We start from the raw sequence: 275,759 nt of genomic DNA on the forward strand, positions 1-275,759 counted from the left end.
TATTTAAACTAATGCTGAAGTAACTATTTGGTTGAACAGCATCCAAACCTGTTAGAATCTTATATACCTGGATCATGTCCCCCCTCAGTCTCCTTTGCTTGAGACTGAACAGATTTAGCTCAAGTAACCGTTCCTCGTATGACATTCCTCTAAGACCAGGAATCATTTTAGTGGCCCTACGCTGCACCTTTTCTAAGGCCACAATGTCCTTTTTAAGATATGGTGACCAAACCTGCACACAATATTCTAGGTGAGGTCTCACCAAGGAATTGTATAATCTTAGCATTACCTCCCTGGACTTAAACTCCACACACCTGGAGATATACCCCAACATCCTATTGGCCTTTTTTATTGCTTCCCCACACTGGCGAGAATGGGACATGGAAGCATCAACATACACACCAAGGTCTTTCTCATGATCAGCTACCTTTATTTCAGTGACACCCATGAAATACCTGTACTTTATATTTCTGCTCCCTAGATGGAGTACCTTACATTTATCGACGTTAAATTTCACCTGCCAGGTATCGGCCCAGTCACTAATTAAATCAAGATCCTGCTGTAGCTGCTGAGCCGCTAATTCAGTATCTGCTACACCACCCACCTTGGTGTCATCTGCAAATTTCATCAGTTTACTGTATATATGTCAATGTAAATGCAGTTTCATACTCCCCAGTCATCCAGAGGAGGATGACTGTTGACTTGTTAAAAGTGCTATATAAATATAATTGAATTGAACTGAATAAAAGCGTATATTTTCCAGTGTTCTGTCCAGAAGAATAATTTATTCTTAAAAATTAAACCTGAGACTTGGGAAGCAGTACAAAAAAGAGAGTAACTAAGCCATTAAAGAAATGGCATGAGTAAGTAAAGCTGGGGATTTTTTTTAACTATTAGCTGTGAAGAAAGAGAGAAGTAATTTTCTTTATCTGTGAATGTGTGTCTATATCTGTGTATTTATGAAGTGGTCATTTGCAAAAACATCGCCATTTTCAGAAATGTTCATAAATTATATTTTTCTTTTTGTTTATGTTAGGGACTGAGATGGAAGGCACAAGGAACACAGGTGGATTAGGAAAAAAATCCTTTTTTTATTCACAAAAAGAAAGCAATTTAACAAAAAAAAATATCTTGGGCCCATAAAAATGTCAAACAACACAGCTAACCATTTAACTTAAAGCAAACATACTGACCTTCTCCTAGACAAAACATGATGAGGGCTGTTGTATATATACAGTACTGGTTGGCCAAACCACAACACAAAAAAGGGGTAAAAACTATAACAAATACCGGTACCACAACTAATCAAAACAGAACAGTCAGCTAATGTAAAAAGTACTTAACACATTGTTTCACAGTTAACTAAATGCGCGCGACTCATCCAGTAAAAGAAATACATAAACAACATTGTTGAATGTTAATTACCAATATACTGCAACTTACAGCAAATTAAACAAGCTCAAACATAAAATGACAAATGAGCATGATACCTGTCACGCCTCCCAAGCGTGGTTAATGGAGGAGCAGCCAGTTAGGCTCCGCAAGGGAGTGCTATATAAGCGGAGAGTGCGCGATTCTTAATCGCGAAGTATTTGCCTATGAGACATAACAATACCGAGCGTTTTCTTGTCTTCTGCTTTCCCTTGATTCCTTGCCTGGTCCGTCTGCCTGTTGTGTGCTCCTCACCCTTTCTGCTTTCCTTCCCCAGACCCATTCCCGCTCCTGAGTCTCCCGTCCTGCCTGCCCCTGGACTTCGCGTCTCCCCTTCCTTGTGTCTCCGTGTCCCGTGCCTGTTTGTAGGACTGACCACCCCGGCTACCGACCCCAGGTATCGCCCACGACCACGTCTTACGTCTCGCCCCTTTAAACCATCCAGCTTGGTCGATCTAATAAAGATCGTTCTAACCCGCAATTCTGGGTCCGTGTTTCCCTTTGGGGGATCACCTGACAATACCTCCCTTCAAATTGGCTGACAGCCATCACGGTGCATTTGGTGCAGTAAAATCAATCAAACTGCAGTTAGGTTGTTGAATAAATAAAATAAATCCAACACAAGGGGGCAGCATGGTGGTGCAGTGGTCAGCACTGTTGCCTCACACCTCTGGGACTCGGGTTCGAGTCTCCCCCTGGGTCACATGTGTGTGGAGTTTGCATGTTCTCCCCATGTCGTCGTGGGGTTTCCTCTGGGTAGCCCGGTTTCCCCCACAGTCCAAAGACATGCTGAGGCTAAGTGGAGTTACTAAATTGCCTGTAGGAGTGCATGTGTGAGTGACTGGTGTGTGAGTGTGCCCTGCGATGGGCTGGCCCCCCATCCTGGGTTGTACCTTGCCTCGTGCCCATTGCTTCCAGGATAGGCTCCGGACCCCCCACCCCAGTAGGATAAGCGGTTTGGAAAATTGATGGATGGATATTCAACACAATACAGGTACCTTATAAAATTAAACTTTATTTTAAAAGTTTTTTTTCAAATTTCAATTTTTATCTTTTTTTTTTGTAAAAATAGATAACTCCAACAGTAATTTTTGATAAAAGCAAGTAACTCCACAGAGTTAAACAAAGCCATGTAATGGATGTAAGTTTTGATATGTTTTCTAAGAATTTTACATAAAATAATTGCTAAAAACTGCAACAAAAACAGTCCATTAATGGGCAATATTAAACGTTTAAAAGATCAAACCTTGGAAAACCACTGCCAGACCCAAAAACTATGGATTATTCAATAAATAAATGTAATTTAAATGATTTATAAATGTCACATTTTTTTAAATTAAATTTAAACGTTTATTCAACGAATCGTTTAAATTGTTATTACAATTTAAATTATATCAGCAACCATTAAAATGATCTGTCAAAGTCACCTGATAAATTCAGTAGGCGGGCTCTAAACAAAACCTAACATTTCATTGGTTACATTGCAAACTAAGTCACAACAGATCAATAGTCGACTGGATTCTCATTAGTAATCGTGTTATTTCCTTTGCATCCTGGGGCCATATTACTTATCGTAACTCTTTGGTAACCATGGTAACTAGGGTTAGGATTTAATGAAAAAGCCATTACAGATAAAGTTAAGTCATTGATTTTTAAATAGTCTTATTATTAATAATACATATTTCATCATTTAAAATATGACCAGCACTATTTATGGTAGTTTCATATCTAAACATAACCAAAAAATAACTGATCCATGTCATAAAATGGGCGTGTCAGATACTGTTATATAGTTGTATTTTTCAATTTTTTTCAGTGTGAGATGAAGCTGCTTCACCAAAAGTTGGATTTTTTCTAACCCTTTTAAAAGATCTATACAAGGGGTGCCAATAATTGTAGAGAGCACCGCACACAATGAGGAAAAACAAGGGACAGGTGTGGGAATTAAACAAGCAGCAATAAACACAGGAGCACAGGGGAAGGCAACCGACAGACAAAGAAAGGTAACAAACAGGGAACTGCAAAACAGACGATAAACCAAGAAATACTTATGATGATAGATAGATAGATAGATAGATAGATAGATAGATAGATAGATAGATAGATAGACAGACAGACAGATAGGTAGATAGATTCAGTAATTCAGACAATTACTTAAATGATTACTTAAGTAATCATTTAAGTGGCATCATTTATTGAATATTGTCACAAATTATTCCCTCCATACAAAACCATCTTCTCGTCATTCACTTACATTTAGCCCAGACTACCTTAAATCTGAAAATGTATCTGGCTAGACAAAAAATCCTGCTTCATGATACAGGCCTCCGGAAAAACAGGAACTCTTTTACAATATTCCATTCATGTTATGTAAATATGGTTCAGCTTTCCTCTTCTCTATACACCCTGAAGGATACAACATCACGGATTCTTCAGTTTTGTCAAAATCTTTAAAGGCTTTAAGCCAAAGTTGTCCAGAAATTTCCTTTCATACTGCACCTGACTCACTGCATGCTCATTTACTGAGTTTATGAAGTTACGTTCACTGATGTTTCTCATTTTTCTGCTGTAAAACCTGAACTTGCAATGCCTTAATAATGGACAATAACAGCTTTTGTAGCAAACCATATTCAGGGTTCAGAATGTGCTATGTGTTAAGAATAGCTCAGGCCAGTCAATTTGATATTTGAAGAACGATTTTTGTTGGCTTTTGCAAACAAACTCCTAATATAATCCATCAATTTTCTGTAACTGCCTGTCTTATTCAGGATTGCTGGGGGTCTGGAGCCTGTACCGGAGGCTATGGGTGTAAGGCAGGGAACAACCCAGGATGGGGTGCCAACCCATTGCAAGACTCACTCACACCCCATACACACCTATGGGCAATTTGGTAATTCCAAATTGAGGAGGGAGGGGGGACTGATGCACCTGGAGGAAACCCCATGATGACACAGAACATGCAAACTCCACACACATGGAACCTGAGTGGAGAGTTGAACCCCCATCCCAGGGGTGTGGTGATGGTGCTCATTCTCCCTACAGCAGAACCTAGCAAAAACACACATGAATGGTGTCAGAGGATATGTCATGGTCCACATGTATGATTTGGCTATTTCTTGCAGAAAACCTGTGGTAAATTTGAACAATTGCATGCTTTGCAAATATTGCAGCATTTGCTTAATTTTGCATTAATTTCTGAGATTGCAAAATCCTGGAGGGACTACATAACCTGAAGTATTACAACGAAAGCCATTTAGTGTGTAAAACAACAGTGAGTTTTAGTTTCATTTTCTAACTATGCACATCAACTTGGGCAAATGCTACTCATTTTCCATCCTATTGAAAACCATATATCTATGTCATTGCTTATTTTAATCAAGAATGTCTTGATTAAAGCAAAACAGGGTTTGAAGCAAAATCCAAAACCAGAATCAGAACAGAGAATTATTATTTAGAGAACAGAGAAGATGTATTTATGGCTGCATCAGGAGCACATTAGTAGTGAAAAATGCACACACAGTGTATCAGGGGTTTCTCAAAAGCATTGTTTAAACCTACATTACATATCATACCTAGATTTCATGAAGTGAAAGACTGATGTAATGCAGGGAGATGTCAGCTGAATACCCTCTCAACTGGGATCTCTTCAGCACCTGACCATTACATATATATTTTTTCTAAGTACCTTACAAACAGATTTGTGTCATTTACTTCCCCAGAAAAAGTTGACACCTTTGATGTTCAATACCAGCATAAATAACCAGCATAAACCACATTAAAGGCTTAACCCCAAAACACATGGCAGATAAAGGGTCTTCTGAAATGGTTCATCTACACAACAATTGGGGGAATGCTAACTATCCATCCATCCAGTTTCCAAACTTAGCTTAGCCTTCTGGGTCACGGGGAGCCTGGAGCCTTTGGGCATGAGGCAGGGAATGACCCAGGGTAGGGGGCCAGCCCATCGCAGAGCACACTCACATCCGGAGGAAACCCTACAACGACATGGGGAGAACATGCAAACTCCACACACATGTGACCCAGACTCAAACCCAGGTCCCAGAGGTGTAAGGCAACAGTGCTAACCACTGCACCACCATGCCGCCCCAGAATTGTAACTAACATATCCTAATCCTTATGTCACGTATAAAAGAACAAGATATTTTTCCCTATACTGTAGGTTTTCTTATTTCAAAATGATCATCAATTCCCAACACTCATTGATGGGTTGGAGTATGTTCTCCCATATAACACTAATTTACTCACTCAATTGGTGGAAACTTATTGCCCTTTTGCCATTACTTTCGCATACGCACAACATTATTTTGCAAGCGAGTTTTTGAGGGCTCTGTAGTATCACAGCATACAGCTGAAGAAAATATTAAGAGTCCGCAGTACATTTTTTGTTTTACTCATTTCTACATTTATGGGTGTGTGTACGTAACAACATAAGAAATTTACAAACGAGAGGAGGCCATTCGGCCCATCAATCTCGTTTGGGGAGAAATAGCTCAGAGTTGTTAAAAACTTATCTAGCTCTGATTTAAAGGATCCCAGGGATTTAGCTTGCGCTACACTAGCAGGAAGACTATTCCATACTCTAACTACATGCTGTGTAAAGAAGTGCTTCCTCAGATTCATTTTAAAATGTTCTCCGGCTAATTTCCACTTATGGCCACGAGTTCTAGTATTTAGACTAATATTGAAATGGAATTTGGCTGAACAGCATCCAGAGTGTCTGCGAATAATATTCACTATATTGCAAAAAGTATTGGAACACCCCTCCAAATCATTGAATTCAGGTGCTCCAATCGCTACCATGGCCACAGGCGTATAAAATCAAGAACCTAGCTAGGCATGCTGACTGCTTCTACAAACATCTGCGCAACAATGGGTCACTGTCAGGAGCTCAGTGAATTCAAGCGTGGTACCGTGCTAGGATGCCACCTGTGCAATTCGTGAAATTTTCTCACTACTAAATATTCCATAGTCAACTGTTAGTAGTATTATAACAAAGTGGAAGCGCTTAGAAACAATAGCAACTCAGCCATGAAGTGGTAGGCCATGTAAAATCACAGAATGGGGGGCAGCACATGTTGAGAGGCACAGTGTGCAGAAGTTGCCAACTGTCTGCAGAGTCAATAGCTACATGCCTCCAAACTTCATGCCTTCAGATTAGCTGAAGAACAGTGCATAGAGTAGTTCATGAAATGGGTTTCCATGACCGAGCAACTGCATCCAAGCCTTACATCACCAATTGCAATGCAAAGCCTCAGATGCAGTGGTGTAAAGCACGCCACTACTGGACTGTAGAGCACCAGAGGTGTGTTCTCTGGAGTGATGAATCACGCTTCCCTGTCTGGCAATCCGATGGATGAGTCTGAGTTTAGCGATTTACAGGAGAACGGTACTTGCCTGACTGCATTGTGCCAAGTGTAAAGTTTGGTGGAGGGGGGATTATGGTGCGGGGTTGTTTTTCAGGGGTCGGGCTTGGCCCCTTAGTTCCAATGAAAGGAACTCTTAATGCTGCAGCATTACAAGCCATTTTGGACAATTTCAAGTTCCCAACTTTGTGGGAACAGATTGGGGATGGCCCCTTCCTGTTCCAACATGACTGCATACCAGTGCACAAAAGGTCCATAAGGACATGGATGAACGGGTCTGGTGTGGAGGAACTTGACTGGCCTGTACAGAGTCCTGACCTCAACCTGACAGAACACCTTTGGGATGAATTAGAGCGGAGACTGTGAGCCAGGCCTTCTCATCCAACATCAGTGCCTGGCATCACAAATGCTCTCCTGGAAGAACTGTCAAAAAGTCCCATAAACACACTCCTAAACCTTATGGACAGCCTTCCCAGAAGAGTTGAAGCTGTTATAACTGCAAAGGGTGGGCCAACTCCATATTAAAGCCTATGTATTAAGAATGGGATTTGTTTAGTAATATAAAGTGATCTCTTACTTTTTTCTGCAGCTGTAAATGCTGAAATTCCTGACGGAATATCAGTATTTGAGGTATCGGGCTTGGCTGAGCTTCCTCCGGAAATATTAATATGGTAAAATTGTCCACAAGAGTTTTAAAACATTTCCTGGAGGGGCAAACAATGTTAAATTGAATGGACTAAATGATTAAAATGCTGGCCTTCCTTGCAAAGGAACCTGCTACTCCCGTGTTCATAGGAGATATGTGTGTGATCACTGTAGACTCAGATCATGCTGCAAGTGATTAAATAATTGTTACTTAATTTATTTATTATTTTGCATTTCCAGGCAGTATAGTTATATGATTAAGTCTTTGAACTGCTGTTCCTGCCTTTATATCACATTTATACTTAATGGGACATAAATCCCATTCACAACATTACAAAATATGATCACTTATTAACAAACATATTTGTAGTTTGTATTAGATTTAATAGTTTCATTCATCCTTCTATCCTCATTCAGCTTCTCTTCATGAGGGATGTGGTTGATTAATACATGTTTTTGTAACCTAATACGGTAACAACACGTATCCAAGGCACAAAGTTGACACATAAAACCAGCACACATGGGATAAAACATTATTTTTCCAATACTGATCTCAGTGCCTTACAAAGTATAAGTATATAAGGTAACACTTTCTATGAATTCCATATCTTTAAGAACCTATGAAAACTTTCATAAAACATTATAATGCATTCATAATGCACTACAAACATAGATAGATAGATAGATAAAAACTTTATTAATCCCTCGGGTAGATTCCTCTGGGAAATTCGGTTTCCAAAAGCACAGCACCGACAGAAGTTACACAACGTGGGCAAATGTTATATATATACACATATATAGATACAAAGACAAATAAAATATACAAAAGGGATAAATAGAATAAAGAAGAATACAAGGGAATTGCACATTTCCAGTATTGAACCAAAAGTAGTGCACAAAAGTATTGCACAGTGAAGAGGCACTACAGCTTAGTTGTCCCCCCCTCCTTTGTCCTCCTGTTTCCCCTCCCTCTCCCCTCCAGAGAGGAGTTAAACAGCTTGATGGCGTATGGGACAAAGGAGTTTTTAAGTCTGTTGGTTCTTGTCTTTGGGAGGATCAACCTGTCACTGAACAGACTTCTCTGGTTGTTTATGGCCGTGTGCAGAGGATGCCCAGCATTGTCCATAATGTCCAGCAATTTTTTTTGTGTCCTTTTCTCTGCCACTGTCACCATAGTGTCCAGCTTCGTGCCGACCACAGAGCTAGCCTTCCTGATCAGTTTTTCCAGCCTGGATGAGTCCTTCTTTGCTGTGCTGCTCCCCCAAAACACCACAGCATAGAAAAGTACTCCAGCAAACATGGCTATAAACAGACATAATACATAATAGCAATGTTTATTATCCTTCCATTTTCCAAACCGCTTATCCTACTGGGTCACGGGGGGTCCGGAGCCTATCCCGGAAACAATGGGCATGAGGCAGGGAACAACCCAGGATGGGGGGCCAGCCCATCGCAGAGGACACTCATCCACCAGTCACTCACACATACACTCCATCCATCCATCCATCCATTTTCCAAACCGCTTATCCTACTGGGTCACGGGGGGTCCGGAGCCTATCCCGGAAGCAATGGGCATGAGGCAGGGAACAACCCAGGATGGGGGGCCAGCCCATCGCAGAGGACACTTACCCACCAGTCACTCACACATACACTCCTACGGGCAATTTAGTAACTCCAATCAGTCTCAGCATGTTTTTGGACTGTGGGGGGAAACCGGAGTACCCAGAGGAAACCCCACGACGACATGGGGAGAACATGCAAACTCCGCACACATGTGACCCAGGTGGAGACTCGAACCTGGGACCCAGAGGTGTGAGGCAACAGTGCTAACCACTGCACCACTATGCCGCCCCGCAATGTTTATTATGTATTATGAATTCTTTATGAAGCTCTCTTCTATAACACACTATTGATGCCTTCATAATGCCGTACAAAGGATCCTTACTTCTTATACCAACCATTTTAAGGCATTATAAAGGTATCTACAGTGTAGTATTGGATGAAATATTATAATCATAATTCATATTATAACACCATAATTCATTATGACTGTCAATGGATGATCCTGTACTGCTAATTCTTATTCCGACCATTATAATGCAACATAGATGATAGGTTTAAGTAAAGCTTTTATTTACCGCATAAAAATGTAATACTCTATGCTCCATATACATCTGTTTTTTCTTCATGGATGCAAATGTTCATGGATGGAAATGTCTACATGTCAGTTCCTTTGTATTGATTTTTAAACTGATTCCTTTTGACGTGGGCATGCTCAACAATAAAACCATGACAATGACAATAAAGCGTACAATCGGTGGCAATTAATACCTGTTGAGGAAGTGTCCATTGGTTGGGTCATGGAAGGAAAGTACACAAGAAAGACATACACACCAGTCAGAAAAACCATTATCAAATAGACATAATGAGAAGTTCAAATAAGCCTGGCTGTAAACCCATCTGTCAGAGGAGGGGGTGGGCTGTGGTGATGCAGACATTATTCAGTGATGAGTGTCTCAGGAGGTCAATAAAGACAAGATATTTAAAGGCTGACTTCAGGCAAGGGGTTGCAAAACTATTCTGGAGTCTCTTTTGCAACTATCCTCTGCTGTCCAAGGTGAGTAGAATCTAACCTTAAAACTTGCTGCCCATATTTCTATGAAGCTGAGAAATATAATCAAACCCAAAAATTACTGGAACTGAAAGGTACGCCATGTTTTCCTGTTTGGTGTTATAACCTTTCAGCACTACGATACTTTCTCTTCCAGGACTTCACCATGGTTCATCTCATTAATCTAGGCCACTTGCTGCTCTTCACAACTATTTTTGTTCACTACACAACCGCACTTCCTGTCCTGGAGAGGTGGGTATATCTCCTGCATTAAAAATACTTACATATGCAGAAGATATGGTGTGTGACTATAAAAAGCTCTCCCTGATTGATTTAGGTTTGTTCACTGCGTGGTTGCTCTGGTTTGTCTATTTAAAACGTTTTGTCTCTCTGTCCTCTCGTTACTCTAGGGAAGACCCAGTTATAATTTTATTCTTCGAAAATCTATATCTGGTCTTGTATACCTTATATGTATTCTTCTGAATATTTCATTATTACTGATGAATTATTATTTCATATTTTAAGGAAGCCAGGAAACCGGTCCCCTTAACGGGAAAAAAATGGATATTTATCACATTATGGGGACATTGCATCCCCATAAGGATAGGCATACCCGCTCACACATTTACACACACACACACACACACACATGCAAGAACACACTATAGGAAACTGAGACACATCAGTTAACTTTGCTGCATGTTATCTTTTTTAAACCAACACACAGACAGAGTGGGGGCTTCCTGGACACATAAAGCAGCAATTACACCCACTAAAGCATTATGCTGACCCGTTTATCCAGAATCTACAATGAAACATTCACTTTTTCCTTTATTCCTCACAACATTCTGCAGTTTTTCTTTTTTCTCTTACAAGAAAAAACCCTATAAAATCCTTATCACTGCTTTTCCTTTCCTTATCTTTGAACATTTCTTTAGCTCTCTTTTCCACTGAATAGCTACTATTCATCTACTATTCATTTGTTACCAAATAAATGGACCTTGGTCTTATTTCTCATACAGTGCTTTACTCCATTTCTTTTCACCTGGCATCCTATTATTTAACTTGTTCCTTTTTGTCCTTCTGGTCTTTATCTTAATAAGCACTTGCTTAAAATCCATAAATCCTTGTTCTGCTCCCTTCTCCTTGTAAGTCCATTGTATTCTTTGCCATTTTTTGACGATGCTACCGGTCCACTTATTGCTACCGGTTACCTATTATTTATTATTTATTATTATTTGCAATATCCCCACCTCAGTGAGGAGGATGTAAGGGGCATCGCCAGAAGCTATGCTGACCAGCTCAGCTCTCCTCTTGTGGGGGATGATATGGATGCCCTTCTGGAGGACGCTGCAAGGTACAAACACATCATTGTTTATGCGTTTAAGGTTTCTCTTATTTAAGATGTTACAATGCATGATTTTTTCAATGTACACTACTGTATATTCTAAGTAGGGAGTCAAAGAAATCTAAAATTACAATTTAACTGGGTTGTAAGTTCAGAAAAAAATAAACTCAGTTTAACATTGCAATATATTCAAATGGACAGTAACACGTTTTTTTCTGTTCTCCAAAAAGTTACTGATTTTTTATTGGATGGCTGACAGAACACGGCTGCCCAAACCTCTCTTCAGGGGCACCCCAGTTAATATCTCTATCCATTACATTTCACCATGAACTCATATAATTGATTAATTTAATTGCCGTAGTAAAATTAATTTATGAAGTATTGATTAGCCGAACATGGTGTGATAGTGATTGATTCAGTTATATATATATATCGGTGTTTTGGCTGGTTTATACAAACCCTGGGGTGACTTTAGGAGAGGTTTTGAAATGGCAAAGCTGACACAATTCGCCAGACATAATATCGTAGTTTTACACCAACATGAAGACCATTTAAACATTGTTTTCTTTGACTGCAGAGTACAGTATATTCCACAATGTTAACTGAAGCAGATATTATGTTTTCCTGTATCAGGGGTTCTAAGACTGACTCTTACAGGTGATACATTCGAACTGAAGAAATTTGGGACCCCCCCCCCTCCCCACTTGGTGAAGATAAAATGTATACAAAAATGTGTACAAAAATAACAAAAATATGGGACTTATCTCTGAATAGATAAAGTAAAATAATTTTTATTTTTAAGACAAAAATGTCTTAAATGCTATGTAGCTATCCCGGCTTTTGCTGTTCCAGGCTGTCTAGACACTCAGGACTGCAGACCAGGCAACTGGGAGACATTGAATTCTCCAACAGATATGGGGAGTACCTGAAATCTAAAGCCAAGATCAGCACCATATGTTCCTTCCTACACCGAATGCAGACCGTCAGAAAAAGGTAGATCTCCTTTATCAAAGAAATACCTTCTCTCCCTTACCAGAGATCTTGGGAACCAAGGTACCCTTAAGTATAGCAAGGAAGACTAAACAAATACCTCAAATATTTACATTTATTTAAATAACTTAGAAATAATTATTGGTAACTAAGAAATAAAATATATGTCAAGCACAAAAATAACAGAAACCTCCACTAAATGTTGTAGTACAGGACAGTAAACTGCTGTCTAGTTAACTGTGGCCCCTCTGAACAGTATGATACGCTGAAATGACATGATATACGTGTGGAAAAGGGATTAATAATAGTAGACTAATGATTCTGTGTATATATCAGTAGAAGCAGTCATATGGTTACCTGACCATCTGATTCTCTCCCCACAGCGGCGTGGGAGGGGACGCAGACAGAGTGAAGGAGCTCTTAAGCCAGTACACCTGCCCTGCTGGGTACCAGTGGCCCGCTGATTTGTAGCCCTGGCGATGCTCAATGAGTCCAGAAGGAAAGAAACAACTGAGGATGCTGTGGGGTCAGAGACTTCCATGTAAAGACACTGAAAAGAATGGAGTGGAAAGTCAGTTTGATTATTTTACATTATCTACACTGTGTGATTCTGTTAATTAACTTCAGAATTACTATACTCCCTGCATATAATGTAGCCTTTCAAAATATTTAAGGGCATTATTAGCAAGTAGTATAAAGATCCTAGCAATAGGTTTTTCAAAATATGTTTGTAAATAAGCTATTGAAGAATGTGTAATTTTGCCATCATGTTGCTATGGTTTAATTATCTGACATCGTTCATCACAACACAGTGCAGATTCTGAACTTCACATTTTCTTTGTGAATTCTCGATCAACGGTATGAACACTGATTAGAGACTTCCGCTCTGTATGAGTTTTGGTTGTGCTTTCTTTACTGGCTCCATAGTATATTAGTCTTTATGTTTTCAATAAAGTTCATTTCAATGTACAGTCTATTGAATGCTGTAGTACTTGTAATTGTAGTAAAATGATAAAAGTTTATAAAAATAAAAAATGCTTATAAAAGTTTAAATACATACAAGTATTTTATTTTTTGATCACAAAAAGGCCTACAATGTGATCTACTTAGATTTCCAGAAGGCCTTTGATGCACAAATGCCCACAAACGGCTCTTGCTTAAGCTTAGAGCTTCAGGTATTTTAGGAACTGTAGCAGCTTGGACTGAAAACTGGTTAACAAACAGGAAGCAGCGGATAGTTATTAAGGCACAATGTCACAATGGGTCTGTGTTCATAGTGGGGAACCGCAGGGTTAAATTCTAGGACCACTATTGTTCCTAATTTACATTAATGATACTAAACTAGTAGCACAGAGGCTACAACGGGATCTTGATTTAATTAGCGACTCGGCTGATACCTGGCAGATGAAATTTAAATGTAAAGTATATCCATGCAAAGATAAATGTAAAAATAAATGTAAAGTAATCCATGCAGGGAGCAGAAATATAAAGTACAGTATATAATATAAAGTATATTTCATGGGTTCCACTGAAATAAAGGTAGCTGATTATGAGATTGACCTTGGTGTGCATGTTGATGCTTCCATATCCCACTCTCACCAGGGTGGGGAAGCAATAAAAAAGGCCAATAGGGTGTTGGGTTACATCTCTAGGTGTGTGGAGTTTAAGTCAAGGGAGGCGATGCTATGATTATACAGTACAATTCCTTGGTAAGACCCCACCAAGAATATTGTGTGCAGGTTTGGTCACCATACCTTAAAAAGGACATTGCTGCCTTGGAAAGGGTTTAACGTATGGCTACAAGAATGATTCTTGGTCTTAGAGGAATGTCTTATGAGGAGAGCTGAGCTGAATCTGTTTAGCCTCGAGCAAAGGAGATTAAGGGGGGGACATGATCCAGGTATATAAGAGTCCTACAAGTCTGGATGCTGTTCAGTCAAGTGACCTCTCGTTTGTAAATTCCTTATGTTCTTATGAATTGAATTGAACTGAATTGAATTGAGAGAAAATGTGATGTAGTACCAAATAAGGTGGGTGCCTTTCTAGTGGAAAAATCTCATGAAGTGCCCTCAGTGGTATCCTTTCAAATGAGAAATCTTATGAAGTGACCTTGTGATGGAGAGCAAGTATCTTTGATGGGTGTCCTTCCAGTGAAGAAAATGAGACTTCACCATGCATTCTACTAGTACATGCATTCTACTACCATTTTACTAGTGGATTAAATTTCATATAATAGGTGGCCTAAGTTTACCACTGCAGTCATACAGCAATGAAATGAAACAAAATATTATATCACACAGGAAAAAAACACAGTGTATGAACACATTGAAAGCTTTATTAAATCCAATCAATTCTTGACAGTGAGATGTGAGAAAAATTGAGATGTTGAATTTTTTTTTAGTCATTATAAATATAGTTCACCTGAAAACAATCTCTGAAAATTAGTTATGAAAATAAGTTCCTTAAAATAGTTTTCAATTTATTATTAATTCTGCTCTTTTGATTATAGTTTAAATTTCAAATGCATTGCTATGTAAAGTCCTCATAAATGAATTGCACACTATTAAATGAACCAATGATACACAAATTCCAGTTCATCATGCCTTTTTTCCCTAGTTTCAGTCATTATTTTGAAAGGATTAACTGGAAACTGCCCCATGGCTCCCGACTCAACGTAAACGGCCTTCCGAAGTAAGGTGTATTCTGTTCTGGTTATGGCGTTCCATGTACGCCTTGCCTGCTAGCATCTTGCACCCTGCTGTTATGTGCTGGATCGTCTCGGGGGCATCTTTGCACAGCCTGCACCTGGGGTCCTGCCTGGTGTGGTAGACCCCAGCCTCTATTGATCTTGTTCCTGTGCTGCCATGATTAATGCCTCTGTGCTGTCTTTCAGTCCAGCTTTGTCCAGCCACTGGTAGGATTTTTCAATGTCAGCCACTTCCTCTATCTGCCGGTGGTACATGCCGTGCAGGGGTTTATCTTTCCATGATGGTTCCTGTTCTTGCTCCTCTTCCTTCTTGGGTTTCTGTTGCCTGAGGTATTCACTGAGCACGTCATCAGTCGGGGCCATCTTCCTGATGTAATCATGGATCTTCGATGTTTCATCCTGGATAGTGGCTTTGACGCTCACTAGTCCTCTGCCTCCTTCTTTCCGCTTAGTGTATAGTCTCAGTGTGCTGGATTTGGGGTGAAACCCGCCATGCATTGTGAGGACGCATGGCATTGTCTTGATGTCAGTGGCTTCCATCTCCTCCTTTGGCCAGCTTATAACGCCAGCGGGGTATCTGATGACTGGTAGGGCGTAGGTATTGATTGCCCGGATCTTGTTCCTCCCATTCAGCTGACTTCTCAGGACTTGCCTTACTCGTTGCAGGTATTTGGTTGTTGCTGCTTTCCTTGTGGCCTCTTCATGGTTCCTGTTTGCCTGCGGGATTCCAAGGTACTTGTAGCTATCCTCAATGTCTGCTATGTTGCCCTCTGGCAGTACGATCCCCTCGGTTCTGACTACTTTGTTACCATTCGACTACACTTATCCAGCCCGAATGACATTCCGATGTCATTGCTGTAGATCCTGGTGGTGTGGATCAGTGAATCGATGTCTCGTTCACTCTTGGCATACATGTCATCCATGTAGAGGAGGTGGCTGATGTTCGCCTATGCAGAACAGCAGCGGGGACAGGTAAATCCCGCACTTAATGGTAACCTGTGCTATTGGCTATTGGCCTCTTGTTTCCTTCAGGAGACTGCAGGTGGTGCAGGTTGGTATGTCTGGTCTTACAGTCTTGAGTGACTGCTCTATCTACCAGTAGCTGGTGTTTTGCTCTGGTACCAATTCCTTTCTGGGTCCATGTGCTATGATGCTTCCATGTTGTGCAGAGGCCGGTAGTTGGATGGGACTGGTAGATCCTTCGGTAGGAAGCCACTGTGCATTGTTGTTATGTGATGCCTCTTTCTCCCATATGCTCTTCCAGTCTCCAGCCTCTTCATGCTATTACCCTGCCACTGAGAGTACACCTTGGATGGTCCGGTTTATTCTCCTGGCTTCTATATCTCTGGTGTACCTCTTCACAGCCAAGGCTGTGAGTCTTTGCTTGGCAGTTTCTAAGTTGTTGTTCATCTTATAGATGAACTGTTGCTGTTTGGTGTCAGTGATGGTTGTAGTAGGGATTGTCCGTAGTGCTGCATTCACATCTTCTAGTAGACCTTCTGAGGGTACTTCACGCATTCTTGGTAATCGGTGTCGGAGGGTCCAGGTTTCCAGCTTAGCCATGATCTTATTTCTCAGGTCAGCTGCTCTTGTATTCAGCCTACTAGGGCTTGTAGTTCTTGGGGCTTGGTACCCAATCTCAGAATGTGGGGATGATGATATCTCCCCCCTGACCTGTCGTCCTGGCTCCCCCTTGTCGTAGCAATCGTGTTGTACCTCATCAATCTAGTTGTGATAGCAGTAGGCCACAACCGGGATTCGAACCCCGGTCTCCCGTGTGAAAGGCGGCGATCTTACCACTACACTATCCAGCCACACTTATATAATAATATATATATTATTATACGGGAGATTTACGGGAAAATACTAATACGGGAGGACGGCGGGAAAGAGAAGTAAAATACGGTAGTTTCCCGGCCAAAACGGGAGACTTGACAGCTATGGTCAGCAGGCTGTCTCTGGCCACGCCCCCTACAGTCGGTCCGGCCCCTGGCTTTTCCAGCGTGTTCGCGAAAACGACTTCATTTATTTTCTTATTGATTTATCGACAGACCATCATACTTTTAAGACGTTATAATAATAACACTCTATTGATCCCCAAAGAGAGAAATTCTCTCCTTGCCTGCCCCCTCTTACTGTCCATGATACACAAGCACATATGTAGAAAAACGTCAGCTTGGAAGCCAAGGCTGGACTTAACCTACTCCTTAGGGTTCAACTGGAAACTGCCCCATGGCCGAGCGGTCTAAAGCCTCCCACGCAGCGTAAATGGCCTTTCAAAGTAAGGTGTGTTCTGTTCTCCGAAGTAAGGCGTGGGTTCGAATCCAACTTCCGACAAAAGTTCTTCAATCGCTACGGCAGAATTTCAGCAACTGCTTGGCTTTAATTGCTTTGTTTTATTTTTGCGTTTCAGGCAAAACTACATAACACTTAAAGACACTTCCGGCATGTAAATGGAGAACGAAATTATAGTTATACCGAATCTCCTACACACAATACCAAGGTTACCAACTTTGGTCAGCTGGCCGGAGTGAGACGTTCAATTCCCGTAAGATTTCTTTGCGCCAGCCTGAGAGTCTGACAAACACGTCACACCAGATGCATGAGAGATGGAAACCTGGGATATTCAGTCGAATCACATCAAATATGATGCTAAGTTAGTACTAAGTTAAAATATGTTCCGGACTTGTAACATGCACCCATGATTTGGAACAGTCAGCTGTCTCTGGCCACGCCCCCTACACTCCGGTCCGGCCCCTGGCTTTTCCTGAATTCTGATTTCTTTACATAAACATTGACTTCATTGATATTGTTATTGATTTATCGACAGACCATCATACGTTTTAGACGTTATAATAACAACACTCTATTGATCCCCAAAGAGAGAATTTCTCTCCTTGCCTGCCCCCTCTTACTGTCCATGATACACAAGCACATATGTAGAAAAACGTCAGCTTGGAAGCCAAGGGTGGACTTAACCTACTCCTTAGGGTTCAACCGGAAACTGCCCCATGGCCGAGCGGTCTAAAGCCTCCCACGCAGCGTAAATGGCCTTTCAAAGTAAGGTGTGTTCTGTTCTCCGAAGTAAGGCGTGGGTTCGAATCCAACTTCCGACAAAAGTTCTTCAATCGCTACGGCAGAATTTCAGCAACTGCTTGGCTTTAATTGCTTTGTTTTATTTTTGCGTTTCAGGCAAAACTACATAACACTTAAAGACACTTCCGGCATGTAAATGGAGAACGAAATTATAGTTATACCGAATCTCCTACACACAATACCAAGGTTACCAACTTTGGTCAGCTGGCCGGAGTGAGACGTTCAATTCCCGTAAGATTTCTTTGCGCCAGCCTGAGAGTCTGACAAACACGTCACACCAGATGCATGAGAGATGGAAACCTGGGATATTCAGTCGAATCACATCAAATATGATGCTAAGTTAGTACTAAGTTAAAATATGTTCCGGACTTGTAACATGCACCCATGATTTGGAACAGTCAGCTGTCTCTGGCCACGCCCCCTACACTCCGGTCCGGCCCCTGGCTTTTCCTGAATTCTGATTTCTTTACATAAACATTGACTTCATTGATATTGTTATTGATTTATCGACAGACCATCATACGTTTTAGACGTTATAATAACAACACTCTATTGATCCCCAAAGAGAGAAATTCTCTCCTTGCCTGCCCCCTCTTACTGTCCATGATACACAAGCACATATGTAGAAAAACGTCAGCTTGGAAGCCAAGGCTGGACTTAACCTACTCCTTAGGGTTCAACTGGAAACTGCCCCATGGCCGAGCGGTCTAAAGCCTCCCACGCAGCGTGAATGGCCTTTCAAAGTAAGGTGTGTTCTGTTCTCCGAAGTAAGGCGTGGGTTCGAATCCAACTTCCGACAAAAGTTCTTCAATCGCTACGGCAGAATTTCAGCAACTGCTTGGCTTTAATTGCTTTGTTTTATTTTTGCGTTTCAGGCAAAACTACATAACACTTAAAGACACTTCCGGCATGTAAATGGAGAACGAAATTATAGTTATACCGAATCTCCTACACACAATACCAAGGTTACCAACTTTGCTCAGCTGACCGGAGTGAGACGTTCAATTCCCGTAAGATTTCTTTGCGCCAGCCTGAGAGTCTGACAAACACGTCACACCAGATGCATGAGAGATGGAAACCTGGGATATTCAGTCGAATCACATCAAATATGATGCTAAGTTAGTACTAAGTTAAAATATGTTCCGGACTTGTAACATGCACCCATGATTTGGAACAGTCAGCTGTCTCTGGCCACGCCCCCTACACTCCGGTCCGGCCCCTGGCTTTTCCTGAATTCTGATTTCTTTACATAAACATTGACTTCATTGATATTGTTATTGATTTATCGACAGACCATCATACGTTTTAGACGTTATAATAACAACACTCTATTGATCCCCAAAGAGAGAAATTCTCTCCTTGCCTGCCCCCTCTTACTGTCCATGATACACAAGCACATATGTAGAAAAACGTCAGCTTGGAAGCCAAGGCTGGACTTAACCTACTCCTTAGGGTTCAACTGGAAACTGCCCCATGGCCGAGCGGTCTAAAGCCTCCCACGCAGCGTGAATGGCCTTTCAAAGTAAGGTGTGTTCTGTTCTCCGAAGTAAGGCGTGGGTTCGAATCCAACTTCCGACAAAAGTTCTTCAATCGCTACGGCAGAATTTCAGCAACTGCTTGGCTTTAATTGCTTTGTTTTATTTTTGCGTTTCAGGCAAAACTACATAACACTTAAAGACACTTCCGGCATGTAAATGGAGAACGAAATTATAGTTATACCGAATCTCCTACACACAATACCAAGGTTACCAACTTTGCTCAGCTGACCGGAGTGAGACGTTCAATTCCCGTAAGATTTCTTTGCGCCAGCCTGAGAGTCTGACAAACACGTCACACCAGATGCATGAGAGATGGAAACCTGGGATATTCAGTCGAATCACATCAAATATGATGCTAAGTTAGTACTAAGTTAAAATATGTTCCGGACTTGTAACATGCACCCATGATTTGGAACAGTCAGCTGTCTCTGGCCACGCCCCCTACACTCCGGTCCGGCCCCTGGCTTTTCCTGAATTCTGATTTCTTTACATAAACATTGACTTCATTGATATTGTTATTGATTTATCGACAGACCATCATACGTTTTAGACGTTATAATAACAACACTCTATTGATCCCCAAAGAGAGAATTTCTCTCCTTGCCTGCCCCCTCTTACTGTCCATGATACACAAGCACATATGTAGAAAAACGTCAGCTTGGAAGCCAAGGCTGGACTTAACCTACTCCTTAGGGTTCAACTGGAAACTGCCCCATGGCCGAGCGGTCTAAAGCCTCCCACGCAGCGTGAATGGCCTTTCAAAGTAAGGTGTGTTCTGTTCTCCGAAGTAAGGCGTGGGTTCGAATCCAACTTCCGACAAAAGTTCTTCAATCGCTACGGCAGAATTTCAGCAACTGCTTGGCTTTAATTGCTTTGTTTTATTTTTGCGTTTCAGGCAAAACTACATAACACTTAAAGACACTTCCGGCATGTAAATGGAGAACGAAATTATAGTTATACCGAATCTCCTACACACAATACCAAGGTTACCAACTTTGCTCAGCTGACCGGAGTGAGACGTTCAATTCCCGTAAGATTTCTTTGCGCCAGCCTGAGAGTCTGACAAACACGTCACACCAGATGCATGAGAGATGGAAACCTGGGATATTCAGTCGAATCACATCAAATATGATGCTAAGTTAGTACTAAGTTAAAATATGTTCCGGACTTGTAACATGCACCCATGATTTGGAACAGTCAGCTGTCTCTGGCCACGCCCCCTACACTCCGGTCCGGCCCCTGGCTTTTCCTGAATTCTGATTTCTTTACATAAACATTGACTTCATTGATATTGTTATTGATTTATCGACAGACCATCATACGTTTTAGACGTTATAATAACAACACTCTATTGATCCCCAAAGAGAGAATTTCTCTCCTTGCCTGCCCCCTCTTACTGTCCATGATACACAAGCACATATGTAGAAAAACGTCAGCTTGGAAGCCAAGGCTGGACTTAACCTACTCCTTAGGGTTCAACTGGAAACTGCCCCATGGCCGAGCGGTCTAAAGCCTCCCACGCAGCGTGAATGGCCTTTCAAAGTAAGGTGTGTTCTGTTCTCCGAAGTAAGGCGTGGGTTCGAATCCAACTTCCGACAAAAGTTCTTCAATCGCTACGGCAGAATTTCAGCAACTGCTTGGCTTTAATTGCTTTGTTTTATTTTTGCGTTTCAGGCAAAACTACATAACACTTAAAGACACTTCCGGCATGTAAATGGAGAACGAAATTATAGTTATACCGAATCTCCTACACACAATACCAAGGTTACCAACTTTGCTCAGCTGACCGGAGTGAGACGTTCAATTCCCGTAAGATTTCTTTGCGCCAGCCTGAGAGTCTGACAAACACGTCACACCAGATGCATGAGAGATGGAAACCTGGGATATTCAGTCGAATCACATCAAATATGATGCTAAGTTAGTACTAAGTTAAAATATGTTCCGGACTTGTAACATGCACCCATGATTTGGAACAGTCAGCTGTCTCTGGCCACGCCCCCTACACTCCGGTCCGGCCCCTGGCTTTTCCTGAATTCTGATTTCTTTACATAAACATTGACTTCATTGATATTGTTATTGATTTATCGACAGACCATCATACGTTTTAGACGTTATAATAACAACACTCTATTGATCCCCAAAGAGAGAATTTCTCTCCTTGCCTGCCCCCTCTTACTGTCCATGATACACAAGCACATATGTAGAAAAACGTCAGCTTGGAAGCCAAGGCTGGACTTAACCTACTCCTTAGGGTTCAACTGGAAACTGCCCCATGGCCGAGCGGTCTAAAGCCTCCCACGCAGCGTGAATGGCCTTTCAAAGTAAGGTGTGTTCTGTTCTCCGAAGTAAGGCGTGGGTTCGAATCCAACTTCCGACAAAAGTTCTTCAATCGCTACGGCAGAATTTCAGCAACTGCTTGGCTTTAATTGCTTTGTTTTATTTTTGCGTTTCAGGCAAAACTACATAACACTTAAAGACACTTCCGGCATGTAAATGGAGAACGAAATTATAGTTATACCGAATCTCCTACACACAATACCAAGGTTACCAACTTTGGTCAGCTGGCCGGAGTGAGACGTTCAATTCCCGTAAGATTTCTTTGCGCCAGCCTGAGAGTCTGACAAACACGTCACACCAGATGCATGAGAGATGGAAACCTGGGATATTCAGTCGAATCAGATCAAATATGATGCTAAGTTAGTACTAAGTTAAAATATGTTCCGGACTTGTAACATGCACCCATGATTTGGAACAGTCAGCTGTCTCTGGCCACGCCCCCTACACTCCGGTCCGGCCCCTGGCTTTTCCTGAATTCTGATTTCTTTACATAAACATTGACTTCATTGATATTGTTATTGATTTATCGACAGACCATCATACGTTTTAGACGTTATAATAACAACACTCTATTGATCCCCAAAGAGAGAAATTCTCTCCTTGCCTGCCCCCTCTTACTGTCCATGATACACAAGCACATATGTAGAAAAACGTCAGCTTGGAAGCCAAGGCTGGACTTAACCTACTCCTTAGGGTTCAACTGGAAACTGCCCCATGGCCGAGCGGTCTAAAGCCTCCCACGCAGCGTGAATGGCCTTTCAAAGTAAGGTGTGTTCTGTTCTCCGAAGTAAGGCGTGGGTTCGAATCCAACTTCCGACAAAAGTTCTTCAATCGCTACGGCAGAATTTCAGCAACTGCTTGGCTTTAATTGCTTTGTTTTATTTTTGCGTTTCAGGCAAAACTGCATAACACTTAAAGACACTTCCGGCATGTAAATGGAGAACGAAATTATAGTTATACCGAATCTCCTACACACAATACCAAGGTTACCAACTTTGGTCAGCTGGCCGGAGTGAGACGTTCAATTCCCGTAAGATTTCTTTGCGCCAGCCTGAGAGTCTGACAAACACGTCACACCAGATGCATGAGAGATGGAAACCTGGGATATTCAGTCGAATCACATCAAATATGATGCTAAGTTAGTACTAAGTTAAAATATGTTCCGGACTTGTAACATGCACCCATGATTTGGAACAGTCAGCTGTCTCTGGCCACGCCCCCTACACTCCGGTCCGGCCCCTGGCTTTTCCTGAATTCTGATTTCTTTACATAAACATTGACTTCATTGATATTGTTATTGATTTATCGACAGACCATCATACGTTTTAGACGTTATAATAACAACACTCTATTGATCCCCAAAGAGAGAATTTCTCTCCTTGCCTGCCCCCTCTTACTGTCCATGATACACAAGCACATATGTAGAAAAACGTCAGCTTGGAAGCCAAGGGTGGACTTAACCTACTCCTTAGGGTTCAACCGGAAACTGCCCCATGGCCGAGCGGTCTAAAGCCTCCCACGCAGCGTAAATGGCCTTTCAAAGTAAGGTGTGTTCTGTTCTCCGAAGTAAGGCGTGGGTTCGAATCCAACTTCCGACAAAAGTTCTTCAATCGCTACGGCAGAATTTCAGCAACTGCTTGGCTTTAATTGCTTTGTTTTATTTTTGCGTTTCAGGCAAAACTGCATAACACTTAAAGACACTTCCGGCATGTAAATGGAGAACGAAATTATAGTTATACCGAATCTCCTACACACAATACCAAGGTTACCAACTTTGGTCAGCTGGCCGGAGTGAGACGTTCAATTCCCGTAAGATTTCTTTGCGCCAGCCTGAGAGTCTGACAAACACGTCACACCAGATGCATGAGAGATGGAAACCTGGGATATTCAGTCGAATCACATCAAATATGATGCTAAGTTAGTACTAAGTTAAAATATGTTCCGGACTTGTAACATGCACCCATGATTTGGAACAGTCAGCTGTCTCTGGCCACGCCCCCTACACTCCGGTCCGGCCCCTGGCTTTTCCTGAATTCTGATTTCTTTACATAAACATTGACTTCATTGATATTGTTATTGATTTATCGACAGACCATCATACGTTTTAGACGTTATAATAACAACACTCTATTGATCCCCAAAGAGAGAAATTCTCTCCTTGCCTGCCCCCTCTTACTGTCCATGATACACAAGCACATATGTAGAAAAACGTCAGCTTGGAAGCCAAGGCTGGACTTAACCTACTCCTTAGGGTTCAACTGGAAACTGCCCCATGGCCGAGCGGTCTAAAGCCTCCCACGCAGCGTAAATGGCCTTTCAAAGTAAGGTGTGTTCTGTTCTCCGAAGTAAGGCGTGGGTTCGAATCCAACTTCCGACAAAAGTTCTTCAATCGCTACGGCAGAATTTCAGCAACTGCTTGGCTTTAATTGCTTTGTTTTATTTTTGCGTTTCAGGCAAAACTACATAACACTTAAAGACACTTCCGGCATGTAAATGGAGAACGAAATTATAGTTATACCGAATCTCCTACACACAATACCAAGGTTACCAACTTTGCTCAGCTGACCGGAGTGAGACGTTCAATTCCCGTAAGATTTCTTTGCGCCAGCCTGAGAGTCTGACAAACACGTCACACCAGATGCATGAGAGATGGAAACCTGGGATATTCAGTCGAATCACATCAAATATGATGCTAAGTTAGTACTAAGTTAAAATATGTTCCGGACTTGTAACATGCACCCATGATTTGGAACAGTCAGCTGTCTCTGGCCACGCCCCCTACACTCCGGTCCGGCCCCTGGCTTTTCCTGAATTCTGATTTCTTTACATAAACATTGACTTCATTGATATTGTTATTGATTTATCGACAGACCATCATACGTTTTAGACGTTATAATAACAACACTCTATTGATCCCCAAAGAGAGAAATTCTCTCCTTGCCTGCCCCCTCTTACTGTCCATGATACACAAGCACATATGTAGAAAAACGTCAGCTTGGAAGCCAAGGCTGGACTTAACCTACTCCTTAGGGTTCAACTGGAAACTGCCCCATGGCCGAGCGGTCTAAAGCCTCCCACGCAGCGTGAATGGCCTTTCAAAGTAAGGTGTGTTCTGTTCTCCGAAGTAAGGCGTGGGTTCGAATCCAACTTCCGACAAAAGTTCTTCAATCGCTACGGCAGAATTCCAGCAACTGCTTGGCTTTAATTGCTTTGTTTTATTTTTGCGTTTCAGGCAAAACTACATAACACTTAAAGACACTTCCGGCATGTAAATGGAGAACGAAATTATAGTTATACCGAATCTCCTACACACAATACCAAGGTTACCAACTTTGCTCAGCTGACCGGAGTGAGACGTTCAATTCCCGTAAGATTTCTTTGCGCCAGCCTGAGAGTCTGACAAACACGTCACACCAGATGCATGAGAGATGGAAACCTGGGATATTCAGTCGAATCAGATCAAATATGATGCTAAGTTAGTACTAAGTTAAAATATGTTCCGAACTTGTAACATGCACCCATGATTTGGAACAGTCAGCTGTCTCTGGCCACGCCCCCTACACTCCGGTCCGGCCCCTGGCTTTTCCTGAATTCTGATTTCTTTACATAAACATTGACTTCATTGATATTGTTATTGATTTATCGACAGACCATCATACGTTTTAGACGTTATAATAACAACACTCTATTGATCCCCAAAGAGAGAAATTCTCTCCTTGCCTGCCCCCTCTTACTGTCCATGATACACAAGCACATATGTAGAAAAACGTCAGCTTGGAAGCCAAGGCTGGACTTAACCTACTCCTTAGGGTTCAACTGGAAACTGCCCCATGGCCGAGCGGTCTAAAGCCTCCCACGCAGCGTGAATGGCCTTTCAAAGTAAGGTGTGTTCTGTTCTCCGAAGTAAGGCGTGGGTTCGAATCCAACTTCCGACAAAAGTTCTTCAATCGCTACGGCAGAATTTCAGCAACTGCTTGGCTTTAATTGCTTTGTTTTATTTTTGCGTTTCAGGCAAAACTACATAACACTTAAAGACACTTCCGGCATGTAAATGGAGAACGAAATTATAGTTATACCGAATCTCCTACACACAATACCAAGGTTACCAACTTTGCTCAGCTGACCGGAGTGAGACGTTCAATTCCCATAAGATTTCTTTGCGCCAGCCTGAGAGTCTGACAAACACGTCACACCAGATGCATGAGAGATGGAAACCTGGGATATTCAGTCGAATCAGATCAAATATGATGCTAAGTTAGTACTAAGTTAAAATATGTTCCGAACTTGTAACATGCACCCATGATTTGGAACAGTCAGCTGTCTCTGGCCACGCCCCCTACACTCCGGTCCGGCCCCTGGCTTTTCCTGAATTCTGATTTCTTTACATAAACATTGACTTCATTGATATTGTTATTGATTTATCGACAGACCATCATACGTTTTAGACGTTTGTTGTAATCTAAATCTGTAATGTATGTATGGGTCAATGTTGTCACCTAGTGGGAAAACTGTATAGTTTTTGTACAGCAAATGTTAACAGAGTTTCCGGTCAGGTGTCTAGATTATTTTCAATAAGTTTTGGTTACGATGCTAGAAGGCACATGTTATGTAGCTCCTGCCATCCGTTTGTGTAAGTGTACAAATGCGTGCATATAAAGTGTTCTTAAACACGTTTCGTGGTCAGGTGCTTATTTATTAAGTAAAGTTACCACATATTTTGGCGACGAGGTGAATTTTTTTTTCGCGCGGAGGGAGTGCTGGCAAGATGACTACTTTCGGGACTGTGGGTGAATTCGTGGAGGGAACCGAGGATTGGACAGAGTACGAAGAAAGGTTAGGACACTTTTTCTCTGCAAATGGAATTTCTGATGGAGACAGAAAGCGCTCCATTCTCTTGAGTGTGTGCGGTGCTAAAACTTACAAGCTAATACGGAATTTAGCCACGCCGCGGAAACCGGGAGAGATTCCTTACGACGACCTCGTCCAACTCGTGGCGAATCACCACAATCCGAAACCATCTGTGATAGTCCAGCGTTTCAAGTTCCACAGTCACTTCAGGAAGCAAGGTCAGTCTGTGGCTAACTTCGTGGCGGAGCTAAGGCAGTTGTCGGAGCACTGTGATTTCGGAGCAGTGTTGGATGACATGCTTCGGGACAGACTTGTTTGCGGTATTAATAATGAGGCTATTCAAAGACGGTTGCTGGGAGAGACACCGCCATTAACCTTCAAGAAGGCTTTTGATATTTCTCAGGGTATTGAAATGGCTGACAGTAATGCAAAAGACATTCAGAGGGGACATGCGGTTTCACAGGCAGCAACGGTGCATCAGGTCCGGAAAGAGACTGGTAAACAGCCTAAAATCGTTGAATGTTTTCGCTGTGGGGGGAAGCATTATGCAAACGAGTGCAAATTCAAGGAGAGTGTTTGTCATTCCTGCAAAAAAGTTGGACATTTAGCTAAACAATGTAAGACTTCTAAGTTTAAACGCAACCCTGGACAGAAAAGTGCAAAACAGTTTAGGGCAGCAACGAATCATTTGGAGAATCAAGCTGAGGAATCGGCATGTGCCTACAATATGTATGGAATACGAAGTGGTGATTTTCCTCCTGTACCTTATTACGCCACTTTGGACGTAAACGGACAAGACATTACTTTCGAGATTGATTCAGGGGCTTCTACATCAGTCATTAGTGAAGATACCTACAAAAGCACTTGGAGGTCAGACCCTCCCACACTTAGACCTACAAATTTGAACCTCAGGACATATACAGGGCAATCCATTCCACATCTGGGGGAGTTGCACGTACACATGTGTACTGGAGGTCAGAGAGCTGCTGTTAGATTGGTGGTAGCTAAAGGTAGCGGTCCTAGCCTTTTGGGACGTGATGTGCTTAGAAAACTTCAGTTAAATTGGCAAGAAATTAAATTTGTACGCACTGTAGAGGACATTCTGCAGAAATACTCTGATGTTTTTCGAGATGAGCTGGGTACTTTAAAAGGGGTGACAGTAAAATTGCATGTTGACCCAAATGCCACCCCACGATTTTTCAAACCAAGGTCAGTGCCCTATGCAATGAAAAGCAAAGTGGAAGAAGAGCTAGAGAGGTTGCAGAGACTGGGCATTATAGAAACGGTACAATTTTCCAAGTGGGCAGCACCTATTGTTCCAGTTTTAAAACCAGACAAAACTGTGAGAATATGTGGGGATTATAAACTCACTGTAAATCAAGTCTCAACCTTGGATGAATACCCACTGCCAAGAGTGGAAGACCTGTTTGCTACCCTGGCTGGAGGTAAATTTTTCACAAAACTGGACATGAGTCAGGCTTATCAACAGCTGATGCTAGAGGATGAATCTAAGGAATATGTAACCATTAACACTCACAAAGGGTTATTTAAATACAACCGCCTGGTTTTTGGTGTTGCATCCAGTCCAGCGATTTTTCAAAGAACTATGGACATAGTGTTGCAAGGCATTCAGCAAGTGGCTGTATATCTGGATGATATATTGATCACAGGAGCCACTGAGGGAGAACATTTAGCAAACTTGGAAAAGGTTTTAGAAAGACTTTTAAGAGCTGGGTTAAGGCTGAAGCGGGATAAGTGTGTATTCCTGGCACCAAGCGTGACTTACTTGGGTCATGAAATTACATCGGAAGGACTTAAGCCAGTGGAAGGAAAAGTCAGGGCTATAAAAGATGCTCCAAGCCCTAAAGGCATCACTGAACTTAGATCATTTTTAGGAATGGTAAATTACTATGGTAAGTTTCTACCTGACCTTTCAACTGTGATGTCCCCTTTGTACAAGCTACTGAGGGGTGACACTGCATGGCATTGGAAAAAGGAGCAAGAGCAGGCTTTCAAGGCTGTGAAAGAGCTGTTACACTCAGACAGACTGTTGGTCCATTTCGATCCTGACAAAGAGATCATATTGTCCTGTGACGCATCCCCGTATGGAGTAGGGGCAGTCCTTGCTCACAAAATGGACGATAGGTCAGAAAGGCCTATTGCATTTGCTTCGCGTACTTTGAGTACAGCAGAAAAGGGATACTCACAATTGGACAAGGAAGGTCTGGCTGTGGTTTTTGCTGTGAAGCGTTTTCATCAGTATCTCTATGGTCGGACATTCACAGTTTTCACTGACCACAAACCTCTGTTAAGTCTGTTGGGAGAGAAGAAAGGCATTTCACCACAGGCCTCGCCTAGAGTACAGTGATGGGCACTCACATTGTCAGCTTATCAGTACAAACTGGTGTACAGAATGGGTGTGGATAATGCAAATGCTGATGCCCTGAGTCGGTTGCCGTTACCTGAACTTGCGGCTGTTGCACCTGTACCTCCAGAAACTGTGTTTTCATTGGAATGGTTAGCTGACATACCACTGCAGGCTAAACAAATTAGTCAATGGACTGAGCGGGACCCGTTGTTGTCGAAAGTTAAGATGTATCTGTTGCATGGATGGCCAAGTATTTTGGAGGGGGAGGAGATGAGACATTATGCAAAACGGAAGCTAGAATTAAGCCTGCAAGGAGGCTGCATTTTTTGGGGTGCAAGAGTTGTTGTACCACCCCCTGGCCGTTCACAGATCATAGAGGAAGTACATGAGGCACACCCAGGGGTGTCACGAATGAAAAGTTTAGCGAGATCCTATGTATGGTGGCCAAAAATGGATCAGGATTTGGAGAACAAAGTGAAGTCTGATAGACAATGCCAGCTGAATCAGAACTCCCCTGCACCTGCACTTTTACATCCATGGGAGTGGCCTGCTAGACCTTGGTCTAGGTTGCACTTAGATTTTGCGGGACCATTTTTGGGACAAATGTTTTTGATTATGGTGGATGCACACTCTAAATGGATAGAGGCACACATAATGCACAACATCACGGCAGCTGTAACAATAGAGAAACTACGGCAGATTTTTGCAGTGCATGGATTCCCCGACAAGCTTGTCACAGATAATGGTACCACATTCACAAGTGAACTGTTCCAAGAGTTTATGAAGCAAAATGGAGTTCATCATATCCGTACAGCACCTTTTCATCCTGCCTCAAATGGGTTGGCAGAGCGAGCAGTACAAACAGTGAAAGAAGGTCTGAAAAAGATGACAGGAGGTTCACTGAGTACTCGTCTCTCACGTTTCTTGTTTCAGTATCGTCTCACGCCACAATCCACTACAGCACGCTCACCAGCCGAGATGCTCATGGGACGCAGGCCCAAATCAAGGTTGGATTTGCTGCGCCCTAACATGGAAGCAAGGGTGGAGAGAAAACAAGAAAAGCAAAAGGAGAAATTCAACCAGCAAGCACATGAGAGAGAATTTAAACCAGAGGATAAAGTCTATGTGAGGGATTTCAGTAAAACAAGCAGTCAGAAATGGTTATCAGGGACTGTATTAAAACCAAGTGGTCCGGTCTCATATGTTGTGCAGCTAGCGGATGGACGTGTAGTACGCAGACATGTGGATCACGTGAGGACACAACATGATTACGATGCGCGTACTGAAAATCTCTGTGATACAAACTTGCCATCTCTAAGTCATTTCCCAGGAAGTGAAAATGATCCTGAGACGGAGCCAGAGAGAGCTTCGCACACCGAGATGTCTGTGTCCCTTGCAGAAGTGGAGACACCAATTAATGTTGGACCCATACCAGTAGATTCTTCCAAAACCGCTGAACTAATTATAACCGAAGTTTCACCGAGAGTTGTGCGCAGATCACAGCGTCCTCGCAAACCTCCTAATAGATTAAACCTTTAAGAAAGAGGTGCAGTTATAATGCACCTAAGTTCTGGAAGAAGATATAGTTAGTTAATGCAAGAGATTTAACATTGTTAATATGGTTTCTATGTATATAGAGAAAACAAGTAACCTGGAAAATGTGAAGCAGTTGTAAACTTAAAGGGGGAGGGATGTTGTAATCTAAATCTGTAATGTATGTATGGGTCAATGTTGCCACCTAGTGGGAAAACTGTATAGTTTTTGTACAGCAAATGTTAACAGAGTTTCCGGTCAGGTGTCTAGATTATTTTCAATAAGTTTTGGTTACGATGCTAGAAGGCACATGTTATGTAGCTCCTGCCATCCGTTTGTGTAAGTGTACAAATGCGTGCATATAAAGTGTTCTTAAACACGTTTCGTGGTCAGGTGCTTATTTATTAAGTAAAGTTACCACAACGTTATAATAACAACACTCTATTGATCCCCAAAGAGAGAAATTCTCTCCTTGCCTGCCCCCTCTTACTGTCCATGATACACAAGCACATATGTAGAAAACGTCAGCTTGGAAGCCAAGGCTGGACTTAACCTACTCCTTAGGGTTCAACTGGAAACTGCCCCATGGCCGAGCGGTCTAAAGCCTCCCACGCAGCGTAAATGGCCTTTCAAAGTAAGGTGTGTTCTGTTCTCCGAAGTAAGGCGTGGGTTCGAATCCAACTTCCGACAAAAGTTCTTCAATCGCTACGGCAGAATTTCAGCAACTGCTTGGCTTTAATTGCTTTGTTTTATTTTTGCGTTTCAGGCAAAACTACATAACACTTAAAGACACTTCCGGCATGTAAATGGAGAACGAAATTATAGTTATACCGAATCTCCTACACACAATACCAAGGTTACCAACTTTGCTCAGCTGACCGGAGTGAGACGTTCAATTCCCGTAAGATTTCTTTGCGCCAGCCTGAGAGTCTGACAAACACGTCACACCAGATGCATGAGAGATGGAAACCTGGGATATTCAGTCGAATCACATCAAATATGATGCTAAGTTAGTACTAAGTTAAAATATGTTCCGGACTTGTAACATGCACCCATGATTTGGAACAGTCAGCTGTCTCTGGCCACGCCCCCTACACTCCGGTCCGGCCCCTGGCTTTTCCTGAATTCTGATTTCTTTACATAAACATTGACTTCATTGATATTGTTATTGATTTATCGACAGACCATCATACGTTTTAGACGTTATAATAACAACACTCTATTGATCCCCAAAGAGAGAAATTCTCTCCTTGCCTGCCCCCTCTTACTGTCCATGATACACAAGCACATATGTAGAAAAACGTCAGCTTGGAAGCCAAGGCTGGACTTAACCTACTCCTTAGGGTTCAACTGGAAACTGCCCCATGGCCGAGCGGTCTAAAGCCTCCCACGCAGCGTGAATGGCCTTTCAAAGTAAGGTGTGTTCTGTTCTCCGAAGTAAGGCGTGGGTTCGAATCCAACTTCCGACAAAAGTTCTTCAATCGCTACGGCAGAATTTCAGCAACTGCTTGGCTTTAATTGCTTTGTTTTATTTTTGCGTTTCAGGCAAAACTACATAACACTTAAAGACACTTCCGGCATGTAAATGGAGAACGAAATTATAGTTATACCGAATCTCCTACACACAATACCAAGGTTACCAACTTTGCTCAGCTGACCGGAGTGAGACGTTCAATTCCCGTAAGATTTCTTTGCGCCAGCCTGAGAGTCTGACAAACACGTCACACCAGATGCATGAGAGATGGAAACCTGGGATATTCAGTCGAATCACATCAAATATGATGCTAAGTTAGTACTAAGTTAAAATATGTTCCGGACTTGTAACATGCACCCATGATTTGGAACAGTCAGCTGTCTCTGGCCACGCCCCCTACACTCCGGTCCGGCCCCTGGCTTTTCCTGAATTCTGATTTCTTTACATAAACATTGACTTCATTGATATTGTTATTGATTTATCGACAGACCATCATACGTTTTAGACGTTATAATAACAACACTCTATTGATCCCCAAAGAGAGAAATTCTCTCCTTGCCTGCCCCCTCTTACTGTCCATGATACACAAGCACATATGTAGAAAAACGTCAGCTTGGAAGCCAAGGCTGGACTTAACCTACTCCTTAGGGTTCAACTGGAAACTGCCCCATGGCCGAGCGGTCTAAAGCCTCCCACGCAGCGTAAATGGCCTTTCAAAGTAAGGTGTGTTCTGTTCTCCGAAGTAAGGCGTGGGTTCGAATCCAACTTCCGACAAAAGTTCTTCAATCGCTACGGCAGAATTTCAGCAACTGCTTGGCTTTAATTGCTTTGTTTTATTTTTGCGTTTCAGGAAAAACTACATAACACTTAAAGACACTTCCGGCATGTAAATGGAGAACGAAATTATAGTTATACCGAATCTCCTACACACAATACCAAGGTTACCAACTTTGCTCAGCTGACCGGAGTGAGACGTTCAATTCCCGTAAGATTTCTTTGCGCCAGCCTGAGAGTCTGACAAACACGTCACACCAGATGCATGAGAGATGGAAACCTGGGATATTCAGTCGAATCACATCAAATATGATGCTAAGTTAGTACTAAGTTAAAATATGTTCCGGACTTGTAACATGCACCCATGATTTGGAACAGTCAGCTGTCTCTGGCCACGCCCCCTACACTCCGGTCCGGCCCCTGGCTTTTCCTGAATTCTGATTTCTTTACATAAACATTGACTTCATTGATATTGTTATTGATTTATCGACAGACCATCATACGTTTTAGACGTTATAATAACAACACTCTATTGATCCCCAAAGAGAGAAATTCTCTCCTTGCCTGCCCCCTCTTACTGTCCATGATACACAAGCACATATGTAGAAAAACGTCAGCTTGGAAGCCAAGGCTGGACTTAACCTACTCCTTAGGGTTCAACTGGAAACTGCCCCATGGCCGAGCGGTCTAAAGCCTCCCACGCAGCGTGAATGGCCTTTCAAAGTAAGGTGTGTTCTGTTCTCCGAAGTAAGGCGTGGGTTCGAATCCAACTTCCGACAAAAGTTCTTCAATCGCTACGGCAGAATTTCAGCAACTGCTTGGCTTTAATTGCTTTGTTTTATTTTTGCGTTTCAGGCAAAACTACATAACACTTAAAGACACTTCCGGCATGTAAATGGAGAACGAAATTATAGTTATACCGAATCTCCTACACACAATACCAAGGTTACCAACTTTGCTCAGCTGACCGGAGTGAGACGTTCAATTCCCGTAAGATTTCTTTGCGCCAGCCTGAGAGTCTGACAAACACGTCACACCAGATGCATGAGAGATGGAAACCTGGGATATTCAGTCGAATCACATCAAATATGATGCTAAGTTAGTACTAAGTTAAAATATGTTCCGGACTTGTAACATGCACCCATGATTTGGAACAGTCAGCTGTCTCTGGCCACGCCCCCTACACTCCGGTCCGGCCCCTGGCTTTTCCTGAATTCTGATTTCTTTACATAAACATTGACTTCATTGATATTGTTATTGATTTATCGACAGACCATCATACGTTTTAGACGTTATAATAACAACACTCTATTGATCCCCAAAGAGAGAAATTCTCTCCTTGCCTGCCCCCTCTTACTGTCCATGATACACAAGCACATATGTAGAAAAACGTCAGCTTGGAAGCCAAGGCTGGACTTAACCTACTCCTTAGGGTTCAACTGGAAACTGCCCCATGGCCGAGCGGTCTAAAGCCTCCCACGCAGCGTGAATGGCCTTTCAAAGTAAGGTGTGTTCTGTTCTCCGAAGTAAGGCGTGGGTTCGAATCCAACTTCCGACAAAAGTTCTTCAATCGCTACGGCAGAATTCCAGCAACTGCTTGGCTTTAATTGCTTTGTTTTATTTTTGCGTTTCAGGCAAAACTACATAACACTTAAAGACACTTCCGGCATGTAAATGGAGAACGAAATTATAGTTATACCGAATCTCCTACACACAATACCAAGGTTACCAACTTTGGTCAGCTGGCCGGAGTGAGACGTTCAATTCCCGTAAGATTTCTTTGCGCCAGCCTGAGAGTCTGACAAACACGTCACACCAGATGCATGAGAGATGGAAACCTGGGATATTCAGTCGAATCACATCAAATATGATGCTAAGTTAGTACTAAGTTAAAATATGTTCCGGACTTGTAACATGCACCCATGATTTGGAACAGTCAGCTGTCTCTGGCCACGCCCCCTACACTCCGGTCCGGCCCCTGGCTTTTCCTGAATTCTGATTTCTTTACATAAACATTGACTTCATTGATATTGTTATTGATTTATCGACAGACCATCATACGTTTTAGACGTTATAATAACAACACTCTATTGATCCCCAAAGAGAGAATTTCTCTCCTTGCCTGCCCCCTCTTACTGTCCATGATACACAAGCACATATGTAGAAAAACGTCAGCTTGGAAGCCAAGGGTGGACTTAACCTACTCCTTAGGGTTCAACCGGAAACTGCCCCATGGCCGAGCGGTCTAAAGCCTCCCACGCAGCGTAAATGGCCTTTCAAAGTAAGGTGTGTTCTGTTCTCCGAAGTAAGGCGTGGGTTCGAATCCAACTTCCGACAAAAGTTCTTCAATCGCTACGGCAGAATTTCAGCAACTGCTTGGCTTTAATTGCTTTGTTTTATTTTTGCGTTTCAGGCAAAACTACATAACACTTAAAGACACTTCCGGCATGTAAATGGAGAACGAAATTATAGTTATACCGAATCTCCTACACACAATACCAAGGTTACCAACTTTGCTCAGCTGACCGGAGTGAGACGTTCAATTCCCGTAAGATTTCTTTGCGCCAGCCTGAGAGTCTGACAAACACGTCACACCAGATGCATGAGAGATGGAAACCTGGGATATTCAGTCGAATCACATCAAATATGATGCTAAGTTAGTACTAAGTTAAAATATGTTCCGGACTTGTAACATGCACCCATGATTTGGAACAGTCAGCTGTCTCTGGCCACGCCCCCTACACTCCGGTCCGGCCCCTGGCTTTTCCTGAATTCTGATTTCTTTACATAAACATTGACTTCATTGATATTGTTATTGATTTATCGACAGACCATCATACGTTTTAGACGTTATAATAACAACACTCTATTGATCCCCAAAGAGAGAAATTCTCTCCTTGCCTGCCCCCTCTTACTGTCCATGATACACAAGCACATATGTAGAAAAACGTCAGCTTGGAAGCCAAGGGTGGACTTAACCTACTCCTTAGGGTTCAACTGGAAACTGCCCCATGGCCGAGCGGTCTAAAGCCTCCCACGCAGCGTAAATGGCCTTTCAAAGTAAGGTGTGTTCTGTTCTCCGAAGTAAGGCGTGGGTTCGAATCCAACTTCCGACAAAAGTTCTTCAATCGCTACGGCAGAATTTCAGCAACTGCTTGGCTTTAATTGCTTTGTTTTATTTTTGCGTTTCAGGCAAAACTACATAACACTTAAAGACACTTCCGGCATGTAAATGGAGAACAAATTATAGTTATACCGAATCTCCTACACACAATACCAAGGTTACCAACTTTGCTCAGCTGACCGGAGTGAGACGTTCAATTCCCGTAAGATTTCTTTGCGCCAGCCTGAGAGTCTGACAAACACGTCACACCAGATGCATGAGAGATGGAAACCTGGGATATTCAGTCGAATCAGATCAAATATGATGCTAAGTTAGTACTAAGTTAAAATATGTTCCGGACTTGTAACATGCACCCATGATTTGGAACAGTCAGCTGTCTCTGGCCACGCCCCCTACACTCCGGTCCGGCCCCTGGCTTTTCCTGAATTCTGATTTCTTTACATAAACATTGACTTCATTGATATTGTTATTGATTTATCGACAGACCATCATACGTTTTAGACGTTATAATAACAACACTCTATTGATCCCCAAAGAGAGAAATTCTCTCCTTGCCTGCCCCCTCTTACTGTCCATGATACACAAGCACATATGTAGAAAAACGTCAGCTTGGAAGCCAAGGCTGGACTTAACCTACTCCTTAGGGTTCAACTGGAAACTGCCCCATGGCCGAGCGGTCTAAAGCCTCCCACGCAGCGTAAATGGCCTTTCAAAGTAAGGTGTGTTCTGTTCTCCGAAGTAAGGCGTGGGTTCGAATCCAACTTCCGACAAAAGTTCTTCAATCGCTACGGCAGAATTTCAGCAACTGCTTGGCTTTAATTGCTTTGTTTTATTTTTGCGTTTCAGGCAAAACTACATAACACTTAAAGACACTTCCGGCATGTAAATGGAGAACGAAATTATAGTTATACCGAATCTCCTACACACAATACCAAGGTTACCAACTTTGCTCAGCTGACCGGAGTGAGACGTTCAATTCCCGTAAGATTTCTTTGCGCCAGCCTGAGAGTCTGACAAACACGTCACACCAGATGCATGAGAGATGGAAACCTGGGATATTCAGTCGAATCACATCAAATATGATGCTAAGTTAGTACTAAGTTAAAATATGTTCCGGACTTGTAACATGCACCCATGATTTGGAACAGTCAGCTGTCTCTGGCCACGCCCCCTACACTCCGGTCCGGCCCCTGGCTTTTCCTGAATTCTGATTTCTTTACATAAACATTGACTTCATTGATATTGTTATTGATTTATCGACAGACCATCATACGTTTTAGACGTTATAATAACAACACTCTATTGATCCCCAAAGAGAGAAATTCTCTCCTTGCCTGCCCCCTCTTACTGTCCATGATACACAAGCACATATGTAGAAAAACGTCAGCTTGGAAGCCAAGGCTGGACTTAACCTACTCCTTAGGGTTCAACTGGAAACTGCCCCATGGCCGAGCGGTCTAAAGCCTCCCACGCAGCGTGAATGGCCTTTCAAAGTAAGGTGTGTTCTGTTCTCCGAAGTAAGGCGTGGGTTCGAATCCAACTTCCGACAAAAGTTCTTCAATCGCTACGGCAGAATTTCAGCAACTGCTTGGCTTTAATTGCTTTGTTTTATTTTTGCGTTTCAGGCAAAACTACATAACACTTAAAGACACTTCCGGCATGTAAATGGAGAACGAAATTATAGTTATACCGAATCTCCTACACACAATACCAAGGTTACCAACTTTGCTCAGCTGACCGGAGTGAGACGTTCAATTCCCGTAAGATTTCTTTGCGCCAGCCTGAGAGTCTGACAAACACGTCACACCAGATGCATGAGAGATGGAAACCTGGGATATTCAGTCGAATCAGATCAAATATGATGCTAAGTTAGTACTAAGTTAAAATATGTTCCGAACTTGTAACATGCACCCATGATTTGGAACAGTCAGCTGTCTCTGGCCACGCCCCCTACACTCCGGTCCGGCCCCTGGCTTTTCCTGAATTCTGATTTCTTTACATAAACATTGACTTCATTGATATTGTTATTGATTTATCGACAGACCATCATACGTTTTAGACGTTTGTTGTAATCTAAATCTGTAATGTATGTATGGGTCAATGTTGTCACCTAGTGGGAAAACTGTATAGTTTTTGTACAGCAAATGTTAACAGAGTTTCCGGTCAGGTGTCTAGATTATTTTCAATAAGTTTTGGTTACGATGCTAGAAGGCACATGTTATGTAGCTCCTGCCATCCGTTTGTGTAAGTGTACAAATGCGTGCATATAAAGTGTTCTTAAACACGTTTCGTGGTCAGGTGCTTATTTATTAAGTAAAGTTACCACATATTTTGGCGACGAGGTGAATTTTTTTTTCGCGCGGAGGGAGTGCTGGCAAGATGACTACTTTCGGGACTGTGGGTGAATTCGTGGAGGGAACCGAGGATTGGACAGAGTACGAAGAAAGGTTAGGACACTTTTTCTCTGCAAATGGAATTTCTGATGGAGACAGAAAGCGCTCCATTCTCTTGAGTGTGTGCGGTGCTAAAACTTACAAGCTAATACGGAATTTAGCCACGCCGCGGAAACCGGGAGAGATTCCTTACGACGACCTCGTCCAACTCGTGGCGAATCACCACAATCCGAAACCATCTGTGATAGTCCAGCGTTTCAAGTTCCACAGTCACTTCAGGAAGCAAGGTCAGTCTGTGGCTAACTTCGTGGCGGAGCTAAGGCAGTTGTCGGAGCACTGTGATTTCGGAGCAGTGTTGGATGACATGCTTCGGGACAGACTTGTTTGCGGTATTAATAATGAGGCTATTCAAAGACGGTTGCTGGGAGAGACACCGCCATTAACCTTCAAGAAGGCTTTTGATATTTCTCAGGGTATTGAAATGGCTGACAGTAATGCAAAAGACATTCAGAGGGGACATGCGGTTTCACAGGCAGCAACGGTGCATCAGGTCCGGAAAGAGACTGGTAAACAGCCTAAAATCGTTGAATGTTTTCGCTGTGGGGGGAAGCATTATGCAAACGAGTGCAAATTCAAGGAGAGTGTTTGTCATTCCTGCAAAAAAGTTGGACATTTAGCTAAACAATGTAAGACTTCTAAGTTTAAACGCAACCCTGGACAGAAAAGTGCAAAACAGTTTAGGGCAGCAACGAATCATTTGGAGAATCAAGCTGAGGAATCGGCATGTGCCTACAATATGTATGGAATACGAAGTGGTGATTTTCCTCCTGTACCTTATTACGCCACTTTGGACGTAAACGGACAAGACATTACTTTCGAGATTGATTCAGGGGCTTCTACATCAGTCATTAGTGAAGATACCTACAAAAGCACTTGGAGGTCAGACCCTCCCACACTTAGACCTACAAATTTGAACCTCAGGACATATACAGGGCAATCCATTCCACATCTGGGGGAGTTGCACGTACACATGTGTACTGGAGGTCAGAGAGCTGCTGTTAGATTGGTGGTAGCTAAAGGTAGCGGTCCTAGCCTTTTGGGACGTGATGTGCTTAGAAAACTTCAGTTAAATTGGCAAGAAATTAAATTTGTACGCACTGTAGAGGACATTCTGCAGAAATACTCTGATGTTTTTCGAGATGAGCTGGGTACTTTAAAAGGGGTGACAGTAAAATTGCATGTTGACCCAAATGCCACCCCACGATTTTTCAAACCAAGGTCAGTGCCCTATGCAATGAAAAGCAAAGTGGAAGAAGAGCTAGAGAGGTTGCAGAGACTGGGCATTATAGAAACGGTACAATTTTCCAAGTGGGCAGCACCTATTGTTCCAGTTTTAAAACCAGACAAAACTGTGAGAATATGTGGGGATTATAAACTCACTGTAAATCAAGTCTCAACCTTGGATGAATACCCACTGCCAAGAGTGGAAGACCTGTTTGCTACCCTGGCTGGAGGTAAATTTTTCACAAAACTGGACATGAGTCAGGCTTATCAACAGCTGATGCTAGAGGATGAATCTAAGGAATATGTAACCATTAACACTCACAAAGGGTTATTTAAATACAACCGCCTGGTTTTTGGTGTTGCATCCAGTCCAGCGATTTTTCAAAGAACTATGGACATAGTGTTGCAAGGCATTCAGCAAGTGGCTGTATATCTGGATGATATATTGATCACAGGAGCCACTGAGGGAGAACATTTAGCAAACTTGGAAAAGGTTTTAGAAAGACTTTTAAGAGCTGGGTTAAGGCTGAAGCGGGATAAGTGTGTATTCCTGGCACCAAGCGTGACTTACTTGGGTCATGAAATTACATCGGAAGGACTTAAGCCAGTGGAAGGAAAAGTCAGGGCTATAAAAGATGCTCCAAGCTCTAAAGGCATCACTGAACTTAGATCATTTTTAGGAATGGTAAATTACTATGGTAAGTTTCTACCTGACCTTTCAACTGTGATGTCCCCTTTGTACAAGCTACTGAGGGGTGACACTGCATGGCATTGGAAAAAGGAGCAAGAGCAGGCTTTCAAGGCTGTGAAAGAGCTGTTACACTCAGACAGACTGTTGGTCCATTTCGATCCTGACAAAGAGATCATATTGTCCTGTGACGCATCCCCGTATGGAGTAGGGGCAGTCCTTGCTCACAAAATGGACGATAGGTCAGAAAGGCCTATTGCATTTGCTTCGCGTACTTTGAGTACAGCAGAAAAGGGATACTCACAATTGGACAAGGAAGGTCTGGCTGTGGTTTTTGCTGTGAAGCGTTTTCATCAGTATCTCTATGGTCGGACATTCACAGTTTTCACTGACCACAAACCTCTGTTAAGTCTGTTGGGAGAGAAGAAAGGCATTTCACCACAGGCCTCGCCTAGAGTACAGTGATGGGCACTCACATTGTCAGCTTATCAGTACAAACTGGTGTACAGAATGGGTGTGGATAATGCAAATGCTGATGCCCTGAGTCGGTTGCCGTTACCTGAACTTGCGGCTGTTGCACCTGTACCTCCAGAAACTGTGTTTTCATTGGAATGGTTAGCTGACATACCACTGCAGGCTAAACAAATTAGTCAATGGACTGAGCGGGACCCGTTGTTGTCGAAAGTTAAGATGTATCTGTTGCATGGATGGCCAAGTATTTTGGAGGGGGAGGAGATGAGACATTATGCAAAACGGAAGCTAGAATTAAGCCTGCAAGGAGGCTGCATTTTTTGGGGTGCAAGAGTTGTTGTACCACCCCCTGGCCGTTCACAGATCATAGAGGAAGTACATGAGGCACACCCAGGGGTGTCACGAATGAAAAGTTTAGCGAGATCCTATGTATGGTGGCCAAAAATGGATCAGGATTTGGAGAACAAAGTGAAGTCTGATAGACAATGCCAGCTGAATCAGAACTCCCCTGCACCTGCACTTTTACATCCATGGGAGTGGCCTGCTAGACCTTGGTCTAGGTTGCACTTAGATTTTGCGGGACCATTTTTGGGACAAATGTTTTTGATTATGGTGGATGCACACTCTAAATGGATAGAGGCACACATAATGCACAACATCACGGCAGCTGTAACAATAGAGAAACTACGGCAGATTTTTGCAGTGCATGGATTCCCCGACAAGCTTGTCACAGATAATGGTACCACATTCACAAGTGAACTGTTCCAAGAGTTTATGAAGCAAAATGGAGTTCATCATATCCGTACAGCACCTTTTCATCCTGCCTCAAATGGGTTGGCAGAGCGAGCAGTACAAACAGTGAAAGAAGGTCTGAAAAAGATGACAGGAGGTTCACTGAGTACTCGTCTCTCACGTTTCTTGTTTCAGTATCGTCTCACGCCACAATCCACTACAGCACGCTCACCAGCCGAGATGCTCATGGGACGCAGGCCCAAATCAAGGTTGGATTTGCTGCGCCCTAACATGGAAGCAAGGGTGGAGAGAAAACAAGAAAAGCAAAAGGAGAAATTCAACCAGCAAGCACATGAGAGAGAATTTAAACCAGAGGATAAAGTCTATGTGAGGGATTTCAGTAAAACAAGCAGTCAGAAATGGTTATCAGGGACTGTATTAAAACCAAGTGGTCCGGTCTCATATGTTGTGCAGCTAGCGGATGGACGTGTAGTACGCAGACATGTGGATCACGTGAGGACACAACATGATTACGATGCGCGTACTGAAAATCTCTGTGATACAAACTTGCCATCTCTAAGTCATTTCCCAGGAAGTGAAAATGATCCTGAGACGGAGCCAGAGAGAGCTTCGCACACCGAGATGTCTGTGTCCCTTGCAGAAGTGGAGACACCAATTAATGTTGGACCCATACCAGTAGATTCTTCCAAAACCGCTGAACTAATTATAACCGAAGTTTCACCGAGAGTTGTGCGCAGATCACAGCGTCCTCGCAAACCTCCTAATAGATTAAACCTTTAAGAAAGAGGTGCAGTTATAATGCACCTAAGTTCTGGAAGAAGATATAGTTAGTTAATGCAAGAGATTTAACATTGTTAATATGGTTTCTATGTATATAGAGAAAACAAGTAACCTGGAAAATGTGAAGCAGTTGTAAACTTAAAGGGGGAGGGATGTTGTAATCTAAATCTGTAATGTATGTATGGGTCAATGTTGCCACCTAGTGGGAAAACTGTATAGTTTTTGTACAGCAAATGTTAACAGAGTTTCCGGTCAGGTGTCTAGATTATTTTCAATAAGTTTTGGTTACGATGCTAGAAGGCACATGTTATGTAGCTCCTGCCATCCGTTTGTGTAAGTGTACAAATGCGTGCATATAAAGTGTTCTTAAACACGTTTCGTGGTCAGGTGCTTATTTATTAAGTAAAGTTACCACAACGTTATAATAACAACACTCTATTGATCCCCAAAGAGAGAAATTCTCTCCTTGCCTGCCCCCTCTTACTGTCCATGATACACAAGCACATATGTAGAAAACGTCAGCTTGGAAGCCAAGGCTGGACTTAACCTACTCCTTAGGGTTCAACTGGAAACTGCCCCATGGCCGAGCGGTCTAAAGCCTCCCACGCAGCGTAAATGGCCTTTCAAAGTAAGGTGTGTTCTGTTCTCCGAAGTAAGGCGTGGGTTCGAATCCAACTTCCGACAAAAGTTCTTCAATCGCTACGGCAGAATTTCAGCAACTGCTTGGCTTTAATTGCTTTGTTTTATTTTTGCGTTTCAGGCAAAACTACATAACACTTAAAGACACTTCCGGCATGTAAATGGAGAACGAAATTATAGTTATACCGAATCTCCTACACACAATACCAAGGTTACCAACTTTGCTCAGCTGACCGGAGTGAGACGTTCAATTCCCGTAAGATTTCTTTGCGCCAGCCTGAGAGTCTGACAAACACGTCACACCAGATGCATGAGAGATGGAAACCTGGGATATTCAGTCGAATCACATCAAATATGATGCTAAGTTAGTACTAAGTTAAAATATGTTCCGGACTTGTAACATGCACCCATGATTTGGAACAGTCAGCTGTCTCTGGCCACGCCCCCTACACTCCGGTCCGGCCCCTGGCTTTTCCTGAATTCTGATTTCTTTACATAAACATTGACTTCATTGATATTGTTATTGATTTATCGACAGACCATCATACGTTTTAGACGTTATAATAATAACACTCTATTGATCCCCAAAGAGAGAATTTCTCTCCTTGCCTGCCCCCTCTTACTGTCCATGATACACAAGCACATATGTAGAAAAACGTCAGCTTGGAAGCCAAGGGTGGACTTAACCTACTCCTTAGGGTTCAACTGGAAACTGCCCCATGGCCGAGCGGTCTAAAGCCTCCCACGCAGCGTAAATGGCCTTTCAAAGTAAGGTGTGTTCTGTTCTCCGAAGTAAGGCGTGGGTTCGAATCCAACTTCCGACAAAAGTTCTTCAATCGCTACGGCAGAATTTCAGCAACTGCTTGGCTTTAATTGCTTTGTTTTATTTTTGCGTTTCAGGAAAAACTACATAACACTTAAAGACACTTCCGGCATGTAAATGGAGAACAAATTATAGTTATACCGAATCTCCTACACACAATACCAAGGTTACCAACTTTGGTCAGCTGGCCGGAGTGAGACGTTCAATTCCCGTAAGATTTCTTTGCGCCAGCCTGAGAGTCTGACAAACACGTCACACCAGATGCATGAGAGATGGAAACCTGGGATATTCAGTCGAATCACATCAAATATGATGCTAAGTTAGTACTAAGTTAAAATATGTTCCGGACTTGTAACATGCACCCATGATTTGGAACAGTCAGCTGTCTCTGGCCACGCCCCCTACACTCCGGTCCGGCCCCTGGCTTTTCCTGAATTCTGATTTCTTTACATAAACATTGACTTCATTGATATTGTTATTGATTTATCGACAGACCATCATACGTTTTAGACGTTATAATAACAACACTCTATTGATCCCCAAAGAGAGAATTTCTCTCCTTGCCTGCCCCCTCTTACTGTCCATGATACACAAGCACATATGTAGAAAAACGTCAGCTTGGAAGCCAAGGGTGGACTTAACCTACTCCTTAGGGTTCAACCGGAAACTGCCCCATGGCCGAGCGGTCTAAAGCCTCCCACGCAGCGTAAATGGCCTTTCAAAGTAAGGTGTGTTCTGTTCTCCGAAGTAAGGCGTGGGTTCGAATCCAACTTCCGACAAAAGTTCTTCAATCGCTACGGCAGAATTTCAGCAACTGCTTGGCTTTAATTGCTTTGTTTTATTTTTGCGTTTCAGGCAAAACTACATAACACTTAAAGACACTTCCGGCATGTAAATGGAGAACGAAATTATAGTTATACCGAATCTCCTACACACAATACCAAGGTTACCAACTTTGGTCAGCTGGCCGGAGTGAGACGTTCAATTCCCGTAAGATTTCTTTGCGCCAGCCTGAGAGTCTGACAAACACGTCACACCAGATGCATGAGAGATGGAAACCTGGGATATTCAGTCGAATCACATCAAATATGATGCTAAGTTAGTACTAAGTTAAAATATGTTCCGGACTTGTAACATGCACCCATGATTTGGAACAGTCAGCTGTCTCTGGCCACGCCCCCTACACTCCGGTCCGGCCCCTGGCTTTTCCTGAATTCTGATTTCTTTACATAAACATTGACTTCATTGATATTGTTATTGATTTATCGACAGACCATCATACGTTTTAGACGTTATAATAACAACACTCTATTGATCCCCAAAGAGAGAATTTCTCTCCTTGCCTGCCCCCTCTTACTGTCCATGATACACAAGCACATATGTAGAAAAACGTCAGCTTGGAAGCCAAGGGTGGACTTAACCTACTCCTTAGGGTTCAACCGGAAACTGCCCCATGGCCGAGCGGTCTAAAGCCTCCCACGCAGCGTAAATGGCCTTTCAAAGTAAGGTGTGTTCTGTTCTCCGAAGTAAGGCGTGGGTTCGAATCCAACTTCCGACAAAAGTTCTTCAATCGCTACGGCAGAATTTCAGCAACTGCTTGGCTTTAATTGCTTTGTTTTATTTTTGCGTTTCAGGCAAAACTACATAACACTTAAAGACACTTCCGGCATGTAAATGGAGAACGAAATTATAGTTATACCGAATCTCCTACACACAATACCAAGGTTACCAACTTTGCTCAGCTGACCGGAGTGAGACGTTCAATTCCCGTAAGATTTCTTTGCGCCAGCCTGAGAGTCTGACAAACACGTCACACCAGATGCATGAGAGATGGAAACCTGGGATATTCAGTCGAATCACATCAAATATGATGCTAAGTTAGTACTAAGTTAAAATATGTTCCGGACTTGTAACATGCACCCATGATTTGGAACAGTCAGCTGTCTCTGGCCACGCCCCCTACACTCCGGTCCGGCCCCTGGCTTTTCCTGAATTCTGATTTCTTTACATAAACATTGACTTCATTGATATTGTTATTGATTTATCGACAGACCATCATACGTTTTAGACGTTATAATAACAACACTCTATTGATCCCCAAAGAGAGAAATTCTCTCCTTGCCTGCCCCCTCTTACTGTCCATGATACACAAGCACATATGTAGAAAAACGTCAGCTTGGAAGCCAAGGGTGGACTTAACCTACTCCTTAGGGTTCAACTGGAAACTGCCCCATGGCCGAGCGGTCTAAAGCCTCCCACGCAGCGTAAATGGCCTTTCAAAGTAAGGTGTGTTCTGTTCTCCGAAGTAAGGCGTGGGTTCGAATCCAACTTCCGACAAAAGTTCTTCAATCGCTACGGCAGAATTTCAGCAACTGCTTGGCTTTAATTGCTTTGTTTTATTTTTGCGTTTCAGGCAAAACTACATAACACTTAAAGACACTTCCGGCATGTAAATGGAGAACAAATTATAGTTATACCGAATCTCCTACACACAATACCAAGGTTACCAACTTTGCTCAGCTGACCGGAGTGAGACGTTCAATTCCCGTAAGATTTCTTTGCGCCAGCCTGAGAGTCTGACAAACACGTCACACCAGATGCATGAGAGATGGAAACCTGGGATATTCAGTCGAATCAGATCAAATATGATGCTAAGTTAGTACTAAGTTAAAATATGTTCCGGACTTGTAACATGCACCCATGATTTGGAACAGTCAGCTGTCTCTGGCCACGCCCCCTACACTCCGGTCCGGCCCCTGGCTTTTCCTGAATTCTGATTTCTTTACATAAACATTGACTTCATTGATATTGTTATTGATTTATCGACAGACCATCATACGTTTTAGACGTTATAATAACAACACTCTATTGATCCCCAAAGAGAGAAATTCTCTCCTTGCCTGCCCCCTCTTACTGTCCATGATACACAAGCACATATGTAGAAAAACGTCAGCTTGGAAGCCAAGGCTGGACTTAACCTACTCCTTAGGGTTCAACTGGAAACTGCCCCATGGCCGAGCGGTCTAAAGCCTCCCACGCAGCGTAAATGGCCTTTCAAAGTAAGGTGTGTTCTGTTCTCCGAAGTAAGGCGTGGGTTCGAATCCAACTTCCGACAAAAGTTCTTCAATCGCTACGGCAGAATTTCAGCAACTGCTTGGCTTTAATTGCTTTGTTTTATTTTTGCGTTTCAGGCAAAACTACATAACACTTAAAGACACTTCCGGCATGTAAATGGAGAACGAAATTATAGTTATACCGAATCTCCTACACACAATACCAAGGTTACCAACTTTGCTCAGCTGACCGGAGTGAGACGTTCAATTCCCGTAAGATTTCTTTGCGCCAGCCTGAGAGTCTGACAAACACGTCACACCAGATGCATGAGAGATGGAAACCTGGGATATTCAGTCGAATCACATCAAATATGATGCTAAGTTAGTACTAAGTTAAAATATGTTCCGGACTTGTAACATGCACCCATGATTTGGAACAGTCAGCTGTCTCTGGCCACGCCCCCTACACTCCGGTCCGGCCCCTGGCTTTTCCTGAATTCTGATTTCTTTACATAAACATTGACTTCATTGATATTGTTATTGATTTATCGACAGACCATCATACGTTTTAGACGTTATAATAACAACACTCTATTGATCCCCAAAGAGAGAAATTCTCTCCTTGCCTGCCCCCTCTTACTGTCCATGATACACAAGCACATATGTAGAAAAACGTCAGCTTGGAAGCCAAGGCTGGACTTAACCTACTCCTTAGGGTTCAACTGGAAACTGCCCCATGGCCGAGCGGTCTAAAGCCTCCCACGCAGCGTGAATGGCCTTTCAAAGTAAGGTGTGTTCTGTTCTCCGAAGTAAGGCGTGGGTTCGAATCCAACTTCCGACAAAAGTTCTTCAATCGCTACGGCAGAATTTCAGCAACTGCTTGGCTTTAATTGCTTTGTTTTATTTTTGCGTTTCAGGCAAAACTACATAACACTTAAAGACACTTCCGGCATGTAAATGGAGAACGAAATTATAGTTATACCGAATCTCCTACACACAATACCAAGGTTACCAACTTTGCTCAGCTGACCGGAGTGAGACGTTCAATTCCCGTAAGATTTCTTTGCGCCAGCCTGAGAGTCTGACAAACACGTCACACCAGATGCATGAGAGATGGAAACCTGGGATATTCAGTCGAATCACATCAAATATGATGCTAAGTTAGTACTAAGTTAAAATATGTTCCGAACTTGTAACATGCACCCATGATTTGGAACAGTCAGCTGTCTCTGGCCACGCCCCCTACACTCCGGTCCGGCCCCTGGCTTTTCCTGAATTCTGATTTCTTTACATAAACATTGACTTCATTGATATTGTTATTGATTTATCGACAGACCATCATACGTTTTAGACGTTTGTTGTAATCTAAATCTGTAATGTATGTATGGGTCAATGTTGTCACCTAGTGGGAAAACTGTATAGTTTTTGTACAGCAAATGTTAACAGAGTTTCCGGTCAGGTGTCTAGATTATTTTCAATAAGTTTTGGTTACGATGCTAGAAGGCACATGTTATGTAGCTCCTGCCATCCGTTTGTGTAAGTGTACAAATGCGTGCATATAAAGTGTTCTTAAACACGTTTCGTGGTCAGGTGCTTATTTATTAAGTAAAGTTACCACATATTTTGGCGACGAGGTGAATTTTTTTTTCGCGCGGAGGGAGTGCTGGCAAGATGACTACTTTCGGGACTGTGGGTGAATTCGTGGAGGGAACCGAGGATTGGACAGAGTACGAAGAAAGGTTAGGACACTTTTTCTCTGCAAATGGAATTTCTGATGGAGACAGAAAGCGCTCCATTCTCTTGAGTGTGTGCGGTGCTAAAACTTACAAGCTAATACGGAATTTAGCCACGCCGCGGAAACCGGGAGAGATTCCTTACGACGACCTCGTCCAACTCGTGGCGAATCACCACAATCCGAAACCATCTGTGATAGTCCAGCGTTTCAAGTTCCACAGTCACTTCAGGAAGCAAGGTCAGTCTGTGGCTAACTTCGTGGCGGAGCTAAGGCAGTTGTCGGAGCACTGTGATTTCGGAGCAGTGTTGGATGACATGCTTCGGGACAGACTTGTTTGCGGTATTAATAATGAGGCTATTCAAAGACGGTTGCTGGGAGAGACACCGCCATTAACCTTCAAGAAGGCTTTTGATATTTCTCAGGGTATTGAAATGGCTGACAGTAATGCAAAAGACATTCAGAGGGGACATGCGGTTTCACAGGCAGCAACGGTGCATCAGGTCCGGAAAGAGACTGGTAAACAGCCTAAAATCGTTGAATGTTTTCGCTGTGGGGGGAAGCATTATGCAAACGAGTGCAAATTCAAGGAGAGTGTTTGTCATTCCTGCAAAAAAGTTGGACATTTAGCTAAACAATGTAAGACTTCTAAGTTTAAACGCAACCCTGGACAGAAAAGTGCAAAACAGTTTAGGGCAGCAACGAATCATTTGGAGAATCAAGCTGAGGAATCGGCATGTGCCTACAATATGTATGGAATACGAAGTGGTGATTTTCCTCCTGTACCTTATTACGCCACTTTGGACGTAAACGGACAAGACATTACTTTCGAGATTGATTCAGGGGCTTCTACATCAGTCATTAGTGAAGATACCTACAAAAGCACTTGGAGGTCAGACCCTCCCACACTTAGACCTACAAATTTGAACCTCAGGACATATACAGGGCAATCCATTCCACATCTGGGGGAGTTGCACGTACACATGTGTACTGGAGGTCAGAGAGCTGCTGTTAGATTGGTGGTAGCTAAAGGTAGCGGTCCTAGCCTTTTGGGACGTGATGTGCTTAGAAAACTTCAGTTAAATTGGCAAGAAATTAAATTTGTACGCACTGTAGAGGACATTCTGCAGAAATACTCTGATGTTTTTCGAGATGAGCTGGGTACTTTAAAAGGGGTGACAGTAAAATTGCATGTTGACCCAAATGCCACCCCACGATTTTTCAAACCAAGGTCAGTGCCCTATGCAATGAAAAGCAAAGTGGAAGAAGAGCTAGAGAGGTTGCAGAGACTGGGCATTATAGAAACGGTACAATTTTCCAAGTGGGCAGCACCTATTGTTCCAGTTTTAAAACCAGACAAAACTGTGAGAATATGTGGGGATTATAAACTCACTGTAAATCAAGTCTCAACCTTGGATGAATACCCACTGCCAAGAGTGGAAGACCTGTTTGCTACCCTGGCTGGAGGTAAATTTTTCACAAAACTGGACATGAGTCAGGCTTATCAACAGCTGATGCTAGAGGATGAATCTAAGGAATATGTAACCATTAACACTCACAAAGGGTTATTTAAATACAACCGCCTGGTTTTTGGTGTTGCATCCAGTCCAGCGATTTTTCAAAGAACTATGGACATAGTGTTGCAAGGCATTCAGCAAGTGGCTGTATATCTGGATGATATATTGATCACAGGAGCCACTGAGGGAGAACATTTAGCAAACTTGGAAAAGGTTTTAGAAAGACTTTTAAGAGCTGGGTTAAGGCTGAAGCGGGATAAGTGTGTATTCCTGGCACCAAGCGTGACTTACTTGGGTCATGAAATTACATCGGAAGGACTTAAGCCAGTGGAAGGAAAAGTCAGGGCTATAAAAGATGCTCCAAGCCCTAAAGGCATCACTGAACTTAGATCATTTTTAGGAATGGTAAATTACTATGGTAAGTTTCTACCTGACCTTTCAACTGTGATGTCCCCTTTGTACAAGCTACTGAGGGGTGACACTGCATGGCATTGGAAAAAGGAGCAAGAGCAGGCTTTCAAGGCTGTGAAAGAGCTGTTACACTCAGACAGACTGTTGGTCCATTTCGATCCTGACAAAGAGATCATATTGTCCTGTGACGCATCCCCGTATGGAGTAGGGGCAGTCCTTGCTCACAAAATGGACGATAGGTCAGAAAGGCCTATTGCATTTGCTTCGCGTACTTTGAGTACAGCAGAAAAGGGATACTCACAATTGGACAAGGAAGGTCTGGCTGTGGTTTTTGCTGTGAAGCGTTTTCATCAGTATCTCTATGGTCGGACATTCACAGTTTTCACTGACCACAAACCTCTGTTAAGTCTGTTGGGAGAGAAGAAAGGCATTTCACCACAGGCCTCGCCTAGAGTACAGTGATGGGCACTCACATTGTCAGCTTATCAGTACAAACTGGTGTACAGAATGGGTGTGGATAATGCAAATGCTGATGCCCTGAGTCGGTTGCCGTTACCTGAACTTGCGGCTGTTGCACCTGTACCTCCAGAAACTGTGTTTTCATTGGAATGGTTAGCTGACATACCACTGCAGGCTAAACAAATTAGTCAATGGACTGAGCGGGACCCGTTGTTGTCGAAAGTTAAGATGTATCTGTTGCATGGATGGCCAAGTATTTTGGAGGGGGAGGAGATGAGACATTATGCAAAACGGAAGCTAGAATTAAGCCTGCAAGGAGGCTGCATTTTTTGGGGTGCAAGAGTTGTTGTACCACCCCCTGGCCGTTCACAGATCATAGAGGAAGTACATGAGGCACACCCAGGGGTGTCACGAATGAAAAGTTTAGCGAGATCCTATGTATGGTGGCCAAAAATGGATCAGGATTTGGAGAACAAAGTGAAGTCTGATAGACAATGCCAGCTGAATCAGAACTCCCCTGCACCTGCACTTTTACATCCATGGGAGTGGCCTGCTAGACCTTGGTCTAGGTTGCACTTAGATTTTGCGGGACCATTTTTGGGACAAATGTTTTTGATTATGGTGGATGCACACTCTAAATGGATAGAGGCACACATAATGCACAACATCACGGCAGCTGTAACAATAGAGAAACTACGGCAGATTTTTGCAGTGCATGGATTCCCCGACAAGCTTGTCACAGATAATGGTACCACATTCACAAGTGAACTGTTCCAAGAGTTTATGAAGCAAAATGGAGTTCATCATATCCGTACAGCACCTTTTCATCCTGCCTCAAATGGGTTGGCAGAGCGAGCAGTACAAACAGTGAAAGAAGGTCTGAAAAAGATGACAGGAGGTTCACTGAGTACTCGTCTCTCACGTTTCTTGTTTCAGTATCGTCTCACGCCACAATCCACTACAGCACGCTCACCAGCCGAGATGCTCATGGGACGCAGGCCCAAATCAAGGTTGGATTTGCTGCGCCCTAACATGGAAGCAAGGGTGGAGAGAAAACAAGAAAAGCAAAAGGAGAAATTCAACCAGCAAGCACATAAGAGAGAATTTAAACCAGAGGATAAAGTCTATGTGAGGGATTTCAGTAAAACAAGCAGTCAGAAATGGTTATCAGGGACTGTATTAAAACCAAGTGGTCCGGTCTCATATGTTGTGCAGCTAGCGGATGGACGTGTAGTACGCAGACATGTGGATCACGTGAGGACACAACATGATTACGATGCGCGTACTGAAAATCTCTGTGATACAAACTTGCCATCTCTAAGTCATTTCCCAGGAAGTGAAAATGATCCTGAGACGGAGCCAGAGAGAGCTTCGCACACCGAGATGTCTGTGTCCCTTGCAGAAGTGGAGACACCAATTAATGTTGGACCCATACCAGTAGATTCTTCCAAAACCGCTGAACTAATTATAACCGAAGTTTCACCGAGAGTTGTGCGCAGATCACAGCGTCCTCGCAAACCTCCTAATAGATTAAACCTTTAAGAAAGAGGTGCAGTTATAATGCACCTAAGTTCTGGAAGAAGATATAGTTAGTTAATGCAAGAGATTTAACATTGTTAATATGGTTTCTATGTATATAGAGAAAACAAGTAACCTGGAAAATGTGAAGCAGTTGTAAACTTAAAGGGGGAGGGATGTTGTAATCTAAATCTGTAATGTATGTATGGGTCAATGTTGCCACCTAGTGGGAAAACTGTATAGTTTTTGTACAGCAAATGTTAACAGAGTTTCCGGTCAGGTGTCTAGATTATTTTCAATAAGTTTTGGTTACGATGCTAGAAGGCACATGTTATGTAGCTCCTGCCATCCGTTTGTGTAAGTGTACAAATGCGTGCATATAAAGTGTTCTTAAACACGTTTCGTGGTCAGGTGCTTATTTATTAAGTAAAGTTACCACAACGTTATAATAACAACACTCTATTGATCCCCAAAGAGAGAAATTCTCTCCTTGCCTGCCCCCTCTTACTGTCCATGATACACAAGCACATATGTAGAAAACGTCAGCTTGGAAGCCAAGGCTGGACTTAACCTACTCCTTAGGGTTCAACTGGAAACTGCCCCATGGCCGAGCGGTCTAAAGCCTCCCACGCAGCGTAAATGGCCTTTCAAAGTAAGGTGTGTTCTGTTCTCCGAAGTAAGGCGTGGGTTCGAATCCAACTTCCGACAAAAGTTCTTCAATCGCTACGGCAGAATTTCAGCAACTGCTTGGCTTTAATTGCTTTGTTTTATTTTTGCGTTTCAGGCAAAACTACATAACGCTTAAAGACACTTCCGGCATGTAAATGGAGAACGAAATTATAGTTATACCGAATCTCCTACACACAATACCAAGGTTACCAACTTTGCTCAGCTGACCGGAGTGAGACGTTCAATTCCCGTAAGATTTCTTTGCGCCAGCCTGAGAGTCTGACAAACACGTCACACCAGATGCATGAGAGATGGAAACCTGGGATATTCAGTCGAATCACATCAAATATGATGCTAAGTTAGTACTAAGTTAAAATATGTTCCGGACTTGTAACATGCACCCATGATTTGGAACAGTCAGCAGGCTGTCTCTGGCCACGCCCCCTACAGTCAGTCCGGCCCCTGCCTTTTCCAGCGTCGAGTCGGGAAACTTCGACGCGTTTCGTACCGCTGGCACGAGTTCGGCTGCTTCGTTTCAAAATGTTTAATGTAGAACAGCGCTATGAAAGCAAATGTTAAAAGACATTATGTCAGGACTTTCACTGAAGGCAGCAGAGCATCATATGTTACTGCTAACGTTTCGTGTTGTGTTCAGGTTGTTAAATAACATATACTGTCATTCTGATTTCTTTAGATAAACATTGACTTCATTCATATTGTTATTGATTTATCGACAGACTATCATACGTTTTAGACGTTATAATAATAACACTCTATTGATCATCAAAGAGAAATTCTCTCCTTGCCTGCCCCCTCTTACTGTCCATGATACACAAGCACATATGTAGAAAAACGTCAGCTTGGAAGCCAAGGCTGGACTTAACCTACTCCTTAGGGTTTAAACCTGAAGAACAAAACAGTGAATCTGTTCTGACTGAAGTAAAACCACCTTGATAATCGACAGCAGCACCGATCAGCTCAGTCCTACATACAGAGCCAGCTGGACCAAAGAGCTGAATAAGAGGGTGGATGTGAACAGTAAAGTCTTACATGCTTTATAGAAACACGGTACAGCCACATCTGTACTATTACACAGGACACATGTGAGGAACAGGAGACATTAACAAAGAGCATGAAAATAGCTAGAGATTATCACACAACATGTTACACTATTTTGTAAAAACAGGCCTGCAGTCATTCCCCAGCAGCACAGGGCACAAGGCAAGGGCTCACTCTGGATGGGATGGGATCTCAAGTTTATTATTAAGAAAATGAAATAAAAAATATTTTTTTCCCTTAAAATTAAAATGACAGTTTCCCATTACTGTGTGATCAGGTAAATGCTGCTAGCTGGACCCCCACGCTACTGTAAATGCTGCTGAATGCTTACCTCCGTTTTTCATTATCCCCTCCTTCTTCATCATGTGCAGAGAAACAGGAGAAAGGATAGTTAATAAAAAGCAGGGTTTGCACTGTCGTCTCACTCCTCTGGCACGTGTACTCAAGTCTTCGCTGGAGTTCCGTGTGTATGGAGTTTGCATGCTCCCCCTGTGTCATTGTGGGGTTCCCTCCAGGGACTCTGATTTTCCCCCACAGTCCAAAAACATGCTGAGGCTAATTGGAGTTGTCAAATTGCCGGTAGGTGTGCTTGTGCGAGGGAATGGAGTGTGAGCGTGTCCTGCAATGGGTTGGCACCCTGTCATGGGACGTTCCCTGCCTTGCGCCTGAGTTAGACAAGCAGTTTCAGACAATGGATGGATGCAGCACTGGAACAGATATTACAGAGTACAACTGTAACACTGGTCTACGCTGCAATGAAAAACCACCTACAGACATGTTAGTCAGTCTGCACACCATTAGTAACAATTCATCCTCACAAAGATGAAAAAATGCCTGAATTATGTTGCAAGCTACATGGATTTGTCTGGATTTGTATACATGATAAGTGACTGGCTGTATGTCTGTGGAAAACGCTGTGATTTTTGTCATATTACAGACTGATCATAAACTATCATGTATACAAATCCAGACAAAGACACACATTCAATATTAAAGACACCAATTAGCCTGACTGTGCGTTTTTGGATTGTTGGAGGAAACCCACACAGCATGTGGAGAACATGCAGACTCCACACAGACAGAGCAGAAGCCAGATTCAAACCCCTAAACATGGAGGCGTGAAGCAACAGCGCCGCCTACTGGACCACCGTGCCACTATCATTGAAACAATAATCCCAATAAATAACTCTGTTTCACAACAGCTGATAAATAGGGGATTATCCCCACAAAGAAGCACAAACCCCTTCGTGAGTGAAACTGCTGGGTTGATTAGTATGTATCTATATTCAAGCATAAATAATTCACAGGCAGATTTAAATCAATTACTTATGTTTAACAGTAATATGAACTGGAATCTGCAGGATTCCAGCAGCACACCAATACCAGCCAGTGTCCTTCCTCTCCAGCCCACTCATTGTCACAATGAAGGTTTTATTTTCTGTGTCATCCCTGATCAGGACAGGCCTCCCATGCAAACTCACTGATCTCTCTGATGCACAGGAGCCCCCAATCTTACACCACATCCTTTGTCTTTTGTTGTTTCCATAGTAACACTGACACTGTCTCCATCCACACCCGTCACCTCCTGTTTGTCCACTGACAGCCCTGGAGGACTTCAACACACAGGTAAAACACTCAAAGACTTGCACAGCAATGAAATGTTTTATGAATGTCAGCCCATTACAACATACATACTGTATGTAAATGTTTGGCCAATAAACTGACATTTTTTAACATATTGCTTATCATATTTAACCTAATGAAGTCGCCCGATTTAGCTGACACTGTTACTTCTTCCAAGTCTCGTTTATCATATTGAATTAAATTAAAATGCAGATTTTTAAAATATTAAAACATTTTTCCATCAGTGTTTGTGTTAAGGTCCTTCCTTTTTGACTCAGTGACATGTTACATACTGTGCATCTCATTGGCTACAGTCTGCAGTACAGACATCTTACCATCAGTGACTGACAGATTAACCTGATCAGAGAGGCTCCACTGATCTTCACACCACACCAGTACCGATCGGAGTCCTCAGCTGTCAGATTGTTGATGGTCACAGTGAAGACTCGCTGGTCAGGATCATCTCTGACTCACACTTTACCCTCCTGTGGAGAGTCAGTGTGTACTATGGGAGTACATGACCTCACATTATACCCTCTGCACCAGTATTTCACATGAGTTTTATATCTGTCACCATAGGAACATGGGATTGTTACAGATCATCCTCTCTGTACACAGGCCCATTTCACTGTAGACACACTGTCAGCACCTGTGGGGAAAATAATTAACTGAATAAGGATTTTCCATCTTATGACATCTCTAAGTAATTATGCTTGGTTTGTGTAATACTTAGATTAGGTCATGTGTAATTAACAGAACAGTGATGATGTATAAAAGTCAAAGACCATCATTTTACTATAAGAACAAGGAAAACAAAACTAGTGTCTGATCTTGGGAAGGGCTTCAGCAGGATGTGGTAAGATCGGGAATCTGAGCCTGGCAGTGTTTTTCTAGGGTCTGAGAGGAAAACCAGGACCTTAAATCCCTAGTAAAAGGCCTAGATGAGGTGAATGAATGGGCTTGTCACTGTGTGGGATGGCCACACCCCTTCAGTACTATGGCCTTACTTGTAAACATATCCAGTCCTGTGATACAGGCCCTCTCATATTCCCTCTATACATGCTTCCTTTGGGCTCTATTTGTGAACGTTATTATGTAAAATATCATTGCTATGCTGGTGATACGCAGCTCTATCTGCCATTAAAACCTGGTGACTGCTGCTCTCTGGTGGCCCTTTCTAACTGTCTGGAGGATATTAAGAACAGGACAGCAATGACTTTCGTCCAGATTAATGAAAACAAGACAGAGGTAATGAGTTTTGGTCACTGTTCATGATCTCAGAGAACAATTAGGGCCTCATTCAGAAAACTTCCAGTCACATACTAAAAATCTTGGTGTCATCTTTGATTCATCACTGAGTTTGATAAACAAATAAATGCTGTTGTGAAGGGGTGTTTCTGTCAGCTGAGTTCAATAGCCTGGCTTAAACCACACCTTTCAGCCAAAGACCTGGAGAGTTACTCCTGCTTTTATCCTGATTGGGTTACTGCCGTTCTCTGTACCCAGGTTTACCAGAAGCATCTTTATTCTGACTACACCTTGTTCAAAACGGTGCTACCAGGCTCTCAACAAAAAATAGACACCAAATTTCCCCTGTGTTGGCTGCATTGCATTGGCTACCTGTTAAGTTTTGAGAATTTCTGAGAATACAGTTTAAAGATTTCTTATTTCTTTCTAAGGCGATACATGGCATAGGTCCCCAGTCCGTCTCGGAGCTAATTCAGCCTTACACCGCTTCTTATTAGATGCATCTCTGTACTGACCCTGCACACACAGGAACACATTTTATTTATCTATTTAATCTGACTATTCTGCTTTGCACATCATGTATTTAACATTTATAGTGATTTTATATTTATTACTAGATTATTGTATAACTTTTGCACTGTTTTTTGAACTTGGTTGTTGCTTAGCCTTGTTTTTCCATGGAGCACCATTATACCAAAAAGAATTCCTTGTAGGGTCAACCTACTTGGCAATAAACCACAGTCTGATTCTGATTATTTTTTGTGTAACATTGTGTAACATTGGCCAATGTCTCTACTTTTACTATATATTTATATTATTTTGACCTACAGCACTTTGGCACAACATAGATTGTTTTTAAATGTGCTATAGAAATAAAAATAATTCAACTTGATATAGAAACGTATTTCAAGTCATCCATCTTGCCGAGATGGGGGTTGCGCTGTGACCCCTGGTGGACAAATTATGCAGCAACAGCACTCATATCATGGTTGAAAATTCTGTCTTCAGTCTCTCTGTTTCTTTTTAGTTATCATTAATTGGCCATTATAAACCAAATGCTGATAGCGATTTATCACAGACTCCTGCATTAATGAATTAAAATATTCATGATGAATAAAGAAGATGAATTGGCGCTAATGTGTATTTTTACTGTGTTATTGATAAGATAAATATTACAGTACACGGATCGCTCTGGTGTCTCAGAAATTGTCTCCATTTTTTCATACCAATTTATCATTAGTACAGTAGTGCTTGCAGTTCACAAATGCTTTGGCCTACAAACAATTTGGTTCGCAAAAACAAAAATTGGTCAATGAACAAACTCGACCAGATTCCTTTTTTTATTCTAGTGTAACACCGGCGGGGCGCATATCCCAGCATGCCCCGCGTACAATTGTAAATAGAAGGACCACGACAGGCACCCAACAAGCACCGAACCCAAATACACAGATGGGAAACACAATGTTGTCAGAAGCTGAACTGCGAAATGCAGATGCAGTGAGAGATTTACACACACTAAATACACGTTAGGATCGGACAGGGTATACACACAAGACATGGGCAAAGTGTAAAGTGAGGTAGACCTTCAACAGCACGTCAGTCCATTGCAGGGCAATGGAAGCTGGAGAAATGCCATGTGAACAGCAGAAATGTGGTCATACAGGATGTGAGGGTGAGACTGTGTGCTGTATACAGAGGGTCTGACCTCACGGCTTTGTTTCAGTCTTTAGTATTGTGATGACATTGTGATAGCCCAGTGATAACTATACTGGATGGGAGGTACCCCTTTAAACCATCTTCCAGCCTCTGTAATTCACTCACACAGACTTAGCAAAGCCCACCCGGTTTTTCTCACGGTCAAACTCAGTGTAATACTGGCCAATGAACACATCTACCAGAATCCAAAGGGGCACAGATGGTGCTGGGATGTCCAGCCCCATAAACCCACTTAAACAGATGGTCACACCAGCTTGGCTCTCCTGCACAGGGAAATACACACCTCAAAGTAATAAACAGTGCCTTTTTTGTGTTTCTCCTATGTCAGGTAATACAGTGTCTACAGAAACAAAAAACAAAAATAAAAACATTGTCCCTCTCTAGGGTGCACCACAAGTTTGTGCTCAGTACCACCAGCTGTAGGTTGGAGGCCTAACCAGGATATGTGGCTATAAGATGAATGGATGGATGGATGGATGGATGGAAATACACACGTCCCTACCACTTTACTTTTCCTGCTCAGTGTTGTGCAGTATCAATAAATGCCTCATTTAATTTAGCGGTGAGAATAAATACTTTCATGATGACATAAGTCTACATTATCTAACCTTAACAGGTAACATATTGGTAGGTGCATAAATGACATCCTTTGGCAAAGAAGCTCTATCAATGTCTGACCTAATACAAAATTCTGTCTCCCTCTAGTGGATATTCAGTTTAAGATTCATGACGGTGTCAAGTTCACACTAAAAAAATGTAATCAATTTAGATGGATTTACATCGATTTATAAGGTAAACATGTAATAAGAATACTGACCTTTAAGATGTACTGCTCGCCTGTTAGAGTGTATGATCTTCCACCCAGGATGAAGGAGACATTTGGGAGAGTGGACACTTTGTTACAGTCAACTCGGTACTGAAAGCCATAAGAAGAATCAGTAAGACAACAGCAGCTGAATCAATTTACTGTTGTTTAAAAAAAGTGGTGTACCTCTCCTTGTATCAGGGGGGTGGCGCCGATGGCTTTCTGCAGAGCCTGGATTTCAGCAGAAGGTACGGTGATTAGGGAGGTACCTGTATCCACAATGGCCTCACAGCCAGACTTGCACAGTCTAAGCTGATCCCCAATACTCAATCTATCAAACCATTGCAGAGAGGAGGCATAAAACACTGCAGCTAATTGTTGAAATATTCTGGTTAGCAGAGCATCTGCAGCCATATTATTTCACACAACAGTCACAGAACATGTCATCTGATCATATATCTGCAACTTTGATAAAGCTCAGGGGCCGTCGCAGGGTTAGGGTTAGGACTAGGCTTGGAGTTAGGGTCAGCCCTCACCCATCCATGTGGACCTGCCAGTAGCCCTGCCGACTGATGTTAACGTAGTGAAAGTCTCCACTGTAGTACTTGGGATCGCTCCCTCCCAGCAGCAGTTCCCCACCAGGCTCGGTGCCAGGGTTCCTGTTGTAAGTGGCATTCAGCTCATTTCAAAAAGAGCATTAAAACATCAATAACAGGATATTACAGGTAACTGCTCCAGTAAAAACAATGGTAGATACTAACGTAAGACACTATCTACAAATGACTGTATGCCTTGCCTGTTGAGGTAGAAGGAGAAGACGTTCTTCTCCACCTTTTTTTGATGCATAATATTGTCAAAAACGGGGGGAACCATATCCACAGAGATGCTGGGGTAGGCCATGCCCAAGATGCCATCAAATTTTGCTGCGATGAAGACCATGCCGGGCTGCTTGATGGCTTCTCCGAACACCTGCTGCTCTACTGTTATGCCTCCAATCTGAGGAGGATGAAAGCCAGACAGTATCCTAAAATCCAATATGCTTGCTGGGAAGTTCAAATGAAAAAAGCCATTTAACCCAGACACTCAAAGTGAATCAGGAATTCAGTAGTCTTCAATTATGAACTAAGATTCTCACAGATGCTGAAATTGCCTTTAATGATATGTGAAGTTAGTTGGCATTTATCGGGTGCATATGAAATCACAAATACACCATAGGTACTGTCAGGATCGCCCCCTACACTGCCCCTTTCTTTATGTCAGTTTCCCTGTTTGGCCAGCAGGTGTCGCTGGCTATCCCATTTGGTGTGAGCTCCTAATGTTTCTCCTGTTCTGCATGCTGACGGCAGGCTTAATCGGCTGAGCAGGTGGTTATGTCATGCAGGCTTCCCCATACATTGTGGGTTATAATTTATAGTTCATTATAACTGATTGATTGATTAGTTTTTTTTGTTTAAGTTTTTTTGTATTTTCTTAGTTTATCATGTATTTCTGTATTTCTGTTGCAGTTCCCTGTCATTGCTTCCTGTTATTCCATGCATGTAGCATCGGTCTGTTACCTGTTATGTAGTCTCTCTCGATGGTTGATCCTTTGTGTGTTGCTTGCCTTCACCTGTGCTCCTGTGTTATTAGTGCTTGTTAATGCCCACATCTGTCTTTTGTAAGTGCCCGCCAAGCAAGCCTCGTAATTTTCTGCTTGCAGCTCCAGTGGTTTTGTCAGACAACCATTGGTTGCACATTTAGGAAATCTGCATAATGTAGTATGTCATCTGGGTACCTGTCGCATACTTTCTCATCCATACTGGAGATTAGGACATACTGCTCATGCTGCATACTGTTTCATTAACTACATAGAAAACAAGTTTGTGATTGTGGATGCACCCATTCATTGTACCACCGTAAACTGTAAGATACCTGGCATGTGTCTTGGCTAAGATAGCCAGACAGGCTACCAGAACCGTAATGGATAGCAAAATCAGTTCCATTCTTCACATATGTGCTTGACTTGGCAGAATCATATTTGTGGTGGAAGTCTGCAACACAGAAAAGCATGAAGATATTCTTGCCATAGACATATCTGGAATCTGTTATTCATAAGAGCGAACGCAGTATTCATACACTTAAATTAGTATAATATTCAAGAAAATGAGGAATATGACACATGCAAATGTCATGCGGTTCTAGACAGAGCAGTGCAAACACAGACTCACAACAGGCAATGTCGAACAGCGAGCAGTGCACAGACGGAACCCATAAATTTGCTGAGCCTGTGTCAAAAACCACGGTGAAGGTTTGTGCAGGAGTGCCAAGGCCAATCTCACCATAGTACTGAGCCTGAGGAGACAAAAGTTTCCAGAGCATGAGCCAAGAGGTGCAGGAAACAAAGTAGCATACAGAACATGCCTGTGCAAGCGGCCAGCCATGTGATGATGTCACCGCCAACTGTGGCCCACATAAACCAGTTTCAAGCTGGTATGATCAGCTTCCACATTCCGGTTTTACCTCATAATGATAGGAGACTAGCCACAGCTACTGTAAACATAAGTTTGAAAAATGGTTAATATGGGAGGCGAACACCAAACCCCTTCTTTCTTCAAGCTTAATCTCTGACCGGATGGAATCTAAAATCTTGAAATCAATGTTTCATGTAAAGTAGCTTACAGATCAGCTGATCACGGAATTCATGTTTACAAGATGATTTTCACTGGGAACAAGCCACAGGGAAAGGAGAATCTTTAGCGTGATTTGAACGCTGAGATATAACCGGAAGCTGGACTAATTGAGTTACACCAACAAAATGTCTGTTAATTGGTCTTCATACATACTGCAAGGGATAATAAGTGGTGACATATCAGTCATTACTCACGTCAAGGTAGTTTTTCAGGGTTTCAGGAGTGGGCTTGATGCTGGAGGGGAAGCCCAAGTTGTATTTCATGGCCTCATTTCCAGTCAGAAGCTCAATTGCACTCTTCCCTGAATCGGACAAAGTACGCCGGATGGTCCGGAACTTCCTCAGGGGAATCCTAGACAGTGCCAAATAGAAAACTGTTATAGTGCAGACACTGCATTTCCTATAAAATTCCTATAGAATTTTTGGGCACAGTTTGCAGAATCAGTCACTATGGTAAGGGTTACATCCTAGATAGGATTCTGCTCCACAGCAGGGCACATACGCACACATTATGCGCAATTCAGGGACACAGATGAGCCAAACTGCACACCATTGGACTGCAAGGGAGCCAGAGTACCCAGTGGAACCTGACTGACTTGGGGAGAGCATTCATACCAGAGAGATACAGAGCCAAGGCAGGATTCAAAATCATACGGCTGTAGGTGACCACGCCCACTTCCATACATTACTGACACGAGCAGCACATATTCAACAGATACACTCTGCAGAAAGATTATATTATATAATATATAACAACCAAAACACCTGCTATCACTTGCCATGTTAATATATGATACATTTTCCAAAAAGAAACACATGTCTTTTCATTTTTTCTCTACAGACTATTGAAATTGAAAGTCATATTAATTGCACATTTCATATAATTTCGAAAAATAAAAAAAAGAAATTCTAATAAATAATAAAACTTAGAGCAGTCACTCTTAAACAAATTTTTAAACAAAGATGGATGTATAAAACCACATATAAAAGCAGGCGACGTGTTCTACTTTTTATTATTAGTCTCTTACCGAACAAGTCCATCTGAAGTCCAGGCGAAATAAGCAACTAAGCACAGAGACAGAAATTTCATTTTTATTCTAGAAGTGCAAAACTTGCAGAGCCCCTCTAAGCGATCCTGGAAATGACACAGTACCGGCGCGCGCAACTTAACGAAGAATATAATCCTGATCACGTGACGGTACGGCGAGTAGGTGGAGATCGCGCTCTGAGTCCTGCTGGCGTCGGTAATCAAGATAACCGGCCTCAGATGAACGAAGAAAGCTTCTGTTTTCTCTTTACAGTAGAATGAGGTTTATTAGCAGTAAACGAAAACAAATGATACAAGTGTCAACAAACACGAATCAGCTGTTAAAAATTAAAATTTTATAATGCAGATTGTATGTGATCACTAATGAGGTCCTCAGTTACATTGTTCATATCAGATTATTATAGGGGTTTCATCTGGGGGTTATAAAATAAGACGGCATAATGTTTTCGTTAAAAATGCTCATGCTTAATGAACCACTGCGGCTGCGTGTTAGACTTGGATAAATTTACTGAATAGTGTGTTTTTTTCATCTAAAATAGGGATCATGGCGTTTCGGTTTATGTATTTATGCTTGTATTCCTGTCCGTGATTTCTTCACCTAGAAAGCAATTTGGATGTTCAGTTCAATACAACATTAGGTTTCAGTTCCAATGAAAAGTGTTAAATGCACGAACTGTTGTGGTTTTTCTTGCAAGAAATAGTAATAGAAAAAACAAAACATTGTGACTATTACTGACAGCCAAAAGGGAATTCAAGAGACTTAAGTCATTTGACCAATTAAGGACAAACCAGATCAGCAACTTCAGCTTTCCAGTCAGCACTAGGTAGAAATTGCACTAGAGGGAAATCATCACACACAGGCTCACACAATGGTGTTTTGTTAAAAACTTCCTCCCGTTAATTAGCATCAATCCTTCTGAGGGCAGCAACAACAACAGGCTTATGTTTGTCAAGTCACATGAGACTAGTAATACTAATTCCAGGAGTTCTGTGAGGATGTTGGGAGTTTTCAGGATTCAATATATATATATTGTGGGGGGCATTTTTCAGGTCCCCACAAAGATCTTTGAATACTATTAAAAAGGGCTGGGTAGGGGTTAAGGTCGTCATATTGGATTAGAGTTTTGTTCCTTCTTTGATTCTTTTCATTTTTTAATGCAACAATGATATATCTTTATGAATTATGTGCTTTTGTTGCTGTAAGGTCCTTTGTGCCAATACAAAACAAAGTCAAATGTGTTTTTATACTGTCCTTGAACTGCACAATTAACCTTTAGAGATGTTTTCCTGTCAATGTTGAAATTATCATCATCTATAAATTCATATTTTTAAGTTTCACTGAGAATACACGTATACTACCTGCATGCTTTCTGGTGCCCTTAATTAATTTGTCCATTTTCAGTCCTTATAAAGTATGATATGTCTCAGATCAAGTCATTTGCAGTGAGAGATGACATCACAGCCAATACTTGTTACCTGGATACCTAAAGGCAGTCTGTCCAATAGCAAAGTCTCAGGCCCATTGTATAAGTGACTGATTTCGGTGTGATGGGACTCACCACATCGTAAATCTCTATCCATTCTGCAAAACAGCTTGCGTGATGCTGCAAGCAAGACTCTCTGGGAGAAGCCCACACACCGTAACCTTCACAGCTAAGATCCAGAGGTGAGTCTAACACTAAATATATAAAAATACATGCAAACATTTTAATGTCAATAAAAATGAATGTGCAATTTTATATAATGCACACAAGCCAGATAAGGATAAACAGGTGAAAGATGGCTAGATATATGGATTGCATATAATTATCACCAATGAGGTCTCAGATGAGAATGTACAAGACTTAAATGGGTGCTCAAAACACACCCAAAGCATTCCTGTCTTCAGATTAAAAATGACATAACGTCCTGTCCTGCCTTGGACCACATGGAATAGATCACAATCCTGTACCTGTAAGTTATGGAAGTAGGATTGATGGATGGATAAAACGAAAGCTTGAGAAAAAGTGAAATATCCACTCTAGTTATGATTCTCAGTTAAAGGTTTTCAAAATATAAAACTTATATATTTATAATCAATACACCAATAGGAAGTACAAAAAAATGGGTTGAAAAAATGTTTTTGAATACAAAAAAATAAGCTCTCCCAAGCGGATATCTCCTTCAGAATCTTGATTGTTAGGACAATTTTTATTCGAAAAGTCTGGGTATTTAAATGGTTTTTCCACATTTTCCCCAATTTCTCCCAATTTTCCTCTGCTGTGTGAGCTGCTAGCCACCAGCCTCTTCTTTCAAACATGCTGTAGGATTCACTGAGTGTCTCTCCTCTGATATCGATGTGCTTGGAGGAAAGTGCTGTTCTGCTGGGTTTATTGCACTGGACTCCATCTTTAGTTCTGTAAGTATGCAGCCAATGGTAGATACTGGAGTAGAGCGACATCATGCATTCAACCCTAACTGAAAACTTTAATAATTCATTTACCCTAATAAACATAAAGAAAACAGTCCCGAATTTATATTAAACTTTGCTTTTCTGTCAGGGGAAATAAACATGGAATTCACAGAAAGCTGTAAGTCTGACTTAGCACCCAAGATAATGGAGAAGAAATTGTTTGCCAAAAATAATGAAATGGAAGGTATTTTAATGCGCTCCTAATAACGATTACAAATGATATGCTTAAATACTACTCATATACCACAGATGTCTAATTAAAATATTAACTCTGGCCATAATTAGTATAAAGGACCTTTTCATATAACTTAATGACTATTTTCTCCATGGCAGTGTGACTTATTGGTTTTGACTGATTTTTCCCCCTGCTTCATAGGAGACAGTGGAAAACAGCTTCAAAACAGTCATGACTCCATCTATTGTTCAGAATGTGTCACTGGTAAGAGTTTTGTGAAATCCTACTGAAACTGCTCTGATACTAAGCTACAGAGCTGGGAAGTTATAATGAGTTAGCATGTAGACACTCTATTAGCACATAGATGCTCTGTTAGCACACAGGTGCAATGTGAACACATAGACTCTCTTTTAGCAGACAGATGCTGTAATATATTGTAGTATAACACTACTTACAGAAGAGAGACAACAGACACGGACTCTGCGAGTTCACTTGTTTCTTTTTACTACTACTTCCACACATCCGGTCACACACAATACGTAGAAACAAGGAGGCGTGGTTTAAACGTAAATGTCACTCAGGAATGTATTACAGATACTGTGTTAGCACATAAAATCATTTTTAGCATGTAGACGCTCTGTTAGCATGTGGATTCTCTGTTAGCATGTAGACTCTTTCTTAGCACATACACGCGCTATTAGACACTGCTGTGGTCACGCAGCCCACAGATTTATGCCACTTAAACATGAGTGAACACTAATGTCTCACTAGTGATTATGCTTTGTGTTGTAATTCATATATTTTATCTTTACTGAATTGACCTTTGCCCTCTGATGTCCATCCAGGATGAGCCCCTGAAGCCCTACTCCTAATATTAAGCTCCAAGATGGCTGGAGGTATGGGGCTTGGTGGCTCCTACATACAGCCTCTATAATGTGTTGCTCTCGCTCCCTCCTTCTTCTTCCCTATCTCCTGCCCGCTTTGTGATTATACCACTATGCTCCTGCCCAGACCTGATCATGAAGAAGGATGAACAGCCCCCTGTGGCCCTTACCCCACAAACAGCCCAGCCCCCCCTGGCCCTAACCCTGCAGACACCCCAGAGGGCGCAGCAGTTGCCCTACCTCTTGCTGTCCTCTGACAGCAGCAGCCCCCAGCGTGCCCTGGATACATGGGAGTGGAAAAGCAGCCTCAGGGTGCAGGTGCGTATTGCTGTCCTCAGGATAGGTCCGTCTGTCACTGTCTGGTTCATGCATGTGCTGCAGCATGAAGAATGCTCTTAATTCCTGGGTAAGTATAATGCAAACATGGGTATAAATGTGGTTATGGACAGTAGGGATATGTCCAGCCAATATTGTGGGAGTACCATGTATGTTTGAGGGGGCGGGTGATTCGAGACTGATTTGGGCCCTTTCAATGTTGAAAGCAAACCTACTCCCTTGAATGAAAATGTCATTGGTGTTGATGTTTTTTTAATGTTTGATGTTACATGATATGAATGCTGTTCAAACTATCCTTATTAAGAATCTGCACATTAGCTCTCTAAAGAAAATTCATGAGGAAGGTGTTAAATGTTCTCCACTCCACCAATCAAACTTTCTGTGGTGAACTGTAAAGGATCTTCACCTTCAGGTTAAAACATAAAATACTTACACATTCAGAGGTATTGGGCCTGCTGGCCGTATGTGGAACTTTCTCTGTAAAAGAGCATTTGTGGATTAATGCCGTTCACTCTGCTATCATAACTGACGAGCTACTGTATTATCAATATATTTATTTACATGTCTATTTAAAGGCTGTTATGAAGGATAAGTAGTTGAAATGTTTTGAGCTGAATAAAATAAAGAAGACAGAAAAAAATAAGAACAGCCTATCATAAATGACATATGCACAGTGCCAAGTCTCCAGATCTGTCCTTCATTTTGATATTATCATTGGGGGGGGGGATCACCTGCAGAGGTATTAGCAGACTAGAAAACTGATAAAAAGTATATAGCTGCTGTTCTAATTGTATGATGTGTATGTGTTTGTCTGCAGATGGAAGGAGTCCTCAGCACTGGAGGGGCCAGAAGTACCAACTCCCTGGAAAGGGCCTTGCACCTGTGTGCCTTTGGGTCTCCTACAGGCCTCAGCTCTGACCCTATGAGCCCTGTAGGCTCTCCTAAGAAAGTCAAGGCCTGCAGCCGCTTGTCGCATTTCCTGCCATCCTGGAACAGCAGCTCTGAGTCAGACTCTGGTCATTCCACCAGCTCCACCTCCAAGAAGTCACGTGACCACCCTGGGAAGACGGAGGTGGAACCCAGAGGGGAGGATGCAAGCTACAACCATTACTTTGAGCCCATCATCTCCAAAGTGACGGACTACATCTATGTGGGCAACCTGAACGCAGCTTACAGCGGGCTGACGCTGTGCCGCAGCCACATCGACAGCATCATCGACATGAGCAATGTGTCGCCTGAGCGCGTCCTACTCCTCATCCCCTGCTCTTGCTCTCGTGGAGGCCGGCACAGCTGGTCCCGGCTCAAGGTGGACATTGGGGACCTGTCCATGGCAGCAGAGGGCCTGGTCAACCAGCAGCTCCGCTTCAGCGACATCAACGAATGCATAGATGCCTCCGCTGAGAAGCGGAAGCGTGTCCTGGTGCACTGTCTTGATGGGTTCTCCCTCGCTCCTACCTGCGTCATCCAGTACCTCATGGTCAAGAGGAACATGACGCTGATTGCTGCCTATGAGCTCTTGAAGGCAAAGCACCCAGTGAACCTCAAGGAGAGCCACCAGAATGTTCTGGTTAGCTTGGAGCAGGCGCTCAGGCCCTGGAACAAGGTTGACCCTGAATGCTGCAAACAGGCCCTTTCCAGGAAAGTAGCATGGAGGTAACTTCTCATTGTAACACTCTGTCTCATATTCATTCATTTTCTTCTTAAATGAATGCACTGTTCTTTTTCAGAAATTCTACTGCTTCTAGTGGTACAGGGTCTTTGCAGCACTATGGCCATACAGGCAAAACATTAGGGTTAAGGGTTCGATTCACCCAGCTTTGAATGTGTGGAGTTGGTATTTTCTCCTGGAATTAACATTGGTTAATGAGATATGGTGAATTAATGTCTCTAAATTGTGTGTTTACTGCCATAGACTAGCACTCAAGTCCATTGAAATACAACTCATCTACTTGGCAGTAGTTACTGCTGATAGACAAAGAGACTACAGCTTTGTAATGCAAAACTGATTTTTATCCTCTTTGTTTTCACTTCTTAGTCTCTCCCCAGTCCTTGGGCTGAGAAAACATAAAAATAATAGTTGGTCGTCTGCATTGTAGGGTGACTCATTTTTAATCAAGAAGAGGTGCCTTTGTAAGAAACACTGGTTCTTTTTTCAATATTCTGTTTGATTGCTCTTTATTCTTTCTCAATTTGGGTTTATCAAACAAAACCAGAGAGGTGACATTCCATGTCCCTAGAGCTAGCTTCTGCAGCGGAGGATTTGACCGCCAAGGTCCCCGCCTTCGGGCACTGCCCAACTCACATTGCACCCGACCCCTTTGACCCGTCCTACAGGTGGCAAGCCCATTAGAGAGGGGACCCACATGCCTTCTTCGGGCTGTGCCTGACTAGGCCCCATGGGTGCAGGTCTGGCCACCAGGCGCTTGCCATCGAGCCCCACCCCCAGGCCTGGCTCCGGGGGAGGGGGCCTCGGTGACCTACGTCCAGGTGAGGGGAAACGTGGAGCTATGTTTTTACTCATCATAAGGGGTCTGGTGAGCTGCACTTCGTCTGGTTCCTCACCCAGGACCTGTTTGCCTTGGGTGACCCTCCCAGAGGCATAAAGCCCTGGGCAACTTAGCTCCTGGGATCATTGGTACATGCAAACCCCTCCACCAAGATAAGGTGTCCGCACCAGGAGAGGGAGTCCTTCCCCAAGTGGAGGAGTTTAAGTATCTCGGGGTCTTGTTCATGAGTGAGGGGAGGATGGAGCAGGAGATTGACAGGCGGATCATTGTGCCGTCAGCAGTGATGCGGGCGCTGCTTCAGTCTGTCATGGTGAAGAAGGAGCTGAGCCAAGGTTGTGAATACAAGTGGCAGAAATGGGTTTCCTTCGCAGGGTGGCTGGGCTCTCCCTTAGAGATAGGTTGAGAAGCTCGGTCATTCGGGAGGGACTCAGAGTAGAGCCGCTGCTCCTCCACATTGAGAGGAGCCAGATGAGGTGGCTCGGGCATCTGGTCAGGATGCCTCCTGGACGCCTCCCTGGGGAGGTGTTCCAGGCATGTCCCACTGAGAGGAAGCCCTGGGGAAGACCCAGGACACGCTCGAGAGACTATGTCTCCCGGCTGGACTGGGAACGCCTCGGGATCCCCCCAGAGGAGCTGGACAAAGTGGCCAGGGAGAGGGAAGTCTGGGTTTCCATGCTTAGACTGCTGCCCCTGCAACCCGACTCGGAAAAGCAGTTGGTGATGGATGGATGAACATAACCATTCTTCTCCCTAATTTTAACAAAGAGATACAAAACAGTGACTGTTAGCTTTAGGCACATATAATGTATGATTATCTGACAAAACAACATACTGCTTTTTGTCTCTTTTGAACAACCAAACAGTCTGTTTTGTTTAACTAAAGATAAAGGTTTTATCAAATTTAATTGAAAAAAGATAAATAATATGCATGTTTCTTTTTCTTACATCATATTGTGATAATTTGCCTGTACTTCTTGGAACATATTGTACACCTTACTTATATGTTATTATAAGCTGTAATTAACTGACCAAAGGATCTTATAAACCTTATAAACAGAAGGCCATTGACTTAAGCTGAGAGACAGTTTTATTGGTTGAAGGGATCATGTGGGACAGTGACTCTCACAAGTCCTCACATGTACCATCTTGTTGACCATATGTACCTTCTGGGATGTTGGGCAGTCTGTAGATCTCCCGCTCCCTTCTTCCCTCACTCGTGAACATGAGCCCGAGATACAGTACTGGAACTTCTTTGCAAGAGGCAATAACTCCTCTTCCACCAGGAGAGGGCAATCCACTCTTTTCCAATTCAGAACAATGATCTTGGACTTGGAGATGTGATCCTCATTCCAGCAGCTTCGCCCTGAGCTGTCCAACAGACATCCATCACACATGGCAAGGTTATGCAGCATACAACATGCCACAAAGAATGCTGTGACCTTCTGTTGTTCCACCTGACTAATCTGAATATCTGAAACAAATGTCCTTTCAATTGCTGAATGTGCGTAAATCTGATAATGAACTCAAAAGATTTTTTAATCTTACGGTTCGTTCTTTATATGTATTGTTTTTCTTTTGGTTTCATTAAATAATATGATTATGTGAAAGGGCCAGATGTATTATATAATAAAGTATATATATAAATAAAATAAAATAAAAAACCATTTGTACATACATGTGTCAGTAACGAGTCATGGACCCGCACGTTTCTAAATTGCGCAAATTAAATCTCATCTCTCATCTCTTCTCATCATTCAAGTGTCAAAGACATTTCATCACAACTCCAATGATATGATTACAAAATGGATCATCGAGCTACAGCTTAAGGTGTTCTGGTGCCCTTATGAAAACCCTTATGCTCAGACATGCTGTTTGTTATAGAGAAACTGTGGTTAACATTAGTCCAATAACTGATTGCCGCTCTGGTTCACATCGGGCAGCCCATTCCTCCCAATCACACCCCTCCAGGTTTCACTGTTATTTCCCACGTGAGCGTTAAAGTCCCCCAGCAGAGTAATGGAGTCCCCAGAAGGGGTTGTTTCCAGCACCCAAGCCAAGGTCTCCAAGAAGGTGGACAGAGTTTACTGAGGGATGAGAACTTGTTCGTCATTCTTGGAACTGAAGTTAAGAACCATGTTACCAGTGGCCCTCTTGATGAGGGGTTTGGGACCCAGTGAACAATATTGCTGCAGGGTTGAATGTGGGTAATGATAAATCTTAGGAATGCCACATATTTCGATAAGCAAATGTTGCTAACATTCCATGGAGAGATACTGCTGTGGGTTATCAGAAACGAAGGTTCCAGTGATCCAGGGGAAGCAAAGAATCAGTGCAAACAGGAAGACAGATGTCTTATGACACTGTCACTTGCAGGCGTATCGTTCATCCGAGAAGTGTATCCATAATCACTACCGGTTTACATTAAATGTTAAATGTATAAAGCGTTTCCTTCACTCATCTACCTCCGCTACTTGCCATATTGACCTTGAGCAGTAGAGATATTAGGTGGTACATTGGGCGGAGCTTAATTTTGCACCGCCTCTGACGTCACAAGCGAGAGGGGGGCGTATCCTTTATTCTGATTGGTCGAGGGCTTATCTCTATATACCATACATGCTTATGTCACGTGCTGCCGATAGGCCATATGGTTTGGGAGATTGTCGTTAAATTTTAATAGAATAAAAATACATTACATGTATTTATTAATGTGCTTTTTAAATTACGTTTTTAAGGAATAATAAAACATATAGCAGGATGAATGCGTCCAGCGGGGTCCATCCGCCCCGTAGCCGCGTGTTGTTAGTAGTGTTTTAAAAGAAGAAAGCACCAAAATGTTTTAAAGAAGAAAAACTTTAGTGCTATTTTAAAAGAAAAACAGGCTGAATTTAAACAAACATGCCCGAAAGAAGCAGAAGAGCTAATTTAAACACGCACAAGCGAAACCAATAGACATACAGCCCGTCGTTTTAAAAGAAGACAGCACTCATTACATTTAACCACCACGTTAAAAGAAAGACTTTAGGGATATTTACCAGGTTGGAGAAAGCATTTAAGCAGCAAACTTTTAGAAGAAATAGGACGAAACGACCCCGGAGCTCTGCCATACATGACTGCTCTGTTTGAACAACGCGGTCGAAATGATCGATCGATAGTCCAGCGCTTGGCGCATGCGCACCCTCGCCGACGCCCATTTCAAAATGGCGACAACGGTGGAGCGGGAATTGTTGTCGTGATGCTAACCGTTGGCCCTGGATTGTGAGAAGCAGACAGCCAGCAGTCCCATCATGGCAAAATGCCCATTAATTCTATATTTTATATGTAAATAGTATAAAATAATCTATTTCTAATTTAAATAAAAGTTGATCTCTAAACAGAACACCCCCGGATTGTTTAGCTACATTTAGCTAAAATTATCTACGTCAGGTTAATCAAAAGCGAAGAAAACAAGTTTGGAACCACAATTTCCCTTGCCCGAACGCGGGTAAGTGAGGGTATGCTGGGAACTTCTGGCAGAACCCCCTGTCAGGGAGAGCTTCAACTCCTACCTCCGGCAGAACTTCTCCCATATCCCGGGGGAGGCGGGGGACATCGAGTCCGAATGGGCCATGTTCCGTGCCTCCATTGTGGAGGCGGCTGACCGGAGCTGCGGCCGTAAGGTGGTCGGTGCCTGTCACGGCGGCAATCCCCGAACCCGCTTGTGGACAGCGGTGGTAAGGGATGCCGTCAAGTTGAAGGAGTCCTATCGGGCCTTTTTGGCCTGTGGGACTCCAGACGCAGCTGACAGCTACCGGCAGGCCAAGCGGGATGTGGCTTTGGCGGTTGCTGAGGCAAAATTCGGGTGTGGGAGTAGTTTGGCGAGGCCAAGGAGAACGACTTCCAGACGGCTTCGAGGAGATTCTGGTCCACCATCCGGCTGCTCTGGGCGTGAAAGCGGTGCAGCATCAACACTATTTATGGTGGGGATGGTGCGCTGCTGACCTCAACTCGGGACGTCTTGGGTCGGTGGAAGGAATACTTCTAAGACCTCCTGAATCCCACCGACACGCCTTCCGATATGGAAGCAGAGTGGGGGGACTTGGGGGTGGACTTGCCTATTTCTGGGGCGGAGGTCACTGAGGTGGTCAAAAAGCTCCTCGGTGGCCGGGCCCCGGGGGTGGATGAGATTCGCCCGGAGTTCCTCAAGGCTCTGGATGCTGTGGGGCTGTCCTGGTTGACACGCATCTGCAGCATCGCGTGGACATCGGGGGCAGTGCCTCTGGACTGGCAGACCGGGGTGGTGGTCCCCCTCTTTAAGAAAGGGGACTGGAGGGTGTGCTCCAACTATAGGGGGATCACACTCCTCAGCCTCCCTGGCAAGGTCTATTAGGGGGTCCTGGAGAGGAGGGTCCGCCGGATTGTAGAACCTCGGATTCAGGAGGAGCAGTGTGGTTTTCGCCCTGGCCGTGGAACAGTGGACCAGCTCTATACTCTCAGCAGGGTTTTGGAGGGTTCGTGGGAGTTTGCCCAACCAGTCTACATGTGTTTTGTGGACTTGGAGAGGGCATTCGACTGTGTCCCTCGGGGAGTCCTGTGGGGAGTGCTCCAGGAGTATGGGGTACCGGGCCCCCTTTTAAGGGCGGTTCGGTCCCTGTATGACCGGTGCCAGAGCCTGGTCTGCATGGGCGGCAATAAGTCGGACTTGTTTCCGGTGAGGGTTGGACTCCATCAGGGCCGCCCTTTGTCACCGATTCTGTTCATAGCTTTAATGGACAGAGTTTCTAGGCGCAGCCAGGGCGTGGAGGATGTCCGGTTCGGTGACCTCAGGATTAGGTCTCTGCTTTTTGCAGATGATGTGGTTCTGTTGGCCTCATTGGACCGTGACCTTCAGCTCTCACTGGGGCAGTTCGCAGCCGAGTGTGAAGCGGCTGGGATGAGAATCAGCACCTCCAAATCCGAGACCATGGTTCTCAGCCGTAAAAGGGTAGAATGCTCTCTCCGGGTTGGGGATGGGGTCCTCCCCCAAGTGGAGGAGTTTAAGTATCTCGGGATCTTGTTAACGAGTAGGGGAACGATGGAATGGGAGGTCGACAGGCGGATCGGTGAGGCATCAGATGTCATGCGGGTGCTGCATCGGTCTGTCATGGTGAAGAGAGAGCTGAGCCAAAAGGCAAAGCTCTCGATTTACCAGTCGATCTACCCTCACCTATGGTCATGAGCTATGGGTAGTGACCGAAAGAACGAGATTGCGGGTGCAAGCGGCCGAAATGAGTTTCCTCCGCAGGGTGGCTGGGCTCTCCCTTAGAGATAGGGTGAGGAGCTCAGTCATTCGGGAGGGACTCAAAGTATAGCCGCTGCTCCTCCGCATCGAGAGGAGCCAGATGAGGTGGCTCGGGCATCTGATTAGGATGCCCCCTGGACACCTCCCTGGGGAGGTGTTCCGGGCATGTCCCACTGGGAGGAGACCCCGGGGAAGACCCAGGACACGCTGGAGAGACTATGTCTCCCGGCTGGACTGGGAACGCCTCGGGATCCCCCCAGAAGAGGTGGATGAAGTGGCCGGGGAGAGGGAAGTCTGGGCTTCCCTGCTGAGACTGCTGCCCCTGCGACCCGACCCCGGATTAAGCGGAAGATGATTGATGGATGGATGGATGGATGGATGGATGGTTAAATGTAATGAGTGCTCTCTTCTTTTAAAACGATTGGCTGTGTGTCTATTGGTTTTGCTTGTGCGTGTTTAAATGAGTTCTTCTGTTTTTTTCGGGCATGTTTGTTTAAATTCAGTCTGTTTTTCTTTTAAAATAACACTAAAGTTTTTCTTTAAAACATTTTGGTGCTTTCTTCTTTTAAAACACTACTAACAGCACTCGGCTACGGGGCGGACGGACCCCGCTGGACGCATTCATCTTGCTATATGTTTTATTATTCCTTAAAAACGTAATTTAAAAAGCACATTAATAAATACATGTAATGTATTTTTATTCTATTAAAATTTTACGACAATCTCCCAAACCATATGGCCCCCTATCGGCAGCACGTGGCATAAGCATGTATGGTACATAGAGATAAGCCCTCAACCAATCAGAATAAAGGATACGCCCCCCTCTCGCTTATGACGTCAGAATTGGAGCAAAATTAAACTCCACCCAATGTACCACCTAATATCTCTCTAGCAGTCTTGTAAGGAGACTGAATGCCAATCACTTTACCCATCTACTCTAGCATGATTACCACAGTTTCACCATGTCAATTTGTGGCTAAACGTCCCACTGTTGTTGACAGGTAGCATGTGTTCAGAATTGCTGCTCTCAGAATGGCAACAACCTCACAAAGTACCGATTGAAAGCATCCAATGTGAACTATTTCTATAGTGCTGAGTAAGTAGATGCAAAATACAAACAGCCCACAACTGACAAGGATGTCTAATAGCTTTTAGTACTGTCAACAGAAAATGTCCAGGAAATCCCTGAACGCCTTTCCCATTCACTAGAAATGAGTTACAAAGTACATGCAGATGTGCTGGACGTTACACTCCATCTTTGGGTGGGGAGCTTTGGAAACATTATGCTTTAAGCTGGCATCAATAGGGCAAAAGTGCTATTGTTTTGTGCAAAAGTGTTGCATAACTAAATAAAACAGGTAATAAAAGGACCCATTAAGTTTTGTGTTTGTTTTTACTCTGCCTGTAATTGTTGGGTGCATTTAGATTATTATTGCTTCATACCTTCACCAGAGGGGCTTCAAGTCTTTCCCCTGTGGAGTGTTTGTAGAGTTTGCATACTCTTTTCATATCATGTGTGTTTGTTAGGTGGTGCTTCTGATCTGCCTATAGTGTGTATGTATGTGCCCTGCAATGGACTGACACCTTGCTCGGTGGGGGGGGGGGGGGGGGGGGGGGGTATCCCAGCCATGAGCCCTATTCTCTCAAGGACAAACTCCAGGACACCCATAGACCCAGACCAGGATAAGTGGTTAGAAGATGGTTGAAATAATTCTACTTACATGTTTGTTTGTTATAATATGTGACTGTTAGTAACAATATTAACATTCTGACATAATGAGCAGATGCATTATGAGAAAAATAAATTGTAACACCATGTTGATCTTGTTTATAGGAACATTGGCATCTTGATGGAGCTCGAAAGGTCTGGCTAGTCATGATCCTCCTCACAAAACACAGGCTGATGACTTCTTCTGATGAAGTCTCCTACAAGAGGTCTAAACATGCCTATAATGTACCAGGAGGGCTTGAGGCTGGGGGTGTGGGGGACAGCTACATATACTCCCTACAGTGACAGAGTCCTCCTTTTTAACTGCTTTGTTGCACAGCTCATCATTAAGATGTGTGCATAGAAGCTGACAAAAAGGAATACATGTTCTCAATGAGATGCTAGTCAAGGGAAAGTCTGAGACAAACTCTCTCAAAGTTATCTTTCGTTCATTGTTTCCACTTGCTTGACTGGTAACGATAGTATTTGTGTTAGAACTTCAGTAGACTCTGTCTTTCTGTTCCTAGGGGGCCTAAGGTCATTAGTGGAACAAAATAGGGCGTGCAAGCTGAGCTTAAAGAGTCTCTTTTTATTGGAGTCGACGGATACGAGTCTCATGGAATAGCTGCAGCCCCAGTATGGTGAGGGAGCCAGAAAGAAACCATGCTCTGTTCCCTTACGCTCCAGCCTTCTCACTGTGGAGCGTGCAAGGCAGTGCAGAGGTGTGTGCTGCGGGGTGAGAGGCTCTGTTCCCTTACGCTCCAGCCCTCTCACTCTGGAGCTGTAAGCCCTGGCAGCAATAAAAAGTAATTGTTTAGCTGAATAACTGTTGAATTGCAGACTGATTGCATCAGTGCATTGTGGTCTCTGTAGAACTCCATTGCCTTTTCTAAAGATCCATAGTGTTATTCCTCTATGAAGTTCCACTGCTGACAGCCTGTTTTGAATAAATCTGCCATTTCAGATTTCATTTTTTCCCACCTTTTTCTTATGAAATGCAAAATGGGAGGCATCATTAGGGAAAGAGCTGCTTTACAGACATAACAGGTGATGTCAAATTACATGGTCATTCATAGTTGAGAACTGAAGAGGCAGTTTTATCTGTTATGGTTACATGGTGCTGTACAGTATCACTAATGCATCAGAAGTCTAGAACATTCCACATTTCCAAGGTTTAGGATTGCATGTTCTCTTTGTGCTGTCCAGTTCTCCTGCAGTTCTATACTTATAATAATATTATAAAAATTATAATAATTGCCTGTTACTGAGAGTAAAAGTATTATAGTTTATGAAGGACTTTTAAAATTTTTATTCCTTGAAAGCTGATTTCAGTTTTATGCAAAACTGGGTGAGTTTCAAATCGGTCCAAAGCATTTTTCCTTCGAATCAGCTATAAGTGCATGCTGGGAAATGAGGATTGGTGAGGGCGCATACTGTACATCTTGCACTTTCAGTGGAGAGATTCACATGACCTTGCAGTCTCCTAGAACTGGGGAGGGAGATGTGAAGAACAGGGTTTCAAAGCCCTGAATGAGAACCACATGCAGTAGGTAGGCGGGGCCAGGCAATGCCTAAAGCCAGCCTAGCTGGGAAGAGCCAGCGCTCCTGACGTTTTCATAAGGCACAGTCAGATCAGTGGGACATATGCAGCACACTCTCGGATCATTCTGGAAATCTGCTGTGTAGGACTCGCACAGGAAGAGCAACTCTACAGTTTGATCAAGTTTGGTGGGGTAACACTTTTTAGCAAAGGCACAAGGGATTAAAGACATGTTAAGAGGTGAAAGAAGAGAGATCAGCAAGCAAGGTTTGCAAAACTTGCTAAGGTAAGAGCAGAATGAAAAGAATTTAAAGCTTAAATATTAAGTATGTAAACCGATGAAGTGATATACTTTTTAGTCTCTTTTACCTGTTGATTGTTTTAGTATTCAGCATTCGAATGGTGATTCTATGAGCCCAGTTAGGACACAGGAGAAGTGTACTGCTTTAAAGTACAGATATGTGGGGTTTATTGTGGACTGATATGTAAACAGCGATGCACCATTTGCAAAAGGTTTTTCTCTGTAGAAAATGTTGAAAAATACTGCAGATTATATAGCATATGTATTAGCATGTTGCTCTTGTGTTGGATCTAAGATGTTCCCCTTAAGATTCATAACTGAAGTGTGGGTGTTAGACCGCTGACCTCAGTGAAGGATGGCCCAGGCTGAACGACACCAGGAGCTATACCCACTATTAGCTTAATCATCGTGCTCCCTAATTATGACAGCAGTCGCAGCCACTGAACAGAACAGTCACTCATAACTTTTTCAGTGGAGTTTCTCCAAAAACTTTCAGTTAATTACACTGGGTTCTCTCGAAGGACTGCGATTAAACGACTATTACAGAGCATCACAGATTCACGAGGAATTATTGTAATATTAAGATGAATGTGAACAGCAAACAAAAATAAGATTTTTAAGTTCATATATAATAGTCTACACAAGAATTGGGCAGAACTTAGATATTTCCTGTGATCAGTTTTATTTCTGCACAGAAAGGAAACTGCTGCAGTGAACAGAGTGTTTTAGCACAGAAATCCCCTCAGGATCTGCAACTGCAGAGCCAGCCCAGATGCCTGCGTAGCAGTACGGAACAGCCATGCTGCCAGCCAGCCTCACTGACCCTTTGTTTGTGCTGTCAGACACTGACACAGTTTTCATTCACTGGAATTCCATTAATTAGGGCAGCTCTGCTGTGTTTAACATCACTGCCTTTGATGTTGTGATGGGACTTGGTAAAGGTTCAAATTTGCATAGCAGATAATAGGTTTGGAAGAAAAAACCTAATATTTTTTCCATCTCATGCGCTTTTTAAATGGCTGAAATTTGGTGATGCAATGCATCCTCTGGACGACTTTAAGTCCTTCTGGAAAACTTTATAACCCAGCAAAGAAACAGAGACGGGGGTGGACTAGATGACATCACTCTCAGCAAACATTCCAGGATTGTTACAGCGGAGCTTCAGTAATGAGTCTGTGCTCCTGGCATGAAAAAACACTTATTTTTTTAAATTAATTTTTACTTTTAAACTCACACTTCACATTTCTTCACTTATTACACCTTTTACACAATTTCCAGTTTTATTCACACAAGATTATGCACTCTGAAATGTACAAATAAATTGGATATGGGCAATAATTTGCCCCCTTTGTTAGGAAAAAGGCCCAAGAAATGTAATTATCACAGTTTCTGAGGATATACGTAATCTACATGGGCTGAGAGAATAACACGGCTTATGCTCAGTTTGAGCTCCGGTGCTCAGTGAAAGGCAGCTGATAAGGGGCTGGGGAATGTGTCCAGCATCCCTGTTAAAGTAGTGAGGGCTGGATACTCTCCTGTTACTGACCCCCGCTCACCCCTCACGGTGTTAATCTTTGGGAGTAGCTAAAGTAAACGGCCCCCCATTCCCTTGCCTGGAATTGCGTTCTGTTTTAATTTCTGCAATTTATTAGTGTCTGCAAGAATGAATGTTTTCATTGCTACAACTTGTTGTTGTCCACTAAATTCATTTACAATGTTCAATTTTTATGAAAGGTTCAGTGCTATTCTATTATAAATGTACTGTATAAGGAAATATTTAGTTTTTTCTAAGATTCTGTCTAAATTTTAGCTTGGCATTAAGAATGTTTTGTGTCAACAGCAGTTCTGCCTTCTGCAAAACCGGGATATGAAACAAGGGGCAGATGTGAAATGACACAGAATTCTACAAACTGGCAAACTAGCATATGTGATACCTACCCATCTGTGTCAATGATTTATAATATTTGCAGTATTAGTACGGTTTTAACATGGACTGATTTCCTATGCTGAAGCTGTTAGTGTAAAACAAAAGCCAAAGTTAACAAGCTGAAGTCACATTAATACCGAAATGTATGAAAATTCCAAATGAAGATGTTAAAAATATTATACATACTGTATCAATCATTCGATTTCTAGAACGTCCGTATCAAAATAATTGTCTTAGATTCCCCAGAGTCTGGTGTTGGGCCACTTCCTTTTCAGGAAATAGTGACATTTCCCGCAGAAAACCATCTCATCCTTACTTCCTGTCAGCCAATGGGAAAGTCAGGTTAGCAGGCCACCAGGAAGTGCATGTCCACTTTAGCCTGGACCCTCAAACGTCCATTGTGCACTTTCTGAAACCGACAAGGTATAATTTCAACATCCTTCCAGCTGCTTCCTGGCTTGTTTGTTTTCCTTTATTTAATTTTCCTCTTCTTTTCACAGCCACAATCATGACCTACTTTAGTATCAAAATACAGAGGAACCGAGCTTCAGATGAAAAAAGAAAAACAATAAAATAATTGATTCTCACAGCAGTGCGTGATTTTGAGGCTATTTATGGACCAGATGTTCGTAACTGAAGACAGCAAAACTGGGGAGCTCTCAGTAAATCTGTCTCTTTAAGCTACATGTTTTAGATTCCTTTATCTCTTACTGCGGTATAGAAAATTTTGGTTGAGACTGTGGTACGAGAATTACACGGAGCTCAAAATGGCTTTTACTGCCGAGAACCACACATAAGGCATGGCCTTTTGAAAAAATGCAAACTGTTTACCTTCAATCTGATATGAAAAGACAATGTGTTACTATGTAACTGTTATATCCCAGTTTAACGTTTCTACTGCAATATTACACATCACCAGCACCGATTGTGACATACATAAAACAATGGGTCGTAGCGCACATTATCATGTGGGATTATTTGCATCAGTGCTCCACGATACCATTAGCTGACAAAGGCATTCCTCGGTCAGCTGCTTTGCTCTGTTTCTTTGACAGACTGACAGCTCAGCGCAGCATCGAGGATGCTGAGGAGATTGAGCGGGAGAGGCGGCGTCAGGCCAGGAAGCTGAGCACTACCCAGCAGGAGCTGGACTGCGGAGAGTCTTTCCCAGAGAGAAACGCGCCTCATGATGACATCTTGTAAGTTGCAGTGGCTTCTGGGGGTGGGGGGGTGGATGAGCACCCCTCAGAAAAAAACGTTTCTTTATCTATTAACACAGTGTTTCTAAATCCGGTCCTCAGAGACTCCCTGAAAATCCACATTTTTGCTCCTTCCCAGCTCCCGGTAAAAATGTGGAGTGTCTGGCAGGGAGCTGGGAGGGAGCAAAAACCTGGACTGTCTGGGGTCCTTGAGGACTGGGCTGAAAATTAGTTCATTAATGGACGCTGCCAATGACCATCTTCCTGCAGGGAATTGGCCTTTAGGATTTTTCTTGTTATCTGCTCCTGAAATAACGTTGTTAGACCTGTAATAATTACAATTGTGAATAATAATTAAACTTGGTTATTAAAAAGCATCAATTCAAAATTCTTAATTGATTACTTAGCAATATGGTGGGAGACTACACATAGAGGATGAGCTAGTTGAAAATTGTATTTCAGCTATCAGGAATTCAGTAACTAGTTATAATTCAGTTTTAATTGATCTATATTGATCTGATCTGATACCGGAAATTGACATTTTATCTAGTTACAATTGAATTATAACTAGTTACAGTTGAATTATATCTGATATCGCATATATACCTGATATCGTAAGTTGGCATTTTAATTAGTTCAAATTCCAACTCCCATTGAAATGAATGAGAAACACATTTTGAATTTCACTAACTAAAATAGAATTTCCAATATCAAGCATTTGGATCATGACTAGTTACAGCTGAATTTCTGATATCAAGTATTTGCATTTTAACTAGTCAGAATTGAAGTTGTGATTTCCTCTAGAAATGAATTAAAGATAAACCGGCTTGCCATAGTGCTATGCATTTTTACACAATCTGGCTTGATCGCACATTAGTGAATGTGTCTTAAACATAGAATGAATAGAGTCGAAATGGAATTCAACTGGGCACTTCTGAATAGATATTGCATTGTGAGGTCAGGGTGGATTCCCAGCCCTAAATAATACCTTTATATTCCTCAAATAAACAGATTCTAATTTATGTTTTGGCATATATGTTCAATTTAAAGCCCTTCTGAAACATGACATGTGAGGTTTACACATTTTTACTTTCAGCTATTCTGTTCAGTCAGACATTTTTTTGTATTTTGAAAGAGACGGGCTGGGTTTCTTTCAAAGGAATTACACCCATATGTTCCTCAGAGGAAAATATTTTGGTATATAAGCCTTTGGCCTTACTTCAGTAGTTTTCACAATTTATTTCCAGTGACTCTGCATGTGTAAATTTGTTAAAGAGCTCTAAATGGAACACATCTCTCCATATGGACAGCTGCGCACACACACGCACTCCAGTTTACCTTAGTATGTTTTTGGACTGTGGGGGGTAAAGCTGAAGGAAACATGCAAACTCCAAAGCCACACAGCCTCGAACCCAGGAGGCAACAGCATTAACCACTGTGCCACTGTGCCACCCACAAGTCTGTTTGTGCTTGAAAAACTCAGGTATAACACTTTTAGGACACATGGATGTATTTCAGGTATGTATTAATAAAGTTTTAGGGCTTTAAATTATGTGTGTTTGTGACTTTTTATCAGGGTTCTTTTATTCCCTGAGTATCAGTGGCAATGGATGCATGCTTTGCTATATTGCAGAATTGTTTTTAGAAACCGCATCCTGATCCTGCCTCATATGAGATTACAGCTGAGTTGAGTCTTTGTGCCACATAGCTGACTTTGTTAGCTCCCCACTGTGGCCTTTTTGCACCCCTATTATTGCAGGCTCTGTTTCATTGGCTCTTAGCTTCCCAGTCTATACTGATTGGCCCATTCTGAGTTCTAACCAGCACTTTTTTAATCTCAGTTTTGAAGTTATATGTATATTGGTGCCACATTGCTATGGAAATTATTTTGTGCTGCAAATGTCTTTCAAAGACTGATGTGTTACTTGTCAACTTTCTCTTTTCAGCCTCATTTTAAAGTTTGTCAGCAACTGCAGTTTTATTAAATGTTCCCCAAAGAGCTTTATAAAACAAATGTGCTTGTTGTTCAATTGCAGTTGACCAGTTATTCCCAACAGGTTTCCAAAACGGGATCCAAAGCTGGGTCTCACTTGTGATGCTTTCTGTTTGCCTGTTGTCAGGCATGAGAATGTCTTCAAGCCCAGCTGTCCATCCTCTCAGGATGAGGATGAGGGCTTTGGTGACTGGACCCAGAAGATGGAGAAAAGCAGGCGGCGGGACCTGGAGGAGCATGTTATGGCCAAGGAAGGAGGAACAGACAGTAGGCAAGGTGGCTCACTCATTGAGCAGAAGAGCGGCACTGAAACCCCAACAGTGGAACAGGTAGAGCAACAAGTGAGTAAAGGCAGCATGTCAAGGAGGAGGTATGGCCCGGAGATACTGAAGAGGGAGGAGAGGATGAACAACCGCAAGGAAAAAGTGCAGGACGGACACAGAAATGAAGACATAGAGCCAGGCATGACAGGAGAGAAGGATCCAAGAGCTGAGCAGAGGGAAAAGGTACCCAGAAGAATGAAGGTCTTTTCGTATTTAATAAACAGTAAATTACTGTGAAGGAACTGAAACACTGCATTGTATGTCCCTTGTTTAGGTTAAAGGAAACCAGACAGACATGAAAATGTCATACATATCCAAAATCTATCTGCAACAGGAAGGAGGGCAGACGGACAAAGGTACCCATGACCAGGAAGTGACATCGCAGGCAGCTAAAGTGAAAAGAACGCTGAGGTAATGTGTATCAAAAATCTATATTTCATTTAGTTAAAATACCATTAATTCTAAGATATGTAGGCTTACTATTGACGTTAGTTAGTGCTCTTGGCAATAAAAATGCTTATTTTGTATAAGCACATGCAGTTTGTGAAAGTCTTAGGTTACCAAAGCAAATTATGTTTTAAGGTATTATTCTATATTTGCTCAGAAAATCATTATACAGCATTGATATACATACAAACAAACAGCTATCTGTCTTATTGGTAGATTTCAACAAATACAGATGTAGGTCACATCAGTTTCCAGTAGAAACATTGATTTATTATCAAACATTCCAATACACTGAAGATTCTGAAATTAATGGGAAACTACAAATATTGGAGTGACCTGAGATGCTTCGGAATGGCTAAGCTAGCATACATTTTGACACTTGCAAACATCCATCAATCCAGCCATCCATTTTCTGTTCACACTTGTACTATTCTGGGTCGCAGAAATCCGCAAGGCAGGGCATAACCCAGGATGGGGCAGCAATCCATCACAGGCTACCATACAATCCTGACAGTTCATAGCACAGTATTGTCAACTGTCATTAATAATTTTACAAATCACTGACTTTTAGCTCAGGTGACCCGGTGATTAGTGCTGCAGTCTCACACCTTACTATCGGGGATTTCAGTTCTGTTTGTAGGGTTTCCTTATTCCTATATGTACTCCACTTTCATTTCACGGCCAAAAGACAAGCAGGCTAATTGATGTCCCCAGATTGCCCACAGTGTGTGAATGAGCGGTCTGTTCAGCGCCTTCCCTCCTTCTGTGCTGCCTGCCATAGGCTCCAGGCCCCTTGTGACCCTGTTCAGGATAAGTGACTGAAAGATAGATGTGATGGAAGTTAATCAAGTTGTGTGATGTTCCTACTCCTTATGAGGTAGATGTGCTGTCCAATTGTGCCAACCTGCCCTTTGTGTGCATCTCTGCCAGGGGCATAAGCCTGAACCAGGAGGGGAGAACAAGGATGGACACCTTCCAGGAAACTGGGTACAAACTGGAGCAGATCCAACACAGCCTGCAAGAGAGGGAGCGGGAGAGGGAGGAGCAGCAGCCGATCGAGACCAAGCTAGAGGGGCTGAGAATGAGGGAGGAGGAAGAGGAGCATCAGTGGCTCATTCAAATGGGGGTATGGGTCGAGGCACATGTGAACACGCAAACATACCCACCTGCAAACACAGGCAGGCATGTGCATTAGTGATGTGTCGGTCGCGAAGGAAAGGGTTCTCGGAGCCGGCTCCTGCCTGTGAGCCGGAGTCAGAGCCGGTTTTTTTATTTCTCTATTTTTTTTTCCAACCGCAAGGATTGGTCAACCACACGATGCGCGTCTGCTCTGAGCAGGACTGGGAGGGGCGGTGCTACAGGGTGCATTCGACTTGGGTTTTAAGTCACGGATGGTGACGTTTTGCAGCGCCGGCTGAAGTCGGACAAAAAAAATCTAACCATGATGCATTGCGTTGGGACCAGAATGCACTGCTTTAAGCCAGCGTTGCAAATGTAGTCGAACGCACCCATAGACAAATACAGCAATCGCACGCACAGAGAGAGAAACAGGAAGGAAGGAGACGCGCGCGACAAAATGAGTGACTGCAGGAAACAGAGTAAAATTTGGATACATTTCAATTGCATTGATAATACAAAGGCAGAGTGTAGAGCTTGCAAGGTTAAAATCTCATATCGAACAGGCTCTACAAATAACCTGCATTGGCACATGAGAACTGTACATCCATCAGTGCAGTGGGAAGAAAAAAGACAAGCAAGTGAACCTGCTACTAATGAAAGTGACAGTTTGTGTACTGCAGCTGTTGAAAGTGCCAATTTGTCAATGTCTACACCGTCATCCAGTACAGCACCACAACCACCTAGACCTACAACCTAGAGCTCTATGAGACAGTTTGTGCAATCAGAACACAATTGATGATGATTGCATGTGATTTCCAACCATAGTAATTCATTTCACTAATAATTTTACATTATTTCTGGTAATAAATTCATTTAAGCACCAAAAAAAAATCTGAAGAGCCACTTGGGAGCCGAAAGAGCCGGCTCTTTTAAGTGAACCGAACCATAAGAGCCGGCTCTCTTAAAAGAGCCGGAATTCCCATCACTAATGTGCATGCACCCACATGAGTGTCCCCTCTCAGGTAAATGAGTCCATTTCACGGTTACCTGCAGCAGCTTACAGAGGGAAGAGTCCAGCGACCGTTAGTCTGTTTGCAGGAGGAGACAGGGAATCACAGAGTGCTCAGTACTAGGGCTGTACGATTTGGGGAAAATATCTAATCGCGATTTATCTGACAGACATTGCGATTACGATTTGATTTGCGATTTAATTTTTTTATGTCGAGCTTCAGTTAATTATTTAGTGCGTAGTAATTTTAAAACATACGACGCAGCATGAGATACCATCAATATTAACTGGTCTATATTCTAATGCAAGGATGAGGATTTAAAGATGTGGTGTGTCAAGTTAAATAAAGTAATAATGAAAACAATTGCAGCAAAAAGAAAAATAGCGATCTTGCAGGTAACGTTGATTACCCCCAAATAACACTAGAACCGCCTTCTCCCACGCCAATGAACAAGCAAGAACTACTTCATTGTATGCAGCCCTTTTGTTTATTGTTTATTTATTTGTTTATGTGTTATTAGTGTTAATAACAGCAGCTAACAACACTCAAAAAGGCGTAATGTTCATAACAGAGTGGCTGTTCTGTCCGTAAAGCTGGAAATTTTTAAACGTAGTATGCATTTTATAAAATGTTGAATAAATAGAAGTCTTTTATTAGTGATTTCATGTTAGTCGAAGTTTCTGTATACTGTTATTTTCTATACAAATCAATTCAACAGATAGGGTTGCAAATTCTTTCAGACTCTCACGCAAGAAATCTAACGGTAAATCTATATTCCATTCTGAACTTAGTTTTGGCAGTTTGCAAACCCTACAGACTATTTACAAGGTAATGAGACTTACATATATGTAAATGTATGTGCAGAACAGATAACAGAAAATCTCACTCCATGCAGCTGACCAAAGTTGCCAACCCTGCATTTTACTTGAAATGAGAAGTAAAATGTCGTTTTCAACTGAAGCGGCTTATCATTCCTTTGCTTTGTTATTCGGACAAATACAAAACGAATGAATAAACATTATAAATTAGACCGCGTGCCCATGCACAACTGTAATAGCGATTAAAGCGATCTATTCTTTTAGTACTTATGTTAAAGCAAGGCTTTTATTTTATCACTGCTGTGGGATTAAGATTAATCGTTGGAAATACTTAAATTAATAAGCACAAAAACATATGACATTCTGCTCCCGACATTACAGTACGTCTCACTCTGCCACAATTGTGCCCTTGAGAGGTAAAGTGGGCTATCCCACATTTTTGACCCCTACCCCCTTTTTATTGAATGTTTTCAATTGGATAAGTTGTTATTATGTAAGTCATACCTCTGTGCTACCTATGATGTATATCAATTGTAGGGTATAGGCACACTGATTTTTTTTTGTTGAAAAAAGTTCAACTTTGGAGCTCATTTTCTCAAAACTTTGTTTTTGTGGGATAGCCCACTTTACATCTCAAGGGCACAATGTGAGGTTGCCGCTCATACAGTCTATGCTTTCGTTCGTCCCTTGGTAGTTGGCTGATTTTGGGTTGCGTGCTTAATTTGATATGTAGCAGAGTCCGCTATTCAAATGTTAATATTAACGACAATCGTCTTAATTTAATTGTCGCAGACAAAATCGTGATCGTGATTAAAATTCGATTAATCGTGCAGCCCTACTCAGTACTGCTAGCAGAGATAGAGTACCTGAGCTCTAAGAGTCCCATCTGAATGTTTTCTGACTCTCACATGCATATTCATACATTGTCTCTTTCACTCTGGCTCTCTATACGTTTTAAAATTCTTCAGTGTTTTCTTTTTTTGCTTCATTTTTATGGTGCATTTTCTGCTCTTTCAGCTTAAATTAAATTGTTAATCTTACCAATGAGCTAAGACAATATAATGAAGATTAAAGAAAAATCCAATTTATGCATTAATATGCTAAACTTCACATGAGGCTGTCAAACAAAAGAATACTTATGTTATGTTGGTGTTTGCTCAGCCACTGAGTAATGAATACCTCATGAATTTAATTAACTAGTTAATTGAATTAATTACCTGAGCTAATAGTGAAATTTAACACACTCACTCTTGTTGTTACTGATTGTTATCCTATTATTTATTTGCATATATTCCAATACTGAACTGTGTTTTTCTGAGCAGATGTCCTGCCCAGATAAATAGCTTCAAGCATAAATTTCTTTGGCAGCATGAGACCTTTTCACAATACTGTAAGGTGATAAATAATGCAGTGCCGGTCATACAGCACTTTGCCGTCCATGTTGTTGTTAATGTTACTACTCTGCATGATTTCAGAATGACATTGATGGAAGAGTGATAGAGGAGCCCTCATGCTCGGTAAAGTCCCATGTTATCCCAACTTAAATGTACTGCCTGGGGAGTCAAATCCCTTGTATTCAGTACATATGTTGTATTCCTTGGTGTCCTCCCTCTGAATTACTTTAGATTGCTTTATCCCATAATTAGTGCTTTTCAATAACAGGCCATAAGAGGTAATTCAGTTTAAAATGCAGGTTAATTTTTAAATGTATTGCACTGCATGGAGTATATGTAGCCTCTCCTTAGCAAAGTACTGTTATTATTATTATCATTATTATATAATATATTATATATAAACATTATTTAATTATAATAAACATATTAAGACTGCTCAATGACATTCAGTTCTCATTCTCTTTTATAGATTACAGAGAGGACAGCATCACTGAATAGATGCTTAAAGAAAAGGTGAGCTTGACTGAACGAGATCAGTGTTACATTTTTTATGAAATGTAATTTGTGAGGCTACCAGTTTGTACGAGTTACACATTTATTTAGCAGATGCTATATAAAACCAAGAGCATCCAGGATACACAAGAGATCAGCTAGCAGATGAGGACAGAGAAGGTCAGTGGTTAGCTGAGTTAGTCGAGGGATAGGTGCGTAAATGGGATAGGTGCTATTCCATTAACGGCTCTAAAAGCCAGCACAAAGGGCTGCGAGAATCAATGCGAGAATCATAAGGGAACCAATGAAAATTGTCCGGGTAGTTCAGGGGGTTGGGGGGTAACATGAGAGCATTTGGCCCACTGAAACTCAGGCATTTTCAGTAATTATCTTAATTCCAGCAGTACTCTGTCTAGTCTGCACTATTTTGTTATTATTTATTGCTAATAAGGTTACAGGATTGCACTGTTCCAGTAAGTAGAAGCTCCATGAGGAAAAGGTATCTTCTGGTTTTTAGCAGTGAATAGGGGGCAAATAAACACCAAGAGATAACAGATCTGAAAATATGGTGCTATTTCTTCTGTGCTCCTTAGTTTCATTGTGACATTGTACCTTTCATATCAGTGATCTTTAAATAATACATAAATGATATGTCTTAAATGTCTTATTCTTAAATGCTCTTAAATCCCTTAAAAAAGTTCTTCCATCTACCACTGAATTTCAAAGTACTGTACTGTGTCCTTGAGGTGATGTAACCTCTGAATGCATTTGTTTTATTAACAAAGTAAGTATTTTTCAACAAAACTTTACTGAATTTGGTACCACTTTACAATAAGGCTACCCTTATAAAGTGTTTATGAATGGTTTATTATCAGGTTATTAATTTGGTTGTAACATTTTGTAAATTATTAATAAACAATTATAAACAAGTTGACAGTTTTCTATTCTGTTTCTAATAAATTACTACCGCCTTATTGTAAAGTGCTGCCCTTAATTTTAAAGTCAGCTTTTGCAAATGTTTTTTCATTTGAATATGCTTTTACCGGGTCACACAGTCATGTGATTGACGTACAGTTCTGTGGAAGAAAATCATTGAAAGTCAGAATGATTGTTTGCATATCTTAATGACTAATACCCTTTATCACTGTCAGTGATAACAGAGCCTGACATCGCAGCTCATTTGAGATGAAGAATGCTGAGCAGTCTTTGAATGTGTTACATTAACCATGAGAAGAACAGATTCTTCCCTTGGGGAAAAGCTTATGTGTTTGAGTTCTTGCACACTCATTCTATTGTTGAAGTTCACAGGATCTGATAGTCCAGCTTTGTTTTAAAACAGTAGTAGCTTTAAGAAGATACAGAACCCTGGCTTCATCTCAAAAATCGATGACAAAGTGGAGCAGTATACTCATGCCATTGAGGTAATCCTCTTAGTGTTCCTCAGGGGCGTCAGAAGCATTTTGAATGTGGAGGGGGGGGACACCATGGCATAAAACTAATATTTTATGTTAAATGTGGGGGGGGGGGTCCAAACAAATAATTATGAAATGTAAAGGGGGCACGTCCCCCTCAGATTTAATGGTGGCGACAGCCATGGTCTTCCTCTTAATCTCAACAAAGTAACAGTGGACATGACAGTATTAGTCTTTGAAAATAGTTTTCACCTGAGTTATTTCTACTTATTTTAAATTTGAAATAAAAATTCAGTCTGAATAAATATCAGCCCTTGGCAGACTATTTGCAGCAGCAGTAGAATACCAAGGTCTGTTATCTGTAAATGTAAATGATTGTAGTTAATGGGAAAATCAGTCTATTCATTGAATGTGGATAAATCTCACTAACTCTCCATTATTGCTGGAGTGAATGTATGAAATGTTCTATGGTTGTGAAAGACAGTCATGCCTTTGGTTTTATACTCCACACATAATGTCAGCAAAAACAAAATTGCTTTGTTTTTTTCCTGGGACTGTAGAGCTCCTTAAAGGAGGCGAGGGCAGCCAAACAGGCACCGACAGACATGACCGCCCCCCCAGAGCCTGTGGCCACCAAGAAGAACTTATTTGAGGCTGGAGATGCCTGGAACCAAAGCTTCACCAAAGGCTCCCCATCCAAGGCAGGCGTAGAACCTGCCGTCGAGAAACATCACTAAATGTCAATTTAATGTCCTGTACTGATTATGCATTATAAGTTTGACTCCTCAGAAAACTCAAATGTTGAATCTCCTTCTGTCCCAAAATTATATGCAAGGGAATATTTTCCTTAAAAGCTGGTGAAGCAGCACGCTAAAGCATCTTTGTGTTTGTTATTTCAAGGACTTGGAGGAGGCAAAACAGGACAGTGCTTTATTTGCAATGTTCTGTTCATTATTTCTAATTACGCCCCAATAGCTGAAGAAATTGCTTCTCTGATCCTTTTCCAGCATCCATTTAGTAAATAATGGCCTACATATCTGAGGGGTTTATGTAAGTAACCATTTCAGTCCCACAAATATGATTTATTATTAGAATGTGCCATGTTTTGAGGTAACATGGCTGGGCAGTAGGTAGGGGAGCACCTGGGTTGGGATGCAGTGCAATCACAGGACACACAGACGGTTTTATGTGAGTCCTCCTCACATTCCTGCAGTCACTCCAGCCTGCTGAGCGAGCGTTCAGTCCCGGAGATTGAGCAAGCGAGTGAGTCAGCGAGAGTGGGAGGCCAGCTGGGGCAGAGAGCGCAGGGACGGTGCACATATCCCTGTGCCTCCCCTAATCGCTGCCATCTGTGTTTTCAGGATGCCGAGGTTCTGAAGGTGGGCGTGACGGACTTGATCACCCAGTGGGTAAAGGGTAACCTGGATGACGGCTCCAGAATTTCCTCTCCAAAGCCAGCTGTAGGTCACATCAGTTAACATGCTATCATACGTGTCCATATACAGTTAATTATGAAATCAATGGAAACTCCTGTGCAAAGTGTACAAATCCATTTCCTCCGGCCGTGTCAGTCTGCCCCTACAGTACTTTTCTTCTTATTTCCTCCTACATCTGCTGCTCATCCTACCCTCCTTTCTTCAAGGTGATAGTGTCCTGTTTACTGTCTTTAGTGGTTTGATCACACTGTTTTTACACTTAGTTTCTCAGATACTTTTTAGTACAGCTTATTGTTCTGGTAGTCTGTGGAAAGCAGGATTACAGAAGTGCCAAAATAATCGATCAGCTGCTTAAACAGAATTTTGACATTTCGAAATTTGTATTTTTCTGAGTATACGAAGTGAATTGAAATTTTATTTAAAATTTGCTGCATTGATGTAGGGGCGGCATGGTGGTGCAGTGGTTAGCACTGTCGCCTCACACCTCTGGGACCCGGGTTCGAGTCTCCGCCTGGGTCACATGTGTGCGGAGTTTGCATGTTCTCCCCGTGTCGTCGTGGGGTTTCCTCCGGGTACTCCGGTTTCCCCCCCACAGTCCAAAAACATGCTGAGGCTAATTGGAGTTGCTGAATTGCCCGTAGGTGTGCATGTGTGAGTGAATGGTGTGTGAGTGTGCCCTGCGATGGGCTGGCCCCCCATCCTGGGTTGTTCCCTGCCTCGTGCCCATTGATTCCGGGATAGGCTCCGGACCCCCCGCGACCCAATAGGATAAGCGGTTTGGAAAATGGATGGATGGATGGATGGATGCATTGATGTAGCTAGATTAAAAATGCATGTGAAGAGCAGGTGTGACAATGAAAACATATAGGTGTGATGCATAATAAAAAGGCCCTGTAATGCCTTTAATAGAGGGCCTTTTCAGTGTTGGGGACACCACAATATGACATAGCACTCTTCCCTGGAAAAGGATGTCACCAACTGTAGATAATTAGCTTTTTCCAATTTGTAAAGAGGTGAGCACTTGATATGTGATATGTGCCAGCCCTACTTTGATATGAGAGCAAAGATGTTGAACGTATTTGTTACATTCATTTATGTAGTATGAAAAAAATATAGTGGGAGATGATTTAAGGTGGTTTATAAAAACAGACCAATGTGAATAAAAGCGAAAATAAATACTTTCAAATAGTATCTTCAAAACTACTGTAACATCTGTCCTTTTGCTGCTTTCAATGTCACATCCATCCATTTTCCAAACCGCTTATCCTACTGGGTCGCGGGGGGACCGGAGCCTATCCCAGAAGCAATGGGCACGAGGCAGGGAACAACCCAGGATGGGGGACCAGCCCATCGCAGGGCACACTCACACACCATTCACTCACACATGCACTCCTACGGGCAATTTAACAAGTCCAATTAGCCTCAGCATGTTTTTGGACTGTGGGGGGAAACCGGAGTACCCGGAGGCTTTTCATTGTCACAATTTACTGTAAATATATAAATGGCAAATAATAACAAATGCTAGTGGTATTTACTAATACTGCTAACGTATGGCATAAAGTATCATAAAGCTTTACATCATGGTCTGTTCTTTAAGTGTAAGATGTTATTTTATTTTTGCTGTGTCACATGAATACCAGTTTGACAACCACTTTTTGGTTCTTTCTAAGGAAGTGAAATATGGTGAAGTGTTGCACAAAAAGAACCTATGGGAGACTCTAGGGGACACTTCCTGCTTTGGGAAGCCTGGACTGGGTGGAAAGGTATAGTAAGGAATATCAGATGGCATTTTCATAGCCAGTCTGAAACAGCCTAAGGATGATGCTGGTAAACAGCTCCACCTAGAGTCCAGCTGGGAGTACTGCACAGTTGGAAGACGTGTTCCCGTTTTACTTGGAGCGACTTACTATAGATAACCATGTCTTAAAAATAATGTAGTTACTTAGGAATATTTTTAGTCTAATTATGTTAGATAATGCATTCAAAATATTTGGTTCAGAGACTATTTGGGGAAGTTTTGCATTAAATGATGTGCTATTTATTTATGAATTTCTTTACTTTTTAGGGTCCCTGCTCTACCAAGAGATACAAGTTTGTTGTGACAGGCCATGGAAAGTATGAGAAAGTTCCTGTCAGTGATGACCATTGCAATGCCTGCACGAATGAACAATCAAGTAAGGCATCCGGAACTGGACATTAACTCAATCAGATGGTAGAAACTGGTCTTGAACTATATTTCAGTTCTCATTTGGAAGCACGTTCTTAGAAAGAAGGTTCTTTTGTTAATGTGAGCCCTGTCTCTGCTGATTAGGTTAAACACCACGATATTTTACATTTCAAAGTCCTGTTTACTCACAGTACAGAAATTTCGGGGAAAAAAACACAACGGAACAGGATACTTCTTTATTATAGAAATATTTTTCAGATGACAGACATTTATCTGTCAAGTTATTTTATACAATTTAATTTATTTAAAGATTTTGCACCAATCAAAGTCAGGAATCTTTTGCTGCAGTAACAATAGAATTTTTGTTTGGAAGGTTTTGTAGACTCTGAACTTGATACAACAACATGAAGATTTTCACATTATCTACAGCAAGTGACAGAAAAATCAGCTGAGCTCGTGACAGAGACTTCAAGTTCATACACCTCTCACTAGCAATGTTTTGGCATTATCCCAAATGGCCATACTATTTTCTAACAAGTAATTAAAATGCAATAGACAGAGAACATCCAAAAATTAATATACAAAAAACATGCATACAGAAACTCGATAAAGCAGAATCTCTGGATAGTGTCATATATCAACACTGAAGAATGTTGGAAACAAGCATCTCCACTCACTCAGGGATATTTGCATTCAAAACAATGTAGTGCACAGCATTCTTACAGGCTGGGCTTCCCATTTGAGGACAGCCAGGACGCAAACCTACAGTAGTGTTAATTCATGGCATCATTCTAGTGCCTTGAATTTCACATCTGACTGCATCTGTGTTCTGTAGTTTGGCTTCTGCAGAGTGACGGACTTCTGACATTCCATAAAGACCCTGTATTATTGATATCACATTCTAGAAGAAAAGTAACTAAGCAGCAATTAACAACTAATCAACCATGTTGATGTTTTCACCATATCATTCTTTATTCATACTTCACTAGACCCAGCAAGCACATCACAAAGTATTGAACCTCAGACCTTCCTTTGACCCTCACTTCCTGCCCCACTCACCACCCCCTTTGTCCTTTTTCTGACACCTCGTACTGAAATCCCACCTTGGCCTTTCACTGTTGCTTCCTTCTCCTCATTCATGGAATGCTAATGAGCCTGGTGAATGAGTCCTGTCTAAAATGTTCTGGAGCATCACTGAAGACACTGTCTTCCCACATCCATATGTGTGACTGCATGACATTAAAGCATGAATACATAGACATTCCCTTTATTACTTTATATAATAGTATGAATATCATTATTATGCATAAGCACCATCTATTTATTTTTTTAATTTAGTATGAATTGTATAATACAAGAAAAGGAAAATGACTCCTGGAATTTAACACAATGCTATACTTCTAAGTTTTTACTTTTATAAGTTTTTGTCTTGATATATTCTTTCTATTCTGGTCCATCTTAAAACACAATAAACATTTCAGTGTGTACATAAAAAAATTATATATATACACACAAACACACATATATATATTTTTTCTTGACCCCATCCAACATTTAACCAAGATGATCTCATGTACCAGGGTAATTTTCTTCGTGTAATGCCAGAAGTTGATTTTCCAATAACTTCCCTTCGATACCATAAGGTTATGATCAATCAATTAGAAAATACCTTCATTTGTAGCCATAACAAAGAATTTTGTAGCTATAACAAAGAAATGTCCCTTTTTTGTGGTTTTGAGTGTTAAAACTTTTTGTAAGGCAAATTGCAATTCAGATTTAAAATATGAAGGACAAAACATTTTTATGAAATATTTCTTGCTTCATCATTCTGGTTTATTTTAAAAATATAAATGTAATTGTGATAAAAATCAGATGTCTGTGGTTTTTAAATGTGCAAACCCTTTTGCAACTCTATTGAAGTCCTTTGGTTCTTCCTCTTGAGTTTTACGATTCAAAAGTCCCCTCTCAAACACCGTGGCAATTTTTGTTAATGGCCTTGAAGCAGCTTCCTTCAGCTTTCTGGCATCAAACCGTGGACTGTATAAGAGGAGTGGAAGGCGATGCGCAAATGATAAGGATGGTTTTTGGTTGTCATTTGCCGCGTCTTTTTTCTCTGTCTTGCTTTTTTTCTCATTGATATGTTTCATGATGTTCTCTTTGGTAGAGAACATTTGGAAAAGGATGGCATCCCACATTTTTAGGGCCCTGGGGCCACTTCCCTGAGTCCCAGAATGCTCGCAGACTTCTGTGGACATTTCTTGAGACTTCTCTGGTTTGCTGTTCGGTGCTTGTACTTTGGACTCCTCAAGTGGCTCAGGAAATTTGGGCTCTTCTGGTTCCACTATCATATGCTTCTTAAGACGTGTCCAACCACTGAGTTTCGATTTCAGACCCTTTGGTTTTTGGGGCTCTATTGTTTGAGTTTCTTGTTTGGAAGCGGAGGTGCTTGACTCTTTCTTCTGTGCAGTCGATTGTCTGTTTGATGCCTCAGGTCCTGCTGTCTCTTGTGAGGTTTCTTGATTATGAACTGCTCCAGTGCTCACAGATTTACTGGCTTCTCCATGTCCAATTATTGGTTGACTTGAAGGTTGACCCAAGCTCAAGGAGGTCATTGAATTTGCAGGATCCTGAGAGAGACAAGCATTAATTTGAGCACTGGGCACAGATTCTTTGACACTTGAAGAAATTACAAGGGATACTTCAGGCCTATGAGACTCCTTGGAGTTTTCTGTGTGTTGTACAATGCTTGGCTCAGTTTGAGTTTGATTTGATTCCATCCCAGCTTCATCTAAACCTTGAGTAAAGACTTTCACTTTAGAAATCTTAGCTGCCATACTGTTTCCACCTGCCTTAAGTGTTTGCATTTTGTTGCTAAGTGTCTGTATTAAATGTTTGGCTTTATTAGCTATTTGTGTTTCTGAAATTGGTACGTTAGCTAGTTGTCTTTCCATAACAAAATTGCACTGTTTTTGTATTTCAGAAGAAGTTTTATGTTTTGGAATTTCAAAACCTGATGTGTTTGTCTGGTGTTTGTTTGTACCTACTGGCCTGTATTCCATAGCCTCTGAAGTAACCATCTCAACATTTTGTGCTCTATAAAATGGTATTTTTGCATTTTTTCCTTCCTCGAGACTTTGTCCTTCAGGTAGTCCTGCATCCTGTGTCAATCCCTTCTGAGATTTGGATAACATTCTTTTTACAGCTTCAGAAGAGGTAGATTCGACCACAACACTTGTTTGGCTGTGGGGCATGGGAAGTGTCCCTGTTGGATTTGGAGATTCAGTGGGATCTTCATTTGGAGTTGTTACTGATTTTGTTTGCTTTTCATTGGATGACACAGTAGAGTTCAGTGTTGCAGGTGAGGGCACTTGTGGGATCTCACAAGCAGGGCTCTGAGAACATGGTGTGTCACACAATTTGGGCACCTCAGATGCCATAGGTTTAGAAATGCTGTAAGTGGGGGAACTGCTTCGAATTCCACCATAAGCAACATAGTCAGCTGGACTTAAACCATAATATTTTGATTTGGACTTGGGTTTTGGGGTCTCATGTGCTGGTGACTTTTTATTTCCCAAGGAAGGTATTGTAGGATTATATGTGTGAATAAGAGTATTCGCATTTTCAAATCCACATATATCAGTAATAGTATTACATGGGTCAGTTCCATTCTGGCCATCTTGATATGTAGTATGAGTTGTAAAATTATTTGCATTATTATTAGCAGTGTTTACTGGTGTTTGATCTCCAAGTTTAGTTTGCAGTTTAGGTATTATTGGGATATGAGTCTTGGAAGTTGTGTTGAAAGACACTGTAAAAGGTGAAACCCCATTTACAGAATTTTTTGTAGTTAATGTTCCATTATAAGGTCTTTCCAAGGAATTAGAATGAACTGAACCCATATTATCATACATGTTATTAACTTTCTTTCTTGCTGTATATGTTGAATATTCAGATGTGCATTCTATTGATGTTGATGATAAAGGATTTCCAGGTTCATTTTCATTTGTTTTGTTAGTGCCGGATGTGTATATTTCAAAACTGGATTCTTTATTGACAAATGATGCTGAAGAGGTTGAATATGAAAAATGACTTGCTCTTGAGACTTCATAACTGGGTGACTTTCTCTGAGCAAGGAAATACATTGGAGTTTTTGGCTGCTCTGAAAGAGCTCTTGTTGACAGAAATTCAGAGGTTGATGTTGTTCCTCCTTTCATGTCAGATATTGGTTTTGTGCAGCTTGGGGCCTTAGCTGGTGGTAGCCCATTGAAAGCTGTGCTTTCGCTTTGATCTTCAAAGGTATGGGTAGTAGGATATTTAACAGATAGAGGTACTTTTTGAACATTATTCTCCACTTCCTGAGTGGAGAGTAAAGGCTTAGTATATTGAACTGAATTTGGGGCTAATGGTACAAGCTGTGTATGAGTTAGAATTAGGGGAAGAGTTTGTGATAAGGATTGAACCGGAGGTGACGCTATTTGACTTACCATATTTGTAGAAGCGGGTACTTTTGGAACTGAAGCTACTTGAATTATTGGGGTGGTAGTGGGTTGAACAAATGTATTTTCTTCTGCTTGGATTGAAGTTTGCAAGCTGGAAGCTGTTGGAAGGGCTGAGTTTGAGTGAGCTGAAGACTCAGCTTGCAACAATAAAGTGAAGTTGTGCAGTGGGGCCACCTGCTGGTGAAAGGTATAATCTAAGGATATGTGCTGCTTTGGGCAAAGAACTGTTGTCTTGTCATACTTTGCACTTTGCATGTATGGGTAAGGAGATGGTGAATGCTGATGAACAGGTTTCACTGAAAATCTGGGGTTTACGTTGATGCCATAGAGAGGATCTGGAGTTCCTGGAGGAGTTGAGTGGTCACTGTGCTCCAGGTCAGCACTGGCTTCGCTTACAGGAGAGAGGCTGGAGCGAAAAGGGACAGGCGTCTGCAAGGCCTGATGGGAAGACTTTTTCTTGGCGGTTTTCTTGAGGAGCTTCTGGAGCTTGGCATTGTCCTTGCCGGGTTTAGGCAGGAGTGGTGGACGGTAGTGCTGAGAGAGCCCATGGCTCCCATTGAAAGATGTCAGCATTTCAGTCTCCTGAAACAGGAAACACATACTGACTCAGATCTACACAGTGAGGATACCCATTATTTTATTATTTAATATAGCTGGTCCGTCATATAATGTCGTACCTGCTGTGCATATAACATAGTGTTTTCTGTTTCTGCAAATGGAAAAGCTGATTTAAAACTGTGCCAGAAATATACTTGTCAGGATTTATGTATCCAATTTCAAGCGCTACTACTGTCGCTAGCAAATTATAAATGATTACAGTATTAAATTAGGATTGTTGGTCGAGTCATACATTAGCTGTGACCCTAAATGGTTACTGGAAGGCTGTCAATGGATGGAAGGATGAGTGTAAGAAAGGGAGTCTATGTTTGTTATAACCTGAGATTGCATCACTGCTGACACTCCTGTGTTTGCATCGCATTTCAGGTGGAACATGCCCCGAACACTCCTGAGAGCTCTTCAATGTCAACGTTACTGAGCCTCATTGAGTTCATTTAAACATTCTACATGGGAATTACCAACATCCCTGTTACTGCCAACAATATCCTGTAAATCTCTCAACAAAACAAAATATTTTTTTCTCATTAAAACATTTTTATTGCAGCCTATTTGCCTCGTTTCCAATTTCATTGTCATTTTCATAGTTGCTGCTGGCTACAAAAATACATACATATATATGCATGTAAACGATGTTACAGTTATGCTCATTTTTATATTAAAACACTTTTGACTCAAAATTTGTCTCGATCTGCTTCATTCATTCTATTTAATTCTGTTTTGTGGTCTATTTTTTTTATCAAATTATCGTACATTGGTGTAGGTGACATAGATGCCTCAATTACCATGATTCAGATACATGGATTTATAGTTATGTTTGCTGCCTCTGCTGGAATGCTTCCACAAAGCCAGGACCCCCTTTTACTGTGGCCCCGTGGAACGTGAGAGGGGTGGCTAATTTAACAGCATCTAAAACCAGTGCCACTCTTACCCCCTGTGGCATCCTAAGCTAGCATCACCGCTGTCTCCCCCCATCTGTGGAGAAGTGAAACTGACTAAGGCCCTAGGCAGATACCTATAGTATTTACCAGCTCTGTCCAAATCTGACGTTGGATTCTGGAGTTTTTCTCAGCCTGCTCAATAGCTCCCTCTGCAGGTGAGCTGCATGCTTACCTTGAACCACATATACAAAATATACAGTTACACCAAATGTTTCTCTTGAAGCACTGATGCCAGTTTTATGTTGTACTTGCTCAGCCCATTTGTTAAATTACAGTTTTTTAAAATAAAGATAATCTGGAGAAACCCATCATTTTAGAAAATCTAGGTCCTAGGATCGCTCTCAGTGAGAAACCGCACCATCATAGAGTCCCCTGTTCCTGACCTCCATGTTGCTTCTCTGCTATTATTGCTGATCTTTTATTTTAATTGTTTATCAATAATACAGATCAAAGGTCTCCCTCGATTTCGATTTAATTGCATATCAAACGTATAACAAAATACTTTATTGAGGTTTTCAGGCTAAAAAGTTGACGTTATTTCCCCTACATGCTCATAATATTATCATTTCAAATTTTTCTTTAACTCCCAAAAAATATACATGTAGACCCACCATACAGAATGATTTACATGGCAACCTGTACACCAATACATGCTGAGCCTGATATGTGAGAAGGGGTCAACCTTTTAAGGCCAGTAGGTTAGACATTTGGGTCGCACCCAAACTTGAAGTTTAAAAGAGGAAGGGTTAATAATAGTTTACCCACATATACTAATGTAAGGTTGATTCTAGCCTGAGAAAATGAATTTTATGCATAAGCTGTTAAAATTGCAGCTAAAGAAGATTTTATTTTTCTTTTTTAGAACTTACCAAGTAATTGACATGTACATATTATTAACAGGTTACTCTGGATTCCAAAGGAAGGAGAGAAAAGCGTTTTGGTTAAAAGCATGCAAATAGCCTGATTATCTTACAGTTCCGAAGGCTGAAGGAAACATATGACTCATCTGGAATCTGGAATATTCTTATTGCACTTATTGCACATTGACATAGCTAGTGGTCCGTGAAGCATTTGTTGTAAATAATATTGCTAGTGCAGCATTACAGTTATGAAAACCCAGTGTCATGTTTTCAGAGCTTGGCGCTTTAAATTGCATGTCAGCGGAAGCCTATGCAAACGGAAGGTTGGAGAAAATGCAAATAATTATTTACCTGGGTGAGTGCAAGTCAGCGGAAGCCTGTGCAGACAGAAGGCTGGAGAGCATGCAAATAATGGTTTACCTGTGTGAGTGCTGCCCAGGAGCTTCCGGCTGCTTGCCTGAAAATCCCGTTAGTGTCCGGCCGGGAAGCTCATTCGGTCCCCTACACCCCACCTCAGATGGAAAGCACCGTCTCCATGCCTCTCCAAAAATAAATTCTGAGACTTTCCTCAAAACATTTTCCACTTTGACATTGGCACAGGACTGTCAGCAAGCTAGTGGCTGTTTGCATGGACCTTTGGTAATGTGTCTCTGTAGTCACTGCGTCCAAGTGTGTTTTCTTTTCAGGCTAGTGCCCTCTGCTGGAGACTAGCGGGCCACATTTATGCCTAAAGGTAATCTATAGGGACTGTAATATGGATCTGATAGCATTTCAGAAAGGCTTTCTTCACCGTGCCTTGGTTATTCAAACAGCTGTGGCGTAAGCAGGAAAGCCGAGTGCCCTAGCTAACCATCCACACAATACCTGTTGAAGACAAAGTGCTGTTTTTGAAATACGAAATTGTCTTAAAGTCAGAAAACGCTTGTCATACTGGTGTATATGTGTATATGTGTTATTGTGAAATGTGTGCAGTCATGTGATGGTGAATGCCTCATGTTAGATCCCATCTTGTGTGTCTTTTTATTGACTAAGGACCAACTCTGACCCCAAATGGACGAATGGTCTTTTAAAATGGAAGGATGGATTCATGGACAAACTGGGACATATACTGGGGGTCACATCAGGTGAAGAACTGTACAGCTTCTAAACATGCCTGTCTTTGCAGTTTCAATCGCCTTCACTTTGTCAACACATCTGTTTCCACATCCGTATATCATATTGTATCTATTAATTGACTGATTGATGCTAGCATTTTTTTCTCTTTAATAATATATTGAGCTTTATATCTAGTTTGCGTAACAGCTACAAATCTTGGAATGGCTGTGTCTTTAGCTTCCATTCTTATTCCACACACACACTTCTTTTATATTTGCAAGTTCAGTACATTATACCACCTTATATTCCGCCTTACGAAACTCTCATGTGGATCGCTGTAATATTCTGCTTGCCTGGTGTTGTGACAATTTTAGCAGCAGATCCTCTCAGTTTCTTCTCTCCAAACATGTGCCTCCATCATGCATCATAATCTATCCATTTCCTTATTCAGTGCTGGGGCCAGGGCTTTGCCTGCCCCCGACTAGCTTCCCTCCGATGGAAGTTCCACCAATAAGGGGGCTCTAAAGATCAAGTGTCACCATAACAGAAACACTTTATCACCCTGGGTGGTTTGCAGAACCCTTACAGCCAGTATCCCCCCACGAGGGAGCTCACTTCTTTCAGCCTTTCTGAGGTAAGACAGAGAACGTCTCTCTTGGAGCCTTGGTGTCCTCATCACCCAGGACAACAGGAGCATAAATGTTCACATTGCAGCCTCTACCTCTGAACATGTGCTGTTATTAAAACTGTACCACAATGCTAATATTATCTCACCTGAGAGATACTGGAGGAATGACATGTTTTCTAGGGTTCCTGATCTTTCATTATTATTATTATTATTATTATTACTATTATTACTATTATTACTATTATTATTATTACTCTTGTTTATTGTTATTGCTCTTGTTGTTGCTGCATGTACAATTATGTAAATCAAAGCTTGACATTCAAAACATTCCTGGAATCAAGGAGCACAGTATTTCGCACTCGTCTGAGGAATTCACCTGTTTATATGCTTCTCTGTGATTGTATGCATGCATTCTGACAAAGTCGAAAAGATACATTTCTGGAGAACAGTTTTATTTGGGGATAGAAAGAAAGCCGAAAACCAGTCGGCTGCCCGTTTATTAAATCTTAATGTATCACTCACATTAAAATGCTTGTAACTTGAACTTAAACCTATGCCAAACCAAACGGAACACATTGTGCATTCCCTATATTCACCCATTAGTTATACATTGTATCAACTTGCACTGATACAGCAAAAAAACTCAGCCGATATGCAAAAATGTGGGCTTCACTGGCTACCTTTTCCATTCCCCTCTTCTATATAAGCCTCAGACTGATATGGAAGAAGAATGACACTTATGAGTGCTGACCCATCAGAAAGTGTGAGAGTCAGAAATACAATCCGAGGTTAATACTTAAAGACATTCACAGCTGCTAGCAATCAAGTTCTTCTAATTTTATGTTTGCATAAAAGGTCTCTTCTTGCAGGTGAGACGTATTAAATGTTATTTGCATAACTTTTTATATGCTAATTTTCTGTGTTTTTATGACACGGGAGGTGTTTAAATTGCACATCTGGGAGAGAAACCTGTGAAAGACACCTAATAAAAGTTTTGCTTGAAATGTAGTTGAGATAATTTATTTTTGCACTTTTTGCAGAACTGATCTAATTGTACTGATAAATCGTAGTTCATGAACTGAGAAGAATTCAAAACAGTGCAGGAAAATCGTCTCCAGCATAAAGATGATCCTGTAAATGACCACTGAATTACAAATAATTTAAAATAAGGCAGACATGTTTTGTGCATATAAATATATAGATAATTTGTGGTTTAGACAATCGTGCATTTATTGTATGGCTCTAGATATCAATTAAGGCACCATTGCATTTGGGGAAAAATGTAAGATATGTTACTTTTCACTGACCAGCTCCAATAGCTTCTCCTTTAACTCCCTAACAGGTGAAAAAGCTACTGTCACCATGTCTGACACTGAAGAGGCGTAAGTACTGATAAAGACACCTCACTGGCATCATTATCAGGGGTGGATAGTTCAGGTCCAGAAAGTTAAAAATTCAGACCAAGATTTTGTCTCAACCAACCAGTTGAGTACTTTGTGTCATTAACTCTTAATGTTCAACTCATTGGTTGAAATCTTGGTCTGGATTTTTACTTTCTGAACCAGATTTATCTATCTCTGCTCATTATGTTACCTGAATTCTAATATCGGGACTTATTATTTAAAAGAGATAGAAGCAGTAAATTAAAATTCTTGCACTGTAATGTAATAGTAGTATTGTGTAACCTTTTGCTCTAATTATAGTTTCAAGTTGTTGAATTTAGCAATTTTTTTTTTCTAAAATGAAGTGAAATCAAATACTGTTCTTTTAATATATCCAAATACTGACTGTATTCATGTTTCGATTTACAGGGCCGATGGTAAGTAAAGACATTCTAATTGCTTACTAATCTACGTCTTAAATCACCCCAGATTTTGTTGTTTAAAACTAAGCCAGGTGTCTAAATGTTATTTGTCTGCTGTAATCCCTTGTTTACATTGTGGGACTTCGCTTTAGTGTTACCTCTTGTGAACAGGAGCAAAATATCAGTTTAATTATCCAAAAATGTTTTCAAATGATTACTCTCACCAATAACGTATAAGAAATTGATCAGTCAAACTGAGGTTCCATGGTATACAGAAATATCACCTGCAATATCATTTAGGTGCCCATCACATAATTTAAATACAGGGAATAACTACTTGCTTTCATTGGGGATATTTAGTTTAGTAATAGTTAAATCATGGTCTGCTCTTAACACTATATAAAGCTGTTTGAATTTGTTACAATAAAGACATGCTGATACTGTCTTTAGAATATGTATTTTATAATGATCTTACTAAATTAATTTTATGTGAGAAATTTTTAAGCTTTTTTATTGTCCCAGTCAAAGGACAAAGAAGCCAGGTGGGCCATGTCTTGCATGTCTGGTCTTGCGAACTCCGCTCCATTCAATCTGCTACAGAAGACACAATATGTAACATTTTGCATGGATTGGGTTATACTTGCTGTATGGTGGAAGACACATCAGCTGTTTCACTGTAATCACACTTTTTTGGAAACTGAAAGGAAGTTAGGGAAGTGAAAATAATTGTAACAATCCTCACCTTCACCCCTAATCATCAAAAGAGTCAAAACCCCAACCTGGAGTTTTCCTCAGCCTGAAACTTCTCCAATAAAATCTTAATTTTACCCTTCAGTGTTTAAAACATTTTATTTGATTAATACATATTAGCCAAAACATTGTAAGAAGTGGCCTTGCTGAAGTCCCAGCATTCCATGCGGCTATTTTGTTCTGTATTCAAGAACAACATGGTTTCAGCAGGCGAGTCCGTTAATTGAACGTCCTGCCAGGTACTCCTGTCCTGAGCCCCTCTCCCACAGTCATACAGAGGAAATTACGAGACCCTGACTGTGAACTAAGCATAATAACCTCTAGAGTTTAGAACATGACTCTGTTTCTAGAATGTCAATTCATTCATTGTATACCTCGTTGTATTAGATGCTAGACATTGATTTGCCTGAACTGTTGGCATCCTGTCTTAGATATGACAGCAGACCTCTTTCCTCTGGGCCGTCCTCGCTGCTCGTGGCATCCTTCTCTCCTGCCCTCCTCTTCCGTGACATACTGACCTTACTAACTGAAGAATGCTTTTTTATCTGATGACTCTTTCTCTCACCGCTTATCCACCTCTCTGACCCCTCCACTCCCCGTTCACTCGGTGCATGTCGCATAGCCGTAGCCGAAGAGGTTGTAGAAGTAGAAGTAGCACCAGAGGTGGCTCCAGAGCCAGAACCAGAGCCAGAGGTAGCTCCAGAACCAGAACCAGTGCAAGAGGTAGCCCCAGAACCAGAGCCAGAGCCTCAGCCAGTGGAAGAAGTGCAGGAAGGTATGTTGCATGTATATTCATTCATCCTTCCAAACATAGCAGTGCACTTACTGTTTTTATAGAAGTTCTGTAAAGATAAGGTACCTCCTCTTCATATCTGGCTATAAAGTAGAGACAATCTCTCTCGGAACATTTCACATGTGTATATACATTGGATATGTGTATATATATGTGCAAGATATAAGCACTTACTTAACAAGCTCGTGCATTTAGATTGTAATGAACAAGAATGGCGGCTCAGTCTGAGAACCTGGTCGACTGAAGAGCCCCAATGCCATACTGCTTACACGCTATACTGCTTCCATATTTTACATTTTCATACTACTGCCCATTTAATAGGAAGGCATCATTTTGACTGTATATACATGTATATCTACTGTATGTACAGTGTGCATTTTTTAACTGCTCGTCACTAATTGCATCTTTACTGAATTAGCACTGAGAAGTTCTGGAGGCGCTTAATTTTAACTTTCCATCATTTATTTGTTTCAGCTGTATATTAGCCACAGTACTCTCAGTACTCAATATCCCACACTTAGCCTACTCCAGGCTCCAGGAACCTGACATTTTCTGCTGCTGCTACACTGAAAAATTATTAACCATATTGTTAACTTGGCATATAGGACCTGGTTGTCATACTCCAATGTGCTTATGTATAATTGACTTGTTTATATTAAACTTGACTGCCTGTAATTCTCGATAATAGAAATGTATTGAAAGTAGATGTATAATTAAAAGAAGATGTATTTTCTTTACCAGTAACTTTTACCGGGTTCTCAAAAATTGCTTAGCCTTTATAAAATGTCCTTTGCCATCTTGTCCTTCTCATCCCTCACTGGTGAATATTCAGCTGAATGTCCGCATCACAATGTGTATTTGCATGATGTCGGAAGATCAGCTGGTGAAGAGTTAATGCTGCCTTTATATATGGAAAGGCTGATCCTGTGCTAATGATGCTGCACTTATGCACCATCTAGGCCGACGCTGAGCCAAGCTATGCTCATTTGTGTGCAGAAACATTCCAGGTTCGCAAACACAGAAGCATGAAATGTTGACCCTAACTGTGTCCACTTTGCTTCTGCTTTCAACGCTTGCTGCTTGCAGAGACCTATGAAGAGGAAGGTATGTTGATGGGCTTCTCATATGTGTTATTCCTTTAACACACCAGCATCCCCCCACCCCCAATAAAGCCTTTTTAGTCAGAAAACATAGACCTGGCCAACAACAAAACCTAAGAGACTAAAAACCACAGCTCAAGTGCCCCAAAATGAGATGATGATGCAAACAATTGAAAAAAGGGTGAAAGAATATGAAATACTGACCTAACTTTGTTGTATAATAACTCCTCATGCTCCTCATCTTAGCTTGACTTGTATCTCCTGCATGAGCATCCTTAAGTGAACAGGGAAGGTGATTAAGTTGGTAGCTATAACGTCCTTTAAGGAAATTGCTATCAGTCGGGGCGTTTTGTTTCTGAGTGTGAAGGTCCAGTTGTAAGCTAACGCGCATTATATACTCATAAATTACAACGTGTGTCTGTCATGCAGGATACTTTTTGAGGTGTTTTCCTATTGTATCTTGCCGTTTATAAGACATTAACGCATCCTAGAAGACAATGAAGTTTTGAAATGAAAGTGAAGTTCTGTTTGGTTGAAGTGACTGTTTGATTATGATTCTGTTGATAAAAAATGAATTAATGATGTGTAATAATGGGAATCCTTTTGTGATGTGAGGGGTTTTTGTCAGTAATATGCATAACAGAAATTACAGGTTGACGGTTGAGTACCACCAGCTAACACTTTCTAAAGAAGGAGTGCAATGCCGTGGTTAACCTTAGCAATTACATTAATATTTAGGATTCTCGTTGTGAGCTGATTGTATGAAAAATGAGCCTGTTTCTTTCTTAATATCTTACGTTTGTCTAACTGTGAAACTCCTTGTTCCTTTTTATTTTGTATTATTACTTAATAGAGGAGAAGCCAAAATTCAAGTAAGTAGCTTTCTAAATCTACTTTGGATATTTTCCACTCCAAGTACATTTTGGGAAATGCTTTAGTAAACTTTACTCTCAGCTTTAAACTATAATGAGGCAAAACAGAAATAAATAAGTTTGAAGTAAATCGCATGTGATTTCAATCTTCGCAGACCTTCAGCACCTAGGATTCCTGAAGGGGATAAAGTAGACTTTGATGTGAGTAAACATGCGTGGCCAGTCACATGGCGCTGTGTCCTCCTGACCAAAAAACAAGCCATTTTCACAGGTCAAGGGAAACTGACTCCGTCTGTATGTCTGTGTTTCTCTAATACTCACAGGACATCCAAAAGAAGAGGCAGAACAAAGATCTTATTGAACTTCAGGCCCTGATTGATGCTCACTTTGAGCACAGAAAAAAGGAGGAGGAGGAGCTCATTGCCCTCAAGGAAAGAATTGTAAGTGACAGGGTTTATCTGCAGCCCCCCGCCCCCCGCCAAGCCCAAGTGCTACGGAAGTGTAATGATACCAAGTCTATGTGTGCCTACAGGAGAAGCGTAGGGCAGAGAGGACCGAGCAGCAGAGGATCCGGGCCGAGAAGGACAAGGAACGCCAGGCCAGACGTGAGGTACACATGAGAAACACTCCGCCCTTACTCCTCCAGTGATATATGGGGTCCCACAAGACCCCACCAGCGCCAACATCCTGCGTCGGGATTGCCCTTGCAGGAGGAGAGGCTGAAGAGAGAGGAAGCAGACATCAGGAAGAAAGCTGATGAAGACGCTAAGAAGAAATCCGCTCTGGCCAACATGGGCTCCCAGTACAGCAGCTACCTGCAGAAGGTGCTTTATCTACTCACAGCATCTAGCTAAGCTGCACTTAAAAAATGGATTCTTTGTGCCTTAATGCATGCTGTTCGTGTCTCACACCTCCTCACAGCTCCACGGTGAGCTGCTTGCTGTTAGGGGTGTAAACCTAGACGTGCATCAGCTATGTAATATGATCAATCAACAAGTTAATTGATACTTGCTTATTCTTGGTGTGGAATTTACAGGCTGACCAGAAAAGGGGAGGGAAGAAGCAGACTGAGAGAGAGAAGAAGAAGAAGATCCTGGCTGACAGACGCAAGGCTCTCAACATCGACCATCTGAATGAAGACAAGCTGAGGTGAGCAGCTGGGTTTTCCAAATGTCTACGATGCCCTTGGTGGAGCATGTAGATAATCCCTGGGAAGCAACTTTAATAGCTTAGCAGACACACTGGCCCAAAATAACTTACCATTTTATCACTTTACACAACTGGATAAATTAGTGAAATATTTTTGCAAAGTAACTTGCTTGTAACAGGACTCTTTGTGAACTAATGCCTTACACTCAGTGGTGCAGGCACTGGGAGGTTGCGGAACACATGCCCCCCCCAAGTTTTTAATTTAGATTCATTCATCCCCCTCACTAAATAAATTTTTTTATTTGAATTATTGTGTTGCGTCATCCCCGATGTCAAACTCTCTGCTATACCATTGATTGTATTACTCACTACTCAATCTGAAGGGGATGTCTACAATGGACAGCTGGTGACAGCAGTTGTTCTCCTACAGGGAGAAGGCGAAGGAACTGTGGGACTGGATGCATACCCTGGAGTCTGAGAAGTTCGATCATATCGAGAAGCTGAAGAAGCAAAAGTATGAGGTGAGCATTCACTCTTCTGGATGGCTGCGCCGCTCACCTTAGCTGTCTCCCTTTGTCATGTATTTTATCAGTGAAATCTCATCTAATTCATTTCTGGCATCATCTGAATTTGAAGATAACAGGGAACAGTTCTTCTGTTCTGAAGAATGAAGAGATCAGAGGGAAGATGCAAGATGTTCATGACATGAAGCGACATTACCCATTTTTAGAGTTCTGATTTGTAAAGTGATGTCTTCAGCTGTTCGTTGGTTGAATTGCTGACTTTTATGATTTTTAGTGGTCGGGTTTCACACAGGCTTCTTCTAGAACTGTGACAGTTATGAACTAAAAACACTTGGATGTTCTCCTGCCAAGAGGACATATAAATAGCCCTTTTCCGGTGTACAGTGATTCGGAATGAGCCTTCATTGAGTAAGCGGTGTTTTACATGGTACTCATAAGGCTTTAAGCTGGGGTATAGTCGCATTCCACAGGAAACGATGCAGCCAGTTCCAAAATGAATTCAGCTCTGCTTTGATCTCATCCAGGTTACAACACTACGTAAGAGGGTGGAGGAGCTGAGTAAATAGTAAGTAATGCAGTGTACGGTGCAAAGTGGCAGGGCTCAGCTGGCAGCGCATGGTCTGCCTGCATGGGACGTCATGAGTGCGCCATGGAAACGGGGCACAAGGTCAGCATTGGAGCTTGAAACCGTTACGCAATGTAAGATGCAAGGTTTACATTCCAGTAAAGAGGAATGTTCACCTTGCAAAATTAAGCTGGTCTCTTCAACAAGTTAAGAGTTTGTCCAATATAATTAGTCAAAAAAATTTACCTGTCATCTGCATATGTATAAAGCAGATTGGGCCATCTTAAAAAATAATATTTTTTTTCCTTTTAATTGGATTTACTTGACTACAGGTTAATCAAAATGTTTTTATATATTGCTGTCCATTTCTACTGGTGTTTCTGCACCCAAAAAAAAGATCTTTTGCCCCTGACACTATAGTGTCCTCACAGGTAAGTGACTGCACCCAGGCTTACAGGTCAAAACAGCGGGTCTTTGCTCTTTGTGACAGTGCTCAAAGCTTCGGGATGATCAACACTTGTGAGTCTTAAGGTCCTGTTGACTGGTACTGATTTCTACCTCTGATGAGCTGGAAAACCATTGCAAACACACAACTGCACATGACTCAAGGATTAATAATGCGCACAAAGCTCCTCCCACGAAGAAAATGTATCTTTCGGCCTGAAAGAAAAAAAAAACCCTTTTTGTGGTGTGGTGTGTGTACCTTTGGTTTTCCTCAATCTCAGACATCTACAGGCAGTCTCCGTGGCAATGAGGTCTTCTCAAAGGTGAGCATGGGGCTCCCACAAGGTAATGGCCCTGCCTCGCTTTAAACGCGCTCATGTGTCATTTTCAGGTCACCACTCTCAGAAACCGCATTGATGAGCTTCAGAAGCAGTAAGTGGCTCTGCAGCATTCTACCCCCTCCCCACAGATAGCAGCATGGAAATCTGGTGCATTTCCTACTCCAGGCGGCCAGAGGCCCGTTCCTGAGAAATGCGTTTGCCCACTCCCCCATTAAGTGCTAACACACCATACACATACTAGCAATTGAGGTACGATGTGTCAACTCTCACTCATATCTACTAAATGTTCTAAAAAATGCCTGCTCTTGTATGATTGTTCAGAATTAAGAATTATGTGGGCATTGAACTGGTTTCACATAATATACATCACAAGCATACCGTGCTGTATCCTTATATAGATATTTCTTTTTAGTAAGATAATTTAGAAAATAGTAAATTAGATGCTTCCAGAGAACCATTACTGACCCAGAGAGAATGAACTCCTGGTCTCCTGCAGCATTCAGCAACTAAGCTCGTAAGTTGTATGTTGTGGAGTCTCGTCCTTTGCTCGTTCTATTAGAGGGTGACTTCTATGATCCTGGTGCACATTTACCGCAGTAAAGTACGATCAGCAGGTTTCTACAATTTCTAAGTAGCTTGTTTAACACGTCGAAATTGTTCGGCCTAGAATCCAAAGAGTTATGTTTTGATACGTGCATGAGGATGATTATTTGTGCAACAGTTTTAAAAAAGATTTTATGGATATACATTATTCTGTGATGAACCTTATAGGATGCTTGACGCAGGTTCGTAATTTCGAGACGACAGTAGGTAACGCATGGTGTGATGTGAGCGACCAGCATGTCATCTGATAATAATTAATCTGTAATTTAAAAACAAGTAATGAAACTAAGATTCACCCTATTATAATACTACGAGATCATTTTTGTTCTGCGGGCAAATATATTTTAGACTAACTGAACGAGGAGTTTTGTTATGTTATTTTATTTTGTACCGATTGTCTTACGTTTCTTAGCGAAAATTCTCACTTATTCTACTCGCTTGAACTCTTTCCTATTACAGCAGCAAGAAGGGAGCCGCAGCTCGTCGCAGAAAGTAGAGCGTCTCGGCGGCGCACAGGGGCTCCGGCATTTCCTCACACCAAGGCTTGAGCTCGGACTGCTGCCGTAGAGGGAACTACTGCACCTTCGAACGCCACAACTAAAAGGCTGACCAAGACCCGACTGACACTCCATGCTTCACAGCTGCGCGTGGTGTGTGAAGTCCAGAAAACAGTTATTTTATGTAGCCTAGATAATATCACCATCCTGGGCTGTTTGCCTTTCAATAGTTTTGTAAATAAAGCGTGATTCTTCTGCCTTCAATTTTTGTAGATCTTGTTATTGTTGGCAGCTCAATAAAATAACTTTTCTCACATTCACTCTAAAGTTTTAATGTTCTCTTGTTAAGGAAAATTCACGCTCACCGGAGCTTTTGAATTTCTATGTTTTATCTATCTGTATATACATGAAAGTTAAGCGCTGTATATAGGTGAAGCGCTAAACGAATATTTTAGTTTAAGTTTGCACAAATCTTCTTTAATATCCATATTCAATAAACGGCAATCAAAGGTATTATACAAAGTTTCAATAAATAATATGCTGCATAGGCTTAAACAGCTCCGCTAGTTTGGATAAGTTTATGTAAACGAATTTGCCATTTGCTAATGGCACTTAATTAATTCGTATATTTTAACAAGACTAGTATGTAAATACAATTATCTAAAGGAGAAATACAACTATAAAAATTAAAAACAACATTTTCAGTATAAACAATGAGATTGGCTTTCTTGAAGGTGATGTATATTTTATTTGAAAGCATTGTGAATTTCAGAGTTAATTATATAAAAACAAATGCTAATGTTTTAACCTGTCAAATGACATAAGCCTACTTTTAAATTTAAATATTCAATGATACTTTTCGCTGTAGAATATGACGTAAAGAATATTTACCAAAAACATACACCTGACAAACATTTGCAAAATAACAGATAATTATTTATCGATAAATAGTCGTATTATTAGTGATATAATAAGTATGTTATAATAAAATTGTTATTGCAGACAGAAAATTGTGGTTATTGTTGACAATGTTCTATGTACGTATTAAGCATATTCGCTATAGATTCACTGTCCGCAATTATTTAACGGTATATTATTCATATATTAAAGCAATGTTTTTATATATCGTTACTAATTAAAACTACTGATTGCCAATCAGTTATAAGGCTGATTTGTACCGTAGCAGCTGTATTAGGCTTGTCGATTATTATAACATATATTAATATGGGCCTATCCTTCATACAGAGACTGCTTTCAAAAGTTTTACAATATTATTGTGATTATTATTTATATACCTTATTACCTTTATTATTACCAATGCGTAATATCCATTGGGAACTGTTTTTATTGAATAAAAGCATGTTTAGCCTAAGTCATGTGTCATTAAATTGATGCATCGCTCTTTAAATTAGTGTAATATTATGTTGAAGTTCTTTGTTAATAGTTTTATGTATAATTATAATAGCTAATAAATTATAATTGATTGTAAATTAAACAATGAAGCGGAGTTCTGTAAATAAATAGCCATCGGATTCTTTATTAACGCACTGACATTCCCTCAGTTTTGATATATAAATATAATTTTGAATATCCGACACACCAAACCAAGCAACATTAAATAGTAAAACGATTTAACAAACCAGCTTTTATATACAAATATACAAAATGGTCCTCGTTTTTAAGATTATGAATGACTCCTCCGTCCACGAAAATCAAAACATAATTCACACTCCTGCTGGCACAGAAAATGAGTGTTCATCAAAATTACCTTGAAAAATATCCATAAATGTAAGTCATAAATATATTTGGATATACTTAACGATAACACTCACTCAAGCAGAGTCGAATAGGATAAACGTCAGAGATAATCACATGGTTGTATAGGCCTAAATTACAAATTGAGCGGAATATTAGCGTGAGTATGTGTATGTGTGTGAGCTTTTATTTTATAATATGAAGAAGGCTGGTGATGGTTTAATGATCGTACTTCTGGCTTTTAGAAACAACACGCCAGTCCGTAATCAGCCGTTCCAGTTATTCCCACGAAAGGTGGCAAGCAAGGCCATATGTTCGTCTTCTTCGTTTAAAGAAATTGGTCTATAATCAAGAATGTAAAGTTTTCTTCGACGGTCCGTCTACTTTGCTGTTGGGATCCTTCATAACACCTGGTAGACCGGGTCATGGGCTGCATGGGGACGGCTGGTCGGAGACGGGAAGGAGGCTCCCGGTTCGTGTATCGATCCTGCTTGGGGGGAGCAGGGACTGCTTTCGGGACCCTCCTGGATTGTGGGACATGGGGGAGCCTCTGTTGAAATCCGCTGGACAATACTCGACAGACAATCCAAGCTGGAAATGATTGACCTCGTGTTATGCCTGGAATCTGTAGGAATATTACAGGGGGAAAAAAATATTTTTTTGGCTAATCGGTACTTTTCAGGTAAAGGACGCAGGCAAATTTGACACTTAATGGATTACAACTGAATAGACATTCCATCTTATGTTTGTTATTTTGTTGGTTCCTCTGAAAAAGAATAGGCCTATTTTTACGGGGGTGTCATGCACTTAAAAAACTATATGACACAGCATTCCATTATATATGAACGCAAACATACCATTAGGAGTTTCATTGAAGTATACACTATCGTGGCTGCTATTTCTTCTCGCGGAGCAAGTTGGGCCGTTAACGTCGATCTGAAGAGAATAAAATGGCATGGTTAAGTTTATCAGGGCATATTTTTCAAAACATAGGCCTGTTATGTTTACAGTGCCAGTTAAAAATGACTGGTAAATGGTTAAAGGAAGTTACATCCAGTAATTCGCAGGCTTGTACATAAATAACAATTTGAGCAAGAATTTAAAACGTGCATGTAAAGGAATACGGTTTATGCTGCCATTTCTCACCATTCCGTCTGAACAGTTCGATCGAGGACTGGATGCATCAGAGTCGCTGTAGTTTTCAAGGACAGGATAATAGTTCTCTTCCTGTCCCCTGAGTAGGGCCTGCAGGGACTCGATGTAGCTGATGGCGTTTCTGAGGATCTCTACCTTCGGTAGCCTCTGGTTGGGGTTCGTAGACGTGCATCTTTTCAGGGTCTCGAAGGCGTCGTTAACTTTGCTGAGCCGCCTTCTCTCCCGCATGGTGGCAGCTTTCCTGCGGTCGGCATTGGTGGTCTTCCTTTTGCAAGCCTTACACGCCCAGAGGAGACACCTGCCCGCCTGATGGTGTCCGCTCGGCGCTCGAATGTGCTCGTCTTCGTTGTGACTGTGATCATCCGGTTTCAGCAGTCCCACGTGTACCAGCCTGGGGTCCAGGTCCTCGAAGAAGTGCATGTCAGATGTGTTGAAGCAGGGGTCATCATAAAAGTCATCTGCGGATGGAATTGGAAAAGGGATATCCGACAACTCCATCCTGTTGCTCTCGAACTCCTTTAATTAAGTTCGTTGCACTGTTTATTTTATTTATTTACTACTCGAAATGCCGGATTCACATTCACCGTATCAACATAAAAAATTGCAACGAGAAATCGATGAGGATCGTGTGCCTCTGTTTCAGATACTACAGACCTCTTTGGGCACAGTACTTGTTGCTGATGTAGGGGTCCAGGCTGCATATATTTCAGATCAAGACTCCGGGGCGTGTCTTATATTTGGGACAGCTCCCCAACTAGACCAATAGGCGCACTCCGTAGCGAGGGTCCTCCTCTTTACTGAAGATTTTAAAGCTTTTTTGCTTAAATCGTGCAATAATTATTACTTATGGGTATCTAAAACGCCTAATTGCACATTTACAACTCAATTATATACACAGGAATAATAATGATATCTTTAATGTAAGCCTAATGAAAATTAAATATCTCGTTTGGTCAATATTTTATCGAGATTACAAATCATTATTACTATTATTATTTTAAAAATATAATTGCTATTTTGAACGTATTTTTTACATGGAGATTTGCCATGCATGAACTACAACTAATTTCCAATTAATTGACATGCTCATTGGTTTCATATTAATTATTGTCTTATAAATAAAATGTAAGGCAACTCTTACTTAATAGAATGCAATACAACCACGTATAATTATTTTAATCGTTCGCTCAAATTAAAACAACTAAAAAAATTCAATAGCGGATTCAACAGTGTTTTATTATTGTCTGTACTATATATATATATATATATATATATATATATATATATATATATATATATATATATATATCCCGCTAATTATCTCCTTCACTGAATGGGTTAATTAATGTTATTATTATTATTATTATTATTATTATTAATTAATAGATTTTATACTTTTATATAGCATTATTTTCTGTTTAATCGTGTATTTGAAAAGGATAGTATTACATTTCCAAACAAAAAATTAAAACGCTAGGCATTTCCCAAACACGATACGTATGTCACAAAAAGATTAAAATATCTTCCCAGATACTATAATTTTATATCCTTTGCAGTCTATACTGTTCTCTTTCCAGGTTCGATCATTAATTATGTTCACAATTAATTATGTTCGAATAGTCGTGTTTATCGGCGGACTGTTGAGGAATAACAAAATGGGTCAATTTCTGAAATTAGAAAACAATAGATGGCGGTATAGAGTTGGTGTAACTTTTGAAACTTAAACGAGATCGGAGAACGTGTAGGATAAGCACAAAGTAAAAACCTAGACCAAATACGATAATAAACATTTTTTTGATGAAATTCCAATTTATTATTACTGGCGATCAAAACGTTTAAAACAAAGAAACAGTAAGAATATATGTGAAACGCATCACAAATATCGGCAAAAGATCTTGACAATAATTCATATTAAAAAGTACATTTTTACCACAATGTCGAGCCTGAAAACAATATTGCGATTTTTGTCATTTAAAATTAACTAAATCACGTAAGACATTTACTGTATTTGATGTTGTAGGGGTAACTAAAATATTGTGAAACTGGGATACGAGTTTACAGTAATGATTTTGAAATAGTTTTGAAGTAGCAAAACTTTCAATACATCATGTTTCAGTGACAATACTTTGGACATAGACACAATGGAACCTATCTATTCACTTTTTGTGCATGATTGCATTGTGTCATTAATTATCAGCAGTCAATCAGATTTAAAAAAGATGTTTTTTTTTATTATTAAAATTCACGGGAGGGATGGGTGGTATAATAATATATTGTAACTAAAGCTGAATTATACTTTGCTGTTGAAGAATTAGCTTTCTCTAAAGGAACACCAATGCTTTGTTACATTTTTAAAATTAATTACTATAATAATTGCAATTATTTAAAATAACATAGACCAACAAGTGTACATTAAGTAGTTGAAACTTTATTAATTCAGCTTGTTTATACAGAATCACAATACAAGGTCTACAATTTTGTATAGTATAGTAATAGTATAGTAAATAAAGCAAAGCAAAACTTACACTTTACATGATTGTATTTTATACATAATTTTATACACAATCTTGTGAAAAATATATAATTCTTTATATTTACTTAAATATTACAACGATTATGTTAATGAAGTTAGGGTAATACTCAACAAATATGGGTGATGTCTGGAGTGGATATTAGTAACTTTTCAGAAAACAGAAGAAATTCTTGTCACCATTTATTATGTTTATTGTTCATCTTTATATGTTCCAATGTTAAACTGTTTTTGGTTCTTTTTCAGCAAATATATACGTCCGACCCAGATAAATAGCTTTAAACATGTTTTTTGATGGCTTTAGGACAGCACTGTATATATGTGTGTCTGTGTTTGTGTGTGTGTGTGTGGGGGGGGGGGGTCACCCTCCACACTGACACTTGGCAGGGTGTGTGCGGTGGTCTCTGACCCTGCTGCCCTCTGTGGAGGTCAGCACCTCCCTGGGTGAAGGAGAGAATCATACCCGGGACCCGCAGCATAGGTGACACGGCTGCTACCAGCCCCCCCAATGGATGGATGAAATTTCATGTCTTTTACTGTCACATGGGGATAACATGCAGACACAGTCATCTTGACCAAAGGTATCTCACAATTATTCTTATTTAATATCCTAAATACTATCAGTTTACCATTAGATATTATTGCTTCTGGGAAATTCCGGAAATGCCATAGACTAGAACAAAAGTACAAGGCTGTGAGATATTATGGTGGCACATTCACATTCATATAAAAAGTTTAAATTAATTCACTTCGCCGAGGAAGCAGGTTTGATTACAACTTCTAAAAGAAACTGTGTGACAGACATGAGACTGTGGTTGGTTTGTGAGCTGGGGGGGCGGGGTCACGTCCTGGCCCAAGAGGCATGTTGGTCAGGTCAGGTCACAGCTGTGCTGTGTCCTCTCTCTCTCACTGCACTTACCTGGTTGTGCTCATGGCTTCACTGGATCCCCCAGGTAGCTCAGAGCTGCTTCTACCTGACATCCCTATAGCCTCTGCTTTATATACCAAGAATATATGAGGCAGGAGTCAGCAAACAGCATGCTTATGCTCAGTGGTCGTTTATTAGGGACCAAATAGGTCCCACTTCCACCTCTTAAACTTTCTTGAAGCATAGATAAGTTTAGAACTCAGAGAGGCCACACTGCATACTGCTATTGTACTATTCATTTGTTATTTTAATACGTCATTCTACTCTGGCTTCTCTCATTACCAAGGTGTTTTGGCCACAGAAATGCCAGTTATTGGGTGTTTTCAGTTTACTACTCCATTCTCTGTAAACTCTAGGCTGAATCTAAGCAGGCTGCTTCTAGGATGCTAGAACCACTGTATAGTATCTACAACTGGACATATGACCTAACACTCATACCAATACAGGTCTGTACTGTACATGCCCCATCGGCAATATTTATTGGGGGTTTGTATGTGTGGAGGGCTTGTCTGTGCAATAGTCCAGGGGCAATTAGTCTTAGTCAAGTCATTCCCATATTTAATTTAAGAGTAAGTGACTTTTTTACCCCATTGGTGTGTTGCATATATTCAGCTGCAGCAATATGATTTACTGTTTGGATTAGCACACATACATATTGAACGAATATAAGGCATTTTCAGAAAGCCAAATGGACATACGTATGTATTTCATAAATAAGGCAATACTGAAATGAAGCTCTTGTTGAGTACTTGTTGAGTACTGTTCTGAAGGAGCCCACATTTGGTAGAAGAATACAGAGGGGAAAATAGTCACAAGTCTGAAAGGGAAGAAAAGGAGCTGAGAGGGGGTGCAATGCAGAGCCGGCTGACAGGCAGGGTGTCGCTCCTGACACCTGCCGCAGAGCCCCCACGTGCAGCACGCCACAACAACACAGCAATTGTGCAGTGGTATGCTGTGGCTGCGGATTGCGGGGTTACAGTACAGGCCAGCAGCGCAGACAGCCGTTGTGCTGGGGTACAGTGTGGCCGCGGATTGTGGGGTTACAGGCCGGCAGCGCAGACAGCCGTTGTGCTGGGGTACGGCGTGGCCACGGATTGCGGGGTTATGAGCCAGTGGACACTGGACTGCAGCAGTGCCGGATGTGAGCACTCTTACCAACCCAGGGGATTACTGGGCAGATCTCTGATCCAATGCAGTTTTAAAGGGACACTTAACTCCACTATTTGACTCATTTAATCCCAGGTCTTAAGTTAACTGGCACAAAACACCTTGAAACTGTTTGAAATTTTTTTATTGCCACAGAGAAGACTGCATTGGATTGTACTGAAAAACCATTTGTATTCCTATGAAAAACATGAAACATTTAATTTTATTCACATAAAAGGCATGCCAGAAGGGCTGTTTTATAGCAGTAAGGAATCAGTTATGATTCTTTTCTTTATTTTTATGCCGAGGATAAAAATCCAAACAATTTACTCTCTAGATGATTATGTTGATAGTGTGGGCTAGAAAGCAAGGGGCGTGACTCTCTCTCTCTTTACCGAGCAGCAGTTGTTTTTTCAAGTACCAACTTCACCGTAAGAAAAGGAATTGGAATAGCGAGCTAATGCAAGAAAGTTGTAGGTAGTATTCCTGGTTTTCTAAGAGAAAGAGAGACAGAGAGTTTGTCAGGATATAAAAAGCTAAAGTTAAAATAAACAGTACTCAAGTCTTTATATTAAAACACAGCTCCGTCCGTTAAGGTGTTGTATTGATGATATCGCTAAGATCAGACTGTAAACCTAAGCTTAACCACATAGTTAAGTGCCCCTGGGGAACGGTACAAAAAATGGCCCAGAACCTCCATCATGTTTTATGAAACAACTAGCAATTGCTCTCTCTTTGGGCAAAGTAACTTACCCTCTTTTGTGTTTTACGTTTTCTTTTTGCGCACCTGTAGCTGCTATGTTGCCTACGTCTGTCCATCGATTCGGGCTAGCTCTCATTAACATTAGCAACACACTAAATGTACCTGCACATAACGTCTCGTTATTGGCTCAAAATTTAGAAAGGCATCTAAGACGGGGGAAATATTACGCATGCTTTTCAGTGAGTGTCAAATTAAAAGTTCAATATAAATCATATGGAATATACCAGATATTAACTTGTTAAAGGACACTGAATGAGACGCGGCGGGAGGGGTTGCAACCTTATGGGGGTGGCTCTGCTTGGTGTACCCCGAAGACGAGGTGCCCTGGGAATGTGTCCAAATGCTCATATGGTCCGGGCCATACTGGGTGTCCAGCAGCGGTGCTATAACGCAGCATTATTTCAGTAAGGATGTTGTTATGTCATCTGGCCACGGCACAAGGTCTTTCACTAGTCCGACGAATCATTTGCACCATATATAAGAATGGGGACATTCACCAGAGGAGCTTTTTCTCAGCCTTCTGCTGCTTATCTGGAATGGAAGCTGGTGTCGCTGTTGCAAATTGTGAATGTATATTTGATCAAAAAATAAACAAATTAAACAGGATCTGGACAAACATAAAAAGGAACGTCTTGCCTAGTTAAAGCGATTAGGGGGCACAGAAGTAACCGATTTTCACCAATTTCTATAATATATTAATCATAATTAGTCCGCTGAGAAATGCTTAGGTTCTTCCAGTGTCTAATCACATTAAGTCTGTCCAGTCCGTCTCTTTTGATGAGAAACATCCAGTACGCTATCATGTCCTTGATACGGATAGCGGTGAGAGACGGGCGCTCTTCTGAAAGGCAGCCGAGCTCCAGGCTGAAGTGTTAACATCAGCAGCCTGGGTCTCCGCCTCGGGTTTCAGTCCTGTTTCAGATTCCTGGCATGGCGATGATGAAACTGGCACCGTTTGTAAGTGATCACAGCATTATGTTTAACGGTGACATTTACTTTCCGGGGATCTCCAGGAGCACATATCGCTGTTACTGTTGCGTGATCAATACACTTCAGGTATAATTTTACTCGAATACTGGAATATTTTTTTTATGTGGAAAACCAAATCCATTATTATAAATAATTTATCACGATGTGATTAGTGTATTGCATCAACACGTGTACTATTTGATTAAAATTTGAATATTTTTTTAAATGCTGTGTGTAACGTAACTATGCAATATACAATATGCAGAAATAGTTGTCATTTTATATTCTTTATTCGTTTAAAATGACGTTTCGTGGATGACTTGATTATTAGAGTGGTTAGAGTGGAATATTCATTCATTCATTCATTCATTCATTCATCTGTTTGTTTACCTAATTTCATTCACATTTGTATTTAAACAGCAAAACCGCAGTAACAAAGAAGTCGTGTTTCTGTTTTCGTCCACTATAAAACCGCATGATCGGTTATTAAGTTTCTGTAACCCCAATAAAAGTCAGAGCTTGTAAGTAGACCCTCTCTGGGGGTATGGTATAGCAGGCACACTATATGGTGTGAAAGGATGTTGGCAAGGAGATTGCTGTGATTTTTTTCCCCAAGAGTGGTCTGTCTAAGTCAGTGATCATTCAACCCGTTTGGTCGCCATCAGCAGCAGTAGATTGGCAATAGACACTTCAATAAAAACTATTTATTTAGTTTGTACAGTATGTTATAATATTTAATTTACTGAACTTGCTTGAGTGGGCATCTCCAGAGGTGCCCTGGGGGACATGGACGTTCTGGGTCGGGGTTAGGGGCAGGGCTGGAGGTGCCTCACTTTTGCTGTTCTGAATGCCTCTTTCCTATCACCGACATAGCATTTAGCAAAATGTACCAATTTTTGTTCTTAAAACTTCCCCCTACCCGTGGTGCTCCTTCACGCTGCCCAACGCACCCTGTCATAATAAAGAGTCCTTCAAAAAGTAACAACACAAGGGGGTAGCCTGAGCTGGGGGGTCCTCTCACCTCACACCCTGGCCACCCACAGAACACGGAGGCATGTCCTCCATGGCTTTATTAAGAAGACCTGTTTTGCTTTTCCAAATGGACAAACAAAAGTGGGTGGCAGTGTTTTTTTTTACAATCTGGTAATTGCTATAATGACAAAGCCCACAATAGTCTACGCTGACACCAATTACACTACCAAATTCATGGAATTAGAAAAATTAGTTGTGATATACTGTGTACTGGGCTTATCGGTCTTTTACAGTCATATCTACTATGTAGTTAGATCACTAATCATATCAGTAGGATAAAGTCTTAAAACATTCAGAATCTTAATGTAGCCGAGTAGAGACAATCTTCTTTCGGTTCCCTTATTGAAGCTGCTTTGGTAGTATCTTCTTCTTGCAAGACAAGCCCTATTTGAAAGGATTCTGATTTACCATTCAGTACATAGGGGTGGCTACTGTCGCTTTAAGACATCTCCAAGCATTTCGCTCTCCACGCCGGTTTTCCGATTGCATGGCGTGGTTTTGGCAGGTACACGCAGGTAGTTTAGGTCATACAGGTACATGTATTGCTTTGGTGATTATGCCAACTAATGTTCATTTGTTATGAAATACGGTTTATCTGTGTCTGCTGCAGCTGTGTATTTTGAGTTTGTCTTTATTTTATTTCGGGATTGTTTGGATTTCGTTTGTTTAACTATTCAGATGGTAACACTATACGCTTTGTATATTTTTATGTGTAAAAGTAAAAATAACAGTTTTTTCTTAAACAGACTGGAATTAACAGAGACATATAAGGGGTGTTAAGCGATCTCTGGTGGAGATGTAAGGTTTGTCTTTTTCTTTAAAGTCCTCTTGGAGTGTTTTTAGTATAAGCTGTTTGTAATTTAGTGTGGTTTTTGTAATTTGTTCTGTTTTTGTTATTTGGTTATATTTATTTAGTCACATTTATTTAGCCTAATCTAGACGTATTTATTTATTTATTTTTTACAAATTTGTAAGTTTTTTGTAACTATGCTCTTGTTCCAAGTGCCAAGTGTTTTTGTTATATAAAAGAGAATATTAAACTATCAGGATATATTGGGGTTGTGTGGTCTTCAAGCATCCATCCCATGCCTGACCCCCATGTTTGTTTTTTGTTTAGCAAGTGAATAAAATCATCATCCTACTGGACATTTAGTTGCTGACCCAGAGAGTATAAATTGGCCAGTTATGGTAGTGGGCAGATCTGCAGTAGAAAATATAATTATTTTCAATCTGAGTAGTACTCAAGCTTTATGGTAAGGTTACCATTTTCATCAACAGGGAATCATATATGAAATATTATTTATGAAAAATGAAATATTATGTCTGGTGCTTGTTCAGTCTCTGTGACAAACTGATGATGGTGCGTAGGTGACAGAAAAAGATATCTGTCACTGAGGTACTCAGGGCGACCCTTGAAAGAGCCGCCCAGCAGTGCTAAAGCCAAATACCGCTGACGGGAATGTGTGGCCACCTGAGGGCCGAGCGCCGAGGCGCAGGAGCGTGCGGTTGGAGGTCGGGGCGCCCCCACTCCCAATCGACCACACCAGCAGCGGCTCTGCTCCTTCAGTATGGGCGGAGTATTTTTGTAAGCTCTGGCCTTTGATGTGTCCATGTCATAGTCCAGCCCCAATGGGAGAATGCGGAACTGTCTCACAGACATGGGAGAGGAATAACAAGAGGCCATCAGGCAGATGAGCTGCACAGACAGCAGGTGTGATAGTGATGTTGCTCCTGATTTAGCTCCGACGCCCATGATTTGGGGCTGGCAGATACTGACAATGAGTGTCTTGGGTGGTGGCCCGGGCTCTGCTCCGCGTCCCCCTGTCCTGGTGGTCTGCTTTCGTACATTTTTTTGTTCCACCCAAATGGCCAAAGTAATCAGGTCACCTTGTTTAGATGCTGGCATATGTCAGGCGCTGCCTGATGACTCTGCTCTAAATATTGTAACTGATGCTTGTGGAAATCTGGACCTTTGCCACACAGAAACACGTGGACTGACCCGGAAAAAACGTGCACTTGGTGAAATTGGAATCAGCGCGAGCTTTATTGACCATGCAAGTTTACACTTGTAATACATTTACAGTAGAAGGGAGAGATAGGAGTATAGGGGTACATACAGCATCTTACGATCAGCAACATGAAATAAACATAAATGAACAAATGTAACTGATATAGTACCATGCTGGGTATGAGAAGCTAATTTAGGCAGAATGTCTGATGAGATCATTTCTTTTTACTCCCACTTTCTGATTGTATAAGCAGGTTAGAGTCAAACACCACACATAATAATGCATCTCAAAATATTTGAATATAATCTATTAATATCTGAACTGATTCATTTCTTATTCACATCTGCTGTTGTACAATGTCATTAATGCCAGTCAGGTGCCAGTCCTTGCTGTTGACATTTCCATCCCATAAATTTCAGATGACTCACAAGTCCAGTTATACATTAATTATAGAGCTGAGAATCATGGTATCGTACAGATCAAATACGTCATTTTGGTCTATTTTTATCACCAGACAATGCAAATACAGTACATATTAATTTTATGCTCTGTTGTAATATAAAGAACAGTGATTATTATTAAAAAATGGAGAATAATTTTGTAGAACTAAATAATTCAGTTATAATTCAATTTTTCAGTTAATGTTAACATGTGCCTTTTTTGTCATTTAGTGTTGAGCCCATCTATCTCGGTCCTCTCTTACATAAGAACATAAGAACTATACAAACGAGAGGAGGCCATTCGGCCCATCAAGCTTGCTTGGGGAGAGCTTAACTAATAGCTCAGAGTTGTTAAAATCTTATCTAGCTCTGATTTAAAGGAACCCAAGGATTCAGCTTGCACTACATTATCAGGAAGGCTATTCCATACTCTGACTACGCACTGTGTAAAGAAGTGCTTCCTTAAATCCAGTTTGAAATATTCTCCCACTAATTTCCACCTATGGCCACGAGTTCGTGTATTTGAACTAATGCTGAAGTAACTATTTGGTTGAACAGCATCCAAACCTGTTAGAATCTTATACACCTTGATTCAGAATGGCACACCCAGTTAGGAACACTGACTTGGGTTTTCCAGTGTCCTGGTCCTTCCACTTTTCCTAGAAAGCATAAAAAACCTCATTTGATGGATAATTAGTCAAAACGTAACTTAATGAAAGGCATATCAGCGCCATGGAAGTATAACCTACAGAAGTAGAATGCAGGCTGTAGTTCGGCATGCTCAGCACCTCTGTGAGTCGCACTATTGCCCGTATCTCCAGGATTTGAAGTTTGAATCAGGCCCCTCTTCAGTTTGCATACATGGCTTTCCGTTCTCTACTTTGGTTTCCTCTCACGGTCCAAAATTGTGTATTGAGGTCTAGTGGTCTAGTAGTGTTTCCTGTCCAGTGTCCCCCTGTCTTGCACGTATTACTGCTAAAGGCTCCAGTTAAGCCAAAATCCATTGGTCATTCAAAAAAACACTGAGATAGATACTTTTGATATTAAAAGGTTGAACTATGACTAACATACAAAGTTTACCATGAGTTTTAGGAAAAAAGACTGGAAGTCATCACTAAGAGGATGTAAATGATAGGTCGGCTTCCTGAGCCCCAGTCCCCAGCTCCTCACTCACAAGCGTAACATATTTTGTGTGACTAACAGCGGTAATTCCCCGATTATTACGCTGTGTTCTTCCAGCTGCGCTACAGGCTTAGTTACCAGAGGACTCCAGCCAAATGCCCTCCCTGCAGATTGTGTCCTTTGTACTTCATGTTCCTTTGGCAAAAGAGCCCTTTCAGTGCCACCCACAGCACATCACTGTACCCCAAATTCAAGCTTTTCTCATAAAGGGAAAAAACAAAGAGTTTAGCTAATGAACAGATTTAAAGTAATATTTATCATTAAAAAAAACACTCGTATCCTGATCTTATAAAGTCAGGTGAAATCTATATATCCAGTAGGTATCTATGTCTGAAGTTAGGGTTTCATTCTGGCTTTTTGAAATCACAGCCCAGTTACTGAATCATCAGAAACTCTTGCTCATCCGAAGTCATACAGTGGTTTCAGCCCATGAATCATCAATATTTACTGGACATTCCCTCGGGCCCCCTGGCCTCCCAGGGCTCTATTCTTAGCAGCAATCTGGACGATTCTCTGCTTTGCTGGTAAGATGCTCTCATAGCAGACATTTTTTGAGGCATGTCTCTGGGATTAATGTTACACCGAGTTATTTTCTGCTGTGCTCTTTTGCTCCGCATCAGTTTCCTTTTCCTTCCTTCGTACCCATCACTAAAAGTAAAGAATACATTTATTATCACTGTCAACTGGCCACAAGGTAGATAAAAACATGCTGTCCCAAGTCAGAGACAATGGTGACCAGTGTGTCCGCAGGAACTGGCATTAGTGTTTGACACTAATGGACATCAGGACGTTAATGTAGATCTCAAGCCAAGAAGCCACTTTTTTTGACTGTACTTGAAGAGCCCTGTAAACTGTTTAATCCGTAATGAATTAGCTCATGTATTTTGCTAAACTGCCACCCTGTCTCACAGAACTATTTAATACTATACAGTCAATCTTATAAATCTGTCGATTACATGGTTACAAAAGCATACTGATTTATAAGGCACATAAAGTATGTGTGGGCGTTTCTTCTGCATCATATTTCAGACCAGCTAAATGACTCTTTAGAGTACAGAAGCCTAAGAGTATGCCTGGCATATGATCATGTAGATGTCTGTGCTCCCAGCTGGCTTGGATGCAGAGATATACACTTACAGAACGAAGACGCTGTGCGCATACATTTAGACTGATTGTCATGAGGCTCTCTGATGAATATCCTGGAAATGACCAAAGTGCCGCTCTCTGCATAGCACCGTTTATAGTACAAGCGATGACGGGAAAAGCAGTCAGGGTGCCTCCCGCTGGAAGTTTTGCTATTTAAAAAATGTCAAAGGTACAGCTCAATATTTTAGCATTGACAGCACCCCCAGTCGCCATTTAAAGGACAAGCGGATAAGACATGTCCGCATCTGCTGGGCAGTGACAGACATGCAGGTCGGCCATTTCCTTTTGCTCTCCTATTGAGAGCAAACCTAATGCCAGTTGGTGGCTTTTTGTGGACCTTCAGGAGATGATGCAGGGAGGGCCGTCTGCACTGTGGCTGTGTGACAAAGAAGTAAATCCCATTTCCACTGCAAAAAAAGGTGCTGACGTACTATATGACTATGTAAAATGCACCATGTATTATACTGTAGTACTCATAATTAGAAGTGATAAGACGTGTACCTGCTACACCTCCAGGATCAATTTCCAGTTATAATTACAGAGATATTGTACTGTGTTGAAAGATTTCATACACTTCTTGCTTTAAACAATTATTATTTTCATAATATTTGCTTCATGTGATATACTTCCCCTTATCTATATCTCTATGAATGAGCATATATGTATGAGACAGAATTAAAATTTGCTTATATCCTGTACCTTGTAATCCTGTAAATAATCAGTTATTAAAAATAGATTCATGGATGGAAGGATGGATGGAGGGATGGCAGACAGACAGATAGACATACAGATAGATAGATAGATAGATAGATAGATAGATAGATAGATAGATAGATAGATAGATAGATAGATAGATAGTATATATAACTGGTTATTCAGTTCCAGTAAAGGCCTATGAGAATAGATTAGCTGCTGCCACAACATCACTTGGGTCTGAATTTTCCTACAGAAATTAAGCTGATGATCAGTAGCCAAACAAAGCCCACAGAGTGCAGGATGCCCAGTCCCTTCACAAAGAAGTGGCAGAGGACAGGAGACACGTACTTTTCTCATGTATGTTACTGACCTCCTAGTTTGTCCAGTTTCAGACAAATTTTGACATTTATTTTGAATAGTAGATCACTGTTGGAAAAAGATTATAACAAATAATAATTCCAGTATCCGTCTTGTATGATCATATAAATTCTGACTTAAGTTTTGAAGTAATTTTGTCAGCTTTGCTTTTTTTGATATTTCATTTTGTTCTTTTCATATTTTTATGAGTTAATTGTTTCAGTTTTAATGCAAAGGAAATCAGCCCAGTGATCCAATGCATGTTTCAGGAATAATCCCAGCTGTCTGTACCTTCAGCACTACACTGGGAAGATTTACGGGGCTTTTAAAAGGAGCAGGTCTTTGTGCAGCTGCTATGATAGTCACGGGAATCGAGTGCTGACTGGCTGCCCCTCAGCCAGAGCCCGAGTACGAGACCCCCCCCCCCGTTCACAATTATATATTTGTGGGGACTCCCCATTTATTTTTATGGGGAAAACTCTAATCCCAACATGACGACATTAACCCCCACCCAGCCCTAACCTTAACCATAAGTAACTAAACAAAATGTGAGACTTTTGGCACTTTGAATTTTTTGATCACATTCACAGATCTTATTGAGGACCTGAAAAATTGTCCCCGTATCCTAATAACAGGTCATTTAGTCCCCACATTGTTATATAAACATAATCCACACACAGACACACTGGGAGTGCCATGCGGTGGGGGGGTGGCCACTCTGCCCCTGTACCCTGGTATGGCACAGTTACCACCAGATGACCTCATTCAGGGTCATACTTAACAAGTCAGCCTCTGTTTTTAGAGTTCCTTCTAATGCTATGAATAAATTGCGCTGTGACCCCCAAGCTATGGAGAGCTAGATGGAGTCGGCAAAATGAAGCATTCTAATGTATATGTACTTGTACTTGTGCAAATGGCAAATGAAGCTTGTTTGTTTGCTGTTGTCCGTTAAATTGTAAGCCCTCTTTAACAAGAGTCCTTCAGTTTTAGTATAACGACGTGCTGTCAGTGTAAGAAATGGCTTTCATTCACTCGTCATAGTATTAGATTCTCCTGTTTTGTTTAGCAGTTACATTTAAAAGGCAGGATGGAAACTGCTATAAAACGGTGGTGCTTAGTGAACATCCGATTTCAGAAGGATTTCTCCATCGTGTCATTTTCCAAGTCCACATCATTCTTATCCTTACGGCTCCACTGTCACATCAGCCATTTCCGCTGCAGGCTTCGGATCAGATCATGGAAAGGATCTGAAGATTCACACCCATAGCCCCGGCACTGGAGGGCACTGGAAGCTGTAACATATGAGTAAATGAAAAATGCAGTGCAACAAAGGGCAGGACAAGTTGGACAATGTGTCACACACAGGCCTGACTGATTGAGTTCGTGGATGGGAGGGTCACTGCAGAGGAAGCCCTTGAGATTTAGCGGCTAACTGCATCAGGAGAGGGGCACAGCAGCTCAGTCCAGTGACAGGGAATATGCCCTGTGCTCAGGATAATCCTGCAGTCTATCACAGCTGGACTTAGTTCTGCCACCCAGTGGCTTCACTTCACAAGTCAGCATCATAGCTGTTCCACCAGACATGCCTGTGCCAAGGCCATGGTCAGGACACTGCATTGCTGCTATGAAATTAAATCATTGCCAGAACAGAAGTGATAAGAATTCATCCCTCAATGTTCCACTGTGAACCTGGAGTTTGTACCTGTAAAAACAGGAAACGAGGCAGGGGACACCCTGGTTGTGATGCCATTTCATTGTAGGTCATGCAATCACCTAATAACAGGGTATGTGGAATGGAGGAAACCATAGTTCCTAGGGGACATCCACGTGAACCGGCAGGCTCCACACACATAAAGTCAGAACACAATTCCAGAGGTTTGATGCTAACCAATTATCCAGCAGGTCAACCAATCAACCGCAATGCAGTAATTAAATTCTGGAATGACCATAAGAATAATATCTACATATCAAATAATTAAAGTGAAAAATTACTTACTTAGGGGGCGGCATGGTGGTGCAGTGGTTAGCACTGTTGCCTCACACCTCTGGGACCCAGGTTTGAGTCTCCGCCTGGGTCACACGTGTGTGGAGTTTGCATGTTCTCCCCATGTCATCGTGGGGTTTCCTCCGGGTACTCCGGTTTCCCCCTACAGTCCAAAAACATGCTGAGGCTAATTGGAGTTGCTAAATTACCCATAGGAGTACATGTGTGACTGAATGGTGTGTGAGTGTGCCCTGCGATGGGCTGGCCCCCCATCCCGGGTTGTTCCCTGCCTCGTGCCCATTGCTTCCGGGATAGGCTCCGGACCCCCCAGTAGGATAAGCAGTTTGGAAAATGGATGGATGGATGGATTACTTACTTAATTGGGAGGATGCCTAATAGAACTTGCCAGAAAGAATGATAAACATTTGACCGTATGCAAAGAAATGAAATATGCTAAATGTAAAGTGGGGTGTGTATGTAGTACTGAATGTAAGATGAAGGCATCTCTTTGGAGTTATTCACACTCGGAAATGTTGAGCAGAACCATGCATGGTAAATGGTACCTGGAAGATGGAAGTGGCAGAGCATGCAAACGGGAAGCAATGCCCAGCCCTGACACTAGTTCTTGGAGTGGTGCACGCTGTCTGGGCCCAACTGACTCCATAAAATCAGCATCTGACAGCAGCCAGCTCATTGGCTGCCCCCCTTTCCAGCTCTCATCCTCCATTGGCTGATCCATAGCATCACAGAGACGACAACTGTCTCCTGGAAGAGGCTAGTTTTTAGGATGCCAGCCAGCCAGCCTGCCTGCAGCTAGTGAAACCCAGAAACCCTCACAGTCCTTGAAACACTGAATCACAGCAAGTTAAACAGTGATGGCAGCGCCCTCTGCAGGACCAAAGGAGAAACTTCTCGTCCCTTGCACTGTATTGTGTCTATTCTTTTGATCAATATATTTGAAAATAAGCAAAAAATTATAAAAGATATTGTATAAAAAAATTATACAATGCATTTCTTCAAGTCTTCATAGAAAATTGTTTATTTTATATAGTAATTTGCTGAGAACTAATTTCTCTTTGCTGTAGTGTGTCTAAGTGTGACTGAGGTGTGACTATTTGTGGCACTGGATTGCAGGGGTTCCTTTTGTACTGTGCTACAGGGGATCCCCATGGCAGCTGCTGTACAGCTTTACTGCAGACGGACCCGAGAAGCCTTTTAAAGGCCGAAACCGCCAGGCACGCGCGTCTCACACCCCCGACACCCTCCCAGCACTTTGCCACCCGGTACCATACAGAAGAAGATCTGCAGACAAAGTGAGCGGCTCTTTCGAGCCTGTGTGGACGACCTCCTTGGGGAAATGTGGGGAAGCAGCATGGAGGTGAAGCTCAGCTTCTCCAGCTTCACTGATGGAATCGCTTTTGGGTTTTCTTTTGTTTTCAGGCCAGTACAACAGTGGGCTTCATCCTGAGTAACGGATTGAGGTGTTTCAGGCTGAAACGCACATAGTATTAAGGTGCTACACAGAAAACAACTTGATATTTTATATATATACTCTTTGAAAATTCTGTTAATACCATGGTTTTTTGTTTTTAGCAAGCAGGCTGCCAAAAGAAAATGGTATAGCAGTGTGTAATAACTTGCAGATTTAGGCAGGTGCTAATTTTCATGCGACATTTACAAGGCTTGGGATGGAAAAAGATAAGTAACCCTATTAATAATTCAATTTATCATCCATGTCTGCACTTCAGTATCAGAAAATCTGTATTATTTTCAGCTATACTGTTCACACTAGGTTGCTGCTAGGAATTGCACTGATTTAATGGTGTTTTTAATTCCTGCTTACATTTTATAGGTGGCATCTTTGGAATTGCCTACAATGAAACAAGATAATGAGAATTATACATTATTATTGTTGTGTTTATATAGGAGATTTCTGGATAGAACCCTCATTTCAGAGAGGATTGGGTTGTTGACAGGCCTTTTCTACCTTTTCAAAGTGTAATTTACAGACAAAACAAACTAGAATGAATTTCATAATTGTTTGATACTGATAAATGTTCTTAAGGAGCTGGAGTCCAGAAACACACTCTCTACTTCAGGGGCAAGTTGTGGTGACTGTCTTCTATCGCGGATATTTACTTGTCCTGGGGCTTGTGGCCTTCATCAGGCTCGACAGCTGGGCTTTTATAATTTGTGCCTGTTTGATGCCTGTTTGAAAAGAATAAGATTTCATGCAACTGGTCCACCCCTCTCCCCCCACAACCCAAAGCTAACTTCCACTGACTCCCCAATGGAGCCGCTGTGCTCTGATATTCCAGCACCACACTCAGCACGCAGCTCTACATTCCAGCAGAAAGGAACATTTAAGCGCATCGTTGAAAGCAGCCAATAAGCTCATTGTTTTATTGGGGAGCCAGTTGTTTGGGGACACAAGGATGGGGGGGCACATTACGCCTGTGGCTGCCTAATCCAACACGGGCTGCCAGGTGGCATCGAAATGAATCTTGGGCTGTATCTGGGGGGATTAGCATTGGCTATTTTTTTTTCAGCAATGACGTGGATAAAATAGAAGAGGAGAGATCTCTTAGGGTACACAGACTCCAGAGTCCAAAGCTGTAGCCCTCTATTGACATAAATATGCTCTATAATATTAAATTATATAATTTATAATGTAAAATTCCAAGGCTGGGGATTCAAATTATATTTATAACATGGGTATCCATGCTAAGACTGAAAACATGGAAAACGTATTTGAAAGATGGCTGTATTATGATCATATTAATAAAATTGTATTAATTATTAATTACAAACTAGTTATTAGTTTCACATATTTATTCTTAATAATCAAAACATATTCATTTCACATTTCACATTTACACTGAGCAATGTTGAGACGAAGAAATTAGTTAAATGGCTAATATAAATAATTAATCTAATTGTGAGTTAAAGATGGCATTATAACATGACTGTGACTAATGATTTCTGCATGAAACAGACAGTCATCAGTGACTCTACAGGTGCCTGACAGCAAATGACTGTGCAGAAACAAGCATGCCGTCAATGGGTGAAGCTCGGCTTAGGATCAAAGAGCACGAATGAGTCACTTTTAGATTATTAACCTGCTATATCAGAGGAGTGCAGAAACACCTCAGCATTGTGAGTCCCAAGAACTATTTATACACGCACAGAAAAGTAATAAATGTTTTGTAAATGTAAATTTAACCTGAACGGTATGTCATTTGAAACCATTCCCTGTGGGGCAATATATAGACTCTAACCAGTGTTCTTGAATACAAGAATAGATTAAGGGATCGAGTTACGCACCACCCGACTGACCACTTCAATCACCAGTCCCACCCAGCACAGAAAACATATAAAGTAATAAACAATTCACAGACACTACGGCAGACGGAAAATTATATCAACTATTGTTGTCTAATGGGCTTCCAGAAACATATATTTTAATGAGATTTTTTATAATTCTTTTTAGAAGTTTGGGTGAGTTTTACTTTCCGCCGAGCAGCATGAGCAAAAGGCGACGCTGATTGACAGCAGAGACAGGTGTGAACAGTCTGGGGTTGTTTCCAGAAGCTCTGTAATGCCCACCTGTTGGCTGATCAATCCCATCAGGCTTTGACCTGATGACCAACTTCCTTTCCCCCAGGGCAGGCCAGAACTGCAGACAGGCCTTAGCAACTGTGGCTCAGGGAACGGCTGCTGTTCATAAATAACCCATCCAAACAGACCCTACCTGACCCTGGCCCAGGCTCAGCCCACCACCGAACTTTATTGGCCGGGTCTAAGGGTCCTGCCCAAGGGTTTGTTTATAGGAACTGTATGAGAGCTGTTTAATAATGTTGTCTCAAGCACTCTGACCCCAAACATGGTTCCAGTGGCTGAGCACCGCTCTTGGGTTCAATATCACATAGGGGGAAATGAATGCAAATTCAACAGCAGCATCCACAATAATATCAGCAATCAGCATTAGCATTCTACTGGTATCTTCCTCGTACCTTAAAGTACTTTATCTTCCAACAAAGGTATCAATGCACTATTTGTTTTTTTGGAAAGAGGATATTGAAACAAAAATGTTAAAATGATTGACTACAATTCCCACAAGTCAAGAGAATAAGTGGTGAACGCAAGCATTTCAACAATGGCAGTGATTAAAACAATACAAAATTATACAACGTGCATTTAAGAATGTAGCCCTGTCTACAATAATGAATCTATAAAAAAAACAGCCACTCTAGATATGGATTAAAATACTCCAATTAACATTTAAATCTCCAACACAGATGCAACTGATAAAAATATACATTTTTATAATATACAATGGTATACGTATATTAAATTGATAACGACAGGTGTGTATGGAAGTTCCATAAAAATGACGACCAATTTCCCACCAAAATAAGCCAACAAGAAAGCAGGGAAGAGCTATGACTCTAAAATGCAGCTTCAGGACATGAATGGATACTGGCTTCAGTAAATCAGCTCTGAGAAACTTCACAGCCCAAAAGGTGTTTGTTTCATATCTCTATAACAAGAGAAGAAAAAATTCAGACACATATTTAAAAACCCTAGTTAAGATAGATAACGTCTTTCATTTTTATAGTACATACATTGTGCACATGTCCTTCTCATTTAAATGAAAAACTTAACTCTTATAAATGGTACTTAAAACTTATATGCACATCAGTTTAAAATACACATATCTGCTTCCTGCATCAAAGACACTTTTAACGCATTTTTAATTCTTTCGATCAAATATTTGGTTATCAGTACCTTGATTCTCAAGAAGAAACAATCAGGCAAGAATTATATTTCAGCCTGTTCCTGAGTAACAGATTCAGAAATCAATGCAGAAGATATTTTCTCTTTTCAAGATGGCCATAAATAAAGTATGAAAATAATCCATTAAGCCTGATTTGCAAAGCATTCCACTGAGTAGACCTCCAATATTTTCAACCGAGCAAATCCTAAAATGATAGGGACGTGCACAACTTACCGCCTATGCATGATATCAAGTATATACAGTATGCAAGCTGTAACATATCAGAAACTGTCAGCAACTACGAAAAATCCAGGAGAACATCTGCTGCTTATCAAACGGGAGGCTTTTTCTGTACTTTTTTTTCTATTTCTCGGGAACGCATTCATTTCAAAAGCCCAAGCATTAGGTCTTCAAACATGGCTAAATGTATAAGCACACAGCTGGTCCTTCACTTTGAAATTGAAGCTGTTTGCATGCCATTTGCAAGTGGTTCATGGATAGGAGGGCCAACATTTAATTAGTGGGAAAAACGCTGTGGGATCCGGGGTCGCCTGTGAGACATCCGATGAGATACTGGAAGATTTTGGGGTGAAATTTTTAAAGGTATAAATACAGGGTGCAATTTGTGACAAAATAACAACCTTTTTGAGTCTTAGTGGGAAACATGTCAGTGTACATAGGTAAGACGCTAAAAATAATAATAAAAATAAAATATATGAAGTAAATAAGAATAGGTAATATGAAGGAAATAAAATAGGTAAATAATGTAAGTCAATAATTCAATAATGTAAGACAGTCCATTTAAGTGACCTTTCTAAATGCCATGATCCATGTTACAACAATATGGTGCAGTAGTGAAAGAACAAGAGACAGCAAAAGAGAAAGAACAACATCAAATTGGCTTTTGAATTCTATACTTGCTACAGCCACAGCCTGCTGCATCCACCGGAAAAGTTCTAAGGGCCAGTAGGTTCAGAGACCCAAACGGTACACTGATTTTTGTTGTGCTGTCTGGTATATCCCCATTACTAAACTGTCAGATGAGGAAACCCAAATGTGAGGTGGCAGAAGGGGATTCTCTCTTCTTATCCATCACGGGACGTCCATATTAAACAGGCTCTAAAGTTCAACATGTGAGTATGAAGCTTCTTAGAAATCTGAAATTATATGGAATCATATACGAAAAAGCATTGGCGGCTTTGTTCTTATTCCCTGACAAATTAAATACATCATATAGGGGAACGCAAGTAAAAATAATTTTAGAAAATTTTATTATTATTATTGTTGTAGATATTAAGTAAGTTAGGGACTCTAAACAGGTGGTGCCTCACAGCAAGAAAAGTTCTGGGTTTGGTCCCTGGGTTGGGTGTAGGACCTTCCTGTGTGGAGTTTGCAGGCAATCCCCGTGTTTGTGTGGGTTTCTCTTGGGGGCTCTGGGTTCCTCCCACAGCCCAAAATTGTGCACAATTGGTTAATTGGAGAATGTACAGTAAGTTGGCCCCGTGAGTGTGTGAGCCCTGTGGTGTGGTGACAACTGCCCTGTATTGGTTCCTGCCTGTGCCCATTGTTCCCAGGATGGGCCCTGGTCCCTCCCACAACCCCAGTTGGGATTAAGCAGTGATGGATGGATGGATGAAATTCTAAACATCTAAACATACATTTTTAATGCTTTGACAATTAATGGAGACTTCTAATGTTGATCAGTAGAAACAGATTGAACATCTATTCATTTCTTTTTTTAAAACACCTAAAACTGTTAATCTTACCTGTGTATTGTCACCAGTCACAACATACAGCTATCGTGCAAAACTGAGAAAACATTTAACCAAGTTTGCTTAGCTACAAATGAAGGTGCTTATTTTTACCTCCAATGATGACAGGTGCCTCAATAAAAGTAAACTGACACATTATCAAAATGATGCACATCTAAGGATTCGTAGGAGAAATGATCCATATCTCTGGGTCATTTGTACTTAGATTGTAGTTATATTTACACTGAATTTGAATGGCGGATGACTCACCTTTTTTCATTTTTATTTAAACATATCTTTTTCTCTCGTTCTCAAATAGGAACTGACATAACTACCATAATGCTGTTTTGGTTTTAGTAACGTCTGAGTTTTTCGTTGACTTTTACCCTGGTCAATAGCCATGGTTTTCTACCACTCTGAAACTACATTAACGTATTTGGATTATCCATTACCCCAGCCTTGTGCCCTGTGCTCCAGCCCCCACCCCGACCAGGATAAGTGGTTAACGGATAGATGAATGGATGAATGAATGAATGAATTGATGGATGAATGGATGAATGAATGGATGAATGAATGGATGGAATGAATGGTGAATGAATGGTTGAATGGTTGAATGGAATGGATGGATGAATGAATGGATGGATGAATGAATGAATAAATGAATGGATTAATGAATGAATGGATGAATGAATGAATGAATGGACTACCTAACGACATGATCTGGCTTTATAGTGCTACAGTGGTTCCTAACGTTACAGCGTGCTGTACACAGCTATCCCTACATATTTCAGGACAGAAATGAAGAATAAATGTGAAGAGCTGGGAAAATCCTTTTTGTGATCTATAATATATTAGCTTGCAAATATGACTACAAAGGTGGATCATTGGGTAGCACTGCTGCCTCACACCCTGTGCAGTTGGGGGCCGGAACTCCACTACTCTGTGTGTGTATGGAGCGTACATGCTCTTCTCGGGTTGCATGGGTTTCCTGTGTCCAAAGACATGCAATTGGGCTGATTGGCATCTCATCATTGGCCATTGCATGTGTATGTGCCCGCAGCAGACGAGCTTGCCATCCAGGATGTACCGTCCAGGATGAGTCAGGAGAGGAAAGATAGATTTTTGCATCAAAGCATTGTTATGAAGAAACAAATTCTACTGCATTTTCATATCATATAAATGTTTGAATAAATGCGTATTTGGTACAGTAATGCAGGCTGGAGATGGAAGTTCTCGCATTCAGCCTCCAGAGTATAAGTACATGCTGACTCTGAGGCCTGGAGATCCTCCCTCCAGCCCAGCAGGTGCTGTTCGCTCCGGCCAGGGCTTGGCGCCCTCATTCACAGTGAAATCGCAGGACTCAGATCTTTACGGCAAGGAATCCGGCTTTGCTTTTGTTTCTCCTGGTGCCAAGTGGCCTAAGCCAGCGATTAACCGCATGTTTGTGATGGTGAATTACTGCAGGGAAAGTAGATCCAGCGCACAGAGGCGCAGACTCCGTTTTGTGAGTTTGCTGTCTTACAGTTTTGGCTGATTCATAATTTCATGCAATAATAACAGCATCCAATAAACCGCCACATCCCAATGTGGTATGTAAGAGAGCAGTACTTGTGCATGAAACTTGAAGTATTACACCTTAATGTTATACATGAGAACTGTGACAGGATGGCCATGAACATTTAACCAGAAATTGCTACTATTCTTTCCAAATTCAAATAACATTCAAACCGCTGCATCTTTATATTTAAGTAATCACAGATGTGGTGTAGTGGCACCATGGGTAACATTGTAATCTCACATAAAACTAAATTACCGTCAGGCCTTGCACTCTGAAGAAGAAGGAACGGGGCAGCTACATGAGACCTGCACACCGTGTATCATTCGGGTAATTACTGTATCGAATATCAACAAAGGTTCAGGTTCAGAAAGTACAAATTCAGACCAGGATTTTGTTTCAACCAAACAGTTGAGTACTCTGTGATTGTTACTCTTTATACTCAACTGGCTGGTTGAAACAAAATCTTGGTCTGTATTTGTAGGTCTGAATTACTTACATACTTACTTTCTTAATTACTGCAAATTAAAATTGGTGGCAAATAAATAAATAAAAGTTTCTTCCAATATTTTAATTGCAAAACAGCTCTAAAAGATGAAATCACTGATTTGGTCTTATAATTGAAAATGAAATTGAAATAGTAAATGAGTTTAATAATTATTTTACACGGGTGTAAACCCACCATTTAGTATGAATATAGTCTATGACCAATATATGTATAACTGAGGTTGATGTGGTACTAAGCCTAGCTAAGCTCAAAATAAATAAAATAGTAATGAAAATGGTAGATTACCTGGATTCAAATAACATTCTAAGGCACAGCCAACATGGATTTAGGAGAGGTAGATCCTGTTATCTAATCTACTTAAGTTCTTTGAGGAAGCTACAAGAGAAATTGATCACAAAAAGGCATATTATGTGATCTACTTAGATTTCCAGAAGGCCTTTGATGTTGTCTCCCACAAATAGGTCTTACTTAAGCTCAAGACTGCAGGGATTTTAGGAACTGTAGCAGCTTGGATCGAAAACTGGTTAACAGACAGGAAACAGCGAGTAGTTATTAGAGGCACAATGTCACAGTTGGCCTGCGTTCATAGTGGGGTACTGCAGGGTTCAATTTTAGGACCACTACTGTTCCTAATTTACATTAATGATATTGACCCCAATACGCACAGTAAACTGGTTAAATCTGCAGACAACACCAGGGTGGGTGGTGTAGCAGATTCTGATCTAGCAGCAGAGAGGCTACAATGGGATCTGGATTTAATTAGCGACTGGGTTGATACCGGGCAGATGAAATTTAACATAGATAAATGTAAGGTAATCCATGCAGAGAGCAGAAATATAAAGTACAGATATTTTATGGGTTCCACTGAAATAAAGATAGCTGATTATGAGAAGGATCTTGGTGTGTATGTTGATGCTTCCATGTCTCGCTCTCGCCAGTGTGGGGAAGCAATAAAAAAGGCCAATAGGATGTTGGGTTACATCCCTAGGTGTGTGTGGAGTTTAAGTCAAGGGAGGTGATGCTACGATTATATAATTCCTTGGTAAGACCCCACCTACAATATTGTGTGCAGGTTTGGTCACCATAGAAGGACCATTAAGAGGACATTACTGCCTTAGAAAGGGTGCAACGTAGGGGTAGAAGAATGATTCCTGGTCTTAGAGGAATATCTTATGAGGAGAGGTTAGCTGAGCTGAATCTTTTCAGCCTCGTGCAAAGGAGACTAAGAGGGGACATGATCCAGGTATATAAGAGTCTAACAGGTCTGGATGCTGTTTATTAGTTTAAATACTAGAACTCGTGGCCATAAGTGGAAATTAGCAGGAGAACATTTTAAAATGAATTTGAGGAAGCACTTCTTTACACAGCGTGTAGTTAGAGTATGGAATAGTCTTCCTATTAGTTTAGTGCAAGCTAATACCCTGGGTTCCTTTAAATCAGAGCTAGATAAGATTTTAACAACTCTGAGCTATTAGTTAAGCTCTCCCCAAAAGAGCTTGATGGGCCGCATGGCCTCCTCTCGTTTGTAAATTTCTTATGTTCTTATGTGGCAGCAATCAAAATAGTTTCCCAACCATCATGCTGTCATACCCAGCTCGTACGATCCTCGTGTGTGCCACACCTCCTGATTTTCCACATGTGCTTCCCTGATCGTACCCAGCTGTGTCTGATTATGTTTGCCCAGTCTTGTGTATTTCAGTCCGTGTCTTACGTTGGTTCCCTGTCTGTCATTGATGTTCGTCGATGTCTCCGAGCCCCGTATCCCAAATAAATCCCCGGTTTCCCGTATTCTGCCTGCTTTCTGCCTGCTTGCCTGCCCGCGCGATTACCCGCTTCACCAGCAATCGTGACACATGCTGGATTTTTACTTGCATGACAGTATAATGAATCCCCATCCCCAGAGAGTATACCGTTTTAATTCCAGCCCCTTTGCGCACATGTAGCATCCAGGCAGCCTGAGATTAAAGCGCTAAATGCCACTTAAACAGGCTTCTGCCCTAAGAGGTCACAGCAGTGACCTATCAGCGGCCTGTATTCTCCACATACACCAATGACACACAGCTTCTACTTAACAACCACTCTGCCATGTCTCTCTCTCTCTCTCTCTCTCTCTCTCTCTCTCTCTCTTACACACACAAACACACACACACACACAGAAACACACAAATACACAGGTTTGTAATAATATCTTTGTAGGGATTCTCCTTTATATTGGAAAAGCTCTAATCCCAACATGAAGACCTTAACCCCTACCCAGCCCTAACCTGAACCATAAGTGACCAAACAAAAAATGAGACTTTTGGCATTTTTAGATTTTTGCTTGCTTTCAGATCCTGAAAAACGGTCCCCATAACATCACAATAACAGGTTTTTATTGCATCATTACATTTGGTCCCCACAATGTAATACAAACATAATACACACACACAGAGACAGTCAGACACCCTGTTTTTTCATTTGCTGCCACACATTTGCTCGCACAGCTGAAACATGTGCAGACAATTTCCCAGTGTTCCAAGAATGGACAGCTGCAGTGCAATTTACACCAAGGCCGTCGCTTTGGGGATTAGCGCCATACAGCAGAGAGTGTGTGTTCGTGTGGGCAGAGGAGCCCGGTCTCTGCATTAACCCATGCTGGGACACCACACAACACCTGCCCTGCAACTTACTCACAGAAACAACATGCGGCACCACTGGGCTCAGATACAGCTCATCTGAAAGTCACAAACCCTGTCATAACAACTTCCATATATGCTTTTTGTTGTTTTTTAATTTTGCTTTGCATTATGATACTGTTGGGTGGTGCTGTGCATCTTCCAAAAAGACGTTTAGAATAAGATACAAAACCTTTATTGTTCAGCATGTCCCAAGTGTCAAGGAATTCCTCTTGGTGCAGATGTCAACACAAAGAGATGCGCAAGATAAAAGATACACCAGAGATAAATAAAAACATAAATAGACTGCAATGGTGGAATTGGGAAGGTTCTAGCACTGAAGGATGATGACATGGCATAGGATGGGCAGTAGCTGAGTGCATTACCATGTGTGTAATGAAGAACTTGTGCAGCAGTCAGACCAGAGGTATATAAAAAACAGCCAACCATACTAAACAAAAATTCATTATATGTATATACACTACTGTTCAAAGGTTTGGGGTCCATTAAAGCTAAAGCTAAAGCTTTTTAGTTTCCATTAAAATAACATCAGATTGATCAGAAATACTGTGCAAACATAGTTAATGTTGTAAATGACTATCATAGCTGGAAAAGACTGTTTTAATGGAATATTTACATAGGTCTACAGGGGACCATTATTAGCAACAATTAGTTCTGTATTCCAGTGGAATGTTGTGTTTGCTAATTCAAAGGTTAATTGATCATTAGAAAACCCTTTTGCAATTATGTTACTACATATGCAAGTTGTTGTGCTGATTTAAAAAGCAATAAAACTGACCTTCTTTGGACTAGTTGAGTATCTCAAACTCAAAATGGTCAGAAACAAAGAACCTTCTTCTGAAACTCATCAATCTATTCTTGTTCTGGGAAACGAAGGCTATTCCATTCCAGAAAACTGAAGATCTCTTACAGCACTGTGTACTGCTCCCTTCACAGAGAAACACAAACTGGCACCAATAGAAAGAGGAGAAGGAGCCCCCAGGGCACAACTGAGTGAGAAGATAAATTAGAGTGTGTAGTTTAAGAAACAGATGCCTCATAGGTCTTCAACTGGCAGCTTCATTAAATAGTACCTGAAAAAGACCAGTCTCAACAGCAACAGTGAAGATGCGACTCCAGGATGCTGGCCATCTAGGCAGAAATGAATAAGCAATGAAAAAGCTGCAGAATCTCAGAATGGCCAGAAAAAAGAAAAGACTGAGATGAGCAAATGAATACATACACTGGATAGAGGAAGAAAGGAGAAAAGTGCTGTGGTTGGATGAATCTAAGTCTGAGGTGCTCACATCAGAAAAAAAGAATGTTTATAAGATACAGATCATGTGAAAAGATGCTGGAGGAGTGTTGATGACATCTGTCAAGCGTGGTGGAGGCAATGTGATGGTCTGAGGATGCTTTGGTGATGATAAAATTGGAGATTTGTACAGGGTGAAAGGGATCCTTTCCATGCTATGCCATGCTATATCCTGTGGATGGCACTTAACTGGAGCCAATTTTGTCCTACAACAGGACAGAACTCGAAAAAATACTGTGCAAGAACTGTTTAGGGATGAAGCAGTCAGCTGGTATTCTACGTATAATGGAGCGGCCAGTACAGTCACCGGATCTCAGCTCTATTGAGCTGTTATGGGAGCAGCTTGACCGAATGGTACGTAAGTAGTGCCCATCAAGCCAATCCAACTTGTGGGATTCAAACTTTTGAATGGTAGTATATGTCCGCTTTTTGGCTACAATGAAGAACAGTAAGCTTTTCCTAATCATCATGTACATTAAGCTCTTATTGTAGCTGGAGGCTTCTTTACATTTTCCATGTTCCAACTACTAGTCCAGTACATTGTGACCTAGTTTAAAATGAACAAACTAACTTTACTAACCTACTAAAGAACGAACCTTACTACTAAAACAAGTAGCATACTCAAGAATACTATAGTTATGTTTTTAATTACAGCAGGATACATACAAATGAAAATCGAAAAAAAAAAAACTAAAGAATTCATTTGCCAAAAATCGGCAAGGGATTGAACTTCAAATACTCCAATGCCGAAATACATTTTCAAAACACTGTCAGTCACAAAGAGGTGCAGCCCTTTGACAGTTCCTCCAATTGTCATGCAGCAGACCACCTTTCTGGCCAGCCCACTGCCCCATTTACTCCGAAAGATACTGAACTTCCCTGGAAATGATGTTTTGAAGCATTTGTCCAATAAACGTCTAACTTTGCTGCACTGAAAACAGAAGTGGCATTGAATTCTATAATGCTGTTTGCAGTAGCAATTTAAATACAAAAATTTGACAAAATTTTTCATGACATTTCAGAGGAGGCAGAGCTTCCTTTGTAGTCTTAGAGCAGTTGCCACTGACTGGGGTACACCCTGGACAGGATGCCAGTCCATCACAGGGCACAGGGCTGGGCTACACCCTGGACGGGATGCCAGTCCATCACAGGGCACAGGGCTGGAGTACAGCCTGGAGAGGATGCCAGTCCATCACAGGGCACAGGGCTGGGCTACACCCTGGACGGGATGCCAGTCCATCACAGGGCACAGGGCTGGAGTACAGCCTGGAGAGGATGCCAGTCCATCACAGGGCACAGGGCTGGGCTACACCTGGACAGGATGCCAGTCCATCACAGGGCACAGGGCTGGAGTACAGCCTGGAGAGGATGCCAGTCCATCACAGGGCACAGGGCTGGGCTACACCCTGAATGGGATGCCAGTCCATCACAGGGCACAGGGCTGGGCTACACCCCGGATGGGATGCCAGTCCATCATGGGGCACAGGGCTGGGCTACACCTCGGACGGGATGCCAGTCCATCACAGGGCACATGGCTGGGCTACACCCTGGACGGGATGCCAGTCCATCACAGGGCACAGGGCTGGGCTACACCCTGGACAGGATGCCAGTCCATCACAGGGCACATGGCTGGGCTACACCCTGGACGGGATGCCAGTCCATCACAGGGCACAGGGCTGGGCTACACCCTGGACAGGATGCCAGTCCATCACAGGGCACGCATAGTCAAGTCACCACTTTACTTAACTGGATTGTAAATGGAAAGTGGAGTATCAGAAGGAAACTTGCAAACTGTGCAGCCAAACTGAAGAGGAACTGAACCCCAAACTTAGACGGCACAAGGCAACAGTGCTACAGACCGACCCACCACACTGTCCCCCATCTAAAAACGCGTCATATAAATGCCTCATCAGCAAATGACAGTTCCCTCTCAAATGGAACTGACGATTCTGCAGGGGAGATAAACAGCCAGCGGACCTGTATGTGTGAAGCATGTAGGGACTGGCAGCCCCCAGGTGCTCATCCTGACACCACTGTCCCCACCACACCGGTGCTTTCCCATGTACAATTACTCCCATGTAATGTTATGCTTCACAGAATTTGACATGATCTTTAGACATTTTAAGGGGAATAATTATACTTCATATTATTTTACTGGGGGGCGGCATGGTGGTGCAGTGGTTAGCACTGTCGCCTCACACCTCTGGGACCCGGGTTCGAGTCTCCGCCTGGGTCACATGTGTGCGGAGTTTGCATGTTCTCCCCGTGTCGTCGTGGGGTTTCCTCCGGGTACTCCGGTTTCCCCCCACAGTCCAAAAACATGCTGAGGCTAATTGGAGTTGCTGAATTGCCCGTAGGTGTGCATGTGTGAGTGAATGGTGTGTGAGTGTGCCCTGCGATGGGCTGGCCCCCCATCCTGGGTTGTTCCCTGCCTCGTGCCCGTTGATTCCGGGATAGGCTCCGGACCCCCCGCGACCCAATTGGATAAGCGGTTTGGAAAATGGATGGATGGATGGATTATTTTACTGTAAATTATACATTTTACTTCAGAACACATTCAAATTTAAGCTATATTTTTATGAATATACATGGACATCTTGTTTATTAATAAATTGAGATTAATAAATTAATAAAACATTCTGAATGAATTTCCCCTTTTGGGTGACTGTGTTCCTTTGAATGTACTTGTCCTTTAAGCGGACTGGATTCTCCCAAGGTGTCCATGGATCCTGTAGTACTGGCTAAGTCAAAACCTACTAATGTTACATCTCGGACAGATTTGACAGGCCCTTCTCTCAGAAGGCTTCACCCCACGTCCCTCCCAGCCCTGACATCTGTCCTATTAGTGATGTGCAATGAATCCATTTCAAAGGTGGACGCTGGCCACTGTACCAGGGAATGATAAATATTTCACAACAATCGACCCAAAGGGGGATGAAATCTTGCAGCAGCTGTCAGACCTCCATGCAAGGCTTTACCCTACAGGGGAGACTCCAGCGACACTGCTGAGAAAGGATATGGGAGTCTAACCCATAACAGTTCTGAACAAATGAAAGTAACAGCACACAGCCAATTAATGTCAAGTGGGGAAAAAAATAAGGATTATGAAAATCTCATTACTAACTAGAGCACTTTTGGTCATATTCAAAGTTTTACTGTCCAGAATGAGATTTAGGTTTAAATGGAGAAACTGTACAGGGTACCACTAAGCTTCCATGGCTCACAAAAAACAAAAGTCAATGAAAGTTTGTGCTAAAAGTTCAGGATGCGTCTGAAAGAAAAAAGGACAATGCATTACGGTACCCCATGATGCCTCATAATGTCACTGATGTGTCAGGGCATTCGTGACACATTTTGTCCATGCTGGAGAGTGTGAGAAAGGGTGGAGCAGGAAGTAGGGAGGGTAGAAGTGATGTAGCCTTTTTAAGTTGGATCACCTCTTCAGTGCTGGACCAAGAAGCTGCTAATGCAGTAAAGTGCAGCAAGGAATGCTGATCAAGAAATCAGATTGACAGAATCAATGTTTCATCTCATAAGAGTGTCATGAAATCAGGATAAAGTTTAGACAGTCATCTGCAGCCTACATCATAGTGTCCTACAGTAAGTGCTTCCAGACATTTTTAGGATGCCATTCCCTGTAATATACTGCAAAACATACTCCCTTTGTTTAACATTATGGGGATACAATGCCATACCACCTGGCTGTCCAAAGTTCATACAAAGCAGCTAGCAGAGCCATCACTGTCACAGGATGTGCTACTGAACATGCCTCTGGTAGCATCTAGCCAGTCGTAACCCATCCATCCATCGTGGGGGGTTCGGAGCCTATCCCAGAAGCAATGGGCACGAGGCAGGGAACAACCCAGGATGGGGGGCCAGCCCATCGCAGGGCACACTCACACACACATTCCAATGGGCAATTTAGCAAGTCCAATTAGCCTCAGCATGTTTTTGGACTGTGGGGGGAAACCGGAGTACCCGGAGGAAACACCACGATGACACGGGGAGAACATGCAAACTCCACATGTGACCCAGGCGGAGACTCGAACCTGGGTCCCAGAGGTGTGAGGCAACAGTGCTAACCACTGCACCACCATGCCGCTCCCCAGTCGTAACCTTGATGCTTTAAGTCTTCAGTGCCAACATTTCTGTTCTGCAGTCAGGCAAGAGGAAGCTGTGAAGAAGCATGGAGTATATTCACACCCAGAACCTAGTAATACCATCTTACGTGCATAGGAGAGGAGACATCTTGACACCTTGACTCTGTGCACATACTTGTGTCCTAGAGCAGATGAGGGTCTAGTCAGACCAAAGATTTATGTGTAGAGGAAGGAAACTGAGAGTGGATAGTTTTGCTGTATGTCTGACTGGCTAGTATAGGATTTTGGTAATGTTTACTGCAATTGATAGCAACTCCACATGAGCTCATTAGTGGTGCCATCAATCTTAACTCCTTCCCAACAGACACAGGCTTCTCCTGAGTGGCTAGGAGGGGTGCCATCTCCCTCAAGAAGCCAGAAGGAGGCATTTCTGTTACTCTCTGAAGTGTGGCAAGTCAGTGTTTTTATGGTTGAAAAAAACCCCCAGCAGGAGACTTTGTGGACAGGGCAAGTGTGCGTGCGGTAAGGGTGGGTGAAGGGGAAACTGAAGACGGAGCCCTGGGTAAGGACAGAGGGTGGGGGGATGTGTATAGAGGGGGGGACACTTCTACAGAAGTGACAGCTGCAGGTGTCCATACAGTACAGTGGGGAGTAATGGACTCAACAGCAACTGCTAGTTTAATGCCCAGGGATAAATAATAAAGCAACTGACAGATGACCAGTCACTTTTAAAATAAAAAAAAATCAGAAAAACAGTGTTACGTCCACACAGGCGTGAAACCCCAAGACACATGGTCTGACATAAGTGATTATGGCTTGAAGGTGAACTGAAATGGATTTTTAAACCACTGAAAAAAAGTGCAACACTTTTCTGTGATGATGTAATGTTCACGGGGATCATCGTATAAGCCAAGGCGCACATGCAAAGGATTTAGTCTGGGTTCCGGTGCCATATTAATCCGTAACCCCTTTAATGGAAGCGCAACAACAGTAGTGATGCATCATATTTATATTTTGGTCTGAATTCATAAGACTGTTTGAGCAGCTTCAGTTATTGTGGAATAGAAAATTTGGATACTAAATTCGTCATTTTGATTTGCAAAAATAATTTAAATACAACATAGATTCAGAGTTATTTCAGAGTGTTGATGAAACGTAACAAATACGTGTAATGGCTGGGATGCCCCTGAGGAGAGGTTTGGGAACTGAAAAGGTAATATTCCAGTCATCCAACATGATATCAGTAACTTCCTGGAGAATAGAAAATGTTTGAATATACTGTATTCTAATGTGTTTTGAGCAAATATACACTTCCTACCCACACAAATAGCTTCACATGAGTGTTTTCTTAGTCATTTGACAGATTTATGCATAGCACTGCATATAAACAGAGGAAGAGACAAATACCTGCGGAAATGTATTTGTCTTTTCATTCACAGAAACAAAGACTCAAAAGGCAGGCTGCACTTCAGCTGAATCAGAGGCATTACATGGTTTGTTCAGGGCTAAATTGTGATCTTGTCAACAATCCAGCATCACAACAGCCACTCACAGGGTATTCAGATCACAACTAAGAAGGACATCAGCGCCCTCTGTGGGAAGATATATTAATTGCTGATACAGTTACTATGTACTTTGTCTGACTGTCCAATCCATCCATCCATCCATCCATCCATCCATCCTTCAACTCTTTCAACTGCTTATCCCAAGCAGGAATGTAGGGTAATGACTTTTTGACTAAAATAATAACTTTATGTGTTTTATTAATTTGTATACCCACTTTTCCTGTGGGGTAGCACCCTCACCCTAACCCTGCCCAGGGCAAGTAGGCACAGAAAATGGAGGCATGGATTTTCCTATTTAAGGGAGGTTATTTTTACAGTCATTTGGATGAAATAGACAAGCATATTGTCTATATGTATGTGCTTAAAAGACAAAGACCAGCAGTCAGGATACCGTCCACTGTGTGCTCTGCAAACAAGAGCTTAATGTTCATCGTATTACAAGTTTTCAGTTACTCTTTCTCCTCAACTTGTATGTATTTTACTGAATCAATTAACTAAATTACCTGGGATATGCTTTAGCGCCCCCCTGCTGCCCTTACCATGGAAGGTAGTTAGAAGATGGATAGATGTGGAAGCAGGTTTCAAAGCATCTCTGCATCTTTTTTCTGTACCTACTTGTCCTGCAGGGTTAGGGTGCCACCATCAGTAACTTTCTCTATAGTGCATCAGGGGAATCTTTATGTATTTTTTTCCTGTGCCAGTTCCCTTTGCTGTGCTGGGATTTTTATGTGGGCAGAATCCAGAAGGGAACGCTGATACTGTTCAGGCCAAACCTCAGCTAACCTCAGTTTCTCCAGTACTGCACCCTTTCTTGATCTAACACAGAAGGAATTCGGCACCATCAGCACGACACCCGATCTCTGTTTGCATCTGAGCCCCCTCAGCTCGTATAAATTTTCCATTAAGTAAAACAAAATGCTGCAGTATTTATAGCAGGTGTGATTACCAGACATCAGCAGGCTGGATTGCACTGGACTCCGGAAGCCAAGCCCTGGGCTCATATGCCTTTGTAATCCAAGCACTTGTCCAGATATTTGATGACATGCCCGGGCACTGCAGGATTTTGCCACTGATTCTTCAATGGCTCTGATTTTTCCCCACTGGCAGGTTTTGGAACAGCTTATGACTGAATGATGAAACAGAACGGGATTATGGGGTTTGCCTCACCAGGATGCCCCCCGAAGCCAGCGTCACCCCCTGCATCACACAGGCCAAATCCCCAGCGGTAGGTTTTGAAAGGGAGAACAGCCGCCGTGTGTCTCGGCCTGCCCGCGATGAAAGGAGCTCCTCGGTATCCCTACACTGACAAAAGTCGTCATTCTCGGCGTGGTGGGAGCGCACTGGCAAGCAGCTGTGGGTGGGAGTGGCAGAGTAACGTGAAACGCGTCAGCCCCATGAACTGCACATTAACACGCTCACGTGCCGCTGCGCTGCCCGCAAAGCCCACAAAGGCCCACTCACAGGGGACAACTTGCAGAGGATTGTTGCTACAGCTGTCATGGGGGCTTCTACTGACATGGGTTAAAAGAGGGTTTTTCTACCGCAGCGTGCTGCCATGTCTGCCATTCTTAGACATACCTTAGAAGAAGCTCTCCCTAGCGGGGTGGCTAGGTGACGATGGGGTAGGATTTAGGATTTACTGCTCTGCGTGATGCTATTTCAAAAATGAAAACATTTCAATCATCTCTCTGGCAATCTGAACCTATGCTTTCATGTGCTAACAAATTAACAAATTACAAAAATGTTTTGCAAATAATTTTAATTGTTTCATCCTTTTGATATGTCTTTATACAAGAATGGATAAAAATCGATTCAATTCAATTCAATAGTCATATTCAAAATAGTCAAGTCATTGTCACAAAGCACTTTACATATAACTGGCCAGAACCCCACCAAGCAAGCCTGAGGCGACAGTGGCAAGGAAGAACTCCCTCTAGCAGGAAGAAACCTTGAGAGGAACCTAGACTTGGAAGGGGATCTTATCATAAGAACATAAGAACTATACAAACGAGAGGAGGCCATTCGGCCCATCAAGCTCGCTTGGGGAGAACTAAACTAATAGCTCAGAGTCGTTAAAATCTTATCTAGCTCTGATTTAAAGGAACCCAAGGATTCAGCTTGCACTACATTATCAGGAAGGCTATTCCATACTCTGACTACACGCTGCGTAAAGAAGTGCTTCCTTAAATCCAGCTTGAAATGTTCTCCCGCTAATTTCCACCTATGGCCACGAGTTCGTGTATTTAAACTAATGCTGAAGTAACTATTTGGTTGAACAGCATCCAAACCTGTTAGAATCTTATATACCTGGATCATGTCCCCCCTCAATCTCCTTTGCTTGAGACTGAACAGATTTAGCTCAAGTAACCGTTCCTCGTATGACATTCCTCTAAGACCAGGAATCATTTTTGTGGCCCTACGCTGCACCTTTTCTAAGGCCACAATGTCCTTTTTAAGATATGGTGACCAAACCTGCACACAATATTCTAGGTGAGGTCTCACCAAGGAATTGTATAATCTTAGCATTACCTCCCTTGACTTAAACTCCACACACCTGGAGATATACCCCAACATCCTATTGGCCTTTTTTATTGCTTCCCCACACTGGCGAGAATGGGACATGGAAGCATCAACATACACACCAAGGTCTTTCTCATGATCAGCTACCTTTATTTCAGTGACACCCATGAAATACCTGTACTTTATATTTCTGCTCCCTAGATGGAGTACCTTACATTTATCGACGTTAAATTTCATCTGCCAGGTATCGGCCCAGTCACTAATTAAATCAAGATCCCGCTGTAGCTGCTGAGCCACTAATTCAGTATCTGCTACACCACCCACCTTGGTGTCATCTGCAAATTTCACCAGTTTACTGTATATATTGGTATCCATATCATTTATGTAAATTAGGAACAATAGTGGTCCTAAAATCGAACCCTGCGGTACCCCACTATGAACGCAAGCCCACTGTGACATTGTGCCTCTTATAACTACTCGCTGTTTCCTATCTGTTAACCAGTTATCAATCCAGGTCGCTACGGTACCTAAAATACCAGTCGCTTTGAGTTTAAGTAGGAGCCTCTTGTGGGGGACAACATCAAAAGCCTTTTGGAAATCTAAGTAGATGACATCATAGGCCTTCTTATCATCAACTTCCTGAGTAGCTTCCTCAAAAAACTCCAACAGATTTGTTAAACAGGATCTACCTCTTCTAAATCCATGCTGGCTATCCCGCAAAATGTTATTGGAGTCCAGGTAATCTATCATTTTCTCTTTGATTATAGCCTCCATAACTTTACCAGTTATACAAGTTAGACTGATTGGCCTATAGTTAGACAAATTACTTCTATCCCCTTTTTTGAAAATAGGCGTTATGAAGGCGTGCTTCCAATCAGAAGGTACCACACCTTCAGATAAGGATTTTTGAAACAGTAAAGTTAAGGGTCGGCAAATAATATCCCTCATCTCTTTTAACACTATAGGTAAGATGCCATCAGGGCCCTGTGATTTATTTATTTTGAGCTTAGCTAGGCTTTGCAAAACATCTGCTTCAGTTATATATATATTAGCTATAGACAATGCTGGATAGGTAATAACTGGTAAATTACTAAGGTCCTCAACAGTGAATACCCGTGCAAAACTATCATTGAACTCATTTGCTATATCAATGTCGTTTACTATTATAAGACCCTTACTATCCTGCAGATTAGTAATTTCAGGTTTTAGAGCTCTTTTAGAGTTAAAATACTGGAAGAAACTTCCATCCCATCAATCAGATGGCCAAAGATTTGATAGCTTTACAGACACATTAATTACTGTATTAGTAAATATTGCAGCTTGATTTATTTCAGACAAACTGCAAACCTGCCAACCTTGAAGAAAGTCATGGAATGTCAACAAATGTTCAGCTCATGTACATGTGTGAGGCTAGAAAAAGGCATAAGACATCAAGTATTTTTGTTAATGTCAGAAATCTAAATTCAAGCTGAATGTGTACCTGAAAATAAAAGCTGTGCCATTTATAGTAGCTCAGTATAAACTATGGTAGGAAAAGGTTTAATGGATTAAATTTTGACTGTTTGACGATCGCCATGAACGAGCAGGCAGGAGGCTGCGAAGGACGAGGCAGGCAGGCGGAATACCGGAAAATGGGGTTTATTTGGGGAGACAGGACAGACTACGACGCATATGACATCAGGAAACATCAATGATGGACACTCAACTGAGGAAGACGTGGACTGATATAGAAGAGACAAAGCCAAAATAACAGGGAATAGCCGGACACAATCGGGGATGATGAGGGGGCGTGGCACACAGGAGGATCGGACGGGCCGGGCGTGACAGACTGTAAGCATGACCATGAAGAAAAAAATTACTTCTGACTGAGAATGCATCTGAAAATAAAGTGACACATTTACAGTAGCTTAATATAACCTCTGGCAGTAAAATGAATAAAACAAATAAAATAAATCAAACAAATAAATAAATAGGCAAACTAATGGCAGCACAATCAATGAAGCAGGTTTTTCTCAGTTTGAAAAAATAATGTTCTGCTGCACCATTCTCACCCCACTGGCAACATACACCTGACATGTGGTTTTCAGTTACTCAGTTTTATGTAGCTGACACTAGTATTAGTTACACTTGCATTTTGTAGCTGGCCTTATATAATGAGTGCTATGAAAAGTCATGTTTAACAATCTGCAACATACAGTACAGATGCAATTCAAACATGGGATAGGTCTCGCAAGACCGGCATCTGGGGATTTTTACCGTCCTCTGTACTTCTTAGTATTGGAGCTGGTCTTCAACATAATCATGTAAACGTGATACATGTATATGAAAACACATGTAGAGTCAAGTACGCATATTGAGACTCACCCAGTGTTGCCAGTTCCGCTACTAAATAAGTGACTTTGGGCTTTTTTTTCCTCTGAAGTCCCTTATAATTTCATTGAGCTTTCATTGTTATTGTGGGCTTATTATAATTTTGAATATGTGGTTTTATGGCTTTTTAATCTTATGCAAATTTTTATAATAGATTTAGCATTAGTGTTGTATGTATCTTGGGGAACAAAACTGCACCAGAGCTGTACCCCTTTTTCCTGACAGTGTAGGATTCTTCAGCTTTGACCTTCTTTGAAAAAAAAAAGTTTAATATCTGTTTATATATATGTTTTTTATTGTAAAAACAATAGCAATTTAGTCCTACGTTGCACTAGTAGCACTAGTGACATTATGTTGCAGCTTACATCTTAACTAGTGAGTGCCAAAATGTCCACTAGTGACACTAGTAAAGGCCAAAATGTCCACTAGTGACACTAGTAAGGACAAAATGTCCATTAGTGAGGGCGTATAGAAAGCTGTTTGAGTATGGAAAGCCATTTGAGCATTTATTCTGATATCCGTGATATCAAGACCGCTTTGCTGTACTATTTCAGACTTTGGCCATACTAGTAAGACATTCTGGCGCACCAGTACGTAACTAGGTCGTACTAGTACTGCAAAAATGCTTACTAGTCAAGCTTTTTCATCAACTTGTTAAGGTCTGGGCCTGAAATTAAGTAAGCTTAAAATGCTTACTAGTAGCACCAGTATAGGCCAAAATGTCCACTAGTGACACTAGTAAAGGCCAAAATGTCTACTAGTGACATTAGAAAAGGCCAAAATGTCCATTAGTGACACTAGTAAAGGCCAAAATGTCCATTAGTGACACTAGAAAAGGCCAAAATGTCCACTAGTTGCACTAGTTGTTTTGACCTCACTAGTGTGAATAGAAAGGGGCAATTGTCCACTAGTGACACTAGTGAGTCTATTTGCCCTTACTAGTTATACTAGTGAAGGCTAAAATGAACACTAGATAACTAGTTGAAGTGCCCTTTGCCCTACTAGTTACACTAGTGAGGCTAAAGTGTTTACTAGTAGTATTAGTGAAAGCCAAAATGCTCACTAGTGGCACTAGTTGCACAAAATTCTATTCAGGAAGCGGGAAATGGGCAAACATTGAAGCTTCCTATTGGTTCACCAGAAAAAGCTCCACCCAGCCAAAATGTAACCCTATAAAGCCTGGTGAGCTTTTACTGTCATTAGCTGCCTGCTCTTAGCTTTTCAACCTTTTTTTCTTTCTTTTTAATGGTGAAATACAAAGATGTGTAATCAGTTTCTATTGAATGCATAGGCTAAAATAAAACTGCTTTATTGCAAATATGAGACATCAAACTGGACAAAAAGAAAGTGATACTATGTGCCCATACTAAACCATAGATGCAGATTTTTATAGAATCTGGACATGAAATTAAATCTTAATCATAAATAAATGCAATAATGATTAAATGGACATAATTGGATCCAATCATCATTATGAAAACTGTTAAAATATCACTGTGTACTTATGAAACATCTTGTGTTACACTGATAATAACCCAGCACAGTTCAAGCCTCCCAAGTGTAACCACTGGGGTGGGCTTCACATTATTTAATATTTACATTCATATTATTTAACACCTGCACATATGAGACTAATAAACCAAACCAAATGCCCACTAAAACGCCAACATTCAAACAAGAGAAAGATATTGACCCCACAAAAATAAATCTTTCAATTCAAGCTTCAAGATACAGTACGAGTGAAGCACTGTCACGAGTAGCGCAGGACGGAAGATTGCTCAGGCAGCGCGAGCAATCAAAAACAGGCAGGCAGGCAGAAAATGGGGCAAACGAGGGTTTAATTGGGAACACGGACATCGACTAAGACCAGTAACATCAATGACAGACAATGGACTCAGGTAAGACACGGACTGAAATACACAGGACTGATCAAAGTAACTACACACAGCTGGATACAATCGGGGAAGAACACGTGGGTAATCAGGGGGGCGTGGCACACACGAGGAGCCGACGAGCAGGTCATGACAAGCACAAGTAAAATTTGTATTTCCAATGAAGCGAAGTCTTCTCTTAAATGACCTGAAATAACTGTTTCAGACCTCGAATATTCCCCTTTTTGCGCTTCCAAGTTCCAACTGTGCAACGAAATACAGGAAACAAACATCTGACCGTGCGGAGACTCTGTGCTTTGACTTTCTATGTGGACATGAAATTACTGAAGCCGATTCTCGCTTTACATTGTCACTGTTACAGTGACTCTTTACTGCATTGTATTTGGTTTATGTGTTAAAGCAACTTTATGTGGTTGCTGCTTCTGTATAACTACAGCAACCTTATTTAACTCAGATAGATTCGCGGTGCAAACAAAATATACGACAAAACAACAAATAAAATAAACAACAGCAAATAAGTCACTTAATAAGTCTTGAAAACACCGGCGATCATGCCATCTACAGAGACACTGCGCTCCCTCTCTCTGCGGTCCAGTTTGCGGAGAGTCGTCAGGCTCATTCATAAGGAGAAACGGGAGAAAGACTCTTTGATCAGTGGTCTAAACTCGGTGAGGGTGCAGAAAAACGGGCACGTAAAACAAAATATTAACCTTGTGTCTCACTTATAGCAATACCCAACGAAAGGACCCGATGCATGATATTGGATTTTTTTATTCACTGTCAATAGTCGGGTCTAAAGCTGCTTTTAGATACATTTTGGTCTAATGAATCACACTCCCACAAAAGGCAGCCGCTATAAAGTTCAGCACAATACAGAGCAGCCCCTTTAAGGATTTCCAGCTTCGCAATTCTGACCAATAAAAATCCTTGTCCCGCCTGCTTCATTTGTATGCGGTCTACTAGTGGTACTAGTGCTACTAGTAGCACTAGTGACTTTATGTTTCAGCTTACATGTTAACTAATGAGTGCTAAAATGTCCACTAGTGAAACTAATGGATAATTTGGCTCTTACTAGTGTTACTAGTAATGGGCAATTCTTCACTGTTAACACTAGTGAGAGTCAAATTGTCCACCAGTTCCACTAGTAAGAGCCAAATTGTCCACTAGTTCCACTAGTAGGGCTCTTTTTGGACTTACACGTTAACTAGTGACACACATTTCTTTTTACTCCTAAACTGAAGTAAGCTCTAAAAACAGTCCACTAGTCAACGACTTGGCGTTACTAGTTGGCGTTTTTGACACACTAGTAAACGACTATGCCTTATGAGTAAAGTCAAAGTGCGAACTAGTCAACGAAGAAGAACTATGCAAAATCTCACTTCCAGACCAGGACACTCATCAAAGAGTAGATCTCTGTGTAGAGATTTCTAATTTCATTGTATTTTGAGCATCAAGTTGGAAGGATTCCAGAAGGAGAAGAGCAAAATTGGCCAGAAGCAGGCTCTCTTTTCCACTCAATCACCTCTAAATCAAGTTCTGTCTATGTTGAAAGGTACCTCAGAGCACTCTAGCATGTCTTCTGTAAAATGTAAAATTCAACTTGAGAAAGTCCAAGTACAAGAGAAGCACAAAGAAAGACCTCAATAAACAACATAAGTAAACAGCCACAGCTTCTACTTCAAATAGAGTAATACTTGATGAAGCTACAAAACAAACACCTGCTATAATTCCTGTCTGGCTTTTATCCACCACTTAACCAGCACAAGAAGTCCTTGTACAGGTATATGCTCTATTAGATTCTCAAAGCAACGTAAGCTTTATTATAAGTAGCTGAAGCATTGGAAGTAAACAAAGAACAAGTCAAGATGAAGCTCTCTACTGTGACCTCAAGAACTACAGCAGTAAACTCTCAAAGTGGAAATGACCTACTGTACAAGTTCGAGGCTTTTACTCTGGTAGGAAGATCTCCTTACAACCAGTCTACATATGTGTGTTTATTCCAGCCAACAGAACTCACATACCAACTGATTGTTTGGATGGCTCCGCCCCTTTTTGTATTTGTGTGTATTGCAGGGTGTTGAGGAGATGGGTGGTGCTTCCGTTAATGGGAGAGGCTATAAGAAGCATGGTTTGGCATGGATGGGGATCGCTCATTTTTACGCCTGCTCAAATGGGGAGAGTTCTTGAGGAACTACCTTAAAACCTGCACCCTTCTGGGGAATGTTACAACCCCAAATCAGAAAAAGTTGGGATAGTATGGAAAACGCAAATAAAAAAGAAAGCAATGATTTCTAAATGCATTTTGACTTGTATTTCATTGCAGACAATATGAACACAAAATATGTCATGTTTTGTCTGGTCAACTTCATGTCATTTGTAAATATACATCCTTTCCTGTCATTCAGACCTGCAACACATTCCAAAAAAGGTTGAGACATGAGCAATTTAGCGCTAGTAATGAGGTAACTGCATCAAGAAGCGTCATTCATCTATAAGCGATATGACCACATGGGCTCAGGACCACTTTGGCAAACCTTTGTCAAGTACCACAATACGTAGTTACATCCACAAATGCCTGTTAAAACTGTACTGTGCCAAAAGGAAGCCCCATGTTAACAGTGTCCAGAAGCGCCGTCGACTTCTCTGGGCTCAGAGGCATCTGGGATGGACCATTTCAAGTATTTTTTGGGAGAAATGGACACCGTGTGCTCCAGACCAAAGAAGAAAAGGATCATCCTAACTGTTACCAGCAGCAAGTCTAAAAGCCAGGGTCTGCCATGGTATGGGGTTGTGTCAGTGTCCTTGGCAAAGGTAGCTTGCAGTTCTCTGATGGCACCATTACCGCTTCCGCCTGCCTTTTGTGTGCTCCTTACCCTATTTACCCTATTTCTTCCTCAGACCAACCCTTGACCCTGAACCTCCTGCCCTGCCTTCCCTGCCAGCCCCGGGACCCTTCGTCTCCCCTTCCCTGTGTCTCCGTGTCCCCTGCCTGCCCGTAGGACTGACCACCCCGGCTTCTGACCTTCTCTTCCGACTACGACTACTCTCTTCGTCTTGTCCCTTGAAAGCCCTTAGCCTAGCTGATCCAATAAAAATCAATTGGTTCTGCACTTCTGGGTCCGTGCTTCCCTGCCAGAGCTCACCTGACAGTTGCCCACCTTAAGACTTGTTTGCAGGAAGAATGGGACAAAATTACAACTGAAACAATTCATCACTTGGTGTCTTCAGTCCCTAAATGTCTTTTAAGTGTTGTGAAAAGGAATGGCAACGTTACAAAGTGGTAAATGCTTTACAGTTCCAACTTTTTTTGAAGTGTTGCAAGAACCAAAATTGGAATACGTGTTTATTTTGAGAAAAACAATAAAATTCATGAGGAACACATTATATAATGTGCTGTTGTATTGTTTTCAATGTAATACAGGTCAAAGATAATTTAACAAAGCACTGTTTTCAGTTTGATTTAAATTTAACATACCGTCCCAACTTCTTCTGATTTGGGGTTGTATGTTAATGAGTATACGATTATCCATCCATCCATCCATCCAATTCCTAAACTGCTTATCCTACTGGGTTGTGGGGGGGTCTGGAACCTATCCCGGAAGCAATGGGCACAAGGCAAGGAATAACCCAGGATGGGGGGCCAGCCCATCGCAGGGCACACTCACATTCCTATGAGCAATTTAGCAAGTTCAATTAGCCTCAGCATGTTTTTGGACTGTGGGGGGAAACCGGAGTACCTGGAGGAAACCCCACGATGACATGGGGAGAACATGCAAACTCTGTATACATGTGACCCAGGTGGAGACTCAAACCCGGGTCCCAGAGGTGTGAGGCAACAGTGCTAACCACTGCACCACCATGCCGCCCATATATATATATATATATATATATATATATATATATTTTTTTACTTTAATTTATGTTTAAATGGGTTGTTTCTATTTCTATGTGAATAAATTCATTTGGATGTAAAGGCTATGGTATGGTTTCCCTTTTCATGTTGGGACTGTTTGAGCCATGCAGTTGTAAGGGGCCGTCCATAATTGTCATCATTTTCACAAGTGTACAAAGAGTACTCTTTTCGCCTACCCCTCCCCCCCAAAAAAAAGTGCACAAGCCTATTGAAAAAATGATGATATGCGTACAATACCAGTGCCCATTTGACATGTTTAAGCTCTGTAGGGCACAGGTAGAGTCTGTGAAGTTTACTAGTATCAAGAATACTGTAGTATTTCAAATAAAGACATGGATTTCAAGAAAAAAAGGTTGTTATATTGTTTTTCCAAAAACATGTAGGATACATGAGGATATACATGTATGAACTATCTACCAAAGACAGGAGACAAACAGATGTACATGTAGTGCCAGAAAGATCAGCAGAAGCCAAAAAAGTCACTCTGATACACAGTCCTACTACAGGTTGGTTGTCCCTGGAACAATAGATACATGACAACATTTTCCAAGAACAAACAGTAGCTTTTCAGGTTGTGACATAAAAACCAAAAAGAAAACCAAAGAAATTGGTCATTGTTCATGTTCCTATATAAACCTACAGGTTGGCCAAAGAATGTCCCATGTCTAATGATTTGGAGACAGAACAAGAGATACCCAGTGAATTACACATAAACGAACAGGCACTAACTTCTTTTTCAGCTGAATGTGTTTCCCTGGCTGATTCATCCGCCATTGCCACTGGCACAGTGGCATCATCACTCTGAAAAAAATAAGAATTAATACCTAGGAAGCTTTGCTGATATACAAAAAATTCTGCTATGAAAATTGATGCCTGCCTTTTTAATATGTTATTAATTATAAAAAAAGGAAAAAAAGAAAAGAATAAATACCAGTACCTGTCATGCTGTGCAACATGACAGTTTTGCAAAGAACACAAACCAGGTCGTAACTAATATCAGAATCCTGAAAAAGATGCAGCAGAATAAAAAAAACAAGCTCAGTCATAATATGCATACAGAACACTATCAGCATGCAATATAGGAAATTGCCTCCTGGGGACGAGGTTGTACAGAAATCTGACATGGGATCCCTCTCTATACCAGCACTGTTTTCAACTCCGTCCACATGGGAATAGTATATGCATTGACTTTAATTGGGATGCGATCTCGGCATTTTCACGCTATTTTCAAGCATTAATACACAAGTAAAGTGGTATAATTTGGGAAAATTGTATCTAGAAAAACAAATACATACAGTACAGGGTGTAAAATAATCCTGAATAGTGTTAATCGAAGGTTTTGCTTTGATTTTTTCCATGCAGACGATTGCACTGCGATACAAGTCAGTCCGGCTCGATTTTGATGTTTTGGATGCGTTCCAGAGCTTCTGTCCAGCCTTCACGGCATCTACACGTTTGTCAGAAGAATGAACAAAGCAGAAAATATTCATAAACTGTTCATACGCATTGCAGGGGGCCTTATGAATGGCCGTTTTCCTGTGATTCGCATATGTAAATATTTTTGTGAAGTCGGCCGTGTCCGCCATTGTGATGCAAAACCAAGCAACAGGAGCTAAACTGAAGTATACTATTTGAGCTGTACCAAAGCAAAGGAAATTGCTCCCTCAGACATCATAAGGGTCCTTGAATCAGAATTAAGAGAATTAAGAAGAATTAAGAGAATTTTGCCTCACTGGCAAGGTAAAACTTTGCAAATTTGTTTCCAACAGTGAGAATGCGATGGCAACCATCCCAGAAGAAGAGCGTGCAGTAATCAAAGATCCAGACATGGCTTTTAGCTCACCACAGAGGGAATGAGCTCTTGGCGTAGATTGGTGCATCCCATCTGAATCATTCAAATTTAGAGTTCAAGTGAAACAAAATCCCATTAACAAGAAGAGGTGTGTTTTCTACTGTAGCCTCCGTGTATGATCCCCTAGGGTCTGTAGCACCGTTTGTCCTTTTGTGGAAATACATACAGCAAATGTGCAGAGAGAAGACTGGCTGCGATGAAAAACTTCCAGAAACCTTAGGACCTCAGTGGGTGTCCTGGATTAAAGACCTACACAATCTGGCTGAAATGCAAATCGAAAGATGTTTCTTATCTTCAGGTTTGGTGACATCAAAAGGTATTAGCGTCATCATTTTGCAGATGCAAGTGTCTTCGGATATGGTGAATGTACTTACCTGCGAGCCATCAATTAGTCTGAAGATGTCCATAGTTGTCTAATAATAGAAAAGTCAAGGATTGCACCAACCAAGGTCATAACTATATTGAGACTAGAACTCTGTTTGCCAGTTGTTGCAGTTCAAACCAGCGACATGCTCCAGAAGGATCCAAGGTCTGCAAGAAAATCTTCTGAATGGATTCCATGGTCGTTCTTGGATACATAAACAAGGATGCTAGAAGGTTTAATATTTTTGTAGTGAACTGCATACAGAAAATCAAGTTAAGTGCAAAGTCTGAACAGTGGGCTTATGTTGCCTCTGAGGACAATCCTGCAGACCATCACTCTTGGATTTCCTACAGAAATTCTCTGATTTGTCAAGGGGAGTGAAAGCATTTGTTAGATTGAAGAGACCAGTCAAAGAATGAAGCAAAGGACCAATGAAAGTACAAGTTTAGAAGAAATAAAGGAAGCAGGTCTTGCTATTATTAAGCTACTTCAAAAGGAAGCATTCTCAGATGAGATAAAGAGCTTCAAACTAAGGAAAGTAGTTGCTAAGACCAAAGACAGTAAGCTACATGAGTTGAGTCCATTTATGAATGAAAATGGTTTTCTAAGGGTGGGAGGACATTCAAGTCAAGCCACGCTACACCCAAATGTGAAACATCTAGCAGTACTCACAAGGAACAGCAATGAATCAAATTTACTTATTAAGCACTTTCACGAAAGGGTACATCATAAAGGATATGGAATGATGATGAACAAATTAAGACAAAGGTGGCACAAGGTTAACTTCAAGGTTAATGACATTGTCCTTCTACAAGATTATCTGGCACCACGCAATGAATGAAAGCTGGCCAGAATTCCAACAGTCTATCCAGGTCCACATGGTAGGGCGAGAAAACTAAGACTGCTAGTTAGTGAAACTATGTTGGAGAAAACAGGAAATGCACAACTAAAATTGTGTTCCTTGAAAGACCTGTACAGAAGGATGTTACCTTGCTTGAGGCAGACTAAGGTATTTAATGTTTTGCCTGAAATTCCATGTGAAATGGTTAACAACCGGAAATGTTTCATTGAGAAGCGTAGGGAAATCCCACATTATGGTTTGTGTGATTTGGTGGGAGTGTAACTGTATCTGTTATGTGGGAGATTTATATCATTTGCTTACCTTTCCTCAGACTTATTTTATAAAAAGGAAAATGAATTTAGGTTGCATTTATTTAAATATACTTTATTTAAATATATTGTTATGGTGTTGGCTTAATATAATTTGCACATGATTCCTGTGAGGCGGCTCTCGCGAGAGAAACAACTCCACAATGACGCGGAAAACCAAGCCGCACATACAGATATTGTTGAAAGACTTCTCTTAGTCCCACAGACCTAAGGAAATGTATTTTAAATATAGTTAAAAGAACATTAAAGGACAATTTCCCTTTGTGGTATGCATCCAAAAAGGTATTTTATGTTCATCTGCCTGTATTGTACTTTAGCAAAATGTTATTTTGCATGCTCTGCATGTTATTGTTTTATATTTTCCTTTGTCAGTGCTTTATGTTTAGTTTTCATGGTGGATTTGGGAAAAATTTGGAATAAACCAGTCACAAGGAAACCGCTTGTCTGCCTGTGCCATGAGGGAGCAACACTAGCATTAGCTAGCTAATTTACAGAGAATGGTAAACCGCCATTTTAGTAGCCGCAGTTTCAGTTATCCACCATTTACTACGGTCTGAAAAAAGTTGAAAAAAATCCCAGTAAGTTTCAAACCACAAGTTCCGTTCAATTTATAGAACTGATACTACTGAACTGTTCATTTGCTGCAGGTTTGTGTGCGCAGAGAACGCTTCCTACTGTCGAGGAACAGGGTAAGGATAGGGTTAAGTTTTGGCTGTCATGGTTCGGTTATGAATGTTTATAATTATCTCCTCCAAGTTTGTTCTTGTTATTAATGTATTATTTCTATAGTTTTAAAGGGGAGTATATGTGGTCATGATAAAACGTTATATTATGGTGAGGTTGTTTTGTTGGGATGGGTTACTGTTGGGGCATGTGAATGGTAAATGGACTGCATTTATATAGCGCTTTTCTACTCCTACGAGTACTCAAAGCGCTTTACATTTCATGCCTCACATTCACCCATTCATTTATGCACCGGAGGCTGCCATGCAAGGCGCCAACCTGCTCACCGGGAACAATTTGGGGTTCAGTGTCTTGCTCAAGGACTTTGATTGGGTCAGAAGGAACCAGGGCTCGAACCTGCAACCCTCCAATTGCTGAACAATAGCACTACGATGAGATGGCCCACTTTTCCAATTGTAGAGTAGTGGTGTATCAGGGTATTGCAAAGAAAAGGTACAGGACACTCAGATTCTGTGTGGACTACCAGCGACTTAATGCTGTCACTAGGAAAGATTCATACCCCGTACCCCGCATTGACGATGCGCTAGACCAGCTCTCTCAATCAACTTAGATCAGTTCACTGGACCTGAGGAGTGGGTATTGGCAGATTTACCTGTCTCAAGCTGCCTGCCCAAAGATGGCCTTTACCATTGGACAGGGGCTATGGGAGATTACTGTAACAGCCCAACCAAGTTCAAAAGGCTGATAGAAAAGGTCTTGAGTGGGGTGCCCGCCTCAGCGTCTATAGTTTACCTAGATGACCTTCTTGTTCATGCCAGGAGTTGCAGTGAGGCATCTTCGAGAGGGTGCAGCAGGCTAACTTATCTCTTAATTCAAAGAAGCGCCATCTCCTACAAAGAAAGACAACATTCCTAGGCCATTTTGGCAGTGGTGGCTTAATGGTTGGGGAAGCGCACTTGTAATTGAAAGATTGCAGGTTTGAATCCCTGACCAGCAAGGCACCACTGAGGTACCCTGAGCAAGGTACCGCCCCAAGCACTGCTCCCCAGGTGCTGAATTAGCTGCCCCCTGCTATGTCACATATGGGTTAAATGCAGAGGACATTTCGTTGTTGTGCACTGTGTGCTGTGGTGTGTCAACAATGACAGTTAATCACTAAATTCTAAAAATTCTAATTCTTCTATGTTATGGGGCCTGATGAAATAGCCACAGACTCTGCTATGGTGAAGGTGGTGGAAGGGTTAGCCGGTGCCGAAGACTGTTCGACATGTGCGCAGCTTCCTGGGACTGGCTTCCTACTACCGTTGCTTCATCCAGGGGTTTGCAGACATCGTCTTGCCCCTCCGTGTCATGATAGAGAAAGGCTGATATTTTGAGTGGTCTGAGGCTTGTCAAGATGCTTTCAACCAGCTGAAGGACCGCTTAATGTGTGCCCCAATCCTGCCTCTGCCAATTCCAGCCAGGCCCTTCATTTTGGATACTGATGCCAGTGATGTGGACCTCAGTGCATTCTTGAGTCAGCAGCAGCAGGATGGTGAGAGAATTACTGCATATTTTATTTGCTCCTTGTGCTCCTTGCTCCCTGCCTTGTGCCCATAGCTTCCGGGATAGGCTCCGGACCCCCCCTGACCCAGAAGGATAAGCAGTTTGGACAATGGATGGATGGATGGATGGACGGATGGATGGATTGATGCATTCACAGCAACTTGGAAACTGAAAATTACAACCTCATATTTATAAAAGTACTGAACGGAACAAGAGCAGCTGAACGGGATGGATCTATTATGCAAATTTATGCAAGCGAATGCTAATTCTACTACGGTTTGATGCTAACATAACACTGTGATTTTCACAGATGTGCTAATAAATTAGCACACAGTTAATCATGGTCTGAATCTGGGGGTTACATCCTTCGAAGCCTTTGTAGGTGTCCTTCATAGGTTTGCGCAATTAATCTTGAGATCTTGACAAAAAATAACGTATTTCTAGTATAGATGTACCTATTCGACGGATTGGGTGTCGGCCATTTGTGACCGATCCATGTCCGATACTTTTTTATTTAGTTTTCGGCAGTCCGTAAAAAGGTAGCTCCTATTTCTTGTTAAATCCGTTAGCACAATCAATTGCATTTCAGATGTATTTTGTGGCATTCAAGCTGGGTACTAAGGCTGCCACTCAGTTTCTCTGCTTCTCAGTGGGTGACGTCCACCTGCTGTGACGTCATGCGCATCCCCCTTCACAGGTGGGGGAGCGTAAGAATTTCAGATAAAAAGGTGATGACGACTAATAACACAGTGATTTGCAGTCTTTGTAAAAATAAAGTTGAGAGCTAGAAGTAGGGTTTAGTGGATAATCCCATTAAACAATGTGCATGCAACTGTGCGAGACAAAAAAAAGCAATGGATGATTTGCAAGTTGTTAGCTTGGGCTGCTTTGCACACTTTGTACAGCTTGTGATGCACAAGAGGATGTTATAGCAAAGAAGTGTAAGTTATGCTTTTGCCCTTGCGAGAAAAATTGGGTGCCATTTTAAGCATTCGCCATTTGCTTATACTCTCCTGGAAGATTTTCAAATTGAACTGTCTCAAAATGCTTAAAACGAGATGTACAAACGAGGTGGAACAGGACAATATGCATGTTTCTAGTAGCCTAATTAAATATTTTTGGCATACATTTTTTTCATTCCTATTTACTAGCTTGAAAATATGAATATAATGAAATATATATAAAAACATGAAAGTGAAAATCGTTCAGAACTGAAAACGTGGATCGGCCCATCCCTAATTTTTAGGGTGCATCTGAAATGGCCTTGGAAATGGGGCGGCCTTGTTGCGACTGTGACACATTCAAATGCAGCCTTAGGAGGATGCAACCCACAGCTGTGTCTGAATTCAGCGTCTGCATCCTTTGAAGGCTTACCTTAGTTTCTCCGGAAAGTCACTCTCCATTTACACATGACATTTAACTTAAATGGCTGATACCTACCCTTGTAAAAGCACAGGCCCTGTTTTCCACAATGGTGAAAGCCTCACTTATCTTTTGATTGATTAATTATTTTATTGATGCTCATGGGGAAGTTCTCTTTTCACTTACCCCATCTTACTCTCCATAGGTGAGACCAAACTTGGAAGCAAAAAGCAATCACCCATAGCAGCATGGGTATTGTTCAAAGACCCAGAAACATGCTGAAGCTGGGCTTGAACCAGTGATCTTCGGAGGACAGGCACAGAGGCTTAGCCAACCGAGCTATACACTGTCTCTCTATTTCAATAACTTGTGCTAAAGACTAAAAAGGAGGAGTGTGCTTGGAGCTTGCTACGCAATAGAACTTTGGCCGTGAGCTTTGGTACAGAGACTGGATTGGAAAGCAAAATAAAAAGCATTGTGCAGCTAGTTGGAGCGCTGCAGCAATGTTCTACCTCTTAGTATGTGGCAGTGGTTGGTTAACTTTCATTAGCCGAGTTCAGTTCAATTCTTTTGTATTGCGCATTTTCACAACATTACATTTTCTCATAGTGCTCAACATTATTCCTCCCCAAAGCCGCCAGAGAGCAAGCCAGAGACAATGGTGTCAAGGAAAAACCTAGTATGTTGTAACCAGACTCAAAGGGGGAGCCCATCCTTCTGGGGTTGGCAGAGGAAGCCCAAAATTTAAAAAACATTTATTTACTGGCTGCTATTTGAGTGTCTTCATGATCTCGAATTCAAGAAGTAATAAAACGCCATTTATGCCTCACTTATGCTATTGGTCTCTCTTAAAATTTCACCATTTCTGGTTCACACTATCCAGGTCTGCATGCACTGCACAGCGAGGCTTCATCTCACCACAAGGTACTAACAAACACTGAACGTCTTAAATTTAGTTATTTAAAAGCCTATATAGGACTCTGCAAACCAAATTTACATGTCCACAAATGTCATGGAGACATCGCTTGTTAGTTACGGTGTTGACTGATAGTTTGAGTGAAGAAGGCGCCCATCTCCAGTTAGCAAACACAATGATACAGTGAGGGAAAACAGTGACTTTGATTTTATATCATTTAGGGGACCTGAAACCTATAAAAACACAGGAAACTAATGGAAGGTGACAGATATGCTTTGCTGTTACAATGATGTTCTGCCATTTGTTGGTGTGTTTATGTTGCATATGTAGTGCAGAGTAAAACAGTAATGTAAAACTGTGTAAACCACTCATATCAAATCATTGTACTCAAAAGATAGCATGTACCTGTTAAAAACTATTTTTGTCAGCATCACTTTCTAATCATCACGTCAGGTTAAGTGCTACACAACTGAAGGTTTGGGATGCAGGCTAAATAGGGTTACATTTGATTTAAATGATCGACTACTGTGAAATATTTAGGATTAGTGTAATGAACACCCTAATATTTCTTATATTATAGTAATGACTAATATATGATCAGCTCCCAAATTATACCGGGGGGGGGGGGGGGGGCTCAGTCTTCAATTCACGTAACTAACAATTTTGGCTAGCCGCAACTGCTGCCAAGTAATAGATAAATACAGAGGTAATAAAGAGGATTTCACACAGTGGGGTGGAGAAATCTCATGGTATAATGCAAAAAATAAATGAAAGGAGGACAAGCAAATGTGATTGGAACTAACAGAATGAAGCTTCAAAGTTAGACCTGGAACAGGAACTATTACCAGGATACCATTTGCACTCTTACAAACAAGCCACCATCTTAATAAATCTAGCAGAATAATTATTTTAACATAAAACTACTTGCAGTTTACCTGAATGTATCATGGATCATTCAGACACAAGGGATCTTGTGACTCACCTGTTTAATCTTACACAGATCCTCAGGATCCTTTACCCAGAATGTTGTAAGCTTACAAGATGTTGTAAGAGCCAAAGTGGAAATTAAGTTGCCTGCTGCTTAAGTGCTAATACTGGAAATAGCTATTTGAAAAAGTATGTTGGCAAAACAACTACAAAACTCTTGGTGAATGTTATAATAAATATGTCAGTGTGTCAAACTGCAGGTTTTTTAATCTTATGATTATCTTATACAAAAAAGCAATTAGTGTATTATTAAATGTACAAAATTCAGTACATTTTAATGCACATTGCATTCTGCACGGCACTGACACCTTATGGAAGTGGGCTGTACTGCATTAGCAGCTTAGTTCTATGACATGGCAGGAGAGCAGTTTAGAATACTCACTGCGAATCATATACAGCAAATATATTTTCCTCAGAAGTTAAGAGGTTCAGTATGGAAGAACACTAACAAAGAAGAAAAAATTCACACTCCCCAAAAATGTCACATCCTACTGTAGAAGACATACCTTTAGAAAAACCCAACCAGAACACGAAACATTAATACCACAAGACAGATGCATATATTTTATATTTTATTAGATTATAATTTGCAGAGCTTAAAATATTAAATGCTTTTAACTTAGATAATTAAAAACACATAAAACGAAAGCCAGAACTGAAGAACCCTGCAAATATTAAAAAAAAGAAATAAATAAAATCCCTCCTCAAACACAGAGGCTGTCCAAAAAGAAAGCTCTCTCTACTGCCTGTGACAGAGTCATACACAGTGATTACTGGAATTACCATTCTCTCTCTTGGGTTTGCCGTCCCATCAGTGTGCAAACACACACACATACAGACAGACAGACACACTCAAGCCTTTGTCAGAGGACAGGCAAGACATGGGGTGGGTGGCGTCTGGGGATGGAAATGTCATATGCAAGGTGGTCAGTTGGGGCAGCGCAGTTTTAAAAACCCCCTTGCGAGCTTGCAAAGGGCAGACGGCCATATCATGACTACTATAAGCCCCCTGAACAGAATGTGTATGTCTATTTTGTTTGGGGGGGGGGGGGGGTTGCATGTACAGCAGACAGTACGAACTGTCTTTGTCCTCATGTTGTGCTGGTTATGCGAGTAAAAGCAGCAGCAGCATCATTCATTGGCCCAAAACCCTAACAAACCTTACCAGTGCCACAGGGGGCACCCCAGTGCAGACTTTCAATTCATTCTGTGTTTTTGAGCAAAACCAAAAGTTCTACATTGCAGGGTCTGCTTCCTCTGAGTCAAAGACTAATGTCCTTTATGTTGTCTCCATGCACACCAGAGCTTTGAAGCATACATACATACATACATACATACATACAAACATATAGTTAAGTGGCAACCAGATTACTTGACTTCAATATTACACGTGAGACTGTGTTAACATAAAAACAGTATTTTCTCGCGGCTCTCTCCGCAGTTGGCAGCAGTAACATATGCCCTCACGTGTCCTGAGTGGGAAGGCCTCTCAGAATGTGCCTGTCTCCCAAAATAAAATCCAAAACAAAGTGAGGAAAGAAGGGTCAATCCAAGCAGAAGGCTGGCTGTGGTATGGGGCAGTGACGGAGCCCGGGCTCACCCTGCCGGTACGGGACAGTGACGGAGCCCGGGCTCACCCTGCCGGTACGGGACAGTGATGGAGCCCGGGGTCACCCTGCCGGTACGGGACAGTGACGGAGCCCGGGCTCACCCTAAAGCTGTGCCAGCTGGAAAGGTCACTCTCTGGGTTTCATATCCATAGTAACATCATACCATAGGACTCTGGACACTGGCAAAGCCACCGCGCAAGGATGAGAGCAGAGAGGAAACTGAAGAGAGAACAGAAACGCTCCGGGAAATACAACAGCAGGGAGTATGGAGGGTAAAAGAAAATTAAATAAAAGGAAACAAAAAAACAAAAAGATGATTGTTATTTAAAGGGCTGGGCGGGTAGGCGGGATCCGCCAGGAAAATAGCGCACACCAATTCCTGCTGGTGTGATGGCCCCGCTGCTCACAGCCACATTCAGGGTCTGGAAGGTCTCTAAGTGCCGACGGCAGCTCAGCCAGCTCAGCCCTCCCCGTTCCGGATCCTCCCACTGCACAGGCTGCATACGGGCCGGCTCATCTCTCCGTTACGTGGTTCTGTGCGGCGGGCAGGGGTGTGCAAAGGACCTCTGACAAGTCGTCCATGATGGAGGTCTCCTTGGGGTCCACCAGGTTGAACTCCCTTACAAATACGATGAAATGTGCATACAGCGTATTCAGGTGGCCCTGCAGCTCCAGTGCCACGCTCTCCTTAAAGTGCGCCCAGTAGATGTGAGCCAGCACATGGAACAGGTATCTGCAGATCTTCTTCACCACAGCTTCGAAAGCGCTGGGGAACTCCTTACCTACATCAGGGGGCAGAGAGCTCATGTCATCCTTAACTCTACTTCAATGTGCTATTTTACAATCTGCAAACAGTCATCTACTGTATTGTCCATGGTACACGTGAACATGGCACTCTGGCTAACCAAAAACAGCCAGTGGAAACAGAATTTTATTCGTCTTACCATATTTTGTGGGGAAGATGTCTTCGTCTGTCACCAGCTTCTGAACCAGACTCATGACGAAGTCTATATATTGTGGGGCTGTACATTTTGTCTTCTTTCCCTTCTCATCATACCAATGATATATCCTGATACAGAGAAAGAAAGAGAATGCATCTGAGAAGCTGCTGAACCCTGAGCTGCCATCTTGCATAGCAGCTGTCTGGCTCTGCCCACGAGGACCCAGGGCCCTGGCCGGCTTTGCCGATGCCAGAGATAGGGCAGCCAACACAGGCCTAATCTCGCCCGCAAATGACGCACCATTCCCCATGGGCGCATTCCCAGACCGGCATTCGCGTTCCCAGACACCGCCGCCCCCCCCCCCACTGTAGACATGCACACGAGGCATCTGGACGGGACACAGTACATGCACACTCCTACGGACCGAACGTGGGGTCAGAGGTTAGACACTCAGTGGACAGCAAGGAAGCCTGTTTATGTGTGAGGAACCCAAACAGCAATGAAGAGGCACACCCAGTTAGTTCACTTAATACTTTATATTTTAAACTGATCTTAAGGCCAAACCACAATCGAGCATATGCTGACAAAGGATGCCTAATACCCTGCTATTTGCAGACAACATATTTTTTTGCCTGCAGTAACTTTCTAAATGCTAACAACACTGTGACAGACCTGCTCCTTTCAAATAACCTTGAACTGTCATGTTTTTCTGGGATTAAAAGGGGCCACGATACTTAATAATTCATTACTGTATTAGCTACAAAAAGTTTTTAATGAGATTGTGGGGGGGGGGGGTGTCTGTAAATCACTTGGCTGATTTTCGTTCGTCGCCTTTTTCAAGGATTTGGTTATCTAAGTAGGATTGTGTGTTGATAGGCCTAATACACTGTAATAAATGGAGGCCTTACAAGACAAACTCAAGAGAAACCCTGCTACTGGCTGCTCAAAACCCGAGACCATAGATCACAAACAGTGAACAGAAATGTGCCAGACTCACGTGCTGCATGCCGTCATGGCCTGACAGGTCTCTCCAGTGCAGAACTCGGAGATTGTGCTGTACTGCAGGTTTATGAGATTGAAGAAGGTTGTCGCTGTGAGGAAGTGTGAACAGAAGAGGGCAGTATTAGGTCAGCGACACACACACAGCCAGTTAATAAAGCAAAGTTGTTAAGAAGCCTCCGCTGCATGTGTCTTAAGCCCTGTCATGCTCTAATAAGGACTCCTGCTGGTAAAAACCATGATGCTGAAAAAAGAAGCCTGCAACTTTAAGTATAATAATGGCAAAATGGTATGATTTTATTAAAAAAGGCATATCTGTATTCCACAAAACCATGTTTGGAAGTGTGATGATAAACTAGCTGAATACACCGGGATTTGAATGACAGATGATAAATATGAATAGCCTGAGCTTCCCTTAAGGCAGTGTTTCCTCTCCGGCTCCCAGCAAAAACAGGGACTGCCTGGGGGTCCCAGAGGTTCGGGTTAAGAAACACTGGCTTAAGGTGTTTAAAAATCAGGTGTTTTCTTTGAGAGCCAGTCAGGACATACTGTTGCTGGCGAGCCATTCATTAACGTCGATCTCTCGGGGCAGCACCACCAACTCCTTCAGGTCGAAGTCCACCACCCGTGCTTTGGTGTACTCCGACTCCAGGTAAGGCTTCTTCTCCTCCGTCGGTGCCTTTTTCCCATTGGGCTTCGCCTTGGACTTCCTGTGAATAACAACCAAAAAACAAAAATGGAGGAGGGGTTGGTACGTAAGCGGCATCCTAAAATGACAGTGTGGTGCAGAGAGAAAGTGTGAATGTCACACAAAGACTGATTCACTGATTGAGGAAATGAAAGGCCCAGCGTGTACAGAATGCCGTTAACTGCCGCTGGTGAAATTCGCATCCTGTCTACGGGACTATTTGCTTTTGTTGTGTGGTACTGACCAACAAGGCTGAAGAGAGACCACAGTGAGCCCAAGTGACCTAAGGGTGGCCCCTTAGTATCAGGAGCAGGGGGTACTGGTGCCTGCATTAGAGGGCTGTCCATTTTACTTCCAGTGCTATTTTTAGCAGTGATGTGTTATATTAACAACACCTTCAACACCCCAGAGACACCAGCCACATCCTGCAGTACACTGGGAGCATTGGGAACCTAGGCATGAGCAGTAAACTCCACAGAGCACAGTAGTGCAGCACCAGAGCCCCATGTCTTAGTCAAGAGAACAAAGACTTGAAACTAAACACAAACATTTTTCTCTGCTAACTGTCCTTTTATGACCCATAAAACTTCAGCCAATAAAACCAAGCAAAGACAAGGGAATCTAGCCACTGTGCCTCCGGTGTCCCCAAGGGTCTAAGAACCCAACGCACCACATGCTGTGGGCCCTGTAACATCCCATTAGGTCACATGACTCCATAAAAAAGTGGCCTTGTGCATCTCAGTGAGTCAAAATAAATGAACAGCATTCGGCTCAGAAGGCACAGCCGGCATGACTTTCCACACAGGACCTAGGGTCTCTAGTCGACATTCCCAGCAAACAGTAACAGCGAGGGGTCATGAGTGGCCCCAAGCACGTGCTGTGGCAGGACAAAGGAGGCTCTGTGTGTGCAGTAGCCACACAGTCTGCCTTCAATGTCCACACACCCAGCCAGGGCCTGTACTGTGCTATGCTATTGGTCTGGCTAAGGGCGGCTCTGTCTGGCCCAGACAGACCCAGGACTTGCTATGCTCCAGAGCATGCAGTTATGTACACAGGGCCCAGCTTCCCAAAACACATGGCGAGTGGGCACCCCCGCCACTAAACAACATGGAGGCATTGTTAACTAGCTCATCCCATAGACAGCAGCCTGTTGGCAAGAGGCCACAGTTCCTATGCAGACTCATTCACTGAGGGTTGCCAATACATCACCATTAAAGTCATTATGACCAACTGTGTGAGTGATCTGCCCATTGTGTAATATCAAAACCAAACTACGGCCCATGTGTGTTGTAAGACCAGGGATTAAACTGCTCAATTAGCTCACTTCTAGTTACATTGTGCTGCTCTTCTGCACTGCATTGCTGCACAACCCAGAGAGCCGCAAAGCGCAGCAAAAATGCAGTGCTTCTCTCAGCTTGATTTCTGACCTTTTCATCTCCACCGTATGTCTAAACAAAACTCCCATTCCGGGCCCTTTAGAGAGACTGCTTCAAATTTCTTGAGCAACAAGACAGAAACCCAGGAAGGTCCTCGCCTCTCAAGGTTTACGCTCCTGTGTGCATTACACACCTCACTGGAGCAGCTTCTCCAGCCATATGCTTCTGTAATAAACCAAAGGAGACCTCAACACTTCTGCCAACACATACAACACACACACGAAGAAGAGGCGAAGACAGCAGGCTCTATTTAAGAAGGTATGCTCCTTTGCCAGTCAGAGACCAAAGCATGATGCAACTGGGACCTGTAAACCTTCAGTTTGCTTTGGAAACTTCAGCGTGGTCATTTCCCCTCACATTCCCTTTTATCCATAAGGGATCTGAAAGTCAACCATCAAGGTGATAAGCTGGGCAATCATTTGCAGAAAAAAAACCTTCAAATAGTTGTCTTATCCAGCTTGTGCATCTGCAAAGCAGATTTCAGCTGTAGACCACAAAGGCTTTTTTGTGATGAGATGGTCTAGATGACCACTTGAGGCTCAACCAATGATAATGTAAAATGATTAAGAGTCTATATTCGAGGGGGAAGATGAAAGTAGGAAGAAAGGCTCTTAAGAAAACTGAGGAAATCACCCTCCTTGAGGTGCAGAACTCAAAGCACTTGCAGCTCTTAAACATCACCATAAATATCACCCTCACCAGTTTGACCATTTAGGAGCTTAGCATGGTTGAAACAGGTTAGGTTCCAGGCAAAATAAATATTCCCAAAAATCCCAAAAGATCTATGTAACACTGAAATGGAATCCAGCATAAATGTTGCACTTCAACAGTATGTGCCAGGACTTGCAGGAAGCTTGCAGTCTACAATGTGTAGACTGATACTTCATGGGTCCTTTGTGAGAGTAGACAGAGAACATGGGTTTGATCACTTTAATATTAGACATTTTTTGGCTGCTGCGGTGGATGGAGGGATCTTATGACTGAACAACCGAACAAGTGCCCTCCATTAATTAATCCATTTCCCATAACTACTTATCAAGTGCAGGGTCAGGGTGAGTTTGGAGTCCATCCCATTAAACACAGGGTTCAAACATGGGGGACACCTTGGATGGGATGTCAGGAAAAACTCAGACAAACCAGCACACACAATATGGAAACTTCAGACACACCAATCCACCTAAGACTTGATAGAAGCATATTAAAGCGAGCACATGCAGGGGGTGATATACAAACCCCATTAACAAACCGAATCCATAACTCAGAAGGGGAGGGGGCGGGGGGTCTGTCATTTTTATTTAATTCATTTAAGTTGAGGCTGAGCACCTTATGAAGCACAAGAGGAAGTACACTGAACCAACCAAATAAACAGAACAAGAAAAAGACCATGTTATTTTGGATATGCACAAGATGGATGAACTGACGGATGGATGGATGGAGCAAAAAAAAAAACATATCAACATAAAATCAGAGACCATAACTAGGCAAGTATTCAAGCAAGAACTGCTTGCATCCCTCTGGGATTATTGCATGTTGTATCCTGTCTTATTTCCTGCACCGATGGTGAAAGAATCCATCCAGTGTCCCCACCTATTTGTGCAAGTTATATCACACAGAAGTGGAGATGAAAGATGTGTTATTGCAGGGTGGATAACGGGCTTTGGCCGACTACATTCCACTTGATACTGAAAACAATCAGCGGCATTATGAGCCTTCTGACCAGCACTTACAGAGGTGTGCCATTTCTGTGGACCAAGACATCTTGGGTTCAGGAGAAACTTTCACCTACCTAACTCTCATTCCCTCCATGGACTAACATAGACCATGATCGGTAATTTCATAAGGGGCTCTGGAGCCATTGTGACGTGAATGTGTCTGCTTCCTGGATCATATCAGTGGGCCTCAGGACCAACGCCCCGGAGCCTTAAGCAGTCAGCACTTTACCGCATCTCTGCCACCCTTCCCAGCCCCCATCCAAAGCACTTCCAGACAGGCGAGGATGATTTTGGCCTTTGTCCACAGCCCTCTGTCCAGGCTGGGAGGCACACAGTGCCTTTTATGGTAAATATTTCTCCATGAGAAACCACTAACCAGGGCAGTTGCCATAAGGTGGCAGTGTTGGGGGGAGGGGTTGCTTTTCTTTTTCTTAAAATAAACTAATGGTTTAGGAATTCCCCTCATACCACAGCAAGGAGGTGGTTATAAGGGGAAAAAAACACACAAATTAGGGAACCAGGCGAACAAAGAACCATCGTTTAAGAACAGCAGCTTTAATTTTTAAAGGAGCCCGAGTTAAGATTCCATGACGTGCAGCAGACGGACAGCAGACGGACAGCAGACATGCACACTGCAGCATGTGGCCCATGCCTGGCCTCGGGATGGGTATGGGAGGCGGCAGAGGCGAGGAAGAGCTGGCTGGAGGGGGCCTCCAGCACGTATGCAGAACATGCCAGGCGCCATGTTCCTATGGGCCCTCAAACTGACTCAGGCACTTAAAGATGAAAAGTAGGAAAGCCATATGCCATACCGACCGCCAACTAGAAGCTGTTTTTTTATAATAATTAAAAAAAAAATGGTGACTATATGGATATCTGACCCCTGCAGAGCTCAAAGGTGGGTAAACAGCGTGCTAAGTAACAATGCAACAGGGTTACCAAACTCCATTAGTCAGCCTCCAGGGGAATCTGGGAGCTGTGCTCACAATGGTCTGGATTCCACACTGCAGTGAGACAAACCAGGAGGACAGCAGGAAGCACGAGACTACTGGGAGGCCCCTGCTGGCAGGGAGCGGCTCTGCTACAGGATTGGGCTATGAGGCCGTACTTTGAGAAAGTACCAAAAGTACGGTACTTTGAGGTGTTGATTTTCCACTGGTATAAAAACTGGTACCGGTGCCCAATGATATTACAATGCGACACGGGGTATTTTGCGCTGAATTCGAAAAATGGCAGCAGTATATTACATGGCATGGTGATGTGCAATATTAATAGCAACATTGCATGTTATGCACATACAATTCTTACATTGCTACTCAGCTATATTAAAATAAGATTTATTTACTTTCAATTCTGTATGGATATCATGGCACAGGGGGTTAAAGTTTAACTACAATAATTTCACTCTGTTACTGTCATAGAAAAAAAAAACTTGCCAAGCTTTGCAATTTTAAGCATTCTTTTTATAGATTCTTATATGTTTAAAAATCAGTTTAAAGTTGACCTCCGCTGTTTCTGCATGAGTGCTGCATGCATTCTCAGAGACAATGGTAATCATTTTCACCCTTGCCCTTTAAATCACTAAAAGACAGTGATAAATTATATTACAACAAAATCACATTGCTATAATTATAATAAAATCACATCACTAGGATAGCATGCTATATGCGCACTGTATTAGTATGTTCAACAAAATGCTTTTTATTTTCTTGTCATGCCTTCTGGATCTTTTTGGTGTATATGTTCTTACGACCAAATCACATTAATATATTACTTCATTTATAATTATGAGTTTGCAATGGTTTTCCAGGCGGCATTTGTATTGTGTTTCAGTGGCAGGCTATTTGCATAACCAATTGACAAAAGAAAGCGATTGGTTATGCAATTCAAGTCCCACCACAAAGTACTGAAGTACCAAAGAAGTACCCCAGCTGGTTTGGCACTTGTGGTACTGGAACTTTTGGTACTGGTACTCCACCAGAAGTCACTGGAAAAGTGAAAGTCCCCTATCACAAGTATGGTACTTGGTGCGTTTGAAAAGGACCCTAACAGTTCCTCTGAGAGGGGACCTATCCATCTCATTTCAAAGTTTATGGTTTAAAGCACAAGACTGTCTCTTCTCAGGTAGCATAGATACAACACAAAAACTTTAGACTAACCATCACTCTGCAAATAGAGTCAGAAGAAAACAAAAGCTTGCAGTGCCCCACTGTTTTCACACATGGCCCAAAAATCCTGATTTACTTCCTTTAAAATCCAGATGTATAGGTAGACAAGGATATGCAATATGTCTTGATGACATCTGGCTGGCAAATCAAGCTTTCATATGGGATGAAACTTGGGAATAAGCAGCACAGACATTAGGAGCAGACAGGAAAAACTTTGCTCAGAGACGCTGGTTTTTGATCTGTAAAGCACCGTAAAGTATTTTCCAGAGTCATCTCAAGACACTGCCAAGTACGTTAACATGCCATAATCAGAACCCCAAATCCAGGGGTAAAGCACCATAATCAAGCACACACTGCATACAGAACATGGCTAATACCATTCAACGATTAAATGGAGCCATTTTAACAACCTGTTCTGCAACCAAAGTCTAAAAATAGGCATCATAAAGTGAGGCCTCTGGCAAGAATGATACAAGAATGAAAGTCTGCTTTAAATTACTTTAATTATTGGACGGGAACTAGATTATGGAAAATGCCATCAAGCCAAGTTTTTGCTCCTCACTTCTACGGGGAAGACGCCCTGAATCACAAATAGGTTTTATACAAAGTCACAGTCCTGCTTTTATGAAGGGACCAGCTCACCTACTAACCAAATTTTGTGTTTTCATTATACAGCTTATATTGCTTCATCAGCAGAAATATCTCATTTTACGAATGGATTTTGAAATCACAAATGGTTGGAATTTTTTTGCCTTTAATATCTATTTGTCATCCTCACCCCCACCTCTGTAAGGGCTGTCAAACACATTATTGAAAACCTGAAAGGGAAACTGGTTGAGAAAAGATGGGGGGGGGGGGTTGGAAAGCACTTGACTGTAAGCATATGGACACAATTAAGCTCATCTGTGAAGGGGGCTATAAGGTTGCATCCAGCTAGTGAACATGACAGTGTCTGAGGCTCCTGGGCTGAAAAGGCCACTGTCAGTTTGAAGAAGCCAACAGCACATTATTAAGTTCTTATGGAATTCTACAAAAGCAATATGTACCTTTTATCTCCAGAGTAGCTAGGAGCTGTTTTCTTTTCTGGCCATAGAGCACGTCTTCAACATGTCTCCTTTCAGAAGTTAAAGATAAACCCATCGTGAATTCTGTCTTCCCTCCATCCATCCATTTTTTGAAACTGCTTTTCCCATTCAGGGTCATGGGGGGGGGGACCTATCCCAGAAGCTATGGGTGCAAGACAGGGAACAACCCAGGATGGGGTGCAAACCTATCACAGGGCACACTCACACACCATTTACTCACAAATGCACATCTATGGGCAATTTGGTAACCCCAATCAGTTTCAGGATGTTTTTCGACTCTGGGGGCGGGGGAGACCCGGAGTACCCAGAGGAAACCCCACAACAACACGGGGAGAACATGCAAACTCCACACAGGAAACTTTGGCGGATACTTCAACCCTGGTCCCAGAGATGAAAGGCGACAGTGATAACCACTGCACCACCATGTTGCCTGAATTCTGCTTTTTCAAGTAGAATTTAATGCAAAATAATAGGAGTATCATCTGCAATGCAAGCAAAGGAAAAAGTAGAGAGACCCATGGGCAAAATAAGGCATACTCTACCAAAACCAAACCAAAATATATATTTAAAGTTTGAACAAAAATGGGGTAAACCAAAGAAAACTGGAAGGATGCGTAGATGGCGCCATTTTGTAGAAAAGAATGCAGAGTGTGGAACTGGTTTAAGCCCAACGTCTTGCAGAACTGGAAGTGCTATTTAGACGGCCATTATAGGACTTGTGAATGGTCTTTTCCCCGAAAAACCACAGGTCGGCAAAAGACACCAGTCCTAGAAAAGCCACAGCAGCAATTAAGGAGACTAAAAATGGAATGGATGACTTCCATGCTTTTCCCCCAATGTGAAGGAGGGCAGCTACACTCACAGAAATGTAGTTTCTGAACAAAGACATTGATACCATGTTCACCAACAGAAACGCTCAGCTATGCTCTCAGAAATTAACTCTGAGTAAATGCATGGGTATCATGTTCAGAAAGAAGTTGCATTCTTATTAAATATTATAATTCACATAATTTCTTTCAATAAACAGCCACTGCTTAGCCTCTGTATTGAAGGAAGAGGTATGTTTTAAGTACCAATGACGTGTTTCATCTTGCACTTTGTCTAATTATTGCAAGCTGCTAGCCAGGCTGTTTTGTTGCTTTCAGTTGAGGCATGTTAAAAAAGCACTAATGACAGATTAGCCACAGGGCATCATGACAACTCCACCGAGATTGGGAACAAAAAATAAATAAATCTTGTCCCAAAAATACATAGCACACTTTGAGCTGTGTGGAGAGTGGGATCACATCTTCACTGAGAATCTTCTGTGGCACCAAGCCCAAATTCCTATTGACAAGGTCCGTAAAGGACAACAGCACATTGTGAAGAAGCAGTATGATGGAGAGGGAACCCCTGTTGTGATACCATCTACATAACAGTGACCTGAGAGAGGAGCTAATACCAGGTCAAATCACCAGTCTCTCACTGCTGGCCACACTGCCTTTTATGACAGCAACTACTACTCCAAATTTCTCTACGGTAAGCATTTTGCATTTTAACAGCCATGGGAAGTCGAGATAATCTCTCCATTCCCAGTGGGTCGAAAAGGTATTTACGGGTAGTCATCTTGAATTTATGAATTGTTTTCGTAAATGACATTCATCACCAATGCATGCTTATTATAGACACTGCTTGACTACATAAGTGTACCTTTGCAGTGTACAAACTATTGCTTGCATAAATAGCATTGCAGCGAAGCAAATTAACGAATGATTTCAAAGAACTCATTATTAATACTTAAATGCTATACAATTCACCTTAAAATAATTAAACATTTTAAAGCTGCAACATCACTTTTTGAAGAATAGTTTGCTTGAACAAAGTTTCTGTTTCTGAATGTAAAACGTATATGTGTAATACCCGCCCTTTAAACGAACACATCTTCCCATTACGCCCCATACAATTTTACGCAATGTTCTACCAATTATCTAATCGTTATGCCTACGATCGTATAAGAAAATGAAGTTGATGTAAAATCCCAGACTTGACGCACCTCGCACCCGATCCCTACTCACTCAAGGAAACTTCTCAACTTTGCGATTCGTATTTGCGATCTGCGCAACATAAAAAATAAAGCAAAGGTTCACCTGAGGACTTTCCCGACTACTTGCAGGACCATTTTACAGCTGAATCCGCTTTTGGGGCTCCAAAATACAAGTAAAGCAAAAGTTCACCTGAGGACTTTGCCGACTGCTTGCAGGACCATTTTACAGCTGAGTCCGCTTTTGGGGCTCCTCTCCCCCGGCAGCGCGCAGTGGTCTCCGACCATGGTAAAGCCACCCGCTCCCAGACACCTCACCGCTGCTTCTGCACTAAATATTCACATCTGTACAAACTACAGGAGCAGCTTGTCTTTTTTTCCTCCCCCTTGCGTCCTTTCAGAGGTTTACCCTCCTCGACTTCTAGCCTATGAACAAACGGCAAAGGCGGAGCGTGTCCTCATTTTAAGGCCGTCGACCGTCGGCCGTCTTCTAAGCCTCATTTGCGTGATCTGATAAAATGAACCCACAACGCACATTATTTAGTTCCCACCATAGATATGGCTATGTTAAACAAATACATACGTATAAATCCGGACGATTAACATAGATCCCACGTATGTACATAACTAGAAGGTTACTGGACATTTTTTGTCAAAACATAATGGACATATAAATCAAATATTAGTTTGAAGCATACGTCCAGAAAGTTATTGTGCATTTGCAGCTAATTGAAAGTAGGGGAACCGGCAAGCCGCCAGTATTAAATGGTCATTATCGTGACCCGCCGACTCCATTACGGCAATGTGAGCGCGGCGCATTCCATCCGCATAACCCCATTACGCGAACAGACGTCCATCGCGAATTCTCTAGTATCCGATCCGAACTGTGCACCCCACCATTCCGCTCCGCTTTCAGCCCGGATGAAGGAAGCGTGTAATCCATAAGGCAAACGCGAGTAACCGAGGGACAAGTTACAACCTGATTCCAAATACCTTCTACAATGAGGTTTGGGAAATGAACCGCAGACATATCAAAAATGGCATTAAATAGGCCTATACATATTTTATACGCGTCAATATATAGTTTACAGCTAGACGATAAAAAGCTATGTACAGAAACTAAATATTTCCATTGTTTTTTGCTTAATAACCAACAAAGACAGATGCAAAGGAAAAAGAAAACAGAAGACATGCAGGATGGTGAGAAGAATAGGGAGATTCAGTCTCTGAGTCAGAGCCTACAACTGTGCCACAGGTACTCTGGGGTCAGGAACTGAATGGCAGAGGACTGTCCCCCAGTCACACCTGGGCCATACATTCATGTTTCATCCCTTCCTCATCCCATTGTCCATACAAACAGAAGAGAGAAGGGCTTTTGATGCCAGCAGGGAATGTGCGTGTGTGTAGGGACCTACACAAAAAGTTAGACATTAGCATATGACTGTCCTACCAACCAAATATTGTTTAAGCAAATTTAACACCCAAAGCATCACTTCTAGAATGCAAAATGTTGTAAAGTTTTTCCTAAAGAAACTTAAAATGGCTTTTAATAGTTTACCAGTTTAAATTTAGTAAGCTAAAGTGGAACTGAGATTTCCTAGGTTCGTTCTAAAATATAAATAGCATTATTAAGTATACAAACACACCAGAAAAAAAATTCCAAAAACCGTTTTGTTGCAAGTTTATGCAAATTAAGTATGTGAGCTCTGGAATTCATTAGATCTTTCAACAAGTATTACAAAATCACAACTTGTACATTGTTCTATCAAACTTTTTAAATACTGCATACAATCATACAAGCAAATGACAAACTGCAGTAAAATGTCAGACAACTACAGCAAATCAACTGGTCATCCCTTCAACTGATTTTGAATCAGAACACAGGTAAGACTGAGGAGGTGGGACTCCAGAGAGGATGAGGACCTTCTCCTGGTCCACTGAGGTTAATGAGTAGGTAAGCTTGCCATCTCATTTTGTTGAGACTCATTTTAAACTCAAGCACCATCAAAAAGCAACGTAGAGTAAACAGGTCAAATGTATTGTGAGAAACTGTGTTTGGACCAATTATTTTGTGTTTGATTTGACCTCTTAAAATTTAGTATCAGATAGCTTTCAGATTGGTTTAAGGTTTTCCAGTGTTATGACTGAGTTTGGTTTAGTATAATTTATCATTTGAGATTCATTTAAACAATGCCCCAAAGCAAAAGCCTTATCAGATGAAATCATTACCCTATGACCTTCACTTAACCAGACAGGCTGACAAAACAACAAGTGTAAAAACAAGCAACAAATCGACACAATGAGACCATGCAAAGTCTCCGTCTAGGTTAAAAGGGATCAGGGCTGCCACTAACGACTAATTTTCTATGGATTAATCTATAAACTATTTTACCTATTGGTCGATTAAGTTAAGTGATTAATTTTCCTCAAGAAAATCAAATAGACCGTTTAAGTTAGTTTGTTGTTGTCAAAATAAAATTATGTTATTGCAGGGCTTAAGATAATGGATGCCTAAATATTAATAAGATGCATATTGTAACACCCAAAAGTTAGTAATTTGTATAAATTCGGTGTACCCTTATGCTTATTGAATTTGGTAAGCGGAGCGTGCAGCATGTGACTGTTTTGGTAAATCATAGAAGCGATAACCACTGAAGTCAAGAAAGGCACAGCTCAGCAACCACAACATCTTTTAAAAGAGGAGATATTGTAAATAAACAGTAAAAGATGATGATGGTGAGGGGCTGCTATTTGCTGATTAAAGTCTGACATGTTTGTCAAACACTTATTCAACGGAGATTCAAAAGTAGAAGGCAGACAATTTTAATAATGAGCGTATCTGGCAGCTACAAGGATAAAAGATATTAAGAAGCTCTCCCCACTAATGGTATTTTAATAAACATGAATAGACAACACTTACGGTGGTTTTGCTTATTCTGGCAGTCCAGAATAGCACCTGTGCATTTTCTCTACATGCACTCGTGGATAGAGATAGTACCCAGGGTTAGTACTATGTCATCGATCTTTGCATAATGTAAAACCACCTTTTGGTGTTGGTGGTTACTACTTCCATTATTACATAGTGATCTATGTAATACATCTGTTATAATGAATTGACACATTTTAGAATCATAATGGTAGTCTCATCAAAATAAAATAAATAAAAAAAAACCGATGCATCGATTTAAAGTATTTATTATGTATGTATTAAGTATGTATTAAATTCTAGGCTGATTGTCTTTATGTTCGTTTAATAACACTATTAAACCATTAATTGCAATTATTTGTATAACAAATTAATGGTCAAATAAAATTTCATGATCGTAACAGCCCTACCTACATACAAAATACACAAAAGCATGTATTCAGTGGCCTGCCAGTTAAAAATGGTAAATGGACTGAATTTATATAGCGCTTTTCTACTTCTACGAGTACTCAAAGCGCTTTACATTTCATCCCTAACATTCACCCATTCATTCATGCACCGGAGGCTGGCATGCAAGGTGCCAACCTGCTCACCAGGAGCAATTTGGGGTTCAGTGTCTTGCTCAAGGACACTCTGATGGGGTCAGGAGGAACCAGGGCTCGAACCTGCAACTCTCTGGTTGCCGAACGATGGCACTACCTCCTGCGCTACCACCTTCCCCAGTTCTCCTGTCTGACTGCCGCAATCCACTTATTGCATCTTTCCCGGTCTGCTGGAAATCTATGTTATGTTACACCAAGTATACTGCCTCTCTGACGTCTCTCACCGAGAATATTTAACAAAAATCTGCTTGAAAATTAAAAACAATTCTGATGCTTCTTCTGCATTATAAGGCATTGCCTTTGGAAAGACCCCAATTTTGCCTGACCAGCACTAAAGGAGCAGATCAAACTATTTTTTGCATTATAGGGAGGGAAAATACAATTTTCAAATACCTATGTAAAAGAAAATTAGGAAGATTAAAAACTGTTTTATGTGATTTACAAATACTACATAAAGTTGTCACAAATATGCATTTTTGAGAAATTATCCCAGCAGATTATTTAAAGGTTAGTGGGTCTTTTTAGGTCCCCCTTGACCCATAGCCCAGGGACATCTCACCAGGTCCCCCCCGTTGCCAGCCCTGGTTAAGCCCCACTCAATACACACAATAAATACTTTAAATTAATATTATATGGTTATTGTGTACTGTATTATGAGGTATGAACGATGACAGCACTAGTAATTGTTTTAACAGCAGTTATCTTGATATACAGGAATTTTAGGAAGTAATTTATACAAAATAATCTAAAGCAATGACAATGGCATGCTAGGGTACACTGAAAGGCTGGTAATGCTATCCTCACATCAGACCTGAAAGTCTTCTGAATGTGCATCATCTTTCAGATTCAATGTGAAGTGCTGCCGCATATTATTTACATATAACATTATCAATATGAAGCGCAGTACTCTTCATTCGGACCCTGAGCGGCCATCTTACTTCTGCCTTATTATAGAGTAATCAAGAAGAAAATATTTTAATTAATGCATTTTTTTATTGAGTAATTGAGTATAACTGAGTAACCATGGAAGCGGTAATGTGCTGCTCTATGCACAGCCAAACCAATCAGGGAAGAATTCTGAATTGACGTCAGCAGCATTAAAATTGTTGGTCACAACAATCCCTTAAATCCAGTGGCCTTCCTCACTTTGAAGTGCACTTCACAGTGTGTTTCACCAATATTGCCCATAAAGAAACTCTTTAAAATGTTTTGGGTGGATGTGCACAAAGTTTTGCATTCCTCTCCATGTCAGAGAACACGCTAAGGCATGCAACCCAGCTCCCTCACTCATCTGCCGCGAAGCAAAACAGAAGATAGAAAAATAAATGGGTATGCTAAAGCAGGCGAGTCTGGAAAGGTAAAGCTCTGGCAAAGTGAAAAACATTCTCTTTACAAATGCAAGTAGATTTATTGTTACTGGTTTAGTGGGATTCATACAGTTGGGTGAAACCACAAAATTAGCTTAGGGACACCCATATTTTTTTATTGATTTCAAACAAACTACGAAATAGACTAGAAGAAAAAAATATATGACAATATAACTCAGGGTTATAAGAATATTTATTTCATTAGTGTGCTTCCATAGTAGTGGTATGTTTAAGCTCATAAACCAGGGATGTTGAGGCACGCCAACTGTGTTCCGAGTTGTCGGAGCAAGTTAGCAGTGCAGATGGCCGCAATACAAAAGAATGCCTAGTGAACTCAGCCAGCGGCACGGCCCATCGTCATAGGGATCTTAGCCAGCGGCACGGCCCATCGTCATAGGGATCTTAGCCAGCGGCACGGCCCATCGTCATAGGGATCTTAGCCAGCGGCACAGCCCATCGTCATAGGGATCTTAGCCAGCGGCACGGCCCATCACCAAAGGGATCTTAGCCATCGGCACGGCCCATCGTCATAGGGATCTTAGCCAGCGGCACGGCCCATCGTCATAGGGATCTTAGCTAGCGGCACGGCCCATCGTCATAGGGATCTTAGCTAGCGGCACGGCCCATCACCAAAGGGATCTTAGCTAGCAGCTTTATGGACCCAGCATTCATTCATAGTTATACAAATTCATACCAAGGGGATCGCAGCTAGCAATGCACGGTAATATAACAGAACACACTCTCTCTCTTACATACATACACACACACACAAGTTGGTCTACCTATCTAAATGGGGACCATCCATTCTTTTCTATGGGGAAAAACCCTAATCCCAATCATGACACCCTTAACCCCTACCCAGCCCTAACCTTAACCATAAGTAACCAACCAAAATACAAGACTTTTACTTTTTTGATTGCATTCACAGATTTTTATAAAATTGAGGTTATCCAAATGGGAACCTGAAGAAGTGTCCCCAAAAGGAAGTTTCAGGTTTTACCGCACTTTGGGGAAATTTTGATCCCCAAATGTGATCTATGCAAACCCCCCCCCCACACACACACAAATGTCAGATCATGAAAATTTATATCAGTGGTATGCACTAATAAATTCATTACAATAGACAAAATACATTATGACACACCTCAAAACAGGTTAGTGCTGCATTAGCCTTGACAAACAAGTGACAAGCTAGGCTAGCGCATCAGAGAAGGCCTGCCTAGACTTCTCACATGGGATAAGAAGAGAAGCACATACTCTTCAAACGCTTTGTTTTGACATTCAGGCATGGAATAATACCATGTGCACCAAAATAATGCTAACACATCTGGAACACATTGTGTCTCCATTCCTGCTAAATTGTTGTCACCCAGGCCCAAACCCTGCCGTTGCCTAAGACTACTCGCAGGTCCACTGAAAACGAGGGAGACCTTATCAACACTAATAAACAGATTAGAGTGATAAAGTAATAGACAAGCCCAAACAAGTGCTAATTTCATTCCCAAGAGGGAAGCTTTCAAACTTGGCAAAGAGGCATTTGCTTTTGCAGTTGTTTTGCTTTTGCACAAAAGCAGATCACCCCTCCTATAAAATACTGACTGATTGTGCAACGCTGGAAGGACTGCAAATAAATTATGCTGCTAATGGTTATGATGTCCAGCTCCAAATAAAGGTAAATGATTAAAGCACAGAAAAGACAGTAGCCCTACTGTTGGTGGATGCGTCACTACATACCAAGTTCAACATTAGAGCTCGTCTCTGGGGACTCTAAGCTTGAGGCCGGCTCCTGAAACAGTACAGTTCTAATGACGTGTGCCGAGCTTTAAAATAACCCTCCTACAGTATTGCCTTTGATAAAGCTGAACCCGCCCATTAACACAGAGTGAGTAATAACAGGTTCACATCACTAAACTGGGAACAGATTTCAGAACCAGCGACGTAAACAAACTCCATATAGTTTATGCCATTCTCTGCGTTGTTATGGTTCATTGCGCTGCGAGAGAAACGTTTCCAAGTTTGCCGGGGTGCAGTCGTGTTCTAGGGCTTATTTTCAGACCGAATGTCATAAACAGCTGCATGTAGACAGACTGACATGGCTACACTGGGGCAGTAGCATGATTAATTAATCACACAATTGTATTGAGTGTTTTGAAGTCAGACAACAGGCTGCGGAAGGAGTTTCAAAGTGGCTCTGGTCTCGGCATTAACGCAAGCAACAGGTTTCGAATCAGGTTTCACAAAGGTGACACTTTATTGTCCATAAGTCACGTTCTGGCCAAGGTTCAAAAAACAAGTTTGTGCATCAGCTTTGGGCTTTCAGTTCCCTGTCAGAATATACTGAAAGCGATTCACGACAAAGGCGTAGTAAAAAGTCAACAACGTGAAATAAAAACTAAACACCAGGGGCCTTAATTAATTAATAGGCAACAAATGCACCGGTTCTATCTTAAAGGGTACATAGAAATGAGGTAAGAGGGATAAGAGCAGGGTTTGAGCCAGGACTGGCTACAGCCTGCCATGTTTTGCCAAGAAGCTAGCTGAGCAGTGGGGCAGGGCAGCTCTGGGAGAACAGTGCCGGCTTTTCATGGGGGCACAGGTACCAGTGGGGGGGGGGGGGGGGGGGCATCAGATACACATCGCCTCTGACGGCAAGAATGAGGGCAGTGGGTGTGAATGTGCTGACTGCAGCCAGTTTCTGGCTCCCAAACTCACAGCACTAAATAAGAAGGTGGAGAGTGTAGAAGGTGGAGACTGTAGTCCAGGCGTGCACACAAAACCCTACTGTACTCTCAGGGAGCCCTCAGCTTAGGCCTGCAGAATGACTGAGGTTAATATCAATGTTCCACGTCATGCCCATGCAACTGTCACATCACAAGGGCCGCAAGAGTCAGCTGGATTGAGACCATCTAGAAGTTACACTTAACTTTTACTGTGTCACAGGAAACAAAAATTAACCAGACTTTGGAATTCTAATGATCCTTAAGAAGATTATCTAACTTTAACAATTTTATAACTTTAACACTATTTAACAAAAATCAGTGAGGAGAAGGAAAGCAAACAAGAATTGATCACAAAAAGGCATTCATCTTCCACTGTGAGGAAGTATTCTGTATTACACAGAGACGATTTTAAGCACTGTTTGTGTTTGTTGGCACAGCTCATGGTAAGGTAAGTTCTACTTCGCTATAATTTATTTTGGGTAAACATTCAACTCCTTTTATAAATGTAGCAATATTTATCTAAAAAAATCCAAATATTTCAAAGTGACTTTTCTCCGGTATCATTCAGCCCTAAAAGAGCCCTATGCCCTTAACCACTATGGTAGCAGCTGGGCAGCTGGACAGTTCCCACTTAAAAGGTTGCCTTCCCATGAATGAATTCTATAAGACATGTTCATTCCTGATAGGGAGGGGTGTGTTTGTGTGTGTGTGTGTATGTGTGTGTGTGTGCGCGCGTGTAACAGACAGTTCCCGGAGAGATGAGACTCTCAAACACAAAATGCATTATAGATAAAGCGATCAGGTTTTATTTCAAGACAACACTCCATAACTCAGGAGAAAACTTACCAGAAATAGCAGAGGATTAACTTCCGGGGAGAGAGACAGACTTTTACCTCTCTCCACCCAAGACGTTGCGTCAGCCTATTTAGAGTTTTCTGTAATAAACCGGCTAGTGAATTGACCTAGAAACAGCTAATGGTGCTTGTAGAAGATGGCAATATGGGAACTAAAATTGTGAGATCTCAGTATTCTCAGAAACACTGTTCTCATCTACAATTATCTCACAGAACAGATCATTTCATTCAATTAATGAGTATTTCATTCATAGTATGGTGTAATGTTTTAATTCTAATTTAAAAACACATATAGAACTCTTCTTCTATAGAAGACTATTAAAATGTGAACATTCTATTTGTTCTTAGATGACTTTCTACATTTGGACTTCTGGTTAGCCTTGCCTATTAACATCAAAACAGGCAAAGTATAGGGGAAGAACACGGATCCGAACAGAACATATGTTGTCTTCACAGATTGTACTTCCAAGGTTAATGAAACGTGGGTTACAAAATCATTACAGTGAAAAGGCTGCAGTCAGTATAAAATCCCAGCCTCAGCCTCTGTGAAGTAAGACTTTGCCATTTCAGACTCCTTTCTGAAACGCGAGATTTCGGGTCCCGCGTCGTGCGAGGAAAGAGGCCCATTTCCTATGCTGCCAGCTTTCACATATAGAGACTGCTTTCCTGTTTTCAAGTGGCCTCTCAAGGAGGCCTGATAAAGCATGGGAAGGTCATATGTAGCCAGTTATTACATTCCATAAAGTGATGATAGAAGTGGGAGCATATACTGCCCCCTAGCAGGGGCGTGTGTCACCTGCTGGGCCCCCGGATAAATGGAAATTCAATTCCCTCATCTCAGAATATGAACCCCATTTACTTTAAGGCATCTGGCTATTTCAGAATTCTCCTTGTGTCACTATCACCAACATGGGAAGCAGATTTCTTTAAGTGCTGTCATCTCTCTTGGAAACAGTGGAACCTCAATGAAATCTCAAAATCAAAGCAATGTGGAAGAGTTTCCTCCCCAGAAAAACACTGCAATTCTCATCACAGAACAATTGATTAAATGCTTCTTCATGCATTATTACACAATGTTCTATACGGCAGCTACAAAGCAACTCACGAGTGTATGGGAAAAAACTGCAGCACAAAAAAACCCCGCATTCTGCTAACTCCAAAGCTCTAAGTGATGCTAAAAATAGCTCTGACTCAGAGTACCTCAATAATATAACACCGATTAGGGAATGGTGCTAGTTTCATCATTTACATTTAGCGAATCTACGGAGGAGAACTAAAACTACTCACACCCCCAACAGCCAACGTCAAAACGCACTACAGTACAGCCACACCTAACTCTGAAAGATGACTAAGAAGGAAATTATGGCAAACTGGACCATGAAATCAATTCCTCAAAGTAAGACCCATTGACCACAATCATCGGTCATCCCGGTGGAATGGGAAAAAGTGGTCAGTGCGGCACAAGGCACAATTTATGTCAGCTTTCACGCAAGAGAAATTCTGCCCATGAAGAGAGCCAACCAAACAGATGTTCTTTACTCAAAGAGGTAGAGGAAGCCATTGACTTGTGAAAGGAGAAAGATATAAAGGGTTAAAGGGTCAAATCAATACATTAAGCATGTGCAATGAATGAGGAGACCACAAGAGTAGCCACCCTGAGTGTGGATCGAAGAGTAGCTTCGCCAGTAAGCTGGGACGCCAGCAGGAGGGCGGGCACTTCTTGGAAGGAATGCCTGGCCAGGACTGGCAACGGGCAGCCAAAAAAAGCCACTACTCATTGTTCTTCATCTCCTGTCCTTACTCGCTGCTTGATTTCCAAGCTCTGTCCCAGGGGGCTTCCTATTCATCAACGGCTCAGGCAGGAAAATACAAGCCCACTCCCAGAGCGTCATCGAGATCATTCTCCCTGTCTGGGGTAACAGATGCATATGCTACGCTTTTAAAGCAGCCTCCGTGAAGAGAGCAAAGTCATTCGCTTAAAGTGAAAGAAAAAAAAAATCTAATTGGAGAGAGGAGTAGTAAGCAGTAAGGAAAGGGCAGCAGCCAGACAACACACCATGAATCGGTGAGAGACGTCTGTCTGCCTGCAAAAACACTCCCTTCTTTCAGGCCCTGAATTGTTGCTTGCCTCGGATAATTGAAATAAATGACAGGGAGAGGACGCCAGAACTGCACTGCAGTCTTGAAGGCAATTACTCAGCTATGCTAAAGAGTGCAGCTGCAGCGTGGAGACACAGCCTGGCTAATCTTCGCATTCGCCTTCGCACTAAGCTCTGCTTTCCTTGCATGACAGCATCTAGCTCACCATTAAAGCAAGAAGTTAATACGTATTAGCCCAACTTCAAGGCCTACTCGATTTGCAGTTCAAATCGACATTATATATGCTCAACTGTATATCAGATCAAAATCAAAAGCAGGATAAATGTTATGAGGGAACAGGGTCTAAATACATCTCAAATTATAAATGCTTGCATGGAACACCAGAAAAGAACATGTAAACACTGTTTTGGTTTATAGAGCTATTTTGGGAAGGCATTTCCCTGGGATAGTGCAGAGGCCCTGAACCGGAGATCCTAAGCCCTTAAACCACATGGTAAGATGATCCAAGCACAACACAACCAAGGTATCTGCGCACCCATTCAAAGGAAACATTGTGGGATGATATTACTAAGTGCCAAAAATAACCCGATGAGAAGGTACTTATAACCAGTTTTATAATACCTAAGGTTAGGTTCTCTAAGCCTACTTTCATAGCACACAATTCCAACATAGGAAAATTTTAATGGTCACGTACACATGAAACCAGCATTCCTCTTCTAGAGCCAAGTAATTCAGAAAAGTCTGTTTAGATTTAATTCTATTAAAATAGGTAATACTGAGACAACTAAAAAAACTGTTTTTTCTCTTGTAGGAAAGTCTGCTGTTAACCTGATGCTAGAGAGCTGTGGGTGGAATTAACTGAAATATGTTGAGATGAAGTGGGCAGCCGGGAGAGTGATAAGCAGGTGGCTGACAGGCAGACACATGCATCGCTTTCATATCTTCGTGGGGACTCTCCATTCATTTCCGTGGGAAAAGCTCTAATCCCAACAATGACAACCTTAACTCCTTCCCAGCCCTAACCTTAACCATAAGTAACCATGCATAATACAATACTTTTTGCATTTATAGTTTTTTATTGCAGTCTTTTATATAAAACTGACTTTCCCCTAATAGGGAGCATAAAAAACTAAATGCTTGTTATCACAATGTAATATGTATGTGACCACGCACTCTAACACACACCACGGAGAGCTGGGAGTGGCATCACTTACAGAAAAGAAGATCTATGATTGGATAAATGTCTAATTTGGCAAGAAAAAAAACTAGAAAATATTAGAAAATTGGGCTGAGCAATAGGTTGATATTTATAAAAAAACAAGTATTTGTAGGCTTTAAGCTACACATAAAGCAAGATATTAAAGATTTATGAATTAGCTTTAAGTTCAGCCTTCTAGACTGTCTCTGACGCAGTCAAAAAAAAAAAAACTAACTCCTATGCAAAGGGTTTAATGTATGTAAACATCAGTTATAATAGTGGTACGTGGCTAGGGCTTACAATTTGTGAATCACTGCTTTAGGCAGTCAGTGTTTCTAAATCATAATTAAATTCCAGCCAGCCAATCACCAGCCAATCAGCCACCATATCAGCAATGCTAATCGACAACCCCTCTGTGCTGGAAAGCTCAATATTACCGTTTATCCTGATATTTCTGAATTAAAACATTGCATACCATTTCTTATACTGCCGAACCCTAATGGAAAGAAGAAATTTTTGTTTCTGGTTGGAGATTTTTATGTTTTTTTTTTTTTTAAAGCTATATTTAAAGGTATTTATGGAAAATGGGTAAAAAGAATTAAAAAAAAAAAACATCTTAAACACAGTTTTGCAGAAAAATTCATTCATTTCAACTAAACGAGAACGTCCAAAGAATTAAAGTGTGAACCAATTTAATCAGAAAGCTCACAAGCCAATTACAAATCTATTATCATGTAGCTAGCTTTCTCCTAATTAGGATGAATGCTACTTTATCGATTAGTTATTTTAGAAGCTAAAGTGAATTTCCTAATAAATTCTGTCACACACGTACGAGTGAGTGAGCGCAGTCGACTGAAACACAGAGCTTATTTGCTCTACCCTCACTATAGACTATATTCAGCATCACCACAAATTCACAACTAGTGAACATTACATCTATACCCTGAAAGTTGAACACAGCCAGCCAAATGAATGAATGACTTCATTTAGATGTGTTTGCCATGTTGCTGCATTTCTCTTTTTAGGACATAATTTTCCTTATCGTTTTTTGGAGGGAGGGGGGAATTCAGGTAGGTGGAGTAAAGATACAGTTAAAACCATTTTCTTTTCTACAACTATACCAGAACACTCTCAACTTCTTTGTACATGTGCCTGAATTTCCAGAAGAAATGCTTCACTTTTATGCTGCTAAAGAAAATGAAAGTTCAGGCTTTAAAAATGGTTCTGCTATCAGTTAGCATTTGTCAGGTAACAAAGAAAAATATGTAAGATGCTCGTGGCATCATTTAAGCCATACGATTTAAAAAGTCTTATTCAATACACTAAAAATAAGGCAAGTGCAGTCATAAAACGAAACTAATGATTGATAGGCACATGGCCTTAAAGGGTATTCAAGTGCTTTTTAGGCAAGGAGAACGCATCGATGCAGCGTGATTCCGAGCCAAGTCATTAAGCCCAGCCCAGTCCCATGAGAAAACAGATATTTTGTTCAGTACTTCAAAGCTTCAATACCCATCCAAGATGGCCTAATGATAGACATGCGGTTCTTCAGAGCAGGTTCCGAGGCAGTGTTACCAATGCTCTCTTCATAATAAACCTCAGGACCTATTCTGTCAGTATAACTCAGCAGTGCAGACTAAATTTCTTAGAGAAATGTTTCTTCACCTAGTTTAACCATCTTGAGCGCCACTTTCTTGGGCCTTAATTTCTACAATGACATGCCTCTTTTCAATAACAAATCCCCCACAACACAGCCAAACATTCTAAAGTTACGGCATAACAATCTGTAATAAACTTTATAAATAAAATTACCAAGATTTTTTTTTATTAAAACCGCAAAGAATGCCAAGCAGAAGGGGCTGGAACCCTGTCATGCATAAAACGTTAATGGCAATGCTTACTTTTATAGAGCTCCACCACAAAGCATATCAAAAATGGAGGCATCACAATATGTAAAAATGTGACAGAATGCACTGGGTGTTCCACTCCCTCCAAAGCATTAGCTGTCAAAAGGGATATTTCCAACGTAATATAATTCATTTAGATTCAGTACCAAATGCTACCCAGCGGCACTACATTGCATCTCACAGGCGAGTCAATCTTCAGTGTGTATTCACCTAGATAAACCTTCATGCACAAACTATCAACAGCTACTGCCCTAACTTGTTGCTACACACAAGTTCTGGACTGGTAACGATATATATTTGAATTGGTGGCAGCATTTTAAAAAAAATAATCATTCAAATCTAAATTAGGACTAAGAACATTCATATTGTGCCACTTTTCTGAGCTTCTGTGGTTTTAGAATTGAAGCTGTAACACTTCACCCTAGCAGATAATACATGTGTGTGTGTGTGTGCCTGTGTGCGTGGACACTGTCTGGGTCACCTTGTCTTGGGCAGATTTACCGTCTCTGCTGGTTGCCTGGCCCAGGCGTGGAGGCCAAGACCACAGCCTTGCTAAGGACAGCAGCTGCCGTGCTGAAGGACACCGGTCAGATACGTTACCTTCCTGCCGCAGGCTCCGGTCACCCTCTTTGAAAGGCGAATTGCGAAAGCTGACCAATTCCAGCACAATTCAACACAGATCCACAACATGGGGACAAGACCCCAAGCATGGAGTCAGACACAGGCTGGAAGACCAAGAGGCCTCATCCCCCACACTCCTCCCGCCCCGAGTTGGCTGACCCCCTCAGCTCTAGTGCGGCCAGGTCTGGGGTCAGTGAACGACCTCACTCTACGCCCTACGTTTCTGTCGATTGCAGCATTTGTAAATGACCCCGAGAAAAAGCGCAGGGCAGAGGAGAGACAGACAATAGATCGCTTCCAAGTTCAGGAGCAGCAAGGGGGACACAAACGTGACACAGGAAGTGATACAGGGCCATCAGATCCCCACCAAAAAAAGGGGAAACAGGAGGCAGTCGCACTGCTCTGACAGCTTAAATCCAGTTGTGAATACTGCAGCTCGACAGGCACCAAGGACAACATTTACACTGGACGGGGCTGCTTTAAATGACCGTGTGTGTGTGTGTGTGTGTGTGTATGCGCGTGTATCACAAGACAACAAGAGACAAAGGGTGAGAGTGTGCGTGAGTGTTTGCGATTAAGAAGCCAAGCTTTCTTACTGCAGCGGTAAAAAGCCCAAAGCCATGTGTTTTTTGAAGTGCCTCCAATCTGGCTAAAAACAAACAGACACCATCTGCTGACATGCGCTCCCTTCGCAGGGCTGTCTGACTACAAATCCCAACTAGCAAAATTCCAAAGTGATGCTCCTAGCGATGGACTTCCACAAACTCCAGAGACTAATTATACAGAGGAAGGTCTCAGTAAATCACTGCAGACAGAAAAGCTTGAAAAACCAGAAAGGGGGAAAAAAACACATATGAACACAAACTGTTTAAACTATAATAAAAGGAGGCCGCAGCTTGGCCTCACCTCCAAAGCAATAGGTCACAGTGTCCCTGATTACAAGCATTAATTACTGCGATGCCATCAATCTTTCAGCCTTGAAAAATCACACCATCACTCAATTAAAGAATGACCCTGCAGAACTCTAAAGAGGGCATAGCCAGCCTGAACTGATCCACCACACAGACAAGCTGTTTACTTAACACATTTCTCAAAACTGCAAGTAATATATTAGGTGGAAAAAAAACTATATTCCAGCCTGTACCTATAGAAGAAGCAGTCACAGCAGACCAGAACACCCATGCAAGCTGCAGAGATGGCGGGACACGGCCGGGACCACTCCGTCGTCCCGCACTGCCTATCTCGACTCCTTCAGCTGTGTTTGGAGGAGATGCGGCGCACGTCGGTGAACGGAACTCCGGTATGGCACCCTCCGGGGGAACCTTCCTCTTGGCGGTCAGCAGCAGCCGCAAGGTTGGAGTGAGAGATTCAGAAGTGCTGTCACCAGAGCATACACCTGCACAGGGGCTGGCAGGGGGGGGGCTCACTACGTCACAGGGACTGCTGGCGCTCTCCCCTCCCTCATGTTCCCAAACGTCCTCTCTCTCTCGCTCTCTCCCCCTCCCTCGCTCTCTCAAAGCAGAAAGATTAGCTTAGCAAATGTACTTACATAAATATACTGCTGACTATAAAACTGGACATACTGCATCATTGTGGGGGGGGGGGGGGGGCACTTTTGTTCTTTTATTTTTATTGTCTACATGAGAACCATGTGCTTTGTGAAACTGTACCATCTTGCCTCCCCCTGTGGTTCCTAAAATCATTAAGAGAACCAGTTTGGAAGTGTCATTTATTCACAACTAACCTTCATAGCTGAAGTAATGGCAGCAAACACCATGTGACTGATATGAACATGAGACTGGCGGTGGGGGAGGCATACCAGTCGAAGAGTACGGCAATGACCCCTGAATGAGGGAAAGCAGCAGCACTGGGTACAGTGTGTCTCAGCACTGCAGTGGCACAGCAGCAAAGCGTGTGACCTTAGAGGGAACAGCCTAGAGTCAGAGGGAAGCCTTGACAGAAAGTTCCGGAAGCAGTGGTCATGATGAATCAGGATCTCCCAGGTGCACTGGGGAGTCGGAGAACAACTGCAGAGTGGCTTCACAGCACTGGTGGCCATGCTGTGATGTACAGTCAGCCATAGCTGCAGTAGCCGTTGGGTTATTCATACATGTGGGGGGGGGGGGGGGGGACTCAATGAAACAGTAAAATAGCATACATGCTATGAAGTTACAGAAAATTCCACTGTTTCTGAATGCTTGTTTGTCAGGTTACGAAGCTCAATGTGAGCATTTGCCATGTGGCTGCATATTCCCACTTGGTAAGAGATTACCTCTCATCAGTGACACTCATGACCTGTGTAATTAGTCTATCTGCCTGAGGCGGCAGGAAATGCTGCGATTAACTGATGCCATCTTTTTATAGAGTAGGCAGGAAATGCAGGATTCTTGCTTTGTCTGGATTCCCGCAATTAATAAGCCGGACAGGGATGACAAATTACAGATAACAACTCCAGGGTGCTATTATGGGGTTTTAAGATAACATGTAATCATGCTATTAGGCTACCACGCAATGCTTTAAAGCTATAATTAACCAGAAAACAGAACATACGGTATATCATCACTAAATAAAGGCATGAAAGCATGATGCAGAAAATGCACTTAGGGTAAAATCATTATAAATTAGGGCATGATGAAATATATTGTAAATTTTATCTCTTTTGTCTTATGTACATAGATTCTACTGCCATGTATCAAACATAAAACACCTTGTGTGTCTAACATATGTACAGGGAAGCAAATAACGCATTAAAATTTAAAAGTGAAATGTTCAGCAATCGATTGTTGTAACAGTGCAAAAGTGTACTTCATGTGCATTTGCGCTGATATGACAAGGGCTGCGCGATTCATAAAAAAATGTGAATCGTTATTCTTTTGCTTAGAATTGAGATTCTCCATAACTGCTTTTTTCTAGTTACTGAAAAGACCAAGGGCTAAGTCAAGAAGATTGGCATAGGGGCTGAAATACTCAGGGCTGCAGCCCCGAGTGATCGGACATAACGACGCCCATATTGTGGACTAATGAAGTGACCCAAACTAAGTGCAATAAGGTCAAAAGAACTAAAGATCAGGATAGCATATAAAGAAATATTTTGCATAATATAGTAGGACAGCATGGTATTGGAAAGTTTCTAAGTATTTCATTGTGATTTTGTTGTAAATATTGAGGTATTTTGAAACAAAAAGGAGGTCAACATAAATTTCCCTTCTAGGAATGATTTAAACAGCAAGGATGAAAATTATTACGAATGTCTCGGAGAACGCATGCAGCGCTCATGCAAAAGCAGTGAAGGTAAACTTTAAACTGATTTTTAAACATATGCTAGATAATCTTGAAATGGAACAATGATTAAACTTGATCGTTTTAATGTCCATTTACAGAACTGAAAGAAAGAAAAAGTCTGATCTTAATCTAGCTGACTGTCAAAGTAAGAATTGGATGTGCACAACATGTGATGTTGGTATTAATATTGTACATTGTCCAGCCCTATAATATATTACAGCCAGTTTTGAAATTCAGTACAAGATACTCCACCTCATACTGGCACATCATTCACCGCCGGTACCAGTTTTTATGCCAGGAGAAAACCCAACACCTTGAAGTACCGTACTTTTGGTACCTTCCTGGAGTACCGTACTTTTGGTACCTTCCTGGAGTACCGTAATTTTGGTACCTTCTTGAAGTACCTGGTGTGATGGAAAAGCACCTTTTAAAGATAATGCAGAATTATGGGACGCTTGAGACTCTCTGGGGAAAAGTAGTTGATTTGATGCAGTTGATGCAATACAGCTTAGAAGAAATTTAGAAATGTAATTTAGAAATGAGATCCCATAGAGATGCGAATAGAGATTGCGTTTTTTGCAATTAATTTTGCAGCCCTAGATATGATGGAGTGGTGGCTCTGAGGCTAGGCATCTGTGCCAGCAATTGGAAGGTTCAAATCCCATGAATGCCCAGGGTGATTATACTCCGCTGGGTCCTTGAGCAAGGCCCTTAACCTGCAATTGCTTCATCCTGGGTATGGCATTCAACCCTATAAGGTGGTCCTCCAACTTACAAGTAATAACTTGGTGGCAGGATTGGCACTCCAGCCACCGGAAAAAACCTCACACTGGTCCATTCGGATTAGTCTGGTGCTGAGGTATCACCTCCCACATGGCTGCACTCTGGTTCTCATCCCTGAGGTGTTTTGTCGTGTGGTGGGTGCGGCAACACACTGTAATCAGTGCATGCTCCTTACCAAGATATGACAAGAAATCACCATGTATTTTAACCTTCATTTCGCAAACAGGGTACGAACTAAATATAAAGGTCAAAATGCACGACAATTTCTTGCATCGCAGGTATTCAACTTTTAAAGGTGAATGCTTACTTGCGTACCAGTTATGTGCATGTCTACCTATGTATTACTTGTTTTTGCACAATGACCAAAGAGAAACGATATTACACCAGAGTGTATAGCCCATGTATCACAGAGCTGAATCTACAACAGGGTAGAGGAATCATGGTAAAGGGATGGTGCTGCTCCGACTTTCCACCTCCCCGCTCCCCTGTGTATCCTTGCGAGAGACACAGAAAACATGTTGCCTACAGGTGAGATAAACACCTGCATTAGCACCAAGGGAGCCAAGGAAAGGCAAGGCTTCATCTGTTATACTTAACAGGTAAACAGCCTTGGTTCCTGTTTTAAAATGGGCAAAGAGGACTTACTACTAACACACCACAACTGTAAAGATCAGTTGTAAAAGTCACGTGAATATACAGTCTGACTTGTACGAGGAAAATGCTTTATATATCTATGCAGGTTTACCGACATGCATATTACATTAAGGCAGAAATTAGGTCATTTTCCATTTTCTTTGGACGTTGGACAGGCGACACAAACACGATGCACACAATTAAGTTATGGAATCTGACATGGACTAAAGCCCCAGATTGTTCAATCCGTCTCACACTGAAAATAATACAGCTTGAAAAAGCATCTTATATTCGCCATAAAGACGTCCTGCATTAACTGCTCCGATTAACACATCACATTGAAATGAATAACACTATCAATATCAATGGTAGAGTACAATGCGACCGCACGGTATATTCCATCAAACTGGGGCTAGGTATAGTGCGCCGTTTAACACTACAAAAACAGTTTATTAAAACGCTGTTTTTGTTTCTTAAAAACATCTCGCTTTCACAAATCTCACCTGTTCAGAGTATAAGAGCCGTTCTTCTTGAACCTCATGCCCGCAGACAGGAACCGGTCACGGATCCGGAACGGAAAGAGAATGGCTCGCGCCGCGCGGATCCGGGACAGACGGATATCACAGAGCAGCGGAAAAAGACAACGCTCACAGCGCCGGTCGGGCTACTGACGATGCCGTCCTCTCGGCAGTTTTTTGAAATACAAAGAACAGTATTTTTCCGCGCGCTTCTGAGCGCCTCGGCATAGGAGATGCGCGCTCGGCTCGGCTTGGCTCCGACTGGCTCTTCCTGGGGGGGGGTTTACGCAAACTCAAGCTCGCTTGCTCTTTAAAGCCTTTATCCTTTGGGACCCCACTTAGCAACATAATACTATTACCATTCATATAACAAAACACTTTAAAACCAATATTTGCTAATAATCAACTAGCTTACGATTGTGTGTGTGTGTGTGTGTGTGTGTGTGTGTGTGTGTGTGTGTGTGTGTGTGTGTGTATATATATATATATATATATATATATATATATATATATATATATATATATATATATAGCGCCAGCAGAGTATAGAAAACGTATACAAAGCGTTAAAACTCGTCTTTTTTTTACATTTAATCAATGATAAATATTATGTACTATGATGGAGCACAATACTGATTAGGCGTTACAGACATCGTAATTGCATTGGCAAACACACTAACAGACACTTAATTCGCTCCTTTCACACAACACAGATTTCAGCACAAAAATAAACATTATTTAACCCTTTGCAGTCTATGGAATCATAAAATACAGTTTATCAATGCAACGCATGTAAACCAGGGGTGGGGAACCTGACACATGAAGTCCGGGTGTTTGGGATGACCTCTCAATCAACCAATACTAAAGCACCGATTCTCAACTCCAGTTCTGGGGATCCGCTGTTATTGGCTGAATGAGAGGTCATCCCCAAAACCCACTCTGGCCCTCCATGGAACAAGTTCCCTACCCCTGATATAAACCAACGTGGCCTGTGGCAGAATTTATGCAGACAGGACCAATCCTCCCTATGAAACAGCTTGATAGGTATGACTCCTCATTTTGGGTTGATCAACTTTACTGATCACAGGTGTCATACTCAAGGCCAACGGACTGAATACGGGATGATCTCACAACACACACATTGTTTTGAAAAAAAAAATAGTAAATAAATAAGAAAAAGCTCTGCCATTCTTTATTTTTCCACCAAAGGGAGGAGAAGTTCTGAAGGAATCTAAATATTTGTAATACTCTCAGTGACCATCAGACACGCCATGCTGAAAATGTAACGGAATGCAAACGGCCCACTGGCAGGACTGACATGACAGCACTGCATTTTATATTGTATTCAGGAGATCAGTGAGGCGGCTGTAAAACCTAGCTACATAAACGCTAATGAATCAGTCACCTGGACAGCGAGTTTGTGAAGACATGCCCGTCCAAAGCTGCAGGTGCCCACTGTCCTGACACATGCTAGCATCTCGCCAAGAAATGTGGCTGCAGACAGGATTCCATATCTCACATATTTTACCATCTTTTCTTTATTCATCACTGCCTGGTGATTAATTGAATAAACTACACAGAATGGTAGGGATGTAACGATACACTCAATTGACGATTACATACGATTCTGAGTTCACGATATGATTTTCTCACGATTTTTTAACAGAATGAGCTGCTGACAAATTTATTCAAAAATATTCCTTTATTTATCTTTCTAAACTGTGCAAAATGTGTCCTCCTTTAAACAGTGCAAATGAAATTGAATAATACAGTTTAAAAAAATCCCAAATCCAATTAATAAAAAAAAAAATCTTCAAATAAATGGAAATGCTTTACATTAACTGCACCTTCATAATGCTTTATATTGCATTCATAAAACGTTCAGTACACCTTCATAAGTATTCAGAAATCAGTCATAAACATCATGTATGTATACCTTTACATCCTAACATCCCTTAACAGCTGTAATATACATTAATAATGAACATTATATAATAAACATTATAATTGTATAATCATGTAATGTTTGTTATTAATGTATATTAAAGCTGTTAAGGGACGTTAGGATGTTAAAGTGTACTTTCATGCTGCTTATGTATGTTCTATGAATGCATTATGAAGGTGCAATGAATGTTCTATAAATGCATAATGAATGCATTATGAAGGTGCACTTAATGTAAAGCGTTACCTAATAAACTAAGGCTTGCATGTGCAACTTTTTAGCGTGGTTTGCCCTTTTAATAATCTTTGCTCTGGTGGTGGTGAATTGAGCTCACTGTGGTGCTGGTGGACATGCTGAAGCATGTTCGATGTGCTATTTGTGTATGTTATCAGTCTTATACAATGTTTGTACGCAGTTTTTATCTTGTCTGTGTTTTTCTCCTAGCCATTTTAGGTTGTGATTACCGAAAAGCTAAAATGCAGCCACACCGCTGATTTAAGATTGGGGGGGGGGTTGTACTCAATTTCAAATTCGCTCGCCAATTGGCGTTCGGCCTAAATCAAGAACTGATGTCCGACGTTGATGTGAATACACAGTGACAGCTGACGTGGAACTGATGTCGTGAAATCAAATGTAATATTACACCAGTTTTTCTGTTTAGGAGTACTTCACAGTACTTTACTTAAGTAGTAACTTTCCACATCAGCCAGTTTAAATCGTCATACATTTACATAGATTTTTTAACCGAGTCGCGATTCATCGTTACATGCCTACAGAATGGAGACTACCTTACTGAAAACGAAATCACAGGTGACGTTCTGTTTGACTGTGTATTATACTGGCAATTACATTTTCATTAGCACCATCAGATTTCCAGTAATATGGAATATACTACACACACACTGATAGGACCATTTGAGATTGAACTGGGTCCAATGCGGCCCATTAACTGAAGTGCGTTTGATAGCCCTGGTTTAGCGGGATGATGTGCAGGCATTCCCGAAGATCGCTGTCCTTTCCATACCTTGATATAATTTCTATTGTGTTACATTTAGATACTTGATGATCAACTCAGTATCTAAAGGTGCCAAATTTGCCATGTTTGTCCAGGCTGTTCCTGCAGACTTACCCGGACGGATATTATACAGATTTAAGACAAACAGCTCCTTGATTAAAAGGACAAAAAAAAAAAAACGAAGGACTTTTCCAAACACACATATTTTTACCATAACAGTTGAAGGGCCTCCATTCCTGGGGGTGTGAAACACTACGCTTTCTGCAGATCCCCCTATGTCCACACGCTCTGTGAAGCAATCCGTTAATGGGAGCTCCTGGCCGGCCACTAGTGAGCCTCCATCTCTCATTTCCCTAACAGCAAGTCAGCACAATGACAAATCCCCTGAATGGCATTCTGCAGCCTTATGTACTGCAGCGAGGTAGAAGCCAGCTCAGGGCTCTGCACACTCAGGGGGCAATTACACCCTTATTTACTGTGCTGTGTCACACCACCTGCCCCCTGTTTGTTTTGTTAGGGCTGTGCCATCACTCCCGGATCTGAATAGTAATGGAACGGCAGAAAAGGTCCAAGCTCATCCCTTTCTTCAAAGGAATGTACATACAGAAGTAAGCACACACAGACACACACACACACACACACACACACACACAAACACAGATTATCGAAAATTTGCAGCTGTCTGAAACTATTGTTATCTATGTGTTAAACTGTACAGAGTGCTTCATTAAACAGGAGTGAGGACTGGAAGTGGCCTTATGGAGTAATGAGGCAGACCTGGAAATATCAGGGTTCAGCTACTGTGATGCAGCACATGATTGTGTGAGCTCTGCATGCATGGAAGAGCCACAGTCTGGGGTGCCTCTGCTGGTGACCTTCTTAACTGTCTTGGCCATCATAGGATACCTCAAAGGCATGCCATTCCATCAGGTTTACAACTGATAGAGCAGTTCTTCATTTTTCAGCAAGATTATGACCCAAAACAAACCTTAAACTTGCGCAAGAGCTAACAGGCGAAGAAGGAAAAGTGAAAGATAACGTCATGACCAGGCCTGCCTGTCTCAAAACAACCATCCCATAGAGCTTGTATGGGAAAACTGGACAGGAGTCAATGAAAATAAACCCAGAAGAGTTTCAGTACCCACCCTGTATAAAGGCACCCATAAGTACACACTTTACTGAAAAACCATTATAAAATACTCACACAACTGTAAAGCTTCCATGCCCAATTGTACTTGCGGTGAGTTTAAGCAGCCCAACCAGCTGGAATCTGCAACTGACCCAGTGCATGCTGGGATTTACTCAGACTTCAGGAATACACTGTTAGAAAGACTGAATGCATGAGAGTGTGCTTCGGCCTGTTTGCTGGCTGGTCTGAGGCTCTGCGCACTGTGCAACACCTTTGTTGTGTTCTTATGTCCCTGAAGCCCAGGGTTGGAACAAAGACCAGTGGCCTGTACTACGAAGCAGGGTTACTGGCTTATCGGGCCAGACATTTTGACCAGACTACCTTAAATCCAACAAGTTACCCCCATAAGCCAGTAACCCCGCTTCATAGTACATACCCCAGACTGACAGCAGATGCCACCCAGGGAGACTGAGGCTTATTCGCCCACCAGGGCACACACACAATAAACCACTTTAGTAAGTGTGCAATAACTCTCTGAGATATGCTTCCGCTTTCTCATGATTATATTTTATTTTTACAAATCAAATATGCATAGATAAAACTCACCTGAATACATTTCATTATTTGCGTAACAGAAAATATGATAAAAAAGGAATTAGATTAACATTAAGGTTGTAAGAGAGAAGAATTTACTTCTGATAAAAAATTTACGTAAAATGAACTAATCTATTTGGATAAGGAAACTAAAAATGTGGAGAGGTGACTGACAGTTGCTTTTAAAGCGAGTTTCAGCACGACACTGATTATCCGTGCTACTGGTGGTGGAATCCGGGAAATGCAACAGCCGGTTAAATTCTGCTCCTCAGCTCCATCAACAATACATTTAGCATGTCAGTGGTACAACCTTAGAGGAGCCAAGTCAGGTTCAGGATGGCTGATAAACCTATCAGTTCTTAAATCAAATCAAAATTAAATCAAAATTAAACAAACTTCTTCCCTCTTCTGTCACTGGACACAATGCAACAGTAATTATGCATCACCAGGACTGGGGTCTTTTACTGCTAATAATTTAACAACATTAAAATTGCCCCTGATCAAGATCTAATGTTATAAAACATAAAAATGTAGTGTAATCGACTGATATTTTTATTTTTAAGAATTATTTTATAGTTTTAAGTTACTTGGTGGTTTGGTGTATGCTGGCAGCGAGTTCTTTTCTGCTTTTAACACCTAAACCGCACATATCTGACTGTCAAAGTGCCTTTCACAAGCTCAGTGCAGTTGTACTAAGTAAGGCACCCAATTCTTTCTTCCCTACCTTGCTACTAAGCAGGAGTTTGGCTAAATAAATGACGCCCATGAAACAATGCAACCTATGCAAAAAAGGCAGGCATGAGTGCATTTTCTTACACCGTGATGAAGGCCATGGAAAGCAAATTCAGCACCAGAGCTGCAATGGCTTTGCAAAGCGAAAGCATCTGCTCACCTGCACACCCACGTGAAAGTTTCTGTCCTGGGACAGGAAGTGGCTGAGGCTGCCAGCTCTCCCCATTTAAGCAGAATCTGGCAGAAAAAGGTAGACAACTAAAACCGCAAATTGTGATCTGACTCAGCTGATGAATCTGCTGTGCAGTTGAAAAGACACTTAAAAATTACTAACAGAAATGATATTCTGTTTACTGTAGAGTCCTACATTGTACACACAAGGAACAATATTACATAGTTTAGGCAGAACCACCATGCAGAATTTTCAAAGGATTTGCAGAATGCTAATTTGACATTTGTCACTATAACACACCCCTTAATGCTGAAAGTCAACAAAGATGAAAAACACCCGTCTGGCCCCTTGCCTGATGCGTGGAGCCCAAGAAGACACCCCTGTATTTGTCACGCGTCAGGCAAGAAAGAAGAAAGTCTGGCCATATGGCTCAGGCCCAGCTGTGAACATATATATTAACAGCTTGTGGGAAATTTGGCTTTCCAGGGAAGTATAGCAGACCAAGACAGGAGCCGTGTAAATATCAGCACCAAAATAAACAACAGCGGAACATAAAAATCATGCCTAAACAAAATAATAATAAAAAAAAAAAAATAAAAAAAACATTGTGCTCTGAAAGAGCAGCGACCATGACTAAGGACATGTAACTGGTTCACATTTTAGGACGAGCCCAGCTTTATTTTACCTGAAATTCTCTGCTACAAAATAGGTAACAAAAAATAAATAAATGATCCAAAAGAGCTTAAGAGGGCAAGTTCCGAAACCAATTACTAAGACGACATTTAAGGACATAGGTATCACAGATATGCAGCACTGGAGTTCCACAGACGTGTTACCAATTCATTAACATGCTTAATACTACAGGTGGTTAACAGCCCATTATTACCTCCCAATGCATTACGTGTGACCTGCAGATTATCACTAAATGTATGGCTGAGTGTGGAAATATTATATTTCTCTGAAAACTTTCCCTGTGATGGATGTAGGAAATGAAGCAGGGTGGAAGGAGAGCATCAGGCATGAGTATAAGGCTGAGTCTTTATTCACGATAAGCTAGGGCTGGGCGCCATCTTGATAAAATATTAAAATATCGTATTGTGATTATGAACGTTCAAATCATCATCAGTTTGAATATCATACCCTGAACACTTGTTTTCTTACATGATTAACAGTAATACTGCACTATTTTTACAGAAATTCCATCAGGGTATCAGTCTGTTGTTGGATCTTAGAATATGGCAATGAATATCACTATTGTGAAAATACACTATATTGCCAAACGTATTGGGACACCTGCCTTTACACACTCATGAACTTTAAGAATTACAATTAGAATGACATCTAATGAAATCCCATTCTTAATACATAGGCTTTAATATGGAGCTATAACAGCTTCAACTCTTCTGGGGAGGCTGTCCACAAGGTTTAGGAGTGTGTTTATATAATATTTTGACCATTCTTCCAGGAGAGCATTTGTGAGGTCAGGCACAAATGTTTGAACGAGAAGGTCTGGCTCGCAGTCTCCGCTCTAATTCATCCCAAAGGTGTTCTGTCAGGTTGAGGTCAGGGCTCTGTGCAGGCCAGTCAAGATCCTCCACACCAGATTCGCTTATCCATGTCCTTATGGACCTTGTTTTGTGCACTGGTACGCAGTCATGTTGGAACAGGAAGGGGCCATCCCCAATCTGTTCCCACAAAGTTGGGAACTTGAAATTGTCCAAAATGGCTTGGAATGCTGCAGCATTAAGAGTTCCTTTCACTGGAACTAAGGGGCCAAGCCCAACCTCTGAAAAACAACCCCACACCATAATCCCCCCTCCACCAAACTTTACACTTGGCACAATGCAGTCAGGCAAGTACCATTATCCTGGTAACTGCCAAACTCAGACTCATCCATCGGATTGCCAGACAGGGAAGCGTGATTCGTCACTCCAGAGAACACACCTCTGGTGCTCTACAGTCCAGTGGTGGCGTGCTTTATACCACTGCATCTGAGGCTTTGCATTGCACTTGGTGAGGTAAGACTTGGAAGCAGATGCTTGGCCATGGAAACCCTTCCCATGAAGTTCTCTACACACTTTTCTTGAGCTAATATGAAGGCCGCATGAAGTTTGGAGGCATGTAGCTATTGATCCTGCAGACAGCTGGCGACATCTGTACACTGTGTGCCTCAGCCTGTGTTGCCCCCTGCTCTGTGATTTTACATGGCCTATCACTTCGTGGCTGAGTTGTTGTTGTTCCCAATTGCTTCCACTTTGTTATAATATCACTAACAGTTGACTATGGAATATTTAGTAGCGAGAAAATTTCATGAATGAACTTATTGCACAGAAGGCATCCTATCACAGTACCATGCTTTAATTCACTGAGCTCCTGACAGCAACCCATTCTTTTGCAAGTGCTTGTAGAAGCAGTCTGCATGCCTAGGTGCTTGATTTTATACAACTGTGGCCATGGAAGCGATTGGAACACCTGAATTCAATGATCTAGAGGGGTGCCCCAATACTTTTAACAATATAGTGCATCTGAAAATACCGTGATATCATTTTTAGGGCATATCGTTCAGCCCGTGTCAAACAGTCAGTACATTAACATGCACAGCTACGTTGAACTACAATTATAGCTCGACTATGCCATTTAAATCGGACTACAATCCTTGTCCCAGTATACATGCATGGGAGGGGAATCGATTTATTGACCAAAGTATGTCCAACTCAGCTACGATATATGGCGATATGGCTCCTTTCAGTTTCACCCATTACGTCACAGACATAAAAAAATAATTAAATTAATGATAACGGGTGTGAGGACAAATAAAGTGAGACAAGCCTTGATTGAGTTAAACATGAATCTCACAAACCCATCTAGGAGTGATTTAAACAGTAAGGATGAAAATGATTATTGTCTTGCAGAACCCATTCAGCGCTCATGCAAAAGCAGTGGAGGAAAACTTTAAACCAATTTTTTAACATATACTAGATAATCCTGAAAATGAATAGTCATTAAAATTGCAAAACTTTCTAGGTTTTTCTTCCTATTAGAGAGTAAAAATGTTTTAGCGAGATTTAAACTTCCCGCACTATAATATCCGTACTAAACTGAACGTAAGAAAAAGTCCGATCTTAATCCATCTGATTAGCGATATTAGAACTGGATGTGCATAAAATGTGATATTGGTATTTATATTGCACCCCCTCCAGTCCTTCTACAGCCATTTTTCGGATTCAGTACAAAATACCCTGCCTCAAGTTGCGATGTCATTCGGCGCCAGTTCCACGTTTCATGCCAGTGATTGAGCGATGAATTGCACAGCTTTGCAGTGCTGTACATTTTGTACGTGCTGTATGTCCTCTGTTATGCTCCAAGCTTCTTCTGTGTATCGGCTTCTCCTGTTACTTCCAGATGAAAGCCCAGGGGGAAACTGTGGAGCATGTGCAGAGCACCAAGGCCAGTTTGAGTCCGCCTGAACGTATACATGCCAGAGTAAATCAACTCCCAGTCGCATTAACTAGGTGTCTTAGTCCAATTTAGTATGATTTCAGTCAGACTAACATGTTTATATGTACTGTAAGTCCAGTTTTAGTCGGACTAACACAATTTAATTTTCTTAAATTGTGAGTGAGGCAGAGAAAAAAACCCAGCAACATCAAGCACTGTTGTGTTACACCCTATGAGAAAAAAAATATGATTTATTTATTAAAATTACATTTCAGTCGGCAGTCCATCCAATTTGTTGTTTTTTGTCATTTTCAGGACCTGTTTAAGAACAATTCTAAGGGAAAATAATGGTTTGAATTACATTGTGATAACTATTCATATCATTTGATACAAAAAAATCAACACAAAACTCTAAATATTTTTTCATTTCGCCCAGCCCTAAGATAGACATTAGTTACAAATGGCCTTCAAGACATTTATAGTATGTCTACATGGGACTTGCAAACAGGAAATGTGAGGTCTCCGGCGCTCTCTCTGGAGCAAAAAAAATGGCTATATATATATATATATATATATATATATATATATATATATATATATATAGGAATGAGATAAATAACATAAATATAGTACGCAGGCACAAAGCTCAGTCATAGCTTTAGGTCCAGAAGAAGCTGGTTCCTGTTGTAAGAGCAGAACACAATTTAGTGTGAACCCTAAGGGTAAGCCAACTGATGTGGGCCTCACCCTGCTGGCCCTGGACGATTTCTTCGTTTCACCCGTACCACAAGAAAGCAGTATTGGGGCAAAGCTGGGGGCAGGTCAGCAGGCAGCCGCTCGGCACCAAGTCAAACAAGGCGGCCAATCACATTTAAGGGACACTGGGTGAGGCGGGGCTTCCGAAACGGGCAGGTGGGGTATACATTTGGAAAAGGGAGTGCCGAGGTGGGGGTTACAAAGTCAAACAGGATAGTGTCTAGGTATGGGGGGGGGGGGGGGGGGGGGGGCGCACTTGAGAGCAGGGGCCTTGTCCGAACAGGCATCTCTGGAATGCACAGCTCAGCTCATCTCCTGATCTTAGAGATCGAGGGAAGCCTGAGAGAATGAGAGCTAATCCTATTTAGAGACGATTCAAAGCAGTGCAAGGGCAGGAGCAGCATCCAGGTAACTCGGCCTACTTAGCACAGTAAGCGCTGGCTCAGGTTACCTCCTGTCTGCAGCGTATCTTGCTTCCAGGCAGGCGACTGCTCCTTTGCCTGCTATGCATATCAGGCCTCTGTAATTGGGGCCTGATTATCAAAATGAATCCCTTATATAAAGCAGAATAACCAAAAAACCGACTCCTCCACCAGCACCACATACACATGAATTAAGGAACAAAGTTTGAGTGGCTAGCCAGAAGCCTACCTTGCTACCATGAGTTCACCCACTCTCTCCTATGAGTCTGGATGACACAATACTTCTATGTTTAGGTCTGCCTTGGGAAATTAATGAGAAGACTGCCTGGTAGGAGACCTCATGTCATGTTTCATTGTAGAAAGCATGGTCTGCTGTCATGGTCTTCTGTAGAGCCAGCCTATTCAAATAGTGGCCCGCAGGCCACATGCAGCCCAGAAGCAACCTCCAAGTGACCAGCACGTTAACCCCCCAGAAGCTACAGGTGCACCGATCCCATTTTTTCAGTGTCGATACAATCCTGGTACCTAATATCCGATACCAGAGCTCTTTCTTTAAACTAGTAAATACAAATGAAAAATTGTATCCCTAAAAAATATTGAATTAGGCTACTAGAAAAATACATAACATACTGTTCCACTTCATTTTAACATCCGTTTAAGTGTTTTTGAGGCATTTGCAGGTCAGTTTGAATATCTTCCAAGTGCTGATTGCTTAAAACGCCCCACAGTTTTCTCCCACTGGTAACAATGCGTCACATGCACTTCATTACGCTTCTCCTACTGCGAAGTGTAGGGGCGTGACATCACAGCAGGCGGAATTCACTGTGCTCAAACCTGCCGAGTGGCAAAAGAACTGAACGCTAGCATTAGCGTTCAGCTTGAATGTCACAAAAAAACACATGCAAAACAGGAAAGAGCTGACGTGCGATTGATTGTGGAAATCAATTTCGAGAAATAGGAGCTTTCTTTTTATAGCCTACCAAAAACGAAATAAGTAAGTGTCGGACATGGATTGGTCGTATATGGCAGATTCGTATAATAGGTATTGATCGGTTGATTAAAAATGCAGAGGGAAAAAAAAAACATTTCACAATCCTTCATGAATTCGCACATTCACATGTGGCGATTTAAAATGAATCTGTTTCCCCCAGTGTGCAGTTGACGTTGTGTGTTAGTTACAGTTATCATTTTTCATGGGTTTGCGCACTGGCAGCATTGATAGTTCCTTTTATTCTGTTAAATGCACTTTGAGATGCGCCTGGGTCGTACATGACCAGAATATTTCAAAAGGAAAACTAATTTTATTGCTAATCCTGTGCACTTTTTCATTTTACTGTGCACTGTGATGTGCTAATGTCAAATGCCAGCAAAACGTTATTTTTTTTCATTTCAAAAGTGGAAAAAATATCGACACTACTTGAGCTTCTGTTCAGTTATAGCTTTTTTGTTGTTTTATGTGCACTTTTTGATGTGTCTGTGTCAGATGTGACCAGATTTAAAGGGGAAACAATGAAAAAACAGGACTTGTTTTTCAGTACATTCATTTGTGCTGGTTTAAAATGTCATTACCTGCCACTTACCGGCCGCTGAGTTTGGCCGAGCTAAATCTCTTGGTTTGAAAATCTGGCCAAACTGAATTTGTAATTGAATAGCCTTGCTGAAGAGTCTCCTCTGAGTCGCAGGTCTGGCTTCTTAACCATTATACCAGTTTTTGTCCCAAGGTAACTTAAAACCCATGAAGCTTAATTAGAAACAAAGGTGCATTAACTAGGAGGCACCTTACATACTGATCGAAAGGGGGATATAGAAATACAGAAATAGAGCTTGTGGTCATTTCAGCTGCTAAACCTAATATTCAGGCAAGTAACACTGAATCATACCTTCAGAGAACTGAACAAGTGAGGACTAGTTTGACTACACAGGAGGCATAAAGAATGTTATCCCTAACTGGTCTACCCCATGAAAGCTAACTCCACAAGCTCATCACTAGCCATAATCGACCAATTAAAATATAGCAGGGAGATATGGGAAAATGCCAAATGCTGCAATGTCTTTGGTCTCTCACCAAACATGGCACTAGTCTTAGCTTGTTTACATGAAGACACGCATTCCACATTCGAAGCCTGAGGCCTGAGCAATATGATAACAATCGCAGTTTAGTCTATGGTGCCATTTCATCAGATCAGTTCTAGATTAATCGAGGTCATATTTTTCCATGGAGGCACTCAATTTATTCTTTTCACTGCAATCATATTTTTTTCTTGAGGGATGTAATCCATTTACCAAGAAAAAGACAAAAAATTTAATCTGAGTAGGAACCAACTGCAGTTGAAGCTGTTACCATATCCTGTTTTAAGCCATAGAAGACTACTGAGGTCCCAGAAGCTGCAGTGGTCAGTCAGACAGAGTAGTCATCAGAACTGCGAGCATTATCTCTAGATCAGTGTGTCCCAACCCAGTCCTTGGGGACGCACAGACAGTCCGTGTTTTTGCTCCTTTCCGGTAGGAAGCTGGGAAGGAGCAAAAATGTGGACTGTTGAGCAGGGGGCTGGGAGGAAGCAAAAATGCAGACTGTCTGGGTGTCCCCAAAGACTGAATTAAGAAACACTGTTCTAGATAACAGAAGGAAGACCCTCCCATTTAGAGAGGACTCTGGGTCTCAGGACACCTGGGTGGCATTTGATCTCATAGGTAGGTTTATGTGTCGGTATCACTGACACTATCCAGCCTGGGAATTCAAGAAAATTGTATAAATACATGGTCAGTAAGATTTCAAAACTACTTTTTCCATTTTCCATTTTCAAACACACATATAACCTCAACGAAGCAGGAGGTAAACTAGTGTGTTGTGAAATATTTGAGAGAAAAGCAGGCTTACAGATGCAATCAGGAAATAAAAGAATAATTCGTGTCAGGGTGCAAACAATTCCTTATCGTGTAGTTAAAAAACATGTATACATAGCATACACATACATATATCTACACACACACATACACACGCGCACACACACACTCCAAAACACCAAGAGACTGGTACAGCCTTCTTAAACACAAGGTGAATCTTGAGTGCTTTAGTGTTGCTAAGAGGGATTTCGGTTTGGCTCAGGTTATCAGCGATCAAACATCTTTTCCTGGAAGAGGCTATTCAAACACTCTGTGCCATTTGCTGCGAGCAGAACACTGCACCATCATAAGCATTAAAAAGATAATTAGAATAGGCTTCCCAGCTGCTTTTGAAAGCCGCTCGTCACTATCATGTACATTCTCGCCACATTTGTCACATAAATTGAAACGTAATTTCTCCTTCATAAGCACTAAAATTAGTGTGGTTAAAAAAATACACCACTGTAGTTTAACGTGTAATATGTTGATCAAGAAGTCTGCAGTCTAAGATTGCAATGAGTATTACATATTTTCAGTCATGCACTAATTATTACTAAAAAAATAGTGCAAAATGACGACAATAAGACCCAGGACATGACATCAAAAAGTTTCTGGAAAAGGCCCAGGAGTTGCTGGGTTGACAAAACTTTCTGGCATTTAAAAATGTGGCAACTCAAGTGTATTTTTATACTAAAAGCTAATTATACAGAAAGATTTAAAGGCTGTTCTAAGGACAGAAAAAAGTCCAAAATTGTAGGTACATGGAATTTCGCCAAATGTAAATCACGCCCTGTACATAACCAATCCCTGAGATGTGACAATGTGAACTGAAAGCAAATCATATACCGAAGGGTGCATAGCTAATGCACAGCTCTGAGGGCTCAACTCCTTTTAGGTTGACTTTGGCCAAACCAGCTGGCCAACTGCACAAATCCTCACTCAGGCACCAAAAAGAATCAAGGACTCATTCAAGTTACAAGAATCTCTTAGATGGGTTTCAGCAATAAATATATGCCAGTGGTCACAAATAAGACTGCATTTACAGTATCAGCTAGGAATATGAATTTATACGGGGAAGGACTCATCCATAACAGAATGTTCTAGACAGAGAGCTGACAGACAGCCCACTGTTGTCCGTCGCACAGCATGCACTGCCAATACCTTACACAACAGTTGCACAATTGTCATCCGCCCGAGATCAGCCTGCCGGGCTCGGGGTTTTGGGACAAACCAAAAGTATAAACGTTTGGCCCTGTTATTTGGCCTCATTGTTTGGCTGAAGTGGACGACAGTTTTCTTTCAGCATTAGCAAACAAGTTGCTGCGATAAGCTGCAAGGGTTCATGTGCTTTATCAATAAGATAAAATAGCTACACTAGGAACAAGCTTTGCTCCAGCTACATCTTTACTACAGCCTGCTCCAGTTTCAGTATGATCATGTTAGGGACAAAATTTTATAAGCCATGAGCAGGACATGAACATTGCTCTTATAACCATTCATAAATTTCATGAAAATTATATTACTCAGATATCAGATCCTAAGGTGGAACATGATACTTTCTCACAGAGCATTTAGTCTATGATAGACAAGGTCCCATTCTGTTTACAGTGTGTTTCACTGGCTTCCTGTTTTCGACAGCCCTCCTATAGACCAGTTCCTCCCCCAGCTCTGCGTATCAAGACTAGCGTTTAAAAGGCCATCATGTCCCCAGTGCGGGTTCCATCTGTAAAGGTCACTGTTGTTGGGAAGCGTAGGGGTGTGGCTGGAATAGACAACAGGCTGGACAGGAGGCCAGATGTGGGCATGGGACCCACCCTAACGCAGCTACGTGGCGCCACCATTCAGCCCCTGCTACCCAGTGCCTGAGCTACCAGGGAAGCATTGGGTTTTACTGACCATTCAGGCTAGGATACATTTCCAGGAAGTCTTTCTAGACAAAGTACCACAAGATCAACCTAGGATATTGATATGGCAGCCTGTTGCTTCATTCAGAATGTATCATGATGCTACTGCATACGATGGGTGGAAGTGTGTGTATGGGGGGGGTTAGATCAAGCAAGCAGAAGTAATATCATCATTATTATAGTTTCCACAAGCAATGAAGGTCTCACTGGTTCTATTTTGACCAAGATTTTTTGGTCAGTCGAATGCAGAAGTTAAATACATCTTTTACAGCAAATTCATGTCGGGCATCAATCTGAACAGCTGTCACCTCATTTAAAATCTGAGGATTTATGTAATCCGTATTTGATAACCTTAAAGCTTAAGGGATGAAAAGACCAGGAAAGGCGTGCTAGAACCTGCACAGACGATGTTTTTTGTAAGTTGTCGATAAAAAGAATTTAACACAGATTTAACAAACCTGTTTGACATTTCATCTACACTGGCTGGACGGGTGTTAGTCCCACATGAACGCCAACAGGGGAGCCCAGCAGTTTGAAATTCATACCATAGGAACATATATTTCTGAACCTCAGTTATTAAAAACATAAAGAGATGCCAAATGGAAATACACCCATTCTGGTGTAGATAATGCTAAACAATTGGCACCATGGCTCTACAACTGAACACACCATGCTGATAACCACAGTTTTAAGCAGTCAGGTGACTGATATGTACTAAGCACATTTCCAAAACCAAATCAAAGAAAATAACATAAATAAATTGGGGAAACATCTTTTAACTTGGGTAAGTAAAAACTTGAAATGACAGACTACTCCACTTACTAGGTCAGCCTAACTATGAAGTAACATCAACATCCATTTTTCTGCTATAACTGCTTGTACCATTGTTAGGCTACACTTTTTATTCTTGGGAAGCAAATGTGCTGTAAAATGGTCCTTTCTTAAATGTCAAGCTATTATTTTGAATAAGAGCACTCTTTAAACGGAAAGGAGTGGTGTTAAAGAAAAGTGGCAAAATGAGGCATGCAGTTGTTGCACTTTCCTAAAAAAGAAGCTGTTATCAGCACCTCCACCATCATCAGCATCCGTCTGAGATCACAGGCTTGTATACTATCTATTACCGTTAGTTAACTACAAGTTTATTAACACAGGAAATGAGAAAACATTCATAAATGGCTGGGAGCTCGGTTTTATGTGCCCTGCAGATCACCGTTTCTACATTTTTTTAAAACACCGTCGAGATAAAATGACTACTTGATCGGAGCCACTAAATCTGGATAACTCAATATAGCGATAGCTCTGGTGCAACGATCCTCAAGATGTCCACAACTTTGCTTTAGGTGTAAAGCGACAGGACTGTGCATCAAAATCATTTATACATGTTTCGGAAGAATAATTCACAAGAACTACAACATGTGCATTCGATCCCGAACAGCATGTAAAAGTTCACGCTGCAGATTTCTTTTCATAACACAAGGCTTTCATAATCATTCAAAGTAACTTCATGAGCAAACCCATAGAAGTACGTGTGCCACTGGCCACGGGGACACCTAAAAGTGTGACCAGCTCGGATAAGAACAAGTGAAACTCAAACACCGAGCATGATGTAGCCTGCAAAACTAACGAAAGGCATTAAAGAGCATTGCCTTTCTGTGTTTTTCCTCCTTCATCAACTGATGAAGAAAGTTCCAGAAACGTGGCTGTTTAAGGTGAACTGCTACTTTTTGGTCCGTGACTCACCCCATTAACCAGTCCATGATGGCTGGGAGGGTAGGATAGATCCACTGCCTTCTGGAGGCGTCCCCCGGCTTATCTGGGTCCCTCCAACCTTTTATTGGACAACTTCTCCGTAGGGGGATGCTTATACTTTTACCCGCAGGTTATTTAGGGTTTCTCAATTTTGGAAGTAGGAGTTGCCAATAAGGAGAAAGTGGAGCATAACGGCAAGCCCGGCGCTACTCCTCTAGAAGGCACTCGAAAGAGGACCGCATTGACTTTCAGCTTAAGACAGGCAATCGCTGACAACTATGGCGGTGTAAGCCGGTCCTTTTGGTCCCGACAGCCGTTGCTGTGCTCCGCTGTAAGGTAGCTCCTCTTCCTTTTACAGGACCAAAGAGAAGGAGTCCCGGGGGGTGCTGCTGTGCCGTCTTGGGTCATGAACGGCTGCATGGGTTACTCAACCGCTTCTGCGACCAGGCGCTGCCTCATACAGGGAACCCGGAAGTAAACATTAACCCGACCTCCCCCCTTCTTCCCGGGATGTTTGTGCGTCAACGCACAGCAGCCGAGATGACCGCTGGGAAATGTAGTCAAAATAGCCATCACGAACCGCATATTCAGAAACAGCAGTGGGTTGCACCAGCTTAGCGTAACTTAGATCGTGTAAAGTGTACCTTAAGTCTTACGTTGAAACTAAATCATTTTAAACTAGTGTCATTCTTTGTCTGTTGCACCATTCTTACTTAAATTAATCGTAGTTAGTAGCCGCTAACTTGTCGCACAGAATGACGATTCGCCGTGGACAACCAATCAATATCACTGTCTGATATTACCGGAACTAACTGGATGTTCCACGTGTTTGTTGAGTCTGGGTTATACATATCAACCGATTTGTTTAAAATACAGCTGTAATGAAACCGGCAATATGCCGTGTAGGGAGCGATGTAAGAAACGTGTTGGCTAGGTAGCTTGCTTGGTTTGCTTTAGGGGAACAACGGATCATAAAACTCGCGGCTCGGCTCATATCATGATATTTGAGTCACGGATTGGATCATTTTTCGGATTAACAAAAAATAAAAAGACTTTGTTTCCCATTTATTATTGGAAGAAATTAAAAACTGAAAGAAAACTCAAAGCGAGGAACTTTTAACATGCCCGTTTACATGAATACACAGTCTGCTTTGTCTGTATCTTTTCACTGCAACTTGCATCGGACTGAAGTCCATAGATGACATATACATCATTGTCGTTTTCTGTCTCATGTCGAGATCACGACGTATTTTCTTCACGATCTCCATATAGCCAAAGTTGTTTTCTCAAGATCACAAAATAAGTTATCTCGGAAAAATAGAAGTTGTGGCAACTCGTGTCACGAGAAGGAAAATCGGCGGAAAAGGTATCAAATATTTAAAAACAATTGGTTAAAATGATCTCTGATAACGTTGTACTATTACATGTTAAAAACGAAAAAGTTTATTAGGTTATTCACATGTATCCTATTTTCACCACTTTCTGTTACGATGGACCTTACATCTAATTTTAAGAAACTATAAAATTTACGCTATAACTTAATTCTACGTTGAAACTATTGCGTGGTGCAAATGATTATTTTTTAGTAGTGCTTAAACTCGAATGTAGGGACAGTTTACGTCCATCGTAGGCGTATCAGTTTGCTAAACAGAAATAGTAACAATGAGAAAGTGAGAAATGAGTGTCATTCAGAATTTGGCAATCAGGAGCATTCTTACACTAATATTCTAACACTATAAGCTTTTTGACTGTCATGGTTAAAACAATTCTTATTGTACTTTTCATTTTGGTGGCACTAATTAATTAATTGGTGGAATTATTTGATTTGGAGACATTAGCTAATTGTTTTGCAGCTTTGCAGCTAAACCATAGCGTTGTGCTATATGAATGAACTGTTTTGAGAAATGCTTTTATAGTCATGCTAGTGTTAAGTATTTTTGGATGAAATCTGCCAAAGCAGTCGAGAAAAAAAAATGTAATATGGTACCATTTTCTTAGTTGTTTTGGAGCATTTCTGAAATTAACATTTTCAAAACAACAAGCATTATCTCCACACCATGATGCCACGTATGCACAGCAGAACGTCAGTTCTCATTGCTCATTGTACTACACTTGTTTTGCAAATGTTAATTGTTAATTGTCATTTGAGAAATCCAGCAAAGCAATCAAAAAACTGTAATCCATTCCCAAATTTTGTTTGTATAAATACATTACCCAGTTGCTAAAAAATATTTTTTCTTAAAAGAGGACAGATAGATAGATAGATAGATAGATAGATAGATAGATAGATAGATAGATAGATAGATAGATAGATAGATTCTGTAAATACAAATATATCGGATTTAAGCAGCGGAAGTTTCTAATGAACCGTGGGTGATGTCATCATATGACATTTAAACTACAGATATATCATTCAGCTCCGAAACGCAGAGCTGGGATGTCCTGTACTCAGATTTAGGGTTACACTCATTGTTTTATTTGAATGTTCTTTGGTGTCCTAATGAAATTCTTGCATTAATGTCTGACATTCACAGATTGCATCAGGCTTATTGCAAGAGGCACAATTTGTAGAAAAATGAAATGGCTAGGGTTAAAACTTTTGTAAGGTGCATGAACTGATAACTAATAATTGTGTCCATGTGTCTCATGGAGAGCAAGATGGGAAGGCAAAGAGAAGCATTCCAGTGTAGCTGTACTTGTACGTGTGCTAGTGAGAAAAACAGGATCATTAAATTTCAGTCAATACTTAAATGCATCTTTTATAACACAGTAAGGGTTGTACTTCAAACGCGCATGCTCAGATTTCAATTAAAAACATGTAAAACCATTGTTCGACACTAGGCGGAGCTGTGAATACACAAACCAAACAGTCCTGGGGCTTCATTTATGAAACTGAGTAAATTTCAGCAAGGAAGTATGCATATGCAGTATAAATACACAAAAATGTTGTAAGCAAAAATTTTTTTTTGAATTTTTCTAACTTGGCATATGCACATTTGAGGGTGCTTTTTTTCCGTAGGCCTAAGCAACCTTGAGGCAAAAAGACATTACTTACCTGCTGATCTTACTGATCTTTTTCCTACATTAAATGTTCTTCATTACATAAAAAAATGTACATCCATCCATCCATCTATCATCTTCTGCTTAATCCGGGGTTGGGTCGCAGGGGCAGCAGTCTCAGCAGGGAAGCCCAGACTTCCCTCTCCCCGGCCACTTCGTCCAGCTCCTCTGGGGGGATCCCGAGGCGTTCCCAGGCCAGCCGAGAGACATAGTCTCTCCAGCGTGTCCTGGGTCTTCCCCGGGGTCTCCTCCCAGTGGGACATGCCCGGAACACCTCCCCAGGGAGGCGTCCCGGAGGCATCCTAATCAGATGCCCAAGCCACCTCATCTGGCTCCTCTCGATGCGGAGGAGCAGCGGCTCTACTTTGAGTCCCTCCCGAATGACTGAACTCCTCACCCTATCTCTAAGGGAGAGCCGAGCCACCCTGCAGAGGAAACTCATTTCTGCCGCTTGCACCCGCGATCTCGTTCTTTCGGTCACTACCCATAGCTCATGACCATAGGTGAGGGTAGGAACGTAGATCGACTGGCAAATCGAGAGCTTTGCCTTTTGGCTCAGCTCTCTCTTCACCATGACAGACCGATGCAGCGCCCGCATGACTGCTGACGCCGCACCGATCCGCCTGTCGACCTCCCGTTCCATCGTTCCCCCACTCGTGATCAAGATCCCGAGATACTTAAACTCCTCCACTTGGGGGAGGTCCCCAACCCGGAGAGAGCATTCTACCCTTTTCCGGCTGAGAACCATGGTCTCGGATTTGGAGGTGCTGATTCTCATCCCAGCTGCTTCACACTCGGCTACGAACTGCTCCAGTGAGAGCTGAAGGTCACGGTCCGATGAGGTCAACAGAACCATATCATCTGCAAAAAGCAGAGACCTAATTCTGAGGTCACCGAACCGGACACCCTCAACGCCCTGGCTGCGCCTAGAAATTCTGTCCATTAAAGCTATGAACAGAATCGGTGACAAAGGGCAGCCCTGACGGAGTCCAACCCTCACCGGAAACAAGTCCGACTTATTGCCGCCCATGCGGACCAGGCTCTGGCACCAGTCATACAGGGACCGAACCGCCCTTAAAAGGAAGCCCGGTACCCCATACTCCCGGAGCACTCCCCACAGGACTCCCCGAGGGACACGGTCGAATGCCCTCTCCAAGTCCACAAAACACATGTAGACTGGTCGGGCAAACTTCCATGAATCCTCCAAAACCCTGCTGAGAGTATAGAGCTGGTCCACTGTTCCACGGCCAGGGTGAAAACCACACTACTCCTCCTGAATCCGAGGTTCGACAATCCGACAGACCCTCCTCTCCAGGACCCCCGAATAGACCTTACCAGGGAGGCTGAGGAGTGTGATCCCCCTATAGTTGGAGCACACCCTCCGGTCCCCTTTCTTAAAGAGGGGGACCATCACCCCCGTCTGCCAGTCCAGAGGCACTGCCCCCAATGTCCAGGCGATGCTGCAGATGCGTGTCAGCCAGAACAGCCTCACAGCATCCAGAGCCTTGAGGAACTCTGGGCGAATCTCATCCACCCCTGGGGCCCGGCCACCGAGGAGCTTTTTGACCACCTCAGTGACCTCCGCCCCAGAAATAGGCGAGTCCACCCCCAAGTCCCCACACTCTGCTTCCATATCAGAAGGCGTGTCGGTGGGATTGAGGAGGTCTTCGAAGTATTCCTTCCACCAACCCAAAACGTCACGAGTTGAGGTCAGCAGCGCACCATCCCCACCATAAATAGTGTTGATGCTGCACCACTTTCCCGCCCAGAGCCGCCGGATGGTGGACCAGAATCTCCCCGAAGCCGTCCGGAAGTCGTTCTCCATGGCCTCGCCAAACTCCTCCCACACCCAAGTTTTTGCCTCAGCAACCGCCAAAGCCGCATCCTGCTTGGCCTGCCGGTACCTGTCAGCTGCGTCTGGAGCCCCACAGGCCAAAAAGGCCCGATAGGACTCCTTCTTCAGCTTGACGGCATCCCTTACCACCGCTGTCCACCAGCGGGTTCGGGGATTGCCGCCGCGACAGGAACCGACTACCTTACAGCCGCAGCTCCGGTCAGCTGCCTCCACAATGGAGGCACGGAACATGGCCCATTCGGACTCAATGTCCCCCACCTCCCCCAGGATATGGGAGAAGTTCTGCTGGAGGTAAGAGTTGAAACTCTCCCTGACAGGGGATTCCACCAGACGTTCCCAGCAGACCCTCACTATACGCTTGGGCCTGCCAGGCCTGGCCGGGTTCCTCTCCCACCAGCGGAGCCAACCCACCACCAGGTAGTGATCGGTTGACAGCTCCGCCCCTCTCTTCACCCGAGTGTCCAAGACATGCAGCCGCAAGTCCGACGACACGACTACAAAGTCGATCATCGAACTGCGGCCTAGGGTGTCCTGGTACCAAGTGTACATATGGACACCCTTATGCTTGAACATGGTGTTCATTATGGACAATCAGTGATGAGCACAGAAGTCCAATAACAAAACACCGCTCGGGTTCAGATCGAGGGGGCCGTTCCTCCCAATCACGCCCCTCCAGGTCTCACTGTCATTTCCCACATGAGCATTGAAGTCCCCCAGCAGAACAAGAGAGTCCCCAGGAGGAGCGCTCTCCAACACCCTTTCCAAGGACTCCAAAAAGGGTGGGTATTCTGAACTGCGGTTTAAAGATGGAGATCCTTTTGAATAATAGTTTGTTAAGATAAATAATGTTTAGTGTTTGTATTTGAGGCAGCTTGTCTTGAAAGGGCCAGCAGGAAGTTGGGACCTGTCCTGTGACCGGAGAACGTTCAGCCTAAGTGCAGAGCATTTAACCAGGATGAACACACACATTTCCTGAGCCCCATCTTGGCACCATCAGGCAACCCAAAATCAGTATAAACACATGTGTTCCAAAATGGAATGCCGGACCCAGCTCGGCCTATTCTGAGAGATGACCTCATTGCCAAAGTACTCAGTTTCACCCATTCACAGACACTGTCTCCTTTTTCCATTGCTTCCTGTCATTTTCTTGAAACTTCTATGCTGCAAGAAAGGGAGAAGCAATTGTGTTTAGTTTCAAGTAAAGTTAAAATGTTTTGCTGAGCAACTTTGAATAACTCCTGTTCTTCAGCAACTTCATTGGTTTCCTGTCAGATATCATATTAATTTCAGGATTTTGAATCTATTAATCTTTAAAGTCCTTCATAATATGACTCCTGTCCCCTGTCTTTGGGTCTCACTCCTTCTTGATATTTGAAGTACTGACTGTTTCTCTACATTCAAATATCAGCTCAAAACCCATCTTTTAAAACTTGCTTAATTACTTTAATTTTTTTTACTTTATTTAGGTAGCTTTTAATTTATTTGATTATGATAAATTTGAACATATTAATAAACATTCAGAAGTGTTTGTATATTGTGTGGATTGTCTTTTTTGTTTTGTAAGGTGTCCTCGAGTGCCTTGAAAGGCACCTTTAAATAAAATGTATTATTATTATGATTTATTTAGAAAGAAAGAAAGAAAGAAAGAAAGAAAGAAAGAAAGAAAGAAAGAAAGAAAGAGAATTTTATTAATCCCGAAGGAAATCTTAAAACTATGTTTTAGAAATGCGCAAACCTTTATTGACATGACATAGAAACAATTTCATGAAATCATTCTAGCAGTGTAGATTTCCCCAGGGGGATCCTGGCCACGACACGATGACTAATTAGCCAGGCCGGCATTAAGGGATGCTAAGGCTGCCCGCAGATGTATGTCGGATACTGACACCAGTGTATCAGCACTCTTCCAGGTTGCCAGCTTCTGAGATACACCGACATGCGCGCTGACGGTACCTTCTGAGAAAAAGGGAAATTGGCTGGCAGAGCCCCCAGAAGTGCCTGCATCCTCTGCACAGAACGGCTACTCGGTTTGCGGTTCTGGCTTCTGAGGTGGCGCTGACTTGCCAGTCAGTTTCACTTTGTCTCATGCAAGAGTTATATATGCAAGCGTGCTACAGTACCATTAAAATGTAGTATGTACATTCTGTTTAGAAATTCTACTTAAAAATCCTGTGTAAAATCATCTCTCATACCATTCTCCCATGCGGGTAGGTCTATCAAAATTAGCGCAGCTTTTGGTAACGCGATCAAAGAAATAATAACACGCTATGACTTCGAAGAACCCTTTTCATAAGATGATTCTTCTTCTTCTTCTTCTTCTTCTTATTATTATTATTATTATTATTATTATTATTATTATTATCATTACAGGTTCTCTCTATGTCCTCGTGAGGTTTGCTACCTGTACTCCAGTTTTCCCCCACAGTCCAAAAACATGTTATGGTGAATTGGTGTTGCCACTGTGCATGTGATTGGTGTGTACGCCCTACGATGGGTTGGCACCCCGCCTATAGCTTCTGGGATGGGCTCCAAACCCCTGTGACACTACATATGACAAGCAGGTGTAGAAGATGGATGTATGGACGGATGAATGGATGGACAAAAAAGATGAATTCCTCACAAAAAAACACAATAGGCCTAATTACATTAAGAAACAACAAAGCTGGGTATGACCTTGGCGTACTTTCCTTCCTCTTTCCTCAGCAGCAAATGCAATTCTGCAGACACTGTGTTATTGGATATGCATCTGTCTGGAGGGCTCGCCATCTACTAGTCAGAAATATACAGGGCTGTCGAGCAGCATGCCCCCCGCAATCGCTAATAATCTGCCCTCTGCTCTCTGTCTGTCTGATTCAATGGCTACAGTGTAAAATTTCATATGTAAAGTGCTACAATATGAATATTTAAATTATAATTTTAAATAATAAATGAAACTGATTGACTGTTTTATATGCTTAAAAGGGTAATTGATGTATGTAGTATACAGTACATAACATAAACCAGTTAGGTGTAGATCTGCCGTTCAATCTTTAAAACAAAAAGAGTATGGTATTCAAGAAAAAACTGACTGGCTTGAATGAAGTGAAGCAATTTCAAAATGTAACAGTAGGTGGCAGCATTAAACCCCTCAGTTTAGGGTCCTGCCATTCATAAAAGCCTGCGGGAAAATCATTTTAGCAGAATTTCCGTCTCAGTGTGCAGGATTAGTCATGCTTATAATTTACCATCATAATCATCAAAGTTCGGTTTCCTGAGCATATACAGACATCCTGCCAGCCCTGGAGCTACCACTCCATGGATACAGCATCAGCACAGAGCAGTTGATCATCAAAGGCAGTCCCAACATTTAAGAGAAGACTATGATTCCACTCTGAAGATGCATAATATGCATAATACTGGATTGTATAATTAGGTATACTGAAGTGGGACCTGCAGTCTTGCAGACAAAAATTACTCTATAAAAATAATTGATGATAAGTTGCTATAGGGTGCTTTGTATTGTGTTATCTTGTGTTGGGAAAGGTACCATATAGAATTGAACTGAACTGAACTGAAATGAAACGAAATGAAATGAAATGAAATGATTTGAACTGAACTGAATAGAACTGAAATAAACTGAATTGAAATGAATTGCATTGAACCCCCATAACAGACTGAGGTTTACTTTTGCACATTGCTCCAAATAAACATTTTGTATACATTAATAAATTATGCTTCTTACTTCCTCTGCCTTGCTTGCTGTTTTGATGAAGGCAATTTAACAAATGAAAGTAAGATTAAAATATCTGCAGCACTACATAAACATCTCATAAATTGCTGCATAAACTGCACAAATAAAGGTGTAGTACGAAAAATAGGGTTTTATTTGTATGAAAGGGGAAGCTCGCAATCTTTTCGCAATTTGGTTAGATTTCCAATAATGCACCACACAAATGAAGCTATTTACAGAAATAAATAATAACAAATGGTCTTGGTGACTCACGTTTCCTGGTGAGTGCAGAAAACACATGTGGCAAGAAGTAGTTTTGGCACAGAGACTTGCACTTAGCAAGCTTTGACATCAGCGGACAATCACTGCCATTACCTTCATTCATCTGTAACTTGTTCAGCATGCCCAGCAGTTTAGTTTAGAGGGGTTACCCGGTTTTGGCTGGCACCTTTTTTGGCAGCGCCGCACCCTCGCAGCCATGGTCGAGTCACCAATGTGAGCCCTGCCACTGTTCCTCTGATTTCCCTTTTTGCCATCAAAAGCAAAGGACGCTGGACCTGTTGGCAGAGCTCAGGTTATGTGAGTTCAGAAGGATGAAATGGAGAAAAAAATAGACTGTTTAATTTTAAAGCAGCATTAGTCACTCACTTTAAGCAAGTGGAAAAGTGAGGAACACAGCGTTGACGTAACAATCCTAACAGTTTCCATATTTCAGCTTAGAGCTGAGTAGCCAGGTGGACGCGCAGCCTGCCCAAGCCTGCTAACAATCAGCTACTCTGCCACTGCGTCCACTTGGGCCAGATTCTTCAGCTCTCCCTCTCTCTCTCTCTCTCTCTCTGTCTGTCACATGCACACACACACACACGCACACACACACACACACACACATATATATATATCCATCCATCCATCCATTTTCCAAACCGCTTATCCTACTGGGTCACGGGTATATATATATATATATATATATATATATATATATATATATATATATACATGTTGGTATACCTATCTAAAAGGGGACCTTCCATTCATTTCTGTGGGATAACCCTAAGCCCAACAATGACAACCTTAACCCCTACCCAGCCCTATCCTTAATCATAAGTAATCAAACAAAATACACATTTTTTTTGGCATTTTTAGCTTTTTGATTGCAGTCACAGATTTGTATTAAATTGAATTTCCTCTTCTGGGGACTGAAAAAATAAGGACTGGAAAAATGGTCCCCATAAAGTCAAAATAACTCGTTTTTATCACATTGCCAGGACAATTGGTCCCCACAATCTAATATTCACATGACCCACGGCCCCCTCCCCCCACATACGCTTCTAGTTAAATTTCATTTATTGAAAATATGCACTATACTGCTAAATCAATTTTGTAGTGCTTTAGAGATTAATATAGACTGAGGTACTTTTCAGGTAAAGGACATTCATTCCTGTAACATCATCTTAGCTATCAGATTCTTGTTTTTTCTAGGAGTCTTATGACTTGCATCATCGCTCAGTCTGCAGTCATTGAGCTAGCCCGGATGGCATTGACTTATGTCTTTTTCCTTTTAATCCTCTTACTGCATGGTGTCCTCTTACGCTGAAGACGCAGACACTTTCGAAGGGTGTGTTTTTCCAGTATCTTAGCAGAAAACATAGCTTGCGCATTTTGCTTGACAGTCCCATCCTTGTAAGTGATGACAAGAACTGTGATCAGTTTTAAAGAAACTTCAAAAGTTCAGTCTAGAATAACATTGTCAGCCACTGATATGAACTTCTTCAAACATTCTGAAAATAACCATTAAACACAACTGTTATGCTAATTATTGTCAGAGTTCTGGGAATAGTTTGGTAGTCACTGAACTAAAAAAGGCTCATAAAGCAGCATGCGTACTAATTTAGATAAAATACCAAGAAAAGTTTTCTTCCAGGTCCTTTCATCCCACCATTTATGGTCAAAAATGAATCATAATCACTGTCAGCCACTCAGACTTTACAGCATATTGAGTAGGAGGAGGTCCCAATCATCGTGATCTGGGTACACAGGAAACCCCACAATGATCCACAAGTGCTTGTGTAACATTAGTCACCTCTGAGAGAACTTAATAATGGTCCATGTGCACATAAATACGTCTACCATCTACTTACACATAATGTTCTGTGATTAGGGGATCCTGGTACTTAATCACTTCAGGAGAGTTGTGAGCATCTTACACTGATGTGCATGACAGCCTGATTATGATGGTGAAATTCATATAGGAAGCAATGAGTCTTCGGTAGTTTCATGGGAGCTGCTGTGTGGTCATGTTTAATACTTTATCACAAAAGCGTACATTTTCATGTGTACTTCTTAAGTATTACTGTTACTTTCAACCTAGAAAAAATACTCTAAAATGGGAATGAGTTTTTCTGAACTTCTGGAGTGCAATAAAATACATCCAGAAATTCTGCCTTAAGAACATAAGAAATTTACAAACGAGAGGAGGCCATTCGGCCCATCAAGCTCATTTGGGGAGAACTTAACTAATAGCTCAGAGTTAATAAAATCTTATCTAGTTCTGATTTAAAGGAACCCAGGGTTTTAGCTTGTGTTACACTAGCAGGAAGACAATTCCATACTCTAACTACACGCTGTGTAAAGAAATGCTTCCTCAAATTCATTTAAAAATATTCTCCCGTTAATTTACACTTATGGTCACGAGTTCTAGTATTTAAACTAATATTGAAGTAGCCATTTGGCTGAACAGCATCCAGACCTGTTAGAATCTTATACACCTGGATCATGTCCCCCCTTAGTCTCCTTTGCTCGAGGCTAAACAGATTCAGCTCAGCTAACCTCTCCTCATAAGACATAACAATGGCTAGATATTGTATATGCATGTTATACACAAAAAAGTCAGAATTGTGAAAGCTCCCTTGCTATTGGTCAGATGACTGCAATATAATCCTGTCCCTCCAGATGTGGGCCTGCATCAGTCATCTCTCTGATAGCTACTACTCAGGCTCAGTGGGCGATGCCCCTCCAAATGAGCCATTGTGCCCCCCCAGATGCCACCCGCCAAGGACACCATCCTTTATTTTAATTACATTTTATTTTCTAATGAAGGTCTTCATCCTACAACAAATAAGCCTTGTCCCTTCCAAGGGGCGTGGCTATGGAGTGTCTGCTTACCCAATGCCCCCCACCCTATTGACAACTTTTACTGTCGCCACCCAAAAATATTGGGTCTTTGAGATTTGTTCTGGTGCCAACACTGTAACTATAGTTCTACTGCAACTTCTTCCATCCCGACCTCAGCATACACTGATTGGTTTAATTTGATTTTGAGTGAAGGATGAAGGGAGCGAGAGATCAACAGACAGACAAGTACAGCATCACTAGTAATGCGGATACTGTACTGTCCTGTCGTGGTAATGAGGGAGCTGAGCTGTAAGGCAAAGCTTTCGATTTACCAGTCGATCTATGTTTCTACCCTCACCAATGGTCACAAGCTCTGTGTAGTACAAATGTGCAGAAATGATTTTCCTCTGCAAGTCACAGCCTTAGAGATAGGGTGAGGAGCTCGGACATCCGGGAGGGACTCAAAGTAGAGCCGCTGCTCCTCCACATAGGTGGAACCAGCTGAGGTGGTTTGGGCATCTATGTATGATGCCTCCTGGACGGCTTATATCTTTTGGCTGGCCTGGGAATGCCTTGCTGTCCTACTGGAGGAGCTGGTGGAGTTGCCTGGTGAGAGGATAGTTTGGGCATCCCTGCTTAGACTGCAGCCCCCATGATCCGACCCAGGATAAGCGATGGAGAATGAAAGAATGAAAAAAAGGACTTTGACTGCACCAAGAAGAAAGTCTCGATAAACTCGTGTGCCAGATCACTACGGATCTACAACAATTTAGCCAGGAAAAAAGAATAAGGGTGATTTAAAAATCAGTCATAGAGCAGTTCAGTTAGCTTGCTCTTCTATACAGCAGTTGGCTTAAGCAGCATGCAGCCATTCATGCATGAAACTCTGACCAGAATGAGTGGATGAAAACCCGGATTTGGTTTTTATTGGGCAGGAGCTCCCTTGATCCAAGAGACACCACATTTGTTTGAGCGCTGCAGTTGTCAAAGCCACATGAATTCTCAGGACACACCCCATGCCATTTGCTATTACTAGTTTTCTTATATTTGGAATTCAGCAACATGCAGGTTTTTTAATGACCCAGTCTGGGATCAAATGGACGTAATTTAACTATATTTCCTATGTACAAATCTGACTACATATGTTTTCTACACGACATATCTGATCACCATTATTATAGGTTCGAAGGGCTCTTAAGGTCTCTTAATGTTGAATAATAAGTGACAGTGTGAATTGTTTTCATATAACTCAAATATAGAATGTTCACTGGTAAATCATCACGCTAAACTCATTATAACGAAGATCATCCATTCAACATTCATCCATCCATAGGGATCTACAAATTACCCACATAAAAAGAGACAAGAGGCTTTTCGCTTGAGTTTTTGTTTCATTTTCACAAAACAGGTACAAGGGAAGGAAAAGCCTTTCAGTTTAACCTGAGGTATTTTGCATCAAGCAGCCAAAGGTATCAGAATTTTCTTTTAAAATTACATTGCAATTTACAACAAGATAATAAAATCAATAATGACAATTTATTATAATCAAGACAATCTGCATCATTTCATTACATAGGTTATAAATAATAATTATAAGAATGGGAACAACAATGTTTTTCAAAATACTTAGAAAAGAAAGAAAAAGAAAAGAAAAGAAAAAGGAAAAATGACACACAGGGAAAAAAAAAACAGTCAATCAAAGTCCGAATTTTCAGCAGCACAAACAGAAGGTCAAAGGTTGTCATTTGAAAATGCAACCAGGATCAAAAATAAATTTATATACACTGCAAGTCGAGTAATTGCATTCACTTTAGTAATGATAAAATCCTTTCCTCGTGCATTTTCATAAAGAAAGAATAATAAAATAAGGCCAGAATGGGGGCTGATTTTATACCGTATCAAAATACTCTATCTACGGCAGAGCTCAACATTAGTGAGTAACGTAGCATCACCTGCTGGAAGCCACTGTGTAGAGCAGGGATCCAAGATGTTCTATAGCATCAGACTCTTTTATTGCACTGGCAACAGGGCTAAAAGACACCTCAGCATGTTCTGATTAAAATGTGCTGTCAGAGTCCATTCAAGATTTCAGGTTCATTCTAAAGAAGCTCGGGAAAGTAACACAGATCAAAACCAGGGCATCGCTAAGCTACTTTAAGGGAGTTTTAGTTCCCGTAAAATATTCTTTAGCCCCCAGAATAAATGTGCACTAATTAGTTTAAATAATGTGCTCTAATTATCATTAAATTCAGCGCCCCCCCCCACCCCAGTAAAGGCCTAGCCCCCAATTTTCATAAATCTCTCATAACGCTCTAAGGTCACAGGTCTAAGGTTTGTCATTCATCCTTAATCTGAATCTCCCAGAAGAAAATGCATGCTTTGAAGATTAGGTGAGAAAGGTTTTTCTCGGGGATATTGCTAGAAGTTTTCTAAATCCCTAAAGTCCACCTTGGTTATACAGAGAAAAAGGAATCAAAAAAATAATCAAAAAAAAGTATTGCTTGAGTTGAGTTTGTATATTTCTGGTTTCAAAAACACCTGAAATAAACCGTCATGATTTCATCTTATTTATATCGTTTTTCTCACTGACTGAACAAATAGCTAAAGTAAATTAAAATGAATTATCAAGAAAGGCGCATTAACAGCGCTGTGACACACACGCACACATGCACTTTCTCACTACACGCGTGTGACCTCACTACCTACAAGGTCACAGGGTTATTTCCCGGCATGCTTAGCGCTCACATGCACATCACAAGTGCCCTCCAAGCCACCGGTGGCATCGTCAGTCTTGCGGCGCGGCCGCCCACCGGGCATTGCTGGAAGAATCCGTCGCGTTCGCATTTATTAAATGCATATGCGCTCTATGTGTGTTTTGCCACATGCTCGCCGCCATTTAGCTAGCTTGCGGCCTGCCCAGCACAGAGTCCTTCATTTACGTTCTGTCCCCAGTCAGGGTCACCCGTGTCAACGTGACATGTGTCACTGCCTGACACAACCAGTTACACAATGAAAGCCAGATCAAAGCTTCCTCCACGGTCCTGCAGAAGGGGGTCCCCCTTTGCAGTGAGGGAAGCATGCGGATTTCCCTGCAGAAGGCGAGCGATCTGTAGGGGGTGTGATTTACAGTATGCATCAGTGACAGCCAGTGTCATTGTCATCTTAGGCTTCTGCACGCTTGTGCTAAGAGACAAAGCAGGAACGCTGCTCTTTCAGATTCCTTCGAGCCAAAAATGCTAACAAAACTAACAAAAAATAGAACTATGTTATAAATAAACCCATTTGCTCCTCTCCCTCCCCCACCCCATCCCCCTCCACAAGAAGGCAGTTCTTGTCCATAGACTGGTATGTCAGGACACCTCGATGATCTCCATACTGCCAGAGAAGCTGGACTGCTTGCTGATCTTGGCGAGCTCCTCGCAGGAGCCAGTCTCAGCAATGCTGTCCTCAAACTCCATCTGGCAGCTGCGACGTTTGAACTGTTTGTCGGAGACGCCGCCGGGGGTGTCCTCGTGCCAGCTGGCCCGTGAATCCCGCCGCTCACCTGGCTTTTCGCGCAGGCACACTGGCTCACGGCCGCCGGGGAGTCCGCTGCAGCTAAAGGCTACATAGGCCGAGCTGCTCCCGAAACGCACGCTGCTCCCCCCAGCCGGTGAGTCAGTGCCCAGATACCACGGGCCATCACCCATGGGCGTGTCTGGGGTGGTAGGTTGTACCGGGTCCCTGTGCTTGGTCCACATTTGGCCAGAGCCCAAGCCGGGGAGGCTGAGGAGCAGTGAGGCCTTCAGGTTCCTGCCCAGGCCAGAGCTCTTCTGGGGGGTCTCGCTTCGGCCGACACTCAGGCTCAGCGACGAGCCCATGCTGCCCTCGCTTTGGCCTTTCCATTTCTGCCGCGTCCAGGATTCCCCGCTGCTTGTCGATTCCAGCATGGCTGGACTGTCCGTCACTGGGGAGAATGGACAGGTGTCATTGGGGACACCCGGACTGTCCAGCTTGCAGAGCTTGGGCACATTCTCTGCATCCACGAATTCGCTGTCCATGCTGGAGGCATCTCTGGGCCCAGGGCCTGGGTTATAGGCAGAGTGGATGTTCAGGGAGAAAGTGCGCTTCAGGAGGCTGGTGTCCAGGATGTGCTCTGACGACAAGTGCAGGCCATTGAGGCCTTGCTGGAGCGAGGCAGGGCTAGAAGCTTTCGGCTCCATTGCCTGGACCCTAGGCTCTACGTCATGGAGTCTGCTCTCCAGAAGACTGCTCCTGCCACTGCCTTCCTGGGCCTTACGCTCAGGCTCCTCCTCAAGCTGATCAATCAGGTTCTTCCCGGGGACTGAAGACAAGGCCTTCAGGAGCTTCAGGCCCTTCTCAAACTCCAGCAGCTGACCCAGAAAATTGAAGTTTGGTGATATTGAGGGCCTCCTGTCCTTCACAAACCTTGAAGGTAGAGAAGCAGAGAGTAGAATTAAGATTTTGGTTCAAAATCACCGCACTTGGGCACACAACCAAACTAGCTACTACAGGCAGATTTAATAGTTTTAACACTGCAATTCGCAAACCAATTTAAAATATTCCATTACTTGAAAAGGTTCTATACAGTACATAAATCATTTATAAGAAGCAAAGGCTCTAAAACAAGGAATTTTGCCAAAGCATTCATGGAAGAAGTTACCTGTAAGCATCATCTGATGACAGGCCCATTGTTTTCATAATATAAGCAATGGCGATTGTAGCTGACCGGGAAATTCCCGCCAGACAATGGACAATGACTCGACCGTTGGACACTTTGGCTTTGTCTACAAGACAAAGAGACAAAACTTATCAAAAAAAGAGAATGCAGACCAGAGAATGTCCTAATGGGAACTAATTTTCAGTAACATGAGTCAAACTATATAAAAATGGCAGTTTATAAGTGAGTTGGATACCAGACACAGAAAGCAAAACAAGTAGTGAGCAGGATTCCACAGACATGGAAGTGATGGAGACTCTCCTTACCAATGAAGTCGTTGGTCTTCTCCAGCCAGGGCAGGAGCTTCTCACAGTAGCTGTCGTTGACGGGGACCCGCAGGAAGTGGCTCTCGCAGATGAAGTCGGGCTTTGGGCACGTGTTACTGGCATTCAGCACATAGGTGATACCATTCTGTGCCATCAGGTCCTGAAAGCAGCGACACAGCTCTGTTATGATTCTCACCTTTTAAAAGAGGCATAAAAACTCCTAACCTCAAAGCTTCTTCTCCATACTGGACGGCAAGCAAAAGCAGTAAAAACAGTCAAATAAAGAGACACGCCTGAAGTCAGTCATTCATTATGCAATATGACAGGATTTTTTGTCAATTTAAGGATTTTAAAAGGAAAAAGGCTCAATTTTCTTCTGTTCATGCTACAAAATGAAGCATGGTTTTTCCATGCAAGGCAACTAATTATAATAATTATAATTTTTGTAAAAGGCACTTTTTCCTCATTCCACTGATGTGAAATCACATAGCAACTGTACACCCAAAGGTGTGCAGCAATGCATAGTCATACACTGACAAAACTCCCTGAAATAAACCTCTTCTTCACTGCTACTAATTGCATATGCTATGCTACTAATAGTGTCTGAACAACAGACTGCAGACAGTAAAACCAGTTGTAAATGATTAATCACACATGGGATTTTTTGACTGGGAAAACAGGCAAGACACAGCTCCCATAAACCCATGTCTAGGTCTCCCCTCACCTTGTTGAGGACATCTTTTTGTGAGCCTAGGTAGAGGTGGGGCAGGATGCGCGTGGGGCCCACGTTGGCTACCGGAAGGCAGGGCTGAGAGAGGCTCATGGGAAGGATGGTAGTAGGTTTGCCCTCACAGAGGCTGGGGAAGCAGGAGGAGAAGGCTGCAAAGCCCCCTGCAAAGAAGATGCGGAAAAGCAGCGTTAATCCCAGAGGACATGGGAAACTAGAGAGAGCATTCATATGCAAACATCGCTAGTAAAACTATCAAGTGTCTGTCTCTTCTTAGAATAATCTATCAATAACTGATGACAGGAAAAAAAGCCCGGCTTGCAAAAGTTTAAATTCCACTGCAGGTCGGGGCACATAGCTGGGGCTCCAGTTGACAGATGTAAATGTCACATCACGAAATGTCCCTCAGGGAAATCCTGATCGGGCTTAAGCCATGTAATGGTACAGAAATACACTGGAAGCAATGAGGTGAGGGAGCCACAGTCATTTAAGGGATGTCAGGTTAGGTAATTTTACAAACGAGTCATCGGGTGACTCACTGCTGCTATTTGCATGCAGCTGAATTCTGGGAACGTGAGCGTGATTTCAACCAGAAAGGCAAACACTGCGCTGACACGAAAGGGCTTCCTCAAACAATGTTCTCAGCACGTCTAAGCAGATAAGATCCATTTCTGTCAAACGTGCACCCCGTGCTAAAACAAATACGTTTGTGCACACTCACTATTCCAGATCTTGTTTAATGGTGTAAGGTGATCCAGAATAAAGTCATAGATAAAATCAAGCGCTTCTTACAAAAAAAAAAAAAAACACTCAAGTCATTTCTGAGAATTTAACAGCAGGTGTGACATCACTGGGAGAAATGACAAAACGGGGAAATACACAGAGACTTGGATTGCCGACAGGTCACACAGAATTACATTTGAGGCCCTCGACCTGGGGTCCGGGGCCCCCTTTACTGGGAGCCACTCCCATGGGGGCCTGCAAATGCTCAGCAGACACCTGCTGCAGGCATTACGGAAGCCAGCTCTCTGGCTGACATTCAATATAAACAGTGGCTTTAATAATTACTCACCTCAGTGTTTTGAATTACTCGGGTTTGTCTGCCTTGGTTACAAGCTTTTTTTTAACCCCAATTAAGCTTAAAGACATTTTAAGACCTAGCCTTCTACTTTGTTAAGCCTTCTAAACAACAATGGCTCTGCGTAAGAGCAAACAGGTATTTGAAAAGGCTACCTCATCAGTGGGTATTTTCTAAGACAGGTGCACACACAGAGAGGCTGTGATACCCATGAGGTCATGTGTCAGGCCCTGTGGCTGAGTAAGTCTGTTTGCATAATGAATACCACTGACAACGACAACCAGTCAATGATGCAAATCATGTTATTTTTACATAAAACAGAAAGATATTCAGAATAAGCCCAAACCTACAGCTCAGTGGGATGTGCTGAGAAATGTACACTACAATTGTTAATATTTTTTTTACAGAACTCTGACATTTGCTTTACACTACCTAGCCTTTTAAGACTTCAATAAACATGAATAAAAATACTGGACAAACATAAAGGATTGAACAGATGGTAAAACCGGTTTTTAGGTAGAGTTACAGCACTGTCCTGCGGGCTCCTACTGCTACTACGGTGACTGGCCCTTTAAGAGCAGTAAACCTTGCCCATTCCCAGCTATTAATGGCAGCTGCCACGGGGCATGACATCATCTCTCAACATTACTGGTCGACAGGCAGGATCTTGCCTTGTCGGTTTTGGACGAGGGCGATCTTGTCCCCACGCACATGCTGACACACAAGTTCCTTGGCTGCACACTCCCCTGGACCTGCCCTGTGCCAGGTTCTCGCTTCCCACACCACTCCGATCCATTTTAGCACTGCACTTTAAACTGTCTTTTTTTAAACATAGTCAATGGGGGTGTACAGGGATTTAAGTCGATTACATCCACAATGGGCTTCTATCCCTACTGTGATGATAACTTGACAGTGATGTCACACAATTCAGGAAAAGCTCAGGGGGAGGCTATGAAAGCCGTGAGTGATTAAGGCTCAGTGAGACCCAGGAACCGCACAGTAACTGCATAGAGAGGAGAGCAAATACAGAAACATACAGGATGATCTGCCAGTCATTTTGCTCCTAAATAATGCACCTGCATGATACCAGAACCCCAACAGGGTGACATGAAGCCTGTCTCCTGTGTGTGTGTGCGTGTGTGTGTGTGTCTGTGTGTGCATGTTCTCATGTGCCATGCCAGTGTCTGGGAAGTCTGGTTTTCCTTTGCAGACCAAAGACATGCAATTAGGCTAAATTGCATCTCTAAATTCCCCAGAGCGTATAAAATTGTGTGTGCGGGCATAAGTTCTATGATGCAGTGGCATCCCATCCCGGCTATATCCCATGCTGGGATGTGGATAATAACTGTGTGATCTTAAAAAATCAAACAAAAACAAAATCACAAAAAACTGAAATGGAACTTACATGAATTTATGCATGCAGTAATTAAGTCATCTAGTGGAAATATTCAACAAAGATGTAGCCTGGACTGTACAGTGGCGAAATAAAGAACAACCTATATTGTGGGTAGGGGGAAGGGGGGGGGGGCAAACAAACATCGACACACATCATGCAGCTAGTCTAAATGGGGAAGATATCTGGCTGAACTGTCACAGTGTTAATCCTTTACAAATGCAACTTATCTTCATGCAAGAGCATACAAATGCTATTAGTCATTATGGAAGAGAATCGTAAGCCTTAATAACAAGATGGGGTTTACTTTACAAGAGTCCTGGAAGTCTGTTTAGGAATCCAAAAATTGTGCCTAGTTTACTGCAAGACATCTGGGCAAATATAAGTTCATCATCCTGTCTGACTGAAAAAAAAAACCCAAATTCTACAAAATCATACAATATCTTGTCAACACTCTGCCTTAATTGGTAACGCTGCACATCCACCTCTTTCCCCCTGGGCTGGGTACTCTCTCAGTGCCAGAACAGTACTTCTGTCATAGCTGCACAATGGAGCCTCAGTCACTGGACTTGGAGCTGTACATCACATGACCTCCATATGAATAGTTACCATGGAAACAAGAGGCATGGCTGTCACTTCTACCAGTGGCAGAATGTGGCATCCCACCCAAGAAAAGCAGTGTAAAAGGACCACTTTAGTATAAGTAAGCGTTCTGCACGGTGGAAACAAGGGACATAGGCCAAGGCTTGAGCCCTATGCTTCTCCACAACGCACACAACCACCTCCATGCAGACAGACGTTATTGCAAAGTCCCCCCTGTCCGGCGCGCCATGTGTGGTCCGCGGCGAGCGTCTGCAGGGTCACACTGAATGACGCTTCCACACAATGACGTGTATAAAACCAGCAGCCTGCATTTAAGATGGCCTCACAAGACTGCCACGAGCAGCAGAAAAGGTCCGATTCAGTTCCTGCCCTCATTCTAACCTCAAGTGTGACTGTGCTTATTTTGAGGGCAGCAAAGGGGTGAAAGCCAAGGGAAAGGAGGTCACTGTGCCGCGGAGCCGGACTTCCTGTTTCCAGCACTTATGAAAGAGCTCTGTAGGCTGCAGCCCCTGAGGCACAGAGCCACTCCCTTTAACTCACTCCCCAATGCTGCCAAGGAAAACAGACCTGGACAATGAATGAAAGACTTCAGGGACAGTCTGTGAGAGGCCCATTAATGCTGTAGATAACTCCGGCACACATGTAGGTCATCTCAAAACAGCCAATCAGAATGCAGCCTGCTTCTTCAATAAACAATGCACCGGAACCATCTTCAGTAGGATCCTATAGCGCCCAGGCACGTCCCACTTCTCCACTCTGTACTGCTCTGTATGAGCTCCATGATGGAAAGAGGCACATTTCATAATAGCATTTTCATCTGTTGTTGCCAAATAAATACCATTTTAAATGCTAAATGTGTCATCATTAAAGGAAGTCTGCTGGCAATGCTCAGAATGCATGGAAATACATTTCACACCGACACACATGACAAACAAATTTATCCACATATCAGTATAAATCTACTGAAATACTGGTGCAGAGTTTAAATTATTATAACAATTATTCAGTGATTATATCTTCCCTAAAAACACTGACAATAATGCAGTATGTAATTTTCTCTGCAAGAGAAAACACTTAATGTTATTTAAAATGGTATTACTAACCCTGCAGGTGGCGCTGGTGTAAAAAAAAGACTCTGCAGACCAATTTCCCCATAACAATGACAGATGAGGATCACTTTAATATTTTTCATGAAAAGCAAAGCAGAACGGACTCCTGTTTGTAGAACGAGCTGGACCCCTGTATCAGCAGGGAAATGGCTCTTTGCCTCCTCCCCTATTCCACTGCAAAAGGACATTTCTGTGGTGCACTTATCCTCCAGTCAGCCACTGGGTGATTATAACATAATTATTATAATATAATATTTTGGACACTGAAACAACAGCCATAACCAACAGAGGGACAAACGAGTCAAACGTAACTCAGGTGCAAATGCTTAAACTCTCAGACTCCCTCCACATACTGCATTGCTCTCCAAGGGAGCTTTATTAGGAGGTAGGAGAAGATCAATTCACCCCCCCCGACCAACACGGTTTCTGATCTCTCAGCCTGGTTGGTATGATTGTCTCAGGGATGTGGCTGATTGCTCCCCAGGTGCTCCTCAGAGCCAGCAGACCTGTGGAGGAGCTGTGCTGGTCAGATCGGGGTGACTGGTGACACAGGAGAGGGTGGCATGGCATCAGTGCCCAAACAATCCTGTTTGGCCCCGTGGCAGGGCATGGCTACAGGCACCTCCATCTGAATGGCTGGCACTGTTGCCTCATGCACTGCTACTCATGCGGGCTTCAGTGCCCATCACAGATCGACAAATGACAGAAAAAAGGTAGATAGAGACTCAACATCCACCCTCCACCCAACCCGAGACCCCCGCTTGCCACACGAACCTCGCAGCTCCCGACCCTCCTTCATCCTCCGCACTCGGATCTTGAGCTTCATCTCGCTCTCGTGCATCTCCTGCCAGAAGCGTCCCTCGCCGGTGGGGGCGATGACCATGTCCACCGGCATCCACACACAGTGCACCCCCCACTCACAACAAGACAAAAAAACCTCCAAAAAAAAAGGGGAAAAAACCTCCCACTTTCGTGAAAGATGCAACAAAAAAGGACCTCTGCGATGTGCCCCTCCCCCTGCAGCGGTGAGGTGATTTGGGCCGGAGCTGCACTGCCCGGCTGCTGCCTCCACGTCTCCCCCGCACTCCGGCTATGCTAGCTCCCTATTGTCTCCCAGCTCTTCTCTCTCTCTCTCACACCTCCTGGCCCCTCCCTCTGTGCTGTGCACCCGGAGCTGTGCTCCCTTTCAGCGCTCAGCGAGTGAATGAGCTCATTTGCCGTGAGCAGCCCGTGTTTCTCTCTCTCTCTCTCGCTCACTCTCAGTACTAGCTAATGCGTCAGGCATGTAACCACATTCCTTACTCACCACGCAAATATGTGGCCACCTTCGGGGCCTGTCTGCAAGCTCACTGGCTGGCAGATGAGGCTCCTACGCTAACCCAGTGAAGGAGGCCCAGCAAAGAATCGACACAGAGCACAGTGTTCCTGTTCACGCTGGGTTATCATCTTCTAGCCAGTTAGCAGCCTCTTTTCTCCAGTTCTGTGATGCAGGCCATCCCTGCTGGTCTCTGTTACACCTCAAGATATAAGGTTTGAGTCCTACTCAGAAGCCCAATGACACTGCAAGCCAGACTGCAATAATGTCTCTGAGCCTCTGGGGGCAGTGCTCCTTACCCATGATGCCACTGCGTCTTCTGTGCCTGTTGGATCACTTTCGGTCAGGCAGCGCGTTTTTATTCACACTTGAATTACCCTCAACTTCCTAATAACAACTTCCTGGATCTCCAGAAAAGTTCAAGTGCCCCGAAGCAGCCTGTGCTACACAGTTTTGACTCCCTGTGGCTACACGCTGCACCCGGCTGGAGGCTGTGCAGGTTGGAGCTGCAGGGGATGAAGATGTCATGTCTCACTGCAACCAGGGGAAGAGGATCTCTCCAGATGCAGGGGCCCTGAGATGCTGGGGATCGGGAAGCCATACTGGGGGCATGCAAGTCACCAGGGAGCACTATGGTAAAGAACAGCGGCAGTGGTCGGGACGCCACAGCCCATGCACACAGACCCACGGGCTTCCGAGAACCTCTGAAAGGATACGGTGCTTCAGGAAAGTTTAAAAAAAAATTTCCTGTCGTAGCAGGAATTCCTGTGGCTTTTCTGTCAGGTAATCAGCAAAACAATGCATTTAACACTCCCCGGAGCCGCAGGAAGTCAGAGGCAGATTTTTCGGTGGTGAGGTACATGTGTTACAAAATCAACAGGATCTGACTTCAACGCAGAGCTGCCTAGGAGGAGTCAAACATCAGTAGCGCCAAAAAGCATCCCCCAATCCCTGCACCGCACAGCTCCAAAGTAACTGAAAGTATGAAATGACATGGAGGCCCCCCCCCGCCATTTTACAGCCCAGCCTGACAAGCAGACACTGACATTGGAGACATTTGTGATACATAGTGGCAGAGGAGTGACATTATAGTATATAATCATGGGCAAAGTGTAAGCTTGGACTCATACATAACCGTTACGAGGATCTTTACTGGCAGTTAAGCTCAACTTTTGCATAATTAGTTCTGCTGCAAACGTAGGAACTTTTATTAATGCAGACCTGGGCCAAAGCCAGCCTGCAGCCGGTATGATCATTAAAAAGAAAAGGAAAAAAAAGTGTAAAGTTTTATGTTCAAACTTCCAAATGCAACTGCTACTTCCAAAAATGAGCATCTTCTATCTTGGCTTTCAAGGGACAAATTTATTTTAAAAATGGCCCAAGCTGACAGGGCATAGCTCAGATTTGGTAAAGAACAGCACATTAATTATGTTTATTGATGTCTGACGGGTGTAGAATACAAAGCTAATCTTTAATTGCAATACTTATGAACTGTGGCCAAGGAAGGTAACCAATATTCACTCAGTCCGCTATTATGCACAGAGGGCCCATAGAGCAGCTAGACCAAGGGCATGCTGACAGATTCATTTTAATTTTCTGCTGGCTCTTCTCAATGGACTTCTCAATAATTACAATTACAATTACAATTACAATGCCAATCAGAAATGTCACTGGCAGCATTAGCACATCCTGCTGGCCACACTGCTGCACTGCACCGTTTTCCGGCCTCCTCCCCAAAGCCTTTTTCAAGGTTGTTCCTGGGCGGCCCCCCGAGACTCGGTGTAATCCGATAGACAGACTCTGAGATCCTGGGCGATGCAGCATGAGCTAGAATTCCAGCTCTAATTAGAGGCTGTGGGGTGGGGGTCTCACATCATTTAAATTATCTGGCGCGGCCGTGTGTCAGCGGGAGCCATAAATAGGTGCAAGCATCACTGCGCCTTCTGCTTCTGTTTCTACATGGGCAGCCGCTGGGCCGCCTCGCCGTGTATACAAACAAAACCACAAGCAGCCGGCGGACACCAGCAACCTAATGTGGCTGAAGAGAGCCGGCCAGAGCGCTGAGCTGCCATGGAGGAGCGCACCAGGCCAGGTCGATCCGCCCAGGCAGAGATGAGGTGCTGCTGAATTATCCATCCATTTTCCAAACCGCTTATCCTATTGGGTCGCGGGGGGTCCGGAGCCTATCCCGGAATCAATGGGCACGAGGCAGGGAACAACCCAGGATGGGGGGCCAGCCCATCGCAGGGCACACTCACACACCATTCACTCACACATGCACACCTACGGGCAATTCAGCAACTCCAATTAGCCTCAGCATGTTTTTGGACTGTGGGGGGAAACCGGAGTACCCGGAGGAAACCCCACGACGACATGGGGAGAACATGCAAACTCCGCACACATGTGACCCAGGCGGAGACTTGAACCCGGGTCCCAGAGGTGTGAGGCGACAGTGCTAACCACTGCACCACCATGCCGCCCTGCTGCTGAATTAGGCAGATAAAAAAAATAAAATACGTATGAACATCAGGGATTGTCCAGTTCCAGACCTCCAGGCCTATAGGATAACGCCAGAGCACGAAGCTAAGGTGTATCGCTTCAAGTTACCCATCCAAGTAGCCATATATGTACTGCCACTTCCCTAATGAGCTGCCCTGTTTTGGACAGGAGTACATTTCAGTCGTGAACTGGAATCCATTACAACATGGTTTATTTGTGAGGGGGGGGGGGGGGGGGGGTCAGTGAGGCTAGAGAGCAAAGGGGAGAAATCGTTTAGATACAGCGAGGTCCCGAATTTCAAATTCTGTCAGCTCACATGTTAAATGAACTGAAGATTGCAGCACGTCACCTGCAGAGCGATGAAGGAGTTCCTCAAACATGTACTAATATGAAAGGGCATTAATGAGAATTGACATGCATTACGACCAGCTGTTCTGACCTCTGAATGGTGGGGTTTGGGACTGCTACTCTGAGAGGGGGGTGAAAACAAAGGCAGTAAACCAAACAAGGATGCATCCTGAATCTGTTATTACCCAAGACGCTGGTGTGCATGAGAAAACAGACAGAGTGATGCAAACAGAACCTGGGAAATACTGGAAAAAGTTGGAGCAGTTAGTCTTCTGCTTGTTAGTAAGAAAACAAAAACAGCACCAAGAATAAACAGATGAAAGCATGCAAATGTATCGCGGAGGAGGCAGGGCCAATGGCTGCCTCTGGGCGCTAATGGCTAATTGCTGGGTGTCCCGAAACTCTGACACTCCCTTTAGGACAGTAAGCGGTGGCACAACCAAAATATGTCAAGTGGAAGCCTATGTGATACTAATAATACAAACATTTCTTTGGCACAGGCAGTTATAACAAGAAATAAAACGACCCCAAGGTCCTTCATTGTGTTGAATAACCTCAATAACGATAATCTAACGTATGAATCACAGCCTAATGTCTCCTTTCAGGATCCACAGTTCCATCCTGGACCTTAAAATCTGACTTTGACGTACCTGGACCTATTACTGAAATCTACATAACAGCAATAACTATCACAACAGTAGTAAAAGTGGAAAAAAATGGCAATGCCTTGTGGGAAGGGTATACAGTATACTACAAAAATGTCGACAATATGGTGACAAAAGCACTGACAGAAATTCTATTTTTTCTCCAATAGCTAAACTCAATGACTTTGCTTCATATTCTCCCAGCTGTAGACGGGCCAGCAGTGACACCCCCGGAAAGCTTTGCGGAGACGCCGTTGTTGTACAGTAGAGCGTCACGCCCCTGCTGGTACAGCCTGCCTACTGAGGCATGGGGCCTCTTTCACACGTTCTGTCCGATAGGACCTCCGAATCGGGGTGTCAAATGATTCCAAGAGCTATCCGTTGGATCCTTGGGGTCTGAGTAGTACATCTGTCAAGGTTGAATTAACGGAGTATGGAGGCTGGGGGGGGTCAGTGGGGTAGCTGGTTGAACCCTTGTGTTCTGCCACTGGGGTCAGAGGTAGTGAACAGGTGGTTCTGGGACACATTCCCCACATGGTGAGATGTGGAGCAGTAAGAAGCTGGGTGGGAATGGACCAAGCCCTGAATGGACATGGTACTTGACACCGTTGTCATGGCATCAAAGCAAGACAAGCTGTGGCCCCATCGGGAGCTGCAGGGGGTGTGAGAGGGCATGGCAAGAAAAGGAGAGGTGGCTGGTGGAGGTTAAGAACAAGCTGGGGGGGGGGGGGTGTGATTTACAGCCGGCTAAAACTGGACTGAGAAGTGTCGTATCTCTCTGTTGCCGTTGTTGTCAAGGCATTGGTAACAAGCAACTAATATGTACTTACATCAGTGATGTAATGCTGGTGCCATGCACAGCTGACATACCTTGGGCATGATGTCATTGCTCTGGAACCCTGTGCAAACAGGTATCATGTGACACCCTCTGAGTGCCGTCCCTGTGCGCTGTCACACGGACAGCAGGACTACACGCTTGTTGTGTACAGTACAGGTCTACGATTCAAGCCCTTTAGTTCTGATATATACCCTGCAAGTTAGTCTAATCTGGGACAGCTTGTGGCTCCGTGCCTGAGATTAGAAGGTTGCTGGTTCAAATTTCGTGGCTGTCAGAGTGATGTCACTTATAGGCCGTGGAATAAGACCCATGACCCCAGTTATGCCACGGACACTGGCTTACCCTGCTCTTCCATCCTCACTTGTATGTCACTATGGACAAAAGTAAGAATGTACATTTTAACCTGGAAACACTTACTGTTTCTTTCATATCTTTTAATAACCATGTGTTAAGGTGTTAATATAAATCCCTGACATTCACTGGCCACAGTGCATGCTACGGTCGCTGCACCTCCTCAGCTGACAGTGCCATGTTTACATCCAGGGGCCTTGCCGCAGTCACCGAAGCCCATTGAAAGGACTCAACTGTCACAGCCCTAACAGACTTCCATGCGCTCACAAAGCGCAGGATTGTGCTGCTCCAGGACGCGATCGGTGGAGAGTGAGCTCATGGCCTCAAAGCTATATTGACTCACTGATCACACAGCAGACAAGTCACCCGAAATTCCCCACACTAGGGCCCCGCCTTCCTGTTGTAGCCCAGAGCACAGCAGAGTAGAGCAGGTGTGGCCCATGCAAACCGTTTTCCCCTCCGCAGCTAAATAAAGATGAAAATCTCACAGCTACAGGTTCACAGAGAGCTATAGCACATCTGCTATCAGCAGCTTACAACGCAAAAGCAAAGGCTTTATATCTATTCCCCTTTACTTACGCATCGCTCAAATCAAAATGAACCATGCTGAAACGTGGAGTGAGCAGGCAAGATCCAGTTCAGACAAGGCAGTACACAGAATCCAGTAGGAAACACTCAGCTTTGACAAGCCAAATAATTATGACCATGGAAATTATTACAAAATCTTTTACGACACATTTTTAAAAGGAGCACCCTGTTAGTTGGTCCTTTAAACTCCAGTTTGAGATAATCAGATCACCGTCTCCAAGGTCCGTGCCCAGAGCTGCACTTTGTACCTATGGTAGAACTAATTTTCAAGTACAAAATAGACAAATTTTGTTTTCCAAGCACTTTATGACGCAGAAATGATACAACAGTAAAGAAACAACTGCCCATTCACCAGATGTTTCCATGAGTCTTTCAGGTACTCTTGGACTATTTAACTTGTGGCTAAAGTGTGAATGTCTCCTGTAGTCTGCTGCCCAGCATGACCTCACCATAGCGATTAGGCTGGAGGCAGAAACCCCAAGGTCAGGACACCTCTGAAAACAGGTTTGGGATGTACAGGCACAAGAAAGCTATTAAATAAAGAGAATGATGTCAAACAGTGAGCAAAGAGAGAACGTGTGATAGACAAAAGGGGGAGTTCACCCAGCCTGGACACTCAGCACCACTGCTGACCATTACATAGCCTGCTGATGTCACTGTGACCTTTCCACTTGCCAGGTTTATGCACGGTCGAATAACGTAAGAACAGCAAACACGCAGCCAGTCATTGGGGGCTTTCCTTCAACTGAAACAAATATGAAAGACCTCTCTCAGAGGAGATACACCTAAGGGTGGATAATAAATGTGTCCCAGGCGGGGATGACCTCAGGGAATAACGGCTTTTAAGTTCTTGCTGCTATGAAGAAGGTTTTAATGAGCAGCGCCAGGCTGCTACCAATGCAGGGTCTTTCCACAGAGCAAAGATGGGCTTCTCCTCTACAGTTACCACGAGTGAGACCCTAGAGACCAGCCATAGGACTACAGGGGCACTGGGGCAGTGTGGAAGCCAAAGGGCAGCACAGCACAGCACAGCCATGGAGCTCAACCTGTCTTCCTTGGTGAAAGTAAGAAAACAGGTCACTGGAACTGGGGCGATTCTATGACAACAAAGCAGCATTTCCAGGCTACTACCACTTCAGACGGTCACATCATCAGCAGCTTCCATGACCGCTGTGAGTGGCATGTCAGACTCAGATGGCAAAACACACCACATGTGACGGGAACCACTGTGCCAAGAGGCTGGCAGGCAGCATGCTGTACAATAATCCATCCATCTTCTAAGCACTAGTCTTGGTTAGAGTCCCCAGGAAACCGGAGCCTATTGCAGGAAGAACTGGCTGATTTGTTCGGTTCAACAGCTTATGAAAACTTAAAATCTGAAGCAGATCAAAATAAATCTAAAAAGCGGAATACAGTACATATGATCCTTTACTCTCACTTCTACCTGCATAACGGAATTTCCGTTCCGTTCTTTTTCAAAACCGTTGGAAACGTGGGCAGGAACCTCAAAAGGCATCAAACGAGAACCAACTCAGCACCGGCTCTGTGTTGGTAGAAACTAAATATAAGAGTCCTGGGGCCCCAGGCTGTGGCACACAGGCTGTCTAAGGTTGCTGAGGCCCCATGGGACAGGAATGGGGCCCCCTCCACAGGAGTCCGCAAATGCATCTCTGGAAATGGTGTCCGGTGACATGATCTCCAAGGCTTGCCTGTAAGGTGGCCATCCGCACCCAGGCACGCCTCACAACTCAAACCAGGCCCCATGAATCCTGCCAAGAAATCTGACCCTCACACCCTGCTGAGATAGCCTGGGATCAATAAAGAAAAATGAAGAATAAAGATTCCTGCTGTGCTTATGAGCAATTCCTGGCTTTAATAGCTAAGCAGGAGTACAGTGAAATTACTAAAAAGAAAAAAAAAATAATTACAAAGCGAGGGATTCTGGCTCAATCAATATTCATAAAGCCCTTTAGGGTATAAAATCCCAAAATATAATTATCAGTCGGCATTTCCTATTTGCACTGTATATCAAACACTACAACAGGTATGCCGTGGGGAACCTGGCAGGGAGAAGTGTGATGGAGAGCTGAGTGTCCAGCCCATGACGTCGAAACACCTTGTAAGGTACAGAGAGGCCCGTCAAGGCAAGAAACAGTGTCTGTGAGTCCGGCCTACTTATCCCTGCTGTTACATCACACTTCAGAAAAGCTTACAGCCTCCCTGTCCTCGTCTCATCCTGCACCAGGCCCATTTCCTGAAGTCACGAGCAGGGAGCGAGGAGTCCTGATCCCAGACCAGCAATGACTGCCTGCTTAGATAGCTAGTGTGAAAACAGAGAGGCAGGATGCTGAGCAGTGAGCAGATAGACCAGCTTCACAGCAGCAGATGAAGTAAATCTCCATGAGCTTTTGTTCCCACTTTGCGACCACAATGACCTGAAAAGCAGTGATGTCACCGAGCTGGCGGCACCACAGGAAAGGCGTCAACCACCGAGTTACACAACAGGGCATGACCTCGTCACTTCAGGCTTTTAAATAAGTGCTTCACAGCCCCACACATTATACTTAATCAAGTAGCACTGGGAGAATAAAAACGAAACACTAGAAAAAAAAAAAAGTGAGGAGAGTAAAAATTTCAGTAACAACCTTGAAAAGCTGAGGGCGACAGAGACAAACTCAGCTTCTGTCTGAAAACCTCTGAGGAAATGTGCAGTGTGTGACTAACTAAATCCTAACCCTAACCTAACTCTAACCCTAACCCTAACCCACAAACACGCTGTCGCTTTTTCCATGACGGCTGGCATCTCTGTGTGACATCACGTGTCTGTTGCTTTTTAAGAACGGTGCTGCTCTGCCTGTTCACACGGGAGGATAAGCTCATTTATTCCTAGGCAGGCTAATGAACCAAGAAGTAGCGGATATAGATGAGCAGTAGTGAGGCAGGCTGGGAGAATGCAGGGCAGGTGGGAAGTCACCGCATGAGGGACAGTGTGTTTACACCAGAAGGAATGGGCGGGGAGTGGGGGCGGCCTTCAGAAGCCAAGGAAGGGAGGGGGCTTTTGTCAAAGGCTAGTTTGCATCTGTTTACAGAACTACAGAACATATGTGTCCGGTGGGGGGATATGGGAACTGTCTAGAATACTTGAAATGATGACAATGACTGGCCATTGTTCACTGCAGAGGGGTATAGCGACAGACTGGAAGGCCAAATTTAGCCTGCCATCAGAGATGAGAAATGTCAAGTCTTTATCGAGAGCGGAGTGTTTGGCTGCATCGGTGAATGTGTACAACAGCGGAGGGGGAAGGAGGTGCGTGGAAGACTTTCCTCCTGATCCTTAACTATGCTTCACCTGCAACACACTACAATACTACACTGTGGCTAGCAGGCAGCAAAGATGTGAAGGGACACGTCTCTTAATCAGAACTTATGCAGGTTAAAATCTGCAACCTTTATTAAAAGGTGCATCATCTAACATGCTGCAATGAAGGCTTACTATATTAAACAGGGAAAAAAAATAAGATGCATCACTTTACATAAACGTATCTCAATAAAAACACTTCCTATAAATGCTAAAAAGTTATTCTTTCTTGATATACAGAATAAAAATACATCCATGTTTTAAATGTTTATCGTGGTCAAGGCCATGGGGGTGCTGGTAGCACAGGGCACAGGGCTGGGGTACACCCTGGACGGGATGCCAGTCCATCACAGGGCATAGGGCTGGAGTACAGCCTGGAGAGGATGCCAGTCCATCACAGGGTACAGAAACACACAATCATATTCTATGGACAACTCAAAGACACAAATTAGCCTAAATGCATGTGTTTGGGTGGAATAAAATGTGACAGTCTGCAGACAGAGCACATGTTTGTGAGGTAGCCGCCTCCCCATCAAATGAGGCTGCCTTTCACTGGGGTGGGCTGCATTATTTCGCTGCTGTTGTCCCGGGAGATGCTGGGGGTGATTTTTTGCTGCAGTTATTCTGTTTATTATTGTCTCATTAGAGGAAACAGGAGAGGCCAGCGAGTCAGAGATGGCCGTCGTCCTGATGCTGCCTTCGGTGCAGCTGTCAGGCAGAATCTCACTTCCATTTTAAGACGGTATGTTAACCGTGTTTGTGTTACCCCAGTAACAGTCGCATGAGCAACAAAGTGAGGATAGCACACATGCGCCGCTAATTCCCAGAGATCCCGTTCTATTTCCAGTTCCCAAATGTGGGGGGGGGGGGGGGGGCTATAGTTTTTCAGCCTCTGGCAGCTGGGCAAGGTTTCCGCTCCATGTCCTGAAGTCACTCCTGAATCCACCCCCCCCCATCAACCCCTGTTATAAAGAGGCTCTTCATCTGTTTCACAGCAAACAGTTTTAATGAGATAAATCAAATCTGTCATGGGGAAGTGGGGGGGATTTTCAGAACATTCAGGGGCTTTAAAACAATGACTCTCCTTCTGACTCTCAGTAAAAACACAGGCTCAGCACACAGACTCGATGTCAGTCATGGTGCGCCTGTCACATTATGCTGGAATGTTCCCAGTCGTGACACCCAGAGCTTTCGGCCAAAGACCCCACTGAATCGTCAGTGATGTATGATATCACTACCTGACACTACATCACGTTACTGCCACTACACCGTCTGACTGCCAGGGCCGGGGTGCCTCAGTGCAGGACGCCACGCTTTTCAGCAGCCACCCAAAAATTTGGCACTAGTGGTGGACAGGCTCTGGCTGCCAAGCTAGGGATAGGCCAGGGTGGACGGGCCCCAGCCGATGGGCGCGTGGCCCCTTTAAGACAGCCGAGGTTAGAGAACAGTCAGCGCTGCTTTGCTGAGAGCACTCAGAATGCAGAGGGATCACGTCATGCAGGAGGCATTTGGCACCGGTCGGCCGGCCCTATTTTCATCGCTTTAAAAGAAAAAGGGAGAGAATGACACAGGGCCGTAATACACAGGGCGGGACGCACGTTTGAGCGGCTTGATGCATAATGCTGCATGATGCCTATTCAGGGTTTAAAGGTGTCCAGCAATGGAGCAGCTGCTGTGTGAGTGTATCCAAAAAGTAACCCATTCACAGAGCAGAGCGGAGATAGTAAATGGCATGCACCACTCTGAATATGCATAAATTCACACATAGTTAATAGCGTGGAGCAGCTCTAAGGACTGATCTCACCTCAGTCAGTCAAGGAATCATTGCTTATTGAAAAACACTTAAAAATAGGAAGAAGAGATTAAAGTGAGAGAGTGACTCACTAACAGTCAGCCAAGAGTTCAGTAATGTGGCACACATACATGCAAACTAAAGTTAGTAAGGGATATGCAAGCGATCCATAAAAAAGGGAAGAAAAATCAGGAAGCTGTGTTGCTCATCTATTTGTGGGATTGTTTTTGTAGAGGGAAAAACAGACACATTCGTCCCTACCACACACCTAGCCTGAAGCTGACATCAGCTTGGGCTAAATAAATCAGTGCTTTCAAGACACAATATGACCTAATTAGGCAGACAGTGTGCATTGACTGAAAGCCTGAATTTGAAATCGCTCCATTAATCTGATTTCAATGACCTTCTTTCTTAAGCTCTTGCTTTTCCCCACAAGCAGGAGCAAGCAGCCACAATTCCTGACTTTTGGGAAACGGGGCGTCTCTCCTGCCAGGAAAATGTTCAGATTCAACAGATAAAATGACACTTCTCCAAGGCATTACTTATTTCGGAAAAAGACTGCAAGGACCTCCAGGCCTACACCTCCCAGAATGCACGACTCCCTCAACAGTAAATCTCCCTGGACAAGACGCTCCTTGTCCTCATGAGGGTGCGGACCCCGGGGCAGCCGTCCAGCTCGGTGACGCAAGTCTCTGTATAAATATAAGTGGCCCATGGTGGTAACAGATTTCAATGCAGCTAACCTGTGTATTTATAAAACATCCCACTCTGTCTTTGCTCAGCCGCTGGAATTATTTTGAAAGGAAGGGGAAAGCTGGGCCATGGGGGGGCAAGGAGGGCCAACCTCTGTCGCTGAAGGCTCCACGAAGCACTGGAGGGTGCTGGGAGATCTGAGAGGGCAGAAACTCCATCAAGGACCAGGGCCGGGAAAGGCTGCATGGATAAAGCTGCTTGCCTGCTCGCCTTGATGATATCCAGGGCCCAGCTTCTGAGGGCTCAGTGCCAGTGACCCGTTTATATACAGGGGAAGCGGACCTTTCATACACCAAAAAACCTGTCCAGTTTATACATAGACGACTGCTTGTATGTGTTGCTGCTGCTGTAATATCGAAATGACATATACAAATATAATGACAAAATTGTACACTTAGATGAGAATAGCGTGTGTGTAGATGATCTTTTCAGTGAAAACATCAGGCTCTGATGCTCTTGTTGATAATATTTGATTACTGTGAAAGACCACAATCTCTCAATTAATATTTGTTTTATTAAAAAAAGCAATGTGTTAACAATTGAAACTAAATATATAATTTATTTCTTTGAAATACTATTTTGCAGTATATGGACAGATATGGATGGGGGCCGCGTGTGGCTCAGTGGGCTAAGCCTGTGTGCCTGTAATCAGAAGGTCGCCGGTTCAAACCCTGCTTGAGCAAGACCCTTAACCCCACCCCAGGCCCTGGGACGCCGCTATGGGTGGCTGCCCTTCACAGCCAACTTAATCTGCAAAAAAAGAGCAAGTAGCAGGAGGCATAAAGACAATTTTCCCACGGAGATCAATAAAGTATCAGTTATTATCATGATACATTGGCTTGTACAAGCAGTGCTGAACAAGTGTTGTAAAAGAGGTAACATAGTTAAGGAACTAAGCAGCTGAAGCAATAAGAAATGATCAAAACATTAGTTTTGAGGACAGAGCAATGTGCTGACAGACCCTAAGGACCTACTTTGAGTCAGAGCAATGTGCTCACACACCAACAGCTTCAAGGACCCTCTCCGAGTCAGAGCAATGAGGTCAGAAACCATCAGGCCGAAGGACCCAGTTTGAGTCAGAGCAATATGCTCACAGACCAACAGGCTGAAGGACCCACTTTTAGTCAGAGCAATATGCTCAAAGACCAACACTGAATCCCCACTCTTCAAGGACCCACTCCGAGTCAGAGAAATGTATAGACAGTATGTTCAGACCAACAGCACATAAGGACCACTATGCGATTAAAGATCCTGTTGCACTCTTGGTGACAGTAAGAGGGTCTATTTAAAGCCAACAGTTAGAATCCAGTCTGTAGGATAAAGATGCATTATTGTCATTGTAAGTACAATGAGATTTAATTTGGAATGTGCCAGCAGATGCATAGTAAACTTACAATTAAATAGAATCCAACGCATAAAATAGAATCCCGACCACAGAACCTCGCCAAACTGCATCATGATATCGTAGTATTTGCATTCACAATTATACCACCATAATGGTTTTGATACGGCTGACATGAAACAACATGGCAAATCAGGCTTAAAGCTTGACAGATTTTTGCAGAGTGCTTCATTTCCTGCTCACTAAAGCAGTGTGTAATTGTGGTCAGCGGGACGCTGGCCCGGCTGGCAGCATGGAGCCCGGGGATGGGCAGCTACAGCAGCGCAGGGTGTATGACACAACCGCAAATCAGCACTAATGCAGGCTAGCCGTTCAGGGCATCCCGCTAAAGCACAGAGATTTCTGCACAAAAAGTTTCTAATCTTGTCATCCTTCATATATAAAACACTGCATTAGCAGCAGTTATTGAGGTATTGCTGGTTGCTGGTATTTGAAGAACAAATGTCATGACATTAGTAACACTCTAAATCCTAGCTAGAGCACTGTATGATTATGTTTTACTTTTTTATCCATTTTTAGGAAGGCTATAAAACCTTAACTGAGAAAACATTCTTAAAAGCTTATAAACATGATCCATACATGCACACTGAAACACTAGGGATTTACTTGGTAACTCTGCATCAAGCAAAACAACAACTAACCTGATTTCACTGAAATTCTACCAATAATGAGGTACATTTAACTTTATGCAGGTTTTATGCTTAATGTCTGCATTTAGCAAAACAGAAATTCAAAAGATTTCAAAAAATTATAGCAAGGGACAAATGAAATTCCTGACCCTTTTCTGAATAAGCGATTCTTATCTCTCTAAAGTAAAATTTAAATGTACAAGTTTTTAAACTGGTTTTCACTGAGCTGAATGGTCACAGTAATATCATACTAAAAAATGGAGAATTAGAGTTCTTCTGCTGATTATTTCAGATGATTTCATGGAACAATCCATCTCTTTAAATCAAAATGTCTTATATTGCTCTATGTACAGTGGAGAGAATGTCATGGTGAAACTATATGAAGTCATTGACTCAAGGGAATTGATAGGAAGATATGACTGATAGGCACTTGTGCAATGCTTGTTAACAGTGGCACCAATGGTAACTTACTCATGTTCATATGCTTCAACACTGGCTGATTCATTCTTTTTAACTCTTTTCTTTCAAACATATCTGAAGAATCAGATAGTCATATAACAACAGGTCCACCACAACTCACACATGATAATAGAGAGGAAGGTCGCAACTGATCGTGGTTACGAAGCATCAGAAATATTCCCAGAATCCTTTTCCAATGTGACGTGTAGCACATGGTTAGAAGAAACACCGGCACACACAAGCACACATTCACACAAAGTTTATCACCAACACACACACTAATAGACACCCAAGCACACACCTTATCATGTACGGATACACAGACTCGTTGGCCAGCATTGCCCCAGCATTGGCTCCAAATTGCACCAGCACTGCCCCATTATTGGCCATCCATCACCGCCCAAGCATTGGCCACAAATTACTGCAGCATAGGCCTAACATTTCCCTATTATTGCTCCAGCATTTGCCCAGCATTGCCATAGCATTGGCCCAGTACTACCCCATTATTGTCCCAGAATTAGCCCAGCACTGGCCCAGTACTACCCCATTATTGTCCCAGAATTAGCCCAGCATTGCCATAGCATTGGCCCAGTACTACCCCATTATTGTCCCAGAATTAGCCCAGCATTACCATAGCATTGGCCCAGTACTACCCCATTATTGTCCCATAATTAGTCCAGCATTGCCATAGCATTGGCCCAGTACTACCCCATTATTGTCCCAGAATTAGCCCAGCATTGCCATAGCATTGGCCCAGTACTACCCCATTATTGTCCCAGAATTAGCCCAGCATTGCCATAGCATTGGCCCAGTACTACCCCATTATTGTCCCAGCATTAGCCAAGCACTGCCCTAGCATTTACCCAGCACTGGCCTAGCCCTTGTGAGTGCCTCTCAGCCCTCTGTTTCTGTTTGTGCTGGAATCCAATGACTTCACTCCAGCGTGACTACCACTGCTCTCATTTGGTGAGTATGCCACCAGACACATCCCTTAGCCCCCTCCCCCATTTCCTCATTACTCAGTGCACACACTCATGCAAACGCGAACAACACAGAGAGGCATACTGGGCCTCATGCCAGCACAGTCATGCTCCTGCGCATGAATGCACTGGTAATCGCCGCTGGCTAAACGAGTGACACACACACCCTCACAGCATTAAACACATAACCTGCACAGGTAACACAGTGGCCCTGTTGTGCAGGGCATCACAGCTACTTGCGACAGGATTACACAATCCATTACTTCACACAAGCTGTAGTCCTCACTTAAGCGTGACGCCATACCCCAATCATAAGCCCCACCAAGGGCTGCTCTGTTCCTCTCCCAGCACAGAGCACAATCAGTAAACAAACACGCAGACAAAGGATCGCTCTTATCTATGGGGAAAATCTACCCTCTTTGGTATTCTACATTCCTCTTACGTCAGTCTCTCTGAACCACTCCTACCAGCAGGCCTGCCCTTTATCTTTTCTTTTGAAATGAGGGGAGAAAGGGCCTTGCTCTTCAAACGTGGGGGGACAGCAGCGTGTGCTCAGGGAGCCCTAAATAGTTTCACCCTGACACATTTTCTCACAGGCCAAGGCAGCCCCATTTGGCTCCTCCTTTGTTCCAGGGAGGATAATTGCTGCTCTCTGATTCTTGTTTGACATCTTACATCATCAGTGCAGCCTCTGGCACTGAGGCTGGAATGCACGTGACACTTTTGTATAAATCTCCAGCTGACCAGCGTTATTACTGCCTTACCCACTTATCTCCTAAGCTGGATGGGGTAACAGTATTTTTCTATTTATAACAGAAATAATTGAAGTCAAGGATCATTGATTTTTATTCAGTCGTTCAAAAGAACACAGCATTTGGAGTATAACTGAGAAGTAAATAATACTGTAAAGGGAAAATGTTACTCTGCGTGCTCAGCCTTACAGCATTATCCCAGCAGAGCATTTTGATTTGATGTGGTGTTGAGCTGAGCCTTACCATGGACAAGAAAGATGACGACTTGAGCGACACCTGCTGGTCATAAAACATGATGACACCTACACCACAGCCAGATGTTTCTCCACTGCTTTGGTTTAAGAAGACACTAATGCTACAAAAGAGTATAACTTGTGTGTAGAGTTTAGCATAGGACATACCTGTGAGCAGGGACACCCTGTGGAAGCTACCCTCCAACTTGCCCAGGAGAATATAGACAAAGCTGTCTTTGGTGAGCAAGCTGGTGTCCTGGGTGCTCTGGTCGTACACCACCACTTCCTGCTTCCTGCCCAGGTCCAACTGTGTAGATACATCAAAGGGTAACAGTCACCATATCAATGCCAAAACCAATATAAGAATGTAATAAGCATTTCTCAATCATTTTGGCAATATTTCTTATACACGTGTAACGACTTTTACTATGCATGATGAAAAGTCACAGATGCAGAAGCATTAAATTCCCTAATCTTTGTTCTGATATAAAAGCAAGACAAATGAACTGAAACTCCTGCGAGTTCTAGGTGACTATTTTCAGCAACGCTTGGGACCCTTTCCAGGACAGAATCAGGATGAGTGGCACCTGGACTCGTCCCAGGATAGGAGCACAGCGAGTGGCACCTGGACCCGTCCCAGGATAGGAGCAGGATGAACGGCACCGGAACCCATCCCGGGACAGGAGCAGGATGAACGGAACCGGAACCAGTCCCGGGACAGGAGCAGGATGAGTGGCATCAGGACCCGTTCTGGGACAGGAGCACAGCGAGCAGCACCAGAACCCAGGACAGGACCAGGATGAGCAGCACCGGAACCCGTTCTGGGACAGGATCAAGGTGAGCGGCACCAGGACCCCTCCCAGGACAGGAGCATGGCGAGTGGCACCAGGACCCTTCCCAGGAGGAAGTTTCTTTATATTTGAGCTTCAGAAGATGAATGACTCTTCATGGTGAGATTGTTGGCCAAAATAGCCATCATAGACTGCGAGTGTGTGAGCATGAACGCTGGGGCAAAGGCTGGAAGTCATCTAGCATGTGTGTGATATGTGAATTCCCTGATGAATGGCTCACAGTTAGCATCCCACATCTGGCATAAACAACTTATCCTGCTCTAACTTATATATGATGTTATTACACAAAAGGTAAATCAGAACAGCAAAAAGAAAAATATCCTCATTTAAGCACAGACAATACAGAATTTCCATCCATCCATACCTCCATCCATCCATCCATTTATCCATGAAATGCCTAGTTGACTCCTGAGATTCACAGCAGTCGCTCCATGACACAGGAAGGGGGGGTGTCACTCAGCCCTCACACAGACAGCTCACACAGAGGTACGAATGTGCTACCATTTGCCAAATTAATGTGTATCCAGAGTATATAAAAGCGATGTGGGGGGGAGGGAGGGGAATTCGGTTCCACATGCTATGCCCATGCATGTACCGCTGCTGGCGTTAACGGCTAAGCAAAATGCCTGATGGCTGGGCAGCCCTGACCTGGCTCCGTTCACCCACCTGGTAGGACTCGTCTTGCCCCCATGGTCCTCCTCTGTTCTGGCCCGGGGCCCCGTGGATGACGTCAGGGCCGCTCTGGGACAGCTAAGGTCAGAAGCCTGCTACACATTACCGAGTCTGCCTCTGGCCAGGTAGGCCGAGTGACATAATCGCACAAACAAGCGGCGCCGCCCACAGTAGCCTGGCCTCGGCTGCAGTTAAAGGGCCGGTAGCACCTCCTCAGAGGCGCTTACTGTGCCCATAAACAGCCGGCTCATAAACCATTAGCTGTGAGTCAAGCGGGGCAGGGGCAAAATGAGCAGAAAGAAAGCTGCTGGCAGAATCCTGACACACTTTGGTTTTGCAGTCACCCACTGCGTGGCTGTTCTCAGATCCAGACATCACCCCGCTCCCCGCCAGCTGCCCACAGGGTAGTGCTGTAGTTCTCGAGACCAATTTTTTGTGGTCTTGGTCTTGTTTTGGTCTCGACTCTATTTGGTCTCAGTCTTGTCTTGGTCTGGGACATAGCGGTCTCGATGGGATGAGGAAGAAAAGAGAAAACAGCGTATCCTCACAGAACAGTATTATTTATTACGCGCCTCAATTCAAATGCAACCAGTCAGATGCATCTATTTTAAAAATGTTACATTGTATACATTTTCTCAACGGACACTGCCAGTGCTTCACAGTCCACACACATCATACACATCGCATCATAGTGAAGTAGTGAAGTGAAGAAATGTCCAAAAATGTCCGCGAAGTCGGCAGTAATTAACTTTGGCTTTACAGAGCACAAAGAGTATAGTTGCAAAACGTCCCAGAAAAAGAAACATTCTGCTGTATGCCGATTATGTCAAACCACCTTGACGGAGACTGCTGTGTGGGTATATTGTTTAACTATTACAGTGGTGTTATTTGACATAATAAATCATCATTGATTTTATACAGCATCAGTCTATGGGCATTGTGTTTACCAAGCATTCGTTCTAAGCTATATGGTAAGTAATTTTAGTGATGCTGATATTGAAGTGTAAAGATTACAGTGGGACAATTCCAGTTTATCTATTAATTGGTACAACATAGTCTATAGCATAGTTATAATTGAAATAAATTAGGTATTTTACATTCATTAGAAAGCACGGTCTTGGAGGTGCAAGTCAATCTGGAGGCTCATTCTCTTCAATTCAAAGCAAGGGATCATTACATAGTCATATTCATAGCTTACCGAGGTCTCTGTCCCTGGTATAAGAGACTTAATATTAACATCTTTCTGGTACATCCCATCTCTTTCCCTTGACGAAGTCTGATAAAATGGTTATAGGAGAGAATTGCTGAGATTATTATTTTCCATCAGGCCTCGTAACTGACAAATCTGGGAGATTTTAAATGAGAGACACATGGACAATATAATCAAAAAAAAACATGAATTTGATTTAACGAGTAAAGACACTTTACAGCAATGCCTTTTTTCTCTATAGTTGACCTGATTAATGTGATGTTGATTCTAGCCCTAGTCTGTTTTCGGTCTTGGACTTGGTCTCAACTAGCCTTGGTCTTGGTCTCGCCTTAGTGTGTCTTGGTCTTGATCTCAATCTTGGTACCCTCCAGTCTCTGCAATGTCTTAGTCTTGGTTAAGGCGGTCTTGGCTACAACACTACCACATGGTCTCTCTCCTTTTCACTCTTGGGCTCCTGGCTGCCTCCACCTGTCAGGCAAGGTGTTCAGCTCTGACAGCATTACGGCAAAACTTTGCAATCACAGCGTGACCTCTGGCTATATGGTAGCACCTTCTAGCACCAGGAAGGTCCAGCATCAGGGGTTTGCGTTCACCTGCTTCCTGGGCAGCTAAGTTAGAAAGAGCAACTAACCTAAGCCACAAACGCAGCATGCATTTATTTGATTACACACCATTTTATTCTCTCCTCCCTCTCACAGCCATCTTACCTTGGGACCCCTGTCGTTTTCTTCACCCACTAGTGCGACCTTCTAAACTGAGGGATCTTTCTCTCCCTCTCCACCACTGTCGTCTGTATCACACACTGCCTGCACCGTGTGCCACACTTGTTTACATCTATATATGTAAGAGCATCCTTAGGCAAATGTGTCGGCAAGGGTAGTCCATAAATAAACTGAATCGAACTCAATCAAGCAGGTTCCTCTCAGGGTTGTCCGCTTAGGGGAAGTAAACCCCGAATTCCATTATGTCCCACACTGGGGATTTGGTCTGTGTACAGTGTTCAGGAACACGATACAGGTGCAGACAGTGTGGTGCGTCTGCACAGCCACATGTGGGAATGAGCTCACTTACAGCTGGGTTAGCTCAGGTAGACATTGCTGGGTGCTGCATGCCCCCACTGACTCCTACGATAGGAGGGGGGGGGCGTGAGGAAGCATAGGGGAGGAGGGCAAACGACACACAGATCTAATGTTATTATTTTAACACTTATTATGTTTCTTTGCTGCCATTTACATAACTTTTTCAGTTTGATGACCGAACTGCTATTTCTGTCTAACGGTAATGCACGTTAAAGAAATATTCATTGACCAAAACTGTATGAAAGGGAGAGAGATGCAAAAAGAACCAAACACACAGCAGCTTCCTCAGGCACACATGGAATATACAGTTCAGCTTGCTTTTATATAGCACCTTTGACAACACAGTTGCCCGAAGGCTTACAAAGTATTAGCTCCACGCCCACAGGTCATGTCCAATGATGTATCACCTGCAGTCACCACCCTCATCATCTGAATGCAGCCCTGGAGCCTTAATTCACAATTAGGAAGAAACAAGCTCAATGCACAGCATGGATTACACAGGCTGTCTGATGCCTGTCCATTTTAACACGTTGTGTCATCTTGTGTTGTTTCTGTTATTTGTGTTGCACCATGGTCATGGAGAAACAATGTTCCATTTAAGAACATAAGAAATTTACAAACGAGAGGAGGCCATTCGGCAAATCAAGCTCATTTGTGGAGAACTTAACATAGCTCAGAGTTGTTAAAATCTTATCTAGCTCTGATTTAAAGGAACCCAGGGTTTTAGCTTGCGCTACATTAGCAGGAAGACTATTCCATACTCTAACTACACGCTGTGTAAAGAAGTGCTTCCTCAGATTAATTTTAAAATGTCCTTCCACTAATTTCCACTTATGGCCACGAGTTCTAGTATTTAATTAATATTGAAATAGCCATTTGGCAGAACAGCATCCAGACCTGTTAGAATCTTATACACCTGGATCATGTCCCCCCTTAATCTCCTTTGCCCGGGGCTGAACAGATTCAGCTCAGCTAACCTCTCCTCATAAGACATTAGTCTAAGACCAGGAATCATTGTTGCACCTTTTCCAAGGCAGCAATGTCCATCTTAAGGTATGGTGACCAAACCTGCACACAATATTCTAGGTGGGGTCTTATCAAGGAATTATATAATCGTAGCATCATCTCCCTTGACTTAAACTCCACACACCTAGAGATGTAACCTAACATCTTATTGGCCTTTTTTATTGCTTCCCCACACTGGTGAGAGTGGGACATGGAAGCATCAACATACACACTGAAGTCCTTCTCATAATCAGCTACCTATATTCTGTGGAACCCATAAAATAGCTGTACTTTATATTTCTGCTCTCTGCATGGATTACCTTATATTTATTTATGTTAAATTTCATCTGCCAGGTATCAGCCGAGGCGCTAATTAAATCAAGATCCCGTTGTAGCCTCTGTGCTGCTAGATCAGTATCTGCTACACCACCCACCTTGGTGTCGTCTGCAAATTTGACCAGTTTACTGTATGTATCGGTGTCAATATCATTAATGTAAATTAGGGACAATAGTGGTCCTAAAATTGAACCCTGCAGTACCCCACTATGAACGCAGGCCCTCTGTGACATTGTGCCTCTTAATAACTACTCGCTGCTTCCTGTCTATTAACCAGTTTTCGATCCAAGCTGCTACAGTTCCTAAAATCCCTGCAGCTTTGAGCTTAAGCAATAGCCGTTTGTGGGGGACAACATCAAAGGCCTTCTGGAAATCTAAGTAGATCACATTGTAGGCCTTTTTGTGATCAATTTCTCTTGTAGCTTCTTCAAAGAACTCAAGTAGATTAATTAAACAGGATCTACCTCTCCTAAATCCATGATGGCTATCCCTCAGAATGTTATTTGAATCCAGGTAATCTACCATTTTCACTTGGATTATAGCTTCCATTATTTTTCCAGTTTGCAAGTTAAAATGATTAGCTTATAGTTTGCTGGGTTACTTCTATCCCCTTTGTTCAGTATGGCGTTATATTAGCATGCTTTTCAGAAGGTACAACACCCACAGATAACGATTTCTGGAATATTAAAGTTAAAGGTTGGCTAATAATATCCCTCATCTCCTTAAAACTATAGGTAAGATGCCATCAGGGCCCTGCAATTTATTTATTTTTTAGCTTACCTAGGCTTTGTACCACATCAGCCTCAGTTATACATATATTGGTCACAGACAAAGCTGTATTCATACTAAATGGTGGTAAGTTACTCATGTTCTCTACTGTGAACACCCGTGTAAAATAATCTTCTTAATAAAAAAACTCATTTACTATATCAATTTCATTTTCAATTATAAGGCCTTCACTATCCTGCATTTCACTGTGTATATGGCTGAAATGGCAAAAAACCCACTTGACAAAGACCAAAGCTGGCCTATAACTCTTACGGCCTTATGGAAAATAAACGACTGCTCTTCCAAGGTCACTTCCTACCACTGTGCGCATTTACATTAGAAACACCCTTTTCATAATAACCTGGAGGTAATATGCCAGCTAACTGCCAGAAAGCCATTGTGGAGTGCTTTTCATTTCTACTTATCCGAAAATAGTGCCACAATCAGGCCCACCCTCAGCAGGATCACCTCAGATCTTAGTGCCCAGCGAGCAAGATTAGGTCGAAATAAAGACTCAATTCCTCATTCCTGCGCAGACCTGACACCTTCCTCGCACAATACACTATATCTGCACATTGCATGCAGAGTGAGCATTAATAATTACTTCAGCCCACTTTCCTGAATGAAGTAAATCTTTCATAAACAGGAAAACAACGCAGGGATTCTGGAGGTTAACTGCAATGACAAATGGACATTTATGTTTGTGTTTGGAAGCACATACTGTTTACTCAGATGGAGTATGGAGTCTCTCCAGCTCTCCAAGTGGCCCACCACATATTAGAGGGGGTCTGTTAGCACCCCACCAGCCCTATGACTGAGGTGTGTGGGCATTTCATCACACCAGTGCCTATAAGTTAATCAGGTCAACGGTATCAAGTTAATCCCTTCCAGCCAATTCAGAGATCCACCAAGGCAGCAGCCATGTGGCGAGCAATCGCTGTTCATTTCAGCAGCAGCGATAGACCCAGAGTAAGCGGCTAAGCCTAAACCAAGGCTCCACTCACAATGGAGCTGAGAACATCTGCCAGCTCGTCACGGTCGCCGCTACTGCAGACGTGATCTGCTGTGACACTGCTGACGCATCTGCAGACAAGTTACTTCAACTGGCTGAAAAAAACGCCTAGCTGGGATTAGGGTCCTTGATTAGAGAGCTATAATAATGTTAACCAAAAGCAAGGTCATGAGGACTACTGTTTATTACAGAATAACTGTATACGTTCTATCCATCCGTTTTCCTTAACTGCCTACATCTATCTAGCACAGCACTGCAGTGAGCCTGGAGCCTATCCAGGGACGCACAGGGAAGGAGGCAGGGAATTCAGAGGCAGATGGAGCTGATTATGAATTCACTATGAACTTTATAGCGCAAAGCAATTGGGAGGCTCACACCAGTACCCTGCAGCCGCTTCACACGTGCCTCATATGCATGCTGCCAGCGGCAACACAAAAAAGAGTGATGTCATGCTTACCCAATCACAAAGAATCCTCCTCTAGCTCAAACCACCATCGAATACCGCCAGCCTTATTAAGCCTTTCACTAATCGCACGCATTATCCTGTATGGCAGGGAGGTAATGAGAGGGAGTCAGCTACAGACAGGCCCAGGGAGGGGAGGGGAGAAGGGGGAATGAGGAGCACGATCCGGGAGAGCACCGCGGAGCTCTATCACACGCAGAGGGGCTGGCGCTGCCAAACGTGACTCAAGAAAGCTCCTGGAAATGTAGCCTTCCATCAGCACAGCGCAATGGGGCATGATTGCAGAGCAGAGCACTCCGTGTGATGCAGAATCTGCCCGCATCACACAGGGAAGCCAACAGGATTTATCAGTATTTATATATTATATATGAAATCCATCAAATATGACTTTCATCTGTTACCTCCTCAGCTAACTACACCTTAACTACAGTTTTTCTGCATGTACTGGAGTGACCGGGTAAAGATAAGAATGAAATGCATTAAGGTGGCTTCATGGTATGTAACCATAGGAACAGAAGATGCTGTGAGGGTCCCAGTAAGGTCAGGATAACCGAGAGCTATTCAGAGACCTTTTATCAAAAATGCTCACAGTACAGCTTCAAGAGTCCTGTGTTTTTACGATGCTGAGGGACCAGGTTCACTCTTCACCCGTAGAGCCCGTAGAGCAAGACTCAGCACCAGCCACTCATGATCACACACAGCAAGCAGAACATGGATCAGCTGAGGATAAAACGGGCACCACTCCACAGTCACAGGTAAGGGTATCTGCACAGGTCTTACTATGTAATGAGCTTCGACCTTTGGAACACTCCTTGTAAACAGTCTAAATGCCGTACTTCCGGAGTACATGAACGTAGGGTGAAAACTGAATCTGAGCAAAAATTATCATTAAAACAGTTGAAGGCGCAATCTGGTTCTGGAATTTTAAATTTATTATTTCTGAACAATTATTCTATTTTACATATCCAGATTTCCATTGTGGATCAGCTATTTTTACTCTGCTGACAGGATCAGCTAATAAAACGTCAGAGCCCTGCCAGTTTTACTTCATTTTATTATCACTAATAATAATAAAATAATAATAATAATAATAATAATAATAGGGGGCGGCATCGGCATGGTGGTGCAGTGGTTAGCACTCTTGCCTCACACCTCTGGGACCCGGGTTCGAGTTTCCGCCTGGGTCACATGTGTGTGGAGTTTGCATGTTCTCCCCATGTCGTCGTGGGGTTTCCTCCGGGTACTCCAGTTTCCCCCCACAGTCCAAAAACATGCTGAGGCTAATTGGAGTTGCTAAATTGCCCATAGGTGTGTGTGTGAGAGTGAATGGTGTGTGAGGGTGCCCTGCGATGGGCTGGCCCCCCATCCAGGGTTGTTCCCTGCCTCGTGCCCATTGCTTCCAGGATAGGCTCCGGAGCCCCCGCAACCCAGTAGGATAAGCGGTTTGGAAAATGGATGGATGGATAATAATAATACGACAATATGTTTTTTAAGGTCACAGTTTGTGAGCAGCAGCATGGTGTCAGGGGAGAGGAGCGCGGGAGAGGAGCCGGGGGAACAGCATGCAGTGGAAGAGGGCAAGGTAGGGGGGGAACGGGGGGTGCTTGTCCAGGTCCTTTACCTTCACCTTGGCCCCAGGCTGTAGGAGCTCCCCGACCGACACTTTGTCCTGCTGCAGACGCCTCTTGACCAGCTTGGAGCAGCAGATGTTGACCGAGCTGAGCACGTGCGAGGCATTGTACTCGGAGAAAGTGCGGCAGTCAATGAGCAGCGTGCGGCCCAGACCTCGCTGCAGGAGCCTGGCCAGCTGCTGGGCGTCCATCGTCCGGCGCTGCTGCCTTCCCGTCGCCGCCGCCACGGATCCAGAAAGCACCAGGGCGCGTGGCATGGAAGACGGCCGCAAACACTGAGCCGGGCCATCCATGGCTTCTCTGGACAGGACAGTGGAGAGAAGATTTCCCACAGTTCCAGAGGTGAAGTACATTCCAGAAATGATCACATGTCTCAGACTCACCAGGACTGATTTATTGTAACATTAAGAGGTAAATGACTGATCCTGATCACGATACACAATTGACAGGCAGATGGCGGACGGACTATTTTGAAGGATTACTCAAAAGAACAGGCTTGTCAAATTCACTCTCTTGACACTATGATAAGTTAATGAACAGGACTGTAAGCCTCAGCATGTTTTCGGACTGTGGGGGGAAACCAGAGCACCCGGAGGAAACCCCACGATGACATGGGGAGAACATGCAAACTCCGCACACATGTAACCCAGGCGGAGACTCGAATCCGGGTCCCAGAGGTATGAGACAACAGCGTTAACCACTGCACCACCATGCCACCCCTTCCCTGCAGCCATCAAAGTTTATTCAATTATCTGCTTAATAGCGTTTATAATTCTCCTGTTGTCTTTAAAGTGAAACAAGAAAACTTCTTTTGACCAGCTGAACATGCCAGAATCTCATATCCTGATAAGTCATCTCGTATCTTGATAGCAACGTCGCAGCTGAACCTCATATTTATGGATTGTTCTACAAATCAGCTGCAGTACAAATAGGACAAAAATTGGCAAATAAAAAGGAGTGAGGTCACAAATGTAACACAATCCACAAATAGAGAGGAAGTAATCCACACATGTGCAAAACCTGTTTCAGATGTACAGACTGCTCTGCATTTTTGTGGATATAATTTTATACAATACAAAAACTACATACTTGTGAATAGTGATATATCTGTGATTTTTTTTTCTACAGATCAGCCCCATAATGAATTGAAAATTTGCAAATTAATGGGAAGTCACAAATGTAACGTGATCCAGAAATATGCAAAACCCTTTTCATGTGTAAAAATTAGGATATTATAGTACACAACACAAATAAAAACACATATTTGTATTTTGGATAGTGATGTATTTGTGATTTCTTTTCTACAGAACAGCTGTGTTATACAGAGCCCATCAGAGGTCCGGGTGGGAAAATATTTTTTGAAATAGTTTTGCACTCCCTTGCAATACTTTTCTGTTACTAATTACTGTAAAATGTCCATTTAAATGACACAAGATAAGTCCATTAATTCTAAGTATAAACCTAAACGATACAGACATGTCCAGTAAATTTGCTTTAAGCATTAAACTATGGAGGACACTGCACACTATGTCATTTTCATATATATGTGTTTTTGATCATATGTAATTAACCCCCACCCAGCCCTAACCTTAACCATAACCATAACCAAAAAAAATACGAGACATTTGGCATTTTTGTTTTTTTTTATTCCATTCAGATCTTTGTGGGGACCTGAAAAATGGTCTCCACAACGTCAAAAAAACAGATTTTTATCACATTGTGGGGACATTTGGCAAGAGTAACAAAACACGTGTATGTAATCAAACAAAGGGACTCAGGTACCTGCAGGATGACAGGCACTCAGGATGTGAACCCTTTATGACTGTTACAGTCAGACATTATACGTAACTGTATTCAGGATACTGACCACATATTCGTCAGCCACTTCCGGAACATACTGTATGCATGTCTGGCTCACTTGGAGCCGGTTACAGGCACTGAACTCCCCGATGCCTGCAGAGGCCACTCTTTCTCCCTGCATCCCAGTGATACTGATGGATGCTCAAATAATACTGATCATTTCCTAGGCTCGGTGGCCTGGAGAGGGCCAGTGTATATGAGAAACCGGCAGTGCTGGCTAGCATCCAGCTAGCACCCAAAATATTACAGAACATATAAAAAAAAAAACTGGAGGACTGTGACAGAAATAATTAGCCATGCGGGATCCAGCAGCTGCTGATTTCTCGACTCATATCGGGCCTGTTACTCTGGTTCTTTGACCAGAAGCACAATTTCAGATAACAGTGATCAGATATGAGACTGAAATGTTAAAAAAAAAAAAAAACATATACATACCATTCTCAGCATCTCACAATAAAGATATTTCTATCCACTTGCTGACTGTCTTTCATAATTAATGCACACTTTTATGAAATTAAAGAGCTAGTAATGGACCAAAAGAAAACACAAGATTTGTATTAAAAAGACTACTCATAACAACAAAAAAGCAAAATGAACCTCAAAACAAAGTTTGTTTTCTTTGAGAATAAAGTACCCTGAATTGTCTCTTTCAGAAACTGCTGTTTTTAACCATATTGGTGTGTAGGTGGACAGTGGGCAATGGATATTTTTTAAAATTTTCCCTCAGAAATACAAAAAAAACAATAATAATTATAAAAAATGTGCAAACATATGATAGATGAAAATAAGGTAAATGAAGAATCAGACACTGCTGGGTTGCCCTATTGTTACTGTGTCTATGCCATTAAAGGCAATGCGGCATATGGAAATGCTATATGCTTTCATAGAAAAGCTGCCTGATGACTGTTTAAGTTGGGAACAGAGTGAAAAGACATGGAACATGACAATAATAAAGAGATATTGTAAAATCGTTGGAGCAGTCAGCTGGGACAGCTGCAATCATTCAGTATGACCTGTGACCTTTCACCCCTGCTGTGCCCTCCTCCCAGCTAGATGATGTAATGCCAGAGGGAGCTCAGCTCTGGATATCCCAGCAAGCTTTGTGTCCAAAGCTCCCAGCTAGAAAGTGCAGAATGTGTGGTGGACCGGATCAACAGGAAGAATGTTGAAAATTCAGTTGAAATTCCCCTTAATTATCACAAGCTTGTTTGACCCATTGTAGACTAAATATTTCTTAAACACATACTTATACAGAGTACCTCATCATTAGTAGAAATGATAATATTTTATGCACGATGAATGAAATTATCATCGAAGGTCAATAACTGCCATTTTAAAAACAGAGAGTGACTGATGATAATCCTGTGTACTATCAGACAATCTGCCCGTTCATACCCTATCCACCAATGAACTTATTCGACAACTCATGTGTCATTCACACATGCCTATGTTTACAGGTTTCTTGTTACAGAGGCACCCTTCCAAAACTCTCAGCACATTTACTACACAAACGTGAGCATTCTGCAAGTACTGTATCATGCACAACACCCACCTGTCCCGAATCCAGCTGATGATAAAGAAAATGACCTAGTTAAGAAATCTCTGTGAAGAACAGCTGCACGCAGACACATGCAATCATAGAAACAAGCTGCTGTCACTGGCAGTGGACGATCATAAGGTATCACAGCGCTGCCTTCACCAGCTCCCCTGCCTCCCCAAACACACAACCTGGCCAAGCAGAAAATAAATTCTTATATATATATATATATATATATATATATATATCTCAAGAATCACCCCTATTTCTCATCCCTTAAACAAGCAAATAAGACAATAATTAAAAAAAAACACCAAATCCTGACCTTGGCAGTTATGCAGTCATGCACTCTTGTGAAAGAAGCCTCGCTAGGGGAGTTTGTGTTTTAGCTCAAATGCAGTTAAGCTCAGGCTGCAAGCTTTTAAAATGCTTTTCTCCTAATGAACATGGGGGGGGGCTGACTGCATGTATAAAAAAATGCCCATTTAACTATTGCCCTACCGCAGGATGCTAACAGCATCCATTGAACAATCTTTCATTCATGTCTACGGGGGTCGGTGCAAAAGAATTATTGTCACCAAACTTGTACACAGCAAGACTTTTTTTTTTTTTTTTTTTTTTTTTTTTTTTTTTTAAATCGGCAGTACCAATAATAATAAGGAAACTCTACACAGCAAATACTCCTTTTCCACAGCAACTAGTCGGCAGTCCACTCTCTGATATTTTGTGCCAGTTAAAACCGTTAGAAACCAATGAAGAAACAGCTTCTTTGTTTCCCGCAACATTGCTTAAAAAAAAGAAAAAATTCAGAAAAATGCTAAACTCACCCCTACGCGAACATTCTTCCAGCATGCTCTCAAGAACCAAACGATAACCCCCTTTTTAGAAGACAAATAATGACCTCAGTATAGCCGAGAGAAGAGGAAACGATGGAAACAAACAGATACTGGGAGGCGACAGGGATAGGGAAAGATTAGCAGCAGGACATTTAACAACCACTTTCAAACACTGAGTACATCGGGTCTTTGGCCCAAGTGCTAGTTTCCAAATTCATAAAAAAGATAAGTGATGAGAAATGAACAGATTAAGACATGGTAGGTAATGAGATTAATCATAGCATACGATGATAAATCCTCTGTTCTGTCTATGTACCCCATTTGACACTGCCAAGTCTTCTCTAACGTGCACAATATACATGTGGGTATTGTGCAAAGACCAAAGGAACAGCAACTTACTAGTAAAAATAAAATAATAAAAAAAACATCAGTTTAAATATACAGTGGCACAGCAGCCTATTGCTATTTCAAAGTGTATGACATTACATTTATTATTTTTGGAGAAGTCGATTTATTCAGTAAATACACTAACCAAATATTTATATGTATAACGTAAATAATGAAATGCCACATTTCACAAGTAAAAAGTTACCAAGCATGAGTGGTAAAACGGACACATGCATGCAAAAAAACTATGCGAAAAAGTGAGACCTTTTAAGTACCTTAAAGAAAATGTGTTAAGCAGTTGCTGAAAGTCTCCTTATCGCTTCTCCATGCCTTGCAAAATCTTTTTCAGATGCTTTAATTTTCGTAGCTTTTTTGAGTTACACAAACTACCACAAGTAAAACTGCGAGAAAAAATATATACGCACGCTACATAGAGGTGCATTCCTTTACATCCATATATATAAAATAAAATGCTGCATTATGACAGGTATAACTGCTGGCAATCCGACTACACTGACCATCCACTGGGTGTGTTCCCCTGCAGGGGTACTAATAAGACACATAACAAGCAAAATAGAGTACTTTCCTACTGGCGCTGAGATGTTCCTAAGCAATCAAAGGCTAAACAAAATATGTAATTATAAAATACATTAAAGGTTCTGGAGTGCGGTATCTTCAACAAATAACATTCCCTTTACTCAGTTTTAATTAGACTCGTCTCGTTACTGAAATTGTCCTATGGCAAAATAAGCAAATAAGTGTCGACACAATCGCGCAAATAAGTAAACGGCTGCTCTCTCACTCTAAGAGAAGAATAAGGAATGACCGACATAAAACATCGATTATAATAATAAAACGATTCAAAGACAGAGGTAATGCAATGCGGCAGAAAAACCAAGATCGGCAATTTTTTAAATAGCAAAACAAATGACCATGTTCGTTTCCCACCTGTCATTTTGAATCAGAGTAGAGCAATTCAATTGGATTTTATAAGGTAATGCGTTACCTGATCAGATTAATCGTGAATTAATGAATCGCAAAATTGTTTAAAATGCGCTATTTTACTGCCGCACCGTTTAAATCGTATGCCAGGTTAGGATGGCACACGTAAAGCGGCACAAGTATGACGTGAAAAGGTGACGGGGAGATGATTATTCAAAAATGGCTAACAGTAATTGCAACATACCTTTAATTAAGAGTTGAGAATAAGCGTGGTACAGCTCGCGTACTGAAAACACTGGCATCAGCAAGCACCCCCGGTTTTCGGTGTTTTATTTGAAATATAACAGACCGGGATCACTCATTGTCCTCTCAAAAGTACATGGTTGCAGCATGGTTAAGTAGGTATCCGAAACATACATGTATGAACACTACGGACAAGGACTGGAAATAGGATTCTGCATGTTTATTACACTGCATATTACAGGAAGATATACAGGCTTTAAAATGGCAGATGCACAAATAAACTCACCTCCTTCTTCACAGTGTCTTCTTGTCTATCTCGCTATTTTCCATTTGTGAGACAGCGCACCTCACTGCTCGGGATTATACTGTTTACAAATCGTGGACATTAAAGAACGAGGAGGGAATAGGCAGGGCGGCAGCGCTAGGCTGAACTGCGCTTATTGTAGCATTAATGTAAATTTTGTCATTCTGGACTAAAGTAAATGCACACATAATTGGCAACTCGTTTCGTTCATATATGGGACACTGATTGTTAACTGAGATGTGAAAGATAACCTTCCCATGATAACCGTGAGTTAGTAATTAAGGAAAACAGAAGGTGCACTTTGGCACTAAAAAATGAACTTACGATGAAGTCATGATTCCGAGGGGAAAAAAACACCACTGACGTCACTTTCGTCCAATTGGAGCCCGCGATTCGAGGCCAAGGTAACGTCACCCTTCTGATCCTGAAGATTAAAGGCCGCTGCTGCTTTTAAAGGGGACCTGCAATACGACATTTGAGTAGACTGATATAACAGGACTGTGTTTCTGATAAAAAATTAAAAACATTTCTGCAACAAGTACGCCTCTAATTTATGTTCCCTAGATAGTTCCCAGTCGTATAATTCAATACACTCTAAGCAAATTCTCAATTTAAATATTATAGCTTAAGTTGCAGTATAATGATCCTGGCCAAAAAAGACACAATGATGTTTTACCAAAATGAGTTTACTGTAACCTACTCACAGACTGAGCATTGCCAGTGTCTAATGAAGTAGAGATTCCAGAAATGTACTTTACTATGGATTTCCTGAGGACTCTTTGGAGTGCCCTGTAACTTATTCACTAGGTAGACCCAGTATGACAATGACTGCTTTTGACCAATTTTACTTATTTTTATCCAAAACCAAAACTAATTCATATATCTTTAGCAAATGGCCACTTAAATGCAACCTAAACAGTATAATTATTCTATTTTTAACTAGTGTTCTTTTTTAAAAGCAGAGATATTCAGATTTTGTTTTTGATTAAGTTTTACAAGTTTTTGATCGCTATGCAGTCTGCGGCCCTATCAGCAGTATGGCAGGTAAGCGCTGTTCTAAAGCACTTCAAAATGCCCTGAAAAATCTATATCTAGCACCCAGCCTGGTCTGTCCTATAGTCGGCAATGGCGACCAGCTGGTTGACATGTAGGCCGCCAATTTCACTTCTGTGCAATATGCGCAAGTCAGACTTGTTTTATTTGTCCCATAGAAGTGCTCTCACCCTCTGTGGTGCAATAGATGATATATATATATATATACTTGAAATCTATGAATGGTCTTAAATTTCAAAATTCTATTGATTTAGAGGTAGTGTGCGGCTCACTAGGTTAGGATGCTGTGCCTGTGGTCAAAAGGTCATTGGCTCAAATCCTAGGGTCAGTAGAGCAAGGGCTTTAACCCACAGTTGCACAAGGAAATTTCTAACCCTCCATTCTCGCAAAAAAAAAATATGTGTCACTTTGGATAAAACATCTGATAAATTAATGTAAATGTTTCCACCTGCTGGGGAATTATATAATTGTACTGACTTAATCATATAAGATTAATATGAAGCAATGTAAACTACTGTATAAGAAAAAATCCACGTCTACATATATACCACCATATACTAGCATACAAAGACAGATATATACTTCATATTTAATCAAAACTGAGTTATGACCAAAATTAGGTCTCATGGGTTCTGTTGTATATTGTGACAAAATATCTTAGTTTTACTATACCTGGTTTTGAAGAAACCACTGTCATTTACCTACCTACTACACATATGGCTTGATAGCCAAAAAAACTTTGAAGCCTTTTTTGTTCATTTCAGTGTGAATATATTTACATTGTTTTGTCTTTGTAGAACAGTGTATATTGTGTGCATTTCTGAGAAACACTGCAGAAATGCTTCACAATCCCAAGAAAAGTGTACAATTGTATGTTAATATGTTTTTGTTGTAGTATTATGTCATGAAATACTTTCCTCAAAACTTTTACAATGGAATTAACTGAATTGGTTATAAAGCAAAGATTTATCATTATATATGACCTAATGAAAATATTTAATAAAAAAATATACTGAAGGGCCAGTAATTGGACATGTTTATTTGGAATAAAAGCATGTTTACTTCGGAAATATATAAAAAATATTTATTATAGAATACTTCTGGTTTTGAAATATTAAGAAATTTCCTGGTTGTTCAGTTTTAAAATGAACACTAGATGGCGACTTAGTATGGCAACTGAAACCAGTGGTTCTGAAATGCTGTCCTGTTGAGGGCGCTGGTAATTTAAATATGCAACATATACTGTATAAACGCATAAACAAGCACCAACCCGCTATGGAGAGCATTATAGGTACAGCAGTGTAAGATTATTTTGGCCTGATTTATGTACACATCCTAGACAATAATCAAATTTCTCCATCCATCCATCCATCCATCCATCCATCCATCCATCCATCTATCACCTTCCACTTAATCCGGGGTTGGGTCGCGGGGGCAGCAGTCTCAGCAGGGAAGCCCAGACTTCCCTCTCCCCGGCCACTTCATCCAGCTCCTCTGGGGGGATCCCGAGGCGTTCCCAGGCCAGCCGGGAGACATAGTCTCTCCAGCGTGTCCTGGGTCTTCCCCGGGGCCTCCTCCCAGTGGGACATGCCCGGAACACCTCCCCAGGGAGGGGTCCAGGGGGCATCCTAATCAGATGCCTGAGCCACCTCATCAAATTTCTATTTAGTTTAATAAGCATTTCTCAGATGTATGTCTATGTATATTTAACAAATGTGAACTATTGTTTTCAAACGTTTAACATAACAAAATATTCATTTGGCTTACAGGACCTCGACATCAGTTACTGATGCTTTTATTCACTGTCCATAACTTTGCATGTTCATATCTAAAAATCACTTGTTTACTTAAAAAAAGAAGGCCAGGAAGTCTTTTTTAGATTAGATAGTTGTTTTGAAAGAGTAATGGTTTACATCTTAATTTGCAGATATCAGTTTGGCTCATGAACATTTAGAAATATGCTATTCTACTTTAAACATACTCGACGAAAATGGATTGATTCTAACAGCTGTACCTGGTGTCAGCCACAACAATCAGCATTTAATAGCTGATTACTACGCAAATGTCATAACAACAAGTAACAAGTACACAAGTACATTTATTTAAGTGTGCTTTTATTATGATGAAAAACACAATATATATATATATATATATTAACACTGTATATATATATATATATATACACTTCTAAAAGAAAATAAAAACTGCCACTGTAGTTAGGAATTGCCATAAAACCATAGAACAAAAGTTTTGTCAACAATATAATTGCTAATCTCATTATCTTTTTTGAGAGTATCAGCAAGCCTTAATCCCACATGTATCCATGTATTGTATGATGCAAACTGTCTCAGCACATTTTTTTTAAACCTACAAAATAAATTAGAGAACATACATATTTGTATAGCTGCCTCTGGTTCTGAGATTTAGTAATTACTTGTGATTTTCTTTGTTTCTAAGCAATTGGACAACCTCCTGTGGTCCATTTTCAGTCCTTAAAATAAAACAATGGACTTTCTCTGTAATTCAGATGTGATGTTAGGTGCATACAAATTCAGGAAGACAAGACAGCTAAATTTTTTATGACTTAAGCAAGATGTATCTAATTTTAAGGAGAGCAAGAGAAACTTGGTGTGACATGGGGGCTCAGTGGGTGCCGCTACTGTCTCACCCCTCCAGAGCTGGCGGTTCAAACTGTGGCTTGGTATGGGGAGAGTCTGCATGTTCCCCCTGTTCAGGCTTCCACTGGTTTCTTCCCACAGTCCAGTGACATACATTTTTAGACTAATGGGGGTCTGTGCCTGTGGGTAGTGTGTGTATGTGACCTGTGGCATCTGCCTGGTCCCCTCTGCAGCCTGGGACAGGCTCTTGGTGACCCAAGCTAGAAGATGGATGGATGGATGGATTGATGGATGGATGAATGGATGGATGGATGTAAATTAAAAAAAAGCATACAGGTACATATCTTTAATCTCAGGTAATCTTTGCCATTCTCCATGTTTCCATGGTGATTTTTTAAGAAGGATAAGAATGAGAATGGCAAGAAATAGACAACACATATATGAAATATGCAAAAAAGCCAAGACATATATGACAAGTTCTCTTAGCAAGAAGTTAAATATACAAGCATACAATGCAGGCATATTGTGGTTGGTAGTGTTTTCCAGACAAAACCAACTGTGATATTTCACAAGCCTTAAACAGATATGCGAGTCATATAAGAGCCAAACGGCCCGGGCTGCATCACTGCAGTGTCTCACTGTAACATAATGATATCAGCAATCACTCAGACATCTTTTGCTTCTAGGAATATACCACATTTTTCAAAATGCACTTGAATGATAAAGCATGGCACAAGCTTGAAAAAAGCAGGATGATCAGTTTATTAATTATTGTTTCTCTTTGTGCATGCAAGTCCTTAAAATCAATACAGTTAATTTTGGGACTATGTAACAAATGGAAGGGCAGTTCTTTTAGGATGGCTGTTAACACCTGCGAGAGTTCCATGCTGTCGTGGGGTCATACATGTATATACTTTAAATATACCACTGTCACTATCCTACATCCATAATTCAAAATCACAAAGCCTAAAGTTAGAGTATTTCAAAGAGTAATGTGCCCTTTAGCCATATAAAAGTATGATACAGACAAGAAGGAATGC

At 42.2% G+C, this 275,759-nt stretch overlaps 8 protein-coding genes and 3 long non-coding RNA genes across 31 annotated transcripts; 4 read left to right on the forward strand and 7 right to left on the reverse strand.

The window, feature by feature from the left end:
• Positions 1 to 8,138: 8,138 nt before the first annotated feature.
• On the reverse strand, positions 8,139 to 15,199 carry LOC125704276 (uncharacterized). Its single transcript, XR_007381070.1, has 2 exons — positions 12,767 to 15,199; positions 8,139 to 11,421 (listed from the first exon to the last, which is right to left on the reverse strand). It is a non-coding gene; the product is annotated as an uncharacterized LOC125704276 (long non-coding RNA).
• Positions 15,200 to 26,780: 11,581 nt separating this feature from the next.
• On the forward strand, positions 26,781 to 71,525 carry LOC125751586 (dual specificity protein phosphatase MPK-4-like). 6 transcript variants are annotated; one of them, XM_049030594.1, is made up of 9 exons: positions 38,758 to 38,888; positions 56,006 to 56,083; positions 65,159 to 65,231; positions 65,834 to 65,963; positions 66,106 to 66,201; positions 66,394 to 66,456; positions 67,204 to 67,394; positions 68,230 to 69,065; positions 69,747 to 71,525. In XM_049030594.1, exons 5-9 carry the CDS (start codon positions 66,117 to 66,119, stop codon positions 69,760 to 69,762), a joined length of 1,191 nt encoding a protein of 396 aa, XP_048886551.1. In that variant the 5' UTR covers positions 38,758 to 38,888; positions 56,006 to 56,083; positions 65,159 to 65,231; positions 65,834 to 65,963; positions 66,106 to 66,116; the 3' UTR covers positions 69,763 to 71,525. The 6 variants fall into 6 exon arrangements, with proteins under 6 accessions (XP_048886554.1, XP_048886553.1, XP_048886551.1 ...); XM_049030597.1 differs by lacking the exon at positions 38,758 to 38,888 and adding an exon at positions 26,781 to 26,920 and having other exon boundaries at positions 65,159 to 65,963; XM_049030596.1 differs by lacking the exon at positions 38,758 to 38,888 and adding an exon at positions 38,516 to 38,655 and having other exon boundaries at positions 65,159 to 65,963.
• On the reverse strand, positions 58,267 to 63,666 carry LOC125751588 (cathepsin D-like). The gene is made up of 9 exons (XM_049030600.1): positions 63,546 to 63,666; positions 62,713 to 62,869; positions 62,057 to 62,180; positions 61,761 to 61,879; positions 60,646 to 60,845; positions 60,386 to 60,508; positions 60,036 to 60,180; positions 59,862 to 59,960; positions 58,267 to 59,307 (listed from the first exon to the last, which is right to left on the reverse strand). Exons 1-9 carry the CDS (start codon positions 63,605 to 63,607, stop codon positions 59,146 to 59,148), a joined length of 1,191 nt encoding a protein of 396 aa, XP_048886557.1. The 5' UTR covers positions 63,608 to 63,666; the 3' UTR covers positions 58,267 to 59,145.
• A 6,949-nt stretch (positions 71,526 to 78,474) lies between the features above and the next one.
• LOC125751421 (lymphocyte-specific protein 1-like) lies at positions 78,475 to 100,256 on the forward strand. Of its 5 annotated transcripts, none has more exons than XM_049030190.1 (13): positions 78,475 to 78,710; positions 81,708 to 81,851; positions 83,972 to 84,350; positions 84,502 to 84,578; positions 85,545 to 85,740; positions 89,037 to 89,078; positions 89,425 to 89,468; positions 90,787 to 90,868; positions 91,420 to 91,560; positions 92,221 to 92,319; positions 93,966 to 94,058; positions 94,361 to 94,469; positions 99,946 to 100,256. In XM_049030190.1, the coding sequence occupies exons 1-13, from the start codon at positions 78,655 to 78,657 to the stop codon at positions 99,969 to 99,971; spliced, it is 1,488 nt and encodes a 495-aa protein (XP_048886147.1). In that variant the 5' UTR covers positions 78,475 to 78,654; the 3' UTR covers positions 99,972 to 100,256. The 5 variants fall into 5 exon arrangements, with proteins under 5 accessions (XP_048886147.1, XP_048886148.1, XP_048886149.1 ...); XM_049030191.1 differs by having other exon boundaries at positions 83,972 to 84,173; positions 84,442 to 84,578; XM_049030192.1 differs by having other exon boundaries at positions 83,972 to 84,173.
• LOC125751420 (proline-rich protein 33-like) lies at positions 94,684 to 102,036 on the reverse strand. Of its 4 annotated transcripts, XM_049030186.1 has the most exons (3): positions 101,798 to 102,035; positions 98,947 to 99,543; positions 94,684 to 97,089 (listed from the first exon to the last, which is right to left on the reverse strand). In XM_049030186.1, the coding sequence occupies exons 2-3, from the start codon at positions 99,532 to 99,534 to the stop codon at positions 96,331 to 96,333; spliced, it is 1,347 nt and encodes a 448-aa protein (XP_048886143.1). In that variant the 5' UTR covers positions 99,535 to 99,543; positions 101,798 to 102,035; the 3' UTR covers positions 94,684 to 96,330. The 4 variants fall into 4 exon arrangements, with proteins under 4 accessions (XP_048886143.1, XP_048886142.1, XP_048886141.1 ...); XM_049030185.1 differs by having other exon boundaries at positions 94,684 to 99,543; positions 101,835 to 102,036; XM_049030184.1 differs by having other exon boundaries at positions 94,684 to 99,543; positions 101,729 to 102,036.
• A 4,170-nt stretch (positions 102,037 to 106,206) lies between these two features.
• LOC125704136 (troponin T, fast skeletal muscle isoforms-like) lies at positions 106,207 to 112,862 on the forward strand (the record flags this gene model as incomplete). The annotated part of the gene is made up of 11 exons (XM_048969474.1): positions 106,207 to 106,429; positions 107,534 to 107,551; positions 108,401 to 108,419; positions 108,575 to 108,620; positions 108,743 to 108,859; positions 108,952 to 109,029; positions 109,130 to 109,243; positions 109,456 to 109,568; positions 109,999 to 110,089; positions 111,493 to 111,533; positions 112,505 to 112,862. Coding segments are annotated over 11 exons (897 nt in total), but the record flags the coding sequence as incomplete, so codon positions are not given.
• Positions 112,863 to 114,059: 1,197 nt separating this feature from the next.
• On the reverse strand, positions 114,060 to 116,145 carry LOC125751422 (myoblast determination protein 1 homolog). Its single transcript, XM_049030193.1, has 3 exons — positions 115,444 to 116,145; positions 115,155 to 115,233; positions 114,060 to 114,922 (listed from the first exon to the last, which is right to left on the reverse strand). The coding sequence occupies exons 1-3, from the start codon at positions 115,948 to 115,950 to the stop codon at positions 114,699 to 114,701; spliced, it is 810 nt and encodes a 269-aa protein (XP_048886150.1). The 5' UTR covers positions 115,951 to 116,145; the 3' UTR covers positions 114,060 to 114,698.
• An 8,700-nt stretch (positions 116,146 to 124,845) lies between these two features.
• LOC125752032 (uncharacterized) lies at positions 124,846 to 130,795 on the reverse strand. The gene is made up of 2 exons (XR_007400837.1): positions 130,647 to 130,795; positions 124,846 to 129,942 (listed from the first exon to the last, which is right to left on the reverse strand). It is a non-coding gene; the product is annotated as an uncharacterized LOC125752032 (long non-coding RNA).
• Positions 130,796 to 131,411: 616 nt separating this feature from the next.
• LOC125752031 (uncharacterized) lies at positions 131,412 to 159,030 on the forward strand. 2 transcript variants are annotated; one of them, XR_007400835.1, is made up of 4 exons: positions 131,412 to 131,560; positions 131,794 to 131,947; positions 149,967 to 150,084; positions 158,540 to 159,030. It is a non-coding gene; the product is annotated as an uncharacterized LOC125752031 (long non-coding RNA). The 2 variants fall into 2 exon arrangements; XR_007400836.1 differs by having other exon boundaries at positions 131,546 to 131,560; positions 131,769 to 131,947.
• Positions 159,031 to 168,993: 9,963 nt separating this feature from the next.
• Positions 168,994 to 217,813, reverse strand: LOC125751753 (MOB kinase activator 2-like). Of its 4 annotated transcripts, none has more exons than XM_049030991.1 (5): positions 217,332 to 217,813; positions 172,534 to 172,694; positions 171,983 to 172,076; positions 170,989 to 171,113; positions 168,994 to 170,826 (listed from the first exon to the last, which is right to left on the reverse strand). In XM_049030991.1, exons 1-5 carry the CDS (start codon positions 217,346 to 217,348, stop codon positions 170,558 to 170,560), a joined length of 666 nt encoding a protein of 221 aa, XP_048886948.1. In that variant the 5' UTR covers positions 217,349 to 217,813; the 3' UTR covers positions 168,994 to 170,557. The 4 variants fall into 4 exon arrangements, with proteins under 4 accessions (XP_048886948.1, XP_048886946.1, XP_048886947.1 ...); XM_049030989.1 differs by lacking the exon at positions 217,332 to 217,813 and adding an exon at positions 200,590 to 200,871; XM_049030990.1 differs by lacking the exon at positions 217,332 to 217,813 and adding an exon at positions 196,533 to 196,775.
• Positions 217,814 to 230,443: 12,630 nt separating this feature from the next.
• On the reverse strand, positions 230,444 to 271,377 carry LOC125751826 (dual specificity protein phosphatase 8-like). Of its 5 annotated transcripts, none has more exons than XM_049031194.1 (7): positions 271,373 to 271,377; positions 264,930 to 265,239; positions 256,081 to 256,219; positions 234,786 to 234,952; positions 234,062 to 234,221; positions 233,739 to 233,862; positions 230,444 to 233,503 (listed from the first exon to the last, which is right to left on the reverse strand). In XM_049031194.1, the coding sequence occupies exons 2-7, from the start codon at positions 265,230 to 265,232 to the stop codon at positions 232,426 to 232,428; spliced, it is 1,971 nt and encodes a 656-aa protein (XP_048887151.1). In that variant the 5' UTR covers positions 265,233 to 265,239; positions 271,373 to 271,377; the 3' UTR covers positions 230,444 to 232,425. The 5 variants fall into 5 exon arrangements, with proteins under 5 accessions (XP_048887151.1, XP_048887148.1, XP_048887149.1 ...); XM_049031191.1 differs by lacking the exon at positions 271,373 to 271,377 and adding an exon at positions 271,031 to 271,337; XM_049031192.1 differs by lacking the exon at positions 271,373 to 271,377 and adding an exon at positions 270,566 to 270,649.
• Positions 271,378 to 275,759: the final 4,382 nt, after the last annotated feature.

Source organism: Brienomyrus brachyistius, chromosome 11 (genome assembly GCF_023856365.1).
Source record: "Brienomyrus brachyistius isolate T26 chromosome 11, BBRACH_0.4, whole genome shotgun sequence".
In the NCBI taxonomy this organism is placed as follows: Eukaryota; Metazoa; Chordata; class Actinopteri; order Osteoglossiformes; family Mormyridae; genus Brienomyrus; species Brienomyrus brachyistius.

Coding starts and splice junctions, on each gene's coding strand:
- LOC125751826 (XM_049031194.1), bottom strand. CDS start 265,232: ATGGATGGCCCGGCTCAGTGTTTGCGGCCGTCTTCCATGCCACGCGCC. Junction 234,953..256,080: donor CAGGGTGTCCCTGCTCACAG/GTATGTCCTATG, acceptor TCTTCTTTGCAG/GGGGCTTTGCAGCCTTCTCC. Junction 234,222..234,785: donor AAAAAGATGTCCTCAACAAG/GTGAGGGGAGAC, acceptor CGCTGCTTTCAG/GACCTGATGGCACAGAATGG.
- LOC125751753 (XM_049030988.1), bottom strand. CDS start 181,381: ATGGTCGGAGACCACTGCGCGCTGCCGGGGGAGAGGAGCCCCAAAAGC. Junction 172,695..181,286: donor GCAGTCGGCAAAGTCCTCAG/GTGAACTTTTGC, acceptor TGTTATTCACAG/GAAGTCCAAGGCGAAGCCCA. Junction 171,114..171,982: donor GCCATGACGGCATGCAGCAC/GTGAGTCTGGCA, acceptor TCTCTGTATCAG/GATATATCATTGGTATGATG.
- LOC125751421 (XM_049030187.1), top strand. CDS start 78,655: ATGTTAAGAGGTGAAAGAAGAGAGATCAGCAAGCAAGGTTTGCAAAAC. Junction 84,351..84,441: donor GAGCTGAGCAGAGGGAAAAG/GTACCCAGAAGA, acceptor TCCCTTGTTTAG/GTTAAAGGAAACCAGACAGA. Junction 85,741..89,036: donor AGTGGCTCATTCAAATGGGG/GTATGGGTCGAG, acceptor GCATGATTTCAG/AATGACATTGATGGAAGAGT.
- LOC125751588 (XM_049030600.1), bottom strand. CDS start 63,607: ATGAAATTTCTGTCTCTGTGCTTAGTTGCTTATTTCGCCTGGACTTCA. Junction 62,181..62,712: donor CCCTGAAAAACTACCTTGAC/GTGAGTAATGAC, acceptor TTGTCTCCTCAG/GCTCAGTACTATGGTGAGAT. Junction 60,846..61,760: donor TTAGCCAAGACACATGCCAG/GTATCTTACAGT, acceptor CATCCTCCTCAG/ATTGGAGGCATAACAGTAGA.
- LOC125751422 (XM_049030193.1), bottom strand. CDS start 115,950: ATGGAGTTGTCGGATATCCCTTTTCCAATTCCATCCGCAGATGACTTT. Junction 115,234..115,443: donor CGAACTGTTCAGACGGAATG/GTGAGAAATGGC, acceptor TATTCTCTTCAG/ATCGACGTTAACGGCCCAAC. Junction 114,923..115,154: donor CTTCAATGAAACTCCTAATG/GTATGTTTGCGT, acceptor ATATTCCTACAG/ATTCCAGGCATAACACGAGG.
- LOC125751586 (XM_049030597.1), top strand. CDS start 66,117: ATGGAATTCACAGAAAGCTGTAAGTCTGACTTAGCACCCAAGATAATG. Junction 66,457..67,203: donor TTGTTCAGAATGTGTCACTG/GTAAGAGTTTTG, acceptor GCTCCTGCCCAG/ACCTGATCATGAAGAAGGAT. Junction 67,395..68,229: donor AAAGCAGCCTCAGGGTGCAG/GTGCGTATTGCT, acceptor GTTTGTCTGCAG/ATGGAAGGAGTCCTCAGCAC.
- LOC125751420 (XM_049030185.1), bottom strand. CDS start 99,534: ATGCTGACATCTTTCAATGGGAGCCATGGGCTCTCTCAGCACTACCGT.